Here is a 208,048-nt window from a genome sequence, read left to right as displayed (position 1 = left end):
AGGTTGTTAGACATCATTCTCAGTGAATATGAGACGTCAGTCTGAATGACTTCCTGTCAGTGATTGTCAGTAAAGTAGTTAATAAATGAACAGATGATAACCTGCAGCTGTTCTCTCCATCAGATGCCTGTGAACTGGAGCTGGACACAAACACAGCACAGAGGAACCTCAAACTGTCTGACAACAACAGGAAGGTGACACGTTTGAGAGGGGAGCAGCCATATCCTGATCATCCAGAGAGGTTTGAGAAAGAGCCTCAGCTGATGTGCAGAGAAGCTCTGACTGGTCGCTGCTACTGGGAGGTCGAGAGGAGCGTAAGGGTTTATATATCAGTGACTTACAGAGGAATCAGCAGGAGAGGAGAGAGAGAGGACTGTAGGTTTGGATTGAATGATCAGTCCTGGAGTCTGGACTGCACTGATGGTGGTCGTTACTATGTCTGGAACAATAACAGCGTAACAAACATCCCCTCCTCCTCCTCCTCCCTCCTCCTCCTCCTCCTCCTCCTCCTCCTCCCCTCCTCCTCCTCTGGTAGAGTAGCAGTGTTTCTGGATCATCCTGCTGGCTCTCTCTCCTTCTACAGAGTCTCCTCTGACAAACTGATCCACATCCACACCTTCAGAACCACATTCACTGAACCTCTCTATGCTGGGTTTGGGTTTCATACTGATGATTCCTCAGTGTCTCTGGTTCCTCTGCAGGTCTGAGAGTCTCTCCTCAGTGTCTCTGGTTCCTCTGCAGGTCTGAGAGTCTCTCCTCAGTGTCTCTGGTTCCTCTGCAGGTCTGAGAGTCTCTCCTCAGTGTCTCTGGTTCCTCTTCAGGTCTGAGAGTCTCTCCTCAGTGTCTCTGGTTCCTCTGCAGGTCTGAGAGTCTCTCCTCAGTGTCTCTGGTTCCTCTGCAGGTCTGAGAGTCTCTCCTCAGTGTATCTGGTTCCTCTGCAGGTCTGAGAGTCTCTCCTCGGTGTCTCTGGTTCCTCTGCAGGTCTGAGAGTCTCTCCTCGGTGTCTCTGGTTCCTCTGCAGGTCTGAGAGTCTCTCCTCAGTGTCTCTGATTCCTCTGCAGGTCTGAGAGTCTCTCCTCAGTGTCTTTGGTTCCTCTGCAGGTCTGAGAGTCTCTCCTCAGTGTCTCTGGTTCCTCTGCAGGTCTGAGAGTCTCTCCTGACTGACTGTAATATCTGGAATCATACTGTAATGTTCTAAATGTCAAACTGATCTTTTTCTTCCTATGTTTCTAAATATATTGAATAAAAGTCTCTCTTGATTCTGAGGCTGAGCTTTAGTTTATTGATCACTTTGATCGCTCATGGTATGTTCACCGGGCAGCCACGTTTAACTCTCTAAACTACGGACCGGCCAATCAAGTCCCTGCTTTATTTATGTCTCTCTGACCTTATGGGCCACCGTACATCATTATCTTTCTTTTGGAACAAAGGACGACTTCTTTATCAACAACTTAAAATATGAAATCCATGTTTATATTATGTGTCATGTCTTCAGGGGCCTCATTTATAATGGGATATACGCTCAAAAAATGGCGTACGCCAGTTTCTACGCAATGTTTGCGATTTATAAAATACTAACTTGACGGGAAAATGTGCGGTCCTCCACGCAAACTCTAACCCATGCGTACGCACTAAGCACAACAATGGGAGGGACGACAAACTGCGACACCGTTGGCAGAAGGAAGAATGGAGAGAAATATGTGGAAATAATACCATCAATAAAATGTTACCTCTCATTTATCAAATATGAAGAATTACTTTTCAAACATTGATTAAAGCCAATCTTAAAATGATGAAACAAACGCCTGTTTGAGACTCCTCAGTGCACACAAACACATCACTTGGAGAAATAAATAAATACGGATATGTTATTTAAAACCACCTCGAATATGTTGTGTTAATGTTATGAAATGTTTTCTCATAAATGTAAGCAGGAGGACAGAATGACGTCTAAACTGACGCCGTTTTGCATTTCTATAGGTTGTAGATACGAGCATGGTTTTATATACTATCACGTTTAACCTGTTATGCACCATCCGCCCGTTACCGGGCGGATAAACGCGTCATTTGCAGGAAACAAAGTCTAAGGGATCTTAATATTTAATAAACTATGAATGTTTTATATCCATGTAACGGGAAGAAACTCAGCTAACTGATCTTTTTAATTTTTTTTCTCCAAAAAAACCCCACAATGCTAGCACTCAGCCTCTGAATTAGCCACGAGCGAAGAAATGTAACCTAAAACGGCACTTAAACTCACAATAACTCCCTTATTACTTATCCTAGATGCACAGCCAACCACTCGTTTTTGGTGTCCTGGAGACACTGAATCTAGGGGTGCCCACCTGAACACTCAGTGATAAACATTTGCGACGCTATAAACGAAAGCGTACATCATAACATGTGGAGCTAGGTAGCTAGAAACGCTAACATGGCTTACCTTGGTCAAAACTGGTCTTCAATGGCATTAAAACGATAAAAAAAAACGATGCTGCAGTTAATCTATAGGTTAATCCAATGTATTTGTGCCTTCTTTGAAATTATTTCTGATAATCCATAAGCAATAAAACTGCTTTTTAGTTTCCAAATGCCAGAGCTAGAATGTAGCTCCACTCTGCTTTACATTTACATGTGCGCAGCCCCCACCTTTTCTCCTCACAATGAGTGTGGGTGTGGGCCTCCCCCTTCGATTCTATTGGCTCTAACGGTCAGAAAGAGGTGTCAACCATCAAAATCGAGCAAGGGGGGCCAGAGATATGGAAAAAAAAACATTTTCACCCAAATCACCTCAGAGGTGGGGTGGTTTTGGCTAAACCTCTCTAAAAAGGTCAAATGTCACTTGTTTTGCATCAATCTTGATACAGGGTACTTATTATATGTTGTACTTGGATTCCTAAAGCTTTTAGTCTACTAACCCATCATCCAAGGGTAGTTTTCACTATCTGTAAAAAAATAGTTTTTGGACGGACACTATAATTTACAGTTTTTTACTATGTAAAATCTGAATTTTCTTTAAAATAAAAAACATTTATATTGATTCTGACACTTCTACATCCAACTCACAGGTGTAACCTTGCTTTGATAAAAGAAAGTATTCATAAAACCCTTTTAGAAGTTAAGTTGTAGTCATTTGATTTGGGCATGTCATTTTCGAGCCTGAAACATGAAAAACAGGCTTGGTGCTTAACAGGTTAATCGTGTTTTATGCCGTTTGCCAAGACTTGATAAGTCACTCGTAAAACACAGGAGGTATGGAAACTAAGAACACCATATGTGGTAAATTGTACAGCTAATATAACACAACACATTGTATTTCCTTTAACTGGTGGATTATGGATATATAGTTGCTGATCGACAGCTGGAACACAAACCACCAAATACAACACAATAATTCAGATCCAGTCGTCATGACTACACTCCGGAGGGATTCCCCCATCATTTCTTACAGTTTCTCATCAAGGGGGGTCTCCTGTCCCCGGGACAAACACACTGCCTGAGGAAGGCTATGTGTATTTATTTTGTCATTAACTTTTTTCGGACCACTTATTTATTTATTTTGGTGACGATCCGACCTCCATGCTGCTACTCTGGTTCAAACTGCATCCACCAAACAATATGATTTATCTCCACCTCCCCAAAATAACCTAAATCTGACACGGGGTGTTTCTCAATCGCGAGTAAAGCTGCTTCAGAGCCACTATTTCAAGCATACTACGTCATCGAGTGCCGCCGAAGTACTGTTCCAATCTCCAGCATACTTGGAAATCTACCGAGCCCGGCGTACTCCGTTTGGAGAAATATCGAGTCTGCACATGAGTAGACTCCGCGGTCTTAAAATCCCCACAATGCTTTGCACACGGACCAATTTCCCCAAATCTGTGGCGGAAGATGTAAGGTGGGGCCTCTCATATGACGCACACTTGCTAGCGTGTTCCACACTTCGTTTTCCGAATGCCAGGAAGTATTCTTGACTCGCTTCTGAAGCAAGATGCTCGGCAGACATGTGCTACCAAACAAGCGCACTCGCGATTGAGAAACACCCACGGTGTGAGATGTCTTTTTAGCTGTTCTGTCGTCATTTCCTGCGATCTTCTTCATGCAGTCAGTCAGTCTGAATGAATGAATGAATGAATGGGCGTTTCTTTGACTATTTATAGGCAAATATGGGCGTTATGAGTCGATTGTGATTTATAAAGGGAAACAGGCGTATGAAGTGCTGTACGCACTTCCCTCGCCGGTACGCAATGTTTTGTGAATCGGAAAATTTCGGAAATTTCTGTACCTATTTTTTTGCTTTGTACTACGTAAGCAACCTTCTCACGTCAATCCTACTCAAGGCGTTAGAAATGAGGCCCCAGGAGAGGAGTGCTATCTCTAATACAAGAGAGAGAGAGAGAGATTTCTTTTTTGATTTGTCAAACCACTTTTATTCACAAAGCAAATAACCAAACAGACACAATGACACACATTGTCAGTTCAGAAAACGACTGAAAGTAAGATCCTCATTCTCCACAGAACACAAAGCATTTTTAAGACACCACATGGCCTCAAATTCTCCCACATCTTTGGTTAAGCAAAAGTAACTGTAGTCCGTTTTCAGTCTTGCTTTTACCATCCGCTTGAAAATCAACACTGCATCGGTATCCAATGACTACGCAACTTTATTCCTCCTCAGTGGCGGTTCTACGGGGTGGCACGGGGTGGCAGCTGGGGTGAGAAAAATAGCCTTGCCACCCCAGCTGCCACCCCAGTTGGCAGCTTTGTTTTGAAAGAAAAATTGTGGCTCATCTGACATTTATGAGAGAAAATCTCTAATGTCTGAGTGCAAGTGAATGCAACACAAGACGCACGTATTGTAACCCCTCCCTCCCTGGCGCGAGCGTGGAAATATGATTGGCGGCGATTTCATTTGAACGGGGGACAGCGCAAAACGAGAAGCATTTCGGACCCAAGTACTGAAGGAATGAGGTGCGGTCTACAATGACAGAGAAGAGCCTGTCAGTGTGGCTGTACTCAGCATTGAATCAAAACGCACTAAAGCTTTGGATCTTAATAAGTCTGTGAGGCGTTTTGCTGAACAAGATGGTAATCGCCGCATTCAGCTGTAATAGGCATGTCAACTTGATGCTCTGCTCACGGATGACTCGATGAGCATAAAACACTGTTAAGATGATGACCTTATGTGTGTAAATATTGTTTTTCTTGAAAACTGTTTCAAGTCCTGAGAAAGTCAAATAAGACGGTGTGTAAAACTACACTGCCCAGCCAACAGAAAGTAACCACTTTGATTTAACTAGGCCAGTAGGTAAGGACTCTCCACTGGATAATAACTGCAGCGATGTATATGTTTTAGCTGAATACACGTTTTTTAACCCTGACTGATGCAGTTAGTCACTTCTTTAATGTTTGTCCTTTCTGATGTAAAGTCCAGGTTGTAACTGTTTGCAGTAAAGTCGTGGGGCGCTGAACTGTTCCTTTGAATCTTTTGAATTTTGATATATGATATAATTACTTGTCTTTCAAATTTGAAGGAGGGTGAGCAAGCATCTTGAGGAACATTCATCATTAACTCCTCCAAAAAATATAGTTTATTTAATAATAACACTGAATGTGTGAATCATAACAGTGATTGACAGCTGATAGGAATAATATGATTGTTAATAGTATCATATTAATTTAGACAAACATCGACGAGACAGTTAATTAACGTACTTATTGCAGCAGTCTGCATAGATTTGGTACCCCAGTGGCGTTTTTATATGTACAAAAGTGGTGGGGCACAAAAAACGTAGATGTCTATATATAAGCTTCTGCAGTGACGTGCAGTGAGGTTCATGGCTGGTGAGGCACTGGCACTGACTCTTCAGGTTTACAAATATTATATTTTGACCTAAACCAAAATATAATATTATTTTCAAAAGCTTTTTTTGTCTGATTTTTGTTTTAATTTTAAACAGACAGTTCAACAAAAGGATACCCAAAAAATGTAATTTTATCATTTAAATATTGAATTGTTCTCTCTTAGTAAGATCCCATTTTCAATCAAATTGCGGTCTTACCTTGACTTGAAGATGAAGTCCATTTGCCTATCCTTCTGGACAAAAATTTCTATTACTTTTTTGTAAAAGTCCTCCTTATGTTCTTATAGTTTCAAAAGTCTATCATAAATCTAATCCATAGATTTATGATTCAAAAATTATAAAAGTAGGGTAGACATGTGGATGTTATCCATCTGAACAAAACGTGCATTTATCTAACAGGTACGTTTCCCACAGATCTTATTTCCAGCTATTTTCAAAAATCCTATGGAGAAATCTCATTGCTTTTTTGTCGAGGGAAGCCATGGGCAGCTTACTTCCGGGTTTTAGGACGCGTCACTGCAGCTCTCTCGTCTCCTCTTCATACACCACACTTTTCGCGGCACACGTACTTACAGCCAATCAGCTCTGAATGATGTGAGATGACGTATGGTGGGGATGGTAGCTCCATGCCCCTCTGGTCATTATTTTTTTGACACACACATTAAATAGGAAAATACTCTGAGCATGCGCAGTGTAGTTTTTACAGTCACCGTTCACTAGACAGTGAGAGGAAGGGGCATAATCAGGTTTTGTCCCACATGGCTCTAAACAGCTCAATAGGCACACACTGTGACTGTAGACACACTAATTAGAAGAACACAGACTAAAACAGCAATGTACAGACGAATCAGTTTTTTTTTGCAGTTTTTTATAATCATTATTTGTAATACTTTCTGCTGACACTAGGTGGGGCTGTGCCCCACCTGCCCCTAATGACCAGTCGCCACTGGGTCTAAGAGTCAAACTCATTCAGTTATTGTTCAGTTAAAATGCATTCAATGATGTCTGCCACCTTATATATTTATATGTAAGGCTTTACTGATGTGCCACAATAATGTCACCTATGTTATTCAGTTAAAATATCAATATTGTGGCTTTCCAAGTTAACATTAATTGATATGACTGCGATTAAATCAGCATATACTTCTGCCAGGGGGTGCCATCCCTGAAATTCTCCTGCCACCCTCCTGCCACCCCATGAATATTTTTCTAGATCCGCCCCTGTTCCTCCTGCTGAGGTAGATGGCCATTTTAGCCTGCCCCAACAACAAATTCAAAAGCTGACTTTTGCACTTTTGCTTCTGGCTGTACCTACAACCCAAAATGAACATTGACTTAGAAAAAACCACATTAAACATAATCAACATCTGAGTGAGTAACTGAAAAAGACAAAGGAGTCGACCACATTCTGTAAAGCAATGAAAAATGGTTTCCCTCTGTACACAGAAAGGACAGGCGTCAGACACTGTAGGGTTGATCACTGAAACAAACGCATTAACCGCTACCGCAGCGTGGAGAACCCTCCACTGGAGGTCCCCACCCCTCTTAGTCAGCGGAGGCTTGTAGAGCGCTCTCCACTCAGGCCTCTGAGCCTCCGTCAGGCCGGGCTCTCCACTGGGTGTCCACTCGCTCCTGGAGTCTGTTCTGATTCAGCACCTTTGTCACCAAATAATAAAAGGTTTTGTTGGACATGGTGCTAAACTTAAAATCAGTGACATTGTTCAACTTTAACAAAAAACCCTCACAACTGAGATCAGGAAAACATAGCATCTCTGGAAAAGAGTCATTGTCATTTGGAGACTTCAGTCCGTTACAGTGAGCAGCGATCAGTGCCAGCTCTGATTGGCTGAGCTGCTGTTTCCAGCTCTGCAGCAGGAGGCTGACCACCCGGACTGACCTGAGGCTCAGACGTGAGGCCAGGCCTGCAACGTTGTCCAGGCGGGGGCCACACACCTCCACCACCTGGCCCAGCGTGAGGATCCTCTCCTCACAGAGTCTCCTCTCCTCACAGAGTCTCTGTTGTAGAGAAGGCCCTACTCCACACACAAACCGAGATCCACGGACCACCGGCTCTCTGAGGAGCCAGAACAGTGAGCCACAGCACTCTGGTCTCTCTTTTCTGAGTAGTCCCCACACCTTGAAGAGACCTCCATAGAAACCGAGAGATTATTCAGGCGTAATCCTTTCAGGTCCATCAGGAACAACGACTCAGCCAGACCCAGCCCACCACAGCGCTCCAATAAGGCCCGAGCTACGGGTCTCCAGACCAGGTCAGCAGGTCCAGTCAGGAACCTCTGGACGAACCGGAGCCTGAAAGCAGCCCCTCTGCTCGCCAGGTGAACCAGGCCATGTCCCCCCTCTTCCTTTGGCAGGAACAGGACGCTCTGAGGGACCCAGTGCATGCGGTCCCAGAAGAAGTCCACCATGAGAGCCTGCACCCTGGACAGCAGGTTTACGGGCGGGTCGGTGCATGCCAGCCGGTGAGCCAGCATGGAGGAAGGAACAGGTTGTTTAAAATAAGGATACGCCCTTTAAAAGAAAGTTTGGGAAGGATCCACTTCCACTTCTTTAACCGGCCTTCCACTTTCTCTATAAGCCCGTCCCAGTTTTTCAAACAAAACGTGTCATCACCAAGATAAATACCCAGGTACTTTAACCCTGCCCTTTTCCAACCAAGGCCCCCAGGTAACAACAAGCTGTCAATGCTGCCCTCTCCTACTGCTAAGGCCTCACTTTTCCCCCAGTTCACTCGAGCAGATGAGATTTTGCAAAAGTTGCTCACAGTTTCAGTTAAAACATTGATATCATCTTGTTTTTTAACAAAGACCATTATGTCGTCCGCATACGCAGACAATTTAAAAACATCCCTACAGCCAGGAAAAGAGAAACCCTGTAACTTTTACCTTAACCGGTGTAAAAACGGCTCTATGGCCAGGGAGTAGAGCATCCCGGACAAAGAGCAGCCCTGTCGGATTCCTCTCTGAGCTTCAAAAGGAGCACACAAACTACCGTTTATCTTCAGTACACTCTCAATGTCACTGTACAAGACCTGGATCTTGGCTATGAGACCAGAGCTGAACCCAAAAGCTTCCAGCGTCTGCCACAAGTACTGGTGCTCAACTCGGTCAAAAGCCTTTTCTTGGTCTAGAGAAATCAGACCAAGCTCACAGCCCAATGAACCGGAGAGGTCCAAAACATCTGGAATTAGAGTCACGTTGTCAGTTATCAACCTGCTGGGTACACAGTATGTCTGGTCTACGTGAATGACATGCTCCATCACTTTTCTCAGCCTCGTTGCTAACACTTTGGAAAGCAGCTTGTCGTCGGTACAGAGTAGAGACACAGGACGCCAGTTCTTCATCTCCTGCAGGTCTCCTTTCTTAGGGAGGAGAGTGAGCACAGCTCTCCTGCAACTCAGAGGCAACCTCCCGTTACTTAGACTGTCTCTGAGCACACTCAGCAGGTCGTCTCCTATAACCTGCCAGAGAGCCTTATAGAAGTCTGCAGGGCAGGCCGTCTATGCCAGGAGCCTTCCCACTCTGCATGCTCTGCAGGGCCTCCTGCAGCTCCTGGGCAGAGAGCTCTGCCTCCAGCTCTGCATGGTCCTCCTCAGGGACCTTAGGAAGGCCCTCATAGAACGACTGCGCCACCTCTGGCTTGGCCTGGAACTCTGTTAGCCCTTAGATAAATAAACAGCATATCAGATTAGCCAGAGTAGCAATCGGATGATAAATTGTTTCAGTTATGAGTTATTTCATATTTTAGTTTCATCATGTTTCAGTGTTGCACTTAGCAGACGGTCCCTGCAGAGAGGAGGGCGCTGTGCATCGGCTTGTTTTGAGACAGGAGGTCTTATACAAACCCCAACATTGAATAAAAAGAACATAATTAAAAGACAAATATTTATAATTAAAATAATTACAAATATGGTAAAAAAATCACATTTGAATATATCTTATTTAAACGTGGGGTAGGTACGTTTGAGAAACCGGCTCGAGATACACTTTTTGTTATATTCCGTGGAATGCTCTTAACATCCCAATATCAATGAATATCTTAAGTGCTTTGACAAAAGATCCATACAAAAATGTCATCTTTGGAAGCAGTAGTACTGTAAAAAGCACGACCAATCATTTGAGCCGGCCCGGCTAAAGTAACTGGATGGCCTACCTGCCTGTCAGCCTTCCATCTGTGCACAAACTTATCTCGTGCCCTCATTGGTCATGTGCGCGTTCGTGTGTGTTGGAGGAGGGGCTCTGTAAGGAAGTGGCAGATTTTCTCCGGTTGTGTATTTTCAAATTCTAGCGATCTCGAGCCGGTTTCTCCAACTTACCTACCCCACCTTTAATACAATAAAAAAATAAAAACAAACTTGAAAAACAAGATATAAAGACTTTTTAAATGTGTATTATTCATCTATTCAATATCATACATGAACATCATACACTTTGACATACACCAAAGTCCAGGGGCAGACGTACAAAGCAACAAGACATTACATACAGTCAATAAAGAAAGGTTGATACTTCAGATTAAATCTTTTTTAAATATCACATTAGTTTTGATTGCCTTCTTATTCCTAATGGTTTTTATAGTGCTAGTATATTGTTTAAAGTCTTGATAGCAATGTATAAAATGTGGTTTGGAGTCAGCCCATTTATTTTTATGGATAAGAAATGTCCCTATAAATATAATTAACTACACAAAAAAGACAAAATCTGCGTCCATACTATCACGTAGGGTGAGTTGCCCTAATGTGGGACACTCCCTAATGTGGGACACTCCCTAATGTGGGACACTCCCTAATGTGGGACACTCCCTAATGGACACTCCCTAATGTGGGACACTCCCTAATGGACACTCCCTAATGTGGGACACTCCCTAATCTGGGACACTCCCTAATGTGGGACAGTCTGTGGGACAGTCTGGGACACTCCCTAATGTGGGACAGTCTGTGGGACAGTCTGGGACACTCCCTAATGTGGGACAGTCTGGGACACTCCCTAATGTGGGACAGTCTGGGACACTCCCTAATCTGGGACACTCCCTAATGTGGGACAGTCTGGGACACTCCCTAATGTGGGACAGTCTGGGACACTCCCTAATGTGGGACACTTAAGCTCCAGACGGTGTAGGACAGGTCTTCCTCAAACGAAGTCAATGAAACTATGGGTTAACACAAGCTGTGATGTCATTTAATCAAAATCACATGACTTCTCAAATGTCCAATCACAGATGAGGGTGGAGCAACCTTCAAACAAGTGTCCCACATTAGGGCAACTCACCCTACAATGTGTTGGAGCGCTAGCCAATAGGAGCGAGTGTATCGTTGTGATGTCACTATGCAGACCAATTACATTCACAGAAACCTCGACAGGACAAAAGCAAAATAAGGACTCTTTAGAGGACGCAGGTTGAAATAAACGTTTTTTATTAAACACTTTAAATAAAACACTTGAGTGAGGTCTGGAAAAAATATCATAATATGTTAAAGGTCTCCTATCATGCTATTTTAAGGCATATATTATGGGTCTCAGATATATACTAGGGCTGTCAGTCGATTAAAATATTTAATCGCGATTAATCGCATGATTGTCCATAGTTAATCGCGATTAATCGCACATTTTTTATCTGTTCTAAATGTACCTTAGAGGGATATCTTTCAAGTTTTTAATACTCTTATCAACATATGAGTGGACAAATATGCTTTATATGTTTGTTTTATCATTTGAACAATGACAAATATTCTCATGAATATTAAACACAACAACCTGAACATTACAAATATTCGCCTCAATTCAACCTAGAACCTCTCTCATACAATAATACAATACTGTGTGTGTGTGTGTGTGTGTGTGTGTGTGTGTGTGTGTGTGTGTGTGTGTGTGTGTGGTGTGTGTGTGTGTGTGTGTGTGTGAAGACACTGTGATGGATCGTTGGAGCTATGTGCAGCTCAAGGCATATATGCTCGAACGGGAGCTGCCTGGACGCTGCAATCATGTTGCGCGTACTATCCGTGCTGAGCGTGCTGACTTTTCGTACAATGTCCCACTGTCTGGCTACCTGCATCAAGTCAAGTGCTCGGCGCAGTTGTCGGCGAAATGTCATTGAAACAGCTCCTTATATCCGTTAGCGCAGCTAGCTAGCACCAGATGCTAACAACAACAACAACACGTAAGGTGTGCCTCGCTTGCGCGAGTCGCGCCAGACATACACACTCCCTCCCGGTCCTCCCGATGGCCAGTCCGGGCCTCCCGGTGAGCGTGGAAGTGTGGTCTGCCACAAGCGGGCGGCAGGAGCGGGGCTGTCAGCATCAGCTTGTAGATGGTATTTTACACTCGATGCGCTCTGAAACTACGGCGGCCGAGGACAAAAAATACACATGCGTTAATCGCGTTAAAATAATTAGTGGCATTAATTTTTTTTTGCGTTAACGCGTTATTAACACGTTAACTTGACAGCCCTAATATATACACATATATAAAAACATGTCTATGAAGTGTTTTGCTCAAAATACAAACAGAGCATGCATTTTAGAAATCCCTCATTTCCCTCTATTCCAGCTGTTAGAGAAACGCTGATTCTGGGTCCTTAGCTTGAGCGGAGCTAATGCCTGATCAGAATTCTACCGGAGATAAAGTTAAATTCTGCTGTGATAAAACGCCATCCTGTTCTAAACCACATCAAGGATTATTTCTGAAACAGTATGGAGCTCAAATGCTTTTTCTCTCTCAGGTTTATCACAAGGTGAGTTATTTTTTTATTTCCTGCTTTTTAAACACATGTGCTCTCCAGTACAGGTTAGCTCTGAGTGTTAGCGATGCTAATGTAAACACAGACCATATTGCGTCCAGAACACGTCAGGCATTGTTTCTGATAGCAACTCTCTGTGGGTCCACCATCCGAAAATACGTCAGATCGGCAGCAAATCTGTATCCGCTCGTTGTACCCACGTTTTTAAAAGATTTGGGTACGGAGGAAAAGAGAGAGGGTTTTATTTTCTGACGCTGCGTGAGTTCCCCGACGCACCGGGGACACATGGTGATGTATACAAGACATCACAAAGTGCATTTTGCATGATAGGTCCCCTTTAAGTTATTCTGATTAAATCTGAAGTCTTTTACAATCACAGCTGAGACACAATTAATATTTCTATGTCAAATTTAGGGCAAAAAATAACCATTAAACTTATAAAGATAATAAAATACATTACGTTTAAAAAGCATCTCTATCCATCTAAATAAATCAGTAAATCAATAGAAAAATAAGCATAAAGTTAAATGTTTATTGATCATAAACACATCATGGTGGTGGCAAAATAGTTATTAAAGATGTTCTTGTAAAGAAATGTGCATATTAAAGCTTTAAAAACATGTTATTAAAGTTAAAATGATCCCAAGTTTAATCTACTGCTCAGATTGTATGTTTATTATTATATAAAGTCATATATGCAGTGGCGGCCGGTCCATAGGGGCGCTAGGGGCGCCGCCCCACCTCTTCCCATATTGATAAAAATAAATAATAATTAAAATTAAAATAAAAAAAAAAAATATGTTTAAAAAAATATATATGTTTTTATTTTTATTTTTAATGAACAAGGTAAATATTATATAATTGGTATCAGTAAAATGTATAATCTACAATAAAATCTCGTTTAAAATTGTGTTACGATGTCTAAAGTTACTGATAAGTCACATGTTTCCTGCCTGGCCTTGCCCATGCACCTTCTCTCGTCTGGGCGCTAAGAGAGGAGCCTTTAACCAGTGCAGCAGCAGCCACCAGCAGCTGACTGTTGCTATCTGTAACGTGTAAACTATGCCGCGAAAATATAATTTCAGCCAATTAGCGTCGTCAAAGATGACGGTCACCGGGCGCCAATGTCAGCGCCCAGTGCAGTCTGTGAGTAGTTTGGACAGTGACTCGTATCCGGTTGACGCAGTAGTTGATGAGGATGGCTTCGTGTGCAGGTGGAGTCTCCGGACCTCGGTCCGCGCCTAATTCTGTTCAAGAGCTAATCTCCAATCCTTTCGAAAGGAGAAGTTTGGCAGATAAATTGTTGCTTAAAGACCTTGCACCGGACCAACCCGATTTGAATATATCGCAGCAATCTCGTGAAAAAGACAACATTTATACACGAGGCTTCACAAGTAGCTGGTACACAAGAAAGGCTTGGCTAGCTGGATGCAAACAGGTAAATGCTGTCTTTTGTTTCCCATGCTTGGATATCACTTTATATGTAGAGAGGAGGTTTCCCATGGTTGTTAGAAGTTTATTAATAAGTGGGCATTTATCACAGAAGTGATTGTTCTGTCTCCACGTTTGTTGCATTGTCTGTGATGTATTTTCCAACGGTTATAGCTCCTGTTCTGTCCGAGCAACACTACACGGTTTGCAGCTCCACCACATTTTTGGTTTATCTTCGGTGTCGCTTAAAATCTGCTTCCCATCGGACTAAAACCTCCACGTAATCTGAAGACAGATACTTGAAGTTATTTAAACCTTTTGCAAACTTTATGTTCTTTCTTGCTCTAGCCTTGCCAGATACATTGTACATAACACATATATTATCATTATGCTAACTGGTTGTTCGTGTTAGACGATGTAGCTTTTTCATTTCTGAGTTATTGATATATGTAAATAAGCCTGTTTGTAAATAATCCTCAGAGAAACAAAGAAAAAACACAATTTATGACATTTTGTGCTGTGGTTATTTTTTTTAAATTGCATTTATTCACAGTTCAGTTTGAAATGCTGTAGTGACTTGTATTGAACCACTTAAATATTTATAATTAATGCTACTGAAAAGATGCTATTAATTTTATATCTCACATGCAGTTCACTGTAAAGCTACTTGGTGAAGGTGTTGGTTCATAAACATGAACAGTTTTAAGAAAGAAAAAAACAGACCAGTTCTGAGAACACAAATTCCTGGTAAAGTAGTAGATGTTCAGGTTGATAAATAATATTTTCCACACTGAAGATTATGGAGGTATTGATCAGTCTTCTCATATTTTTAAGCCTCGATTTCTCCTTTCCCCCCCCTCTAACATCACCAGAAGTCATCATTTAAGGGGTCATTTCTCGAAAAAAAAATTCGGGGGGAAACCCCCCGGGTAGGTCACTTGCGGTACGTCAAGAGCCCCACCAAAAAAAAAAGACCACCGGCCGCCACTGCATATATGTGACGTATTTCATGTAAACTGGTTGTTATAGAGTCAGAACTGCAGGTTAACACAACACCACCAAACTGCTGCTGTCAGTATGGATTTCAAAATAAAAGCACGACCTGCGTCGCGTCAAAAATAGGATTCATCCTAATTTTAGAGGAGCCCTGCGCCGAGACGCTTCTGGGACGCGTCTGGGACGCGTCTGGGACGCTTCTGAGCCGTAACGCGCCGCGTGTGGTGGAATAGCACCCATTGACTAGAGTGGCCGCGATCGCCGTGAGCACCACGGCGCAGCCGTAACGCGCCCGTAGCGTGCCTGTAACGCGCCCGTAACGCGCCGCAGACGGACCCGGTGGAATCTAGGGGTGAGGAGAACACTGCACACACTGAGGGGAACACTGGCAATTAAACATAGAATACATGTAATTATTGGATGTTAAATACATATCTATCTATCCATCTATCTATCTATCTATCCATCTTGTTAAGGAATAATTCTTCTAGATATCTAACCTTTGCTCTGTGACGTTTTATGATCTACTCTGACGTCTGTTATCTCCTTTAAGGAAAGGCCTTGGTGCCATATGTGTTGTTGTCACCAGTTTGTGACCGGTCAACTTGTCTGGCACGAATGGTAATTGTTGTGAGAACGCCGAGGCACTTCTTTATCAGTGTTTGTGGACTCTAAGATGTGAAATCTTTGAGGCCATGAGTGTCGGACGCAGGTGGTTCAGTGTTCCCAGCTGTTTAGTCTACTCCTTCAGAGATGTTGATTACTCTCTGTGAACCAGTTAAAAGGTCTAGCATAGAGAGAGGCTCTTCAGAATTGATGTGGCAACTCTACCGTGTGGTCAGAACCTCTGACTCTTTGACTTGTGATGTGAATCCTCCGGCCGAATACTCTGAATAAACCCATCAGTGTTTGACATCAAAAGCTCCAACTCTCACCGTGTCTCCTTCCTGAGTCAGTGACTCCCACTGCATTGCTACACAGAAGTTTCCCCCACAAATTGGCGTTGTCGGCAGGATACCAACAGATCTTCAGAACTGGTAAGTGTGATTTCAAATCTACATTTGGACATTGCCTTACCAGAATCTGTGATTGACGGTATGCTAAAATTATCTGTGAAGCTGAGCAGCTGTGTTTCGTTTTGGTTAGTGAACATTTGGGGCTGGAAACCCCAGGGGATCATCCAGGGACGCTGACCTGGCTGATTTCCTCTGTGTGTGCTGCTCGGGACATATGTGCCGCACAGGCAGTCACAGAAATGTTTAAAGAGACCTTAATGAGGGCATCTGTAAAGTGGAACTTCTGTGTGAAAGCAAAATAGAGATTTGTAGTGAACAAATCGCCGAAATTCTGGGGGTTTCAGCGGCAAATACTAGCAGTTAACATAAGCAGCCAGAGATATTACCCCTATCGCCTCTAAAAAAAACACGGCTCCAGCTGCGGCTCCGGGGGTGTGTGTAAAATGCCTCACCGTATCTGCGTGGCTGGTGAAGTGCACTAAGAGGGAGAAAGTGTTGTAGCAAACACCGTGGTGGTGGCTTAAAGCCCACCTCCGCTACGCGCCGTCCGTTAGATGAGCCTGGTTAGATTTAATAAAAGAAGGAGTTCAAAACACCGGAATAAAGGTTATAACAATAATCTGATTTTACTGGTAAAAAACACTTATACAGGTTTACAGAGTACTCTGGACTTCCAGTTCTACTGCCGTGCAATACAGGTATCGGGACCAGCCAGTCAGAAACAGGAAGCCCAGAGTACTCTGGACTTCCAGCTCTACTGCCGTGCGATACAGGTATCGGGACCAGCCAGTCAGAAACAGGAAGCATTTTACATGAATAAACAACAGTATTCATAAATATTTTTGGGGCGGAGATGGGTTGACTCTTCCTTCCCATTTTACTCCGAAGCGAATCAGAGAGTCCGTGGGGAGGAGCTGTGTGAGCTGCTCACTCCCCCAGGTGTTTTTACTGGTTGGATTCACTTCTGGTCGGGTCCAATACAGCGAATCAGAGATCTCCGGAAGTACACAAGGACAGAGTCAATCTTTATCTCTGCACCTGTATTCACTCCTTTACTTTCCCAAGGAATATTTCACACAAACTATTCTTTCCCAGACAACCAAACATTGTACACAGATATATTGATGCCCAGAAAGGACCTTGAAAATAATATGTGTGTGTGCTGGTGGGAGGAGGTGTATGTGTGTGTAGCAGGATATCTGGGTCAGTGAGTGTAAGTGAGAAGAGAATATATATGGGATTACTTAAAACAGTTCAAACAATACATGTTCACTAAAATACAGTTCAAAATAATACATGTTTACTTCAATACAGTTTAGAACCATATCTGTTAACTTTAAAAGTCACAGCTTTAACTTAGCTATAGCTTTAACTCACACCACCGCCGTCTCTATTAAAAACGAGATGGTTTAAAAGCACTCTCGTGGCTTGTGGCCGTTTACGACGAGCTTGCAAGTGCGAGGTGCGTGCATTACCTGATGCGCCACAGTTCCCTACATTGCTGGAGGAACTGGTGCCGGTCCGGGGTGCATACATAAAATGATAGGCTAATTGATCATGGGTGGGCAGTGGCATGCAAGTGTAGAACAAAACTGTGTTTCATCGTTGTGATGAACATGATGGCGTGTGTATAGGCTGGTCGAGTAGGACTACAGTTAACTGTGCAGTTTTGGATAGAAAGGGAGAAAAAAGTCTATGCGCTCCTGATCGGGGGGGCATAGCACTACTAGAACAGAGTAGTGGGGTCGCAAGAGGATAAGCTAGTTATTGCTCTTGGACAGCCGCCAGGCAACTAATAATGAATCAGTCCATAGCCAGGGTAAAATAAACTAAGCTTTAGTTAACTCACCAAAAGTAAATGACTTGAGAAAAATAAATAATATATAAATGTAAAGCAAAATTCTGGTAGTATAAATGTGCTGCAAAATGAAAATAAATAGCAAAAGAGTGTTTTATGTCCTGCATCTGAGTGTGCAGAGGAACATGTAAACAAGGAGCACACTGTTCAGGGTGTGCGCTGTAAGTGTAAGAAGAAGAGAAGATTATATTACTTTAAGAATACATTTTAAATTGTATTGCTGTTATGTTATTCATATGTTTGTGACCTTTTATAAACCCTATGCCCCGTCCTGCACCCTGAGACCCTCAGAGGCATAACTGCTGGTCGTAAACAACCAGCCTGAGGAGGTCAGGGTTGCAAAATCTGTCTGCTGTTTTAGGTCAATGTTGTATTATTTGTTTCATTTATTCTTAAATCTATGTATTGTATGGTAATAATAAAAAAAAAACGTAATGTATTGAACACATTCCGAAACAAAGCTGATAAGACAGAACTTGACTCAGACATAATACAAATTATTGTTGAAACCTTTTGCGCTGTTGCTGCAAAATGGAAACTTTGTTGATTATCTGTTCCAACTGGCCACTGGATTCAGATAATTAATATAAGTTGAAGTCTTAATTACAGTTTTAAATATAGTTTAACATTCTTTATTAAACTGCTTCAAATGATTTCTCGTATCAACCAATTGGTCTCCATAGACATTACTACAATTCTAATAGTTGTTAAACTACTGACAAGTTTTCTGAAACCGAGCTTATGAACAAAAGAGTAAAGGTCGCTGGTTAAGCCAGGATTAATATATTTGTTGACGTTTTCATTACAGTGTGCATAATGTGTTAAATGAATTGAGCAGTATAAAAAAGTATAATGTTGCAATCTCTTTACAATAAGTAATTAGTTTAAAAAAATAGATGTTGTTTTCCAAGGGCCTCTCCTTCACAGGCCTACACTTTAAATCATGAGACTTTCAAATCATAACAGACAGAGATCGGTATCACTTTGTGTTGCAAGCCAAATCCATGTAAAGGTTCTACTTGAGCCCAATTTAAATACCATAAAGAAAGTATTGAACCCAGCTCAAGCTAAATGTCAAATGTATTTAATTAAGGTGCAAGTGTTTTGATTTATTTAAAATGTTCCAGTCTAGCTTCTTTCGAGTTCAGTCTAAGCAACAAATTGTTTCTCATAACATTCTCACTGCTGTCCCAAATGTTTTAACCTTGGGCAGACAAGCTGTTCACACACACACACACACACACACACACACACACACACACACACACACACACACACACACACACACACACACACACACACACACACACACACACACACACACACACACACACACACACACACACACACTTTGGATAAGTAGTCACCTTATCCACATTGTAAATTGTTGCCTTATTAAAGTTATTAGTAATTTAAGATTAATTATTAAATTAAATGTGGTACATAAGATAAAATAAATAACTTTGACTTGATCATTTTGTTCACAACATTAGACCTGTCCTCTAATCTCTACTAGAATAAGATAAGTGTGCATGTTTGGATGTTTTATCACTCCTGTAATGTACCTAATCTTGATATCCTTTTCATTACAGAGCTGGGAAAATGGTGTATTGATTAGATTCTGATCCGTGCACGTCCAATTTTGACTGACTTTAGTTCTGATGTTAATGTTAATTTGACTTCAACCCATAAGTAATTATTTAAATTAACTCTAAATTTCACATGATGATGGATTAGTGTTCCACATTTCTTCCACTAATTTGTTTTACAATTAGGCCAAAGGTAAAGAGAGACATTGATGACCTTGTGTCCCTTTTGTTAGTACGTGGTTCCATTTTGTCTATGGCCTTGGACGGCTTCACTAAAAGTCACCCAGTTCTGCCCTGCTGCAGTCCGGCTGAGTGCAGTCACAGAGATGCTATGGCTGCTCTACATGACATTAATGGTCTGGTCTGAATGGACACCATTTCCTGCTCCCAGAGAGAATGACACTCCTCAAACTGAACATTACAGCCGTTGATACTGTCAGATGTTAACCCAATAACTAGGACAGCTCTCAAGGCCAAGGGTCAGAGAGAGAGGGTCACACTCTCCGGGTGCAGAGAGCACCCCCAGCCACGTGCAAGGAAGCACGAGGTCGTTCGAGATGGGATGCTTCTCTTCACCTTTCTGATGAGAGGGGGTTCTTCTCTTCATCTTTCTGCTCGGTGGGCTCTAGCAGACAACCCTGCAGGACGAGCGAGGGCTTCAGAGGTTTCTATAATACAAGGTTCCATGTTTCTTGGAGGAGTTTGATGTCTTCCTAACCTCTCCCATCACGGGGGGGACACCTGGATGCATCAGGAATACGCAGTTGCACTCAAGCAGATAGCAGAAGGAATACAGGCAGATGAGCCTCCGTCTCACTGGGGGGTCAGCTACAGTGCTCACTGAATGAGCCACACAAAAGCAGAGCAATTGGGGGGTTGAAATATGGCGCTCTGATGAAGAAGAGTTTGAGCCAATCAGCACCTCAGTGCTAATCTACAGTATCAGGATGCCTTTACACACCAGACACTTGGTGTCATAAAGGGAGGAGGAGAACGAGTCAGGAAGCCTGACGGACATGTTCTTCCAGCTCTTGTACAAAGATGAACTTTGAATTGAATGACCAGATGTTTAAAGATGTACAATTAATGATTGTTTTTTTATATTTCCAATGACCAGACATGTGTTAAATAGTGGTGATAAATATATTTTGTCAGATCAGATTACACTTTCACACTAAACAAAATTAATAAATAAATATTTTCAGATTATAAAGTATTGAATAATAAGGTATTTCTAATATTATAACAGATAATGTTAATATCCTTAATCATCCAGCAATCAGGCTTAACAACACTACTCTTTAATGTATTACCCATGCACAGACAGACCTACAATGATGTTTCAAGTACTGGATTAATTTCAGTTTTGGCCCAAAACAAATATTTATAATAGTTCATATAACAATTATGTAGCATATTTGATCCTCAAATTAGAGAAGTATAATTTAAAGAAATTGATATTCTATATTCAACATTAGATAAACACAGAAGAACCCTTTCCAAGTACCATAAGTAGATGTTCAGGTAAGTATGGCTAATAAGAATAATTGATAACTTAACTTAATAATAACTTAATTTGGTACAGATCAGTTGTAGCATTCACAAATGTATGAATTAAAGTTTTAAGAATGTTTAATCTTTCCTTTCCAGGTTTTTACAAAAGTGAATATTTGCCAAACTTTTCCTTTTCAGATTTTGAACAATGTACTTGACTAAAATGAATGTATTGATTTTACTAAGACTAAGTGCCTTACTCTTGACTAAAGCGTAATGAAGTAAACGTAAAGTAATCCTAAAATTGAGGACACTGCAACTTTGCAGATTACAGATTGATCAAATCACCACTGTGAATGTATGCCTTAGCTGGATCTCTTATGATCCTAAGTTTGAAATGCTTTTGACTAGTGATTGCCTTAAAGCAAATCTTTAAGCTGCTTCTGGTTTTGATTTTATAGTTTGATAAATGACATTAACTAATGGTTTAAATGATAAAAGATATTAGTTTAAAACAAATATTTTGGTATTATGTATCTGTGTTTTATGTGTGTTCATTATTGTGCTTATTGACAAAAGATGCTCCAAACACTGATGAGAGATAATTGTTCCTATTATGATTGGCTGTATCAATCATTGTGATTGAATGTTTCAATCTTATTTTACTTTGTGATGTAATTGAATGTAAGGTGAGACCACACTCGAATCTGAAGACGCCTATTGATTTAAGTATTTAGACCCTCCAGAAAAACGCGATTATGCGATCGCATAATTTACCGCATAATCAGCAAAATGGCGCAGATTTTTAAAAGGGCGCATATTTATTAAAAGGTCTCATAATCCCCGCATTTTTCCACACAAAGTTGAGGGAAAAAAAAGTTAACGTGAAGTAGTGATGTCATCAGCTCGCGCAGGTAAACAACACCGTAGAGTGAATGTGTGGAACTCACACGAGAGAGAAAACAACAAGATCAGCGCCATATAGATTATTATATACTATTATTATTATACTATTATACTATTATACGGCTCTGACCAAGATGAAAAAATCGAATCCATCTCATTTGCCTACGAACATTTCTGCTAAAGACCGGGCAAAGCAGTACCCCGATGTCTTGCACGAAAGTGGGGGGAAACTATTCTGCACCCCGTGCAACTGTGTGTTGGAGCATAAGAGAAAATCGACGGTGACGACCCACTTTGATTCATTCAAACATTCTAAAATGCTTTCTGCTGCTGCGGACAAGAAAGTCAAACAACTCACGTTCACCGAGGCATCAACCTCCAAAACCCTTTCGAGGGCTACAAGAAACGAGGTGAGTAGTCTACAAGATTGAAGCTGGTCAGATAACGAACGAGTAAATGAAAACAGAATGAGGCGGAGAAGAGTGTGTGTGTGTGTGTGTGTGTGTGTGTGTGTGTGTGTGTGTGTGTGTGTGTGTGTGTGTGTGTGTGTGTGTGTGTGTGTGAGAGAGAGTGATTAAAATAGCCCATATATAAATACATAAATAACACTTTGTGATGTAGCTTGCTTCTAGTATGCTTGTTTATCATAGGAACTCTTTAAAAGGGCTCACTTTCATTCAGTAGTAGCCTAGTAACAGGGTGTGGGAGAAGAATCACCTTTTTTCCGCCTCCCGCATATTTCGCAACTTTTCGCATATTTAGCATATTTCCGCATATTTCGCAACTTCACCGCATAAAATCACATGAAAACCCCGCATGTTTAATCGCATAATCAAGGATTTTAGCCCGCATAATCAAGGATTTTAGCCCGCATAATCAAGGATTTTAGCCCGCATAATCAAGGATTTTAGCCGGCGTTTTTCTGGAGGATCTAAGTATTGACCAGAATTATTATTAGACTAATGTTTTAAGTTTATCAAAAATGATAAAAAGAGAGGAACTGTTAAGGAATAATTATTGTAGATATCTAACCTTTTGCTCTGTGACGTTTTATGATCTACTCTGACGTCTGTTATCTCCTTTAAGGAAAGGCATTGGTGCCATATGTGTTGTTGTCACCAGTTTGTGACCGGTCAACTTGTCTGGCACGAATGGTAATTGTTGTGAGAACACTGAGGCACTTCTTTATCGGTGTTTGTGGACTCTAAGATGTGAAATCTTTGAGGCCATGAGTGTCGGACGCAGGTGGCTCAGTGTTCCCAGCTGTTTAGTCTACTCCTTCAGAGATGTTGATTACTCTCTGTGAACCAGTTAAAAGGTCTAGCATAGAGAGAGGCTCTTCAGAATTGACGTGGCAACTCTACCGTGAAGTCGGAACCTCTGACTCTTTGACTTGTGATGTGAATCCTCCGGCCGAATACTCTGAATAAACCCATCAGTGTTTGACATCAAAGCTCCAACTCTCACCGTGTCTCCTTCCTGAGTCGGTGACTCCATGCATTGCAACACAGAAGTTTCGTCCACAATGCATGTTGGGGAAATATTTTCCAAGGCCCATAACTTTGACCCAGTTTATCAGTGTGTCCTGACTGAGCACACGCACCTGTAACCTTGGCTGCTGTGCTCTCAGTGTTCTGTCTCCCTGTTCCTGCCTGTTGGCGTCAGCTGATAGAGGTGTTATGATTCTATCTTGTTATCCACAATGTTGATTATTCTCTCTGAACTAGCTAAATACACGGGTCTGGGGTAGAGTTCTTCAGAATTGATTGTAGCATCTCAACCGTGTGGTCAGACCACGGCCCGTGACATGTCTTGTGAATTCTCCAGCCGAAGCTCCAAATAAACCGTCAGTGTTTGCCATCAAAGCTCCAGCTCTCCCTCGTGTCTCTTTGAGTCCTGACTCCAATTGCTTCAGAAGTTTCCCCCACTAATTGGCGTTGTCGGCAGGATACCAACACATCTTCATAACTGGTAAGTGTAATTTGAAATCCACATTTGGACATTGCCTTACCAGAATCTGTGATTGACGGTATCTTAAAATTACCTATGAAACTGAGCGACTGTGTATCATTTTTGGTTGATGAACATCTGAGGCTTGGAACGCCCAGGGAATCAGTGTCTGGGGACTTTGTCCTGGCTGATTTTCTCTGTGTATGCTGCTCGGGACGGAAGTGCCATACAAGCATACACAGCTCATGTTCGGAGAAACCTCAAAGAAAGGCATCAGTAAAGTGGAAATTCTGTGTGAAAGCAATGTAAAGATTTGTATTGGACAAATCGCCGAATTTTAGGGGTTTCAGCGGCCAGCACTGACAGTTAGGAAGAAGCAGCCAGAGATATCACCACTATCGCCTCTTTAAATACAGCTCCAGCTGCAGCGCGGGGTGTGTGTGTAAATACCTCCCTGTATCTGTGTGGCTGGTGAAGTGCACTGAGAGGGAGAAAGTCACAGCCTTTGTCTATAGCTTTAACTCACGCCACCACCGTCTCTATTAAAAAAAGAGATGGTCTAAAAGCACTAAGCTCAGTTTTCTGCTGAGAGGGGGTTCTTCTCTTCACCTTTCTGATGAGAGGGGGTTCTTCTATTCACCTTTCTGCTGAGAGGGGGTTCTTCTATTCACCTTTCTGCTGAGAGGGGTTCTTCTATTCACCTTTCTGCTCGGTGGGCTCAAGCAGACAACCCTGCAGGACGAGCGAGGGCTTCAGAGGCTTCTATAATAGCCTACAAGGTTCCATGTTTCTTGGAGGAGATGTCTTCCTAACCTCTCCCATCACGGGGGGGACACCTGGATGCATCACTATGAATACGCAGTTGCTCTCAAGCAGATAGCAGAAGGAATACAGGCAGATGAGCCTCCGTCTCACTGGGGGATCAGCTACAGTGCTCACTGAATGAGCCACACAAAAGCAGAGCAATTGGGGGGGTTGAAATATGGCGCTCTGATGACGAAGAGTTTGAGCCAATCAGCACCTCAGTGCTAATCTACAGTATCAGGATGCCTTCCCTTATGAAACAAAAATATATTGTAATATATTGGTAAATATAATACAATATACTGGATCATACATTTCCATATATGGGAAAGTAGTCCTTATATTTTTAAATATATTGCAATATATGCATGGACCATGTATGGCTATATATTGATACATATAAAAAAAATATATTGCAATGAAAACAAAAACTGCACTATACATTTATATGTAATAGTTTTATTGAAACACTCATTTATCTTTCATGAGTTACACAAGTTTACATAAAATTGAACAGATATTCATAAACAGTTATCTCACTTCGTTTTGTATAGTTACCCACTTTATATATGAACCATAGACTGTATATATAAATGGACGTAGGGTCCGTGACGTCACCCATAGGATTCTGCAGAGTTGCCGAGAAGCCCTTAGTAGGCGGAGTCGGCCACTAACGGCTCGACAGTGACGTCTGAGTCTAACTCCCGCCTGCTCCAAATAAGGGCAAAGAGGCGGAGCCGAGGCGGGACCTGCTGCCTGCAGCTGGGAAGTAACAGAGCTAGCTCAAGCTAAGAAGCTAAGCTAACATGCATCCCCATCTGCACACTGCCGTCACATTTTACGTTTCTAAGGTAAGCGGACATGAAACTATTCAGCAAAACTATAAATAATAATCTAAGTTATTGAGTTTTTAGCATAATACTTCAGAATCTTAAAATCCCTTAACGTTTGTATGCAATGTGCTAAATGCAACACTGGAATCAAGCAAATTAATATGTTTGCATGACATTAGTTATTTATATTTTGCTATTACTTAATTATACGTTTAATACATTTAAGTCAAGCTAAGGTACAGTACATGTGATGGTAGCTAGTTAGTGCTCTTACCTGTGAGGCCTCCTCCAAACAGCATTATAACCAGACTGTATCATTAAAACTATAAGTACCAGTTCTAGATCCTTGACTTTAGACAAACAATTCAAAAGACAAAATGTATTTAAAGACCAATCTTTATTTGAAGGTGCCTCTTAACCTGAGATATTAGTTATACAGTAATAGTATTGACAATCTAAAAAAACTGAGCAACTCAACAGTCAACTTTATATTTCTTATTGTCTAAAGCATTTATTATTTTCATTTTCCCCCACTCATATTCAGTGTGGACGGATTGAGACAGCGTGGTGTCCAGAGAGCTGCAGAGACTTCAGGGAGAAACCTCCGTGTGATGGACGTCCAGTCTGTTGGTTTGGAGAGGACTGAGGATCTTTCCTCTGCGAGGAGGACCAGGCCTGATGGAGGAGCCCATGCATAGCTGATACCAACTGCACAGGCCTTGTCTGTCACTTTATTTGACTAAATGTGTTTACTTATACATTTAATAGGTTTACACCTTCTGTCCATATGTGCTTTTTTATTTAAAACATGTTTGATTAACTTTTGGTTCACATTTCAATAAATTGAATTTGTATTTGCACCCCTTTTGTCCATTATTCTTACTGAAAATGTTAGATTACACATTCACATCTGACTGAAGATTGGCCCCATTTATTTGTGACGTTGCAAACTCTGCGGTACAAGGCACATGTTGTGAAGCTCATAAAGTGAGGCAAATAGAATTAATCAGCTGATGGAGTGTAGATGTGGAAATAGGTGCATTCGATCAGCTGACTTCACAATAAAAGTAGTTTCTTAGTGAATGTCCTGTACTGGTCTTAAAATCTCATAACATCAGCTTTTAATTTTCCTCTTGGATGTTCTTCTTGACCCTCAGAGAAGGAGAAAATGTTGAGTCGTGTCTTTCAGGCATGTCCTTTCCTAACAAAAATTACAGGAAACATAAAACATATTATTGCAGAACAAGTGTTATTTATGAAAGAGGTGTGCTTGTGTTTAGGGGCTGTAGATATAATTATTTTGTAATTGTAATGTTTTATTTTATTTCAACAGTGAGCTACAAAGACAATCAGATTATGAATGAACAGTATGACATTCATCAACATTGAAATATATTTTATTATCAAAATAATATTTAACTGTTATCAAAACTTAGTGCAACTGTAGAAGCTTGCTCTGTTCTCTCACTGAAATCATAACTTTTACCACGTTTTTTACAGACAATATTGAGAGATAAATAGCAGTTGTCACTAATAGCTTTGCCTTCAATACCTTAAATTAGAAAGCTGACAAAGTAATATTGCTTGTTAACATGTAACCCTTTGCATGGAAAAAACCCTCAACTTCACTGATGTGTAGGTGATCTAGTATTTAGTATTGTTTAATGGAATGTATATCAGTGTATTAAAGTCAATACTTCATTTATTTAAACCAATATCTTTCTTGATTCTTTGTACAGTATGAAAAAAGAGTATTTGTACCTGTGCTGAAGTTCACTGCTGTGAGGAGTCCAGTTCTGTCTCTCACTCTCTGGTCCAGCCTGTCTGCATCACCTGGAAACTTTAAACAAACAGATATATATGTAAAGAACCATGTGTACAAACAATATAACTTATTCTCTTCTGTTGAACATGTTGGATTGTGTATTGCCCGAGTCAGGGTCCTTTTTATTTTACTGTAACTTTGGAAGTTGTGTTACCAATGCTGTTGTGTTACTGTTTATTTGATACCAATTTGGTAATGCAATTAATAAAAACAACAACGTTTGGGTTCGTTCTTCAGATGACTGTGACGTTAACATGTAAGCTCAATAATGAACTCCAGCTCAACCAACCATATTGTAATATCTAAGTAATCATCTTGAAATATGACATTAATAATTGTAATATACACACATCTTATTGTGAGGTTGATTTCACATACACTACTTCGACGTTAGCTTGTCTACATACTTGAGCATAGCCAATTTAAATGAACCTTAGCGATGCATACAGTTCCGACCTACATAATAAAATATCTCTCTAAGTTACAAGGATGACCTTATTTTATCAACCTCAAACAGAAGCCTTTTGTTCTACAGTACTATCTCACTTAACGCTTAACACTTGTCTATTTCATTTTAACCTTTATATATACAGTCTATGGTTTTAAGTTAACTTGGAGGATACGATTAGCATCGTTAGCACCGATGTAGCTACCACTCGCTTACACGGTAACCCAAGCCTTAACATTCATTACGTAGCTGATTAAAATCATAAACACATAAATAAAGTACTCGAATTTCACTTACCGCAAAACGGCATTCATGCACCATCTGTTTTAACCGCAGAGCGAGTCACAATAGTCCGATATATAAGCATGAAGAACAAACAAACACGGCCGGGGTCAAGTTGTGTTCCCTGGATGAACTGGGCAGGCAGAGTCCCTGTAGCTTCACGGACGGAGCAGCTAGCAGAGAGACAAGAAGCTAACAGCAGCAGTCACTTGACAGAGCTGTCACTCAATGTGACCACGCCCTAATTTATGCAAAAACCTTAAGACCTAATATAAATAAAAGGGTCGTGTTAGAAAACAATTCACTCACAGATTCATAATCATGAAGGTGGAATCTAACTATATTCATAATAATATTTATTGGATCCATCGGTAGAAACATGTTTTTTTAGGCTGTGAAATTGGGCATTTTAACATTGGGGTCTATGGAAATTGCTCCTTTCTGCAGTCAGCGCCTATCGGCCAATATATGAACTGCAGTTTGTGGCACTTCCGCATTGGCGTCCCGGCTCTTCCCCAGAGTTTGCCGCTTGATATGAACACATGTTTGATGGTAGCCTATATATTAAAAAAGTACAAATTGTCCATTGAATGATGGAAAATAATATACAGTTTATAAATATATACAGAAACACACATATGCACGCATATATGCATATATGCACGCATATATATATATGCATATATATAAATATGCATATATATATTCACATATATATGCATATATGCATGCATATATATATATATATACATATATATATAAATATGCATATATATATACACATATATATAAATATGCATATATATATATATATATATACATATATGCATATATGCATGCATATATATATATATGCATATATATATAAATATGCATATATATATACACATATATATAAATATGCATATATATATATATATATGCATATATTACGGCCGACCGGCTATTTGGAGTGGAATGCAGCCCATCCACGGCAGACAGCCCAAACAGTATTCGAATGCGCCACTTCCGGCTGACAGTGGCTGACCTCCGTCTTCGCTAAACATAACTCTCTAAAACGTGTTAACGTTCTCATTGGACACATTACATGCCAGTGATCATCACCAATCAATCTCACAGATTTCGGGGAGGCCCCCCCCCTCTCCAGCAATAGATTGATCTGATTGGTAGATTCAAATCTGCGTTGCCGCTTCTGTCTGTTGATTCTGTCGCTGAGTGTCTGTCAAAGAGAAAGCATTCATCAGGTGCTTTGAAACGGAAAATTAAAAAGAAACGAGAGGAAAATACAGCACGAGAGTCAGGTATGTGTGTGAGCATTCAAAACTATTTTAAATTGAAATAATTCTGCATGTACACTACAAGTAGTCTAGTTGCTTAATCCGTATGTCCCGTCTCTCGGCACTACAACAGTTACATTAGCTAACGTTAGTTAAATTAGCTATGTTAGTTCCCTCGTGTATAAGTGTATAACCGGTCCGCAGCTTTGTGAACATTCAATTTCGAAGATTTTTGATGTTACAGTCAACTGAAGTCGACCCAAAACAGCCAAAAATAGCGGACCTTTAGATCGCTAACATTTTAGCATAAGTCAATGGAGTTTAACATAGCGGAAACTAGCCCCGCGGCTAACGGACATTTTCTGACTGGTGAAGATGATGAGCTAGTTAAGTAATGTAACCACAGTTAGTCTATGTGTTCTGATGTTAGTAACTATGTAGGCTAACATTAGTTAGGCTATGTGTTGTGGACTAATGCATTCAAGTTAGTTCACATTTTAGTTGTTATTGCCCCTGCTGACAATTGTGTGGATAATATGTAGCCTACAGTCAATGGAATTTCACATTTTGCTCTCCAGTGTATGTTATTTTAATGTTGACCCATAATACTATATCTATATATTTTACAGGAGCATTGTTGAAATTCATAGGTCGAACTAAGCCTGCAGAACCACAAGTCAAGAGGACAGAGGAGCCAGATAGCAGTGGTGACTGAGACAGAATAAATAAGGAGAGAGGGCCCATGCAGAGAGGCAGACATCAGTAGTGAGGAATCAGACCCAAAAGACACGAGGACAGAGGAGCCAGATCGCAGTGGTGAGGAACGCACTGTCATTTAATTTCACTGTAATTTTACTTTTCACATATCACTTTATTCACTATTCAGCTTAGTTATCCTTGCCATGAAGGAATGAATGATTGAATGGATGAATGTTCTATATTTTTTTAATGACAGATTGAACCACAGCAATATTGTTTTAGAGATTTTATATGTTTAACTGCTATGCCTGTCATCTCTGCTCTGTGTCATTGTGTTGTCTCCTGGGTTCTGTAGAGCCCGGAGTCTGTCTTTTTATTTTTTTCCTCCCAAACCCCATCCCCTCAGGACGCCTTTTGCCTCCTGTCAGATCATCATTGTAATAAGAATTTGTTCTTAATTGATTTTCCTGGCTAAATAAAGGTTCTACTACTATTTATTCAGTTATTTTATTACTGGTACTGCTAATTGCACTATGCGTATTGTTGTATATTGTATATACGTATGTATTTACTACTACTACTTACAAAATCGAGGGTTGTAGCTTTGTGTCAGTACATATTTCAGGGTTTTTCTATACCTTTGTTCATCTAAATTATAATACTCATAGGCGACTACAACTCCTGCCGATGCCGAGGCCCAGTTCTCCCTTCCCACCACCCCAGGCTTATTGTGCTAGGTAAAACTCTCATTCAATAAAAGTAGTCTTTTAAAGGTGGGGTAGGTCATTTTGGAGAAACCAGCTTGAGTGCGCTAGAATTTGAAAATACACAGCCGGAAAAAATCTGCCACTTCCTTACAGAGCCCCTCCTCCAACACACACAAATGCGCACATGACCAATAGCCGCGTTCACACCAAGTACTTTCCTGTACTTATTTCCGGCACTCAGAGCCCCGGCGCTTTTGACCCCAGGGCACTTAGTACAGATCGCGTTCACACCGGAGTACTTTTCCCTGAGGGAAGATTACGCAAATGAGCCGCTGACGTCACTTCTTCTTCTTTTGCTTTGGCTTTACTGGCAGGCCACAAACCACTTCACGGCGAGTACAGTAGGTGGCGGTATGCACTTTAAAGTTGTTTGCAATCCGCTACAAAACAAGAGAAGAAGAAGAAAAACTTCCCGCGTATACTGCGACGCCCACCCACTCGCTGTACATTAGGCGTCTGTTGTTTACCTTCCGACCTCAGACATGATGGAGATGGAGTCGACTGAAGTTGTGCTGTTTGTGCTCATGTTATACAGCTTTGTAACTGAGTTCATGCAGCCTGAGCCAGAGCCTGAGCCTGAGCCTGAGCCTACTAGGCCTCCGACACAAACCCGGAGCCGCCACACGTCGAATGCTATAATCGCAAAGCTGCTTCAGCATCAAAGGCAGTTAAAAAGCCTTAAGAAAAGGATTGGACGACGGAAAGCACGCATGATTGCCATGTTTCACCGTAGGATGGCTGATGACGATGAGCGTTTTCACGCCCTAAGAACAGCAATGGTAAGTTCAGTAAATTATTAATACTATCTAATGTAGGATTTGTGGAGTTATGTAGAGCTAATTTGCGCCTTTGTATGTGTTCCAGATATGCAAATACTACGGAACGCGTCGTGTCCCGCGCTCTCTCTGGGTGAACAATAGAACATCGGTCTAGTGGGAGAAGGTGGTGCCAACGTACACCAATGTGCAGTGGATCCAAGATTTCCGAATGTCCAAGCACTCTTTCCAATACCTCTGTAGTCGCCTGGAAGCAACGTTGGGGAGAGACACCAACTTAACAGCGTGTAAATTGTACATTGTAAACAATAAATGTAAACATTGACAATAAAGCTGATCTTTTGTACAGTGCTTTTGTTTCTCTCTTGTATTTTCCAGTCAAGACAGGCAACATTACAATAGTGTAATAGTTATTGCACTCTCAAGACATAACAGTAAATAGAACAATTTTAAATGTAAATAAAATAGAGGTTGTACATGTCAGTAAACATTGTCAATATAAAATAAAGTGTCAGTTGTACTATATAATAACAGTAATAACAATATAAAATAAACTGTCCCAGGTGTAGGGATAGTCTCAGCAGCATACACACCTTAATTTTATCTTCCTGAGACCCACTGCATCCGTCTGCCATAAACACTATGGAAACATACATGTTAGTTTTGGCCCATAGTGGACTCCATGTTGTGTTGTGTAAAATGGGGGGGGAATTAAAAGTTTAGGTCAAATAATATTTAAAATGATATAAATTATCATATTTGTGTATGTGCCCCTGCCATTCCCCCACAAGGTTGCAACATTGATGATAAATGACAAATAAAGCTTCACCAGTTTATAACCGATGAAACATGATGGTATCAGAATAATCACTTATATGTGATGTATAGGATGCTACACAGGTCACTAAAGATAAAGTGTCAGGAGAAATAAGCAAGATACAGGATCTGTTTAATCTCCATCTGCTGCTTGAACACTTCTGCCTGGCGCTCCATCGTGGTGAGCATCTTGTCCTCCGTTTCCTGGGCCTTGGTGAACAGCACCATCTGATCCCCGTGCATCGACTCTTTCACCACGGCACGCCGGTCCTCCAACGCCTGGACGGTGTCAAAGAAAAGTGCATCCTGTGTCCGCTTTCCTAAGAGGGGAAAATAAGCAAGATACAAGATCTGTTTAGTCGCCATGTAGTTTTACAAAATACTAGGAATGTGTTTACTAGTCAACATTGGACAGGGTGCAGGCCGGGACAAGACAGTGTACACAATGCAGGTGTATAGTAGAAGATAATATAGGATCAAATAGCATAAAATATATATATATATATACACACACACTGAGTGTACACAATGGAGGTGTATAGCAGAAGATAATATAGGATCAAATAGCATAAAATATATATATATGTGTGTGTGTGTGTGTGTGTGGTGTGTGTTGTGTGTGTGTGTGTGTGTGTGTGTGGAGACACTGTGATGGATCGTCAAGGCATATATGCTCGAATGGGAGCTGCCTGGATGCTGCAATCATGTTGCGCGCACTATCCGTGCTGACTGTGCTGACTTTTCGTACAATGTCCCACTGTCTGGCTACCTGCATAAAGTCAAGTGCTCGGCGCAGTTGGCGGCGAAATGTCATTGAAACAGCTCCTTATATCCGTTAGCGCAGCTAGCTAGCACCAGATGCTAACAACAACAACAACACGTAAGGTGTGCCTCGCTCGCGCGAGTCGCGCCACACATACACACTCCTTCCCGGTCCTCCCGATGGCCAGTCCGGTCCTGCCAGTGAGCGTGGTAGTGTGGTCTGCCACAAGCGGGTGGCAGGAGCGGGGCTGTCAACATCAGCTTGTCGATGGTATTTTACACTCGATGCGCTCTGAAACTACGGCGGCCGAGGACAAAAAATACACATGCGTTAATCGCGTTAAAATAATTAGTGGCGTTAATTTTTTTTTGCGTTAACGCGTTATTAACGCGTTAACTTGACAGCCCTAATATATATATATACACACACACTGAGTGTACACAATGGAGGTGTATAGCAGAAGATAATATAGGATCAAATAGCATAAAATATTTATATATATACACACACACTGAGTGTGTTACGCTCACCGGTAGCTACAGGAGTGAACTCACAATGCTGAACACAGGACGATGAAACAGAGCTTTTGAGGTAGAAAAAGGTTTATTAACCAAAAACCTTATATAGAGTCAGATGAGGGATTTAATATCCAATAAACCCAAAGCCAGGGTTTGTCAACTGAGGTGGTGCGGATATGCACGGAGATACTCTGGCGAGGAGAGCCGGGGAACCAGAGCTGGTGAGAGTTGACAGGAAGGAGCTGGTGTGCGTGGAAGCACGGAGATACTCAGACGAGAGGTACGTGGCTGGATGTGGCAGGTATACACACACACTGAGTGTGTGTGTGTGTGTAGCTGCCGCTCAAAGTGCCCTTCTTTATTGTTTTGTATTTTTGAAGAGTGCTTCATGTATGCTTGAACTTTGTTTAATGTTGTTGAGGCAAGTTTTCTTACCGGAAGTCATGTGACCTCTAGCCCGGATGTTTACAATGTTTGTGAGAGAGTAAAAAGGCACGAAAATGTGTAAATGCCGGTCTAGGCGAATACGTTTTCACGCTGTTTCATAATTGTACCAAGAAGGAAATAAACATGATTGTGAACATCAGTTCGATGCGTAACGTTCTTTCAAGACAAAGTTACAGTGTGTGTACCTTTGCGTTTGGTTGCTGGTAAGGGAGACGAGCAAGCGCTGTGATCTGGAAGGCAAAGCTCGCTTGTTTCCAATCCCGAGAGTTGATTTTCCTCGCCTGAAACACACGATTAGTGCCATGAGTTAGTGAAGCAAATTACAAAAACACTGCACAGTTATTCACAAGTCAAAACGTTTTCATAGCGGCCGAGAATATCTAGCTAGCTAGATGTTATTAGCCAGCTCGGGGCCAGTGTTAGCCAGTTGAGCAAATAAAAGTACATCTGAGACCATTATTGTGCAGATTAAAACCCCAGTGCATGTAGTTGATTTTACCTTCGTTGTGGTCGCCCTCTGAATCCGAATTCAGTAGCATTCCCTGGGTCGCTTCCTCGGCGTAGATCTCCAGAAGCGCCGACACCTCCTCATCACTCCACCGCTCCGATGATTTCTTGATGCTTGCATAACTGCTTTCAAAAACAAACTACTCTCCGTCGGTGCGCTGGGTTTTTGTAGCGAGGAAAAACAATGGCGGCTCTACACAACATTTCACAGTTGTATGGGGCGTGGTTTGCAATTCGCCCAGCCAATCAGCACTGGGGCACTTTTTTCCCCACAGGAAAGTACGATCTCTCAGCGGGCACTAAAAATGGGGGTAAAAGTTCCCGAGATTAAGTACTCTTTTTGGTGTGAACGCGACATAAGGGGTACTAACGGAAGTAAACGCGAAAAGTACGGTGAAAAGTACTCCGGTGTGAACGCGGCTATTGAGGGCACGAGATAAGTTTGTGCACAGATGGAAGGCTGACAGGCAGGTAGGCCATCCAGTTATTTTAGCAGGGCCAGCTAAAATGATTGGTCGTGCTTTTTTCCAGTACTACGGCTTCCACAGATGACATTGTTTTATGGATTTTTTGTCAAAGCACTTAAGATATTCATTGCTATCGGGATGTTAAGAGCATTCCATGGAATATAACAAGTGTATCTCGAGCCGGTTTCTCAAACTTACCTACCCCACCTTTAAAGATGAATGCAATTACATTTTAAAAAGTTTAAAAACAGAACTGTTACAGATGCAGATGCTTGGTCCAAATTCCATAAAATATACCAACCAGTAGCGCCACACTCAGACGAAAATGTACAAAGCCTATTCTTCCACTATTTGTATTCCCACATTATTCACCAAGCCAGCCCATGCTTTAATATAGATCAAATCAAATCAAAGTTTATTTATAAAGCACATTTAAAAGCGATTTTTGGTCGGGCCAAAGTGCTGTACATGTAATAAATACTACAATCATAAAAACACATTACTACAATCACAATAAAAGACAATAAATTACAACAGATATATATAAAAAAAAAAAAAACACAGGGAAAAGTCAGGAAGTCGTGCTCCGCTCTGACTAAAAGGCCAGGGAGAAGAAGTGTATTTTAAGAGTAGATTTAAAAACCCCTAGGGTCTGGGCCGACCTCACATGGAGGGGCAGAGTGTTCCAGAGCCTAGGGCCAGCTGCTGCGAAGGCTCGGTGACCTCGGGTTTTGAGCCTGGTCTTGGGCACTATCAGCAACAGCTGGTCAGCAGACCTTAAAGCTCTGGCTGGGGTGTAGCGCTGGAGGAGTTCAGCTATATAGGCCGGAGCCAGCCCATTTAGTGCTTTAAAAACAAATAAGAGGATTTTAAAATCAATTCGGAACCGAATTGGAAGCCAGTGTAGTGAGGCCAGAATTGGGGCGATGTGGTCACGCTTTTTGTGGCCAGTCAGCAAGACGTGCAGCTGCGTTCTGCACTAGCTGCAGGCGTTTAATTGACGCCTGGTCCATACCCACATACAGAGCGTTGCAGTAGTCCAACCTCGAGGTAACAAAGGCGTTAATAACCCTTTCCAGGTCTTTAAAAGATAAAAACGACATGGTCTTGGCCAATAGTCGTATTTAAAAAAAGCAGGTTTTGACTACGCTGCTGACCTGCTTATCGAATTTAAAAGCGCTATTAAAGGTCACTCCAAGGTTCGTGACAGAGGGGAGGATATTATTTTTGAGGGATCCCAGAATATCAACCGGAGAGGCTAGAGGTTGGGGTCCAAAAAAGATGACCTCAGTCTTGCTCTCATTGAGGTTGAGGAAATGTTGGCTCAGCCAGGATTTGATCTCTGCTAAGCAGTCCATCAATAGCTGTAATGAGTTTACATTTGAATTGAGTGGCAGATAGATCTGTACATCGTCGGCGTAGCAGTAGAAGATATTATGGATATTGTTATAATTCCTGCTGTCTTTTGTGAACTTCTAATTATTTGTAATTGTTCTGTTCCACAGATGCTGTAGTAAACCACCATCCAGGGACCAAGACATCAGATATAAGAACATCCATTAACACAAGAATTTGTGAGTTAAGGCACAAAAAAAACAAGATGGACGATTAAATAGGGTACAAGACTGTTTTTTTGGCCCTGTTCCGGACCTTGTTTTAATGAGTGATCAGCTCATGTTTAAAGTTGTCCAGGTGAAACAAAAAACAAGATTGTTAAATAGGATAACAGACTGCTCTTTTTGGCCCTGTATGAAATAACAATGCATCGTTTATTAACTATACCTATACAAAATGGAATACATTTTCCCTTCATTATGTAATAACACCTCCTTTTGTAATAATTTGCCCATTATGTAGTAAACAAGTTCAATGCAAATATGTAATACATGTCGCCACATTTTGAAATATATTATTACATATTGCTGTGGTTATTACAAAATGAGTTGCAAACAATAACATTACAACTGTTTATTTATTTATTCAACCATGAATCATCCTCACTCATAATTTAAAATATTTCAGTAGAATATCTTTCATTGGCCAAAACTAGATCAAGTGTTACCATATTCAATAGCCAACATGTATATCAACATCAATTTTGGGATATATTTACAGTTTGGTTATGGTTACATAATGAATATTACAGTTTTTTAAAAGGGCAACTCACGCATTTTGTAATAACCATTGCAAAATGTAATAATTTATTACAAAATGCAGGGAAATGTATTTTATATTGCGTTCAGGCTGTTACAGAATGCAGCAGATTATTACAAAATGTGGGTTTTATTACATAATTACAAAAAATGTCTTGAGTCATTACATAATGTGTTGTTTATAGGCCTTTTCTTTTATTCTTTCCTTGTCCTTCTTTTAATGAGTATTTTGATAACTGTTACACATTGATAGAAAAAAACAAATTAAGCTTCTCATTATTCAGACTCAGCTCTCAGCGCTTAAGCTTCTTTTAAATGTTGATAAAACCAAGGTAATGCTCTTTTCAAAAGCTAAAAAGACACCAGAGCCTGTTTTAGATATTGTAACTACGCAAGGAATAAAACTCAAAGTGGTTACCTGTTACAAATACCTTGGTATCTGGCTTGATGATTGTCTCACTTTTAAACTTCATGTCAATAACCTGCTTAAAAAACTGAGGGTTAGGCTAGGTTTCTTTTACAGGAACAAGTCCTGTTTTGTTTTGTACATTTTTATATACAAAGCCATGTTGGATAAACTACCATCTTCTACCAGCTCTCTGATCTCACGGCGAATTGTAAGTGGCTACTGCCTGAGATCGAATGCTGTGGTTTTATTAAATGTGCCAACTGCTAGGACTGTCTTAGGGAAGATAGCTTTTAGATGCGCAGCTCCGCTAACTTGGAACAGTCTGCAAAAGGAATGGAAGCTGAGCAATTTGGTTCCACTAAATGTTTTTAAAGCAAGGATAGATGCTATCCAATCGGAAACTGTTGGAACCTGTAAATGTTACTAGCTATGTAAACTGTAGTCACTGTAAATATGCTGTATGATGTCCTTTTTTGTTTTTCTGTTATGTTTATATGTATTCATGTGGAACCTACTTGCAGCAGGTCACCCTTGAAAAAGAGATCAATGATCTCAATGGGATTCACTTGCATAAATAAAGGTTTGAAATGAAATGAAAGATTTTTTTTATCAGAACATGCATTTCTCCTCATTGTGAACATATATTGCACTCATGTTCAGAATATATGGTACGTACATGGTCTTTTATAAATCTGAATATATAGTGCATACATGTCCCCATATAATTGTGAATATATAGCGCATACATGTCCCCATATAATTGTGAATATATATAGTACATGTCCCCATATAATTGTGAATATGTACTACATACATGTCCCCATATAATTGTGAATATATACTACATACATGTCCCCATATAAATCTGAATATATAGTACATACATGTCCCCATATATTTGTGAATATATATAGTTCATGTCCCCATATAATTGTGAATATATAGTACATACATGTCCCCATATAATTGTGAATATATATAGTACATGTCCCCATATAAATCTGAATATATAGTACATACATGTCCCCATATAAATCTGAATATATAGTGCATACATGTCCCCATATATTTGTGAATATATATAGTACATGTCCCCATATAATTGTGAATATATAGTACATACATGTCCCCATATAATTGTGAATATATATAGTACATGTCCCCATATAATTGTGAATATATATAGTACATGTCCCCATATAATTGTGAATATATACTACATACATGTCCCCATATATTTGTGAATATAGAGTACATACATGTCCCCATATAAATGTTAATATATAGTAAATGTATGTTCACATATATACACAACCAATATATTATATATATTTACATATATTACTCAATATATGGAAAGCGGCAATTACTGATGTATTATCCCATATATTGCAATATATTAACACAATATATTATTCTATATATCAATATATTGTAATATATTAACACAATATATTATTCTATATATCTTCAATATATTTTGTAGATATGAATACATATGTTTTTCATGTTGATTATTAATCAGTATCAGTTGGTGTAGCCAACAGCAAGATTTCCTTTATTAAATCTTTTCAATTAACCAGTAAATCAGAAAACAAAATAATGCAATATATTGACAGTTAATATATGGGGAAATATATTTTCTTTGCGTAAGGGAGACGCTCGGTGTCATAAAGGGAGGAGGAGAACGAGTCAGGAAGACTGACGGACATGTTCTCCCAGCTCTCGTACAAAGATGAACTTTTAATTGAATAACCAGATGTTTACAGATGTACAATTAATGATTGTTTTTTATATTTCCAATGACCAGACATGTGTTAAATAGTGGTGATTAATATATTTTGTCAGATCAGATTACACTTTCGCACTAAACAAAATAAATAAATAAATATTAGCATACACGGTAGCGTTAGCATACATGCTAGCGTTAGCCATACTAGCCTGTACACATGCTTATTGCACAGCTAGCATTAGCTATATTTACCTTGGTTACACTTAGCGGTCCCATGTGTTAATCTGTGTATGTTACACTTGCATGTATGAGATCATTAAGTGCCTTGTATCGTCTTTTTTTATAGTTTCACTCCGGACTGCAAATAAGTCAATAAAGGAGCATGGCTGCTCATTCCCTGGCTCTCAACAGAGTTTGGCTGGCTCTTTAATCTATGTTCACACTGAGACAGTACAACACATAGAGAGAACAGTACACCTATTGTGTAAGTACATACAAGCAGGTCACACAGTATGATCACAAATACATACAATCTGTTAAAAATCTGTTTTTATTAAAAAGTACAGGCTACATGTGTTCTCAGCCTTGGAGAAACTTGAAATTTTTTGGTATGTGTCTGAACCTCTCTATAGTGGGTCATTAATAAAACAGATATTTCAACGTGTGCCTACTTTGTTCATGTACTGTTGAGGTTAATTTCAGTAGTTGTGTGCTATCATGTATTTACAAAGTGTGAAGAGGAGGCAACTTTAGAATAGGGAACCTGTTCAGGTCAATTAGAGTCAAACTACTAGCTTATTGGTTATGAACAAGACTTCACTTTAGAATAGGGAACATGTTCTTAGATATAAATGCCTAATTTTGAGTTATTTAGACTTAATTAACACTTATAGTTTCATGTCTTGTTACGTAAGAATAGATCATATTTGTTAAGTGTTATGAGAGAATTACTATTCTTGTGGTACTACTGCCTTATTAGGCCCATATTGAGCAGAGCATATTAAGACCCAAACTCATGTACAACAACTTCCTTACTTGCAATAAATAAGCACTAATTAGAGGGTTATTGAGGAAAAACTCTCAACTAATGGCCTATTACTGGGAGAATATGGTCATGCAGAATAAGGCATTAATAAGTGTTTTATAATGACTAATAAAGAGCCAATATACTGCTAATATGCATGTTAATTAACAACTAGTTCATGGTGAATTTGTGTACCTTAATATAAAGTGTTACCAAATTCTATATTGATTCTGACTCTTCTACATCCAACTCACAGGTTTATCATTGCTTTGAGAAAAAAGATTATTAATTTAACCCTTTTAGAAGTGAAGTTATGGTCATTTGTTCTGGGAATGATATTTTCGAGCCTGAGACCTGAAAAACAGGCTCAGGACTTAAGAGGTTAAACAGAAATACTGATGATGCTTGATATATGATATTCAGTATGTTCTCTTGTCTTTTATTTGCTTTGCATTGAATATTGGGCTCATCCAAAAGTAACTGGGGTTAAATCAAGTTGTTGTACTTATTGTGATACTTGGATGGGGTTACTGATTACATTTCCTATAGGTCATATGTTTTAACCTCTGACTTTGTCTTGTGTTGTGTGCCAAACTAAATGTACCAAAACAACTTCAATATTTTGATTACCATTTCTGCATTACTTTAAATGTTTCTATATTTAGTCTATATACACGTAAATAGAAAATGATATATACAAGAACAGAATGTAAAATGTAATATTGTACAGTAAGATTAAATTAAATAAGGTTTATCACGGTGATAACTATTTAGATAAATAAATAGTTTGATGAGAACAGATGAATTCTCATGGATGTTCTTCACAGAGCTCAGGTGGTCAATAGTCTGATTGAAACTGTCCCTGAGTCTATTATTTATACCTTTACCTTTTACGCATTACTTTCCACCATATATATTATAATTCTCTCACGATTTACGCATTGTGGAGGAAACTTCTGAAGCAATGGGAGTCAGGACTCAAAGAGACACGAGGAGAGCTGGAGCTTTGATGGCAAACACTGACGGTTTATTTGGAGCTTCAGCCGGAGAATTCACAAGACATGTCACGGGCCGTGAGTTGACCACAGGTTGAGATGCTACAATCAATTCTGAAGAACTCTCCCCCAGACCCATGTGTTTAGCTAGTTCAGAGAGAATAATCAACATTGTGGATAACAAGATAGAATCATAACACCTCTATCAGCTGATCCAACAGGCAGGAACAGGGAGACAGAACACTGAGAGCACAGCAGCCAAGGTTACAGGTGTGTGCGCTCAGTCAGGACACACTGATACACTGGGTCAAAGTTAGGGGGCTTGGAAAATATTTCCCCAACAGTTCCTCTCTTTTTATCAATTTTGATAAACAAAACCTTAGTCTAATAATATTTGGTTCAACTTAAATCAATGGGAATCTTCAGATTTGAGTGTGGACTTACACAACATCAATTACATCAATAACAATCACATTAAGAACAACATGATAAGATTGAAACATTCAATCACAATGATTGAGACAGCCAATCAGAACAGAGAATTCATCTCTCGTCGGTGTTTGGAGCATCTTTTTGTCAAAAGCATAATAATGAACACATATAAAATCACAGATACATAACAGCAAAACATTTTTAAACTAATATGTTTTAACATTTAATCATTAGTTAATCTCATTTATCAAACTATACAATCAAAACCAGCTTGCAGCTTAAAGATTTACTTTAAGGCAATCACTAGTCAAAGCACTTAAAAATCAGCGTCATAAGAGATCCAGCTAAGGTATAAAATCCCCTCCTCTCTCCTATCTCCCCTCCTCTCCCTATCTCCTATCTCCTCTCTCCTCTCTCCATCTCCTCTCTCTTATCTCTCCTTGCTCATCTCTCCTCTCCCCTCTCTCCTCTCAGACCTGCAGAGGAACCAGAGATATTGAGGCACCATGTGGCCCAGTCCCGAACCCAGCATAGAGAGGTTTAGTGAATGTGGCTCTGAAGGTGTGGATGTGGATCAGTGTGCCAGAGGAGACTCTGTAGAAGGAGAGAGAGCCAGCAGCATGATCCAGATACACTGCTACTCTACCAGAGGAGGAGTGGGAGGAGGTGGAGAGGAATGTTCCTGTCTTATTGTGCCTGACTGAGTAACGACCATCAGAGCACTCCAGAGTCCAGGACTGATCATTCCTTCCAAACTCACAGTCCTCTCTCTTTCCTCTCCTGCTGATTTCTCTGTAAGTTACTGATATAAAAACCACTCCTCTCCACTCGACCTCCCAGTAACAGCGACCAGTCAGAGCTTCTCTACACATCAGCTGTACGTAGAAGTCAAACCTCTCTGGATGAAAAGGATATACCTGCTCCTCGTATCTGACATATGTCACTGTCCTGTTGTTGTCAGACAGTTTGAGGTTCCTGTTTACTGTGTTTGTGTCCAGCTCCAGTTCACAGGCATCTGATGGAGAGAACAGCTGCAGGTTATCATCTGTTCATTTATTAACTACTTTACTGACAATCACTGACAGGAAGTCATTCAGACTGACGTCTCATATTCACTGAGAATGATGTCTAACAACCTGATCTTCATCAGTAGGTGATCCATCAATGATCTCAGACCTAATACTTATTATTGTAAAATAAGAGATAAGAAAAGGGAAACAGCATCAGCGTCCAGCTGTTGATATACTGTCACTATCCAAAGAGTCTCATGTGAAGAAGCTTTCACAGGAACATGTTTCAATGATATTACAGTTTCAGTTGCTAACACACTAAAATCTCACATAAAGCATAATTAGTTAAACTCACACTCAAAGAGCCTGAGCTCAAAACTCTAAACACATTTTCAGCTCTGCACCCAACTTTGCACTTTTTGTAAAACACTGCACACGGTTCTCTAAGTAAGACACAGAAATCTGACATATTCACTAGTTTGCCATTTTCAAAACACTGCCATTAAACATGCTACACACATGAACCATTCATAAATACACATGTCACATGACCATAAAGACTGAACTGCTTTACTGTGGACTCAGCAATCAGGATGGAAGCACTAGAACAAGGCTTCATGTAAGAACTGCTTACAACAGCAATGGATATATGGAGAGAGAGAGAGAGAGGGAGGAGGAGAGAGAGAGAGAGATGGAGGAGCAGAGGTCAGACCCAGTGAGGAGCTTTTCCTCAAAGTTTTCCTTTCCACATCTGTAACAATGTGCGTGAATGTAGCACCTTTTCTCTTTTGTAAAACTCACGGCCCTCCAGCAAAAAACTGAAGTGCCGCACAGCCAGCCAGAGTCCAAGGAGCTCTCGGTCAAAGGCGCTGTACCTGCGTTCCCTGGGCGTCAACTGACGGCTGAAAAAGGCGAGTGGCTGCCAAGCGCCCTCCACCCACTGCTCGTGCACTGCACCGACAGCGTAGTCCGATGCGTCTGTGGTAATGGAGATGGGAGCCGTGGATGACGGGTGTGCCAACAGGGCCGCCTGAGCCAGCGCGGTCTTGACCTCTTTAAAAGCCACCTCAGCATCCGCCATCCAGTCGATCTCCTGGATGGGGGCCTTACCCTTCAACGCCTCATACAGCAGCCGCATAATGTGGGCGGCCCGGGCAATGAAACGGTGATAGAAAGTCACCATCCCCAGGAACTCACGGAGCGACCGAGCTGTGAGCGGGCGAGGAAACGCCGCAGCAGCCTCAACCTTCGCCGGCAGGGGTGCTGCACCGCCTTTGGTGACGCGGTGCCCAAGGAAGTCAATGTCAAACACCCCGAACTGGCACTTTGCATGCTTGATTATCAACCCGTGTTGGCTGCGCCTCGTGAAAAGGGCTTGGAGGTAGGACAGGTGCTCTTCCACAGAAGCACTGGCGACGAGTATGTCGTCCAGGTAGACGAACACAAAAGGCAAGTCCCGCAGCACCAAATCCATCAGGCGCTGGAACGTTTGAGCGGCATTCTTGAGCCCAAAAGGCATCCGCAGGAACTCGAAAAGTCCAAACGGCGTTATCACTGCCGTCTTGGGAATGTCCAGGGGATGCATGGGCACCTGGTGGTATCCACGCACCAGGTCCACTTTAGAAAACACCAGCGTACCGGCCAGATGCGCTGAAAAGTCCTGAATGTGCGGCGCCGCGTAGCGGTCAGGTGTCGTGGCGTCGTTGAGACGGCGGTAATCCCCACACGGGCGCCAACCGCAGTTCGGCTTGGGAACGACGTGCAGAGGAGAGGCCCAAGGATTGTCAGACCGACGGACAATACCCAGGCGTTCCGTGGTCGAAAACTCCGCCCTCGCTACTGCAAGCTAAGAAGGGTTCAACCGCCGGGCCCTGGGGTAGACTTGGGGACCTTCGGTGGTGACGTGGTGCTCCACCCCATGCTTGGTGGTTAGCGCAGAGAAGGTGGGCAGCGTCAGGTCTGTAAATTCAGCCAACAGCCTGAGAAAAGTGTCCGCCCCCGACAGCGAGCCTGACAGCCCGTCGTACGCCGCCTTGCCGAGCGTACACACGAGGGAGGAAAACGTCAAGGCATCAACCAAGCGTTTATTTTTAACGTCCACCAGGAGTCCGTGAGCCTGCCCTGAGGAGGGGAAAATAAATGTCTGCCGTCACAAAATCCCAGTTGAACCGCTGTCCTCCAATACACAAACACATAGGCCTCACGCCGTACGTGCGAATGGGGCCGCCATTAGCCGTCGTCAACCGTGGTCCGTGTCCCCCACGAGCGACGTCCTCCCTCGACGCAGGAACCACACTCCGTTGAGCGCCCGTGTCACACAGAAACAAACTTCCCGAGACTCTGTCGTTGACGAAGAGAAGCCTGCTCGTGCCGCCAACGCTCAGGGCCACTACTAAGCGCCGGCTCCCCCGTTTCCCGGAGGTTTGTAACTGCAGGGAGCGATACGCCCTGGCCCCGAACCGCGCGTGGAAAAAACACTCTCCTGTGTCTCCACGCCGTTTTGGCACCGTAGCGTCCAGCCTCCCCCAAGCCTTCTTAACTGGTGAGGGGGCACTGGGCGTCACAGCTAGCGCCTCTGCACCGGACTGCTGGGTAGCCAGGAAAAAACGGTCACCCTCTTCAGCCAAGGCGCGGGGCTCCGTAATGGACGTGTTGGCTAGCGCCGTCTGAACTTGGGAAGGCAAGTGGCGCAGGAACGTCTCCATAAACAAGATCCGGGGATCTTCCCCCCCCCAGGAGATTCAGCATTTTCTCCATGAGCTGGGATGGCTTGCTGTCTCCTAGGCCTTGAATGTCAAGAATCTGGCGGGCCCTCTCCTTAGCAGATAAGCTAAATGTCTGCCTGCCTGCAGACTTCTATAAGGCTCTCTGGCCGGTTATAGGAGACGACCTGCTGAGTGTGCTCAGAGACAGTCTAAGTAACGGGAGGTTGCCTCTGAGTTGCAGGAGAGCTGTGCTCACTCTCCTCCCTAAGAAAGGAGACCTGCAGGAGATTAAGAACTGGCGTCCTGTGTCTCTACTCTGTACCGACTACAAGCTGCTTTCCAAAGTGTTAGCAACGAGGCTGAGAAAAGTGATGGAGCATGTCATTCACGTAGACCAGACATACTGTGTACCCAGCAGGTTGATAACTGACAACGTGACTCTAATTCCAGATGTTTTGGACCTCTCCGGTTCATTGGGCTGTGAGCTTGGTCTGATTTCTCTAGACCAAGAAAAGGCTTTTGACCGAGTTGAGCATCAGTACTTGTGGCAGACGCTGGAAGCTTTTGGGTTCAGCTCTGGTCTCATAGCCAAGATCCAGGTCTTGTACAGGGACATTGAGAGTGTACTGAAGATAAACGGTAGTTTGTGTGCTCCTTTTGAAGCTCAGAGAGGAATCTGACAGGGCTGCTCTTTGTCCGGGATGCTCTACTCCCTGGCCATAGAGCCTTTTTTACACCGGTTAAGGTAAAAGTTACAGGGTTTCTCTTTTCCTGGCTGTAGGGATGTTTTTAAATTGTCTGCGTATGCGGACGACATAATGGTCTTTGTTAAAAAAACAAGATGACATCAATGTTTTAACTGAAACTGTGAGCAATTTTTGCAAAATCTCATCTGCTCGAGTGAACTGGGGGAAAAGTGAGGCCTTAGCAGTAGGAGAGGGCAGCATTGACAGCTTGTTGTTACCTGGGGGCCTTGGTTGGAAAAGGGCAGGGTTAAAGTACCTGGGTATTTATCTTGGTGATGACACGTTTTGTTTGAAAAACTGGGACGGGCTTATAGAGAAAGTGGAAGGCCGGTTAAAGAAGTGGAAGTGGATCCTTCCCAAACTTTCTTTTAAAGGAGAGGTGTCATGGCCATTTCCACTGATCATAGTTCCATTGTTGAGGTCTACTAAAATAGATTTATATTGTGCATCTCTCCAAACTCACATTGGTTTCTCATACAGCATCTCTGTAAACTACGTGTATTCACTGAATTTCACTCTCTGCCTTTAACGGCTCGTTGTAGCTCCAATAGCTCCAGCCCCCACCCTCCCTGTGAGCACAGTGTGCTCTGATTGGTCGGGACGTTGTGAATCGCGCTGAGCTCCATGGAGGTGTTGTTTCCTTGTTTAGGATACATAGCGAAACACAGCCAAATTCATCCTGAGCACACACAAAGTCACAGCCGAAGTAAAAACAATAAGTGTGTCTTGATATTGAGTAAGAAAAAGGTTGATAAACGCTGTGAGAATGGGTCTGCAGAGAGAATTTCGCCGCGATCCCAACTGTCTGTTATCAGCCTGCAGCCAGGGGGGAGAAATCAGCTGAGCTGCCTGCTCCCTCCACACAGATGTGTGTGTGAGGAAGTCCGTGGATCGGTCAATTTGGACCAATCAGCGGGGGCTTAACGTAACGGCTCCGCGGACGTAACGTAACGGCTCTTCGGGATTGGTCCATTTCGTTCCGGGTACCGCTTGACATCATGCCGTACCCGGAACGAAATGGAAGACTCAAATGGACAGTGACGTATCTCCAACGAGGCGTTTTGGGGAGGTATTTTCTGTGTTAGAGTTTTACTCGCTATAGGGTGTACTTTGAGGGTTTTGACTCTGCACACCGTTTACATGCATAAAAACCTTCATAGCACACAAGGGGACGGGTAATAACCGGAAAAGCATGACACCTCTCCTTTAAAGGGCGTATCCTTATTTTAAACAACCTTGTCTCCTCCATGCTGGCTCACCGGCTGGCATGCACCGACCCGCCCGTAAACCTGCTGTCCAGGGTGCAGGCTCTCATGGTGGACTTCTAATAATAATAATTCCTTATATTTATTATAGCGCTTTTTCCATGACCCAAAGCGCTTTACAGATACACATTACACATTCATACATGTAACGGTCATGTACTGTGGACAATACCCACAGGAGCAAATTCAGGTGAAGTGTCTTGCCCAAGGACACAACGGCCTGACGCAGTGGCGGCGGTGGCAGGTTTCGAACTGGAGTTCCCCAACGCCCCCTTGATCTGATGATCAAACGCACAGCCCGCTGCGCCACTCCGCCCCAAACTTCTTCTGGGATCGCATGCACTGGGTCTCTCAGAGCGTCCTGTTCCTGCCAAAGGAGGAGGGGGGACATGGCCTGGTTCACCTGGCAAGCAGAGGGGCTGCTTTCAGGCTCCGGTTCGTCCAGAGGTTCCTGACTGGACCTGCTGACCTGGTCTGGAGACCCGTAGCTCGGGCCTTATTGGAGCGCTGTGGTGGGCTGGGTCTGGCTGAGTCGTTGTTCCTAATGGACCTGAAAGGATTACGCCTGAATAATCTCTCGGGTTTCTATGGAGGTCTCTTCAAGGTGTGGGGACTACTCAGAAAAGAGAGACCAGAGTGCTTTGGCTCACTGTTCTGGCTCCTCAGAGAGCCGGTGGTCCGTGGATCTCGGTTTGTGTGTGGAGTAGGGCCTTCTCTACAACAGAGACTCTGTGAGGAGAGGATCCTCACGCTGGGCCAGGTGGTGGAGGTGTGTGGCCCCCGCCTGGACAACGCTGCAGGCCTGGCCTCACGTCTGAGCCTCAGGTCAGTCCGGGTGGTCAGCCTCCTGCTGCAGAGCTGGAAACAGCAGCTCAGCCAATCAGAGCTGGCGCTGATCGCTGCTCACGGCAACGGACTGAAGTCTCCAAATGACAATGACTCTTTTCCAGAGATGCTATGTTTTCCTGATCTCAGTTGTGAGGGTTTTTTGTTAAAGTTGAACAATGTTACCGATTTTAAGTTTAGCACCATGTCCAACAAAACCTTTTATTATTTGGTGACAAAGGTGCTGAATCAGAGCAGACTCCAGGAGCGAGTGGACACCCAGTGGAGAGCCCACCTGGGCCTGACGGAGGCTCAGAGGCCTGAGTGGAGAGCGCTCTACAAGCCTCCGCTGACTAAGAGGGGTGGGGACCTCCAGTGGAGGGTTCTCCACGCTGCGGTAGCGGTAAATGCGTTTGTTTCAGTGATCAACCCTACAGTGTCTGACGCCTGTCCTTTCTGTGTACAGAGGGAAAACATTTTTCATTGCTTTACAGAATGTGGTCGACTCCTTTGTCTTTTTCAGTTACTCACTCAGATGTTGATTTTGTTTAATGTGGTTTTTTCTAAGTCAATGTTCATTTTGGGTTGTAGGTACAGCCAGAAGCAAAAGTGCAAAAGTCCGTTTTTTATTTTTTGTTGGGGCAGGCTAAAATGGCCATCTACCTCAGCAGGAGGAATAAAGTTGAAGCTTTAAGTAGAAGTGTAGCTTCAGATGAAGCTCCACAGTGCGTAGCTGGACACAGAGTCTTGTCCTGTCAGTGAAGTGAGAGCCATGTGGGGCAGCAGTTAGCAGTTAGCAGTTAGCTTCTGGTGAGTGTTTCTGGAGTTCTGCTGCAGGGCTTCTTTCTGCAGGATATATCAGGGGTTTTGCACTTTGTGTGAATTGTGTTTAGTGTTCTGAGAAAATAAGCTCTGCTTTCAAAAAGTGTGTTTTAGAGATTGAAAGAAAGTGTGTAGTCCAGTACTTGGAACAGGTAGAGGAACTGCCTGAATCTGCTTCTTGGTTATCATTTAGAGTAATAATAAAGACATGGTATTTATAAAGCACTTCTCCTGGTGCTCAGAGACGTTACTTTCAGGGTGCATTCACACCTAATAGTCGCTTCTCTGGTGCGCACCAGACCACAGTTTGTTACATCGTTTCATTTTTCAGAAGGTTTGGTTTGCGTTCACACGGGCAAAACTCAAACGGACTATAAACTTTAAACACAAGTCATGTGCACAGAAATGCTGTTCAACCATTGGTCAGACATTAAGGGGTAAAAACGCAAATCCCGGCAATTTGTACCGGAGCCTCCGCCATAGAGCATCGGCACTTTCGGCAGGTTAATCTCATGCTGCTGTTAATCTGGAGATCAACAGACACTAGCGGCCCGCGCATATGATTATATAATCAGACAACGTCCGTTAAAAAACATTATAACACATATAATGAGAGACGTTCTGCAGTAAGGAGGGCGTTTCACCGACGACAGGTGTTCTTAATTTTATGTAGCCTAGTTGACGGAGCATTTTTACTTTACACGACACTGTTCAACACTTAATTCTGCTTCACTCTTTAACTAAACAACCGCGGATGTCTTGAAAGACTCTTTCGCTAAAGATTTTTGAAGACATCCGCGTTGTTGTGACACGTAAATACTACGCTTCCTATGTTTTGGTGCGGACTGCGTTCGCACCAGCAATGAACCGCTCCAGAGTTCACAAGCAAGCGGTCCGAGACCACCTCTTTTAGCGGACCAGAGTCCGGTTGTTTAGTTCACTTCAGAGGTCTCGGACTGTGTTCACACCGACCCAAATGAACCGCACCAAGCGGCTAAACGCACCAGGGTTCGATTCAACCGGACAATAAAAGGCTGGTGTGAACGCACCCTAAGTCTTCTTCTTTAAATGCACAGGTGGACACCTGGTGAGTTTTGTTTCTGCATTGTGAGTTCTCCTGTTAGTTTGAACATGTCACTGCCTCAATCTGCTGTTCCCCTTTAGTTCCTGTGTTACTCTCTGTATGCAGTAACCAGAGCCTGGGGGGGGAGCGTACTGAGGACATTTCTAAACTGGTCTTTAGGAACTGGAGCTGAATACATTTGAAAGTAACCCTCCAAACCCTGAATATCAGAATATACCTATAACAGTGAAAAGAAGAAGAGATCTTTCTGTTAAGAAATGTGTATCTGTTGATTCTGTTGGTTCTGTGTTCACTTTGTTGTGTTTCTGGATCTCATGTGCAGTGTAACCTGTGCAGCTCTGAGGAATCAAACTGAAAACACACTCACATTTTCTCAGACCAGGTTTCAACCACTGCAGTCCACCATGGTCCATCCTGCAGGAAGAAACACAGTCAGAATCAACTTCATACACCTTCACTCAAATCCACCATTAAACTGGAAGCAGAGTCCCTCAGTCAGAGACAGAGACGTTAGAGGCTTCTCAATTCTTACATTTCCCCTCCTCGACTCCCCTCCTCGACTCCCCTCCTCGACTCCTATCCACGAGACTTAGTCCCGCCCACAGGAGATGCGAGCGGAGGAGTCGAGGAGGGGAGCCGAGGAGAGAGGAGGGGAAGCAGCAGGCGGTTAGAGAAATGAGAACTCCTCTCCTCTGAGCGGTCATTTTAAAGAGACGTCCATTAATGATGACAGCAGCCCTCTGTCTGATGGACAGATGTGTTCATGACCACTTATATACTTACTTTGATTCATTGACAGTGCGGTATAATGAGACAATAACAGGCTACAGATGCGGACACACACACACACACACACACACACACACACACACACACACACACACACACACACACACACACACACACACACACACACACACACACACACACACACACACACACACACACACACACACACACACACACACACACACACACACACACACACACACACACACACTTTAAAGTATGAGAGCACTCTCATAATAACGTAACACTATTAGAGACTGGATATATCCCCCCCCCCCCCCCCTCTCTCTGGTCGCTGAAATGGGGAATTGAAATTACGGGCCAAAAGTTGTATTTACAAGTATTAAAAGTAAGCAGAGGACACCAAACCAACTGAGACCCGTCTGTCCGCAGCATCTACGCACACACTGTACCACACGCACCTACAACAGGTCCTAAAGCATATCATCAGGCTACAGCCGTTGTGTATTTTATTATGTGAAGCACTAAATGGTTTTAGAAACATCTGGACTCTTTGTTTGTAGATATCTACTAAACTAAAGCAAATAAAGAGAGTAGGCCTGTTATACTGAGTGATATATATTATACACACTGCTCTGCTTTCTGCACCTCACAGCCGTCGCGATGAAAGCAGTTACTAAAATAATATCCAGGGGATGCATGCAGAGCTGTCATTGGCTGAGATAAGTCCGGCCGTGCGTCACGACTCCACCGTTCCCGGAAATGCATCCGTGGAGGACCGTGGAGGAGCCATCAGTGTCTCCTCGGTTAGAGCTCCTCCAGAGAGCCTCCTCGACGCTCGATGCTCGGTCCTCGATGTGCATTTAGAGAAATTAGATGTTCTTCAACATGGCGCGCTAAAATTCATTTCCGGGTCACTACCGGAGGACCGAGGAGTCGAGGAGGGGAAATGTAAGAATTGAGAAGCCTCTTCTGTGTCCATACCTGAGTGTCTCCAGTCTCCAGAGTGGATCCTCCAGTCCAGCAGACAGCAGCTTCTCTCCTGAGTCTCCTGGATGATTGTTACTCAGGTCCAGCTCTCTCAGATGGGAGGGGTTGGAGCTCAGAGCTGAAGCCAGAGAAACACAGCCTTCCTCTCTGACCAGACATCCTGACAGCCTGAAAACACACACACACACACACCCCCACACACACCCCCCACACACCCACACCCACACACACACACACACACACACACACACACACACACACACACACACACACACACACACACACACACACACACACACACACACACACACACACACACACACACACACGTTTTGTCCACGTTTTTGTCCACTGAGCCACAGCAGGAACATCCCTTCTATCGGATGTACCTGCACACCTACTCCGGGGCGGGCCCTCGTTACCCCGGAGACGCCGAGGCACACGCAGTGGCCGGCTAGTCAGGGTGAAAGAGTGGCTAGCGTGGTCCCCCCCCCCCCTGCCCTGATGGAGTGAACCACCGCAACCTTCGGTCGCTGGGCTGTGAAACTCACGCGACTGTTGCCCCGGTTCCAACCAAAGGCTCGTTGATAAATGCGAGATCGATCGCAAACAAAACTCTCATCATCCAGGACTTCTTCACGTCACATGCTGTGGATGTGCTTTTTATAACGGAAACCTGGATATCTGCGGGTGAGTCTGTTGCTTTTACAGAGCTATTGCCTCCGGACTGCAGTTTCATTCATTGTCCCCGGACCACGGGTCGTGGAGGAGGTATAGCGACTGTCTTTAGGAGCAGTTTATACTGCAAACCCACGCCGTCTATCTCATTCTCCTCCTTTGAACTGAGCCTGTTTGAGCTGGGACGGATTCATCCTGTACTGTGTGCGGTGGTCTACCGACCGCCCAAGTACAACACATACTTTATAAAGGAGTTCTCTGAACTATTGGCCGGTATCGTGACAAACTATGACAGCGTTTTAATTGTCGGGGATTTTAATGTGCATGTCTGTTGTATCTCTAAACCACTAGCTAAAGACTTTCTTGATGTTCTAGATGCTTTTAACTTCATACAACATGTCTCTGGCCCCACGCAAGAGCATGGGCACACATTAGACCTAGTCTTATCCCATGGTCTGCCCATTTCAAATGTAAATGTGTGTGAGGCAGCTTTATCAGATCACTGCTGTCATAGTCTTAAATCATGCGCTCCTGTCCGTCACGGTCGTATGATGAAACCTTCCACTGCTGCTAGTTTCTCCCCTGCATTTGTAAACCTAGCCCAGTCTGATACTATGTCCTCTGACTCCCTGGACACTGAGCAATTAACCTCAGCCTTTCTCTCTTCCTGCACTGGAGCTCTTGACATTGTTGCTCCCCTGAAACTCATGCGCCCCAGAGCTAAATCTGAACCCTGGCTCAATGAAGTCACTCGTGCTGCCAGGCGTGAGTGCCGGCAGGCTGAGCGCAGGTGGAAGAAGGACAAGCTTCATGTAGCTCATGACATTTTAAAAGAGAGTTGGAGAACCAATCAGAGCATTGTAAAAGCTGAAAAGACGAGTTACTTTTCTGATATTATTTCTAGTAATTTAAACAAACCTCGTGTTCTTTTTAAAACTATTGATGCTATGTTAAACTCTCCTTTATCCACTTGTATTGAAGCTTCAACTGAGGTGTGTGAAAAATGTCTCTGCTATTTTATAGACAAGATCTCCACTATTAGAGCCTGTATCTCACCACCCTCTTTTGACCCCTCCATTGACATCACATGCACTGCTGTCTTCCAGCAGTTTGGACCTGTGTCGTTGTCATCTCTTAGTGACATTGTTGCTAAATTAAAACCCTCATCTTGTCCCACAGACCCAGTCCCTCCTCGACTTTTTAAAGAGATATGGGACACTATTGGATCTAATGTCCATACAATTATAAATAGCAGCCTAGAGTCCGGTTCTGTGCCAGTTTATTTTAAACAAGCGGTTGTGGCACCCCTGATAAAAAAAAAAAAATCTGGACACTTCTGTCTTCTCAAATTACAGACCCATCTCGAAGCTTCCTTTTATTTAAAAAATATTGGAGAAAACCGTACTCTTACAGCTGCAGTCTTTTATACATGCACACAATATTTTTGATATTTTTCAGTCCGGTTTTAAAGCGCTTCACAGTACTGAGTCTGCCCTTCTAACAGTATTCAATGACCTCCTGGTCACTACAGACTCTGGTGACTCTGCCATCCTTATGCTCTTAGACCTCACAGCTGCCTTTGATACGATTGACCACTCCATCCTTATCTCTGGTCTAGAGCACTGTGTGGGTATCAGGGGCACTGCCTTAGAGTGGTTCAGGTCCTATCTGTCCCAGAGATCCTTCTCTGTTAGGCTTGGTGAATTTGCATCGTCTTCTGCCCCCCTATCCTGTGGATTCCCCAAGGTACCACCTTTATGCGGACGACTCCCAAATATACCTACCCCTAAAAAAAACACCAGCTCTCTGATGGCCCTGGTTGACTGTCTTAATGACATACAGGCCTGGATGGCGCTAAACTTTTTAAATATAAATGAGAGCAAAACGGAGGTCATTGAGTTTGGACCAAATGGTGAAGTCCCTTCCATTGACCTGGGTTCCCTGCAACAGTATGCAAAACCCATGGTCACTAATCTGGGCGTCAAAATCGACAGTGCTTTTAAATGAGATAAACAGATCAACTCTGTGGTTGAGTCCAGTTTTTATCACTTGAGGCTCCTGTCCAAAATTCGCGAGACCCCGAGTGGGGGTCGTGAGATGATTACAAAATTAAAATTGAAAATTAAAAAAAATATATATATTTTTTTTTAATCTATTTTTTTAATTATTATTATTAATAATAACGTGTGCATAGACATTTTTCAGGGGCGGGCTAGCCATCTGTATAATTTCCCCGCAGCGAGGCTCCCCCATTGACAATCCACTAGCGCAGTGTTTCTCAAACTTTTTCATACCAAGGACACTTAACCAATAAAGAACACTCACGGACCATCTAACTCAGATATTCCCGCGAGAGTGCGGAAAACTTAAAGTGGACCTAACATGCTATATTTAAATGATATATTGTAGGGCCATACCTATATAAGGTATATTTATACGTTTCTGTTTTCAAAATACCAAACAGATCATGCATTTTAGCCATGCCTCATTTCTCTCTATGTGCTGTTTGCTGTCTACGGGTCTGATTCTGCTGACCACGCCCCCCTGCAGGAGAGGGGAGACGTGCTCTGATCAGCTGCTGGGCTGTCAGAAGAGGGGGAGAAAAAGAGATCTCCGTCCTCCGTGTTTTATTATATAGAGTCGTTATTCATTTGTTTTAAAGCTCAATAAATAACAAGACCTTTGACCGGCACTTTTCTAATTTTGTCCGGAAGATTTCAACTTTAACGGACATCTTGACCGGCGAAACAAACTGAAACTGAAACTCTGCCGCACGGTCCCCTCGTTCCTTGGAAGAGGCGGAGAGGTGGGTGTTTGTCATCTGCTGGTGGACTAACCGGAGAGAATTACAGTGCTTGCCTCGACGGGGAGGGATTGCATTGAATTAAAGCAGCGGGAGCAAACGCTTGCCTCGGGGAGGGAGAAAGAAAGCCACAGCGGAGAATAAACAGAAGGGTAACCATAGTAACCATGCGCGGGAAGTCTTCTTCGCTGCTTTTGTGGCAGACTACAGCGCCACTTACAGGCCTGGCATATGTACTACAGCGTCTCCAGCGCTTTCGAGCGGCAATGGCCGTGGCCCAACCCCACATTCCCCTGATAGGTGGAGAGTTGGCCCAATAGCCGTAGCGCCACCGTCCTGACGTCAGGACAGTGTTCAAATCTGGATCAGTTTTTATCAGATCCGTTGCAGCCCCTTTTTTAGAGATTTGGGTATGGAGGAAAATAGAGAGGGTTGTGTTTTCTGACACTTGGTGAGTTCCCTGGAACACCGGGGACACATATTCATGTAGAAAAGACGTACAAAAGTGCATTTTGCATGATAGGTCCCCTTTAAATTAAATCACAAGCCCCCCCCCCCGTTGACAGGGCTCGCCTGGCACTGTTATTTTGGGGGTCGCGGGCTGAAAAGTTTGGGAACCCCTGGTCCAGATTACTGTAATGCACTTTATGCCGGCCTAAACCAGACTTCGCTGGCACGCCTGCATCTTGTACAAAACGCTGCGGCTCGGCTGCTTACAGGAAGCATTGTTTGTTTTTAAATCGCTCTATGGGCTGGCCCCTCAGTACATCTCCGACCTCCTACAGGTGTACACCCCCTCAAGAGCTTTGAGGTCGGTTGATCAGCTGCGGCTGGTAGTCCCTAAAACAAAGAAAAAGACCAGGGGAGACCGAGCCTTCTCAGCGGTAGCCCCCAGGCTCTATTGTGAAATTGTCGCCCACCCTTCAAACTTTTAAGTCCCGCCTAAAGACCGACCTCTTTTCTCTTTCGAGTCAGTCTGAGCTATGCTCTACCTATTTTGTCACGATCCTAATGTTTTGTCACGTTTTTAGATTTGTCTGTCTTGTTATGGGTGTTATTTTGTAATTCTGTTCCCCTTGTCTCTTGCCTAGGTCAGATCTATGCTCTTCTTGTCGTCAAGATATTTTGTTCCTCACTACGTGAGCGATTTTCTTTTGTTCTCTTTTTGTCATCTCATTCAGAGATTTGATAGTGTTTATTTTGTTCACTACCTGAAAATAAAGTATTTTACAAATACTTTACCTCTGTCTCCTGGGTCGTGCAATTGGGTCCTATACCCTGAGTTCCAGAGTTCGTAACATATTTGTATGCTTTTATTGTCTGTCCATAGCCTTTTAGTGCCTTTTATCTATTCTTGTAATATTATATTTGTTATAATGTTATGTTCATTGTGAAGCACTTTGGCAAACCCTCTGTTTTTAAAATGTGCTATAGAAATAAAGTGGATTGGATTAAACAGTTTTTCACTAACCTGAGAGTCTCCAGTTCACAGTGTGGACTCTCCAGTCCAGCAGACAGCAGCTTCACTCCTGAATCCTGCAGGTCGTTGTAACTCAGGTCCAGATCTCTCAGACTAGAAGACTGGGAGCTGAGGACTGAGGACAGAGCTTCACAGCTTCTCTCTGAGAGGTTGCAGCCACTCAACCTGAAGAGGAATCAGTAACACAGAAGAAACTGGTTACACACTGTTATTTGTTGCTGAATAAATAAAACTACATTTAATCTGGATAGTTATGTGTTCACGTACAGAGCTTTGTTGGAGGCTTTGACCACTGGCAGCAGCCCCAGAAGAGCCTCCTCTGAAGCAGCGTATTTCTTCAGGTCAAACACGTCCAGATCTTCTTCTGATGACAGTAAGATGAAGACCAGAGCTGACCACTCAGCAGGAGACAGTTTCTCTTCAGAGAGACGTCCTGATCTCAGGGACTGTTGGATCTGCTCCACTAGAGAATGATCATTCAGTTCATTCAGACAGTGGAACAGGTTGATGCTTCTCTCTGGAGACAGATCCTTATCTATCTTCTTCTTGATGTACTTGACTGTTTTCTGGTTGGTCCCCAAGCCACTTCCTGTCTGTGTCAGCAGGCCTCGTAGGAGTTTCTGATTGGTCTGCAGTGAAAGACCCAGGAGGAAGCGGAGGAACAAGTCCAGGTGTCCGTTTGGACTCTGTAAGGCCTGGTCCACAGCACTCTGGTAGAGATTTGTTAGTGTAAGTTTGACCTCATACTGCTGGGAGGTTGTTGGTTTTTCTTTCAGCAGGTTGACTCCAGAGTTGATGAAGGTCAGATGGACATGAAGAGCAGCCAGAAACTCCTGAACGCTCAGATGGACGAAGCAGAACACCTTGTCCTGGTACAGTCCTCTCTCCTCTCTAAAGACCTGCGTGAACACTCCTGAGCACACAGAGGCTGCTCTGATATCGATGCCACACTCAGTCAGGTCGGACTCATAGAAGATCAGGTTGCCTTTCAGCAGCTGCTCAAAAGCCAGTTTCCCCAGAGACTCCATCATCTTCCTGCTCTCTGGACTCCAGTGTGGATCTGTCTCAGCTCCTCCGTGATACTTGATGTTCTTGACTTTGGACTGAACCACCAAGAAGTGGATGTACATCTCAGTCAGGGTATTGGGCAGCTGTCCCCCCTCTCTGGTTTTCAACACCTCCTCCAGAACTGAAGCAGAGATCCAGCAGAAGACTGGGATGTGGCACATGATGTGGAGGCTTCGTGAGGTCTTGATGTGGGAGATGATGGTGCCGGCCTGCTTCTGATCTCTGAATCTCTTCCTGAAGTACTCCTCCTTCTGTGGGTCAGTGAACCCTCGGACCTCTGTCACCATGTCCACACACTCAGGAGGGATCTGATTGGCTGCTGCAGGTCGTGTGGTTATCCAGAGGCGAGCAGAGGGAAGCAGCTTCCCCCTGATGAGGTTCGTCAGCAGCACATCCACTGAGGTGGACTCTGTGACATCAGTCAGGATCTCAGTGTTGTGGAAGTCCAGAGGAAGTCGACACTCATCCAGACCGTCAAAGATGAACACAACCGAGAACTGATCAAACCTGCAGATTCCTGCGTCTCTGGTTTCAGAGAAGAAGTGATGAACAAGTTCCACCAAGCTGTACTTGTTCTCTCTCACCACATTCAGCTCTCTGAAGGTGAATGGAAATATGAACTGGAAGTCCTGGTTAGCTTTGCCTTCAGCCCAGTCCAGAGTGAACTTCTGTGTTAAGACTGTTTTCCCAATGCCAGCCACGCCCTTTGTCATCACTGCTCTGATTGGTGCATCTCTTCCAGGTGAGGCTTTAAAGAGGTCTTCTCGTCTGATGGGTGTTTCTGGTCTGTGTGGTTTCCTGGATGCAGTTTCAATCTGTCTGACCTCATGTTCCTTGTTGACCTCTGCAGACCCCCCCTCTGTGATGTAGAGCTCTGTGTAGATCTGGTTCAGAAGGGTTTGGTTTCCTGCTTTAGCAATGCCCTCAAACACACACTGGAACCTCTCCTTCAGGGTGGATTTGAGTTTACTGCACACTGCAGCAGGAGTTCCTGAATAAAGAAGAAGAAGAAGAAGAAGAAGATACACTTTATTAATCCCTTACAGGGAAATTTCTTTCCCCAAACAAACAAACAAGTGGAATCAGTGAGTGGCAGGGTTCATACACTTTTTCACCAATGATTTTCAATGACTTTTCCATGACTTCTCAATGACCTTTACCTAATTTTCCATGACCAAAAAAAATGACCACTGAAAATTGTTTATTTTAACATGGAACAGGAAAATAAGGTCTGCATATGAAACATGTTGTGCCTATCTAAAACAAATCAAATAGTAGGCTTACTAGCTTCTACACACTAAAGCAACTGTAGTCAGGGATGCAAACTCATCAGGTATGAAAAAGGTGACAAGGATCCGAGCCCCCCCCCCGACCCCATAACAGGAACATAGGAATAACAGAGGATTTTAGCAGTCAGAACAACTAAAGCAGCAGTGTTAATAATAACAGAAATGCTAAAGAGTCACATCTAATAGAAATGTATAAAAGCATTTATTTTAATTGTGTAGCAGTCAGTTTATAATTTTGGCAGGACTGTTGAGCATTTTGAAAATGTATTTTCATGCCTCTGTGCAAGGCTTAGTCTTTCTATCTTTATAGCCAGTGGTGTAAAGTAACTAAGTTCATAAACTCAACAAGTACTATACTTGGGTACAATTTTGAGATACTTGTACTTTATTTAAGTATTTCAATGTGTTGCTACTTTGTACTTCTACTCCACTACAGCTCAGAGGTAAATGGTGTACTTTTCCTCCAGTACATGTATTTAATCCCTTTAGTTACTTCACAGATGTGGATGAATGATGTGAAATATAATCAAGTGTTAAAGGGCCCATGTCATGGCCATTTCCACTGATCATAATTACATTGTTGAGGTATACTAAAATAGATTTATACTGTGCAATTTTCCAAACTCACATTGGTTTCGCATACAGCATCTCTGTCAAGCATGTGTATTCAGCAGTATTCACTTTCTCCACTAAACGACTCGTTGGAGCTCTTGCCCCCCCCTCCCTGTGAGCCTAGTGTGCTCCGATTGGTCAGCTCGGCCACTCGTTCTGATTAGTCAACCACCAGAGAGGCTGCGCCCATGTCAGTGCTTTTCCCGGCTGCTCTCAGCGTAACATCAGTCTTATCATGGCGTCGGTACAGCGGTATATTTTATATACATATATATTTTTAACTGTTGTTATAGAAGAGTGTGACGGCCCCAGGGCCTTTGTCTTACGATGGGGTGGAGCTGAAGAAGCTAATCAGCACGATCACGGACACCTCCGGACACTACGGCCCCAGTCTCTCTCCAAAGCGGCTGCAGGAAGACTAACTCTGCGATCCTCTCAACCACCTATCTTTGCATTTACCACAATAAATGTGCCGTGGTTTTGTAAACTCGTGTATGTCTCCTTGTCTTTCCGTTGTGGCCTACGAGCTACTCTCATAACAAAGAGTAAGTTATTTTTACCCGTTATAAACTACTACTGTTTGATGAGAAATCAAATCATGGTTTGCTATATATGAATTCAGGGAAGAAAGGATAGGCCTACTAAGTATTTCCATTAAACTTTATTTTTAGAAATGTACAAAATGAACATAAATATACATATATACACGGTATATCATCCATTCCTCCTCCTCTTGCCTGCGCACAGCCGGTGCGGTGCGGTGCCTTTTAGCACGAGGCCTCAGTAGTAGTAGAATCCCTTCCCCGTCATGGATTGTCCGCCAGGATCTGGCTGGACGAAATCAAATGCAAATCACAAAATATTAGAGAAACTTAGTTGTTTTAGATTCGTTAGTAGTAGTTGTGTAATGAACAGCTTGCCTGCTAATATGCTAACCTAGCTTTGTTTACCTTGGTAGCTAACACGATATGAACGTTAGCTTGGAGGAAAGGCAACTATAATGCAGTGTAATAAAACTACTATGAACAAAAGCTAGTGGTTCATATTAGGCTAGCAATAACGTGTTTATAATTGCAATCGTATACGGGTATTCTGCTACCATACAATGTAACTTGCATGAATACATTGTTTTGCGCTAGCATACAGCTAGCCTCGTTAGCTACATGCAGTATATGTACGGTCACAATGTACGGTAAACCGGAGTATACTGTATGAGTATTCCGTGTGTGTGACTGCAGACATTCTCCTGCCATGACAAACATGTAAGGCCATCTGCTGACATTGTAGTTGATATATTTAAACGCTAGCAACGTAGCATCACAAAAATGTTTTTCTGACCAAAACTAGCTCAAGCTCCGTGTGTTAGATCGCTACGCCAGCTATAATGTAATTACGTTTCGCGACTGACCGGCAAATCACCCGCAGTATACTGTCAATAGGTATTTTGTGTGTGAATGCAGACATTCTCCTGCTATGAGATACATGTATGCAAGGCCATCTGCTGATATTAGAGTTGATATATGGAAACTCTAGCAACTTAGTTAGCACAGTTAGCACTGTGTCAATGGCTTAGCAGTCCAACACAGTTTACACATTTAAACAGTCTTGTTTGATAAATACACAAATAACAATGCAAACTTACAGGTTGTATACCCAGATCTTCCCCTGCTCCAAACGGTCCAAACAAGCTGTGCATATCCGGCCTCAAACTGGGCAATGTTTTTGGAAGCTTTCGTCTGTGAAATGCCGGTTCTTCGAACCTCTGGAGGAGGAACACGCCGCTGCTGGTGTGGCCATAGCTCTTCGGGATTGGTCCATTTCGTTCCGGGTACCGCATGACATCAGGCGGTACCCGGAACTAAATGGAAGACTCAAATGGGCAGTGACGTATCTCCAACGAGGCGTTTTGGGGAGGTATTTTCTGTGTTAGAGTTTTACTCGCTACAGGGTGTACTTTGAGGGTTTTGACTCTGCACACCGTTTACATGCATACAAACCTTCATAACACACAAGGGGATGGGTAATAACCGGAAAAGCATGACATGGGAGCTTTAAATCAGACTTTAGTTCCACCTGGAGTAAATCCACAAGCTACCCTGCAGAATACAAAGTCATTCAAACTAGCTGCACCTTTACCAGCTTTGAGAACACTTTCATGATCAATCATTATAAAACATATCATATATATTATTCTGAAATGGACCAATCTGCACAATGACTACTTTTACTGTCGCTACTTTCACTATATTTTGATGAGAATACTTTTATACTTTCACTTGAGGGACATTTTGAATACAGGACTTTTACTGTAACAGAGTATTCCTACACTCTGGTACTTCTACTTTTACTAAGTACAAGATCTGAGTACTTCTACTTTTACTCAAGTACAAGATCTGAGTACTTCTACTTTGACTAAAGTACAAGATCTGAGTACTTCTACTTTGACTAAAGTACAAGATCTGAGTACTTCTACTTTTACTCAAGTACAATATCTATACTTATACCACCTGTTTATAGCCTATAAAAAACTATTAGAAAACGAAGGCTAAAGCTAACGTTAGCAGATAGTGACAATGTATGCTAGCTAGCTAGCTCAACGATTCCTTAAAGGGGACCTATCATGCAAAATGCACTTTTGTACGTCTTTTATACATGAATATGTGTCCCCGGTGTGTCAGGGAACTCACCAAGTGTCAGAAAACACAACCCTCTCTATTTTCCTCCATACCCAAATCTCTAAAAAAGGGGCTGCAACGGATCTGATCAAAACTGATCCAGATTTGAACACTGTCCTGACGTCAGGACGGTGGCGCTACGGCTATTGGGCCAACTCTCCACCTATCAGGGGAATGTGGGGTTGGGCCACGGCCGGCCATTGCCGCTCGAAAGCGCTGGAGACGATGTAGTACATATGCCAGGCCTGTAAGTGGCGCTGTAGTCTGCCACAAAAGCAGCGAAGAAGACTTCCCGCGCATGGTTGCCATGGTTACCCTTCTGTTTATTCTCCGCTGTGGCTTTTGTTCTCTAATAGGACACTTGACACAGTGGCTTTTGGCAAAGCAGAAAAAGAACCGAGAGAGATGAGTTATTGTTATTACAACGTGACTTCACTATTATTTAACAACTCTTTTTATTGGGTTCTTTTATTTGGGGTGAAATACATTGTCAGAATAAGTGAGAAATGGATTTAACTTCTGTTAGACAGCTATATGCCATACATTTTTGCATACATTCAGAGTAAATATTTATTCAGTATGATAGCTGTCTAACAGAAGTTAAATCCATGTCTCACTTATTCTAACAATGTACTTAACCCCAAATAAAAGAACCCAATAAAAAGAGTTGTTAAATAATAGTGAAGTCACGTTGTAATAACAATAACTCATCTCTATCAGTTCTTTTTCTGCTTTGCCAAAAGCCACTGTGTCAAGTGTCCTATTAGAGTTGCTGTATGTTGTCCAATATGGCGGACCATCTCGCACATGCGCAGTACAGATCGGGCAGGTGGACCGATCGGGTAGTGACAGAGGCAAGCACTGTAATTCTCTCCGGTTAGTCCACCAGCAGATGACAAACACCCACCTCTCCGCCTCTTCCAAGGAACGAGGGGACCGTGCGGCAGAGTTTCAGTTTCAGTTTCTTTCGCCGGTCAAGATGTCCGTTAAAGTTTAAATCTTCCGGACAAAATTAGAAAAGTGCCGGTCAAAGGTCTTCTTTGTTATTTATTGAGCTTTAAAACAAATGAATAACGACTCTATATAATAAAACACGGAGGACGGAGATCTCTTTTTCTCCCCCTCTTCTGACAGCCCAGCAGCTGATCAGAGCACGTCTCCCCTCTCCTGCAGGGGGGCGTGGTCAGCAGAATCAGACCCGTAGACAGCAAACAGCACATAGAGCGAAATGAGGCATGGCTAAAATGCATGATCTGTTTGGTATTTTGAAAACAGAAACGTATAAATATACCTTATATAGGTATGGCCCTACAATATATCATTTAAATATAGCATGATAGGTCCACTTTAAACAATATTGCGACAGAAAAACTTTTCAGTTCACGCTCTGCTCTGAACACCTGAACGGCCCGTTCTAACAGCTGTTCACCAGCGGTGCAGTCTGTGCCACAGTGACTCCGCACAGTTACTGTTAACGAACGCACCGTAGATAATGTAGCTGACCCTCATCCCGGAGCAGCAGAGTTCAGCCGGCCCGACAGGCAGGAAGACTCGAGCACACAGCTCGCGCTTCATATATTAAAAAATAACACCATGCGCATCATGATGGCACATAACAGCTCGCGACCGCAGATTATTTCGGCGATTAGATAAAATGTAAATTATATTTGACGCAACTTTAGTTACATTTCCATGACTTTTCCAAAACTTTGGGAAAAATATTGTTTTCCATAACTTTTCCAGGGCCTGGAATTTGCATTTTGAATTTCCATGACTTTTCCAGGTTTTCAATGACCGTACGAACCCTGGAGTGGGTCCTGCAGAAACACTGAGACTCTGAACATTTAAGTGTGGCTGTATAGTTTGAATCAGCTCCTCAGAGGACACACTGATGCAGACGTGTGCAGCATATTAACAGCAGAGTTTGTAAACTTCTTCATGTTCCTCCATCTCCTCTCCATCATGTTAAATGAGTTAAACCCTCTTACTGCTCTGCAGACGCTCAGCCAGCTCCTCCTGCTTCATGCTCCTCAGGAAGTGCACTGAGATGTTCAGAAATGCCTCTCTGCTGCTCCTCTGCTCTTCATCCTCACCGTCCAACCGCTCCTCTTCCTCACTCTGACTCTCTAAGCCTTCTGGGTAATCTGAACTCAGAGCCTTCTGGATCTTCTTCAGCTCGTTCTTCACAAAAGTCACGATGTTCTCCTCCAGCAGCTGGAACAGATTGATGAACATTGATCAGATGAATAACGTTAAAACTAAAGTTATTATGTTAGGGCAGTGGTCACCAACCTTTTTAAGCTAGGGTTAGGGTTAGCGATCTACCCGCACCACACTCGACTGGTTGGTGACCACTGTGTTAGGGATAATGTGAAGCAAGGCGGACATTATTGAAAAAAGATCACCCGACGCAGATCTTGACATCCTCTTTTTTCTATATTCATCCCACCCTCTTGGATTGCTCGACTGCCACACTCACACTTAGGCAGGGCCACACCTCACTACAGAATCCTCTGGGATCTCTTAAACAGATTAAGTTGTCTGCCTTCAATCAGCAGTTAATTGAACCTGGTTCTCCAGAAGTTAGTAGAGATAAGACCTTTCAGAGGTGAATCTGAGCCTAAACTTGCATAGACTCAATAGTTATGATAGGTCAGTCGGTCTGATTAATACAGGTCTGCCGATGCAACAACAGTTAAGTTTAGGGTTCATACACTTTTTCACCAATGATTTTCCATGACTTTTCCATGACCTTTATCTAATTTTCCATGACCAAAACAAATTACTCTTTCTCATCGGTACCACTGAAAATTGTTTATTATAACATGGAACAGGAAAATAAGGTCTGCATATGAAACATGTTGTAAAACAAATAACTTCTATCAAAATAGTAGGCTTACTAGCTCCTACAGGCTAAAGCCACTGTAGACTAGAGGGCGTGATTGTAAACATCTCTCACCAGCGAAATATCGCAACAGTTAAATGCCATTTTACGTTTCCTTACTATACGATACAGTATGTATTATCATTATAGTATTACTATTTTGGCGATTAGATAAAATATAAATTATATTTGATGCAACTTTAGTTACATTTTCTTGACTTTTCCAAAACTTTGGGAAAAATATTGTTTTCCAAAGCTTTTCCAGGGCCTGGAATTTGCATTTTGAATTTCCATGACTTTTCCAGGTTTTTAATGAATGTATGAACCCTGTAATTTAAAGAAGACAACATGTGATCATCTGTCCGTCTTAAGGCCTGCTGGTCTAAACAGAGCAGCATGGACACTGTCAGGACCTGAATGGTAGATCATCTGTATATGTGTAAATATGTGATTTGTAAATGTAAAACACCATCCACAAATGCATTTAAAAGATTTGCAAACTCACAAATAAATGTGCAAATGTAAAATGGATCTGCAAATGCGCAAAATATTTTTACAAATAAAAAAAAGATCTTTGAATATCTCTTTATCATTTACAACTTTCGATCAGGCATTTGTGAATCCATTTTGTATTTGTCAACCAAAAATGCACTTGTGGATCTCAAATCTCTGCTTGTGGATCTCAAATCTCTGCTTGTGGATCTCAAATCTCTGCTTGTGGATCTCAAATCTCTGCTTGTGGATCTCAAATCTCTGCTTGTGGATCGTCTTTTTACACACACAGAGTTTTGAGACAACCTTTCCACCGGTCTCGGCTAAAATCTACTCGTGTCACTCGGTTATTTTTCGGAAGCCACGTGATGGCCTGCTGATGACGACATTTCCGCATGGTTTTCAAAGTAAGAGCATGATGCTTTGTTTAAAGCGCTGTTTTTTTAATGAACAGCGGAACGTTAGATGCCATGGCCATGGGAAGTAGGGGTGCTGAGGGTGCTGCAGCACCCCCTCATGGAGGACAGGGAATCTGCACGTCCACAAGATTAATGGAAATATAATACAAATATAATACAAAAAAAACTAATTTTCGGCATTGATGTAACAACATTCATAATTAAGTAAAGATAACACCCTTTTCACCCCGGTTACATTTTCCATTTCCCCTGAGAGGCTCAGTGAGGTAAAGGACTCTGAGTGTTTAAATAGTTCACTTTAGTCTTAGTTATCTCAGTGGCTCTCAAACGGTTTGGTCACAATTTATGTAAACAAATATTTCCAAGGCACTCCTTTATAATTATTAGGATAAATAAAAACAGGTTTGAAATCATTCCAATGTATACTATAGTATACATTGGAATGATTTCAAACCTGTTTATCCTAATAATTAATTAATCTCTCCAGTTTTAAAGGATATTTTTGGTTTACTGTCTATAGTATAGACAGTAAACCAAAAATATCCTTTAAAACTGGAGAGATTAAAAAATATGCATAAATAAATAACTGTTAACTGGGTAAAATAAGATATAAATGAACAACAAAAATAAAGTACGTTACATTTATTTGTTATTGGCTATGGTAGGTTATTGGTTATGTTCACATACTTATTTGATTTTTAAAATGTAAACCGATCTTCTTCATATGGGTGTTTTAGAGTTGTACCCCCTAGATCCAGTCTCTTGTAATTATGCTCAAAGTGCTCCAGATTGAAGCATTTTACTTTAAAATGTTAAAAACAATCTTCCCGGGGGGGCATACCCCCGGACCCCCTTAGAGGATGTGACGTGTTAAAACATGTTAATACAATACTAAATACATTTGAAGCCTTTTTATATAAGCTGTCCACAGTGGCGTTTTTATATGTACAAAAGTGGTGGGGCACAAAAAACTTAGATGTCTATATATAAGCTTCTGCAGTGACGTGCAGTGAGGTTCATGGCTGGTGAGGCACTGGCACTGACTCTTCAGGTTTACAAATATTATATTTTGACCTAAACCAAAATATAATATTATTTTCAAAAGCTTTTTTTGTCTGATGCTTCGATTAATTTTAAACAGACAGTTCAACAAAAGGATACCCAACAAATGTAATTTTATCATTTAAATATTGAATTGTTCTCTCTTAGTAAGATCCCATTTTCAATCAAATGGCGGTCTTACCTTGACTTGAAGATGAAGTCCATTTGCCTATCCTTCTGGACAAACATTTCTATTACTTTTTTGTAAAAGTCCTCCTTATCTTCTTATAGTTTCAAAAGTCTATCATAAATCTAATCGATAGATTTATGATTAAAAAATTATAAAAGTAGGGTAGACATGTGGATGTTATCCGGCTGAACAAAACGTGCATTTATCTAACAGGTACGTTTCCCACAGATCTTATTTCGAGCTATTTTCTAAAATCCTATGGAGAAATCTCATTGCTTTTTTGTCGAGGGAAGCCATGCGCAGCTTACTTCCTGGTTTTAGGACGCGTCACTGCAGCTCTCTCGTCTCCTCTTCACACACCACACTTTTCGCGGCACACATACTTACAGCCAATCAGCTCTGAATGATGTGAGATGACGTATGGTGGGGATGGCAGCTCTGTGCCCCTATGGTCATTATTTTTTTGCCACACACATTAAATAGGAAAATACTCTGAGCATGCGCAGTGTAGTTTTTACAGTCACCGTTCACTAGACAGTGAGAGGGAGGGGCATAATCAGGTTTTGTCCCACATGGCTCTAAACAGCTCAATAGGCACACACTGTGACTGTAGACACACTAATTAGAAGAACACAGACTAAAACAGCAATGTCCAGACGAATCAGATGATTAACCATGATCTTAAAATATATTTTATATTTTTTTTTCTTTTCTTTTTTGCATTTTTTGTAATCATTATTTGTAATACTTTCTGCTGACACTAGGTGGGGGCTGGCACTCCCCTTTTTAAACTGTATTCTTGTTTTACTGTCATATAGTATTTCATACCTGTTTTTCATTTATTCTCTTATTGTTTTATAGCCTAACTATAATGATCATATGAAGTGTGCCTCGGAAATACTTGTTTACATAAATGGTGATCAAACTGTTTTGAGACCCACTGAGATAACTTAGACTAAAGTGAACTATCTAAACACTGAGAGTCCTTTACCTCACTGAGCTGACGTTATCTGACAGGAGAGGACTTTCCTTTCACTAAGTTGTAGAAACAGCTTCTAATATCGGTTAGCGCAGCAACAACAATCTTGCTCTCTCTCTCTCTCTCGCTCGCTCACTCGTGCCACACAGACACACACGAAGCCGAGCTTGAATGAAACACCCAGAAGTAGGCTACTTGTAGTGTACTGTAGCAGCATATCATTTTCGAATCAATCATTTTTCAAATTACGAATTTCACATATATTATATTATATTATACGGACGGACAGACAGACAGACAGACAGACAGACAGACAGACAGACAGACAGACAGACAGACAGACAGACAGACAGACAGACAGACAGACAGACAGAGAGAGAGACATCCCAAATTGTGAAATGTGTGGAAACAAGTATAAACATAATAACATGAAACACAAATGAAAGCAATAGACAGGAATATATGCATATACAGTAGAAAGGACACAATGAATATTATAACATTTAATGTAGCCTTACTATGAAGGCTAACATAAATACGGTGCTTTTTTACAGATGACCTTATCTGCACTGGTAAGGTAAAACTAGGCCGATTAATAAAATGTGAAGTGCTTTGTAACTTTGACCCGCTTGACTGAATACACAAAAAACAATGAAGAAAGAGTTTCCTCTGGGCTGCTTCGCTGCCAGCTGCTCCGGGACCCGAAAGTGGCAGAGCCTGTACTTCAACATCAATGCATACGAATGTGCTCAATATATTGAACCAATAAACTAACACAAACTAACTGTATCACTATAACATGATGATGATGGTGATGAAGAATGCATCTAACGTTTCGCTGTTCATTATAATAAAAAAACAGAGCATTAAACAAACCATCATGCTCTTACTTTGAAATGATGCGGAAATGTCGTCATCAGCAGGCCATCACGTGGTTTCCGAAAATAACCGAGTGACACGAGTAGATTTTTTGCCGAGACCGGCGGAAAGTATGTCTCAAAATTCCGTGTGTGTAAAAAGACGATCCACAAGCAGAGATTTGAGATCCGCATGCGCATTTTTGGTCGACAAATACAAAATGGATTCACAAATGCCTGATCGAAAGTTGTCAATGTTAAAGAGATATTCACAGATCTTTTTTTTATTTGTGAAAATATTTAGCGTATTTGCAGATCCGTTTTACATTTGCAAATTTATTTGTGAGTTTGCAAATCTTTTAAATGCATTTGTGGATTGTGTTTTACATTTCCAAATCACATATTTACACACAAATGATTTTTCTGTTCACACACATAATTATGAGACATATCTAAGCCCATATCTGTAGTTCACAGCAGTGGCGTCGCCTGGCCTGGGCATCCGGGGCTTTAGCCCCGAATGTTTTTTCTGTAGCCCCGGACAATTCTCCCTCAATAATATAATACATTAACCGTGCTTTACGTGAACCTCATCATGACACAAGAGAGGACGGCAGCACTGTAATTTCCCGTGTTCAGTGAATGCAACAGAGGCATGACACCAGACCAATCAGAGAGTTGCATGGAAATAAACGTGTGTCATTCAAGCTCGGCTCTGTGTGTGTGTGTGGCAATAGCGCATGTGAGAGAGAGAGAGAGAGGGAGAGAGGGGGAGGGAGGGGGAGAGAGAGACCGGTGTCAGCATGGACCGTGTTGTTAGCATCTGGTTAGCTAGCTGCACTAACGGACATAAGGAGCCGTTTGTTCCACAAGAAGCTGGAGGAGAGTCCTCTCCTCTCAGACTGAGAGACTCAGGTGAGCTAAAGGACTCTCTGAGTGTTTAGATAGTTAACTTTAGTCTAAGTTATCTCAGTGGGTCTCAAACGGTTTGGTCACAAATTATTCAAAAGATTATTTCCGCGGCACACCTTCATATGATCATTATAGTTATAAAAAAAAAAAGGAATAAAGGAAAAACAGTTATGAAATACTATATGGCAGTAAAACAAGAATACAGTTTAAAAGGGGAGTGATTAGTAAAATATCCATAAAGAAAAAGTACATCTGTTTACAGTTCTGCTTCATATGGGTGTTGAGAGAGGTATCCATAGATCTCTTCATGTTGCTCTCAAAGTGCACCAGATTGATGCATTTAACTTCAATATTTAAAACAAAATCTTCCCGGGGGAGCATCCCCCCGGACCCCCCTCGAGGAGATGAGCCCCCCACTCATAAAAAATACCACTTTACCCCTGCCTATATGCCGTGAGCTGATTATCGAGCCTTCATTGTAACAGTCGCGGGTGTACTGTGTGTGTGCGTGTGGGGAGTGTTGCAGTAAAAAATGCCACTGTAGTGCCGCCGCCACTGTGGGCTAAGCCCCGAATGTTTTCAGGTCCAGGCCCCTGGTTCACAGTAAATGTATATTTGTACACACCATAAATATGGAGTCCAGGTCTGTGTGATGCTTCGGGGCAGACTGATCACTGGGAACCTCGGAGAACTCCTGCAGAACTCTGTGGAGAAAACATCAAGAACATTTAAAGACTCTAATCTGCACACAGCTGACTGAAGGTGTTCTGAGATGAAGACAGAATAACAGGGTAGCTGTGGCTCAGCAGGTGGAGGGGGGGTTATAAAAACACCAACATTACTGAGGCCTGAAAGCGTCCGACCATCAGAAGCCTCCCAGCAGCTGATGGTGCGAGGAACAGAAAGCCCCATTATTATCTGGAGCCTGATCTGAACCAATCTGTGGTGCCTTCTCCAAAGAGAGTCAGATAGTAACAGAGTCCAGTTTGAAATTCTTACCTTTCATCAGCACTTTGTCCAGCTTTAAAGTTCATAGGAGACTGCATAGAAAAGTCACTCTTCATGGACTCACAGCGGGGTCCAGGTCCAGGTCTCTGCTGCTGGATCCTGAGACTGATAAAGAACAGAGTAATAAAACCACCAGACACCTCACGCCGCCCTTCATGCCATTAACAGCTCGCTGCCTGCCGTCAAACAGAAGAGGGGGGTCGTCTAAAACAATCCATGATTAAGGTCTTAATTTGGGAGAGTCATCTGTCTTTGCTCATTATATGATTCATAATATAAATAGAAGTCATTAGAAACCAACTCAAGAGAGGTACGTTGGAGCAGGATTGACTCTTCTCCAAAGAGAGTCAGATGGTAACAGAGTCCAGTTTTAAATGCTTACCTTTCATCAGCACTTTGTCCAGCTTTAAAGTAAGGAGGAGACTCCATAGAAAAGTCACTCTTCATGGACACACAGCTGGATCCAGGTCCAGGTCCAGGTCCAGGTCTCTGGATCCTGATACGAATAAAGAAGAATTCATCTTTGTGCTCTTCTTTTTATTGGATTTATGATCAAGCTCACATTTTAAACAATTTCACACCTTCCCTCTGCAGGAAGTCCAGATTTAAAGACAATAGGGGGATCCATAGACCTGTCACTCTTCATGGACACACAGCTGGATCCAGGTCCAGGTCCATCTTCAGGTCCAGGTTTAGGTTTACGTTTAGGTCTCTTCTTCTTCCGCTGCTTCCTGATACAAACAAGTCAAAATGAACAAAGTGAGTTATAGCAGATTCTCTCTGGTTCCAGTTCATGGATCAGTTTGCTCTTTCTTTAGCTTCACATCAGTTTCAGATGTCCAGTTCTTCTTTAGCGTCCCACTAGAGCAGGGGTTCCCAACCCCCCGGTCCGGGAGGTGTTACTGCCGGGCCGCGAAATAGCTGTGAGTTTATCGTAATATTTGCAGAATTATAAATATATAAAAATCAATATATCACTTTTTTTTTTTTTTTTCGCACCTATACCAGTCATATGATTTCATCCAAAACATACAAAATAAATCTAAATTGGTCAGCATAAGGTCTCAGCCTCTTGTGCGCACGAGAAAGTTACCGGTGCGCCAATAGGAAGTGGAGCACACAGGAGACAACCGTTTCATCGCAGACTGTTATGTTTATGTGGGGAAATGGCAGTGCATACATTATTTTAGATATATTTCGAACTCGGACTTCCTTTTAAGGACATTGCGGCCAGGGGTGTAGAGCTATGTTTTTATTTGTAAAACCTTCTTCACTTCATGAAATGGCTGCAGCATCAGGAGGCAGCCTCTGAGAAGTGCAGCACCAGCGCGTACACACTGCCTTCACTGTGTTCACCACTGCAGGCTGCTACGTTTCAACCACACACACCTCTACACACACACACATCGAACTGCCCGATTATTCCCCCTATTACTCGTTGTATGAAGGAAATGTCCGGTCACAAAGGCGCATGATGTGTGTGTGTATGTGATCTGCTCAGCTCCGCCGTGTGTGTGTATGTTCGGTGTGTCCAACAACGGCATTTGTTTTCAAATTACCATGAACAGTAATTTACACACATCTGGCTAACTCCATAGATATATGTGTTCCCAAAAGAAGTTAGTTTAATCTTAATCTCGATGTAGTGCTAAATGCTGTCGCAGTGCACCCGAACGACACACACACACACACACACACACACACACACACACACACACACACACACACACACACACACACACACACACACACACACACACACACACACACACACACACACACACACACACACACACACACACACACACACACACACACACACACACACACACACACACACACACACACACACACACACACACACACACACACACACACACACACACACACACACACACACACACACACACACACACAGCAAGGGCAGGTTTGCCTTCACTAACTGTACGGAGGCTCAGTCACTGGTACATTTTTATATACAAAGCCATGTTGGATAAACTACCATCTTATATCTGCTCCCTGATCTCACGGCGAATTGTAAGTGGCAACTGCCTGAGATCGAATGCTGTGGTTTTATTAAATGTGCCAACTGCTAGGACTGTCTTAGGGAAGATAGCTTTTAGATGCGCAGCTCCGCTAACTTGGAACAGTCTGCAAAAGGAATGGAAGCTGAGCAATTTGGTTCCACTAAATGTTTTTAAAGCAAGGATAGATGCTATCCAATCGGAAACTGTTGGAACCTGTAAATGTTACTAGCTATGTAAACTGTAGTCACTGTAAATATGCTGTATGATGTCCTTTTTTGTTTTTCTGTTATGTTTATATGTATTCATGTGGAACCTACTTGCAGCAGGTCACCCTTGAAAAAGAGATCAATGATCTCAATGGGATTCACCTGCATAAATAAAGGTTTGAAATGAAATGAAAGATTTTTTTTTATCAGAACATGCATTTCTCCTCATTGTGAACATATATTGCACTCATGTTCAGAATATATGGTACGTACATGGTCTTTTATAAATCTGAATATATAGTGCATACATGTCCCCATATAATTGTGAATATATAGCGCATACATGTCCCCATATAATTGTGAATATATATAGTACATGTCCCCATATAATTGTGAATATGTACTACATACATGTCCCCATATAATTGTGAATATATACTACATACATGTCCCCATATAAATCTGAATATATATAGTACATACATGTCCCCATATATTTGTGAATATATATAGTACATGTCCCCATATAATTGTGAATATATAGTACATACATGTCCCCATATAATTGTGAATATATATAGTACATGTCCCCATATAAATCTGAATATATAGTACATACATGTCCCCATATAAATCTGAATATATAGTACATACATGTCCCCATATATTTGTGAATATATATAGTACATGTCCCCATATAATTGTGAATATATAGTACATACATGTCCCCATATAATTGTGAATATATATAGTACATGTCCCCATATAATTGTGAATATATATAGTACATGTCCCCATATAATTGTGAATATATACTACATACATGTCCCCATATAATTGTGAATATATACTACATACATGTCCCCATATAAATCTGAATATAGAGTATATACATGTCCCCATATAAATGTTAATATACAGTAAATGTATGTTCACATATATACACAACCAATATATTATATATATTTACATATATTACTCAATATATGGAAAGCGGCAATTACTGATGTATTATCCCATATATTGCAATATATTAACACAATATATTATTCTATATATCAATATATTGTAATATATTAACACAATATATTATTCTATATATCTTCAATATATTTTGTAGATATGAATAAATATGTTTTTCATGTTGATTATTAATCAGTATCAGTTGGTGTAGCCAACAGCAAGATTTCCTTTATTAAATCTTTTCAATTAACCAGTAAATCAGAAAACAAAATAATGCAATATATTGACAGTTAATATATGGGGAAATATATTTTCTTTGCGTAAGGGAGACACTCGGTGTCATAAAGGGAGGAGGAGAACGAGTCAGGAAGACTGACGGACATGTTCTCCCAGCTCTCGTACAAAGATGAACTTTTAATTGAATAACCAGATGTTTACAGATGTACAATTAATGATTGTTTTTTATATTTCCAATGACCAGACATGTGTTAAATAGTGGTGATTAATATATTTTGTCAGATCAGATTACACTTTCGCACTAAACAAAATAAATAAATAAATATTAGCATACACGGTAGCGTTAGCATACATGCTAGCGTTAGCATACATGCTAGCGTTAGCCATACTAGCCTGTACACATGCTTATTGCACAGCTAGCATTAGCTATATTTACCTTATTTACACTTAGCGGTCCTATGTGTTAATCTGTGTATGTTACACTTGCATGTATGAGATCATTAAGTGCCTTGTATCGTCTTTTTTTATAGTTTCACTCCGTTTGAATGTCAGTGGACTGCAAATAAGTCAATAAAGGAGCATGGCTGCTCATTCCCTGGCTCTCAAAAGAGTTTGGCTGGCTCTTTAATCTATGTTCACACTGAGACAGTACAACACATAGAGAGAACAGTACACCTATTGTGTAAGTACATACAAGCAGGTCACACAGTATGATCACAAATATATACAATCTGTTAAAAATCTGTTTTTATTAAAAAGTACAGGCTGCATGTGTTCTCAGCCTTGGAGAAACTTGACATTTTTTGGTATGTGTCTGAACCTCTCTATAGTGGGTCATTAATAAAACAGATATTTCAAAGTGTGCCTACTTTGTTCATGTACTGTTGAGGTTAATTTCAGTAGTTGTGTGCTATCATGTATTTACAAAGTGTGAAGAGGAGGGAACTTTAGAATAGGGAACCTGTTCAGGTCAATTAGAGTCAAACTACTAGCTTATTGGTTATGAACAAGACTTCACTTTAGAATAGGGAACATGTTCTTAGATATAAATGCCTAATTTTGAGTTATTTAGACATAATTAACACTTATAGTTTCCTGTCTTGTTACATAAGAATAGATCATATTTGTTGTGTTATTATGGGAGAATTACTATTCTTGTGGTACTACTGCCTTATTAGGCCCATATTGAGCAGAGCATATTAAGACCAAAACTCATGTACAACAACTTCCTTACTTGCAATAAATAAGCACTAATTAGAGGGTTATTGAGGAAAAACTCTCAACTAATGACCCATTACTGGGAGAATATGGTCATGTAGAATAAGGCATTAATAAGTGTTTTATAATGACTAATAAAGAGCCAATATACTGCTAATATGCATGTTAATTAACAACTAGTTCATGGTGAATTTGTGTACCTTAATATAAAGTGTTACCAAATTCTATATTGATTCTGACTCTTCTACATCCAACTCACAGGTTTATCATTGCTTTGAGAAAAAAGATTATTAATTTAACCCTTTTAGAAGTGTAGTTATGGTCATTTGTTCTGGGCATGTCATTTTCGAGCCTGAGACCTGAAAAACAGGCTCAGGGCTTAACAGGTTAAACAGAAATACTGATGATGCTTGATATATGATATTCAGTATGTTCTCTTGTCTTTTATTTGCTTTGCATTGAATATTGGGCTCATCCAAAAGTAACTGGGGTTAAATCAAGTTGTTGTACTTATTGTGATACTTGGATGGGGTTACTGATTACATTTCCTATAGGTCATATGTTTTAACCTCTGACTTTGTCTTGTGTTGTGTGCCAAACTAAATGTACCAATACAACTTCAATATTTTGATTACCATTTCTGCATTACTTTAAATGTTTCTATATTTAGTCTATATACACGTAAATAGAAAATGATATATACAAGAACAGAATGTAAAATGTAATATTGTACAGTAAGATTAAATTAAATAAGGTTTATCACGGTGATAACTATTTAGATAAATAAATAGTTTGATGAGAACAGATGAATTCTCATGGATGTTCTTCACAGAGCTCAGGTGGTCAATAGTCTGATTGAAACTGTCCCTGAGTCTATTATTTATACCTTTACCTTTTACGCATTACTTTCCACCATATATATTATAATTCTCTCACGATTTACGCATTGTGGAGGAAACTACTGAAGCAATGGGAGTCAGGACTCAAAGAGACACGAGGAGAGCTGGAGCTTTTGATGGCAAACACTGACGGTTTATTTGGAGCTTCAGCCGGAGAATTCACAAGACATGTCACGGGCCGTGGTCTGACCACACGGTTGAGATGCTACAATCAATTCTGAAGAACTCTCCCCCAGACCCGTGTATTTAGCTAGCTATGAGAGAATAATCAACATTGTGGATAACAAGATAGAATCATAACACCTCTATCAGCTGACGCCAACAGGCAGGAGCAGGGAGACAACACACTGAGAGCACAGCAGCCAAGGTTACAGGTGCGTGTGCTCTGTGCCATGAGCTATGTTTTTATTTGTAAAACCTCCTTCACTTCATGAAATGGCTGCAGCACCAGCGCGTACACACCGCCTTCACTGTGTTCACCACTGCAGGCTGCTACGTTTCAACCACACACACCTCTACACACACACACATCGAACTGCCCGATTATTCCCCCTATTACTCGTTGTATGAAGGAAATGTTTGGTCACAAAGGCGCATGATGTGTGTGTGTATGTGATCTGCTCAGCTCCGCCGTGTGTGTGTATGTTCGGTGTGTCCAACAACGGCATTTGTTTTCAAATTACCATGAACAGTAATTTACACACATCTGGCTAACTCCATAGATATATGTGTTCCCAAAAGAAGTTAGTTTAATCTTAATCTCGATGTAGTGCTAAATGCTGTCGCAGTGCACCGGAACGAATGAACGACACGCCCGCCCGCCCGCTTCCATGAACCGCTTCTTTGCGGGCTATTCCAATAAAAGAGATGGTGTGGCACAACCCGAAAATGCTACCAAAAAGAAAAAAACGAGCTTTAATCGCAAATACGATTCCTCGTATATCAAATATGGATTTGTTGCAACGGGCGATTCGTTGGCGCCAAAACCATTGTGTGTTGTGTGTGCCGAAATGCTTTGTAATGAAGCAATGAAGCCATCGAAACTTCAACGGCACTTGTCAACCAAACATCCTTTTCTGATTGACAAACCAGTTGAGTTTTTTTAAAGGAAAAAACGTGAGTTGGATGGGCAGAAGCAAGTGTTAAAGTCCACAACGTCAACGAGCGTCGCTGCAACAAGGGCTTCATATCTGGTTGCTCACCGAATAGCCAAAGCTAAAAAGCCCTTTACAATAGGAGAGGAGCTGATACTGCCCGCTGCCAAAGACATCTGCCGTGAACTTTTTGGAGAAAAAGCAGCTGGGATGGTCAGACATGTTCCACTCTCGGACAACACTGTTGCCAGGAGGATCGATGATATTGCCGAGGATATTGAAGGGCAATTGTTGGACAGAATAAAAGCATCTCAATGGTACGCAATTCAAGTGGACGAATCCACTGATGTGGAAAATAAGGCAGTTGTGTTAGTTTATGTGCGCTATGTGCATCAAGACGAGGTGCAGGAAGATTTGCTCTGTTGTCTTTCACTTCCAAGCTCAACCACCGCCTCAGAAATATTCAGAGTGGTGAATGAATACATTGCAGGCAGACTGGATTGGGCGTTTTGTGTCAGGGTCTGCACTGATGGGGCTGCTGCGATGACCGGCCGGTTGTCGGGGTTCACTGCCAGGGTGAAAGAAGTGGCACCGGAATGCGAGGCAACTCACTGCATGATACACCGCGAGATGCTGGCAAGCAAGAAAATGTCCCCTGAACTGCACACAGTCTTGAATGATGCAATAAGGGTCATTAACCACATCAAAGCCCATGCCCTGAATTCGAGGGTGTTTGAATTATTGTGCGAGGACATGGATGCTGATGACAGACGCCTTCTTCTACATACAGAGGTGAGGTGGCTGTCGAAGGGGAAAGCCCTGACGAGACTTTAGTGACAAGAGCTGGCTCGCAAAACTAGCCTACTTGAGTGACATTTTTACCAATTAAATCTGACAATGCCAAAAGTCGCCCGATTCAAAGCCAAGTTGGGAACCTGGGCACATTGCGCCAACCGGGGTGTTTTTGACATGTTCAGCAACTTATCCAGTTTTTCGGAAGAAGCCGAGGGACTTGGCGAGTTGATACACAGCCACCTGCTATCACTGTCTGATGCGTTTGAACGCTATTTTCCATCTGCAAAGGACCCGAGGAATGGCAAAGGATGGATGCGTGATCCATTTCTAAATGACGATGGTCGAGACCAGCTCCCATCGCAACAAGACGATCAGCTGATCGAGCTAATGAACGACGGAGGACTGAAAACACTCTTTAATTCAACATCGTTGACATCCTTCTGGATCAAAGCGTCGGGAGAATACAAAGAGATCGGCACACTTGCTTTGAAGACACTGCTCCCGTTCCCAACGTCATATCTGTGCGAGGCAGGTTTTTCTGCCATGACGGCCACTAAGACCAGACTTAGAAGCAGACTGGACGTGAGGAATACCCTGCGCATTTCATTGTCAACGATCACGCCCCGGTATGACGTTATTATGGCTGGCAAACAAGCCCAGGGGTCTCACTGACATTTCAGTTGTATCAATATGTGTACAGTGGTCCTAATTTGTTTGAATTGTATCCTGGTTTTAAACGTTGTTAATATGTTTTGGATGCATATTGTTCTATTATTTGTTCAGGCTGTTACATACAATTAGCCTCTGTTGCCACCTATATTAGGCTATATTATATTATATATTATATTAATATTTGTAAAGCGGTCCTAATTTTTTGTTTTAATTGTATCCTGGTTTTAAAGGTGGGGTAGGTAAGTTTGAGAAACCAGCTCGAGATCGCTAGAATTTGAAAATACACAACCGGAGAAAATCTGCCACTTCCTCACAGAGCCCCTCCAACACACAAGAACGCGCACATGACCAATGAGGGCACGAGATAAGTTTGTGCACAGATGGAAGGCTGACAGGCAGGTAGGCCATCCAGTTATTTTAGCCGGGCCGGCTCAGATGATTGGTCGTGCTTTTTACAGTACTACAGCTTCCACAGATGATATTTATTTATGGATTTGTTGTCAAAGCATTTCATGTATTCATTGCTATCGGGCCCTGAGCCTGTTTTTCAGGTCTCAGGCTGGAAAATGACATTCCCAGAACAAATTACCATATCTTCCCTTCTAAAAGGGTTAAATGAATAATATTTGTTCTCAAAGTAATGATAAACCTGTGAGTTGGATGTAGAAAAGTCAGAATCAATATAGATGTTTTTTATTTTAAAGAAAATTCAGATTTTACATAGTAAAAAACTGTAAATTATAGTGTCCGTCCAAAAATTCTTTTTTACTTATAGTGAAAACTACCCTTGGGTGATGGGTTAGTAGACTAAAAGCTTTAGGAATCCAAAGTACAACATATAATAAGTACCCTGTATCAAGATTGATGCAAAACAAGTGACATTTGAGCTTTTTAGAGAGATTTAGCCAAAAAACTCCACTTCTGGGGTCATTTGGGTGGATTTGACCTATCTCTGGCCCCCCTTGCTCGATTTTTATGAATGAAATCTCTTTATAACCGCTAGAGCCAATGGAATCGAGGGAAAGTTATATACACACCAAAACGTTAACAAATAAGGAGTGAGAGTGACGCGTGACCAAAACCGGAAGCTGCATACACTCTGGTGGCTACCATTAGCAGCTAACTTTTCCGCTCCGATTTTTACATAAAAATGGAATTATGGATTATAAATAATTTTTTCAAAGGCACAGGTACATTATCAACCTATGGATCAACAGTTGTAGCATTTTTTTTTTTCGTTTGAATGCCATTGAACACGTCTTTACAATAATTGACAGCTACGGTGAGACGATCTGCCGTAAAAGCTCCGTAAAGGTACGTGTTGTGATGTCTGTGTTTGCTTCCCCTGTCGCAAGTTCGGATCGCTCAGTGATGATACTATACCTAAATAATCAGTGGAGTCTCAGCTTTAATCGGGTATATTGTATGTGCAGCTACGATAAGTAATAAGGGTATCTTTATCTTGAATTGTGTGCCAAAGTCAGTTTGCATTTTTTCGCTCAGGGGTCATTTAGACACTTCTTATGAGACTTGTGTTTTGTTTTGGTAAAAATGGTTCATATCTTCAGTTAGCTGAGATTCTTCCCGTTAATCTGGTGCTACACATTAATAGTTTCATAAATGTTAAGAAGCCCTGAGACATTGTCTCGAAAAAAAACGGTGGGAGGGGTCCAATGGGGGGACCGCCGTGCTTAAGAGGTTAAGAGCATTCCACGGAATATAACAAAAAGTGTTTCTGAAGTGAATTACATACCCCACCTTTAAACGTTGTTAATATGTTTTGGATGCATATTGGTATTTTTCAGGCTGTTAAATCAGGGTTCCTGCAGGTTTCGCCTACTCAAATTTAAGACTTTTTAAGACCACTTTGAATAGAATTTAAGACCTATTTCACGGCAAGAAAGTATGAAGGAAAATTGCTATGAAAGAAGAAATACGTCCCATAATTACTTACAAAGTAAATGTAAAGGCATAACAGTACAGAACTGTGTGAGCGTGTTAGACAAAAAGTGTATGTGTGTGTGTGTCTGTGTGTGTGTTAGGGGTGTGCAATTAATCGTATTTTAATCGCAAATTACGATTTTGGCCTGCCACAATTACGAAATGATTTTGCTTTGCTAGGTTGTGACAGTGCACTACAACATATTTGATCAAATTAATTTTAGTCTAATTTATTTTTATTTATCATATTTATATATGTTTAATAGCTTGTGGAAGTGCGCTCCAAAATATTTGTTGATCTTGTTTATTGGTATTTATTATTTTGATATTATTTATTTAAATGTATAATTTATTTAATTTATTTTTGTATTGGTTTTTCAGTTGAATTATACGTTCAGGATAATCAACAGTTAAAAAGATACTGTTCAAATTATTATTTGTTTTAAAGTTCAATAAATGGATGTTCTCAAAGTCAATGAATAATCGTATTTAATAATCTTGATATCAGTTATTGACCAAAATAATCGTGATTATGATTTTTGCCATAATCGAGCATCCCGTGTGTGTGTGTGTGTGTGTGTGTGTGTGTGTGAGTGAGTGAGTGAGTGAGTGAGTGAGTGAGTGAGTGATAGAGATGGCAAATCCGGATCATTTTACGGACTCAGGGTCTTCTGAGTCAGTCATTGAAGAGATCCGGATCATACGAGTCATTTGAGTCATTTGAGTCAGCATCACCAAGACCGTAGAAATCCTATCGGTGAAACCGAAAAGTTGATGCATTTCACGAGCATATTATTATTCCATATATTTTGAATATATATATATATATATTTGTATATATATATATATATATATATAATATCTGCATGTATATTTTCTATTTCGACATGTATATTTTATATTTTATTTTTCTTTCTATTCTTGTATATTTTGTAGTTTTGTTTTATTGTAAAATGCCTTTTATGCTGCTGTAACAACAACAATTTCCCAATTTGGGATCAATAAAGTACTATCTATCTATCTATCTATTAAACTGACGTTATAATTAACCTCCGCTACACAGTGTATTTTGCTTTAATAAAAAATGTTGATCACAAAAAAAAGGGTTATTTTGCGATTTAGCGAATCTGAGTCTGCTGTTGACTCGTGCATGAGGACGAGTCTGCTGGATCTCTGGATCTGCTGCTATATGGTTACGGCTCCGAGTCCGCACGAGTCTGCTATGTTTTGCAAAGTGAGTCAGGATTTGCGAATCTGCGAATCTGCGAATCTGCTGTTGGAGCCGTCGGCTCCTCTGAGTCCCCACGAGTCTGCAGGAAGTTTCACTGATCCCCCTCCCCTGAGCCAAACGATCACTTCTGGCAGCTATCCTACTTGCTAAAGGGCAGATGGACTGGGGTACGTTGTAATGTGATTTTACATGTTATAAAGAGAGTAGCGAGTGACGCAATTTATAGTTTTAATTTGTACGTCACACCAAGTGTGGGACTCAAGGACTCGGGTTAATGGAGAGGGGAGACTCGTCACGACCAGCTCATTGCTAGGATCCGGGTTAATGATCCGGATGAATCAGGACTCGCCCATCTCTAGTGAGTGAGTGAGTGAGTGAGTGAGTGAGAGAGAGTGACAAGAGCTATATTCAGAGCTCTGCTGCCTTGGCTACAATCTTTCATCGTTGCTGTTGTATGATTGGTGTTTAGCTACGGTATTTAGCGTCTATAGCACCTCCGCTTTTTTTTTAGGGTTGACGTACCCACACGTCGCCCGGAGGTCCCCCGGTGTTGTTGCGGGAGCTGCTGCACTAGCTAACGCTGCACTAGCTAACGCTGCATTAGCAAAACAAACGCTAATTTCTTTTGCAAAAGCTGCAGCGGGCTTCAAACACGTTCCCTCCACTGGTTTCAACCAAGCACTAAATTCGATGTTTTCCAACCAAATACGGTTGAACTTACACTTCCCCATATTTATTTTTAAGTAGATTCGAAGAGACATGAGTTTCTGACTGCCGCTAGCTGAAGCTTGGTTGCTATGTTACTAGCTGGGTGTTCTCCAATAAGGGGCCGGGGGAAACAAAGTTAGTGATTACTGGTTCCATGTTGATTTAATTCAATACCGATTGTTGGGGGGAACTGAAAGGCTCTTACCGTACAGGTTACTTTGCAGCCCGGACATTTCCCCCAAAACACATTTAGACGCGATCGCAACACAGAAGTACCTTTCAAATCCCATCATTTTTAAGACCTTCTAAATCATATTTAAGACCTTTCTTATTTTTTTGGTCATATTTAAGACCTTTTTAAGGCCTTCAATTCAGATTATCAGATTTAAGACTTTTTAAGACCCTGCGGGAACCCTGTAAATACAATTAGCCTCTGTTGCCACCTGCTGGTGAGTAAATATTAAAATCAGTTCAAATTGACAACCGGTCCGCGATTTATTTTTAATGTATCTGCCGGTCCTTGGCACAATAAAGGTTGGGAACCCCTGCACTAGAGGACATCTGACTTCTAGCAGAGCAAAAACAACAACAGAAAATACACAACACGACAACAACAACAACACAAGAATCAAAGAAACATCTCTGAAAAGATGGAGTAAGTTAGAAGAACCAAAGAGCTAACAGAACAATAGCCGCTTTCACACCGCTTTTCAAGTACTTTGCCGTACTTAGTGCCGGCACTTATTACCCCAGGGCACTCAGTACAGATCGCGTTCACACGGGAATAAGTTCCCTGAGGGAAGATTACGCAAATGAGCCGCTGACGTCACTTCTTCTTCTGCTTTGGGTTTACTGGCAGGCCGCAAACAACTTCACGGTGTATACTGCCACCCGGAGTCCCCGGAGTTGGGGACTGGCTTCAGTAGAAGCTGCTGGGACTCCCAGCAGCTTCTACTGAAGTCTTCCGAGTAAATCGCCAGAACGCCGACACCTCCTCATCTCCACCGCTCCCATGTTTTTTTTTCTGTTGCCATAAGTTAGTCTCTCTCCGTTGGTGTGCGGGGCTAATGCTAATGCTAATAATGCTAATGCCACAAATACAATGGCGGCTTCACAAAACTTTTCAGAGTTTTACGGGGCGTGGTTTGCAATTCGCCCAGCCAATCAGAAATTGGTACTTTTTTGGTACTTTTTTGGTACCACCTCTATAGCAGGCACTAAAAATGGGGGTAAAAGTTCCCGGCACTAAGTACTCTTTTTGGTGTAAACGCAACATAAGGGGTACTAACGGAACTAAACGGGAAAAGTACGGGGAAAAGTACTCCGGTGTGAACGCGGCTAATGTCCCAGCATCCGGGAGAAGAAACTCTGAACTCCTCAGAAAGAAGCTGATCACGTGACACACTTTTACATTCTCACCTTCCCTCTGCAGGACGTCCAGATTTAAAGGTAAGAGGGTGATCCATAGACCTGTCACTCTTCATGGACACACAGCTGGATCCAGGTCCATCTGCAGGTTCAGGTTCAGGTCCAGGTCCAGGTCCAGCTTCAGGTCCAGGTTCAGGTCCAGCTTCAGGTCCAGGTCCAGCTTCAGGTCCAGCTTCAGGTCCAGCTTCAGGTCCAGCTCTCTGCTGCTGCATCCTAATACTGATATCAGAAAAAGATAAAGATGGCGTCTCCTCTCCGTTAACATGAGTCAGCAAAATGACTCCTGAACCCGAGTGAAATTTGTTTATTCATTCATAAAACAAATGGAATGTTAAAATGTTGATTTGAAAAACAAAACAATTCAATTTAAAATAAATTTGATTGATTAAAAAATAATTTCAAATTAAAATCGACGTTATTGATTAAAAAAATATTTGTCAGATTTACACATTTTATAAAAAAAATGTATTTATTTTATAAATGATGTGAATTAAAAAGTAAATAATAAATTGTGTATTATCGTGTTGATTCACTGATTATTTATTTAATTTCAAACCTTTATTTAACCAGGTGAATCCCATTGAGATCATTGATCTCTTTTTCAAGGGAGACCTGCAGCAAGTAGGTTCCACATGAAGACATAAAACAACAGAAAACAATACAGGACATCATACAGCAAAGTTACAGGGCCACATTTACATAGCTATCGACATTGACAAGTACCAACAGTATCAGATTAGCCGCGTTCACACCGGAGTACTTTTCACCGTACTTTTCGCGTTTAGTTCCGTTAGTACCCCTTATGTCGCGTTCACACCAAAAAGAGTACTTAATCTCGGGAGCTTTTACCCCCATGTTTAGTGCCTGCTGAGAGATGGTACTTTCCTGGGGGAAAGAAGTGCCCCAGTTCTGATTGGCTGGGCGAATTGCAAACCACGCCCCGTACAACTCTGAAATGTTTTGTAGAGCCGCCATTTTATTATCCTGGCATTAGCATTATTAGCATTAGCATTCGCCCAGCGCAGAAACGCAGAGAGACTAACTTATGGCAACACAAAATAAAACATGGGAGCGGTGGAGATGAGGAGGTGTCTGCGTTCTGGGGATTTACTCGGAAGGCTTCAGTCGAAGCTGCTGGGAGTCCCAGCAGCTTCGACTGAAGCCTTCCCCAACTCCGGGGACTTCCGGCCGGGGACTCCGGGTGGCAGTATACGCCGTGAAGTTGTTTGCTGCCTGCCAGTAAACCCAAAGCAGAAGAAGAAGAAGTGACGTCAGAGGCTCATTTGTGTAATCTTCCCTCAGGGAAAAGTACTCCGGTGTGAACGCGATCTGTACTAAATGCCCTGGGGTCATAAGTGCCGGGGCTCTGAGTGCCGGCACTAAATACGGCAAAGTACTTGGTGTGAACGCGGCTATTGTAAAGCATCTATCCGAGCTTTAAAAACATGCAGTGGAACCAAATTGCTAATTTTCCATTCTTTTTGCAGACTGTTCCAAGCTAGAGGAGCTGCACACTTAAAAGCTTTCGTCCCTAAGTCAGTCCTAGCACTTGGCACATGTAACAAAACCACATCATGAGATCTCAGGCAATAGCTACTTGCGACTCTCTGTGTGATCAGAGCATACAGTGTTTCCCCTACCATTGCCAACGGAGCCCCACGCCCCCCTGAAATTCAAAGTGTTTTTTAGTTTTTTTATAAACATTTTTTTAAATACATATATATAGCACCAAATTGCAACTAATCTATATCTACTGTCACTTTTCACATTGAACATGTGCTCTTTTATTAAAGGGGACCGGTCATGCAAAATGCACTTTAGTACGTCTTTTCTACATGAATATGTGTCCCCGGTGTTCCAGGGAACTCACCAAGTGTCAGAAAACACAACCCTCTCTATTTTCCTCCATACCCAAATCTCTAAAAAAGGGGCTGCAACGGATCTGATAAAAACTGATCCAGATTTGAACACTGTCCTGACGTCAGGACGGTGGCGCTACGGCTATTGGGCCAACTCCACCAATCAGGAGGAGACAGCCACGACCATTGCCGTTCGAAAGCACTGGAGACGCTGTAGTACATATGCCAGGCCAGTAGGTGGTGCTGTTCTCACTGAATCAGCCCTTGCTAAAACAGAGCTAAAAAATGTCAAATTTAGCGAAATGAGGCATGGCTAAAATGCATGATCTGTTTGGTATTTTGAAAAAGAAAAAGTATAAATATGCCTTATATAGGTATGGTCCTACACTATATTATTCAAATGTAGCATGATAGGTCCACTTTAAATAAACTAAACGCTTTCATTTTAAGTTGTGAGTTTAGTGTTTTTGACCCTAAGAAACACTGATGCATTAATCAATAACAATAATCCACAGCTCCTCTCTCTCTGCTCCAGAGGGTTTAAAAAAGATATATCCCAATGCCCACCCCCCCAAAGCAGTAAACCTAGGGGAAACACTGGCATATATAAGGTGGTAGTTTACCCAGCATGGCTTTATAGATGAACATGTACCAATGACTGAGCCTCCAGGGTACAGTGATGAGTTAATACCTTACTGTAAGACGTACTGTAAGGTATTAACCCATCACTGTACCCTGTATGCTAGGGCAGGTCTGCCTTCACTTACTGAGTAAGTGAAGGCAAACCTGAGTTAATACTTTACAGTTAGTAACACATCTCAGAGCACTGTGATAGGCAGCATCTAACTTTTCCAGGCAATGGGCAGGTGCATTCATATAGATCAGATCACCATAGTCCAGCAGAGGTCAAAAGGTCACAGAGCCTTTTCCTGAGAAGTGAGAAACAGGACTTGTTTCTGAAAAAGAAACCAAGCCTCACTCTCAGCTTTCTAAGCAGATTATTGACCTGAGGTTTATGATTCTTGTAATTGATGTAAACATTATTAATTTATCAAAATGTATTTAATTGATTAAACAAATATCCCTCTTCATTTCAAAGGTTTTAATTTAATGTATTAAAGAAGTTAAAAAATGCTTTATTACATTTATATTTTAATTATTAAAAAGTAATTTTACTGATAAAATATTTTGTATAAAACAATATTATTGATTTGAAAACGTTTTTCTAAATAAATGAATATTGTATTGATTTAAAAGTATTTTTAGTATTTATTATACTATTATGTTATCGTGATAAAAATGATTTTATCTATTTAGGAAATATTTATTAATTTAATGTATTTAATAATACTTTAATATATAACGTTTTTATTGAATTCAATATATATAAATATATATATATATATATATATATATATATATATAGATTTATTTATAAATAAATAATTTAATTGATCAAAACATATATTTTATTGACTTGGATTTAGTGTATTGATTTTTATAGATTAGAAACAGTTTAATATAAGCTTTATATTGTGTTGAATGTTTGATTTATTGACCTCAGAAAACATATAAAAATAAGACTCTCTTCAGTCTGTCTCATTCCTGAAGTATTGATTTGAGTTAGCATGTTAGCATGTTGTTAGCATGCTGATGGAGCAGCTGCAGCTGTTATTATCAATAATATAAATAACTGTTAGCAATAAACACATGAGAGAGATGAGTCTGAGGTGAGAGCAGAGATCAGCTGAGAGTCATTTCACTCTGAAAACTGTCACTTACCAAGAGTTTAACGACGAGGAAAACTTCTGCGTCACAACCATAGACTGTATATATAAAGGTCACAACGGGAACAAAGTGAAAGTAACTTCTGACACCGGAAGTCCCCACAGAGAACAGGAAGGGAGAGAAGTTGATGTGAATCATTAGCTGTACATCAGCTCCATCCTGTGGCAGCTCATGGTATCACATCTACTGTCAGTGTATATATTAACCTGTTCTGTTTTTCAGATTTCAGGCTCGAAAATGACATTCCCAGAACAAATGACCATATATAGTGTCCGTCCAAAAATCCTTTTTTACTTATAGTGAAAACTACCCTTGGATGATGGGTTGGTAGACTAAAAGCTTTAGGAAACCAAAGTACAACATATAATAAGTACCCTGTATCGAGATTGATGCAAAACAAGTGACATTTGACCTTTTTAGAGAGGTTTAGCAAAAATGAAACCACCTCTGGGGTGATTTGGGTGTAAATGGGCGTTTTTACCGTTTCTCTGGAACCCATTGGTCGATTTTGGTGATTGTAATCTCTTCCTGACCGTTAGAGCCAATAGAATCGAAGGGGGGTTTTCACATAGACACCAACGTTAACACAAAAAGGTGGGGGCTTCGCGCATGCAGGTTTGCATCAGAGTGAAGCGATCTCTCGCTCTGACATCTGGAAACGGAAAAGCAGGTTTATTGCTTATGGATTATCAGAAATCATTTCAAAGGGACACAGACACATTGGATTAACCTATGGATTAACTGCAGCAGCGTTTTTATCGTTTTAATGCCATTCAAGACCAGTTTTGACCAGACAAAGACCAAGGTAAGCCATGTTAGCGTTTTTAGCTACCTAGCGCCACATGTTTTGGTGTACGTTTTTGTTTATAAAGTCGCGAGTTCTTATCATCTGTGTCTTCTTACGATCCTAATCGATGGGTTGGATGTGCAGCTACGATAAGTAATAAGGGTGTTACGAGTGAGTTTCGGTGCAGTAATGCGTTAGCATTTTTCCGCTCGTGGCTAATTTAAAGGCTCAGCGCTAGCTTTGTGGTTTATTTTTGAAAAAATATATATCAGTTAGCTGACTTTCTTCCCGTTACATGGACATAAAACATTCAAAGTTTATTACATCTTAACCTGTTAAGCAGCAAGCCTGTTTTTCATGTTTCAGGCTCGAAAATGACATGCCCAAAACAAATGACTGCAACCTAACTTCTAAAAGGGTTATATGAATAATTTCTTTTATCAAAGCAAGGTTACATCTGTGAGTTGGATGTAGAAGTGTCAGAATCAATATAAATGTTTTTTATTTTAAAGAAAATTCAGATTTTACATAGTAAAAAACTGTAAATTATCGTGTCCGTCCAAAATATTATTTTTTACAGATTGTGAAAACTACCCTTGGATGATGGGTTAGTAGACTAAAAGCTTTAGGAATCCAAAGTACAACATATAATAAGTACCCTGTATCAAGATTGATGCAAAACAAGTGACATTTGACCTTTTTAGAGAGGTTTAGCCAAAACCACCCCACCTCTGAGGTGATTTGGGTGAAAATGGATTTTTTTCCATATCTCTGGCCCCCCTTGCTCAATTTTGATGGTTGACACCTCTTTCTGACCGTTAGAGCCAATAGAATCGAAGGGGGAGGCCAACATACACACTCATTGTAAAGAGAAAAGGTGGGGGCTGCGCGCATGTGAAATGCAGGGCAGAGTGGATCAATCTCGATATTGCTTATGGATGATCAGAAATCATTTCAAAGAGGACACAGATACATTGGATGAACCTATGGATTACTACTACTACTACTACTACTACTACTACTACTACTACTACTACTACTACTACCACTGCTACTATTACTACTACTACTACCACTACTACTACTACTACTACTATTACTATTACTACTTCCAGCGACGTGCAGTCAGGGGAGGCAGAGCCTCACCTATCATACTCCAATGTAACAGAAAAACAACTAAAGAAAAACTAAATAATAATAATAAAATGTCTCCACTGATCTGTGTTGTAAGTGTGATTCCTGTTTGATTCCAATCTCTTTTTATAGTCAAAATCAGCAAATTGGCCGAGCTCCGCTACAACTACATGGGAGCGATGAGGAGTGAGGCAGGGACGAGCTCTGCCTCTCGTAAGCCCACAGTAACTTGCTGGAGCGCGGGCACTAATTTAGCGCGGGCACTTATTTTGTGAGCGCGCTCAAGCCAGGCTCATTTGCTTACTGTGGGGTGAGGTGAGGCACAGATGAGATCTGCCTCACCTCAGAATGCGTCACCCCACAGAAACTGGCTGGAGCGCATGCCTGTTACCATCTCACTGTAGGTCACCAATGTAATGTTTGTAGATCCCTTTATTACATTTATCCTCGCCATCCATAGTCTCTAAATAACTTATTTCACGTATATATGATATTTAGGCTCGCTGGTCTCATCATACAACGGCAATGAAAAAAGCACCAGGAGAGGCAGCCATAACCTCTGCCGCACTGAAGGGGGCGCACGTGAGCCCACAGGTTCTATTGTTATTCTACGCAGAGACGGTAGACGCAAACAACAAACTAGACTTTTGAAACTACAGGAAGATAAGGAGGACTTTTACAAAAAAGTAATAGAGATTGTTGTCCAGAAGGATAGCATGGACTTCATCTTCAAGTCAAGGTAAGACCACATGTGTAATGAACATGGGATCTTACTAAGAAAGAACAATCCAATATTTAGATTTTGGGTATCCTTTTGTTGAACGGTCTGTTTAAAATGAATCGAAGCATCAGACTAAAAAAGCTTTTGAAAAATAACCGAATATTTCGATTAAGGTCAAAATATAATATTTGTAAATCTGACTCTGAATGAGTCAGTGGCCGTTTCTCAATCGCGAGGATGCTGGCTTGGTAGCACAGCCGAGCCGAGCATCTTGCTTCAGAAGCAAGGCAAGAATACTTCCTGCTATTCGGAAAACAAAGAGTGGAACAGGCTAGCAAGTGTGCAGGTGTGCGTCATATGAGAGGCCCCGCCTTACATCTTCCGCCACAGATTTGTGGAAATTGGTCCATGCGCAAAGCATTGTGGGGATTTTAAGGACGCGAAGTCTACCCATGTGCAGCCTCGAAATTTCCCCCAAACCAAGGACGCGGCTTCGGTGGAATTCCAAGTATGCTGGAGATTGGAACAGTCCTTCGGCGGCACTCTATGACGTAGCATCCTTGAAATATTGGCTTGGAAGCCAATATCCTCGCGATTGAGAAACGGCCACAGCCTCACCAGCCATGAACCTCACCGCACGTCACTGACTACTTCTACTACTGCTACTATTACTGCTACTACTGCTACTACTACTACTATTACTGCTACTACTACTACTACTACTATTACTGCTACTACTACTACTGCTGATAGATTGATTGATTGATTGAAAAGTTTATTAACAGCTTGTATATTGGGTACAGTACAGTACAGCTCAAAACATACAATTGTTAAGGGGATGCAGACCAGAGAAAGACTTTCGTCTTGTCCCCCATTTCCAATTCATCATATCATTTAAGATATATAAGACATATTTGACATACAGATGGCTTATTTACAATTTACATACAGGTGGTAAAAAACCACCTGTATGTAAATGCTACTATTACTGCTACTACTGCTACTACTACTGCTACTACTACTGCTACTATTACTGCTACTATTACTGCTACTACTACTACTACTTCTACTACTATTACTGCTACTACTACTGCTACTATTACTGCTACTACTACTACTACTACTTCTACTACTACTACTACTACTACTACTACTACTACTGCTACTATTACTATCGGGCCTTCCATCTGCCGAGGGAATTCACATCTGTTGTGATAACAGCAGTGTATATCCCGCCGCAGCCACTCGCCGACAACAACACGGCACTCGATCAGCTGTTTGGGTTTATTGATAAAACCGAGACTTCACGGCCAGATGCGGCGTTCGTTGTGGCCGGAGATTTCAACACCGCCAACATGAAGAAGGTTTTGCCAAAATATTACCAACACATCAACTTCCCGACGCGCGGGGGAAACATACTGGACCATGTTTATTCCCCTTTCCGGAATGGATATAAGGCTCTCCCTCGCCCTCCCTTCGGCAAATCAGACCATATCTCACTACTGTTGTTGCCTGCTTACAAGCAGAAACTTAAAAGGGACAGACCGATAACAAGGACAGTACAGCGATGGAGCGAGGAGTCAGATTCAGCACTGCAGGATTGCTTTGCATCTACGGATTGGAGTGTGTTTGAGGACAATAACATCAACACACACACGGACACTGTCATCTGCTACATTGGGAAATGCATCGATGACGTGGTACCGAAGGTTTCTGTACGGACATTCCCAAATCAAAAGCCCTGGGTAAACGGTGAGGTGCGCGGCAAACTGAAAGCGCGCACTCTCGCGCACACAGCGGGAGATTTGGAGGAGTACAGGAAGTCTAGGTATGATCTCCGGAGAGCAATAAAAAATGCAAAGAGACAGTACAAAGAGAAGGTGGAATCTGACTTCAAAGGCTGTAACACTAGGAATATGTGGGCGGGACTAAGGACAATGACTGACTACAAAGGAGCAGCGGGGGGTGCTGCGGGAGTGTCTGCGTGCGCATCTCTCCCAGATGAGCTAAACAGTTTTTTTGCACGCTTTGAGAGCAGCCAGGCTGTGGAGGTACAGAGGGACCAGGAGCTACACTGCCCTTTTGTTTTAAATAGGGCAGATGTGTGTAAATCCTTTAAAAGGGTTAACCCACACAAGGCTCCTGGACCTGATGGCATCCCTGGCCGTGTTCTCAGGGTGTGTGCAGTTCAGCTGGCAGAGGTGTTCACAGACATCTTCAACAGGTCCCTGCTGCAGTCTGTAGTCCCCACATGTCTTAAACACTCCACCATCATTCCTGTCCCCAAAAAGACAATCATCACCTGCCCCAACGACTACCGCCCAGTAGCACTCACCTCCATCATAATGAAGTGCTTTGAGCGGTTAGTCAAATTATTCATCACCTCCTCCCTCCCTGAATCTCTGGACCCCCTGCAGTTTGCCTACAGAGCAAACAGGTCCACAGACGACGCCATAGCCCTCACCCTCCACACTGCCCTCTCACACCTGGACCCGAAGAACAGGAACACATATGTGAGAATGCTGTTCATTGACTACAGTTCAGCATTCAACACCATTGTGCCCTCCAAGCTGGCCATCAAGCTCAGAGACCTCGGGCTCAACAGCGCCCTCTGCGACTGGATCCTGAACTTCCTGACGGGCAGACCCCAGGCAGTGCGGGTGGGAAACATCACATCCTCCACCCTGATTCTTAACACCGGTGCCCCTCAAGGCTGCGTGCTCAGCCCTCTCCTCTACTCCCTGTTCACCCACGACTGCGTGGCCACACACAGCTCCAACACCATCGTGAAGTTTGCTGATGACACGACCGTCATCGGCCAGATCACAGACGATGACGAGACGGCATACAGAGAGGAGGTCGAAAACCTGACATCTTGGTGCCAGGAGAACAACCTCCATCTCAACATCAGCAAAACAAAGGAGCTGATTGTGGACTACAGGAAGCAGCAGGGAGAGGGACACGCCCCCATCGCCATCAATGGGACTACGGTGGAGAGAGTCAAAAGCTTCAGGTTCCTTGGGGTCCACATCACTGAGGACCTGACATGGTCTCTTCACACCACCACCATCACCAAGAAAGCTCGACAGCGGCTCTTCTTCCTCCGCAGGCTGAGGAGGTTCAAAATGGATTCCAGGATACTCTGCAACTTCTACAGGTGCACGATAGAGAGTATCCTCACTGGCAGCATGACGGCCTGGTACGGCAGCTGCACCGACCTCGATCGTAAGGCTTTACAGAGGGTGGTGAAAACTGCACAGCACATCACCAGGACGGAGCTGCCATCCATGGAGGACCTTTACTCCCAGCGGCTCAGGAAGAAATCACTACGGATTATCAAAGACCCCCATCACCCCAGCCACAAACTGTTCTTTCTGTTGCCGTCTGGCAGACGTTACCGCAGCATCCTGGCAAGGACAAGAAGATTCGGAGACAGTTTCTTCCCGCGGGCAGTGAGACTGTTAAACAATTGAACTGTTGAAACAACATCAAACATTCAACTGCTACTCAGTAGTATGTATCTAATACCTAATATATATATATCATTCCAATAACTTGTATATAGACTCATACTGCACTATTCCACATCATAACTTTATTTCATTTTTATAACTATTACTATTTTTGTATTGCTCTTGCTCTTATTGTTATTATGTTATGTTATTATGTTGCATTGTTGGAGAAGCCTGTGACATAAGATTTTCAACTGCATAATTACTCTGTAGCTATGTCAGATTGACAATAAAGAACCTTGAACCTTGAACCTTGAACTATTACTGCTACTACTACTATTCAAATCAAATCAAGTTTTATTTATAAAGCACATTTAAAAGCGATTTTTTTGTCGAGCCAAAGTGCTGTACATGTAATAAAAACACATTACGACAATCACAATAAAAGACAATAAATTACAACAGATATATAAAAAACACAGGGAGAAGTCAGGAGTCGTGCTCCGCTCTGACTAGAAGGCCAGGGAGAAGAAGTGTGTTTTAAGAGTAGATTTAAAAACCCCTAGGGTCTGGGCCGAGCTCACATGGAGGGGCAGAGTGTTCCAGAGCCTAGGGCCAGCTGCTGCGAAGGCTTTTCTATTACTACTACTGCTACTATTACTACTACTAATACTACTATTACTGCTACTACTACTCCAACTATTACTGCTACTAATACTAATACTGCTACTACTACTCCAACTATTACTGCTACTAATACTACTTTTACTGCTACTAATACTCCAACTATTACTGCTACTAATACTGCTACTACTGCTACTGTAGTGATCACTGATTCATACACTGGGGTTACATAATTCAATCCGGGAACTACAGGTTGGGGGTATTGTTTCCGCCCGGACATATATGTTGACGGTACCTCCGGGGTACCTACAGTGTGTGTGTCCCTTTCACTTTCTCTTCTCTTCTGCGGCTTCGACCCGATAGCATGTCAGTTTCTGCTCCCCAATAAAGAGAGATTTGCACCTCCGATACACCGCCTCCGTCTCCCTTCTCTCGGCACTACATTGGTGACCCTGACATAAGTCTCGCGAAGGTTCCGAGACTGAACCGAACACGGCAAAAAAACTCTTGTTTTTTCTCGAAATGCCGGAGATTTTTGGGGACCTCCGTTGCTGCCACGTGCGCACGGACTGAGGCTCGGTGCGCCCCACGGAATGGCTGGGGACGTCGCTCGCCATTCCCGCTTCGTCTCGGCACTGGAGGGCAGCAAGCCTTCCTGCTACGAGGGGACGATGCACGACCTGCTGGGTATGGAGGGACCCGACTTCTGCCTCGTGGAGCTGGTTCTTCGGGACATGCTGCATGTCCGGGCTGCGCTAGCTGACTCGGCTAGTGTTGAGCCCCGCGCTTTGGCCGAGGATGCTGGCCGGTTCCTCCTGGCCGCCCCGCGATTTACCCCCGGGGTGCTTGCCACTGCTCGCTGCAGCACCTTCCCTGGTGGGGGCACGCCGCCTAGCAGAGGCTCCGGGGCGACGACGACGACAGCGACTACCGGCCGTCGAGAGCGGCTAGCCTCGACTGCTAACGACAGCTAGCCACGACAGCTAACGGCTAGCTGCTGCCAACGGCTAGCGACGACTGCTAGCAACGGCTGACGATGTCTAGCAGCTACCAGCGGCTATCGACATCCGACTGTTTTTTTTTGTTTTTGTTTTTTGTGGTGCCGGAGAGGAGGTTCGATCAAGTCTGGTCGGCCTCGCGTGGATCCTCTCGCTATTTCGCCCACCTGTTTTTGATCGTGGACAGGACGACCATTTTTGAGCTTTTTCTGGTGTCTGAGAGGAGGTTCGACCATGTCTGGTCGGCCTCGTGTGGACCCTCTCGCTGTTTCACCACCTCGACGGCGGTTTCGGACGTCACACACACCTTCTTCGGCCCGTGGGTGGCGCGCTTCTGGACCCCGTCTCGCCTCTTCCCTCGCCTCGGCGGTTTCGAACGTCACCCGTGCCTTCATCGGCCCGCGGGTGGCGCGCTTCGGGACCCTGCCTGGCCTCTCCTCTAACCGCGGCTCACGGTTCGCCTCGACGGCGCCCCGTCTGGCCTCTCCTCTGTCCACGTCTCCCTCCTCCCGGGGACACGGCTCCTTCCTCCCGAGGACTTCGTGCCCGCCGCCGCCGTGCCTTCGCCTGCGGCCGGGCAGCGCTCCTCCCTGCTGGGGACCTCCGGGTGTTTCACACCTGTCCCCACGACGCGACCCTCTCCTGCGGCCCCCTGACGACGGCCCGTTCCATGGCCCGCCCTCCTCGGCCCCTGTGGTGCTTCCTCCCGGACGCGAGGATTGTGTCCATGGTTGAATTCTGGGGGGGCTTGTGTAGTGATCACTGATTCATACACTGGGGTTACATAATTCAATCCGGGAACTACAGGTTGGGGGTATTGTTTCCGCCCGGACATATATGTTGACGGTACCTCCGGGGTACCTACAGTGTGTGTGTCCCTTTCACTTTCTCTTCTCTTCTGCGGCTTCGACCCGATAGCATGTCAGTTTCTGCTCCCCAATAAAGAGAGATTTGCACCTCCGATACACCGCCTCCGTCTCCCTTCTCTCGGCACTACACTACTACTATTACCACCAAGGAGAGAAGTTGATGTGAATCATTAGCTGTACATCAACGTGTTTTTAAGGTGGTGCCATTTATATTCAGACCTTGGTAGAAATGTTCCCATAAATTAAACTAACTGTACCAAAGTGTCAAAATATGAAGAAAGACCAACAACATAACAGGAAGAAAATCAGTTTTAATACGAAAGTTCATACAAAACTTTAGTTTCCTCAATTATACAATATTTTTAAAAACAGATTTCAATAAAGTGTAAAGAACATCAGATCTGGATGCTAGCATGTTAGCGTCCAGCTGGTTTGCTAACGATGCTAACGATGCTAACAGATACCTGAAGCAGAGAGTCAGTTGAGCCTCTTCCCTCGCTGGGATTATTAAATTCATCATTTCTATTCACCTCATGCTTCGCCACCTCTAGGACGCTTCCACCTTAACCGTATTATGTGTTGGTTCTTCCTGTTACAGAGTGACTGCTATAACTTTGCAAAGCGTCACCAGCTTTATCAACCTTTGCCTGCCCTGTTTTTAAGCTTTTAAATAAACTGTTATTAAGTCATAACAGTTTTTCAGGTGAGAACAGTTCAGATCACTAATATGGGATTTAGATCCAAAAATCATATATTAGAGGTTTTACGTTGATGTTTGGAGCTGTGAGGAGCTGCTGCTGTATGAGAGGGTCTGCTTGAAGAAAACTGTTTTCTCAAAATTCAAAATGTATTGCTGAAAATTTCAGTTTTTCATTTTTCCTCAAAATTCTGGACTTTTAACATTTTTTTCCAACATTTTTCAAAATTCTGTTTTTTTCCTAAAAAACGTTTTCTTTCAAATCAATTTTTTTTAAACTTTTTTCTCAAATTTCGGACTTTTCAAAATCTATAACATTCCTGACTTTTTCCCGAAATCTGAAAGTTCATTTTTTCTCGAAATGTTTTCTTTCTGACTTTTATATACATTTCTCAAAAATTCTGACTTTTTCTAAATATCTCAAACATTTCTTTTTTTTCTCGAATTTCTCAAAAATCTTACTTAAACTTTTTTTTATAAATGTATCTAATATTTTTTTCTAAATTTCTCAAAATTCAGACTTTTATAAATGATAAAATGCCAATGTTCTTACAACGCTGCTAGTGCTAACAGGAAGAACTAAGACATAAGCATTTGAACAGGAAGTGGGAAAAGGGGCGGGGCTTCATGAGGTGAATAGAGGAATCAAAGTGCAGCGTAACTTAATGTTCCACACCTGAAACACAGCGATACAGATGAACCTGCTTAAAGACAGAAACTACAGCTGTGTGATCCCAAGGCTGTAAACACCAACCATCATTCCACAAAAAACCTAAAATATTCACAACAAAAATAAACCTTAAAGGTGGGGTAGGTAAGTTTGAGAAACCGGCTCGAGATACACTTTTTGTTATATTCCATGGAATGCTCTTAACATCCTGATAGCAATGAATATCTGAAGTGCTTTGACAAAAAATCCATAAAGAAATATCATCTGTGGAAGCTGTAGTACTGTAAAAAGCACGACCAATCATCTGAGCCGGCCCGGCTAAAATAACTGGATGGCCTACCTGCCTGTCAGCCTTCCATCTGTGCACAAACTTATCTCGTGCCCTCATTGGTCATGTGCGCGTTCGTGTGTGTTGGAGGAGGGGCTCTGTAAGGAAGTGGCAGATTTTCTCCGGTTGTGTATTTTCAAATTCTAGCGATCTCGAGCCGGTTTCTCAAACTTACCTACCCCACCTTTAATGATCTCACAACAACAACAACAACAACAACAACAGAAGAAAAACAAAGACAAAAAGGACACAAAATATCTCTAGAATAACTTCCTCGACCAAAACAAGTCGACTAGAGTTCAAAAATATTTCGGCATCAACAGATTAGTGCAATCAGAGTTCAAACAAGACACAAGGTCCAACCAAAAAGCTCCAGGCAGAGACGGTCTGCTGGAAGACAGATCAGAAGCGTCTGTTGTTCCCAGTTCAGATTCAACCACAGCCCTTTTTCCACAAAGCTCTGCATGAACGCGCCACGGACGTGCAAAGAGAACGTCCGTACAAAGAGAACGTCCGTACAAAGAGAACGTCCGTATGTCAACGAGCAGTAACATCACCTCTACTCTAGCCTGGGAGAAAACACCATATTGGTGCCAAATGTGATGAATGAAGTGTTTCTGAACACAAAGGGCTGGAAAGTAAGAAAGAACAAAAACTCAGATACACTACTTGTTCTACAATACGAGCTGTTAGCCTACAGATGTTTGCTAGTTTTAATATATAATAACGGAGTAGTTTATATGATCAGTAGATTGGGATATTACAGAGAATTATAATGTATTCTGTATATTTGATAATGTTTAGATACTCTAACTGCCTATATCTATCTATCCATCTATCCATCCATCTATCTACCTACCTACCTACCTACATTATTCTTAAAAGATGACTAACATCACCTGAGCTCGGCAACACTGATCAGATTTAAAAAGAGATATTTTCATCTTCTTCAAATGTCCTAAAGGCCGCGGTGTCGATGCTGTCGTCGTGTGGAAGTGAGCGGGGTTAAACCTGAACTGGGCTAAACGACAGACTGGGAAATCTGTTGTTTCCATTAAAGAACATTTACAAGAACAGTCCAACATTTCCAGATTCGGATGAGAAGATGGCGGTCTGTTACATTTTCTGTAGCTCTTCCCCTTCCTTATCTCACGTTTCTTTATGGTTACTTCTTTCCAGGAAACTGAGGAGCAGATTGTGGGGGTATAAATATAAAACTCAGTGATAGAAGTTTCTACACTTTTTGATGTTTATCATTAAGAGTTAAGATGTTGATTTTCACAGAGAAGAAATCAGATGAATGTTTTGTGTCTGAGTGAGAGACAGATGTGTGTGATGGTGAACACACTGAACTGCTTTCAGCAGCTGATCTGCAGTCAGTTTCTGTCGTCAGGAGAGACTCTCAGACCTGCAGAGGAACCAGAGACACTGAGGAGAGACTCTCAGACCTGCAGAGGAACCAGAGACACTGAGGAGAGACTCTCAGACCTGCAGAGGAACCAGAGACACTGAGGAGAGACTCTCAGACCTGCAGAGGAACCAGAGACACTGAGGAGAGACTCTCAGACCTGCAGAGGAACCAGAGACACTGAGGAGAGACTCTCAGACCTGCAGAGGAACCAGATACACTGAGGAGAGACTCTCAGACCTGCAGAGGAACTAGATACACTGAGGATAGACTCTCAGACCTGAAGAGGAACCAGAGACACTGAGGAGAGACTCTCAGACCTGCAGAGGAACCAGAGACACTGAGGAGAGACTCTCAGACCTGCAGAGGAACCAGAGACACTGAGGAGAGACCCTCAGACCTGCAGAGGAACCAGAGACACTGAGGAGAGACTCTCAGACCTGCAGAGGAACCAGAGACACTGAGGAACCATCAGAAGAGAACGCAAACCCAGCATAGAGAGGTTCAGTGAATGTGGCTCTGAAGGTGTGGATGTGGATCAGTTTGTCAGAGGAGACTCTGTAGAAGGAGAGAGAGCCAGCAGGATGATCCAGAAACACTGCTACTCTACCAGAGGTGGAGGAGGGGGAGGAGGAGGAGGAGGGGGAGGAGGAGATGCTTGTTGCGCTGTTATTGTGCCAGACACAGTAACGACCATCATCAGAGCAGTTCAGACTCCAGGACTGATCATTCTCTCCAAACTCACAGTCCTCTCTGTCTCCTCTCCTGCTGATTCCTCTGTAAGTCACTGATATATAAACCCTTACGCTCCACTCGACCTCCCAGTAGCAGCGACCAGTCAGAGCTTCTCTGCACATCAGCTGAGGCTCTTTCTCAAACCTCTCTGGATGATCAGGATATGGCTGCTCCTCCTCCACCCGTGTCACCTTCCTGTTGTCTTCAGACAGTTTGAGTTTCCTCTGTGCTGTGTTTGTGTCCAGCTCCAGTTCACAGGCATCTGATGGAGAGAACAGCTGCAGGTTATCATCTGTTCATTTATTAACTACTTTACTGACAATCACTGACAGGAAGTCATTCAGACTGACGTCTCATATTCACTGAGAATGATGTCTAACAACCTGATCTTCATCAGTAGGTGATCCATCAATGATCTCAGACCTAATACTTATTATTGTAAAATAAGAGATAAGCAAAGGGAAACAGCATCAGCGTCCAGCTGTTGATATACTGTCACTATCCAAAGAGTCTAATGTGAAGAAGCTTTCACAGGAACATGTTTCAATGATATTACAGTTTCAGTTGCTAACACACTAAAATCTCACATAAAGCATAATTAGTTAAACTCTCACTCAAAGAGCCTGAACTCAAAACTCTAAACACATTTTCAGCTCTGCACCCAACTTTGCACTTTTTGTGATATCTGTTCAGAAACTGGACAAAAGTTAAACAAGTACAAACCACAGACTGTCTGTGTCATGGCGAATACAGTCGCTGGTTTATTTATGTCTGTAGGCCGTTGTTGTGAGTGTGGAATGAGCATATACAACGTTAGCTTAGCCTGGTCGACCCGATCTTCATTCAGAAAACAAGCATTTTAAAAGGTGTTTTGCCTGCCGTCTTGTCTGCAGACTTGTCAAAGCATTAATTCATGGTTTTTACTAACCGGTATCAGTATGTTGTTACTTCGGCATCATTTAGAAACGTGTATTACAATTTAATCACGGTCAAATATGTTAATTTTGTTGTAGTTGTAGCCCCCGAGCCAGCGCGTCTTGTTTGAATGATGCGAGTAAACACAGCTGGCAGCCGCGGTGAAACTCGAGCGTTTAGAGCGATGCGAATATTCGCATCGCGTCCGGTGTGAACGCAGCATAAAGCACAGTAGAACAAACACTATATGCAGCATATCAGAGAAAGAAAGCTTTTTTATTTTAATAATATACTACAAGTAAAAACACTGAACAGTTGTGAACCACATTCAATCCTACTAAAGGACATCTTAACTTAATTATTAACAGGTCGCAAAAATAGAATGCAAAAAGGCTTAACAGTTTGCCTGTTAAAACTGCAGGGCATGGTAGTGTTTCTCACCTTGGGATTGACCATACACCATACATTAAGTACATTTACATTCATCAGGTTCATTGTAATAATCAATCAAGCCAAGTCACCCCATTTGTCCCACTCTGGAAAATTCTGATCAGATACTTAAAAGTGTTTTTCTTTACTACTATATATAAAAAAATATATATACATATATATAAAAAATAAAATACATTATTCAACTGTCCATTTAGCGTTTCAATAGACTATATTTCACAACTGTGTAATAATATTACATTGTAAAGTTTTCTCTACAATACCAGGAATAAACCTCTGGTGGAAACAGTCAATCCCTTATCTTTTTTTTTGTAGGCGTAAAAACTTAAAATTAAGAATACACTTGAATCAGCTAATAAAATACCCGCTGTGAGTTAGAGAAGGAAAACTTCCCCAAAGTAGCTTCCCAAAATGAAAAAACTCCCCCCCCCACAACAACAACAACAACGCTCAACCCACATTCAGAATTACCTGACAGAAAAGGGGATGAGCTGTTTGTTGCTTTTCATTTCAGCTATCTTTTCTGCCAGTTCACCGACTATTTTCTTCTGACAGAGTTGGGCTAATTTTAAAAGTGTGTTTTTACCCTTAAACTGGTCTAGGATACTTTTATCCACCAGGAATACTTCAGCAATTGCTGCAGTGTCTTTCACAGCATTCCTGGAAACATGAACTTTCTTAAAAGCTTTGGTCATCCTGAAGCCTCTCTGCACCAGTTTAAGGACACGCCGATATCTTCTCACCACATCTGAGATGGAAGACACTGAAAAATAAAGAATACATTAATGTCAATAAATGTTATGGCCCCCCAATAATTGTTGTGGTGTGTATTGTGTGCAGTGTCTTAGTTGCAGGGTGAGCCATAGTGTTTCTCACATATTTTCTCTTGAAAAGGGACTACAACTTGGATGAATGTGTGTGACTTCCCGTTTGTTTTAGAACATGTGTTGTATTTTATAGTAGGTACTAGGAGTGCCTGTATGCGCAGTGTGCAAATCTAGTTAGATAATTTGCTATTTATTGGTAAAAAACATATTGGTGGTAAAAACTGGTGAGAACATTATTTATATTTCATTATTCATTACAGGTTAAGCTCAAACAGCCATAGTAGATGAGCATTAGAAGTGTGGACATTTCTCGATTTATAAGATGCATCGCGATGTACGATTCTGCATCGATGCAGTGACAGAACATAATCGGGAGTTTGGTTTCATATCAGCTTAGTGAGAGTCTTACTGCGTTCTGCTGTCATTTTCTGTCGCGCTAGTTTCTCTCCTCTCCTCTGATCTCTGTTTCACCGAGGGCAGAGCTTTACACACACCCCGTGTGTGCGGAGGTGAGAGGCGGCATTCAAACGATCTGCAGTCCACTAACTTGTTGCTCTCACTACCAATAACAGCTGCTCTGTTATGCCAAATTCACATCAGGCAGCAGCGAAGTGCAGATCGCCACAATGATTACATTTTTCTGAGGCGTGTTCATGTGTTTCAGGCGAGAAGAAATTCTTTATAACATAGGTCAACATGTCAAGACTCTGTTTACTGATTGGCTGCAGGTACTCTCTAGCTGCGCTTCGCCACTAAAAGTTTAAATATCCCCACCTTTTTGTTTGGTTGCACTTCCCCGCAGAATCAAACATCCGCTGTGCGCTCATAGATATAGCATAGTAGAAGAACTATGAGTAAGGGAAGGTCCGTAGCTGCTAGGCAGTGTAAATGCCATCGGCTTTGTGCTGCATTCACATGATGTCGGAATAATCTAAAAAGTTATCTCCCTGCCCATTCACCCCCCCCCCCCCAAAGCAGTCAACCTAGGGAAACACTGAGCTGCTATGTGAAAACCTTATTTTTGTAGATTACAGCACACTTGTAATGTACTGCAGAATTATTTCAGTTTTGTTTTTATTAAGTTTATGTGAGGTGGCTCACACAGATACTGGTATTGAAAAGAAGCTTTTATATTAAAGTCTGTACAGTCAGATCTTTGAAAGCACTTTCTAAATAAAAAAAGGAGTTCAGATTTATCTGACTGCTTGTATTAATTGATAACATTTGTTGCTATGTGCAGTAATATAGAAAATTGAGGATGCAATACATTGAGATGCATCGAGGATCGTTGGGAATTTGAATCATTGACAGGTGAATCGTATTCAAATCGAATCGTGAGGCCAGTGAAGATTCACACCTCTAGTAAGCATGTGGTGTGTCTCTATTTTAGTTCATTCAACCTACACCCCAACCACTCCGGCACGATGAAGAGTACATTGGTGATAAGAGTGATGATGATTGGTCAATGGGATTGTATGCCCCAAACCCAGTATAAAGCACTAAGCTCACAATAATAACCTAAATACCTAATACCTAAATACATTCAGCAGGTGTGTTAGTTTATTATACCTCGCTCTCCTTTTCCTTTTGATCTCTTCGCCTTTTTGTTTTCCTTCTTCCCTTTTTTGCTTCTCTTCTTGCCATTCTTCTTCTGCTTCTTTTTCTTCTTTTTCTTCTTTCCCTCATCAGAAGAGTCAGAGGTAGAGGTAGAGCTTGAGTCAGAGCTTAACATGCATATCGGTTATTTAACATGCATATCACTTAGCTAATAAAGTTAGTGGTAGTTTGTCAGGATAGTTCACATATCTAGAGTGTGAAGTTAGCACACTAACGTCAACTACTTTGACATTTATAAACCCAATTTACCACTTTCTTGTATGGAATCGCCTCCTTCTACTGCCTCATTAATCCCTCTCCGTGACTTTGCCCGGGTACAATGCACGGGACCCACGGCACTGCTCCCGTTGCCAGGTGAGGGGCGGGTTACTGAATGCACCTGAGCAAAAATGCCATGTCGATGCTGAAAATAAAAGTGAGATAGCAATATTGGTTCACATGCAAGTAATAAGGACTGCTTTCTAAAAAAAGACAATGTTACCTAAGGAAGTTGACACTTACCATCTCGACGACCAAAACATCTGAAATCCAAGGGCGCACCTGCGCAGTAGACCAATCAGGCAGTAGAAGTGCTTGGTGAATATCATTTAGTCACGTGTCAACTCTGACAACACCATAGACTGCATATAACGCTGGTCCCGGGAGGTGTTTATATATAAATCAAGCGTATCCCATAAGTTGTCCAGCCAATGAAATTAAAGAAAATAACGTTTTTTTTTTTTTTTATAAAAATAATAATCATTTTATTTCGATTACGTTGTTTTCGTAATCGTTGCAAGCCAAAATCGTAATCGAGATTAAAATACGATTAATTGCACAGCCCTACTGTATATCATCCATTCCTCCCCTTATAGGCGTTTTCGGCATCTTGCCTATCGCAGCTTTGTAAGCTGGTGCCGGGGCTTTTTAGGACGAGGCATCAGAGTGGTCATCCCGTCATGTGTTGTCGGCCAGATACGCCAGGAGTTTCCTGATCTGGCTGGACAAAATCAAATGCAAATCACAAAATATTAGAGAAACTTAGTTGTTTTAGGTTCGTTAGCTTGCCAGCTAGATTAATATGCTAACCTACGTTTGCTAGTTGTTCAGTGTAATATGCCAACCTACTATGAACAACAGCTAGTGGTTCATATTAGGCTAGCAAGAACATGTTTACAATTGCAATCTTATACGGGTGGTCTGCTACGTTTGGTCATTCATTGTAGCTGGCATAAAAACAATGTTTTCCCTAGCATGTCTAGATCTTGGTAGCCTTCTTTTTTAGCTCGGTAGCAACTATAATGTAATTAAGTTTCGCGACTGACCGTACGGTAAATCACCCGGAGTATACTGTCTATGAGTATTTCGTGTGTGAATGCAGACATTCTCCTGCTATGAGATACATGTAAGGCCATCTGCTGACATTGGAGTTGATATATGGAAACGCTAGCAACTTAGTTAGCACAGTTAGCACTGTGTCAATGGCTTAGCAGTCCGAAAAACGTTTACCCATTTAAACAGTCGTGGTAGATACCTTGTTTGTTTCAAACATCATAAATACACAAACAACAATGAATACTTACAGGTTGTGTAGCCGAATCTCCCGCTGGTCCAAACAAACAGCATCGTTCTTCAGTGCCCTACGCTGTACATATCCGGCATGAATCGCTGAAAGGTTTGGGAAGCTTTGTTTCATGAAATGCTGGCAGAGGGTGTGGCCTCTGGGTATTCACACATCACAGTACCCAGGAAGTAAACAATGGAAAATGAGAAATCTCCAACGAGGCGTTTTGGGGCAGCATAGACTGTGTTAGAGTTTTACTCGCTACAGGGTGTACTTTGAGGGTTTTTGACTCTGCAGACCGTTTACATGCATAAAAACCTTCATAACACACAAGGGGACGGGTAATAACCGGAAAAGCATGACATGGGCCCTTTAAGTCAAATTTTGTTGCCAATTAATTTCTTGGTGTCATGAAAATATTGAATGTAATGTAATTCTACCCTCAAAAAAATATAATCATACAAAACAAAAAAAAGAATACATTTGAAACCCTAAATATATGAGAATATACCTATAACAGTGAAAAGAAGAAGTGAGCTTTCTGTTAAGAAATGTGTATCTGTTGGTTCTGTTGTGTTTGTGGATCTCATGTGCAGTGTAACCTGTGCAGCTCTGAGGAATCAAACTGAAAACACACTCACACTTCCTCAGACCAGGTTTCAACCACTGCAGTCCACCATGGTCCATCCTGCAGGAAGAAACACAGTCAGAATCAACTTCATACACCTTCACTCAAATCCACCATTACACAGGAAGCAGAGTCCCTCAGTGACAGAGACACAGTCTGTCTGTCTGTCTGTCTGTCTGTACCTGAGTGTCTCCAGTCTCCAGAGTGGATCCTCCAGTCCAGCAGACAGCAGCTTCTCTCCTGAGTCTCCTGGATGATTGTAGCTCAGGTCCAGCTCTCTCAGATGGGAGGGGTTGGAGCTCAGAGCTGAAGCCAGAGAAACACAGCCTTCCTCTGTGACCAGACAGCCTGACAGACTGAACACACACACACACACACACACACACACACACACACACACACACACACACACACACACACACACACACACACACACACACACACACACACACACACACACACACACACACACACACACACACACACACACACACACACACACACACACACACACACACACACACACACACACACACACACACACACACACACACACACACACACACACACACACACACATACTTAGTTCATCTGTTTTTCTCATTCCAGCAGTGATTATATAATTGTTTAATGTAAGAAGACCCAGAGATATCTGGAGGGGGGGGAAAGGTAGGAACAGCTGGCCACTTTTGAGCTGAGTGGTGATTTCTTTAAGAACGTTGTTGATTTCTCTAACAAACACATTCGAGAATAATGTGGATCATATTCGTCTTTTGTAGCAGAAAACCTTCAACCAAATATTGATTCCACCAACTCTGTAGTGGTATCATCAGATCTGCAGATCTGCAGTAACATTTCTATAGCCTAATAGCTAAAAATGCTTTTTACAGTCACCATTTTAACCAATGGGATTAAATGGACAATTAGTTGAACCGACATTACAACCCGAACCTATGTATTATTCTCTTTGGACCACAAACAAGTTTAAATACAGACTAATATGATCAAAGTTACTACATTAGCAAACAACTTCAGTATAACATTGCTGCCATGTTTAATACTGGATGATAAGAAAGCGTCAACATTTGACTTGTTCCTCAGGTCCAGCTCAGACTAGAGGACCGGGGTTGCGGTCCAATAGTCCATTTAGCGTAGGAACCTTCCTAACGGAGTGAAATGACCCGGAAGTCCCTCAGTGGCAGCCATGATAAGTGCCGTTCCAATTCTCTAGATGATAGGAAAGGAGGTTTCAAACTTCCTTTATAACCTCGTTTAGCTTAGGAACCACTGGACCTCCCTCACCGAAAGGAGAGGAGAAAATGCTGCCCCACAATGCCTTGCGGCCGCGGCATTTGCCGTCACACAACAGTCGGCCGTTCACGGAAACAACCGATTATGAACGAGAAATGATATCATGAAAGTTACGGTGCTTATTAAGCTTTTTAAAATGTATGTGGTAAGTTGCCAAAGTGCTTTGTTTTGAACGTTCATCAGTATTATAATCAAAAAGAGAAATATGAACGTTAGTTTTTACTGAAATGATCAAATAAAGTCAACATTTCACAGTCTTTACTGAGCTGTGTGGGGTTTGTTCAACTTTTAAAAGATGTTTGAATGGTGATATACACAGTGATAGATGTTAAGGACTAACGTTTATAATAAATACATTTGTATTGATTTTAAGATCTTTTCATACAATCATACATATTGGGTTCATTTGTATTAATGTGGACCGGAGGGAGAGGGTGATGAGCATAAGTTTCACTTTCCTTTTTTATTTCAATTCCAACTTTGGTCATGAAGAATATGTTTCTCTGTTGTCCCCGTTCATAAAGCATAACAGCATCAGAGCACGGTGCAGAGTCTCTAGATGAGTTTACAGTAGTCCCTCGTTCTTATTATACATCCATGTTGTAGTCCGCTGTATAGAAAACTGTAGTTTCCATAGTTTCCCCACAGCAGCAGACGCACATTTATGACCTCCGCTGGCGCATCATAAACACGTCGGATAGTGAAAGTGCAGTCGATTCTCTAAAGTACCGCAGTCTCTTCTCCTAAGTCCTTTTGAATTCTCCTATCCACTATCCCTTAACCCCGTGACGTTTCACTCAGAGGTCAAGGGATAGACGATAGTTTTTTTTTTATTTAACCTTTATTTAACCAGATAAAAACATTGAGATAAAATCTCATTTTCAATGCTGACCTGGCCAAGAAGGCAGCAACGTTACACATAACATATAGGTATGATAGGGTTAGACAATAGCGTTAGACCAGGGGTGCCCACCCAGTCGATCGCGAGATGTGTCTAAAAATAGAACAACAATATTCAGTTTTATCGTTAATGTCCTATAACATAATCTTCCTGTGCCAGAATAATGCACTTGAACGCATCAAAGCTTTGTGATTGGCGTGACCCCATGTATCGGGGCGTGGCTGGTGGGCAGTGGGTACTAGTTAGCTGACGTTGTCCATAGGAGTGACAGTCCGCACACACACAAGACCGCAATTATGGCAGAAGCAAAAAAGCCCAAAATATATCATTTTCGCTCCGAGTGGGAGGATGATTATTTTTTTGTTTATTCCAATTTAAAGTCCATCTGTCTCATTTGCAATGCGAGCGTGGCTTTACCGAAGAAGGGTAATTTAGAGCATTTCAAAACGGTGCACAAATGCTACGAGACGGAATTCCCTCCTAATTCTGCCCTGCGCTCTTCTGTTCGTTGCGTGCATATGTAATGGCGCATTTCCACCATGGCGCGGAGCGCGGTTTAAGCGTGCCGTGTCGTGCCGGGCCCGTTTTTGGTTGCGCTTCCACTATGCCTAGTTCCGGCCCGGGGCTACTTTTTCACCTTTTTTCTGGCCCGACAAAATCGTGGTTCTATCGAGGCCAACAACCGGGCGGAATATGCTAAACTAGTGACGACTGCTGATTGGTCAGAGAGAATCCTCACAATTCTCGCACAGGTTAATCCCTAGCGTTGCATATATTGGGACGCTTGCAGCATTTTTGAAAACAGAGAAGCTAAAAGAAGAAATGGCAAAGAAAAGCACACCGTGGTCGATTGACGAAGTTACGACGTTCCTCCAGCTGATAGCAGATGATAAAATCCAGCGGGAGTTCGACGGCACAACTCGCAACCTAAACGTTTTTCAGGAGGTCTCTGCACTGTTGTCCGAACGCGGATTCTCAAGGACTTTCCAGCAGTGTAGGGAAAAACTGAAAAAGCTTAAGAGTGAGTATAGAGCCGTCAAGGACCACAACGGCCGGAGTGGTTCAGATAGGAGAAGCTGGAAGTGGTTCGACCAGTTGGACGCTATTTATGGCCATAGACCGGCCGACCTTGGGAGGGAGGGAGGCCTGGACTCTGCAACCGCGTTACTGGAGTCCCTGCATGGTAAGTCTTTGCTAACGCTCTGTTATTTGCTTGAAAGCGTTGTGTCCCTATCTATTCTAAAGCTCACTTCTAACAAACAAGTCTATTTTATCCTTACATTTATGTTCTACAACCCATGCTTTTATGGAGCCCCGAAGAGCTACATACAGTAGCTAGCTAAGGCAGATACTCTGCGCACTCTTGGCCAGGTTCTAGGGGGCAGCCGACGTGGCCCGTCTCTTCAGGAAGACGAACCACTTTTTTATAATGCCATGCCTTTTTATGCTGCTGCAACAAATATATATATTTTTTTTATTTGTATTTGGCCTTTTTATGTTGCAACAAAAACACGTCCCAAATTGGGATTCAATAAAGTACTTCTCATCTTATCTCTTGTTGATAAATGCATCATCTGATTTCCTCCATAATCTGATTAACAAACTGATTTTCGTGACCATGTAAACAAAGTCACTGGGTTGCCACTCACACACAAACACACAGTTTTGGAATCCAATCATAAACTGAAATGAAATGTACACGTTTCATTAAAGGGCTTTAAATCAGCAGAACAAAAACACTGAGAATTGTGTCGGATTCCAACGTTTAAAAAAAATTCAGATTCACATAATTTTGAGGCAGAAGTTATAGGCCTATATTTTTTCAAAATAATAATAAAAATAGGCTACTAATAACATTTATGTGGATCTTTAAAAAACAAAGGAAGCCTACAATATCATTCTCAAAAACAATTGTAAAAATAGCCCAATTAAGATCTAGAACTGAAAATATAAACATTATACATGCATTTATAAAGCAATAAGAAACACCATCAGTTAGGAAAAAGCCCATAAGATAAAAATTTAATTTTAAGAGATTTAAAGCAAGAAATTGAGTTTGCGAGCTTGAGGTCCTCCTCTAAAACATTATTTGGTAACTGACACATCATTACTTAAAGTCAAAGATTTCCTTTTATAAATAAACTGGAAGGGGGTATTTAGAAAAAAAACAGAAAGAGAAGGAGGATAAGAGATCATTTGTATTCATGTTTATAGTTTACTTTGATATTTGCTTAATTTATTAGAGAGATTTTCTTTTCATGATCTTATTATGGGGCAGTAGTTACTGGTGCTTGAAATTCAAATATTTACTAAATAGTAAATTCTGATAACATTTTTTGGTTTAAATCATTTGACAAACACATGTATGTGAAAGAGAAAAAAAGATTTATTTATGTTCAATACAATGTAGTAATAATAAAAACAAAACAAAATGTCACTAGCCTTAATGGCCCACAATCTTTCAATTTCGTGTTTATAATTACAAACACAAGAAATGTATATCAACTTACTGAACCATGATGTTATGAACCAAAACATTCAAGTTTCCTGTATACAATGAATATTTAGCTATTCAGGTAACGCATCAAACCCTCTCTTATTTCAGTGCCCTCCTCCTCTGCACCTTGTGCCACTGCTACCCCTGGTGCATCCCATTCATCATTATAGGCCTCTCCATGACTCTCGCAGAGGTTATGCAGAGCACAGCATGTCAGCACCATAGATTTCACAAGTTTCACATCACAGTCATTTCTTTTCATGAGGCAACGCCACCTTCCCTTCAGTCTACCAAAAGCGTTTTCGACCACTACCCGTGCTCTGCAAATGTTCTTGTTGTAGATCACATGTTCTGCTGTCAGCCGTCCAGTGTCAGGGAACGTTTTATGACCCAGTTTTGCAAGGGATAGGCATTGTCTCCCAGGATGTAATAGCCAGCATTCACCCCACCAATGTTCCTGGTGCGAGGTGGAAAGTAGTTGCCACGACTGGCCAACTCCCACAATGAGGACAGCCTCAAAACCCGAGCGTCATGCAAGCTCCCAGGCATTCCTGCAAACACATTCCAGAAGTGTCCCTTTCCATCTACAACTCCTTGAAGGATGATGGAGTGCCAGCCTTTACGGTTGAAATAGTCACAGTGGTATTCCTGTGGTGCCAAGATGGGTATGTGTGATCCATCAATAGCACCTACACACTGTGGGAGCCCCCACCTCTTCTCAGTGTAGTCGGCCATTTCTGCAAACTTCTCCCGGTCTGGTGAACGAATTAGTTCCGGTACTAACAACGTCTCTGCAGCAGCACAGAAGTCTTGCACACACCGGCACACAGTTGTGTTGCTCACTCCGAAAAGATGTCCAATGCTTCTGTACTCTGAGCCGGTCGCAAACTTCCACAGTGCGATGGCCACCCTCTTCTTTAGAGGTATACACTCGCGGAATGCTGTGTCCTGTCTCTCTATCGCTGGCCGCAGTTTGTTGCACAGGTAAGTGTATGTTTCCTCAGACATCCTAAAGTTTTCCACCCACTGAGTGTGTGTGAAAGATGGAACAATCACACCCCACCACTCGGTAGCTCGGTCGAGCATCCAAACACATGGTCTGCGGCAGCGACCTAACTTCTGAAATACACAAACAAAAGCATACATATTTTAATACGTAAAAGTGGTAGCTACAATTAATTAAATACTTGAAACACTTTGGTCGTATAGTGAGCGTGAAACACATTGCTAGTTAGCGAACGTTAGCTTACCGAGTAGCGTTGTCGTTGAGTCGTGCTGAAGTAGTCTCTGCCGCGTTGTACGATTGCCATAAGTCTCCCCTCAGCTTCTTCTGTATTACGTCTTGCTATAAGCAGCCTTTTCCGAAACAAAGTTTTCCTTCTTGCTGTGATAAAAAGCCACATACACAGAAGCAAGGAAACGATGGCTTCCACATCCTCCATTGTTGCGTGTTTTGTGAATTGTGTCGCATTGAAGATGACGTCACGGCAGTTGTATGCAGCGTCGCTCCGCCCGCCAAAAAGCCGATCGCCCCGCCTACACTGCGTTACTATAGTAACTACCCCAGTTCCTAAACTGTAATGGAAGCGCAGCATAAAGTGAGCCAGTCCTAACAAGGCATAACGAGGCCTAGCCATACCGAGCGAGGCCGAGCGAGGCCGTGTGGTGGAAATGCGCCATAAGAGTTAAACATGTGAATACATAATTATAAGTTTGTGAATGTGTAATTCATAATAAGTTGTGAATTTTAAGAGATGAGATTGTTTCATTTAATATTTTAAGTTTTGTTTCCCGTGGGAACACCGTCCCGTTGCACGTCTTTTTTTACTTCCGGTATGTATTTTCCACCCTCCACGGACTGGCCATCTGTAGAATCTGTAGAATCACAGAACAGCCGGTCGTCAAGGGCCGGCTCGATTCGCTGACGGCCGTCACCGCCCTTAATTTTTTATGTTTTCAACCTGTTAAGCCCGAGAGACCCCGGTACCACGGTACTGCCGCAACATCTTGCAGGAAACAGTGTCTGAGGGCATGTTCATTTAATAAAACTATGAATGTTTTATATCCATGTAACGGGAAGAAACTCATCTTACTGATCTTTTTTTTTTTTTTTTCAAAAGAAAACCCACAGCTAACACTGAGCCTCTGAATTAGCAACGAGCGAAAAATGCTAACACCTTACTGCACCGAAAATCACTCACAAAACCTTATTATTTATCTTTTCACCACATCCAACACATCGATTCACATCGTGAGGTGACACAGAATCTAACGACACCGACATTACCACTGAATTCCCCCCCCACGTATTTGCGACGTTATAAGCAAAAACGGACATCAAAACAGGTAACGCTAGGTAGCTAAAAATGCTAACATTCTTACCTTGGCTCTGTAGTCTCTCCAAAGTGGTCTTTAATGGCATTAAAACGATAAAAACGCTGCTGAAGTTAATCCATAGGTTAATCGAATGTGTCTGTGTCCCTTTGAAATGATTTCAGATAATCCATAAGCATTAAAACTGCTTTTCCGTTTCCAGATGTCAAAACTAGAGATAGGTCCACTCTGATGCAAAATTACATGCGCGAAGCCCCCACCTCTTCTCTTCACAACGAGTGTGTGTGGGGGACTCCCACTTCAATTCTATTGGCTCTAACGGTCAGAAAGAGGTGTCAACCATCAAAATCGAGCAAGGGGGGCCAGAGATATGGAAAATCCACCCAAATGACCCCAGAAGTGGTTTCTTTTTGCTAAATCTCTCTAAAAAGGTCAAATGTCACTTGATTTGCATCAATCTTGATACAGGGTACTTATTATATGTTGTACTTTGGATTCCTAAAGCTTTTAGTCTACTAACCCATCATCCAAGGGTGGTTTTCACTATAAGTAAAAAAGAATGTTTGGACAGACACTATAATTTACAGTTTTTTACTATGTAAAATCTGAATTTTCTTTAAAATAAAAAACATCTATATTGATTCTGACTTTTCTACATCCAACTCACAGGTTTATCATTACTTTGAGAAAAAAGATTATTAATTTAACCCTTTTAGAAGGGAAGATATGGTCATTTGTTCTGGGAATGTCATCTTCGAGCCTGAGACCTGAAAAACAGGCTCAGGGCTTAAGAGGTTAAAAGGCATCATTGAAGTTGCACCGACAGAGGTCCGCCATTACCCCGCAGCGAGGCTCCCCCCCAGTTGACAGTTCGCTAGCACCCCAGACCCCAGCCCCCCCCCCCCCTCTCTATTTGGACTGGTAGATCTCGGCAGACTGGCAACTTTAAAAGTAGCTCTTGGTTCAAAAAAGGTTGGGCACCCCTGGGTTAGACGTTAGGAGCTGATTTTTGGACTATTGGACGGCAACCCAGGAGCTGAGGACAGAGCTTCACAACTTCTCTCTGACAATGTACAAACACTAACATAATTAAATTAAAGGTCCATCCAATAGTTAATATATGAAGTAATTAGGTGTTCAGAGGGTCAACATTTTTAAACAGCTTTTCACTAACCTGAGGGTCTGCAGTTCACAGTGTGGACTCTTCAGTCCAGCAGACAGCAGCTTCACTCCTGAATCCTGCAGGTCGTTGGTACTCAGGTCCAGCTCTCTCAGACTAGAGGACTGGGAGCTGAGGACTGAGGACAGAGCTTCACAGCTTCTCTCTGACAGGTTACAGCCACTCAGTCTGGAGAGGAATCAGTAATACAGAAGAAATCAATTACAAACTTGTATTTGTTTCTGATTAAATAATAAATACATTTCATCTGGATAGTTATGTGTTCACGTACAGAGCTTTGTTGGAGGCTTTGACCACTGGCAGCAGCCTCAGAAGAGCCTCCTCTGAAACAGAGTATTTCTTCAGGTCAAACTCTTCCAGATCTTCTCCTGATGACAGTAAGATGAAGACCAGAGCTAACCACTGAGCAGGAGACAGTTTATCTTCAGAGAGACGTCCTGATCTCAGGGACTGTTGGATCTCCTCCACTAGAGAACGATCATTCAGTTCATTCAGACAGTGGAACAGGTTGATGCTTCTCTCTGCAGACAGATCCTCTTCTATCTTCTTCTTGATGTACTGGACTGTGTCCTCTTCAGTCTCTGAGCAACTTCCTGTCTGTGTCATCAGGCCTCGTAGGAGTTTCTGATTGGTCTGCAGTGAAAGACCCAGGAGGAAGCGGAGGAACAAGTCCAGGTGTCCGTTTGGACTCTGTAAGGCCTGGTCCACAGCACTCTGGTAGAGATTTGTTAGTGTCGGTTTGACTTTAGGCAGCCAGGAGGTTGTTGGTTCTTCTGACAGCAGGTTGACACCAGAGTTGATGAAGGTCAGATGGACATGAAGAGCAGCCAGAAACTCCTGAACGCTCAGATGGACGAAGCAGAACACCTTGTCCTGGTACAGTCCACTCTCCTCTCTAAAGACCTGTGTGAACACTCCTGAGTACATGGAGGCTGCTCTGATATCGGTGCCACACTCTGTCAGGTCGGACTCATAGAAGATCAGGTTGCCTTTCTGCAGCTGCTCAAAAGCCAGTTTTCCCAGAGACTCCATCATCTTCCTGCTCTCTGGACTCCAGTGAGCATCCGTCTCAGCTCCTCCATCATACTTGATGTTCTTCACTTTGGACTGAACCACCAAGAAGTGGATGTACATCTCAGTCAGGGTCTTGGGCAGCTGTCCCCCCTCTCTGGTTTTCAACACCTCCTCCAGAACTGAAGCAGAGATCCGGCAGAAGACTGGGATGTGGCACATGATGTGGAGGCTTCGTGAGGTCTTGATGTGGGAGATGATGGTGCGGGCCTGATTCTGATCTCTGAATCTCTTCCTGAAGTACTCCTCCTTCTGTGGGTCAGTGAACCCTCGGACCTCTGTCACCATGTCCACACACTCAGGAGGGATCTGATTGGCTGCTGCAGGTCGTGTGGTTATCCAGAGGCGAGCAGAGGGAAGCAGCTTCCCCCTGATGAGGTTTGTCAGCAGCATATCCACTGAGGTGGACTCTGTGACGTCAGTCAGGATCTCAGTGTTGTGGAAGTTTAGAGGAAGTCGACACTCATCCAGACCGTCCAAGATGAACACAACCGGGAACTGATCAAACCTGCAGATTCCTGCGTCTCTGGTTTCAGTGAAGAAGTGATGAACAAGTTCCACCAAGCTGTACTTGTTCTCTCTCACCACATTCAGCTCTCTGAAGGTGAATGGAAATATGAACTGGATGTCCTGGTTGGCTTTGCCTTCAGCCCAGTCCAGAGTGAACTTCTGTGTTAAGACTGTTTTCCCAATGCCAGCCACGCCCTTTGTCATCACTGCTCTGATTGGTGCATCTCTTCCAGGTGAGGCTTTAAAGAGGTCTTCTCGTCTGATGGTTGTTTCTGGTCTGTGTGGTTTCCTGGATGCTGTTTCAATCTGTCTGACCTCATGTTCATCATTGACCTCTGCAGACCCCCCCTCTGTGATGTAGAGCTCTGTGTAGATCTGGTTCAAAAGGGTTGGGTTTCCTGCTTCAGCAATGCCTTCAAACACACACTGGAACCTCTCCTTCAGGGTGGATTTGAGTTTACTGCACACTGCAGCAGGAGTTCCTGAATAAAGAAACAAGTGGAATCAGTGAGTGGGTCCTGCAGAAACACTGAGACTCTGAACATTTAAGTGTGGCTGTATAGTTTGAATCAGCTCCTCAGAGGACACACTGATGCAGACGTGTGCAGCATATTAACAGCAGAGTTTGTAAACTTCTCCATGTTCCTCCATCTCCTCTCCATCCTGTTAAATGTGTTAAACCCTCTTACCGCTCTGCAGACGCTCAGCCAGCTCCTCCTGCTTCATGCTCCTCAGGAAGTGCAGAGTGATGTTCTGAAATGCCTCTCTGCTGCTCCTCCTCTGCTCTTCATCCTCAGTGTCCAACACCTCCTCATCCTCACTCTGAATCTCTAAGCATTCTGGGTAATCTGAACTCAGAGCCTTCTGGATCTTCTTCAGCTCGTTCTTCACAAAAGTGACGATGTTCTCCTCCAGGAGCTGGAACAGATTGATGAACATTGATCAGATGAATATTGTTAAAACTAAAGTTATTATGTTAGGGATAATGTGCAGCTAGGAGGACATTATTGAAAAAATAACACCCGACAAAAATCTTGATAATCCTCTTTTTTCTATAATCACCACCCTCTTGGATGACTGCCACACTCACACTTAGGCAGGGCCACACCTCACTACAGAATCCTCTGGGATCTCTGAAACAGATTTAGTCGTCTGCCTTAAATCACGAGTTAATTGAACCTGGTTCTCCAGAAGTTAGTAGAGATAAGACCTTTCAGAGGTGAATCTGAGCCTGGTGGTGAACTTGCATAGACTCAATAGCTTCTGATAGGTCAATCAGGAGGTCTGATTAATAGTCAGAGATTAATACAGGTCCGCCGACGCAACAACTGTTAATTTAAAGAAGACAACATGTGATCATCTGTCCGTCTGAAGGCCTGCTGGTCTAAACAGAGCAGCATGGACACTGTCAGGACCTGAATGGTAGATCATCTGTAGTTCATAGTAAATGTATATTTGTACACACCATAAATATGGAGTCCAGGTCAGTGTGATGCTTCGGGGCAGGCTGATCACTGGGACCCTCTGAGTACTCCTGCAGAACTCTGTGGAGAAAACATCAAGAACATTTAAAGAGTCTAATCTGCACACAGCTGACTGAAGGTGTTCTGAGATGAAGACAGAATAACAGGGTAGCTGTGGCTCAGCAGGTGGAGGGGGGGGGGGGGGGGGGGGGGGGGGGGGGGGGGGGGGGGGGGGGGGGGGGGGGGGGGGGGTTATAAAAACACCAACATGACTGAGGCCTGAAAGCGTCCGACCATCAGAAGCCTCCCAGCAGCTGATGGTGCGAGGAACAGAAAGCCCCATTATTATCTGGAGCCTGATCTGAACCAGTCTGTGGTGCCTTCTCCAAAGAGAGTCAGATAGTAACAGAGTCCAGTTTGAAATTATTACCTTTCATCAGCACTTTGTCCAGCTTTAAAGTAAATAGGACACGCCATAGACCCGTCACTCTTCATGGACTCACAGCTGGGTCCAGGTCCATCTTCAGGTCCATCTTCAGGTCCATCTTCAGGTCCATCTGCAGGTCCAGGTCCAGGTTCAGGTTCAGGTCTCTGCTTCTGCATCCTAATACTGATATCAGAGAAAGATAAAGATGGCGTCTCCTCTCAGGCAACATGAGTCAGCAAAATGACTAAACAAAACAAAAATAATTCAATTTAAAACTAATTTAATTGATTTAAAAATATTTTCAAATTAAAATCTATGTTATTGATTAAGAACATTTGTCAGATTTACACATTTTATTAAAAAAAGTATTCATTTTTAACGTACAAGTATTGTATTTATTTTATAAATGATGTGAATGATTTAAAAAGTAAATAATAAATTGTGTATTATCGTGTTGATTTAGGAAAATTATTTTACTGAATTCAAATATTGAATTAATTTTTTAAACTACTTTTGTTGATTCACTGAATGCGTGCGAAAAAGCATCGTCCGTCGACATGTTATTTACAATATCGGACAAGTACATTTTTCCATTGACGTTTTTCGCCCATATGTATTGACAAATGATTGATAAATTCAGCGTACAAAAGGCAGAACTCATTCGCAAATTGTCCGTGTCCGCCATTGTTGTTTGCGACCGCTTTACGTTTCCTTCTTTGTCATGTGTGATTAGGGTTGGGTACCGGTTCCAACATTTCGACTCCATCGGTGTCGCTTAGAAATGTTAGTTTCGGTTCTGCTTGTCGATTCCTAATAATAGTATGTTCCTGCAATGCCGGAGACTGCAGTTTCAGGGCCGCACTCCTAGGACCCTAGCTGCTTTGCAACATCGCCACCTAGCGAATTAGATGCCAGCGAGTATTGAGTCTCATACACAGCGAGTCTCTTTAGGCATTGTAATGCTTGTTATTAACGATCTAAAAATGCATGAAAAAATATGTTTTTCTTACAGAAATTAAATTAATTTAATAACAAATGTATTTTGTATGTCAGATGTAAAAAGATAGTCTTTTATATTTGTCTTATCAAATTTGACATACAACGTAAATTAATATATATATATATATATATATATATATATATATATATATTTATAATTGTAAATTACATATATTGTATGTAGACATAGATGTATATTTAGTTAAAAGAAAACAAAAAAGTACTTTTACTGTATACTTTGTGAGTAATCCTCTGTCAGAGTCCCCTCCATAGTACATAATGCATGTTTTCTGCTATCTTTGATGAATGATAAAAATACAATTTTACCATTAGTTCTTAATGAAATTGATACTGTTTGACTTTGTATTGGTTAGCCTACTACTAACAATACATTGAAGTACTTTTACTGTGTATTTTTTTAGAAATCCTCTGTCAAAGTCCCCTGCTGAGAACAAAATCAAGCCACTTCTGCTAAGTTTGATGAGGGAATTCTTTTTTGTTGCCATTAGTTCTTTGTGAGATTGATCCTGTTGGATTCAGTACTACTGAAACTACCCCCACAAGTACTATGAAGTATTTACTGTGTACTTTTCCAGTAATCCTCTGTCAATGTCCCCTCCTGAGTACAAGAATGCATGTTTTTCTGCTATTTTTAATAAGCGTTAAAAAACCTTTCTTCCTGAGACTGATATTGTTGGAGTATTTTAAGAGGATATGGTGGACATGATATCAGCAATACTTCCAGTCAGTACTCAGGCAGCAGCAGTTTTACACCTTGGAAAGTCTTTAGAGACTGGCCTGGATAGCTGGTCACAACTATCCTTCAGCAAAGTGACACACTCTGTCACTCTGATTGGCCTCTGATGATGCTGCTGTCTTTTAATATATAATTATTCCTCTGCCGCTAGTTCGTTCCTCGCAGATTCTTCAGCATCACGAGCATGAAATTCGCGGTAGCCAATCAGCGGTGAGGATCTCAGCCTGCTGTCACCAGTGTTGTAGTCAAGTCACCAATTCACGAGTCCAAGTCACTCTCGAGTCACCACTCTTCGAGTCCAAGTCCAAGTCCGAGTCACCTAGGGAGAGTCGTAGTCGAGTCCAAGTCCAAGTCCGAGTCACCCAAGGAGTGTCCGAGTCGAGTCCGAGTCATCATTACCTGTTTTCGAGTCTGAGTCCAAGTCAGAGTCACCTAAGAAGAGTCCAAGTCAAGTCCGAGTCACAAGTCTTCATGTATTAATCTTCATGGATATATGTGTTGAAATGTAGCTGCTCCTCTGCATTGCTTTTATCCTGTCATGTTATACTAATGTGTCTATTGAACTGCTGTGAAGCCAGTTTGGCTACAATTCTTGTAATAGGTGCTATACAAATATAAAGCTTATCACTAATATTAATATTATTATTATTATTATTATCATTATTTGTATTATTGTAAATTACCTTTAATATGTCTAACTATATTTAAAATGAGTTACCTTTTAGAGAAGTGATTATATTTGTATGCCAATATTTTCTTATGATAAAGTTTTAGTCTTGCACTTTTATTTTGATAGTAAAAAGATCGGGACTCTTATTTTGATGGAACTTTTACCGGAAGTCAATGGACAACGGAGCAGTGTAAACACACATGTATAATGACGAATAGATGACGAATAAATTAACATATACTAAATAGTTGCATTCGGTTTTTAGCACCTGGCTGATAAGGGCAAAAGCTCTTACGTTGGTAATGATTGTACAGTATACAAGCAAGGGTGTGCAATAAACAGATACCATCGGGAAGGGCAGTAGGGCCTAACCCGAATGGCCAAATATACTGACATGCAGAACGTATTGTATGTTTGAAAAAGACTAACCATCTATCCAGTTCAAGCTGTCTTTAAGATGTGACATCGCGCTCTGACTTTTTCCCGTAAAATCGTGACAAACTATTATTTATTCTTAAATTTGACCTCTTGCTGCTTGGTTGAAAATGATAGATGAAAAATAACTTTTTAAAAAGAGTCAAACAGCGAGGGACATTATACGGGTGAAAGAAACTCTAATTTCTATAGATGACTCCCCCCACTCAACGCAATAAGTCCCAACCCACTCAGCAAATCATCCAAAACTAAGGACCGCACTAAGACGAACAGATTTTCTTTAAGACTGTGACTCTTAAAGGCACTCTGGGATTTTAGTAAGACACATGCAACATCTGAAACATCTGCAACACATGCAACATCTGCAACACATGCAACATCTGCAACACAGGCAACACAGGCAACACATGCAACATCCGAAACACATGCATCACCTGAAACACATGCAACATCTGAAACAGTTTTTCAAGCCTTATTGAAGAAACGAGGTATTGCACATTATGCAACAGCCAGTGACATGAAGGCGTGTGTGGTAGAGAGATTTAACCGTACGCTGAAAACTAAAATGAGGAGGTATTTTACAGCTAAAAAACACTCATAGATACATAGACGTCTTGCTTGAACTAATTGAAAGTTACAATAATAGTTATCACCGAAGTATTAAAATGACACCACTGCAGGTGACAAAGGAAAATGCGGCTCAAGTGTTTCGTAACCTGTATACCCCATCTAGCCATTGTAAAAAAGCTGCTACGAAAATGAACTGCAACATCTGAAACACATGCAGCATCTGCAACACATGCAACATCTGCAACACATGCAACATCTGAAACATCTGCAACATCTGAAACATCTGCAACACATGCAACATCTGAAACACATGCAACACACACACACACAACACACGCAACATCTGAAACACATGCAACATCTGAAACACCTGAAACACATGCAACATCTGAAACACATGCAACATCTGAAACATCTTCTCTTACTTTTGGATACAGTTTTATGTTTGTCAACTTTACAACTGATAGAAAGTGAAGTACTTTTTCTGAACAGATTTTCTTTAAGACTGTGACTCTTAAGGGCATTTTAGTAAGACAATCCAGTTTTCTGGAAATAACTTAAATGATTTCTGTTTTTCTCCTACAAAGATACTTATAGTTACACTTTAATGGATGCAAAACGTTATAACTTGGTAAAATATTCCCTAATTTGTAATGAATTTAGTTTCTTAAAGAATCAAACTCTAAATGGAGAGTTTGTGATTTAACACTGTTTCGATGAAACAATGCAGTTTTGATAACTTGACTTGACTAACAGTACTTTTTAAATATATGTTTTTAGATGCTTTACTACTGTGACTCTTAAGGGCATTTTAGTAAGACAATCTAGTTTTCTGGAAATAACTTAAATATTTTTTGTTTTTTCTCCTACAAAGATACTTTTAGTTACACTTTAATGGATGCAAAACTTTATAACTTGGTAAAATATTCCCTAATTTGTAATGAATTGAGTTTCTTAAAGAATCAGACTCTAAATGGAGAGTTTGTGATTTAACACTTTTTTACTGACACTAGGCAGATTTAGGCCTAGGCTCCACGGGGACGAAAACGGGTTGAATCCGCATATTTCTCATGCGTATAGCCTTTTAAGCTCGACGACGCCGTAACGGAAACGTAGAAACAGACTCCGCAAACGACAACGGGTCCAAAGGTGGATAGATCTGGGAACGGAGCGCTCTGGGGGGTCCAACGGGGCCGTGGGGTCGCCTATACGGTCATCCGTTTCATAGCCCCGCCTCTCCCCGCCTCTCCCCACCTCTCCCCACCTCTTCCCACCTCTCCGCGTACCCCGCATCATTGCTGATGTGTTTCGTTAACAACAACAATGGCGGATCGCAGGGTTGCTATCGTGCTCCAGTCGCTACTGACCATGCTACAGTTCTTTGTGCAACATCTACAGGAGCTCCTCCTTGAATTCAGATTATTTATCTTTATCTCGATATGGACATAAACGCGAGTGAAGTCTAATCTGACAGGACGGAGACACGCAGCTCCTCCCGCTGTGATGCAGCGGGAGCAAAACACACACTTCAAGTCAGATCATCACCCTTAGCTATTTTAATTACCTCTCAAACTACCTAAACTAGTTATAAATATGTTTATTTTTACTGTCGGGTCACTCATTACAGGATCAGCTGCTGCACGAGACAGACACTGACGCTGTCAGAAGAGAGGAAAAAAATAGATAGGCTCCGTGTATTTTATGATTATATATCATTATATAGAGTCGTTATTCATTTGTTTTAAAGCTCAATAAATAACAATGAAGACCTTTGACCGGCACTTTTATAATTTTGTCCGGAAGATTTAAACTTTAACACACGCTGACCGGCGAAAAACTCTGCCCGGTTCCGTCGGCCCCCACCGCGGAGAATAAACAGAAGTGCAGCCATGACAACCATTCTTCTTCGCTGCTTTTGTGGAGGAAGTTGCTGCTTTTGTGGAGGAAGTTACAGCGCCACGTACAGGCTCGGCATATGTACTGCAGCTTTTCCAGCGGTTGGATGTAAATGGAGCCGTCTCGTGGAGCTTGACACAATCCGGTGTATATTGCGTGTGGGCAGAAGGTTTTTTGCGGTTGCGTTTGCGTTACTCCGATGCGTTTTGCCGTATGTGTTCCCGTGGAGCCGGGGCCTTAGCTTTTTAGGTCAGAGGGTGAATACAGGTATACTTGGTCATAGTATTTGGGGTGAGGGGAGGTGTTATCACGTGCAGGTGTGATATTCCCCCCCTGTAGTCGATCCTTTGTTGTCTAATCTAACTAGCCTTTTGATGTAACACATTTATTTTCTTAAAGACTGTGACTCTAAGGCGCCGTTTACACGAGGAGAAAACTGCTTGTATCTGCATAGTTTCGCGTGCGTATAGCCCTATTATTTACACGAGGCCGATAGAAACTGACCCCACAAACAATAACGGGTCCCAAGGTGGATAGATTTGCAAACGAAACGCTCTGGGGGGTCAACCGAGTCCGTGTAATCACCTCGATACGAATATTTCCTGGAAAAATAGGATAGCCCCGCCTCTCCTGCTCACTGCTGTACTAGCAACTATCAAAAATAGCTGTGTTAATTAAACGCACAAGGGGTTCTTGAATGAAATAATATTATAAAAGGCAAACCAGAATAGTTAACGCCCAATATACTCCTTAAACAAAATAAACAGAGTCAGATTTCATGCATTGATCCATTATATTGACAAAGGTGCATCTCACCCGGTGTTTGTAGAGAATATCTCTCTTTCTGAGGATCTTCTCCAGCACAGAATCCCCCAGATGAAGGGAAATATTATAATGGAGTTTTTGCACTTCGGCCAAAGTATTCATGTGTATGCTGTTTTTGACACAAAGATGCATTACATCTACAAACAGAGCATACAATGCGAGCACATGATACACTTTTGGTGTTTGTTTCATTTCTTCGGTAATGTTACAGAATGTTTCGGAAAATGAAGATTCCAGTACCACTTTAAATGTTTAGTTTACAATCGTTTCCCAATGACCCGGAATAGTACTGCCAGAATGAACGATATCCAAAATGTCTTCTAGTTTACAAACTTCAGCCGTTCTGTTTACACGGGGATCACTATTCATTCTGTTTTCAATCGTCATCAACAACACACTTATTAAACAGGTATTGACTGCATTCTGATAGATATATACAGATTGTTTTCCATAGTAGTTACCCATTTTTATTTTACTTTAAAGAAAAGTCAAAGTATCGGGAAAAAAAAATCCCTGGCTTCAATCAACCGCTGGTTATTAGTCTTCTTCCTCTCCATCCAGCTCGGCATGGATCTTTTCAAGTCTCTCCTTGAGGCGTCTGCAGTTTTTGAGATTGTGCAGAAAAGCCTCCGAAGCGCCTTGGATCCTCCATTCAGCCGTGTAAATGTTTTTATCATTAAGACTCTGGTCAATCGCAGTAATGAAGTCGGCGAGCCAAAGTCTTTTCATTAACGCGTTGTAATTGTTTCTGAAGAAATATTCTGGAATGTCATTCAGACAATCGTGTTGCCTCTGGCCGGGGTGATTGACTCGGCATCCATTGCAGATTTCAAGGTTCAAGGTTCAAGGTTCTTTATTGTCAATCTGACATAGCTACAGAGTAATTATGCAGTTGAAAATCTTATGTCACAGGCTTCTCCAACAATGCAACATAATAACATAACATAATAACAATAAGAGCAAGAGCAATACAAAAATAATAATAGTTATAAAAATGAAATAAAGTTATGATGTGGAATAGTGCAGTATGAGTCTATATACAAGTTATTGGAATGATATATATATATTAGGTATTAGATACATACTACTGAGTAGCAGTTGAATGTTTGAAGTTGTTTCGACAGTTCAATTTTTTAACAGTCTCACTGCCCGCGGGAAGAAACTGTCTCCGAATCTTCTTGTCCTTGCCAGGATGCTGCGGTAACGTCTGCCAGACGGCAACAGAAAGAACAGTTTGTGGCTGGGGTGATGGGGGTCTTTGATAATCCGTAGTGATTTCTTCCTGAGCCGCTGGGAGTAAAGGTCCTCCATGGATGGCAGCTCCGTCCTGGTGATGTGCTGTGCAGTTTTCACCACCCTCTGTAAAGCCTTACGATCGAGGTCGGTGCAGCTGCCGTACCAGGCCGTCATGCTGCCAGTGAGGATACTCTCTATCGTGCACCTGTAGAAGTTGCAGAGTATCCTGGAATCCATTTTGAACCTCCTCAACCTGCGGAGGAAGAAGAGCCGCTGTCGAGCTTTCTTAGTGATGGTGGTGGTGTGAAGAGACCATGTCAGGTCCTCAGTGATGTGGACCCCAAGGAACCTGAAGCTTTTGACTCTCTCCACCGTAGTCCCATTGATGGCGATGGGGGCGTGTCCCTCTCCCTGCTGCTTCCTGTAGTCCACAATCAGCTCCTTTGTTTTGCTGATGTTGAGATGGAGGTTGTTCTCCTGGCACCAAGATGTCAGGTTTTCGACCTCCTCTCTGTATGCCGTCTCGTCATCGTCTGTGATCTGGCCGATGACGGTCGTGTCATCAGCAAACTTCACGATGGTGTTGGAGCTGTGTGTGGCCACGCAGTCGTGGGTGAACAGGGAGTAGAGGAGAGGGCTGAGCACGCAGCCTTGAGGGGCACCGGTGTTGAGAATCAGGGTGGAGGATGTGATATTTCCCACCCGCACTGCCTGGGGTCTGCCCGTCAGGAAGTTCAGGATCCAGTCGCAGAGGGCGCTGTTGAGTCCGAGGTCTCTGAGCTTGATGGCCAGCTTGGAGGGCACAATGGTGTTGAATGCTGAACTGTAGTCAATGAACAGCATTCTCACATATGTGTTCCTCTTCTTCGGGTCCAGGTGTGAGAGGGCAGTGTGGAGGGTGAGGGCTATGGCGTCGTCTGTCGACCTGTTTGCTCTGTAGGCAAACTGCAGGGGGTCCAGCGATTCAGGGAGGGAGGAGGTGATGAATAATTTGACTAACCGCTCAAAGCACTTCATTATGATGGAGGTGAGTGCTACTGGGCGGTAGTCGTTGGGGCAGGTGATGATTGTCTTTTTGGGGACAGGAATGATGGTGGAGTGTTTAAGACATGTGGGGACTACAGACTGCAGCAGGGACCTGTTGAAGATGTCTGTGAACACCTCTGCCAGCTGAACTGCACACACCCTGAGAACACGGCCAGGGATGCCATCAGGTCCAGGAGCCTTGTGTGGGTTAACCCTTTTAAAGGATTTACACACATCTGCCCTATTTAAAACAAAAGGGCAGTGTAGCTCCTGGTCCCTCTGTACCTCCACAGCCTGGCTGCTCTCAAAGCGTGCAAAAAAACTGTTTAGCTCATCTGGGAGAGATGCGCACGCAGACACTCCCGCAGCACCCCCCGCTGCTCCTTTGTAGTCAGTCATTGTCCTTAGTCCCGCCCACATATTCCTAGTGTTACAGCCTTTGAAGTCAGATTCCACCTTCTCTTTGTACTGTCTCTTTGCATTTTTTATTGCTCTCCGGAGATCATACCTAGACTTCCTGTACTCCTCCAAATCTCCCGCTGTGTGCGCGAGAGTGCGCGCTTTCAGTTTGCCGCGCACCTCACCGTTTACCCAGGGCTTTTGATTTGGGAATGTCCGTACAGAAACCTTCGGTACCACGTCATCGATGCATTTCTTCTCTGTACCGATGCAGCACCCTCTCCAGAATATCAACCAACTCCGATTTCACTATGTTCAAAAACAGAGACGTCTTGGCCCAAGGAGTAACATCAGCAGCAGTAGTACTGCAAGATTTGGGTGTCCACAATGGTGGTGACGATAGTAGTCCAGGAGTTTGTTCCTGGCTGCAACTCGCGGGGGGAGACTTGGTTTTTCTCAGATCCCTGGCTAGTTTTCAACGGTCGTCTTAGTGGGGTCCTTCGTTTTAGATGATTTGCTGAGTGGGGGGTGGACTTATTGCATTGAGTGGGGGGAGTCATCTGTAGAATTGAGAGTTTTTAGAAAAGTTCTTTAACCTGTTCCACTCTGAGCCTGTTTTTCAGGTCTCAGGCTCGAAAATGACATTCCCAGAACAAATGACCATATCTTCCCTTCTAAAAGGGTTAAATTAATAATCTTTTCTCAAAGTAATGATAAACCTGTGAGTTGGATGTAGAAGTGTCAGAATCAATATAAATGTTTTTTATTTTAAAGAAAATTCAGATTTTACATAGTAAAAAACTGTAAATTATAGTGTCCGTCCAAAAATTATTTTTTACAGATAGTGAAAACTACCCTTGGATGATGGGTTAGTAGACTAAAAGCTTTAGGAATCCAAAGTACAACATATAATAAGTACCCTGTATCAAGATTGATGCAAAACAAGTGAAATTTGACCTTTTTAGAGAGATTTAGCCAAAAACTGGGCCATCTGTGGTCATTTGGGTGGATTTGACCTATCTCTGGCCCCCCTTGCTCGATCTGGTTGGTTGACATACCCTTGTGACCGTTAGAGCCAATAGAATCGAAGGAGGAGGCTCCCACCCAGACAGCTTGTAAAGAAAAAATGTTGCCGCTTCGCGTGTGGAAAGCGAAACTAAACTGGAGGAATGTCTCCTTCTGGAGTTTGGAAACTAAAACGCAGTTGTATTGCTTATGGATTATCAGAAATAATTTCAAAGAAGGCACAGACACATAGGATGAACCTATGGATTAACTGCAGCATCGTTTTTTTATCGTTTTAATGCCATTGAAGACCACTTTTGACCAAGGTGAGCCATATTTACATGTTTAGCTTCTTTGCTCCACATGTGATGATGTACGCTTTCGTTGATAGCGTCGCGAATGTTTATCACTGAGTGTTGAGGTGGGCACCGTTAGATTCAGTGTCTCCAGGACACCAAAAAATAGTGTTTGGTTGTGCATCTAGGATAAGTAATAAGGGAGTTATGAGTGAGTTTAAGTGCCTTAGTAGGTCCCGTTTTTTCGATCGAGGCTAATTCAGAGGCTGAGTGCTAGCATTGTGGGTTTTTTTTGAAAAAAAAAATTAAAAAGATCAGTTAGCTGAGTTTCTTCCCGTTACATGGATATAACACATTCATAGTTTTATTCAATATTAAGATTCCTTAGACGTTGTTTCCTGCAAATGACGCGTTTATCCGCCCGGTACCGGGGGGAAGGCGTGAAACAGGTTAAGCTTTGTAGCTTTTTCATCTATCATTTCCAACCAAGCAGCAAGAGGTCAAATTTAACAATAAGTAATAGTTTGTCACGATTTTACGGAAAAAGTCAAAGTATAGTTTGTCAGAAAAAATATATATATGGAAAAGTCATTGTGTACAATAGTATGTTGAAAAACTAAAACAAAAAAGAAACTCAATTCATTACAAATTAATGAATATTTGACCAAGTTATAAAGTTTTGCATCCACTAAAGTGTAACTATAAGTATCTTTGTAGGAGAAAAAACAAAAATAATTTAAGTTATTTCCATAAAACTGGATTGTCTTACTAAAATCCCAGAGTGCCTTTAAGAGTCACAGTCTTAAAGAAAATCTGTTCAGAAAAAGTACTTAACTTTCTACCAGTTGTAAAGTAGTCATACATAAAACTGTATCCAAAAAGTAAGTGAAAGACAACGGGAGAGAAAATAAAAGTGTTAAAATCACCAACTTCCCTTTTAGAGTCACAGTCTTTAAGAAAATACATTTCTTACAAAATAATTGACATTCTACCAGTTGTCAAATGTTCCTACATAAAAGTGCATCAAAAAAAGTATCTTGGTAGCTGAAAATAACTAAAATATCAGAGAAAACCTACATTGTTTAACTGAACAAGTGTTTTTAAAAAAACGGGGTATTAAAGAAACCCCCATTCCTTACAAAGAACTTCATATTATACCCTTTTGTTAAGTGTTGCATACATCAAAGTGTATCTAAAAGTATCTTGGTAACACAAGAAAAGAGAAAAAAGTCAAAATCGGCCTTGTGTCAGTAAATAAGTGTTAAAATCACAAACTCGCCTTTTAGAGAAACAGTCTTTAACCTGTTAAGCTCCGCCCCCCCCGGTACCGGGCGGAAAAACGCGTCACTGCAGGAGACAGCGTCTGGGGGCTTCTTAATATTTAAAAACCTATGAATGTCTTATACTCAATAAACGGGAAAAAACTCAGCTACCTGACGATACAAGCCATTTTTACCGAAACAAAACACAAGTCTCACAAGAAGCGTTAGCATTAGCCCTTAGCCAAAACGGGCAAATGCTACTTCCGGTGCTAACTAGCAAAAACGATCTTTATACCTTCATATTATCTGCACAAACTACACATAATCTGAAAGCTGATACTCCACTGATTATTTTGATATAAGTATCATCACTGGAGGACACAAACTCACTGAGCTAGCAGCCAGAACAGAGCAAGAAAAGAACAACAGTTTTCAAAACCGTAACAATAATTTTGTCTTACCGTTGCTGTTTTGTGATCAAAAGTCGTGTTCAAGGGAATAAAAACGCTGCTCAAGGTTAATCCAAAGTCTCTTAGTCCTTTTAGAATTGGTCCTGATAATCTATCATTACATTCATGGCAGCAGAGTAGGTATAAAGTTTTGCAGTCCGGCACTGATGCTGTCTCCCACGAGGTATACGCACAGCTCCCCCTCCTCCACGTAGTTGTTTAGCCGGTTTTACTAACTGCAGCTCGATTCTATTGGCTCTAAAGTTTCAAAAAAGGTGTCAATCACCCAAATCGACCAATGGGTTCCAGAGTTACGATCCTGCGTAACATAAATTATGCCAGCTCCAGCCACATTACGCAGACGACGCAGCAGCAGCAGCACCGCCAGCAGCACCGGAGGAGCAAACGAACGAAGCGACGAACACAGTGAACAGAGAACACAGAGACAACAGAGAAAACCGAGACGACAGCATAACATAATATTATTATTATATATAAGGACAAGGACAAGGATTTATTTGCTTTTAGGACTTATTTGAGCAAATAATGCCACCCAGAAAGAGGCTGTACAAGCTTGAAGATGCCGTGGAAATGGTGTTCGCTGACTCTCCGTCAGAAGATGAGGATTTACTTCAGCCACAATCAGACCCGGATTATGAACTTCGGGAAAGGTATGTACTCTCTCTGTTTGTGTCTATTAGTTTTGTATTTGGTGTAATCTATAGTAATTCCACACTCGCAAAAGAAAAAATGGACGCCGCTTTGTTGTTCTCGCATAATCGTTCTGAGAGTCGAAAAACAATGGGAAGATGCGTGTTGGTGAACACGTATCAATAGATTAATTATAAATAAATAAATTATTAATTAAAACAGTATATAAATAAAGCTGTATTGTATATCAACGCAGTCTATAGGCCTACTGTACGCGAAATGGATGCCGTTTTGTTGTAAACAATGGGAACACGTGTTGGTGAACACGTATCAATAGATTAATTGTATTTCGTCACTATAACACGGCAGTATATAAATAAAGCTGTATTGTATATCATATATATATATACTGTTATTTCACACACGCTAAATGGAGGAATTATTTCTGATTTGAGTTACATTTTTGAAAGAATAAGCCAGTGAAGTAATCGATTTGTTTTTCCCACATTTTTCACAGTGAGTATGACGAGTATGAAATGGCTTCTGGATCACAGCCATCAACATCTGCCTCATCCGAGCTACGACGTGCATCAGATCAGCATACAGTTGCCCCAGAGCCATCAACATCCAAGCTACGTCGCCGGATGTCTGCACCTGTACTAACTCGGCCTCCCTCTGCATCTTCTGATTCGGAACCATCATTTGAGCTGCCCAGCAAAAGAAAAGCATCGAAAAAAGCTGTAAATCCCAGAAAGCGTGGCCAAGGTCGAGGTGGGTCTTCCTCTTCCAGAACGACAGAGGAAGAACTCGGGTGGCACAACAAAGAAGAGAATGACCAAACACCAGAGCCACTGAGGTTCATGCCTGCCAGGGTCCCAGGGCCAGCGTTGGACACCACTGCACAATGGTCTCCCCTTCAGCTTTTCAAACTATTTTTTAGCCATGCCGTGGTTCATACAATCATTGCCAACACAAACACAAAGGCCCTGTATCAATTGCAGGCTGGAAAGAAGTACCCTTGGAAAGTGCTGACTTTCAAGGATTTTTATATTTTCCTGTCCATTGTCATTTTCACAGGCCTAGTTAGCGTTCACAACCAATCGGACTACTGGAGGACAACATTTCCATATAGTTTCAAATTCCCAGGTGATACGATGTCCCGGCAACGCTTCCACGCCATCCTGTAGTCATTGCACATGAGCGACCCGAAAGAAGACGAAGAAAATGATCGCAAAAGGAACACCGCAGAGTACGATAGACTTTTCAAGATAAAGCCCCTGTACACTGAAATCACTGCTGCCTGCAAAGCACATTTCCAGCCCCATCAAAACATTTCAATAGATGAAAGGATGGTCGCCTCCAAAGCCCGCATAAGCTTGAAGCAATACATGAAGAATAAGCCAACAAAGTGGGGTTACAAGCTGTTTGTGCTGGCGGATTCCTCCACGGCATACACATGGAACTTCTTTGTGTACACAGGGAAGAGTGAGTTCCTCTCAGGCCAGGGACTCAGCTACAGCTCCGTGGTCGACCTCCTGCCTTTCCCTCTGCTCGGTGGGGGCTACACACTCTTTGTGGACAACTTTTACACAAGCCCTGCCCTCTTTGGGGATTTGTTCGCAAAAAACATTGGCTGTTGTGGGACCATTCGAAAAAATCGAGTTGGTTTTCCACAGACTGAGTTGAACGACCTTCCGAAAAAGGCTGAAAGGGGAGATATGCGTTGGATAAGGAGAAGCAAGCTCCTGTTCATAAAGTGGATGGACAGCCGTGAAGTGACCATGTGCTCCACAGTGCATGCAGCCTTCAGTGGACAGACTGTCAGGAGGAATGTGAAACGGGCTGGTGTGTGGCAGACTAAGATTGTTACCGTTCCTGACGCTGTGGTGGACTACAACAGAAGCATGGGCGGCGTGGATGTGTCCGATGCTTTGATTGGGTACTACAGCGTTCTCCGCAAAACCATGAAATGGTACAAGACTTTTTTTTACCATTTTCTGGACATTGCCGTGGTCAACAGCTTCATTCTCCACAAGGAGCTGCACAAGATGAGGGTTGACCCCGGCATGACGAACCCACACACCCAGAAGTCCTTCAGGGAGCAGCTTTCTGCAGAATTGAGGGGTGATGTCCCTGCAGCACCACCACCACTCCCCCCATCATCACAAGTATGCATGCCTGCGTATTATGGGGAAGATGCCACCAAGCACAGGAGGTACTGCAGGAGGTGCTCTGAGGCTGGCAACAAAACGGTAAAGACACCTATATACTGCACTAAGTGCCTGATCCCTCTGTGCCTCACTTCAAAGAAGAACTGCTTCAAGGCGTGGCACACCTCTGACTGAACACTTTTTCTTTTTGTGTACATTTTTGCTTTTTTTTTTTTTTGCGAGTGTTTACAAAAAAAATGCTTGTGGTTTTATTTAGGTTTTAGTGTAGTTTTATTTTATAGTGTGTTGTGTAAATAAATCTGCTCCTGTTGGAGACAAATTTATCCTATGTTTCCTAATTTTTATTGTGTAAGTAAACCTTCCTAGAAGTGTTAAAAAAAAATTTATAAAAAACTTGTATTTTGATGGAATGAATACCTATAGTGATAATAAAATGATTTTTACGGTATGGTACCTGAAAAAGGTCAAATGGCACTGATGGTATCAAAACGTGCCCAAATGTGCCCAAAGGTTAGTCCGCCTGGACTTTTTTTTACTAATCCTCTCTAAAAAGGTCAAATTTCACTTGTTTTGCCTCAATCTTGATACAGGGTACTTATTATATGTTATACTTTGGATTCCTAAAGCTTTTAGTCTACTAACCCATCATCCAAGGGTGGTTTTCACTATAAGTAATGGGTTTTCTTTAGGCGGAGGTAAGAATTTACCTTTTTTTACTATGTTCCATCTGAATTTACTCTGACTGAGAAAAATCTATATTGATTCTGACACTTCTACATCCAACTCACAGATGTAACCTTGCTTTGATAAAAGAAATTATTCATATAACCCTTTTAGAAGTTAAGTTATAGTCATTTGTTTTGGGCATGTCATTTTCGAGCCTGAAACCTGAAAAACAGGCATGGTGCTTAACAGGTTAAGAAAAAACCTAATCAGACAATGTACTTCATTTTCTAGTTTTAAGGTTTTGCATACCTCAAAGTGTGTCTAAAAGTATCTTGGCAAGAGAAAAAAGCCAAAATCTGCCTAGTGTCAGTAAATAAGTGTTAAAATCACAAACTTGCCTTTTAGAGTCACAGTCTTTAAGAAAATAAATGTGTTACAAAGTGATTGACATTCTACCAGTTGTAAAGTGTTGCATCCATTAAAGTGTAACTATAAGTATCTTGGTAGCAGAAAAAAAAAGCAAAAATCAGTAAAGTCATCAAAAAACGACATTGTTTAACTGGATTGTCTTACTTAAATCAAAAAGCTGCCATTAAGAGTCACATTCTTAAAATAACATCTATTTAGACAAAGTATTGGATTTTTCTAGTTTTAACTTTTTGCATACCTCAAAGTGTATCTAAAAGTATCTTGGCAAGAGAAAAAAGCCTAAATCTGCCTAGTGTCAGTAGAAAAGTGTTAAAATCACAAACTTGCCTTTTAGAGTCACAGTCTTTAAGAAAATAAATGTGTTACATCAAAAGGCTAGTTTAGACATAGTCTAGATTAGACAACAAAGGATCGACTACAGGGGGGGAATATCACACCTGCACGTGATAACACCTCCCCTCACCCCAAATACTATGACCTGTATTCACCCTCTGACCTAAAAAGCTAAATCTGCCTAGTGTCAGTAAAAAAGTGTTAAATCACAAACTCTCCATTTAGAGTCTGATTCTTTAAGAAACTCAATTCATTACAAATTAGGGAATATTTTACCAAGTTATAAAGTTTTGCATCCATTAAAGTGTAACTAAAAGTATCTTTGTAGGAGAAAAAACTAAAAATATTTAAGTTATTTCCAGAAAACTAGATTGTCTTACTAAAATGCCCTTAAGAGTCACAGTAGTAAAGCATCTAAAAGCATATATTTAAAACGTAATGTTAGTCAAGTCAAGTTATCAAAACTGCATTGTTTCATCGAAACAGTGTTAAATCACAAACTCTCCATTTAGAGTTTGATTCTTTAAGAAACTCAATTCATTACAAATTAGGGAATATTTTACCAAGTTATAAAGTTTTGCATCCATTAAAGTGTAACTATAAGTATCTTTGTAGGAGAAAAACAGAAATCATTTAAGTTATTTCCAGAAAACTGGATTGTCTTACTAAAATGCCCTTAAGAGTCACAGTCTTAACCTGTTAAGCACCTAGCCTGTTTTTCATGTTTCAGGCTCAAAATGACATGCCCAAAACAAATGACTACAACTTAACTTCTAAAAGGGTTATATGAATAATTTATTTTATCAAAGCAAGGTTACATCTGTGAGTTGGATGTAGAAGTGTCAGAATCAATATAAATGTTTTTTATTTTAAAGAAAATTCAGATTTTACATAGTAAAAAACTGTAAATTATAGTGTCCGTCCAAAAATTATTTTTGACAGATAGTGAAAACTACCCTTGGATGATGGGTTAGTAGACTAAAAGCTTTAGGAATCCAAAGTACAACATATAATAAGTACCCTGTATCAAGATTGATGCAAAACAAGTGACATTTGACCTTTTTAGAGAGGTTTAGCCAAAACCACCCCACCTCTGAGGTGATTTGGGTGGAAATGGGTTTTTTTCTATATCTCTGGCCCCCCTTGCTCGATTTTGATCGTTGACACACCTTTCTGACCGTTAGATCCAATAGAATCGAAGGGGGAGGCCCACATACACACTCATTGTAAAGAGAAAAGGTGGGGGCTGCGCGTCTGGAAATCGAAAGCAAAGTGGAAGAATCTCTCCTTCTGGAATTTGGAAACTAAAAAGCAGTTTTATTGCTTATGGATTATCAGAAATAATTTCAAAGAAGGCACAGATACATAGGATGAACCTATGGATTAACTGCAGCATCGTTCTTTTATCGTTTTAATGCCATTGAAGACCAGTTTTGACCAAGGTAAGCCATGTTAGCGTTTCTAGCTACTTAGCTCCACATGTTATGATGTACGCTTTCGTTTATAGCGTCGCAAATGTTTATCACTGAGTGTTAAGGAGGGCACCACTAGATTCAGTGTCTCCAGGACACCAAAAACGAGTGGTTGGCTGTGCATCTAGGATAAGTAATAAGGGAGTTATGAGTGAGTTTAAGTGCTGTTTTAGGTTAAATTTTTCGCTCGTGGGTAGTTGAGAGGCTGAGTGCTAGCATTGTGGGGTTTTTTTGGAAAAAAAAATTAAAAAGATCAGTTAGCTGAGCTTCTTCCCGTTACATGGATATAAAACATTCATAGTTTTATTCAATATTAAGATTCCTTAGACGTTGTTTCCTGCAAATGACGCGTTTTTCCGCTGGTACCGGGCGGGCCGTGCGTAACAGGTTAAAGAAAATCTGTTCAGAAAAAGTACTTAACTTTCTATCAGTTGTAAAGTTGACAAACATAAAACTGTATCCAAAAGTAAGAGAAGATGTTTCAGATGTTGCATGTGTTTCAGATGTTGCATGTGTTTTAGGTGTTGCGTGTGTTGTGTGTGTGTGTGTTGCATGTGTTTCAGATGTTTCAGATGTTGCAGATGTTTCAGATGTTGCAGATGTTTCAGATGTTGCATGTGTTGCAGATGTTGCATGTGTTGCAGATGCTGCATGTGTTTCAGATGTTGCAGTTCATTTTCGTAGCAGCTTTTTTACAATGGCTAGATGGGGTATACAGGTTACGAAACACTTGAGCCGCATTTTCCTTTGTCACCTGCAGTGGTGTCATTTTAATACTTCGGTGATAACTATTATTGTAACTTTCAATTAGTTCAAGCAAGACGTCTATGTATCTATGAGTGTTTTTTAGCTGTAAAATACCTCCTCATTTTAGTTTTCAGCGTACGGTTAAATCTCTCTACCACACACGCCTTCATGTCACTGGCTGTTGCATAATGTGCAATACCTCGTTTCTTCAATAAGGCTTGAAAAACTGTTTCAGATGTTGCATGTGTTTCAGGTGTTGCATGTGTTTCAGATGTTGCATGTGTTTCAGATGTTGCATGTGTTGCAGATGTTTCAGATGTTGCATGTGTCTTACTAAAATCCCAGAGTGCCTTTAAGAGTCACAGTCTTAAAGAAAATCTGTTCGTCTTAGTGGGGTCCTTAGTTTTGGATGATTTGCTGAGTGGGTTGGGACTTATTGCGTTGAGTGGGGGGAGTCATCTGTAGAAATGAGAGTTTCTTTCACCCGTATAATGTCCCTCGCTGTTTGACTCTTTTTAAAAAGTTATTTTTCATCTATCATTTTCAACCAAGCAGCAAGAGGTCAAATTTAAGAATAAGTAATAGTTTGTCACGATTTTACGGGAAAAAGTCAGAGCGCGATGTCACATCTTAAAGACAGCTTGAACTGGATAGATGGTTAGTCTTTTTCAAACATACCATACGTTCTGCATGTTAGTATATTTGGCCATTCGGGTTAGGCCCTACTGCCCTACCCCCTCAATAGGGAAGCCACGCTTTGGGAAGAGGTGTTTAATTTGACAGATCTGACTTGATTGTTGTTGTGATGGCTGAAGGAAGAGGGACGGGCGAGGAAAATTCAGAGGATGAAGAAGCAGAAAAATAACTTGTTTGTAAAACGGACAGCACGTCAGTTTCAGGAAAGATGACACCGGTTTTATGCATGACATGCCAAATATCCTGAAGCCCTACAAAAAATAAAAAAAGGTACAAGTATATTGTGTTGAAAATATCGCAAAAAGTCGTAATATTGTATAATGTATTAGTTGCATGTTGTATTTTGATAAAAATCACTGTATATTCAAAAATATAATGGAAAAAGGAGAGAAAAAAACAAATATCACAGTATGTTGAAAAATATGAAAAAAGTAATGTTGTGTTAACCATGGCACTTGGACTATTTACATCATCCAGGGCTCAACACCAGTAAATACACCTCTCTTTATCCGCTCTCCAAGCCTCCAAGGGCGGACTCCTGAGTTCCGTAATGTCCCCCTAACATGACACTTAGACTATTTACATCATCTAGGGAAGCACACCAGTAAATCTTCCTTATAGTTAATAAAGTAATTAAACAATAATAAGACAATACCATGGGGTCATTAAGATCTTTAAATTATTATTTTCCTCTTAAAGAGACTTCGTTATAGTTAATAAAGTAATTAAACATTAGTTCGCAAGCCATACAACTAAAGAGAACATCCAGTTCACAAGCCATACATTTTCAAAAGAACATCCTTAGTTAACAACAACTTCATAGGGGCTTTTAAAGTTGTGTGAAGTAATTAAACATTAAAGAATACAATATCAGGGGATCATTGACATCTTTTTTAATTATTATTACCCTCTTTTCAAAAAGAGAGTCCCTTGTAGTTAGTAAAGTAATTGAACATTAGTTCACAAGCCATACAACTTAAGAGAACATCCATAGTTAACACAAATCATATTAAAAACTAATCTAATTTTTTAGGTGACTTAGTGAATGAGAAATAATGGCTGATAGCAAAATCAGGAGGTGACAGGCAGGGGGAGGGGAGGGGTGGGAGAGCCTCAGACGGAGGGTCTGAACCCGGCACAGATACTGCATCCGTTTCTTGACTGGCGCTCCCGACGGATGGCGGTAAGTTGTCACAGGCGTCTCGCTGATTAAACCCATATCGATGCGTCTCTTTGCCATTTTCTTTTTTGAAAGTTTAGGTGACTTGGTGAGTGGAAATGACTGGCTTTTTATATAGTTTGCACGGATTTCTTTCTTTTTTTTACCTAACTCCACCCCTCACTATCTTCTGACATCACAGCAAAAGGAAGGGGGGTGACAGAAGAGGTGAGAGGGGGACGGGGTGGGAGGAGGACGGGGTGCGAGACAGTCTCACACAACTTCAAAGAGACTACCTTAACACTAGTTTCAAACACTGATCAAAGGACATACATCATAGGGCTAATTAGATTGAGATCAAAGGCTTATAACACGCCGGTGTGATATCACACCGACATGTTACAACACCTCACCCCCTTACATCAAAGGACAGACATCAAAGGGCTAATTAGATTGACATCAAAGGCTTATAACACGTCGGTGTGATATCACACCTACATGTTACAACACCTCACCCCCCTTACATCAAAGCACAGACATCAAAGGGTAATTAGATTAGACAACAAAGGGCAGACACCAAAGGCTAATTAGATTAGACAACAAATGATCTACTACAAGGGGGAATATCACACCTACATGTTACAACACCTCACCCCTCACACCAAAGGATATCACACCTATCTGTGATATCACACCTACACGCGATAACACCTCGAACAAAGGGGCTCATTAGCATAGCAAAGGGGATCATTAGCATAAGTAGTAGTAGGTGTGACCTGTCACAGCACCTGTCACTTTTTATGCATACTAATGTGATGAGAGTGGCATCAGTACTACTACTGCCACCTCTAGGACGCTTCCACCTTAACCGTATTATGTGTTGGTTCTTCCTGTTACAGAGTGACTGCTATAACTTTGCAAAGCGTCACCAGCTTTATCAACCTTTGCCTGCCCTGTTTTTAAGCTTTTAAATAAACTGTTATTAAGTCATAACAGTTTTTCAGGTGAGAACAGTTTAGATCACTAATATGGGATTTAGATCCAAAAATCATATATTAGAGGTTTTATGTTGATGTTTGGAGCTGTGAGGAGCTGCTGCTGTATGAGAGGGTCTGCTTAAAGAATTGTTTTTTCTCAAAATTCAAAAATGTTCCCGAAAACCCAAAATGCTGTCTATTGCTGAAAATCTCTGTTTTTCATTTTGTTTCTCGAAATTCTGCCTTTTTTCAAAATGTCTCAAAATTCTGCCTTTTTTCAAAATGTCTCAAAATTCTGACTTTTTTCAAAATTTCTCGAAATTCTGACTTACCAACCTGGGCACTGGCGTGGCAAGCGGGGACTATGTCTTCAAGCATCCAGAAGCAGATACAATCCTGCTCTCTGCCTATGCTAAGCTGAGGTCCAGGAACTACACTGGAACAGTTGTTCTAGACTGTGAGGACACGGACGTGTTTGTCCAAGCGGCTTATGTCTCGCAACAACTCCCAGGTGATTTACTTATTAGACGCAAGCATGCGTTTATGAACTGCCAAGCGATGCTCTCAGAAGAGGTTGCAAAGATCATCATACCTCTCCATGTCATCACTGGCAGTGACCACACCTCAGGGTTTTATGGGCATGGAAAAAAGAAGGTGATGGAGAAGGTGATGACTAATCCTGAGACAAGACAGCTACTGGGACGAGTGGGTGAGAATCTGGTGTTGGAAGACAGAGTCAGAGCTGAGATGAAGGCATTTGTCCTCTCCATTGTCTATGCCGAGAGTGCAGATGCTACCTGTGGGCAGGCCAGAGCTTCCAAGAGGCACAAACTGAAGAAAAAAAAGAGCACAGTCCGTCTGCCACCTGATGATGACTCATTGGACCATCATGTAGAAAGGACAAATTATATTGCATACTGCCAGCTGCATTACAATCTGCTTGAGCATCCCTCTCCCATTGGTCATGGCTGGGAACTTGTGAATGGGAAGTGTCGACCAGTGCGTCACACCCTTCCCCCTTTGCCCCAGCAGCTCACACATACTGAATTTTTTGATGAGAGTAGCGATGATGAGATGAGTGAGTGTGGAGAATCAACAGATTCAGATGAAGAGTAGTGGTCTATTGTAATTTTGGAAATTCAATTTAAATGCCTTGTTAAATTACTTGTGTAATACCTTGTATTCTATTAAACACATTTGTCATCCAATTCAACTGAATTCATTCATAAATTAGTGACCATAATGAGACATTTGTGAGCTTAGAGAGCTACGGTTTGTTTCTCATCAGCCACACATGTTGACCTTTTTGACCTCTGAGATGACCTCTGTGTACTTACTTGTTGTTTTACTGTTTATAACTCAACTCAGCATGAGCATCGCTTTCATTAGAGCCTAATATGAAGGCTCTACGACAACGTTGAAAAATCTACCTTTTAGAGCAAAAAAATCGGTGGCCATCTTGGATTTGAAGGTCAAAAATAGGTAAAATCATCAAAACAACATCAAATATGAATTCCTCGACCCACAAAGTACCACAAACCATGTATTGAACAACCTTGTAGGCCAAATCATTGAAAAGCTCATTTTCAACCTATGGTGATGGCAGCCATTGTGGATTTAGGGCTCTGAAAAATGTTGTCCGCATTTTTGCGAGGGGCATGGGGGCTAATTTATTTTTTAAACCCTTTATAGATGACAAATCCACTGAGAAACGAACCTCCACTCTCCACGGTCACGGAATTGCTGGAGATGACCCAACTAAATGGTCCGGCCCTCAACACCTCAATATGACATTAGTGAGTTTTCCTCAAAAGCTGTTGCCATGGCAACGCATCCCTCGCCGTAGAGCACGATAACGCTGTATCTCCTATGAAAATTGTCAAAAAGTGCTCAAACTTCACATGTGTGCTAACGGTCCAGCCCTAAAGACATATCGTTTTGAGATTTAGTCAAATGCGGTTGCCATGGTAACACCATGAAACACAGTTTTCTCATAACTCCAGCTCCAAACGGCCCAAAACTTCACAGGTTTTATAACGATGCAGCCCTCAACACATCTAGGCGTATTATGGGGTGTCATCAAATGCCGTTGGCATGGCAATAGATCACTCGCCATCAAACACAATGTTTATGCTACTGCTGTAACTCTACGTTAGTATATGTTGGTAGTGCGTGAGGCCATATGTACAGATATGTACATGGGACATGAAAACAGTGCATCTCATATTGACAAAAATAAACCTCGCTAACCGAGTTTTCCAAATCACTCTAAAAATAAGCCGTTGTGATACACGTGTAGACAACATCTGCAGAATCATAAATGATCATTACATTGGGGTCATTAAACCATTATTTCGCTAAGATAAAAAACATTAAAGTTTTGGATTTTAGTGTAATTCACAAATGTTCCACCAGATGGTGCCACACACACCCATGGGTATATTAGTGTTTAAAGCCGTGGGAAATGTTTTAATTCAACAGGAGAGGGTAATTCAATTGTTACCCATGGAACAGGGCTGCAAACATGGCTATATGAGTGTTAAAATGCTGTCAAACTGTTTTAATTCAGTCACAATTGTCGTTTTTTGGCGGTGTACATTGGACTCAATAAACATACAGAGTTATGGACATAAATGTGTCAGTATAGACGGGATAATGTACATATTAATAATATTTAATTAGTTAAATGTACAATGAGCTAAAAACAGCAGAATCACTGCTGTTAGCAGGGTCTCAGAGACCCATAGACCCAGAGACCCAGGGTACAGCACCTCACTGTCTTACCCATAAAACAGGGCTCTGATCAGGGCTAAAGTAATGTTAGAAACTGGTGAATCTGTTTAAATGCAGGCAGCAGACTCACTGCTTTTAGCAGGGTCTCAGAGAGCCAGAGTGCCAGGGTACAGCACATCGCTGTCTTACCCATAAAACAGGGCTCTGATCAGGGCTAAAGTCATGTTAGAAACTGGTGAATCTGTTTAAATGCAGGCAGCAGACTCACTGCTTTTAGCAGGGTCTCAGAGAGCCAGAGTGCCAGGGTACAGCACCTCGCTGTCTTACCCAGAAAACAGGGCTCTGATCAGGGCTAAAGTCATGTTAGAAACTGGTGAATCTGTTTAAATGCAGGCAGCAGACTCACTGCTTTTAGCAGGGTCTCAGAGAGCCAGAGTGCCAGGGTACAGCACATCGCTTTCTTACCCATAAAACAGGGCTCTGATCAGGGCTAAAGTCATGTTAGAAACTGGTGAATCTGTTTAAATGCAGGCACCTGCATTCACACCTCCAGGGCGGAGACCGGGAAAACCAACTCTCTTTGCCCGCTCACAGAGCCCCGAAGGACGGACTAGAGACCTCCAGCACCAGTCTGTTTATTTCACACCTCCAGGGCGGAGACCGGGAAAATCACCTCTCATTGCCCGCTCACAGAGCCCCGAAGGACGGACTAATGACCACCAGCGTGTGCCCCTAACAGTGGCACCTCCATAACATTGCACACCGTGAGTCCCCGGGCCCCCGCAGTTAAGCACTCCCCCACGGACTAAACCCAGATATTCACACCCTCCAGAATCTCGTGCCCCTGGTAAGACTAACAAGGGGTGGATTTTGTGGTGGTCTACCGTCCGCCCTTAAGCATCCAACTGCGGACTCCTGACACTCATACACTTTTCATATTTTTAGGTTACCAAGGGCACGCTTGTCTGGCAGTTATGCACATGGGGTTTTGTCCAAGGCAGTGTGCTTAAGTCAGGGGGCCCGGGGACTCAAGGTGCGCATGGCAGGCCGCCTATGAGCGGCCAAAATGTTTTAATTAACTCGTTATTGTCGTTTTTAGACAGTGTACATTGGACGACATAAACATCCGGAGTTATGGACATAAACGTGTCAGTATAGACAGAACAATGTACATATTAATCATATTTAATTTATTAAATGTACAATAAACTAAAAACAGCAGAATCACTGCTTTAAGCAGCATATCACACTTCCAGGCAGACATACACACACCCAGGGGGGGAAGAGAACACATTGACCCATGAATAAGTGTCTGAATCATGGGCACATTAGTGTTTAAAGTCGGGGAACTGTTTTAATTCAGGACCAGGCTGAAAAGATAACACATTTACCCATGAATAAGTGTCTGAATCATGGGCACATTAGTGTTTAAAGTCGGGTGAACTGTTTTAATTCAGGACCAGGGTGAAAAGATAACACATTTACCTCGCTAAAGTGTTCAAAACATGGGTATATTAGTGCTCAAACTCGATTAAACTGTTTTAATTGCGGAGGTTTTACGTTTTGGTTCACTCGTCTCACACACCCAGAGTGTTAACAACATTTTTTACAAATTTTATAAATTAGTCTAGAGCTCCATCTATTGTAATTTGAGTGTATTACACGTCTGTCCATGGAACGCGAGTTTTGCGCCATTTGAGTGGAGTAAACTGATATGCAGCTGGAGTAACATGTACATTGAGACGCATTGGGACATATCATCGTCACTTTCAATGTTAACCTTGTACATATGAGGCACAATATGCTTACTCCTATGTACGTCGTCCGATCGGCCTGAAACTTCCCACATTTGCCAGCGGCCGAGTCCGGAAAACATCTGCGTGACACGTCGACGTGCGGACAACAGCCTGCGGAGAGTCGAAGACCCGCTCAACGCTGCTTGCAGCTTTAATTATTATTATTATTATAACTGTGCTGAAGGCTCTTCAGTGAAACCAGCTCAGTGTCAGTGTAGGAGGATGGCTGTATCTGAGCCCTTCTCACTTCATCCATGCACTTTAGTTCAGAGTTAAACAAAAAACTCGGGGCGGCTGTGGCTCAGTGGATAGAGTGCTGGACTTCGAATCATGGGATAGCAAGTTCGAGTCTCCCTGCAGTCAGCATGTCGTTGTGTCCCTGAGACACTTCACCCCAAATTCCTCCTGTGGGGATTGTCCACAGTACTGAATGTATGTAAGTCGCTTTGGATAAAAGCACCTAACAAATGACATGTAATGTCATGTAATGTAAATGCACCTCAGTCACATGATCACAGTTGACAGACCGGTTCTGACACACCCTGCATTTTTCACTGATGATATGTGTTCTGTATGTTAGTGATCTAAGATAACAATCAGACTGCTGCTCTTTCTTAATATATCTACATGAGTAACTGTGTATTTTAAAAGAAACATTTAATTAAGGGTGTCACATTACTAGAAAGTTAGTAGTAGATTCTTATACTAGTGAAATCCCTCAATATCCGATTAATAACCACTTTAAAATATTTTTCTTAAAACCGACTCCAAACACTTTTTTCTTTAAAGGCCTTTTTACTAATTTCTTCCTGTTCATGCAACAAAACTGCACAACTCTTAAAAGAGTATTAAGAGTTAAAAATAATGAATACTGAGTGACATGTCAGAGTTCTTAGACCGGTTCTGACACAACCTGCATTTTTCACTGATGACGTGTGCTCTGTATGTTAGTGATCTAAGATAACAATCAGACTGCTGCTCTTTCTACCTGAGAAACACTGACAACAGAACATGGAAATCTTTCTAAATTCATTCTGCTTTAACTCAGAGAGAAACACAATATTTCAAACAGATATTTAGAATCAGCATGAAGAAACGTGTCCAGGTAAACAGTGACACAGCACAATGTGATCAGAGTGATCCTGATGATGAGACAGATTCCTCTGGGAGGATTCTCACCTGCTGAACTCTCTCCAGGTCCACTCACAGACTCTCTTCAGGTCCACTCACAGACTCTCTCCAGGTCCACTCACAGACTCTCTCCAGGTCCACTCACAGACTCTCTCCAGGTTCACTCACAGACTCTCCTTCATGTGTGGAGGAAACTCAGCTCTTCCTCGTCTGTCCTGTGTCTGCATGCGTCTGATCTGAGGATGCCGTCACACCCTCATAAAAACACCTCAGAGTCACGTGGAAACCGGTGTAACAGGGACGAGCCGTCAGAGGAGGAAGAGCAACACCTGAGTTCAAATATATTTACTGTTGCGACCTGGCTCAAAAGGCCACAACAAAGAGGAGACACAACATGTTCACGGGTAGAAAATGTTTATTTAAAAGTTCAAATTAACCAAATTAATCAAGTGCAAAACTAACATGAGGCATGAGGTGTGAATATCAGTGGTATCAGTCGTGTAAATGCAGGGTGAGGATTGTATGGACATGTATGTGTGAGAGTGTTGAAGTGCACAAAGTGAAGCAACTAAGAGAACTCATAACATACTCAACAAAACCAGGTGCCTGCAGGGAGGAGCAGCGAGAGACAGAGAGGAGCAGAGAGGCTTTAAATAGCTCCAGGGCACCAGACCCAGGTGTCCTGAGTCACTGCAATCAGTGCAGCCACACCCTCTCCACTGATGATCCCACAGGGGCATCACATTACATATACAGTACCAGTCAAAAGTTAGGACACACCTTCTCATTCAAGGCAAAGGGGCTACTTTGAAGAATCTCAAATATAAATCATATAAACCAACACTCTTTTGTTACTAGATAATTCCATATGTGTTCATTTATAGCAGGAGTGCCCAACCAGTCGAGTCGATCGCGATCGAGGAGATTCCCAGTCGATCGCGAGATGTGTCTAAAAATAGAACAATAATATTCTGTTTTATCGTTAATGTCCTATAACATAATCTTCCTGTGCCAGAATAATGCACTTGAACGCATCAAAGCTTTGTGATTGGCCGGCGTGACCCCATGTGTCGGGGCGTGGCTGGTGGGCAGTGGGCACTATTTCGCTGACGTTGTCCGTGGCAACAGGAGTGACAGTCCGCACACACACAAGACCGCAATTATGGCAGAAGCAAAAAAGCCCAAAATATATAATTTTCACTCCGAGTGGGAGGATGATTATTTTTGTATCTATTCCAATTCAAAGTCCATCTGTCTCTCATCTGCAATGCGAGCGTGGCTTTACCGAAGAAGGGTAATTTAGAGCGGCATTTCAAAACGGTGCACAAACGCTACGAGACGGAGTTCCCTCCTAATTCTGCACTACGCTCTTCTGTTCGTTGCGTGCATATGTAACAGAGTTAAACATGTGAATACATAATTATAAGTTTGTGAATGTTTAATTCATAATACGTTGTGAGTTTTAAGAGATGAGAATGTTTCATTTAATATTTTAATTATTAAGACACCTTCCCATTGCACGTCTTTGTTTACTTCCGGCATGTATTTTTCACCCTCCCAGACTGGCCATCTGTAGAATCTAGAGAATCACAGAACGGCCGGTCGTCAAGGGCCGGCTCGATTCGCTGACGGCCGTCACCGCCTTTCATTTTTTTAATGTTAGTAAAAGTTGCACTGACAGAGGTCCGCCGTGTCCCCGCAGCGAGGCTCCCCCCCCATTGACAATTCACTAGCACCCCCCCCAAACTTGCCAACCCTCCCGATTTTCACGGGAGACTCCCGATTTCATTGCCCTCTCCCGGTAAAAAAAAAAAAAAAAAAAAAAAAAAATCTGATTCTGATAAATTAATGTACATCATCATGTACGCGCGTCTTGTGTCTGACGCGTTGTGAGAATGAACGTGCATATATATTTACTTGTGTGTGCGAGCGTGACACGCATAGCAGACCGCAAGTTAACCGCAACTTTACCTTGACTTTCTAATGCTTCTAATGCCTTTTTTGCCGAGGTTCAAAGCATTGACTACAGACAAACAGTGCCATTTCTCCCACTAGTTCAAGCCACCATACTGTATGTATGTATTGAATGTGTGTGTGTGTATACAGGGGCGCCGTTTACCGACAGGCAAGGCAGGCAAGGCAGGCAAGTGCTTGGACCAGAAGGGGTCCCCCAAAGAAGGTAGATTAAGAAGGTCCACAGCAACGACAACATGAAACACCCATGCATAGAGCGCCAAGAAACTGCTTCTTAATTTCAGTTTCGTTTTCTCCGCTCGGGGGGACGGGGGGGGGGGGGGGGGGCGGACTTTACTGGCATTGATCCGGACCAGTGACCTTGTATAAAGTTCACAACTGGACCTTTAATAAAAAAGTTTGAGTACCCCTGGGCTATAGGGACAAGTGCCATCAGTTTGAGACTTGATTGAATAACATTAATTACAAAATAAATCATACTATCAAAATACTACAACGAATGAAAATAAGCTTGAGATAATTGAAACTGTTGTTTAAATAAGTTCTAATAGGCTATTGTTGTTTTCAGATTTAGAAACAAACTTTTTTTTCCTTTTTTTTTCTGGCGTTGCTAATGACGACCATACTACCCGCGAACGATTAGCAAACGTTGCAAGCAAGCTAAAGAAAGAAGAAAGCTGAATGATGTTGTGAGAGAGGTACAGAGGAGAATATTACCAGCGAAAGTGAACAAGTGAATGAGGAGGAGGGACAGTCATCAACCGAGCGCGGAGCGCAGGCTCCGCCAGCAACGCAAAAGTGATATGCACAGCCACAACGCTGTAGGGCTGTACCCGAATATCCAAATATTCGTTCGTTGGAGTATTCGGGCATTTCGGGCAGGTCCTTGTGGTCGAGAATTGACTCCATTTTACTCTCTTTTCTCTCGTCTCAAAAGCTGGATTCACTTCCGCTGCTGAAGAGAAAAGGATGATAGTCAGGAGGCGAGGCCTCCTTTTATACGGTGAGATGCGCGCGCATTCAGGTAGGCCCGCCCCAAGGCCGGCTACGTCTATAGAAGTCTCCGTGGGAGAATGCTCGCAGGATAAGGTAGTACTCATAGAGTCCAGTAGAGGGCGGAGCCTGTGAGAGATATAACGCCACCACTGCTTGGGAGAAAGAAACGATGTGATATTTGGGCCCATTTTCGCTACAATGACGTGGAGAAAAAAAGCGAATGCATTGTTTTATCAGAAGGGAAGCAATGTGGCCATAACACAGCTGGTAAAAACACCACAAACCTGACCAGATAGTCTGCAAAGCTGCTTTCTTAATCATTCAACCTGTGTTTTTCATCAAATAAGGACAAGATATAATCTTATTGTGAAATAAGTTTGACTAAAATGTCAAATTATTCAGCTCGATTAACCCCTTGACTGCCTCACAGTTCTCTGATGTTTTTAATGCTTCTCCGATCTGTAAATTAGATGTGAACTGTGCTTTTAATGCTGATGAGCTTATCTCCATGTTTGACTCGACATGTACCCTAACACTGGATTCTGTTGCTCCTTTTACGCTTAGACGCACCAAAGGTCTCTCAGAGCCGTGGCTCAATGACTGTACTCGTGCTCTCAGACGCGCTTGCAGGCGTGCAGAGAGAAAATGGAAAAAGGATAAACTCCATGTCTCCCTAGAAATCCTTCGTGCTTGCCTTTCTGACTACCAGACGGCAGTCAAAGCAGCCAAAACAGAGCACATTTCTCTGTTCATCTCCAAAAACAGCCATAAACCTCAGGTTCTTTTTAATGTCCTCAACTCGATCATTAATCCCTGTGATGTTTCTTCTATTGTCCCATCGACTACTCTCTGTGATAAGTTTCTTAAATCTTTTATTGAAAAAGTATCTGCTCTTAGGCTAGCCCACACTAGTGCTACCCCAGATCCTGCTCCTTTTCTGTGCCCTGCTGTCCTCGACCACTTTGAGCCTGTATCCCTCTCTTCTCTCTCGGATGTAGTCAAGCACCTGCGGCCGGCAAACTGCACCTCAGACAGCATTCCCTCTCGCCTTCTCAGAGATGCTTTTGATTCAGTTGGAGCAAGTATTTTATTACTTTTAAACACCTCTCTTACCTCAGGATGTGTCCCAGCTGCCTTCAAACATGCCGTGGTTAAGCCACTACTTAAAAAGAAAAATCTCGACCCCTCCATTCTCGCAAATCTTAGGCCCATCTCCCAGCTACCTTTTTTATCTAAAGCCCTGGAGCGAGTAGTCTACGCCCAGCTGCAGTCTTTTTTAACCATGCATGGAATCCATGAAAAGTTCCAGTCTGGCTTCAAACCCATGCACAGCACTGAAACAGCCCTTTTAAGAGTTTTAATGATCTGCTCCTAGCCGCCGACTCAGGTAGCCCAGCTGTCTTCGTGCTGTTAGACCTGACAGCTGCCTTTGACACTGTGGACCATAGCATCCTGTTGTCACGGCTTGGACAGTCCGCTGGCATCACAGGCTCTGCCCTTGCATGGTTCAGGTCCTACCTGACAGGCCGTAGCTTCTCAGTGCAGCTAGGTGCCTTCTCCTCTGCCAAAGCCCCTCTTACCTGTGGGGTTCCCCAAGGCTCGATTCTGGACCCCATCCTTTTTCTACTGTACATAGTGCCCCTAGGTTCAATTCTCACTAAACATAATATTCCCTTCCACTGCTACGCCGACGATGTACAGATCTATCTGCCTCTCAAAGCAAATGTCAAACACTCACTACAGCAGCTGATGGACTGCTTAGCAGAGATAAAATCCTGGCTGAGCAAAAAACTTTCTCAACCTCAACGAGAGCAAGAGTGAGGTCATCTTTTTTGGACCCCCAACCTCCAGCCTCTCCGGTTGACATTCTGGGCTCTCTCAAAATAAACATCCTCCCCTCGGTCATGAACCTTGGAGTGACCTTCACTAGCACTTTTAAATTCGACAAGCAGGTCAGCACCGTAGTCAAATCCTGCTTTTTTAAAATAAGACTATTGGCCAAAACCAAGTCGTATTTATCTTTGAATGACTTAGAAAGGGTTATTAACGCCTTTGTAACCTCAAGACTGGACTATTGCAACGCTCTGTATGTGGGTATGGACCAGGCCTCAATTAAACGCCTGCAGCTAGTCCAAAACGCAGCTGCACGTTTGCTGACTGGCCACAAAAAGCGTGACCACATCACCTCAATTCTGGCCTCACTACACTGGCTTCCAGTTCGGTTCAGAATTGATTTTAAAATCCTTTTATTTTTTTTCAAAGCACTAAATGGGCTGGCTCCGGCCTATATAGCCGAACTCCTCCAGCGCTACGCCCCAGCCAGAGCTTTAAGGTCTGCTGACCAGCTGCTGCTGGTAGTGCCCAAGACCAGGCTCAAAACCTGAGGGCACCGAGCCTTCGCAGCAGCTGGCCCTAGGCTCTGGAACACTCTGCCCCTCCATGTGAGGTCGGCCCAGACCCTAGGGGTTTTTAAATCTACTCTAAAAACACACTTCTTCTCTCTGGCCTTCTAGTCAGAGCGGAGCACGACTCCTGACGTTTCCCTGTGTTTTTTATTTTTTTATATATATCTGTTGTAATTTATTGTCTTTTATTGTGATTGTAGTAATGTGTTTTTATTACATGTACAGCACTTAGGCTCGACCAAAAATCGCTTTTAAATGTGCTTTATAAATAAAACTTGATTTGATTCAATGTTGGGGTTTGTATAAGACCTCATGTCTATCAAACCAAGCCGATGCACACCGCCCTCCTCTCTGCAGGGACCGTCTGCTAAGTGCAACACCGAAACATGATGAAACTAAAATATGAAATAACTCATAACTGAAACAGTTTATCATCAGATTGCTGCTCTGGCTAATCTGATATGCTGTTTCATTTATCTCAGCCCCCACTCACCGACACACAATCTCTCTCTCCCTCTCTCACCTGTCTGTCTCTCATCTGTCTCTCTCTCACCTCACCGACACACACACAAACTCTCTCTCAAAACACAAAGATGATAAAGGATATAAACACAAAAAACTTTAACTCTAGTTTTTCATTCTGTATTTTAAAATTATAAAAAATATTTTTTGTAACTTTTTGTGAATTTGAATTTTCACATTTGTTTTCAAGTTTGTTTTTATCATGTTATTGTATTAAACAGTTGTTTGTTATTTAAGTACTTTAACCTTTATGTTGTGTTCGGGTCTCCCGTGACCCGTTTCAAGTTAAAATTATATAATAACTACGCTCTAGTTTCTTTTTTATCGGAGCGAGGCTTCATGATATCCTCCACAACAGATAAACAGATAAACACTACAAAACTGATTTTGATAATTTTAGCCAAGTCTGAAGGTCTCTAAAAAAAAAAGTGTATAATTTGGTGTTCGGGGGAGACCGAGCAGAATTGTTTTGGGTGACTCTGGGTCAAATTTGGCCCAATCAAGATTCATCTTTGACTTTAGACGCCCCTCCCCCACCCCCCTTCATCCACTGTAACAATACTTTTTCGCAACATGCACCTGGTCTCCCCCCCCTCTGCCCCCCCCCCCCCCCCCACGGGAACTCCTTTCTCAAAGAATATGTACACTAACACTTGAACCTGAACACACACATGTGTAACGGGTCACAACCGTAAGCGGCTCGTTATCGATCAGGAAACGGACAGCGAAGCATCTGAGTGTGTTTTCTGGCATTTATTCTGAGAACAAACACAAAATGTCCTGAACATCCGCGTGGCACATCCTCACAGTGCTCACTTCAGCGTGCCTAGTATATATTTATACATACTAGCTCCTTTATACAAATTATAAAATGACCAAGAAAATCTTATTTTTAACACAAACATACCTGAGAACAAACACAAAATGTCCTTTACATCTGCGTTGCACATCTTTACAAAAGGAAAGAAAGGACAATTAGGAAAGTGTTGCAATGTAAACAAACAAATGGCGCAGCACGACCGTGTCTATTTCCCACTAAAAGAGCCGGCTCTTCTTGGTGAGCCGAGCCAAATGATCCGGCTCACTAAAAAGAGCCGGAATTTCCCATCACTAGTGTGAGGGGAGAAAACTGAAATGACATACAGGAAGTAGAAAACGATGTTGCAACGGGAAGTCTTCCCACTGGAAACATTACTAAAAAATATTAAAGGAAACAATCTCATAAAGATAAAATTCACAACCTATTGTAAATCATAATTTATAAAACTAATAATTATTTTATACACATTTTTAACTCCGTTACACATGCACGTGTGCAATATGTGGTGTAATGTGTTTTGGGGCCATGAAATAACAACAGCATAGTACGGTTATGAATGCATAATAAGTGAGTTATGATGTAGTTAAAACGATGTCTGATGATAGTCATTGATAGTGTTTTGGACTGAGCTAGATCACGGGTCAGGATGTACTCTGGAACACCATGAACGCTAACAGCTTCCAACACAAGGGTTAATAAACATCTATTACAATTGTTTATATTCTATATTTTAAATAATGATTTCGATTTGTTTATTATCATCTTATAGTTATACATGTTATTATTATATATATTTTAAATATTATTATTTGCTGATTTTATTAAAACCTGTTTTCACACCTTCCCCCCCGGGTAAACCGGGCGGATAATAACGCGTCATTTGCCAGGAAACAACGTCTAAGGAATCTTAATTATTGAATAAAACTATGAATGTGTTATATCCATGTAACGGGAAAGAAACTCAGCTAACTGATCTTTTTAATTTTTTTTTTCAAAAAAACCCCACAATGCTAGCACTCAGCCTCTGAATTAGCCTCGATCGAAAAAAACGGGACCTACAAAGGCACTTAAACTCACTCATAACTCCCTTATTACTTATCCTAGATGCACAGCCAACCACTCGTTTTTGGTGTCCTGCGAGACACTGAATCTACCGGTGCCCAACCTCAACACTCAGTGATAAACATTCGCGACACTATCACCGAAAGCGTACATCATCACATGTGGAGCTAAGAAGCTAAACACGTAAATATGGCTTACCTTGGTCAAAAGTGGTCTTCAATGGCATTAAACGATAAAAAAACGATGCTGCTGCAGTTAATCCATAGGTTCATCCTATGTGTCTGTGCCTTCTTTGAATTATTTCTGATAATCCATAAGCAATACAACTGCGTTTTAGTTTCCAAACTCCAGAAGGAGACATTCCTCCAGTTTGGTTTCGTTTTCCACACGCGAAGCGCCCACATTTTTTCTTTACAGCTTGTGTGGGTGTTGTCCTCCCCCTTCGATTCTATTGGCTCTAACGGTCACAAGGGTATGTCAACCAACCAAATCGAGCAAGGGGGGCCAGAGGAGATAGGTCAAATCCACCCAAATGGACCCCAGATGGCCCAGTTTTTGGCTAAATCTCTCTAAAAAGGTCAAATTTCACTTGTTTTGCATCAATCTTGATACAGGGTACTTATTATATGTTGTACTTTGGATTCCTAAAGCTTTTAGTCTACTAACCCATCATCCAAGGGTAGTTTTCACTATCTGTAAAAAATAATTTTTGGACGGACACTATAATTTACAGTTTTTTACTATGTAAATTCTGAATTTTCTTAAAATAAAAACATTTATATTGATTCTGACACTTCTACATCCAACTCACAGGTTTATCATTACTTTGAGAAAAAAGATTATTAATGTAACCCTTTTAGAAGGGAAGATATGGTCATTTGTTCTGGGAATGTCATTTTCGAGCCTGAGACCTGAAAAACAGGCTCAGAGTGGAACAGGTTAAATCTGTTTTTTTATTTGATTTTTATTATTATTTTTATTTTTATCTCTCAATTTTTTCACGGCCCTCGGAGGTGTTGGGGGCGTCTCATATTTATATTTATATATATACTTTCATAGAAATATATTATTCACCTGTCTCTCTCTCTCACCTGTCTCTGTGGACACAGCCTGTCTTCTCACCGATGCCATCATGATGTCATTGGAGACCCTGAGGAGAGCTGATTCTGTGGAGTGGTGTTTTCTGAAACCTGATTGGAATTTGTCGAGGATGTTATTGTCATTCAGCAACGACTTTTTCTAAAACCTTTGAGACAAATGGGAGCTTTGAAATGGGCCTGTAATTATTCGGGAGGGAGGGATCTAGATCGGGTTTTTTGAGGAGGGGGCTGAACAACCGCCTGCCTAAAAGATGATGGGACGGAGCCAGAGACAATGAGGCTGTGGAGCAGGGCTGGAGCGACACATGAAAAAACCTTCTTTAGCATGGACGTTGGTAAAGCATCCAGGGCTTTGAAGAAGATTTCATAGCGGCTCACTACAGGCGTCAGGTCGGCTATAGTGATTAGGGGATGCTCCGATCGATCGGTCACCGATCGAGATCTGCCGATACTCACTCTCTACCGATCGATCGGTGCTCTCTAAACATGCCGATCGCGAGGGCCGATTGCATGACGTAAATACATGACACTTTCTCAGTGCGCGCAAAACAGCTCGCCAAAATGGCTTCACCGGTCTGGCATTATTTTAAGGTGTCCGAAAATAACGTAGAATAGCGGTAATGCAACGTGTGGTGTGAAGCAGAAATCCTGCAGCTCCACCGCTGTGGACGGACGGTGAGCGGAGCAAAGCAACACATAAGATGTTAGACCTAACACACTTAGCTAGTTTATCTACCTCTGGAACAGCTAAACTAGTTATAAATATGTTTATTCTTCACTGTCGGCCTCACACATTACTGGGATCAGCAAGCTGCATGAGACGATACTGACGGGCTGTCAGGAGAGGGAGAGAGGGGGGAGAGAGAGGGGGAGAGAGAGAGGGGGGAGAGGGGGAGAGGAGAGAGAGGGGGAGAGAGAGAGGGAGAGAGGGGGAGAGAGAGGGGGAGAGAGAGGGGGAGAGAGGGAGAGAGAGCGCTTCCGCTCATTTCCCGTGGTATTATCCAAAGTGAATGTAAACTTGAATAATATACATAATTTGAATGTAATAATTAAGTTGATTGTGTTTGTGGAAGCTCCAGTGAATGAGCCCCATTAACTGAGTTTTAAACATCACTTTAAATGGAAGATTTAAAGTGATGTTTAAATCTTCCATTTAGGCCCCGCCCACTCGATCGGATCGGCGATCGGTATTGGCCGATACTGATTCCGGCGATCGGCCCCAAAATTGGCGATCGGAGCATCCCTAATAGTGATGCAGGAGAAATTACTCAGCGTGGCCTGCCTCACTGGACAGATAGGGAGGGGGGAGTGGGAGGGGGTGATGCTCGAACCTCACATCAGCTACCTGTTACAAAAAAGTGAGGGAAAACGATCGCAGTCGTCATTTGAATAAATAGGAACTGAGGGGGTGGATGGGTTTACAATGGTATTTATGGTTTTTAAAAGTACTCTGGGGTTGTGCTTACTAGAGGAGATGAGGTTAGAACAAGGAAGTAAGCCCGGGCATTTTTGACCCAAATTGTTATAATCACAGAAAAGGTCCTTCAGATGGAGGACGGTTTTTTTTGTTGTACCTGGAGGTTAGTGGTTTTCCCACAGCCGCTCAACTTTGCGACAATGCCGTTTCAGTATACGGGTGTCCTCTGTTAACCAGGGGGAAGTGGTTTACAGCTAGGGAGCTGCGTGTCACCATGGGAGCGCGACGTCATCTAAAATGGCGGAGCAGTGTGAGTTGAAAGCGTTGACTAGACAATCAACGTCATCAACATGCGACACCGAAACATTGTTGTCAAAAGCTGCTACCAAATTTCTCTCAAACCGCTGCACTATTTAAAATACACGAGGTTTTTTACTCGCTTCCCCTGAACATAAGCGTTATCCAACGACATGACAAATAGTACAGCGTTATGGTCGGAGAAAACATTGCTGATATTCAGACCAATTGTGAACACGAGATCCAATGTGTTACCTTTGTCATGCGTTGGACCAGACACATTTTGACAGAAGTTAAAGGATTCGGTGACATTAAGGAAAATCACTGGCAAATTTGTCTGAGCAGTCATTTACATGAATGTTAAATCCCCGCACAGAAGAACTCTTTCATAGCGGACGATGGAGGTTAGTAGGTTACCAAGATCGGATAAAAAATAACCATTCTTGCCTGGAGGGCGGTAGGTAGATTAAAATACAATAAATGGGTTTGAGCGGACCCACTTTTGTTATTAGCACTTCAAATGTTGGGAAGGATCCAGTGCTCCCCATGTTGGTGGGCCGAAAACAGTCTCGTGGAACGCGTGCAAGTCCTCCTCCTCGGCCGGTGCGCCTAGGAGCACAGGAGTAGCTGTAGCCCGGAGGACAGAGTTCGTTTAACGAGGAAGGAACTACTCCCCGGCTCTCTGCCAGGACTCCGAAACAAGCATAAAATCCAGCTCTCTTGAGACGACGAAGAAGTCATTTAAAACAAAGGATTTGTTTGCAATGGATCTGGCGTTCAACAAATAATAGGATACGGAGTCAGAGCCGGACTCTTCCTATCTTCGAGGCCCGAGGCAAGTGAGCGCAGGCAAGCCGGACACAGGAGCCACACCAAAACGAGCCGATGGTTGATTTTCCAGAGCCCCCCGGCCCTCGAGCGGGACCACCAACGCACTGAAGCCACACTGGTGAGTTTTGTGAATTGTCGTTTGACAGGGGCAAACGCGGGGGTAGGTGGGATGTTGATGCCGGGGAGAATAGGACGTAGGCATGACGGCCTCACCCTGGGGCCAGCTGTCATGGAGAAGGTGCACAGTATAGATGGGAAGCGGCATTTAGTCAGCTTGCGGAACTTTACCGCAACTCCGGCTCGCCTTCCCCTCCGGCTCGCTCTCCAGGTTCGGGGGCAGCAACAGGTTGCCGACCAGATTACCTCTGGTACTTGGGGACGCAGGGTACGGTGATAACTCCACTGTGCCGATCGATCCGACAGTGATCGTGCCACCGAAACACCTATATCCAGCAGAGTTTGGCGATCGTAAGAAACTGCCGATTTGACATTGCGTACACACAAAGATAAAAACAAATAAGCGACAAACAAGAGCGGTAGCGAGTGAAGATGACTAGCAGGCAACATAGGCGCGGCCATCTTGTGCAATCAAGATGGCATGGCTAGTGTAGACTTATTAACTTGATTGGCCGTTTGTGGCTGCTGTGTTATTTGACAGTAGTTACATAAACTTCAAAACGAGCTATAACCGCGCTCTGGTATTAGAGATAGCACTCCACTCCTGATCACATGACACATAATATATACATGGATTTCATATTTTAAGTTGTTGATAAAAAAGTCCTTCTTTGTTCCAAACGGACCAAAGAAATATAATGATTGATCTGGTGGCCCATAACGTGATAGAGACATAAATAAAGCAGGGACTTAAACAGCCGGTCCGTAGTTTAAAGAGTTAAACGTGGCTGCCCGGTGAACACACCATTAGTGATCAAAGTAGGGCTGTGCGATTATGGCAAAAATCATAATCACGATTATTTGGGTCAATAATTGATATCACGATTATTAAATACGATTATTCATTGACTTTGAAAACATCAATTTATTGAACTTTAAAACAAATACAAATAATAATTTAAATATAAAATATGTTGCAGTGCACGGTCACAACCAAGCAAAGCAAAATAATCGTTTTTTTTACGATTATGTTGTTTTCGTAATGTGTGGCAGGCCCAAATCGTAATTGCGATTAAAATACGATTAATTGCACAGCCTAGTGCAGCAGCAATAATTATACACAGGATCCGGTTTGATCGTCTGAGTTGCTTTCTCTTATTCAAACTTCACAGTACACAACGTTACATATTACTTCTATAAATAATATATATCTTTAACAAATATAAACATATTATGGAGCTCACATAAATACACTGTCAGTGTTAATAAACAAAAAACAAGGCGATGTGCCTGCAAGACTACACTCAGGTGAACAAAACATAATACCCGTGCGCAGCAGCTAACCTGCCTGCGAGCCTTCGCCAGGTCACATTTACCCACGGCGCGGCTGAAGCCCGCGAAAACGGCATCCATAGTTGCCGACAGTTAGTATTTTTAAAATACCGTTACCATGTCAAACATGCTCAAAACTCTATGACACACTCTCTTAAACATCTCCAACATCACATCTCATTTACACAAGCAACATCAATAATTTACATCATGTACTGACCTGTGAAAAACAGAAAAGTTGCAGCAGAGCAATAATTATACACAGGATCCGGTTGATGTCTGAGTTGCTTCTGAGGAGGGGTCGAAGTGTCACCCCTAAGATAACCCAGGTGTCACCGCTCACCTGCCAAAGGTTCCACCTTGGCGGCTACTTACAGATGGAGCCTCTTATTTTGGACCCCAGGCATACAGCTTCCTGCCGACTGCCAGCCAGTTTGCCTGCCAAAGACCAGTATTCAGGAATGTTAGGCCCTCCCACTATTCTCCAATTTCAGGGTTTAACCAGGAGATGGCGCTATATATTAAATACTAAGACTTAGTTTTTCACAATAGAAAATGCAGATATTATATCAAAAACTAAAGTTAAAATCTTGTTTTTATAATGCCCCAAGAGCAATAACATCTTGTCACAAGCTTTTTGGAAAGAAAAAGACTGACTCAAGAGACCTGTAGTTGACTAATTACAGGCCTCAATAAAGTTCTGCCATTGGTTGTGAAAAACAACGGTGGACATAGTGGAAAGTGAAATTGAGTGAGTGATATCTCTTTGTATCACTCCATAAATCAGAAAATACTGTCAACAGCCCTAAAATATCAATTTTCACCATGTTTTTAGGTATAAAATGTTATATAATTCATAGCCTGAATTATATATGACCAAACCCTTCTGTAAAAGCCTTCATAATATTGATAGGAATATAACTGGAAGGTTTGGTGTATGTAACTGCTGAGTGATTCTACAATTTAGGGTACATTCCATGTCCATTGATGTCCATTGATGATAATTATAATTATTCTAACTATTGTCTTCAAAAATATTATATTTTGCCTATTATTGGAAAGCATTTATAATATCACACAAACATTATGTGCATCCTATGCTTTATTTAGCTTGAAATGTGTCATGATGTTCTTAAATTGTCAGTTTTGCTATGTCCGTTTTTTCAGTTGAGGGTGGTCTTGGATTCATAAATAATGAATAAAAACCATTAAAGTAAATTTAAAAAATGATTCATTTATTTCAAAGTCTAATACTAAAGAATAATAACATATTTTTAATTGATTTCCCCCTTTAAATATTTAAATATCTTAATATATGAATGTCCGCAAAAGTTCTGTCAACTATGTTACTAACAGAACTTCCCCCTTTAACTCAAAAATTGTTTGTCCCAATACCATGTCACCAGCATCACATGATGCCATGTTCCTCTTTGGCAGACATTTTGAACACACTGTGGTGATTGTCCTCTACATTTTTACAATATTTTATGTATAATAGCACATGGTCAATTAATATACTCATTGACAATCAACAATGTTACGTACATTGTTATGGTTTACAATTGTTTAATGATTTTAATTCAATTATATGTGCAAATGTGATGTTAACCTGTTCAAGAAAATGACATGTGGTCATCCAGGCAAGGCCTACCATTGAAATGATGGGTCAAAATAGGGAAATTGTCAACTAGGTTACCTGTCAACTGAGTTACCCAGTACTGTAATAACTGTAGTAACTTAGTTGACAGGTAACCTAGTTGACAATTTGTACGACATGTAGACGTCATTACACATCATTATCAATGGAATTTTGCACTTCTGCCTTGAAATTAACATAGTGCTGATGGTTAATAATGTGTCCAGTCAACTATGTTATTTGCGTCAAATGTTTGACTTTCATTGTCAACTATGTTGCACCTCATTTTTTTCAAATTTAAAATATCTAAAATAGTGCTTCTGATATCCTTTATAGTATAATGTATATCTACACAGGTTGGAGTTTTACATGACATCTCTTAAAACTATCAAAATGACCTGTATGGTAGTTTTATAATACAAAATATCCCTAAACTTAATGACAGTGCTGAACATATCACATGAAAAAACAAAACTTTAATACAATTATTTTTTAAACTTTAAAAAATCTTGGATATATGGTAGAATAGACTCAAGAGCCTTTCAAATTTGATTTTACTTGAAGTGCAGGACTTAATCAAATGATTGTAATGACATCAAGTTTGTCCGTAACATAGTTGACAAACTGAGTAGTGAAAACATCCTTTCCCTTAAAATAAAAAAATATATAAAAATGTTTAAGCTTTGCAACTAGTGGATATGTTACACTGAGGAATATACTAACTTGAACCACTGATTGTTCTATCTATACATTTTATTTGGCATTAGTAAATAATTATGCACATTTACAGATATTTTACATGATATGAGTGATAACACGTGTTATAAGGGCTATTTCGCACAATAGGTGTGCCTTGAGATTTTTACTTGTCCTTTGGTGTGCCTTGGGCACAAAAAGTTTGGGAACAACTGCGGTAGAGAAATGTAAACGTTCACCATCCCCCACCCGCCTACTGTATGTTGCTTTTTGACATGTAAATGGGTAACTACCCCCCTCTGAGTGAATACCTGTTGTACCTGTCCGGGGCTAAGCCCATAGGACGATGCTCTGATATCATCACCCTCGCACATTGGTCATATGTTTACAAAAAACGATGTTAACACTTTCTCGTTCTTAATATATGCTATATTTAGGGTCGATATGTGTTGAATTTACTTTAAAATAGCAGATCACTGTGATTCACTTCTCCGCGGGCTCCGCCGTGCAGAGAGGCCCCCCCCCCCGTTGACAATTCACGAGCGTCTAACTCTCTCCCCCCTGTGAAGAGATATCACAGGGGGGGGTTGGACACACACATTCCGATGGCCAATTCGTTTTAAACAAAGAGTGGGGTGGGGGCTGGTGAACGGTATGGTCAATGTTTGTAAACACTGTGACATTTTGACTTTATTTGATCATTTCAGTTAAAAACTAACGTTCATATTTCATATTACTGTTTTGCCTGGCTGGACCTGTAATTTACAGGAAGGAGTGCACGCTACTAAAGAGACACGCTACCATGGAAACCAAACAATGGTGTTGCTGTATTGAAGTCCGAGTGGAAACAGTCATATTTGGAGCGTTATGTTAGAATGAAACAGCGAGGTCGTGACTCACAAAAAAAAAGTGTTACTTCACTAACTGTAAGCTTGTCACTCAGAGTAACCTACAGTTAACTTAACTGTTGGAAAAGAAAGATCAGAGTTAGGAGTGTGAACACACAGCTGAGAGCTGCCGTTTCATTCTGACTGTTTAAAAAACGGTAACAACGGACTATTTTTCTTAGCGGATGCATGTACATTTAAATCAATACATAGAACTATGTTTTAAATCAATAAAAATATTTTCTAAATCCATAAAGCATTTTAATTAATATTGGGAGTCATGTCGTTACTTTGTTGAGAATGTGGCCATGTAATAAGCGGGATAATTTGCAGCGACTTGGTCATTATGGGGAAAAATAACACCCAGGGATCAAGATCCCTCCGCGACGCGGAGGGATCAGTAATTTTTAGTGAATTACTGAGTTTAGGCACGTTAATAACATTTTAATGAAGTTGAATACAGTATATTCATATTTGTCAGTGATTTCATGTCAATTCGGCGAACATAAACGATTAAATTAGGATTAAAAATCGAGAGCCGGCTGCTGTTCGTTACGGTAACCCAACTAGGACACTTGACACAGTGGCTTTTGGCAAAGCACACAAAGAAAACAAAAAAAAACCGAGAGAGATGAGTTATTGTTATTACAACGTGACTTCACTATTATTTAACAACTATTTTTATTGGGTTCTTTTATTTGGGGTTAAGTACATTGTCAGAATAAGTGAGAAATGGATTTAACTTCTGTTAGACAGCTATCATACTGAATAAATATTTATGCAAAAATGTATGGCATTAATAATGTATATCTAATTACATTTAAAAATGTATGGCATTAATAATGTATATCTAATTACATTTAAAAATGTATGGCATTAATAATGTATATCTAATTACATTAACTGTGAATGTCTTTCATTTTATTTAAAATGAAATAAAATTACATAAAACATTTTCCATAAAAAAGTTGATTCAAGAACAAATCAGTACTTTTCTTATATGACTATTATTGCTAAATTTGAAAGGTCTTTACCAGCTTTGGAATTATATATATATATATATATATATATATATATAGCACCTTCTGCCATCCCATCTCTACTGACATATGGATCTTAACAAAGATCCGCTATACATTAGTCCCAGATATACTGTACACGGACATTTTAGTGAACCAGACCAGCTGTTTCCGCCGGGTCTTCGCTTCCCGGGCATCACGTTGTTTACAAGTGTGTTCAGATGCTAAATAAAAGTTTAGCTTGTACTTTTGATACCCCGCCTCTCGGCACCACAACATCCAGTTTACTGTATTTCACATGAGCGATGTCGAACATTGAAAAGTCCTTATAAAATCTCTGTTATTAGATCAGTACTTTTCTTATATGACTATTATTGACTTGAACACTGAGAATGTATTTATTAACTTCAGACATTTGAAATATTTGAAATCAGATGAAAACAAACTGTAACGGAGCCTGCCGTGTTATCTATGATTACTATGCCTTACTGTACATTCATAATTTCAGCCGGAGGTAGGTGGTAGGCGTTGCGGAGGAGCAGATTGCGAGTGAGGTGCCTGTTCTAAACGAACTATTCCAGCTGTTATAAAGCATTAAATAAAAAGTAAGCAAGGAATACAGAATGTTTCGTTACGTAACTTTGTTGAGAATGTGGCCATGTACATGTAATACATGGGATCATTTGCAGCGACTTGGGTCATTGTGGGGAAAAATAACACCCATCCTGATCGTTTCAATGAAGTTGAATACAGAATATTCATATTTGTCAGTGATTTCATGTCAATTCGGCGAACATAAACATCAATGATGATGATTAAATTAGGATTAAAAATCGGGAGAGCCGGCTCGTTCGTTTTTTCCGACTAAACAACATTATTAACAACAGAGAAGTTGATTTCACATGACTCCAGTGTGGAACCCCACTGCACCCCCTGGTGGATCAATGATCCATTGCAGCTGGCTTCACAATAATTAAATGTATTTATCATGGGGGCGGTATCAAGTCTGACTGGGGGCCGGCCGGCCATCACGGAACGTGCACGAACCGATCACGACCCTCGCATTTTAAACTGTCCAAAATAAGACGCTTCATCTGTATGGCGCGTTTCCACTACAGCCCGCAGCCCGGTTTAAGAGGGCTGTGACGTCAGCGGCCCGTTTTTGGTTGCGTTTCCACTTGGCCTAGTACCGGCCGGCGGGTCCTAATTCACAGTTTTTCTGGCCTCATAAAATCGTGGGTCTAGGGCCAGAGACAACGAGGCTGAGTCGGGCTGAGTATGCTAAACTAGAGAGAGAATCGCTGGCAAGGGGGCTACAACTACAACAAGATGGACATATTTGACCGTGATTTAATTGTAATACACACGTTTCAAAAATGATGCCGAAGTAACAACATACTGATACCGGTTAGTAAAAACCATGAATTAATGCTTTGACAAGTCTGCAGACAGACTGCAGGCGAAAAACCTTTTAAAATGCGTGTTTTCTAAATGGAGATTGGCTAAGCTAACGCAGTATATGCTCCGACCGTCCACACTCACAACAACGGCCTATACAGACATAAATAAAGCAGCGACTGTATTCGCCATGACACAGGCAGTCTGTGGTCTAGTTTCTGAACATATATGAGGAGCTGTGAGCTCTGAGTGCTAACAGCTAACGGCTGTGTTGTTTTTCTGGGGTTCTCATTGAAGATGACGTCACGGCTCCGCCTACACTGTGTTACTATAGATACTACCCCAGTTCCTAAACTGTAATGGAAATGCGCCATAAAGTGAGCTAGTCCTAACGAGGCCTAGCCATACCGAGCGAGGCCGAGCGAGGCCGTGTAGTGGAAATGCGCCATTACTCTTACTGTTTCCAACAGTACAGATAAACCATACAATTATATGAATGTCACCAAAACACATACAGATGATGTTGAGCTTTGCAAAACAATAAATTCACTGTTTAGTAAAAAATAAATAAAAGTAAATACACAAATAATTGTACCATTTTTGGGGTGTACCACACATTTTCTATTTCGAAATGTATATATTTTATTTTTTATTTTTATTTCTATTCTTGTATATTTTGTAGTTTAGTTTTATTGTAAAATGCCTTTTATGCTGCTGTAACAACAACAATTTCCCAATTTGGGATCAATAAAGTACTATCTATCTATCTATCTATCTATCTATCTAAGAGGCACCTCTCAACTCGCACCCTGCTCTTCCGCAGCGCCGCCCCCCCTCCCTCCGGCTGAAATTATGAAGTAAAGGCGTATAGTAATCATAGATAACACGGCAGGGTCCGGGACAGTTTGTTTTCATCTATTTTCAAATAAACAAAGTATTGGCTTTCAGAATATTAAACTTGTTTCCGCAAATTCAGATGATAAATACAACTTTGAAGCTTGTAACGGCATAATTACAAGCGGAGAACGGAGTAACTTAACGTCACAGCAGGCATAACAACAGCCGGTGTTTCTTGTCAGTGTTTCCCCGGTACACAAACACAATACACACAAACGCAAAAATACACACACACTCGCGAGCTTCCCCCAGACCAGTAATACAAACGAAAATGTGTCTTCGGGTCAATGTAACTGATTTCGATAGAGCAAGTCACATTTGGTTTAGGCACGAAACATACTACCAGTAGAAATACAATACAATAAAATCGCTCTGTGTCGAATCAATAGATTATATTTCGTGACTATAACACGAAATGCCGTGAGACTGGGTTGAATTACAACAGTGAGTGCTTCATCCTCTGAACACCACAGGATAGCGACTGTAACGCACATATTAACGTAGGTATGCTCCTCTGAAATGATTGTCCCCTGCAATTATTATTATCCCTCATCGAGTTCGCTATTCAGCTTGCTAACGTTAGCTTAAACAAACGTAACATGCAACGTTAGCCTAATCTAAAATGCTCTACTACGGCGTACCTTTCATGTGGCCCGTCAGCGCAGACTCTCCCATCGTTATTTTTTGCAAACTTTGCAGGAGGCTACTCGTGGGCTTGACCCTCGTCTTAGACATGGCTTGTATTTGTCTTCTGCTAGCCAGCGCTCGTTGTAACTGCAACCTCCTGGCATACTGTCATCTATCACTCTCATCAGAATGTCCAGGTCACACGTAACAAAAACACTTGCAGGTCACGCGCATAACGCGGGAAGGCCGGAGCGGAGCTGTTTTATGTAAAAGCGAAGCAATTAAGCGCGCTCCGACTTCTTTATTTTTTTAAATCTAAAAAGCGAAGTAAAGCATTTACAATTTCAAGCACTTTATCCCAAATTCAAGCACCATTCCCAAAATTCAAGCACTTTTCAAACCTTGAAAACACCTCGTACAATTTCAAGCATTTTCAAGGATTTCCAGCACCCGTACGAACCCTGCATTATAAACACAAGACGCCATTTTGTGAATCCAAACAGAAATGTTACATGTGTCTTTAAGAGTAAAGACCATGTTAATCATAGGGATACAAGTTTGAGACAGATCTGCTTCCCAGTGCAGAGTGTGTGAGACAGATGTGTGTGTGACGGTGAACACACTGAACGGATTTCAGCAGCTGATCTGCAGTCAGTTTCTGTCCAAAGGAGAGACTCTCAGACCTGCAGAGGAACCAGAGATGCTGAGGAACTATCAGACCAGAACCCCAACCCAGCATAGAGAGGTTCAGTGAATGTGGTTCTGATGGTGTGGATGTGGATCAGTTTGTCAGAGGAGACTCTGTAGAAGGAGAGAGAGCCAGCAGGAAGATCCAGAAACACTGCTACTCTACCAGAGGGGGAGGGGGGGGGGGGGACGAGGGGAGTGTTACGCTGTTATTGTGCCAGACACAGTAACGAGCGTCAGAGCAGAACAGACTCCAGGACTGATCATTCTTTCCTAACCCACAGTCCTCTCTGTTTCCTCTCCTGCTGATTCCTCTGGAAGTCACTGATATATGAACCCCTCCTCTCCACTCGACCTCCCAGTAGCAGCGACCAGTCAGAGCTTCTCTGCACATCAGCTGTGCGTAGAAGTCAAACCTCTCTGGATGATCAGAATATGGCTGCTCCTCCTCCAAACGTGTCACCGCCCTGTTGTTGTCAGACAGTTTGAGTTTCCTGTTTACTGTGTTTGTGTCCAGCTCCAGTTCACAGGCATCTGATGGAGAGAACAGCTGCAGGTTATCATCTGTTCATTTATTAACTACTTTACTGACAATCACTGACAGGAAGTCATTCAGACTGACGTCTCATATTCACTGAGAATTATGTCTAACAACCTGATCTTCATCAGTAGGTGATCCATCAATGAGAGAGAGAGAGAGAGAGAGAGAGAGAGAGAGAGAGAGAGAGAGAGAGAGAGAGAGAGAGAGAGGAGAGAGAGAGGGATGGGTATCGTTAAGGTTTTAACGGTGCTTTGATCGATACCACTTATCGATCCGGTCCTTTAAAGGTGGGGTAGGTAAGTTTGAGAAACCGGCTCGAGATACACTTTTTGTTATATTCCATGGAATGCTCTTAACATCCCGATAGCAATGAATATCTGAAGTGCTTTGACAAAAAATCCATAAAAAAATATCATCTGTGGAAGCTGTAGTACTGTAAAAAGCACGACCAATCATTTTAGCCGGCCCGGCTAAAATAACTGGATGGCCTACCTGCCTGTCAGCCTTCCATCTGTGCAAAAACTTATCTCGTGCCCTCATTGGTCATGTGCACGTTCGTGTGTGTTGGAGGAGGGGCTCTGTGAGGAAGTGGCAGATTTTCTCCGGTTGTGTATTTTCAAATTCTAGCGATCTCGAGCTGGTTTCTCCAAAATTACCTACCCCACCTTTAACCTTAAACCTTATAGGAACATTATTTGAAATAATAAACATCCTAAAAAGGTTCTTTGAACATCATATTAAAACGTTTCTTTAAAACATTAGAACCTGTAGGTAACGTTAGCCAAAGTTGTGAGAACGTTCCCCGCTAGCTGGGAGTGCTTCTCTGTCGGGCCTTAGGCCTGTACATAGTGAATGGGAGGTTCAGAGGGGACTCTTTAGGGAGATTCACATACTCCTCAGCTCTAGGGTCTAGTGTAGTAGACTATGCAATCACTGACATGGACCCCTCCACTATCAGTGCATTCACTGTCAGACAGCAATCCCCCTTTTCAGACCACAACCAAATCAATGTGTTCTTTAAACTCTCAGGTCAAATGAGTGACACAACAAGGGAACCCAGTAAGCTGTATAAATGCAATCCTACTTACAGATGGGCCCCAGACAGTGGAGACAAATTCCCCATGGCCTTGAACTCACCTGATCTGATGAATGACATGTCACTATTTGACCAAAATCAATATGTTCCTACCAAAGATGGTGTAAACATGGCCATTGATTATATCAATATGATATTTCACAAGGCAGCTATTAAAGCTGACCTTATAAAACAAAAGCGGAAGCCTGTTAAAAGGCAAAACGCTGACAAATGGTTTGACCAGGAATGCAAGACCATCAGAAAAGACCTGAGAAAAATAGCAAATGAAAAACATCGGCAACCAAACAACCCAGCCTTACTCATTAGATACAATGACGTTTTAAACAAATATAAATGTACAATAAGGAACAAAAAACTAAATGATACCCACGTGAAACTTGAAGATATTGAGAAAGCCATTGATCAAAATCAATTCTGGGATCTACAACACAAAACAACCACAAGCATTACATTACATGATACTTATCAGTCGCTTTTATCCAAAGCGACTTACATACTCAATACTGTGGACAATCCCCACAGGAGCACTTTGGGGTGAAGTGTCTCAGGGACACAACGACATGCTGACTGCAGTGGGGTTTGAACCTGTGACTCCCCTGATCCCAACACCAACACACTAATCCACTGCGCCACACACCTCCCTATTACCCATCCAAAATGGTGACATCTGGAGAGAACATTTTGAAAGTTTGTACAAAGACATACCAATCAATCTAATGAATTCAGATCAATGTATTACAAAAGAAAAACTCCAAACATTAGAAGAAACTATTGAAGACAACCAAAAGCCCCTTGATTTCCCAATGACTTGGGAAGAGTTGACCACACACACACAATCTCTCCGGCCAAGGAAAGCTTGTGGCCCAGACAACATTCAAAAGGAAATGCTCAGATGCAGCACCCCAGAGATGCAGGGTACAGTGTTCAAGCTGTTCAGTATCATATTGCAGTCAGGATGTTTTCATCTGGTGCAAAGGGCTCATTTCCCCCATTCATAAGAGTGGAGACAAATCAGACCCTAAGAACTACCGTGGCATCTGTGTCAGCAGCTGTCTGGGAATCAGACCCTAAGAACTACCGTGGCATCTGTGTCAGCAGCTGTCTGGGGACATTATTCTGTAGCATTCTAAATAAAAGAATACAAGATTTCCTTAACCAACAATCCATCTTGAGTCCAAATCAAATTGGCTTCCTTCCAAAACACCACACCACCGACCATGTATATACCCTTCACACTTTAATTAACAAACATGTACACCAAACACAAAAGATATTCACTTGTTTCATTGATTTCAAGAAAGCTTTGGACTCTATTTGGCATGAAGGGCTCTATCATAGACTTCTACATTGTGGTATAGGGGGCAAAATGTATGATCTGGTTAAATCAATGTATTTGGAAAATAAGTGTGCCGTTAAAATTGGAGACAAACAAACTGAATTCTTCACCCAGAGAAGAGGTGTTCGTCAGGGTCGCAATTTAAGTCCCACTTTATTGAATGTATATATAAATGAAGTTGCTGTTCAGTTGGATCAATGTGCTGCTCCTGGCCTCTCCCTCCTAGAGAGAGAGGTGAAGTGTCTGCTTTAGAGATTGAAAGAAAGTGTAGTGTGTAGTCCAGTACTTGTAACAGGTAGAGGAACTGCCTGAATCTGCTTCTTGGTTATCATTTAGAGTAATAATAAAGACATGGTATTTATAAAGCACTTCTCCTGGTGCTCAGAGACGTTACTTTCAGTCTTCTTCTTTAAAAACACAAATGCAGAACCTTGGATAGAGCAACCCGGTATCTAAAACTTTAAGCTCTTTTTTCTGAGAAAAAAAACAAAACTGTACATTTTGTAATAAATAGTTCATCGTCTGCGTGGAAATAAATAAAAAGAGATAGCAGGTCAGGAAATAGAATCCCCTAAACATAAAGCACTCTGGAATAACCCATCAACAACTCTTCAGAAGTCCCAGTCACACTGGCTGACGAGGACACATTGAGGAATGTTCAATGATCAGATTTTGTAAAGGAAAGCTCAATACTTTCATTTCAGGAAGTAAAGAGTTAATATGGACGAAGAGACACCCAAGCTTTTAAAAATTTGCAGTTTAAAAATTGGTTCACAGGAAATGTGGACGTTAAAAACAGAGTTTCAACTGAAGGGGAATTCAAAAAGCAAACATTAAAAAGAGAACATTAATCTGGTATATAATATCTGTATCAGTGCTCAGGACAACGGGGATTACTACATTTACACTAAGTGGAACAAAGACCTGGACGTAGAAGACGCTAAACTAAAATGGAAGGAATGCTTACAACTTACATATAAAATGACTGCAAACTAAAATCTACGATTAACTCAATATAAACTAATGACAAGAATGTATTATAGGAGGGAGAAAATACATACATTTGATAGCAGTTCTTCTGATAAATGTCTAAAATATTGTACTGAGAGCGACTCCCTCATACATGCCTTTTGGAAATGTTATAAAATTAAAAAAACTTGGGATGATATCCAAAATTGGCTGTCAAAAACATGCAAATATAAAATTCATTTTTCACCAATAGTCTGCCTTTTCCAAAAATACCCAGAAAATAAAATACCCAACTGGATGGCAAACAATGTATGCATCATTAATCTATAAGAAACTGATATTACAAAACTGGTCAGTGTTTGTTAGTTTTGAAGAAATGAGTGGGGATGCAGTATTAATTTATTAATTGGTACTATTTCTTTTAAGTCAAATTTTGTTGCAAATTAATTTCTTGGTGTCATAAAAATCTTGAATGTAATGTAAGTCTCCCCTCACTCATCCTGTTAAAAAAAATCTAATTATACAAAACTAAAAAAATAATACATTTGAATCCCTAAATATATGAGAATATATATACCTATAACAGTGAAAAGAAGAAGTGAGCTATCTGTTGGTTCTGTTGGTTCTGTTGGTTCTGTGTTCACTTTGTTGTGTTTGTGGATCTCTTGTGCAGTGTAACCTGTGCAGCTCTGAGGAATCAAACTGAAAACACACTCACACTTCCTCAGACCAGGTTTCAACCACTGCAGTCCACCATGGTCCATCCTGCAGGAAGAAACACAGTCAGAATCAACTTCATACACCTTCACTCAAATCCACCATTACACTGTCTGTCTGTCTGTCTGCCTGTCTGTACCTGAGTGTCTGTCTGTCTGTACCTGAGTGTCTGTCTGTCTGTACCTGAGTGTCTCCAGTCTCCAGAGTGGATCCTCCAGTCCAGCAGACAGCAGCTTCTCTCCTGAGTCTCCTGGATGATTGTAGCTCAGGTCCAGCTCTCTCAGTTGGGAGGGGTTGGAGCTCAGAGCTGAAGCCAGAGAAACACAGCCTTCCTCTGTGACCATACAGCCTGACAGACTGAACACACACACACACACACACACACACACACACACACACACACACACACACACACACACACACACACACACACACACACACACACACACACACACACACACACACACACACACACACACACACACACACACACACACACACACACACACACTTTAATGTTCAGAAGACACAGAGATATCTGGAGGGTGGGAAAGGTAGGAACAGCCGGCCTGTTTTGACCTGAGTGGTGTTTCTAAAAGGACTTTGTTGATTTCTCTAACAAACACATTTGAGAATGATGTGGATCATCATCGTCTTTTGTAGCAGAAAACCTTCAACCAAATATTGATGACCAACTCTGTAGTGGTATCATCAGATCTGCAGATCTGCAGTAACATTTCTATAGCCTAATGCTGCGTTCACACCGGACACGATGCGAATATTCGCTTCGCTCTTATTGCATCGCTCTAAACGCTCGAGTTTCACCGCGGCTGCCAGCTGTGTTTACTCGCATTATTCAAACAAGACGCGCTGGCTTGGGGGCTACAACTACAACAAAATGAACATATTGTACCATGATTTAATTGTAATACACGTTTCAAAATGATGCCGAAGTAACAACATACTGATACCGGTTAGTAAAAACCATGAATTAATGCTTTGACAAGTCTGCAGACAGACGGCAGGCGAAAAACCTTTTAAAATGCTTGTTTTCTGAATGGAGATCGGATCGATCAGGCTAAGCTAACATTGTATATGCTCCGTACAAACTCACAACAACGGCCTACAGACATAAATAAAGCAGCGACTGTATTCACCATGACACAGGCAGTCTGTGGTTTGTACTTGTTTAACTTTTGTCCAGTTTCTGAACAGATATGAGGAGCTGTGAGCTCTGTGTGCTAACAGCTAACGGCTGATTTTTTGGTTGTGTGGTTCTATGTCAGTGACAGCCAGAGGTGGAGTACTCGAGTCCTGGACTCGGACTCGAGTGCCGATTTTCGGGACTCGTGACTCGACTCGGACTCGCGCACTGATTGACGCGACTCGGACTTGGACTCGTGAATTCTCGCACACGATGACTTGGACTCGGACTCGGACTCGTGAATTATCGCGTACGCTGACTTGGACTCGGACTCGGACTCGTGCATATTTCCCCCCACGATGACTCGGACTCGACTTGTACATTGACGCTCCGACTTGGACTCGGACTCGGACTCGAGCAAGTTTTCTATGGAGTCTGATGTCCTCTATCCTGGCGTGTTCACCGGCTGCGAGGCGAGTTCACGTACTGGGCCCCGCTATTCCAGTCTAAAGATGTCTAGAGACACACCCCGCATCGTGCTGTATGCTTTCACACATTCTGCTTCGACATTGGAAAAGAGCAGCGCAAAATGCTCTATGTGGAAACAATATTGAAGAGAAGGCTCCGTAACACATTACTCTAAACATCGAGTTCAGACATATAGGCTGTCTTGAACACTATCATCAGAGTAACGTGATCTAATCAATACATAAAGATTCAGCCGATAACACGAAAGCACATGGCTACTTAACATGCAGAATGACGTCATTTTGCATGCTAAGTAGCCATGTGCTTTCTGGGGCTAAATCTTTATCAGTAAACCGATTTAACCGGTAAAAGTTCCTTCAAAATAAGAGTCCCGATCTTATTACTATCAAAATAAAAGTGCAAAACGAAAACTTTACCATAGGAAAATATTGGATTACATATATAATCACTTCTCTAAAAGGTAACTCATTTTAAACATAGTTTATTTATATATAATAATAATAATAATAATAATAATATTAATATTAGTAATAAGCTTTATATTTGTATAGCACCTATTACAAGAATTGTAGCCAAACTGGCTTCACAGCAGTTCAATAGACAGATTAGTATAACATGACAGGATAAAAGCAATGTAGAGGAGCAGCTACATTTCAACACATATATCCACGAAGATTAATACATGAAGACTTGTGACTCGGACTTGACTTGGACTCTTCTTAGGTGACTCGGACTTGGACTCGGACTCGAACACAGGTAATGATGACTCGGACTCGACTCGGACTCTCCTTAGGTGACTTGGACTTGGACTCGGACTCGAACACAGGTAATGATGACTCGGACTCGGACTCGACTCGGACACTCCTTGGGTGACTCGGACTTGGACTCGGACTCGACTACGACTCTCCCTTGGTGACTCGGACTTGGACTCGGACTCGAAGAGTGGTGACTCGAGAGTGACTTGGACTCGTGAATTGGTGACTTGACTACAACACTGGTGACAGCCAGAGATGGAGTACTCGAGTCCTGGACTCGGACTCGAGTGCCGATTTTCGGGACTCGTGACTCGACTCGGACTCGCGCACTGATTGACGCGACTCGGACTTGGACTCGTGAATTCTCGCGCACGATGACTTGGACTCGGACTCGGACTCGAGCAAGTTTTCTATGGAGTCTGATGTCCTCTATCCTGGCGTGTGCACCGGCTGCGAGGCGAGTTCACGTACTGGGCCCCGCTATTCCAGTCTAAAGATGTCGAGAGACACACCCCGCATCGTGCTGTATGCTTTCACACATTCTGCTTCCACATTGGAAAAGAGCAGCGCAAAATGCTCTATGTGGAAACAATATTGAAGAGAAGGCTCCGTAACACATTACTCTAAACATCGAGTTCAGACATATAGGCTGTCTTGAACACTATCATCATGATCTAATCAATACATAAAGATTCAGCCGATAACACAAAAGCACATGGCTACTTAACATGCAGAATGACGTCATTTTGCATGCTAAGTAGCCATGTGCTTTCTGGGGCTAAATCTTTATCAGTAAACCGTTTTAACCGGTAAAAGTTCCTTCAAAATAAGAGTCCCGATCTTATTACTATCAAAATAAAAGTGCAAAACGAAAACTTTACCATAGGAAAATATTGGCATACAAATATAATCACTTCTCTAAAAGGTAACTCATTTTAAACATATTTTATTTATATATATAATAATAATAATAATATTAGTAATAAGCTTTATATTTGTAAAGCACCTATTACAAGAATTGTAGGCAAACTGGCTTCACAGCAGTTCAATAGACAGATTAGTATAACATGACAGGATAAAAGCAATGTAGAGGAGCAGCTACATTTCAACACATATATCCACGAAGATTAATACATGAAGACTTGTGACTCGGACTTGACTTGGACACTCCTTAGGTGACTTGGACTTGGACTTGGACTCGAACACAGGTAATGATGACTCGGACTCGACTCGGACACTCCTTGGGTGACTCGGACTTGGACTCGGACTCGAACACAGGTAATGATGACTCGGACTCGGACTCGACTCGGACACTCCTTGGGTGACTCGGACTTGGACTCGGACTCCAACACAGGTAATGATGACTCGGACTCGACTCGGACACTCCTTGGGTGACTCGGACTTGGACTCGGACTCGAAGAGTGGTGACTCGAGAGTGACTTGGACTCGTGAATTGGTGACTTGACTACAACACTGGTGACAGCAGGCTGAGATCCTCACCGCTGATTGGCTACCGCGAATTTCATGCTTGAGTTAAAACAATTGAACTCGAGCGTTTGCCGCGGCCCCCTTCAACCGCTTCATGCGCACTGTCGGAGCAAATTCGCGTCTGTCTGAATCTCTGCATTGACTTTACATGTAATCGCGCCGCCCCCAAACATCGCATCGCGTCCGGTGTGAATGCAGCATAATAGCTAAAGATGCTTTTTACAGTCACCATTTTAACTAATGCGATTGAATGGACAATTAGTTGAACCGACATTACAACCCCAACGTATGTATTATATTCTTTGGACCACAAACAAGTTTAAATACAGACTAATATGATCAAAGTTACTACATTAGCAAACAACTTCAGGATAACATTGCTGCCACATTTAATGCTGGATGATAAGAAAGCCTCAATATTTGACCTTAGGTCCAGTTCTCTCAGGAATAGGAGCTGATGACAGAGCTTCACAGCTTCTCTCTGACAATGTACAAACACTAAAATAATTAAATTAAAGGTCCATCCAATAGTTAATATATGAAGTAATTAGGTGTTCAGAGGGTCAACATTGTTAAACAGTTTTTCACTAACCTGAGAGTCTCCAATTCACAGTGTGGACTTTCCAGTCCAGCAGACAGCAGCTTCACTCCTGAATCCTGCAGGTCGTTGTTACTCAGGTCCAGCTCTCTCAGACTAGAGGACTGGGAGCTGAGGACTGAGGACAGAGCTTCACAGCTTCTCTCTGACAGGTTGCAGCCACTCAGTCTGAAGAGGAATCAGTAATACAGAAGAAAATATTTACAAACTGTTATTTGTTGCTGAATAAATAAAACTACATTTCATCTGGATAGTTATGTGTTCACGTACAGAGCTTTGTTTGAGGCTTTGACCACTGGCAGCAGCCTCAGAAGAGCTTCCTCTGAAGCAGAGTATTTCTGCAGGTCAAACACATCCAGATCTTCTTCTGATGACAGTAAGATGAAGACCAGAGCTGACCACTGAGCAGGAGAGAGATTCTCTTCAGAGAGACGTCCTGAACTCAGGGTCTGTTGGATCTCCTTCACTAGAGAACGATCATTCAGTTCATTCAGACAGTGGAACAGGTTGATGCTTCTCTCTGGAGACAGATCCTCATCAATCTTCTTCTTGATGTACTGGACTGTTTCCTCTTCAGTCTCTGAGTCACTTCCTGTCTGTGTCATCAGGCCTCGTAGGAGTTTCTGATTGGTCTGCAGAGAAAGACCCAGGAGGAAGCGGAGGAACAAGTCCAGGTGTCCGTTTGGACTCTGTAAGGCCTGGTCCACAGCACTCCGGTAGAGATGTGTTAGATCAGGTTCATCTTCATACTGCTGGGAGGTTGTTGGTTCTTCTTTCAGCAGGTTGACTCCAGAGTTGATGAAGGTCAGATGGACATGAAGAGCAGCCAGAAACTCCTGAACGCTCAGATGGACGAAGCAGAACACCTTGTCCTGGTACAGTCCTCTCTCCTCTCTAAAGACCTGTGTGAACACTCCTGAGTACACTGAGGCTTCTGTGATATCGATGCCACACTCTGTCAGGTCGGACTCATAGAAGATCAGGTTGCCTTTCAGCAGCTGCTCAAAAGCCAGTTTTCCTAGAGACTCCATCATCTTCCTGCTCTTTGGACTCCAGTGTGGATCTGTTTCAGCTCCTCCATCATACTTGATGTTCTTCACTTTGGACTGAACCACCAGGAAGTGGATGTACATCTCAGTGAGGGTCTTGGGCAGCTCTCCTCCTTCTCTGGTTTTCAACATCTCCTCCAGAACTGAAGCAGAGATCCAGCAGAAGACTGGGATGTGGCACATGATGTGGAGGCTTCGGGAGGTCTTGATGTGGGAGATGATGGTGCCGGCCTGCTTCTGATCTCTGAATCTCTTCCTGAAGTACTCCTCCTTCTGTGGGTCAGTGAACCCTCGGACCTCTGTCACCATGTCCACACACTCAGGAGGGATCTGATTGGCTGCTGCAGGTCGTGTGGTTATCCAGAGGCGAGCAGAGGGAAGCAGCTTCCCCCTGATGAGGTTCGTCAGCAGCACATCCACTGAGGTGGACTCTGTGACGTCAGTCAGGATCTCAGTGTTGAGGAAGTCCAGAGGAAGTCGACACTCATCCAGACCGTCAAAGATGAACACGACCGGGAACTGATCAAACCTGCAGATTCCTGCGTCTCTGGTTTCAGAGAAGAAGTGATGAACAAGTTCCACCAAGCTGTACTTGTTCTCTCTCACCACATTCAGCTCTCTGAAGGTGAATGGAAATATGAACTGGATGTCCTGGTGGGCTTTGCCTTCAGCCCAGTCCAGAGTGAACTTCTGTGTTAAGACTGTTTTCCCAATGCCAGCCACGCCCTTTGTCATCACTGCTCTGATTGGTGCATCTCTTCCAGGTGAGGCTTTAAAGAGGTCTTCTTGTCTGATGGTTGTTTCTGGTCTGTCTGGTTTCCTGGATGCTGTTTCAATCTGTCTGACCTCATGTTCCTTGTTGACCTCTGCAGACCCCCCCTCTGTGATGTAGAGCTCTGTGTAGATCTGGTTCAGAAGGGTTTGGTTTCCTGCTTTAGCGATGCCCTCAAACACACACTGGAACCTCTCCTTCAGGGTGGATTTGAGTTTACTGCACACTGCAGCAGGAGTTCCTGAATGAACAAACAACAAGTGGAATCAGTGAGTGGGTCCTGCAGACACACTGAGACTCTGAACATTTAAGTGTGGCTGTATAGTTTGAATCAGCTCCTCAGAGGACACACTGATGCAGACGTGTGCAGCATATTAACAGCAGAGTTTGTAAACTTCTCCATGTTCCTCCATCTCCTCTCCATCATGTTAAATGTGTTAAACCCTCTTACCGCTCTGCAGACGCTCAGCCAGCTCCTCCTGCTTCATGCTCCTCAGGAAGTGCAGTGTGATGTTCTGAAATGCCTCTCTGCTGCTCCTCCTCTGCTCTTCATCCTCACCGTCCAACACCTCCTCTTCCTCCCTCTGACTCTCTAAGCCTTCTGGGTAATCTGAACTCAGAGCCTTTTGGATCTTCTTCAGCTCGTTCTTCACAAAAGTCACGATGTTCTCCTCCAGCAGCTGGAACAGATTGATCAGATGAATAACGTTAAAACTAAAGTTATTATGTTAGGGCAGTGGTCACCAACCTTTTTAAGCCCAAGATCCCCGACCTCGGCCTTGGTGAAAGGCGAGATCTACCTATTGCAGAATTGAGTGAAAAAGACAGCCCAGACAGTACTTCCAATCTGAGGCCTTTTATGTCGGCTAATATAGTGGGAATGCTGATACAGCATTCCCACTATCTGTTATTCGACGCACAAAATTCTTTATTATTCCGCCGGGTTATTTTGCGAGGAGGTGTTGGATGGTGAGGATGAAGAGCAGAGGAGGAGCAGCAGAGAGGCATTTCAGAACATCACACTGCACTTCCTGAGGAGCATGAAGCAGGAGGAGCTGGCTGAGCGTCTGCAGAGCGGTAAGAGGGTTTAACACATTTAACATGATGGAGAGGAGATGGAGGAACATGGAGAAGTTTACAAACTCTGCTGTTAATATGCTGCACACGTCTGCATCAGTGTGTCCTCTGAGGAGCTGATTCAAACTATACAGCCACACTTAAATGTTCAGAGTCTCAGTGTGTCTGCAGGACCCACTCACTGATTTAGTTGGAAAGCTGATACAGCATTCCAACTACTTGTTCTTCTACGCACACATTCTTTATACTTATTATTATTCCGCCGGGTTATTTTGTCCCTCTTCTCCTCCCACATTCCACATCGCAGAAACTCCGTTCAAACATCAAAACGTTCAGCTCGGTCGGGAATCGATGGCTATTACTTTTCTCATTCATAACTTTCATAATTCCAGAGATACATCCCATAATTCATCACATTTTTAACATTGAAGTCAATGGAGAAAATCTTCAGACTTGAACAATCTTCATGCGACTTCAACTGCTAACTGCTCCTTCATACTTTCACTTAGAAACCTCATTCCAACTTTAAAATGTTACACATCTTTCTGACATTATTCGTGTAACACAACTTTTAAATCTGATTCATACTTTTAGAGATATTAAACATTGTTCAGACCTTAGTAAAGAGGCCTTCTTCAGATTTTAACAATAGTGTGTATTGAGCAGCTCGTTAAGGTGTGTGATCTCAAAGCTAGAGTGGAGGACAGCTTGAAATTCGCCTTCATATTTCTTTTTTAAACCTGCCATAATTCCCAAACCCTACATTCCTGAGACATAATATTTCATGAGAAACATAGGAAAACATCTCGTAGCTTGAAAAATATAAAAAAATTAAGCAAAATAATTAAACAAAATGCCTCTTGAGGGCATGAAGTGACAAAAACTTTCAACATGTCTCCATTAAACCCCATTGTAAGTTCAGCGTCATCTTTGCCCACCACAGCAGCCGCACACCTTTAGTTAATCTGCCAAAAAGGCCACATTATTAACCCGAAAGTACACAAAAAGTACACTTCAGATGCTCAAGTTCCTTGACATGCTTCACGCTTTGAAATTTCACCGATATCTGTTACGGTTCTTCAACAAAACGTTCACATGTAAGAGGTTTATCTCTCATTCAGAACAATGAAAATGCTCTCCTCTCACTGATTACTGAACATCACCATGGAAACCTTTGATCTCTGGACACGTCGTTAGCTCAAATATAAACACCTGTGTCATGGAACACGATGATGTCATAACTCCAACTGACATGCTCAGAGCAGCAGACTTCAGATAATGGTTAATGGTCCTGCTCTACGTCAATTATGGGGTGTCATCATATGCCGTTTCCATGGAAACGCATCCCTCGCCATAAAACACGATGTCGCTGTAGCTCCAATGGACACGGTCCGGTCGTCCCACAATATTCAACTGTATATCACCTCTCCATGCCTCAACAGCTCTACGTCAAATCTGACATCTCACCATATGCCGTTTCCATGGAAATGCATCCCTCGCCATAAAACACGGTGTCGCTATAACTCTATATATATATACTCTATATAACGCTATAAGTGCTCAAACTTCACATGTGTGCTAACAGTCCAGCCGTGAAGACATCTACGGGACAGTTTTGAGATTTCTTCAAATGCCGTTGCCATGGCAACACAATGCCCGCCATGAAACACGGTTTTCTCATAACTTCAGTGAAAATGCTCCAAACGGCCAAAAACTTCACAGGTTTGGTAACGATGCAGCCATCAACGCATCTAAGCCTATTATGGGATGTCATCAAATGCCGTTGGCATGGCGACAGATCATTCGCCATCAAGTTAGTTCAAAAGTTTGCAGTTCAAATATTCTGCTGCTTTTCCAAGCCTTTTTACTTTCTTTTCTTCTCTCATCACACATTCAAGCCCCCAGTGTTCATGTATCATTTCAATCTAAATTCTTCACTTTCTTCTTACACATTACATTTCAGCATAGCCGTTTAGCGTCAGCTTTTCAGCATAAAGCATTCCCACTAGCAATTTCTTCAGGAATTGCATTCTCTAGTTGCATCTGAAGTACATCAAATCATTTGGTGCAACTTCCAATTTGATTAAACCAAGAACACAACATAACAAACAGGTCAAAAAGGATAAATATATATATTTACATCATATATCATTTTAAGTTTCATTCATTCCTTCATTACAATCCTAAATATAAATGTATGTAGCTTATTTTCCATTTGTTTGAATGAATGAGTAAATTATTTTGTTGACAACAACAAAGAAAAAAACAACATCTTGCAGTGAGCAGATAACAAAGTGCCATTTTAACTGTGAGGTTTATCCACTGAAGCTTCATGCAAGTGCAACATTTCACATTAACATTAAAACTAGTTATTTTTAACACAATTCTTACAAATTCAAAATTCTAACAACATTCTTTATCCGTGCATAGACCATTGGTGCGTTCACACCGGACGCGATGCGAATGGCGCCAATCAGCGGTGAGGATCTCATTCTGCTGTCACTGACGTTGAATCAGAAAACCAAAACATCAGCCGTTAGCTGTTAGCACTCAGAGCTCACAGCTCCTCATATCTGTCCAGAAACTGGACCAAAGTTAAACAAGTACAAACCACAGACTGTCTGTGTCATTGTGAATACAGTCGCTGTTTCATCTGTGTCTGTATGATGTTGTGAATGTGGACGGAGCATATACAACGTTAGCTTAGCCTGATGGATCCGATCTCCATTCAGAAAACACGCATTTTAAAAGGTTTTTCGCCTGCCGTCTGTCTGCAGACTTGTCAAAGCATTAATTCATGGTTTTTACTAACCGGTATCAGTATGTTGTTACTTCGGCATAATTTTGAAACGTGTATTACAATATAATAACGGTAAAATATGTTCATTTTATTGTAGTTGGTATCTACCATGAGTGCAGTGGGAGGCTGTGGCTCAGTGTGCTGGACTTCGAATCAGGTGATAGCAGGTTCGAACCCCACTGCAGTCAGCATGTCGTTGTGTCCCTGAGACACTTCACCCCAAATTGCTCCTGTGGGGATTGTCCACAGTACTGAATGTATATAAGTCGCTTTGGATAAAAGCGTCTAACAAGTGACATGTAATGTAATGCAGTGAGTTCAAAAATATGCAGCATCACTTGAAATAAGTCTATTCTTTTCAGGAGCGACAAGGAATGTCTCAAAGATACGTCAATCAAGTGGAACCTTTTAACGGGTGGTGGATGATAGGCTTAAATCTCAAAACTTTATTAAAGAAAAAAACATTATTATTTTTTTTTTACTTTTCTTTCTTTTGTTACTTGCGCGATCTACCCTCACCACACGTCGGTCGCGATCGACTGTTTGGTGATCACTGTGTTAGGGATAATGTGCAGCAAGGCGGACATTATTGAAAAAATAACACCCGACTCGAATTTTGATATCCTCTTTTTTCTATAATCATCATCCTCTTGGATTGCACGACTGCCACACTCACACTTAGGCAGGGCCACACCTCACTACAGAATCCTCTGGGATCTCTTAAACAGATTTAGTCGTCTGCCTTCTGTGACGACCCGTCCACACCACGAGGGGTGCCGTCGGCCGTTGGCTGTGTGTGTGTGTGTGTGTGTGTGTGTGTGTGTGTGTGTGTGTGTGTGTGTGTGTGTGTGTGTGTGTGTGTGTGTGTGTGTGTGTGTGTGTGTGTGATTGCAGGATCCAGTGTCTGATGAGCTGCACCTGTCTGACGAGCTGCACCATCGGGAGTATGCGGAGGCTGCAGGTGGAGTTTGGAGTTTTCTGGTCGCTTCGCCGAGCTTACGGTGTTAAGTGCATAAATACCCGCCGTAATTAGCACCTGAAGACTAGGGGGGAGTTTAGCTAGTTTCTGTGAGGCAGTTAGAGGGACGGGCCGCGGTGGCGTGTAGGCTGTGTAAGTAGCGTGAGTGTGCCACGCAGTGTTGTCACGATGGAGAGTGTAGAGGATTTTGTTTGAGTGCCTTCAGAGGAGCTGCTGGAGGGTTTCTCACGTGAGCAGCTGATCTGTGTTGCTGAACATTTTCACTTGGATGTTGGGGATAAAAGAATGAAGGAAAACACAAGAGGGATTGTGAAAGCAAATCTGTTTGAGTTAGGTGCTTTCAAAGGGGGAAAGTTTACTGTTGATCCTAGCAGAGACAGTGACCATATGTCTGGCTGCCGTGATGCAGGCCTGACTTTTGAACAGAGAAAATAATTGTTGCTGTTGCAGACAGAAATGGAGAAACTGGCAGTGAAAAAATGAGGGGAGAGGTAGAAATTAAAAAGCTTGAGTTAGAGGAGCGGAGGTTGAATTTAACTGCTGGAGGGCCCAGCCGTGCCTTCGATTTCTCTGGTATAGGTAATATTCCGTTTGACGTTGCCGGTAATCTGCGGGTTGTGCCTCTCCCTATTTGAGCATGTGGCTGAGAGCAGAGAGTGTTCGGATGTTGATAGTACCTTATTGCTACAGTGTGTGCTAACAGGTAAGGCCAAGGAAGCTTATTCTGCTCTAACGGTGGCAGAGAGCAAGGTATATTTAACTGTTAAAACTGCTGTGTTGAAGGCTTACGAGTTAGTCCCTGAGGCATATCGCCAGAGGTTCCGGTCTTGGGAGATGTCTAGCAGACAGACACATGTTGAGTTTGCCAGAGATCTGGTACTCTTTTTTAGCAGATGGTGCAATGCCCTAAATGTGAGTTATTATGCAGCATTATGCGATATGATTGTTTTGGAACAATTAAAAAATTCTGTATCCAGTCACATTGCAGTGTACATCAGCGAGCGCAAGGTGAAGACTGCTGCAGAGGCCGCTGTACTGGCTGATGACTACGTGCTGATACACAGGGGCGGTCGAGACTTCAGGGTCCAGGAGGAAGATCATGCACACTTGGGTAATGCTGAACGTGCGATGCGAGGTCAGCCACGGGTTGACCCATCGGAAATCTGTAATTTCTGCATGGGGAGAGGGCATTGGAAAGCTGACTGTCCAAAAGCTAATGCCAGAAGGGGGAATAATGGGGGCCAGTTTAACTCTGCTGCTTGTGCTGTGTCTGTGGTACCATTACCTGTCATCTCTCCCTGTCAGCAGGTTAGCGAGCCATGCGGGTTGAAGGAACCAGGGTTTTCTGCATTTTTGTCAACCGGATACGTGTCATTGGTGGGAAGTGACATCAGCGTGCCGGTAAACATTTTGAGAGACACGGCAGCGTTTGATTCATACATTCTGAGCTCTGTGCTACCGTTTTCTGACAAATCTAGAACTGGGGACTTTGTCCTAATGCGAGGTATTGGAATGAGTGTTGTGCCTGTTCCTCTGCATTCTGTTGTGCTTAACTCTGGTTTGGTGCAGGGTGAGGTCGCCATGGGGGTCCGTCCTGTAATGCCGATTGAAGGTGTGGATGTTATCCTGGGTAACGGCCTGGCTGGCAGCCGTGTGTGGGCTGAGGGTCCACCGCCTACCATAAGGCGCGTTCACACCAAGTACTTTTCCCACAATAGTTCATGAGAACTTTAGTTCATGAGAGCTCTTTTAGTTCTGATGAACTAAAGCAGATCGCGTTCACACCAAAATGAGTTCCTGGGGGTGGATTAGGCAAATAAACCGCTGACGTCACTTCTTCTTCTTCTGCTTTGGGTTTACTGGCAGGCCGCAAACAACTTCACGGCGAGTACAGTAGGTGGCGGTATGCACCTTAAAGTTGCAATCCGCCAAAAAACCGAGAGAAAAAGAAGAAAAAAAAACTCCCGTGCCCACCTGCTGTAAATGAGGCGTCTGTTTACATTCCGACCTCAGACATGAGCTTCGTCTGAGTTATTTAAGCAAACACAAATACAGATCGTCGACCAGTCAAATGCAATAGCAATGCTGATTCGGAAGCGAAGGCGGTTAAGAAGGATTGACAAAAGGATTGGATGACGACATGCACGCGCTACGCTACGTGTGAAATTAATAAACTGTGCCAGGTGTGTCGTATGCACACTAAATAGGCTCAGCAGCTAACACACCTTTATTATATATCCTCCTGAGAGCAACTGCATCCGTCTGCCATGAACCCTACAGAAACCGACGTGTTAGTTGTGGCCCATAGTGGCCTCCATTTGTGTCGTGTAAAATGGGGGAAATCAAAAGTTAGCAAATCCCCATGTCATGTTCATAAAAACATTTAGTTTTAGGTCAAATAATTATTACACTGCTCTGAAACTCACTACATTAACTCCTAAGATGTTCCCTTACTATAATTAATTAAAAATATTGAACTCACAACACTGGTAATAACAAACTTAACCATTTCTTTCTATAAATAAATAGTGTTTGAGTTGGACGCCATTTTGAAATACAATGAAATTATCTTTTTGAAAGCCACAATAAATAAAGCTTCGCCAGTTTATAACGGATGAAACATGATGGTATCAGAATAATCACTTACATGTGATGTATAGGATGCTACACAGGTCACTGTAAAGATAAAGTGTCAGAGGAGAAATAAGCAAGCTTAGTTACATGAAATGTAATGAAAAATGTAAGATACAGGCTCTGTTTAATCGCCATGCAGGTTCTCTTTTATTGCACACTCAAGACAATATCAATAACAGCATCACGCTGTCCCAGGTGTGTCGTATGCATGTAAATAGAAGTTAACATTTTCAATATCAAATAAAGTGTCAGTAGTATCAAAACATATATATATATATATAATAACAATAGGTAGGCTCAGCAGCACACACACCTTAGTGCAAAGTGAAGTGTCAGTATTAATAACAGTGTCAAATATATAATCACAATAATACAAAATGAACTGTCCCAGGTATAGGCAATTTGGGGTGAAGTGTCTTGCCCAGGGACACAACGACATCCTGACTGCAGTGGGGTTTGAACCTGTGCTCCCCTGATCCGAACACGAACGCACCAGACCACTGCACCACACGCCTCCCAACAAGTCATTGTACAGTTTATCAACGACAAGTCTTTCTTAATTTTTGTATTGAAGGCCTGTTGGATTTAATCAGCTCGCTTAGCACTGCCAGAAGCCCAGCCTGAAAGGTATTTTGTTGCTCCACCTCGATTCCTGGGCCTTGTGTGAATGCAGCAGCCGTTCGTCGTGCATCTCCTTCGCACGCAGGTCCTCATTCTCCTTGCTGACCATGGCACGGCGGTCCATCGCCATGATGGTGTCAAGGAAGCTGTCATCGCGTGCCCGCTTTCCTAAGGTGAAATAAGCAAGATACAAGATCAGTTTAATCGCAACAACGAGACAACATTGTCCAACATTGGACATGGTGCAGGCAGGGACAGTGTACAAAATGCAGGTGTAAAGTAGAAGATAAGATAGGATCAAATAATATCAAATAAAAAATAAATATCAAAGTGCCCTTATTTATTGTTTTGTGCTTAATGTATGCTTGAACTTTGTTTTATAGGGATTAGTGGACATCAGTTAGATGTGTAACCTTCTTTCAAGGCCAGAGTAGTTACAGTGTAAGTGGATTGACATCTAACATAACATGGCTGAGTACAATTATAACAATCAATAAAAAAAAGGAAAAATAAATAGAATTTAAATTACATTTCTACTTAAATGTGCAAAAATATTAGAACATCAGTCTTTGTGGCATGCAGGTAATCAACTGTTTAAGCTTTTACCATTAACATGTAGAATGAATGTTGCAAATGACTTGAAATTATAGCAACTACAATGTATTGTTCAACACAGTCTCACGGCATTTTGTGTTATAGTCACGAAATTAATCTATTGATTCGTGTTCACCAACACGATTTCGCCCTTTTTTTCATGTCACACAGAACGATTTTAAAAGCAATGTAAATAATAACAAATTAGAAGGAAAAAGACATTTAAAAAAATACAGATTTCAGTATTCTGACACAGAACGATTTTAGAAGCAATGTATTTCTATTGGTAGTATGTTTCGTGCCTGCACCAAATAATAACAAATTAGAAGGAAAAAGAGATGACATAAAATACAGATGTCAGTATTCTGAGGCTCTGAGCCATTTCTTTTCCTCACTGACGGCAAAAAAACTCACACATTATACAATTTAAAATAAAAGGGATAGGGTTAGGCTTAGGGTAAGATATTGAGTAAGAACATGTTTTTATGAACCACACAGCTTCTGGTCTTCCAAGACCCGACCGGACAAAAAGACGTGTTGCAGGCACAAAACATACTACCAATAGAAATACATTGCTTTTAAAATCGTTCTGTGTGACACGAAAAAAAGGTGAAAATCGTGTTGGTGAACACGAATCAATAGATTAAATTAATTTCGTGACTAATAACACGAAATGCCGTGAGACTGGGTTGTATTGTTAGAGGTAGCATTATGTCCAGCTAGCATGCTAATTGCTAACGTTATATTATCGTTTTATCCCGGAGGGGAAAACTAGTTTCTAATCCAGAGAGAAACACCTCGCCTGAAACACACGATTAGTGCCATGAGTTAGTGAAGCAAATTACAGAACATTGCACACTTATTCACAAGTCAAAACGTGTTCATAGCGGGGACGGCTGAGAATAGCTAGCTAGCTAGATGTTATTAGCCAGCTTGGACCTATGATAGCAAGTTCTAGCATGGCTAGCTCGATCTACTGAGCAAATAAAAGTACATCTAAGACCAGTATTGTGCAGATTAAAACAGTGCAGTGCATGTATTTTATTTTTACCTTCGTAGTCGTCCCGACATGACTTTGCCAGGTCTGCTAACTTTGCTGAGCCACGGAAACTGCATTCAGTAGAAGCTTCTGAATGCGGCGCTTCGCGTCCTCCGAGTAAATCGCCAGAAGCGCCGACACATCCTCATCACTCCACCGCTCCGATGATTTATTTAGTGTTGCTATAATAACTGCTTTCACAAAAGTAATCTCTTCGGGTGCACTGGCCGAAGCGAGCAAATACAATGGCCGCTTCCAAAAAAAAATCAGAGTCAAACGGGCGTGGTTTGCATTCCGCACAGCCAATCAGACGTACGAACTATTTTCTCCCACGACAGTCCCTGCTCTCTAGCAGGGACTGAAAAGCGGGTCAGATGAACTAATTTGAACTACTTTAGTTCCTGGGGCTTTTTGGTGTGAACGCACCTATAGTGTCATCTTCACCCACTGTGACTGTTAACCCAGAGGAAAATGCTAAGTGCTCCCCTGGAGTGTTTGTGGCTTGCGCTGTGACACGGGCTGTGAGCCGTGCAAAGAGGGAGTCTGAGCAGGGTGAAGAGGTGAGTGAGATAGATTCTGTGGTTGTTCCTGACTCATTGTTGTCTGTATCCCGCAGTGAATTGGTGATAGAGCAGAAAGCTGATGTCTCCCTCAGTCCGTTCTTTGAGGCGGTTCTCTCCACCGGGGATGGAAATGGCTCCACCGGTGGTTGTCTGCTGCAATGGGAGCTGCTGGTCAGAAAATGGTTGTCACATGGGAAAGGCTTCATTGGTGAGCCAGTCTTTCAGATTGTGGTTCCTGTAACATTTCGTGAGGAGGTCCTCAAGAAAGCACATAATAATCGGGACATCTGGGTGTCCGTAAGACATATAATTACGTGTTACGGTATTTCTTTTGGCCTTGTTGAAAGAGGGATGTGTCTCGGTATATTAAATCATGTCACACATGTCAAACGAAAGGTAAGCCAAATCGGGGTGAGAAATCTGCTCCACTGTGTCCCATCCCTCCGAGTGTATAGCCTTTTGAACGTTTAATCGCTGACGCTGTCACGCCATCGGAACCCCTTCGTATTCACATAGACCATGTAAACGGGGTCCGGCATAGGGGGTATTCAGCTGGGGGGATGGCCAAAGAGAAGTTGTCGTCTGCCCAGGTAGGAATGAAACATCGATATGAACGAAGAACTGAGCAGCGCTCGTTTAGTCCTGGAGGCCATGTCCTGGTTTTGGTGCCAAGGGCTAGTTTGCCGTTTCTGGAGAAACATTCCGGGCCTTTCGATGTGCTGGGTCAAGGGACTGACCAAAATTGTCTCCTGTCCACACCGAAGCGTAGAAGAAGAGCTCCTAGTTTTTGGGGGTTTGCCTGACGGTACTGTGCTGTTTCTGTGGTCTTCTATGTCTACTCTGTCCCTCTTAAATTGCTTCTTCAGGTGCTGGAGTTGCTGAGTGGGCAGGGGAAGGTTCGTTGGCTGGTTTTTACAAAAAGTAAAATAAATGCGTTGCGTTAACGGATGTTCACTGTGGTGTGAAGAGGGTCCCGTTGGGTAGCCTGGGTCGACGGTGTTCCTAGTGGAACTCCTTTCTTTACGGGGGGGGAGTGTGACGACCCCTCCACACCACGAGGGGTGCCGTCGGCTGTGTGTGTGTGTGTGTGTGTGTGTGTGTGTGTGTGTGTGTGTGTGTGTGTGTGTGTGTGTGTGTGTGTGTGTGTGTGTGTGTGTGTGTGTGTGTGTGTGTGTGTGTGTGTGATTGCAGGATCCAGTGTCTGACGAGCTGCACCTGTCTGAAGCCTACAAGAGGAGAGCCCAACCGGATTCGTGTGGGCTCGCTCTCATTCCTCTCGCACACTCCCCGTGTGATCGTCGCGGCTGTCTTTTTGATGTCCACTAAATAAAGGATTATTATACTTTCAGACCCCACGTCTCGCCTCCCAGCTTTTTGTTGCAGCCCAAGAGCCGGGTTGTAACAGCAGTTAATTGAACCTGGTTCTCCAGAAGTTAGTAGAGGTAAGACCTTTCAGAGGTGAATCTGAGCCTGGTGGTAAACTTGCATAGACTCAATAGCTTCTGATAGGTCAATCAGTAGGTCTGATTAATAGTCAGAGATTAATACAGGTCCACCGACGCAGCAACAGTTAATTTAAAGAAGACAACATGTGATCATCTGTCCGTCTGAAGGCCTGCTGGTCTAAACAGAGCAGCATGGACACTGTCAGGACCTGAATGGTAGATCATCTGTAGTTCATAGTAAATGTATATTTGTACACACCATAAATATGGAGTCCAGGTCAGTGTGATGCTTCGGGGCAGACTGATCACTGGGAACCTCGGAGAACTCCTGCAGAACTCTGTGGAGAAAACATCCAGAACATTTAAAGAGTCTAATCTGCACACAGCTGACTGAAGGTGTTCTGAGATGAAGACAGAATAACAGGGTAACTGTGGCTCAGCAGGTGGAGGGGGGGGGGGTTCTAAAAACACCAACATTACTGAGGCCTGAAAGCGTCCGACCATCAGAAGCCTCCCAGCAGCTGATGGTGCGAGGAACAGAAAGCCCCATTATTATCTGGAGCCTGATCTCAACCAATCTGTGGTGCCTTCTCCAAAGAGAGTCAGATAGTAACAGAGTCCAGTTTGAAATTCTTACCTTTCATCAGCACTTTGTCCAGCTTTAAAGTTCATAGGAGACTGCATAGAAAAGTCACTCTTCATGGACTCACAGCGGGGTCCAGGTCCAGGTCCAGGTCCAGGTCCAGGTCTCTGCTGCTGGATCCTGAGACTGATAAAGAACAGAGTAATAAAACCACCAGACACCTCACGCCGCCCTTCATGCCATTAACAGCTCGCTGCCTGCCGTCAAACAGAAGGGGGGGGGTCGTCTAAAACAATCCATGATTAAGGTCTTAATTTGGGAGAGTCATCTGTCTTTGCTCATTATATGATTCATAATATAAATAGAAGTCATTAGAAACCAACTCAAGAGAGGTACGTTGGAGCAGGGTTTACTCTTCTCCAAAGAGAGTCAGATAGTAACAGAGTCCAGTTTGAAATGCTTACCTTTCATCAGCACTTTGTCCAGCTTTAAAGTAAGGAGGAGACTCCATAGAAAAGTCACTCTTCATGGACACACAGCTGGGTCCAGGTCCAGGTCCAGGTCCAGGTCTCTGGATCCTGATACAAATAAAGAAGAATTCATCTTTGTGCTCTTCTTTTTATTGGACTTATGATCAAGCTCACATTTTAAACGTCGCGCAGTGGGACCACTTTCTGAGTCTGAGAGTCAGAAGATAGTCCAGTTTTCAATTTCATACCTTCTCTCTGCAGGAAGTCCAGATTTAAAGACAATAGGGTGATCCATAGACCAGCCACTCTTCATGGACACACAGCTGGGTCCAGGTCCAGGTCCAGCTTCAGCTTCAGGTCCAGCTCCAGGTCCAGGTCCAGGTCTCTGGTGCTGCATCCTAATACTGATATCAGAGAAAGATAAAGATGGCGTCTCCTCTCCGTTAACATGAGTCAGCAAAATGACTCCTGAACCCGACATCAATGAGTTCATTCATTCATAAAACAAATGTAATATATTAAAATGTTGATTTGAAAAACAAAACAAAATAATTCAATTTAAAACAAATTTGATTGATTAAAAAATATTTGTCAGATTTACACATTTCATAAAAAAATTGTATTTATTTTTTACATATAAGTGTTGTATTTATTTTATAAATGATGTGATTTAAAAAGTAAATAATAAATTGTGTATTATCGTGTTGATTTAGGAAAATTATTTTATTGAATTAAAACTGATTTTATTTATTTGTTTATTTATATATTAACTACTTTTGTTGATTCACTGATTATTTATTTAATTTCAAACCTTTATTTAACCAGGTGAATCCCATTGAGATCATTGATCTCTTTTTCAAGGGAGACCTGCAGCAAGTAGGTTCCACATGAAGACAGAAAACAACAGAAAACAATACAGGACATCATACAGCAAAGTTACAGGACCACATTTACATAGCTATCGACATTGACAAGTACCAACAGTATCAGATTGTCTAGCATCTATCCGAGCTTTAAAAACATGCAGTGGAACCAAATTGCTAATTTTCCATTCATTTTGCAGACTGTTCCAAGCTAGAGGAGCTGCGCATGGGGCTATTTCAGGGTCATAAGTTTTGATCATTCAAAAAAAATACAATTTATTTGAAAGTTCAAGTTTTTATCCTGAACTTTGAAAAATACAATGATGTATTCAAACCAAAAATAAGTATTTGAAATCATTTTTCAGGTTGAATATTATTTTGATTCAGTTCAGCAATTTTTTTAAATAAAATATTTATTTTCATATTTCATATTTTTTCAGTTTCAAATCTGTTTTTTTCAGGTTTCACATTGCTTTTCACCTTCAGATCGTTTTTCACTTTCAGATCTTTTTTTTCCGCTTTCAGATCTTTTTTTTTCGCTTTCAAACTTTTGGCCCTGTTGTTGCTTGGGGGGGCGGGGCTTACCAAAGAGTAGTTTGGCATCCTGAGTGGCAGGCCTCCCTCTGTCATGTTGCCTTCATGGATGTTAGGTAGCGTGAGAAATATAACTCAACACTTTCTACACACAATAGTCCCGTGATTGGTGGTTAACAAAACTGATACCAGCGTCAAAGTTCCGTTAAGCGAGCTGTTGAGCATCGTAGTTGGCAACAATCAAGGTATAAGAGCAATAAACTGTGCTAGAATGTGAAATTACGTATCCGCAATCAAGTGTTGTCCTTCCCCACTTCCACGTAGCTCCATGAACGCAGCATAGTATTGGCTTGGTTTTTACGATCAGAATCAGAATCAGAATACCTTATAATAGTCCCACAGGGGATACATTTACATTGTTACAGCAGACAAGAGCCAAATACAGCTTAATGTTACCTAAGGCATGCATACAAAAAGTATTAAAGATTAAAAAAATTAATTATATATTTTTTTAAAGTTACACATTTTACATAATACACACCCTGTAACAGTTCTGCGGATTTAGCAGCCAGGTATATATTGCACAGTTTTTAACGGCATATATATATTGCACATATTGCAAATATTGCACATAGTTGGTATTTATCAACAAGAGGTGTTATGTTATAGTCTGTGTTGTTTTGTGCGGGGTCTACTAGGACTGTGCTGGTTGTATAGTCTGACCGCTGCAGGAAGGAAGGACCCACATTCTAGCACAGTTTATTGCTCTTATACCTTGATTGTTGCCAACTACGATGCTCAACAGCTCGCTTAACGGAACTTTGACGCTGGTATCAGTTTTGTTAACCACCAATCACGGGAGTATTGTGTGTAGAAAGTATTGAGTTATATTTCTCACGCTACCTAACATCCATGAAGGCAACATGACAGAGGGAGGCCTGCCACTCAGGATGCCAAACTACTCTTTGGTAAGCCCCGCCCCCCAAACAACATCAGGGCCAAAAGTTTGAAAGCGAAAAAAAAAGATCTGAAAGCGAAAAAAAAAGATCTGAAAGTGAAAAACGATCTGAAGGTGAAAAAATTATTGTTTTGAATCTGAAAACGAAAAATCTGCAACTGAAAAAAATAAGGATTCAAATATCAAAATATGTATACAAGTGAAATATGAAAATAAATATTTTATTCAAAGAAATTGCTGAACTGAATCAAAATAATATTCAACCTGAAAAATGATTTCAAATACTTATTTTTATTTTGAATACATCATTGTATTTTTCAAAGTTCAGGATAAAAACTTGAACTTTCAAATAAATTGTATTTTTTTGAAAGATCAAAACTTATGACCCTGAAATAGCTCCATAGCTGCGCACATAAAAGCTTTCGTCCCTAAGTCAGTCCTAGCACTTGGCACATGTAACAAAGCCACATCATGAGATCTCAGGCAATAGCTACTTGCGACTCTGTGTGATCAGAGCATACAGTGTTTCCCCTACCATTGTCTTGGAGGGGCGCTGCGCCCCGCCAACAGAGCCCCGCCAACGGAGCCCCGCCAACGGAGCCCCACCAACGGAGCCCCACCAACGGAGCCAACGGAGCCCCGCCAATGGAGCCCCGCAAACGGAGCCCCGCCAACGGAGCCCCACCAACGGAGCCAACGGAGCCCCACCAACGGAGCCAACGGAGCCAACGGAGCCAATGGAGCCCCGCCAACGGAGCCCCGCCAACGGAGCCCCGCCAACGGAGCCCCACCAACGGAGCCAACGGAGCCAACGGAGCCAATGGAGCCCCGCCAACGGAGCCCCGCCAACGGAGCCCCGCCAACGGAGCCCCACCAACGGAGCCAACGGAGCCCCGCCAACGGAGCCAACGGAGCCAACGGAGCCCCACGCCCCCGTGAAATTCAAAGTGTTTTAAAAATAAAAAAAAGTTTTAGTTTTTTTATAAACATTTTTTTAAATACATATATATAGCACCAAATTGCAACTAATCTATATCTACTGTCACTTTTCACATTGAACATGCGCTCTTTTATTAAAGGGGACCTATCATGCAAAATGCACTTGTGTACGTCTTTTCTACATGAATATGTGTCCCCGGTGTTCCAGGGAACTCACCAAGTGTCAGAAAACACAACCCTCTCTATTTTCCTCCATACCCAAATCTCTAAAAAAGGGGCTGCAACGGATCTGATAAAAACTGATCCAGATTTGAACACTGTCCTGACGTCAGGACGGTGGCGCTACGGCTATTGGGCCAACTCCACCAATCAGGAGGAGACAGCCACGGCCATTGCCGTTCGAAAGCGCTGGAGACGCTGTAGTACATATGCCAGGCCTGTAGGTGGTGCTGTTCTCACTGAATCAGCCCTTGCTAAAACAGAGCTAAAAAATGTCAAATTGAGCAAAATGAGGCATGGCTAAAATGCATGATCTGTTTGGTATTTTGAAAAAAAAAAAGTATAAATATGCCTTATATAGGTATGGTCCTACACTATATTATTAAAATGTAGCATGATAGGTCCACTTTAAATAAACTAAACGCTTTCATTTTAAGTTGTGAGTTTAGTGTTTTTGACCCTAAGAAACACTGATGCATTAATCAATAACAATAATCCACAGCTCCTCTCTCTCTGCTCCAGAGGGTTTAAAAAATATATATCCCAATGCCCACCCCCCCAAAGCAGTAAACCTAGGGGAAACACTGGCATATATAAGGTGGTAGTTTACCCAGCATGGCTTTATAGATGAACATGTACCAATGACTGAGCCTCCAGGGTACAGTGATGAGTTAATACCTTACTGTAAGACTTACTGTAAGGTATTAACCCATCACTGTACCCTGTATGCTAGGGCAGGTCTGCCTTCACTTACTGAGTAAGTGAAGGCAAACCTGAGTTAATACTTTACAGTTAGTAACACATCTCAGAGCACTGTGATAGGCGGCATCTAACCTTTCCAGGCAATGGGCAGGTGCATTCATATAGATCAGATCACCATAGTCCAGCAGAGGTCAAAAGGTCACAGAGCCTTTTCCTGAGAAGTGAGAAACAGGACTTGTTTCTGAAAAAGAAACCAAGCTTCACTCTCAGCTTTCTAAGCAGATTATTGACCTGAGGTTTATGATTCTTGTAATTGATGTAAACATTATTAATTTATCAAAATGTATTTAATTGATTAAACAAATATCCCTCTTCATTTCAAAGGTTTTAATTTAATGTATTAAAGAAGTTAAAAAATGCTTTATTACATTTATATTTTAATTATTAAAAAGTAATTTTACTGATAAAATATTTTGTATAAAACAATATTATTGATTTGAAAACGTTTTTCTAAATAAATGAATATTGTATTGATTTAAAAGTATTTTTAGTATTTATTATACTATTATGTTATCGTGATAAAAATGATTTTATCTATTTAGGAAATATTTATTAATTTAATGTATTTAATAATACTTTAATATATAACGTTTTTATTGAATTCAATATATATAAATATATATATATATATATATATATATATATATAGATTTATTTATAAATAAATAATTTAATTGATCAAAACATATATTTTATTGACTTGGATTTAGTGTATTGATTTTTATAGATTAGAAACAGTTTAATATAAGCTTTATATTGTGTTGAATGTTTGATTTATTGACCTCAGAAAACATATAAAAATAAGACTCTCTTCAGTCTGTCTCATTCCTGAAGTATTGATTTGAGTTAGCATGTTAGCATGTTGTTAGCATGCTGATGGAGCAGCTGCAGCTGTTATTATCAATAATATAAATAACTGTTAGCAATAAACACATGAGAGAGATGAGTCTGAGGTGAGAGCAGAGATCAGCTGAGAGTCATTTCACTCTGAAAACTGTCACTTACCAAGAGTTTAACGACGAGGAAAACTTCTGCGTCACGACCATAGACTGTATATATAAAGGTCACAACGGGAACAAAGTCAAAGGTTGCGGTCGAATAGTCCAAAAATCAGCTCCTAAGTTCTAACCCTTGACCTCTGAGTGAAACGTCACGGGGTTAAGGAATAGTGGATAGGAGAATTCAAAAGGATTTAGGAGAAGACACTGCGGTGCTTTAGAGAATCCGACTGCACTTCCACTATCCGACGTGTTTATGATGCGCCAGTATGGGCATAGATATGTCTCATCATTATTTGTGTGAACATAACAATTATTTGTGTGTAAATATGTGATTTGGAAATGTAAAACACAATCCACAAATGCATTTAAAAGATTTGCAAACTCACAAATAAATTTGCAAATGTAAAACGGATCTGCAAATACGCTAAATATGTTCACAAATAAAAAAAAGATCTGTGAATATCTCTTTAACATTTACAACTTTCGATCAGGCATTTGTGAATCCATTTTGTATTTGTCAACCAAAAATGCGCTTGTGGATCTGAACTCTCTGCTCGTGGATCTCAACTGTCTGCTCGTGGATCTCAACTCTCTGCTCGTGGATCTCAACTGTCTGCTCGTGGATCTCAACTCTCTGCTCGTGGATCTCAACTCTCTGCTTGTGGATCGTCTTTTTACACACACGGAATTTTGAGACAAACTTTCCTCTGGTCTCAGCTCAAATCTACTCGTGTCACTCGGTTGTTTTCGGAAACCACGTGATGGCCTGCTGATGACGACATTTCCGCATGATTTCAAAGTAAGAGCATGATGACTTGTTTAATGCTCTGTTTTTTTTATTATAATGAACAGCGAAACGTTAGATGCATTCTTTATCACCATCATCATCATCATGTTATGGTGATACAGTTAGTTTGTGTTAGTGTATTGGTTCAATACAGCATATATCGAGCACTTTCTATTGATGTTGAAGTACAGGCTACGCCACTTCGGGTCCCGGGGGAGCAGCTGGCAGCGAAGCAGCCCAGAGGAAACTCTTTCTTCATTGTTTTTTGTGTATTCAGTCAAAGTTACAAAGCACTTCACATTTTATTAATCGGCCTAATTTGACCTTACCAGTGCAGTAATAAAGTAATCTGTAGAAAAGCACCGTATTTAGGTCAGCCTTCATAGTAAGGCTCCATTAAATGTTATAATATTCATCGTGTCCTTTCTACTGTATATGCATATATTCCTGTCTATTGCTTTCATTTGTGTTTCATGTTATTATGTTTATACTTGTTTCCACACATTTCACAATTTGGGATGAATGAAGTATCTATCTATGATATCTATCTATCTATCTATCTTTCTGTCTGTCTGTCTGTCTGTCTGTCTGTCTGTCTGTCTGTCTGTCTGTCTGTCTGTCTGTTTATCTATCTATCTATCTGTGATATCCATCTATGATATCCATCTATTTATCTGTCTGTCTATCTGTCTGTCTGTCTGTCTGTCTGTCTGTCTATATCTATCTATCTATCTATCTATCTATCTACACTGTAAAAAAAAAAACTCGTAAAAAAACGGTCAAAGTACTGGCAGCAGCGGCTGCCAAACAAAAACCCTTAAATTAAAGTAAAATACTTTAACTGAAATAAAGTGAATAAGCCATTAATTTACGGGAATTGTCCTTAAAGATTTTACAGGAAAACACTGTAATTTTACAGATTTATCCTCTCTTTTTACAGTCAATAACCTTTAATAAAAGTACATTACTAATACTTTAACGTACAAATACTCTAATTTTACAGATTTATCCTCTCTTTTTACAGTCAATAACCTTTAATAAAAGTACATTACTAATACTTTAACGTGCAAAAAACCTGTAAAAAAAACGGCTGCCAAACAAAAACCATAAAATTAAAGTAAAAATACTTTAACTCAAATAAAGTGCAAAAGCAATTAATATACAGAAATTGTCCTTAACGATTTTACAGGAAACTTTCCTCTCTTTTCAAAATCCATTGTCTTAAAATGTTACATTCAAATACCTTAAATAAAGTTCGGATGAGAAAAACTGTTTTTTTACTTTTTTTTTTATTAGATTTGTATGATCAAACACTAAAATAAATACAGAACCTAAAGTTCTACAGGTAGAATACTGTTATTTTACAGCTTTTTTCTAACATTTTCCAATCAAAGACATTCAATGAAAAGACATCACAAAATGTTCTGTCGGAAACAATTACTCTGAAAACTTAAAATATGAAAACTAATGAATACAGCATTTCATATTTAAACATCATACTTATAAACAGTAGAAACAAAAAGTAAGTTGAATTTTTTAAGAGTACTTTGAAACATTCTCAACTGAAAATAACAGAAATTACAAAATGGCGACATATGTTCACATTGTCAATTTGAAGGAGCAGTGTGCAGGATTTAGTACGTCTAACAATGGGGATGTAGGTTCCAACCAATGGATAACTTGTTCACTCACCCTCCTATCCCAAGTTTGTAGAATGTATATTGGCTGCAAAAAACTTGAGGCCCAATCATGTTTCCTCTGTCCATTCTGCGCTACTGTAGACGTGGCAGTGCAACCTAGAGGACAAAAAGATCAGAATCAGAAACAGGTTTTTCACACGTATGAGGAATTTGACTAGGTGTCGTACATACACATATAAATAAAAAAAATTAAATAAAAAAAAGTACACAGATAGCTAACTATATTAAGAACACTGTAATAAAAATATAGTAAGATATCAATAAAATAAAGCAGTAATATACATCGAAATAGAATGCAATAAATGATAGAATATAAAATATGTGCACTAAGCAATATTTAAACATTGCATTATTTACAATCCTGTGATCTCCATTATGTAATGCATAGAGTCTGCGTTGTGGATGAGGTAAAGTGTCAGTGGGGGGGCCTTGTTGAGGTGGCGAGAGGTTTTGGTCCTGATGGAGAGAGGTTTTGGTCCTGATGGAGAGAGGTTCTGGTCCTGATGGAGAGAGGTTTTGGTCCTGATGGAGAGAGGTTTTGGTCCTGATGGAGAGAGGTTCTGGTCCTGATGGAGAGAGGTTTTGGTCCTGATGGAGAGAGGTTTTGGTCCTGATGGAGAGAGGTTCTGGTCCTGATGGAGAGAGGTTTTGGTCCTGATGGAGAGAGGTTTTGGTCCTGATGGAGAGAGGTTTTGGTCCTCATGGAGAGAGGTTCTGGTCCTGATGGAGAGAGGTTTTGGTCCTGATGGAGAGAGGTTCTGGTCCTGATGGAGAGAGGTTCTGGTCCTGATGGAGAGAGGTTCTGGTCCTGATGGAGAGAGGTTCTGGTCCTGATGGAGAGAGGTTTTGGTCCTGATGGAGAGAGGTTTTGTTCCTGATGGAGAGAGGTTCTGGTCCTGATGGAGAGAGGTTCTGGTCCTGATGGAGAGAGGCTTTGGTCCTGATGGAGAGAGGTTTTGTTCCTGATGGAGAGAGGTTTTGGTCCTGATGGAGAGAGGTAGTGGTCCTGATGGAGCGCAGCCTCCTGCCAGAGGGGAGGGGGGTGAACAGTTTGTGTCCAGGGTGGGAGGGGTCGGCCACTATCTTCCCTGCCCGCCTCAGGGTCCTGGAGGCATGCAGGTCGTGGAGGGATGGCAGATTGCAGCCGATCACCTTCTCTGCAGAGCGGATGACACGCTGCAGCCTGCCCTTATCCTTGGCTGTGGCTGCAGCGTACCAGATGGTGATGGAGGAGGTGAGGATGGACTCCATGATGGAGGTGTAGAAGTTCACCATCATTGTCTTTGGCAGGTTGAATTTCTTCAGCTGCCTCAGGAAGAACATCCTCTGCTGGGCTTTTTTGATGAGGGAGCTGCTGTTCTGCTCCCATTTGAGGTCCTGGGCGATGATGGTGCCCAGGAAGCGGAAAGACTCCACAGCAGTGACTGGGGAGTCACACAGAGTGATGGGGAGTCACACAGAGTGATGGTGAGCCACACAGAGTGATGGGGGCGGGCGGGGCTGCGTTCTTCCTAAAGTCCACAACCATCTCCACTGTCTTGAGAGCGTTGAGCTCCAGGTGGTTTTCCCCACACCAGGTCACCAGATGGTCCATCTCACACCTGTAGGCAGACTCGTCCCCACCAGAGATGGGTCCGATGAGCGTGGTGTCGTCTGAACTTCAGGAGCTTGACAGACTGGTGACTGGAGGTGCAGCTGTTGGTGTACAGGGAGAAGAGCAGAGGGGAAAGAACGCAGCCTTGAGGGGAACCGGTGCTGATGGTCAGAGACGTGTTTCCCCAGCCTCACGTGCTGCTTCCTGTCAGACAGGAAGTCTGTGATCCACCTGCAGCTGGGAGAGCTTGTCCTGCAGCAGAGCTGGGATGATGGTGTTGAAGGCAGAGCTGAAGTCCACAAACAGGATCCTGGCGTAGGTTCCTGCTGTGTCCAGGTGCTGGAGGAGGAAGTGAAGTGATAACTATTAGTAAACCATAATGATGGATGTTATTATCAGCAGCTGCCAATAGATCCCCTAAATCTCACACACACACACACACACACACACACACACACACACACACACACACACACACACACACACACACACACACACACACACACACACACACACACACACACACACACACACACACACACACACACACACACACACACACACACACACACACACAGCACACACACACACACACACACACACACACACACACACACACACACACACACACACACACACACACACACACACACCCACACACACACACACACACACACCACACACACACACACACACACACACACACACACACACACACACACACACACACACACACACACACACACACACACACACACACACACACTATCATCCCAATTTCATTTATTATTTCATAAGTTTATAATGTGTTAACATATTCTAACAACATTTATCTTTTTTTAATTTTACCTCGATCCAAACTTGTGATACTTGTTTCTGAAATCCCTTTCTCTTAAAGTGAATAAAAAACAAAAAAACAATGGAGCTTACCCTAAAACTAACCACTGGATTGCTTGTCTAACATGACCTAGTCCATGTTAGCGAAGTACAACTGGGATTTCGAGGGGGAAGATATGCTTGGTTGATTCTAATTTTTACTTTCTTACTTTTTGAATAAAAATCATGTTTGTATCACTACACTTCTAAGGGACAACATGGGTCAAACATTGCCCGTATTCTTTTGCTATGTTATTTCATGCATGGCTGAGTGTTTATTTACTATACATTTTCAAAAATAATTAATTTTAGCAGTGATTTGGACCAAGCATGTATGATGTAGTAATACAACAAGTATTTTAGTTCACACAGTGTGACATTAGCTAGTCATGTTAGCTTGTAATATATAGAGCAGAGCTAACTAGCAAGTTAGCCGAACGTTAGCGGTTAGCTGTTTATGCTATGCTAGCTGTTGGCTACTTAACATTAACAAACTGGATTCCGCTGTAAGAAAGCTGTGAAACTTTACATTAAACTTGGCGACAACACTGTGACACCCCGCTGCATGTTTATGTGTAATTCTCCCGTGTGGAGACGAGAGGTGGAGCGGCAGCACTGCAATAAGCTGTAAGCTAACGTTAGCAGCCACCTTGTTAAACCAGGTTTGGGCGCAACATCTTGCAAGAAACAGCATCTCAGGGCTTCTTAACATTTAACAACCTATTAATGATGCAAACTCAGCTAACTAGAAGAAGAAACGTAACCTTAAATACAAAATAAAACATTCACAAACTAAGGATTATCTAAATACATGTTTAACTCCATTACAGTTGCAGGACTCACCAGATCTCAAGTCTTCTGTTCTTTGTTGACGTCCCGATGCTCATATTTAACGTGTAGATGTAAAACGATCCCGATATTAATCCATTAATCCATAAACTCCTGCAGCTCCGAGCCGGAGCTGGAAAAGCGCCGGTGTGAAAAGGGCAGACAGCTGTAGCTCCGTCCGCAGGAGGAGACCCGCTCTAACTGACGTGAATGTTTCAAATGTGAACAACAGGCGCGGGCAGTTCTCATTGGCAGGTTTCTTCAATGACGTTTATATTAACCAATCAGGAGTGTTGTGAACTCATTCCAAACATGCCTGACTTGTCTGCCGTGTTATGGCTGAATTCCAATTCAAGTGCCGTAGTTCTGGCTGTCGGCCAGAATCCGAAAACCATGCACATTATACTGCATGAAAGACTAAGGCTTATTACTGTATATTGACCAATGGGAAAAAAAACACAGCAACAGAACACATAAATAAAACAAGGATAACTGTGACTTATTGTTGAGTAAATAACAGTGTGTGTTTTAAACCTGGGTCCTCCCTGCAGAGATTTCTCCACTTTCTAAGATTTTTATTTTTTTTAATGATATTGTCAACTGTAGATGTTTACAATATAGTAAGTTAGGAATTTAATGAAAACATATTTATTTACTTTTGTTTCAACATTGGATATTTTGTGTTTGTGGTGGATTCAATCGAATATTGAGAAAATGATTTATGTAAAAATGTTTTACTTTACATTTTTTTTGTTTGACGCTTTTTTTTACAGTTTTATGTTTACCTTAAAATTACAAAGAAATATCTTAAAGTCTTATAATAGTAATACACTTTTATATTACGAGTTACATATTTAATTACAGATAATACTTTTTATTTTACGTACATCTGCATGTATTTTCTGAAAGTGCAAAAATACTGTAAATATTATATAGTAAATTTACTGTAAAAAAAAATGAAATAATCGTTATTTGTTGTTATTGTCAAAATACTTAAAATAATGTTTTGGGTTGTTAATTTATAGTTAATATCTGTCATTTTACAGGATTTTGCAAGTTATTTAAAAAAACATGATAATTACTATAAAAATTTACAGTTATTTCCTGTAAAATTACGATCTTTTTTTACAGTGTATCTAACTATCTATCTATCTATCTATCCATCTATCTGTCTATCCATCTATGATATCCATCTATGATATCCATCTGTCTGTCTGTCGAAATGGTGTCAACCATCAAGACAACAATGCCTAATTCTGGATACCGCTTGGTGAAAGGGGCTCTTCTCACACAAGGACACAGAGTACAGTGGGACCGGGTCAGGGCATCAATGCACCGTGTAGACACTCTTGGTGTTTTGTCAAGACTAACACGTTTGGTTTGTGTGGTAAGACGCACATATTCTGTACCGTGTCCCAAATATCTGGTGCACATAGATACCAACCATAAACTTATCCGGTAAGTTCGAAGTGATTATTTATAGAAATTCAATGTTGTGTTTATTTGCCATTGCTATGGTCAGGATACGTTTTTGTAAGTAATATTGGGATTTATTTAAACATATGCTTCAATTGTTTTTTTCTTTTTACAGTTACAACATTGTCATTTTTGGAGGCATTGATGGCTTCTCCAGAAAGGTGTGTTACAATACTTAAAAATCTATAGACGTACACACACACACACACACACACACACACACACACACACACACACACACACACACACACACACATTTATATACATATGAGAAATGCTAATGTTTTTATCCAGTTAACAGCAAATCCACACATTATGTACTACACCAAACCTCTCCGACTTCAATAATCTGACCGCTATTAGTATTCCTTTCAGCTTTAAAAATAAATAAATGAATTGATTGTGTCTCCCTGATATAGATCATGTACCTTGGAACATCAAATGACAACTGTTCTTCTACTACACTGGCATTCTTCAGAGAGTCTGTCCAACAGTTTGGATACTCACTCAGGTACAAATATATGTCTAAAGTGGAGGTGAGGTAACAGTAGCACCACCTGGTGGCAGAACCCTACATTTAAAGTGACAGATGGTGAACCAAATGCCGTAATCACACAGAACAGGTTACTGATTGAGGTTATGGGGAACTGTATGTCGTATTGTCGAATATATTCACCTAACCTGTTATCTTGATTAGTCAGCAATATGAATCTATCCTTCCTCTAACAAAATCAAATGGGTGGTTTTTGTAATACCTGCTTTTTAGAATCCTTTTACATGAAATGATAACTTGTACATTTCATGAAGATTACTTTTCTTTAGAGTGAGAGCAGACCATGGTGTGGAGAATTTTGGGGTGGCGGAGCTCATGTTGACTGTGCGTGGGCCTAACAGTGGCAGCTTCATTTCAGGCAAAAGTGTGCACAATCAACGGTAGGGCATGTCTTTTGATTTTTGTATACATTGAAATATTTTTATATTTTTTTCCACATGCTGTGCTGAAAATGTTGAAATCTAAACCCCATTATTTAATTTTGTATAACACTAGCATTGAACGGTTGTGGAGAGATGTCTGGATGGCAGTCACCAGCATCTTCTACATTGTCCTGCACTCACTGGAGGATGAAGGGCATTTGGATCCCAGCAACAGTACACATTTATTCTGTTGCCACTATGTGTTCCTGCCACGTCTTCAACACAGCCTGAAAGTGTTCCGTGATGGCTGGGACAACCATCCTTTAAGGACTGAGCAGAACATGACTCCAAATCAGATGTGGGCAATGGGAGAACTGCATAGTCCCATTCATGATCCTGATGATGTTGAGGTAATAACATCATCATTTGTATGGGATATGTGCATGGAGGAATAAATGCATAGGAATGTAGTGATACTTCTTTATTCTTCTTTTGTATACAATTATAACGGTACATAACAGCGGAAGAAAAGTATACATATTTTAAAAAAACTGTTTTGTTTTTTGTGACACAGAGATTACAGATCCCCTACATTGACTGGGAGGCCAGTGGTCATCTGCGTGAGGAACACTCAGGAATAGTTGTTCCTGTCACCCGGAGTCCTCTGATCAACAGATGGAACACCTTAATGCTAATATTGACCCAATGTTACCATCAGATTCCTTTGGAAAGGACATCTACTTGAACATATTACGGTTGGTTCTCTTTACAACTGGAAATTAAGAGCAATGGATCCATGGACTACCAGTAGCAGACAAAGTATTCAGATACTTGACTTAAGTAAAAGTCTTGCCTTTATAGTCACTTAAGTAAAGGTATGTAAGTACTATGAGCAAAATGGACTTACATTTGAAGTACTCATTATGCTTTTAAAGGTTCTCTGTATGTGTTTTGATTAGCTGCATTAACGTGTATGTGTCATTTCACTAATGTAGATGTTTATGGTTAATATTGACGAAACTTTGTAGTGCTTTTTATACTGTTGGCTAGTTTAAAGGTGGGGTAGGTAAGTTTGAGAAACCGGCTCGAGATACACTTTTTGTTATATTCCATGGAATGCTCTTAACATCCCGATAGCAATGAATATCTGAAGTGCTTTGACAAAAAATCCATAAAAAAATGTCATCTGTGGAAGCTGTGGTACTGTAAAAAGCACGACCAATCATCTGAGCCGGCCCGGCTAAAATAACTGGATGGCCTACCTGCCTGTCAGCCTTCCATCTGTGCACAAACTGATCTCGTGCCCTCATTGGTCATGTGCGCGTTCGTGTGTGTTGGAGGAGGGGCTCTGTAACGCAGCCTACACACGGCGGCGTGCGTTGCCGCTTGGCGGTGGGCGTGTCTTGAGCTTGGGGAGTTTACGCGAGCAACGCGACCAACAACCAATCACATGAATCTCCCGTGTCTCTTCCCAAGGGCTGGAAAATTGAAGAAGTGACCAGAAAGTCGGGTTTGTCAGCTGGAAAAAGCGATGTCTATTATTTTAGGTACTAAACGAACGGGGGCTTGCAAAACTTTTAGCTGCTGCAGGACACAAGAGTTTGCGGAAACAAACTACTTTTGCAGCGAGCACCGCGAGAAAAGCTACGCTTTGCTCCCAGAATGCAGTTCGGCGAATCGTGACGTCACCCCATTCAAAGTGAATGGGCAGAAGCGTTGAAGCGTCAACGCACGCCGCCGTGTGTAGGGGCCGCAAGGAAGTGGCAGATTTTCTCCGGTTGTGTATTTTCAAATTCTACGCACTCAAGCTGGTTTCTCCAAAATTACCTACCCCACCTTTAATGTATACCAATGCATTATATTCTCATAAGTGATTATCTACGTTTGTCAGAGAAACAGCCCTGTTTCCAGCATTGTGACTATGTATTTGCAAAGGATGATACAAGCAAAACAATCTAATCATAAAATTAAATAAAGTTGTTGCATAAATGAAGTGAGAATAATTCCCTCTTAATCCATAAAATGGAAATACTAATAAGTAAAGTAAGTTTACTTGACTACAGTCCAGTCCTGTATCCTACATAATAAAATATGACAATCATGAATGTCTTTCTTTTTATGAAATCAGTATCCCACATTTGTTTTAAACACTTGCAAATGATATATGCTAGAAACCAATATTATAGGATTGATATAATATTTACAATGTAAAGTCCTGTACTCTGCAGGTGCTGGTAAAGAGCAATACAATGACAACCTTTCCAAACAAAACAACTAGTAGGTAGGTAGGTAAGTAGGTAGGCAGGCAGGTAGGTAGACAGACAGACAGACAGACAGACAGACAGACAGACAGACAGACAGACAGACAGACAGACAGACAGACAGACAGACAGACAGACAGACAGACAGACAGACAGACAGACAGACAGACAGACAGACAGACAGATAAACAGACAGAAAGATAGATAGATAGATAGATATCATAGATAGATACTTCATTCATCCCAAATTGTGAAATGTGTGGAAACAAGTATAAACATAATAACATGAAACACAAATGAAAGCAATAGACAGGAATATATGCATATACAGTAGAAAGGACACGATGAATATTATAACATTTAATGTAGCCTTACTATGAAGGCTGACCTAAATACGGTGCTTTTCTACAGATTACTTTATTACTGCACTGGTAAAGTCAAATTAGGCCGATTAATAAAATGTGAAGTGCTTTGTAACTTTGACTGAATACACAAAAAACAATGAAGAAAGAGTTTCCTCTGGGCTGCTTCGCTGCCAGCTGCTCCCCCGGGACCCGAAGTGGCGTAGCCTGTACTTCAACATCAATAGAAAGTGCTCGATATATGCTGTATTGAACCAATACACTAACACAAACTAACTGTATCACTATAACATGATGATGATGGTGATGAAGAATGCATCTAACGTTTCGCTGTTCATTATAATAAAAAAACAGAGCATTAAACAAGCCATCATGCTCTTACTTTGAAATCATGCGGAAATGTCGTCATCAGCAGGCCATCACGTGGTTTCCGAAAACAACCGAGTGACACGAGTAGATTTGAGCTGAGACCAGAGGAAAGTTTGTCTCAAAATTCCGTGTGTGTAAAAAGACGATCCACAAGCAGAGAGTTGAGATCCACGAGCAGACAGTTGAGATCCACAAGCGCATTTTTGGTCGACAAATACAAAATGGATTCACAAATGCCTGATCGAAAGTTGTAAATGTTAAAGAGATATTCACAGATCTTTTTTTTAATTTGTGAACATATTTAGCGTATTTGCAGATCCGTTTTACATTTGCAAATTTATTTGTGAGTTTGCAAATCTTTTAAATGCATTTGTGGATTGTGTTTTACATTTCCAAATCACATATTTACACACAAATAATTGTTATGTTCACACAAATAATTATGAGACATATCTATGCCCATACGCCAGCGGAGGTCATGAATGTGCGTCTGCTGCTGTGGGGAAACTATGGAAACTACAGTTTTCTATACAGCGGACTACAACATGGATGTTTAATAAGAACGAGGGACTACTGTAAACTCATCTAGAGACTCTGCATCGTGCTCTGATGCTGTTATGCTTTATGAACGGGGACAACAGAGAAACATATTCTTCATGACCAAAGTTGGAATTGAAATAAAAAAGGAAAGTGAAACTTATGCTCGTCACCCTCTCCCTCCGGTCCACATTAATACAAATGATCCCAATACGTATGATTGTATGAAAAGATCTTAAAATCAATACAAATGTATTTATTATAAACGTTAGTCCTTAACATCCATCACTGTGTATATCACCATTCAAACATCTTTTAAAAGTTGAACAAACCCCACACAGCTCAGTAAAGACTGTGAAATGTTGACTTTATTTGATCATTTCAGTAAAAACTAACGTTCATATTTCTCTTTTTGATTATAATACTGATGAACGTTCAAAACAAAGCACTTTGGCAACTTACCACATACGTTTTAAAAAGCTTAATAAGCACCGCAACTTTCATGATATCATTTCTCGTTCATAATCGGTTGTTTCCGTGAACGGCCGACTGTTGTGTGACGGCAAATGCCGCGGCCGCAAGGCATTGTGGGGCAGCATGTTCTCCTCTCCTTTCGGTTAGGGAGGTCCAGTGGTTCCTAAGCTAAAGGAGGTTATAAAGGAAGTTTGAAACCTCCTTTCCTTTTAATTTAGAGAATTGGAACGGCACTTATCATGGCTGCCACTGAGGGACTTCCGGGTCATTTCACTCCGTTAGGAAGGTTCCTAAGATAAACGGACTATTCGACCGCAACCAAAGTAACTTCTGACACAGGAAGTCCCCACAGAGACCAGGTAGGGAGAGAAGTTGATGTGAATCATTAGCTGTACATCAGCTCCATCCTGTGGCAGTTCATGGTATCACATCTACTGTCAGTGTATATATTAACCTGTTCTGTTTTTCAGATTTCAGGCTCGAAAATGACATTCCCAGAACAAATGACCATATATAGTGTCCGTCCAAAAATTCTTTTTTACTTATAGTGAAAACTACCCTTGGATGATGGGTTAGTAGACTAAAAGCTTTAGGAAACCAAAGTACAACATATAATAAGTACCCTGTATCGAGATTGATGCAAAACAAGTGACATTTTACCTTTTTAGAGAGGTTTAGAAAAAAGATTTGGGTGTAAATGGGCGTTTTTACCGTTTCTCTGGAACCCATTGGTCGATTTTGGTGATTGTAATC

At 41.8% G+C, this 208,048-nt stretch overlaps 4 protein-coding genes across 11 annotated transcripts in view; 2 read left to right on the top strand and 2 right to left on the bottom strand.

The window, feature by feature from the left end:
* The window catches only part of LOC117489259 (NLR family CARD domain-containing protein 3-like), a 34,481-nt gene extending 33,574 nt beyond the window's left edge, over positions 1-907 (top strand). Inside the window, 2 exon segments of the mRNA XM_034138465.1 lie at positions 124-314; positions 902-907. Coding sequence (XP_033994356.1) covers positions 124-314; positions 902-907 — 197 coding nt within the window.
* A 41,320-nt stretch (positions 908-42,227) lies between these two features.
* Positions 42,228-88,527, bottom strand: LOC117489249 (NLR family CARD domain-containing protein 3-like). 4 transcript variants are annotated; one of them, XM_034138445.1, is made up of 12 exons: positions 88,473-88,527; positions 84,823-85,050; positions 71,994-72,143; positions 71,795-71,908; positions 71,404-71,517; positions 71,030-71,108; positions 64,619-64,844; positions 57,254-59,045; positions 56,978-57,151; positions 52,020-52,193; positions 50,653-50,699; positions 42,228-42,843 (listed from the first exon to the last, which is right to left on the bottom strand). In XM_034138445.1, the coding sequence occupies exons 1-12, from the start codon at positions 88,511-88,513 to the stop codon at positions 42,299-42,301; spliced, it is 3,684 nt and encodes a 1,227-aa protein (XP_033994336.1). In that variant the 5' UTR covers positions 88,514-88,527; the 3' UTR covers positions 42,228-42,298. The 4 variants fall into 4 exon arrangements, with proteins under 4 accessions (XP_033994336.1, XP_033994338.1, XP_033994339.1 ...); XM_034138447.1 differs by having other exon boundaries at positions 64,724-64,844; XM_034138448.1 differs by lacking the exon at positions 71,404-71,517.
* A 10,416-nt stretch (positions 88,528-98,943) lies between these two features.
* Positions 98,944-190,187, bottom strand: LOC117489250 (protein NLRC3-like). 5 transcript variants are annotated; one of them, XM_034138451.1, is made up of 11 exons: positions 190,089-190,187; positions 189,835-189,948; positions 189,425-189,556; positions 118,151-118,229; positions 117,375-117,603; positions 115,376-117,167; positions 115,099-115,272; positions 107,064-107,237; positions 106,895-106,941; positions 100,912-101,163; positions 98,944-100,458 (listed from the first exon to the last, which is right to left on the bottom strand). In XM_034138451.1, exons 1-11 carry the CDS (start codon positions 190,151-190,153, stop codon positions 100,418-100,420), a joined length of 3,099 nt encoding a protein of 1,032 aa, XP_033994342.1. In that variant the 5' UTR covers positions 190,154-190,187; the 3' UTR covers positions 98,944-100,417. The 5 variants fall into 5 exon arrangements, 4 of the variants coding, with proteins under 4 accessions (XP_033994342.1, XP_033994341.1, XP_033994344.1 ...); XM_034138450.1 differs by lacking the exon at positions 98,944-100,458 and having other exon boundaries at positions 100,566-101,163; XR_004556594.1 differs by lacking the exons at positions 98,944-100,458; positions 100,912-101,163; positions 106,895-106,941; positions 107,064-107,237 and adding exons at positions 112,670-112,709; positions 112,841-112,974.
* Positions 130,045-133,545, top strand: LOC117489252 (piggyBac transposable element-derived protein 4-like). The gene is made up of 2 exons (XM_034138455.1): positions 130,045-131,071; positions 131,569-133,545. Exon 2 carries the CDS (start codon positions 132,248-132,250, stop codon positions 133,394-133,396), a length of 1,149 nt encoding a protein of 382 aa, XP_033994346.1. The 5' UTR covers positions 130,045-131,071; positions 131,569-132,247; the 3' UTR covers positions 133,397-133,545.
* Positions 190,188-208,048: the final 17,861 nt, after the last annotated feature.

The sequence above is a fragment of the Trematomus bernacchii genome, unplaced genomic scaffold, assembly GCF_902827165.1.
Source record: "Trematomus bernacchii unplaced genomic scaffold, fTreBer1.1, whole genome shotgun sequence".
In the NCBI taxonomy this organism is placed as follows: Eukaryota; Metazoa; Chordata; class Actinopteri; order Perciformes; family Nototheniidae; genus Trematomus; species Trematomus bernacchii.
This window is presented reverse-complemented; position numbering and strand designations above follow the sequence as displayed.

Coding starts and splice junctions, on each gene's coding strand:
- LOC117489250 (XM_034138450.1), bottom strand. CDS start 190,153: ATGAAGAGTGGCTGGTCTATGGATCACCCTATTGTCTTTAAATCTGGA. Junction 189,557..189,834: donor GGACAAAGTGCTGATGAAAG/GTAAGCATTTCA, acceptor GTTCTTTATCAG/TCTCAGGATCCAGCAGCAGA. Junction 101,164..106,894: donor GAAACCTGGTCTGAGGAAGT/GTGAGTGTGTTT, acceptor TCTCTCCATCAG/ATGCCTGTGAACTGGAGCTG.
- LOC117489249 (XM_034138445.1), bottom strand. CDS start 88,513: ATGGTTGTGACGCAGAAGTTTTCCTCGTCGTTAAACTCTTG. Junction 57,152..57,253: donor AAAGCCTCCAACAAAGCTCT/GTACGTGAACAC, acceptor ATTCCTCTTCAG/GTTGAGTGGCTGCAACCTCT. Junction 50,700..52,019: donor TGGAGACTGGAGACACTCAG/GTATGGACACAG, acceptor TTCTTCCTGCAG/GATGGACCATGGTGGACTGC.
- LOC117489252 (XM_034138455.1), top strand. CDS start 132,248: ATGAGCGACCCGAAAGAAGACGAAGAAAATGATCGCAAAAGGAACACC.